The sequence below is a fragment of the Typopeltis vanoorti genome, chromosome 2, assembly GCF_054136105.1.
Source record: "Typopeltis vanoorti isolate ZY-2024b chromosome 2, IOZ_Tvanoo_1.0, whole genome shotgun sequence".
NCBI classification, from domain to species: Eukaryota; Metazoa; Arthropoda; class Arachnida; order Uropygi; family Thelyphonidae; genus Typopeltis; species Typopeltis vanoorti.
In genome coordinates, this window is record NC_143550.1 from 149,828,323 (window position 1) to 150,116,680 (window position 288,358).

The following is a 288,358-nucleotide window of genomic DNA, read 5'->3' on the forward strand; positions in this document are numbered from 1 at the left end:
TAGAGTGTACAGAGGATTTGAAATTAGAAGTGATCACCATTTAGTCTTAAGCAATATAATATTGAATTTCATATTGAAAAGAAGACAAGTAAAACGAATAAAAGTTGAGCAGCTCTCAGATGTCAACTGTAGACTAAAATATACAAACATTATTCAAGAAAAAATGAAATAGTTTGAGAACAAGAATCAAACCTTGGAGATTCAGTGGCAAGCTCTGAAGCAAACATTGATTAATTGATTCTGCCAGAGAGGCATGTGGTGAGGTTGTGTGCAAGACTAGAAAAATCAGAACTCCCTAGCACAGGAAGTTAAAGAGGCAGTGAAGGAAAAGAAGAAAGCACATCAAAAGTTCCTGGCAAATAAGTCAGCTTGTGCTCTTAGAGAATACAGAGACAAATGTAAGGAAGCTAAACACCATGTAAAACTAGCTAAAAAAAAGCCATGGGAAGACTTTGGTAAGAACATAGAAAATAAATATCAAGAAGGCGGCAAGATATTCCGGAGATTGTAGAAGAAGCTCAGAAATGAAGGAAAGAGTGCTGTAAAAGGAATTAGAGATGATAAAGGTGATATGAAAACTGGAGAAAAAGAAATCCTTAAAGGATGGAGTAATTACTTCAAAAAATTGCTAAATGAAACTAGCAGTGATGACAGCACAGTGATAAAAAAACACTGACTAGGCATGCAATCAGGAATGCATATCCATGCTTAAAGTAGAAAAAGCCATCAAAAGTCTGAAATGTGGAAAGGCAGCTGGAGTAGATGATATTAGATCAGAAATGCTCAAGTATGGAGGTATAAAAGTTTTACAGTGGCTACACTGCATAGTTCAGAGGGCGTGGACAGAAGGATGAATTCCAGATGATTGGGGTAGAGCTCTCATAGTACCCATCTATAAAAAGGGAAATAAAACTGACTGTGAGAATTACAGAGGTATTTCTCTACTGAGTGTTCCTGGTAAGATTTATACCGGTATACTTGAGAAACGGTTGAGAAGGATTGTGGAAGAGAAGCTTGGTGAGGAACAAGCTGCATTCAGGCCAAATAGAGGCTGTCAGGATCAGATCTTCACTTTACGACAAATAGTCGAGAAAGCATGGGAATATAACAAAGATCTGTATTTAAGTTTTGTCGATCTGGAAAAGGCATATGACAAGGTGCCAAAAGAGAAGCTATTCAATACGCTGCATTTATATAGTGTCAATGGGGCATTATATCAAGCAATACTTAGTCTTTATTTGAGTTGTAAGTCGGCAGTTAGAATTGAAGGATGTACATTATCCCCCCTGTTATTCATTATCTATATGGATCACATTATGAAGGAAAGTGGTATTAAACATGATATCAAAATTGGAGATGCTAATGTCTGCTCTTTGCTTTATGCGGACGATGTTATACTTCTAAATAAATCCGCTACAAGTCTGCAAGATTCCCTGACTAAATTGAATAACTGTCGTGATAGATATGGTATGAAGGTCAGCAATAACAAGACAAAGATAATGAAAATAGGCAGAAGCATTGAAAATATCAGCTGCATTGTGAATGGAGAACCTATAGAACAAGTAAAACATTTCAGCTACTTAGGCACGATTTTTAATGAAGATGGTAAATTAAATATGGAAATAGACAACAGAATCAACAAAGCTGGTATGGTAGGAAGTCAACTGAATAAATTTATATTGAATAAGAGATATTAGTCAAAACACTAAATTAGCTGCATACAAGACAGTGTTCAAACCAATTTTAACTTATGGATCTGAGAGCTGGGTCAGAATGGGCGAGGAAAGATTAGCCAAACAAGTGTTCTCTGCTAGGTTTTCAGGAAAAAGACCCAGAGGAAGACCAAGATATAGGTGGATTGATACAGTAAAAAGTGCCTTAGAAGATATATATAAATATAAGATCTGACAATGTTGTAGCTTTGACAGGTAACAGATTGATTTGTCAGAAAATTGTAGGTAGGAAGTTAGTAATGATGTAAATTTTTCATGTTGTACTATCATATCCTGTATATGATACCCTTGAGGGTAAATGTCAGGAATTTGATGATGATCATCATTACATCTGAACTTTTTAAGATATGGTTTTCTGAAATACTTTTTAGGTGAACAGAATTTTTAACAAAGGAGGGAGAATTATTAGTGAGGGTAGCTAGTAATTTAGCTAAACATTTAGCAAGTCTTTATGTGAGACTATTTATACTATCCATAATAGGGTGTAGGGATGTACCTTGTTTGTGAATGTTAGGTGCTCTATATATTCTGAGTACTTTAACATGAAAGGCTTGAGTTTGTTAACTGTTTCTTTTGGCTATAAAGGAACTTTTTTCATAATTTGCAAACTTTATTCTTTTGAGAGTTAGTGGGAACACAATCTATAATTTGGTATGTAGATTGATCTTGTAAAAGAATGTGCATTTTGCTTTCATATTCAGCTATGGGATGGTAACAGCAAACTGTTACCATCCCATACTTTGTTGAAATTGCCTGTGAACATAAAAAATACATCCGGCACTATCTTTATGGCAAGTCGGGTCTAGCAGAGCATGCCTTGGATACCCCTTCACACAGAATCAAATAGAAGAAAACAAAAGTGCTACACAGAAGTCAGAGATTGTTCTTGGAGTCAACAGCAGCTTTAAAACATACTCCAAACCTCAACAAATATGGTTGTATAAATATATCAAGAATCTCTGAGACAGTCATTTTAAGATCTAATTAATACTTGCTTTCTCTTTTTTTCCAACATAGTTTGTGCCTAATCAGGACTTTAGTTCTTTGTGTTGTCCATTACAATTTTTTAAACTAGTTCCACTGTTATACCAAATTATTGTTGTTTCATGTACTGTGACAAACTGTTCTTGCGCTCTGAAGATGCTGAATATAATACGCGAAATATTAGCTAATAAATATTATTTTTTTATCATTTTGTGTTATAATCAATACTGTGATAATAAATTAACATGTATTGCCAACACATAAGCCTTTCCATGCATTAAACAGAATGTAATAAAATGACTACACATTAACTTGCTCTAATGTATTAAAGTCCAATTATTTTCAGTCTGATGTTTAATTAATATCAATGGAAAAATAAAGTAAATATTTTTTAAATTTCATGTAGCTACATGCAAGGAAATAATTTTCCAGTAAGCATGAGCTAAAATTTGGTTTAGTTTAAGCAAATAGAAATAACTGCATCATTACAAAACATTTAAGATCAAATAAAAATTTATTGGTATGTCCTCTTTTAGCATCCATTTTTTGAATAGGATGAATCTATTCATAAGTTAACCTGTGAAAGCCAAAAATAAAATTGAGAAAAATTCAAGCAACAGAATATATGCTAGTATGGCATACTGATAAGTCCTGATAGTTGTTTTATTAGATTGACAGCTCTACTGAAATGAATATCCAAGTTAACTCTGAAAACAAATTAATCCCATTTTTATACTTCACTGTAACAGAAAGAATCCAAATATTAATTTTTAAAAGGTAGGAAAAAATAGGAAGCATTCAGACCTTGAGTACTGTAATAAGAGTCAACTGTAACAAAATAATGATGTATCATAATCAGAAAATAGGTTTAAAAACATCTATTAAAAAAAAAAAAGAAAAAAAAAGTCAAACCAAAGACATGAATAAGTGAGTATACACAGTTGTGTATTGTATTTAATATACACAAGAAATATTAACTACATGCAATGACAAGTTGCCAACTTCTTTTATTTCTAATTACTATTGCATCACTATTATACATTTTTGAGCAAATCTTTTCACATATGAAACTGAAGAAATCTAAAGACTAGAAATAAGATATCAGATGATTACCTTTGTTAATTACTGCAAATTTGTTTCTCACCAGTGGAATCCCAATTTAAAAAACAATGCTGCAAATATATAATCTGCTTGTACTTTTTTTTTTGTTGCAACACAACAGCAATAAGTTAATTATTGTGTAGTTAACTTTTAATGTAGAACTTTTTAATTACTTCAAGAATATGCTTTCCCCTCCAACAATAACTATACACATATTTTATGCAATTTTATTTGTCAATTTCCTTTGGCTACACTTCCTCTTAATTTTAGATATAAAATCCACTTCACAAAATGTTACTTCAAAGGTAACATTTTGTGCATTTCTAACCACTTTTTTTTGCTTGTAATCCGATTCCCATGATTAAAATGGCTGGACACCACTGATTTAGTGTAATAAAGGAGATGAAATCTGCAAATATGAGAAATAAAGATTTGCTAGTTTTGTCAGGTTTTTAGATTTGGTAATTTATTCAAGCTGGATGAAGATAATTGAAACTAATATATAGTGCTTTGGTAACAGTCAAAAGGTTGATGCAATATGGACATTCTTCCTTTTGGTTGGAAAAAGATCTGTGATTCTTGCTGTTGACATGAGAAATATCTCCTTGAAATAAGAGCATTTTAACCTGAAGGAAAGGTGGTAGCTAGTCTTAAATGGAGATCGTAGGGACTTTTCTCTCTTTGATAAAAGATTTTAAACTAGGCTGAAAACATGACCAAATTCAGCCTAGTTTAAAATTTACCTAAGCCTCTTACAGCCCTTTTACAATAGGCCTGTAAGAGGCTTACGTGTAGAATAAGGTAATGGATCAGATGCCCTTTAGGCAGGATCAGATATGATCTGGACTGAAAGGCTGTAAAAATATCAGAATCCTGGATAAGACAGTGTTTAGCAAATGAACCAGAAATTGGGAGCTGTGCATTAGGACCAGTAATTCCTAACCAGCCATTATGTCCATTATAAGTATAGAGTAATTATCACAATAAATTGCCATGTATTATAGAAAAATATATATTTCTGAGTAATGGAACTAACATTTAACTTCAAAGGTAACATTTTGTGCATTTCTAAGCTGAAGATATTTGCAAATAATAACTGAGATATCAATATATTTCAATGGACATAATAAAATATTGGGAATTATACCAAAAAACCTGAGTTTTGATAAGTGCCTGAAAGGTTGCAGATGGCATATATATAACACTAAGCGTACAACATATATGTATACTTTATTTTGGCACTGTGGTAAGATGTCTGGTAGATCTCTATCTCATAAGGAAAGGCAAAATAGGTGCTCCTCCTAACAACAGAAATCTATCAAATGTAGTGAAATATCTATTCACTGGCAAGTGAGAAAGGATATCAGAACTCTAGTTTTTGCAGCATAAACTTTATGTTAATTTCAGAATGAACCAGCAGACTAAGTAACTAGGAGTATTATATATTCCAAAGAGCATTTTTATTTATATATTTTAAACTTTGACATATTTGTTATTTTAAATCATTTGGGAAATGTTCAACCACATTTATTATGTGACTCAAGCACTATATTTATTAAATTTACAGATTTATTAAATATCAGTTAGGAAAAGGTCGAGGTGTGTATGGGGGGGTAGCTTTTCAAGTAATGCAATCTTTGTAATATGAAAGCTTCACCTCTCCCCATGTTTCACAGAAACAACATTTCATTCTTTTAGCAAATTAATCTACAAGAAAATAATTCATTCTGAACAGTGCTTGAGAAAATGACAGGGAATTTATTCCTAAGACAATATTTTTAGAGAAATTCTCTATTTCAGTTAGTCAATATAGCCTTAGCTATGTGTGTGCACGTACACTATTACTCAAGTCTTGGAGAAAAAATTAGTGCTCAGTTTCTGAAATTTAGAAAATAAATTGTCAGTGGAGTGATTTAATGAACACTAATATAACAGTTTTCTTTTCTGGATCTGTGAGGAAATATAAAACAAATACTTAATATACCATTAAGTAATTTTAACAGTTTTAATTAGTAACTGCTATTAACAGCAGATTTGATAATTTTAGTATTCATAATGAAAATATACGACTAGTTTTCTTGCACATATTACCTGAAAATGACAGTTTTCAGAAATTCAAATCTAATGTTAAGTTATATTTTGCAAACAAAATAAAATTGTTTGCAAAATATCTCATAAGTAATCTGCATTACCCTTCCAAAACATGAATCAAAGAAACCCATATGAATCTATACTATTGTTTTCATATCATTAAAAATCTCCTTGAAAAGACTGGGTATTTTAGCATTGCATTCAGAAATGCAATGCTAAAATACCCACCTGATGAATTTAGAATATTTCATGAGAAATGTAAGAAATTCTCTGGGTATTTTGGTTTTTAAAAGTAACTTCTAAAATAGTCATCGATTTAAAATATAATGAAATTTTGATGTCCAAAAATTTAAAAGAGCATATTTAAATCTGTTCTCAAAGTTAGAATAACAAAAACCGAATAAACAGACACTTTTCAGTAAAAAGTGGGTGAAGCTAGTGGTCTCCCCCCCCCCCCCCATATGTATGTAGAATGAATCAAAGTAACATTAATATTAATTCTGTGCACTTACTAGTTGACTGCTAAGCATTCCTGTAACAGTTAATATGCTACTGTATAATGATGCTGGCATAAAGGGAATTTGTGTGTATTCATTTAATTTAAGCATTTTAAAAACTAGCTGGAAGTAAGGGACTTTTTGATTAGCATTTTAAAGATCTTGGTACACTCATATATAAATAACAATTACATTTAGGAAAACTATTTAAAGGATACATGAAATTTTAAAGAAATCGTTTATTTAAGCATTTCAAAACTTACTTTGCTAATGAGAGAATATAAAAGGCAAGACCTAAGTTAACAAGATTATTCCAGTATCAGTGCATTGCATTAATGACCATTATTTTAACTTACTATGTTACTCTGTATAGTGTACAGAGAATAAAAGCACAGATAAAAAAGATAAAATACAACTGAAAGTGAAATTTACCATCACTGCTCCAAAATAATGATGCAGTGACTGGTGAGTGCTATTATATCTATTTAAATAAAGAAGAGGAAGGAGGGAATGATTTTCCTTAAAAAAAAAAGAAAGCTGTTTATATCCAATGATATAAAAAACTTTATATATATATATATATATATATATCCATATTCACGACTTTGCTAACACCTATATATTTACTTATTTTTATTTAAACAATATTTCATTTAATAAATAAACAGCTTAACAATTCTTTTAAATATTCAAATGTTTTATTCAAAAATAAAAAATATCACTTAGATTAATTAAGTAATAATTCAAATGTAACTAGCTGCAATCAATTTAAGTACACTCAACTCTCACTACAGCAGAGCATCAAATCTGTGGTGTTTTGATCAGGACTTTAGTGGTGTTTGCTATAGTGATAGCTGACGGTAATTAGGTACTAAATTTTGTGAATCATGTGAATAAAGGTGATTATCCACTCAAGTACTTAAATCAATTGTGTATAATTGAAAGGAAACACCTGGATGAGAGCAAGTCTGATAAATTTTTCTTTCATGCATTTTCTGTATTTCACATAATTTACTTCATCTATCTAGTTAAAAAATTTCCTTTTACACCAATGTTCATCTCCATTCTACAGAACTAAGTTACACCACTGTATGGAAAACTTACATAAATGGGCGAGGTACATAACAAATGTAGTGAAATAAGTTCCGCAAAGATAAAATGCATGTGTACTGGTTATGAACATATTACATGATTGACAGATTCATCAAAAATTAGATACAATTATCACCTAATTAAAGACATTAATTTAAAATGAACAATGTATGATGCAGTCAAAATAAGTGTTGCTGAATTTCTAAAATCAAGAACTTTAAAATGGACAAATAGTTTCACTAGTAATGATCTTCAAAATTAACATATAAAGTGAGAGTAAAAAAGAAATCTGAATCTTTTATCCAGTGCTTCAAATGTAAGAAAAAAGAAAAAACGAAATCACAAGAATATAACTAGTCTATATCTGATCTTTAGAAAATCTGAACAGTATATAAGATGACCTGGGGAAAAGTTTAACCAACAAAGAGTAGACATAGGAAGATGATTTGACACCAAATTAAAGAAGGCTATAAACTATTTTCATTTTTTCTCCTATAATTTATATAGACCACATACATTATTAAGAAAGCCATATTAACTATAACTATATACCAAAATACAAAATATTACCATTTACCATTCCATTCACAGGATTTGGCAATTGAATAGATAAACATTTTGTATTGCCAATGACAGGCCATAGGATTCAAATACCACTGTAACATAGATGATATTTGTAAAACTTTTCAACTAGAAATTTATTACAGTTGTTCAGAAAAATGGTGGTGGATGATTTCACATAATTTAATTTATCTAGCATGATATCACTTGCTTAATGGAAGGTGAAGTAGTATATATACTGTGTGTGTGTCATAAAAAAAGCCTGACCTCAAGAACAGGACAGATTCATAAAGCCTATTTAAAGTAAAATTAGATTTCCAATCTCAACATGTCCTACTTCCAACATTTAAAAATCGAAGACTTTAATAAAAAAATATCTGCACTGTTTGGTATCTTAATAAGACAATAAGATATAATTTTTACAGAAGAAATGAAATATTTAATATTATGTTTTTAATAAATCAGTTTCATAATATTTTTCAATCTTTTTTCCATGAAATGTATTAACAGGAATATCTTATAATTCTCATGAGGTTGTTTTAGAAAACAAACAATTCCATATTGTCTTTTGATGACAGGATATAATAAGATGAAGTCAGGTTACTATTTTATGATTTTTTTTAAATACATGGTTAAAATATATATTCATATACTGATCAGGTATAAAATATTTTGAGTGATAAATTAATTAAAAAATCATAAATAATAGCATACAATATATAAAAGTCCTATCAATTGTAGTTAGAGAATTATAACGAAAGAAAAATAAAAAATACAGAGAAAACTGAGTACTGTAGTTTTTAAATATCAGATTTCAATTTTATTGCAATATAAAATATGACAAACATTCTACAATATAACATAATTTAGAACAAATAATTATATCTGAAATGTAACCAAGATAAACTTAAGATTTGAAACAGTTAATTTTAGATACCCAACTTTTTCAAAATGAAAATTAACAACATATATAAGAAAAATTAATTGCTATTTATTAGTACTTTCTGCTGATGTTTCATTGCTCTGACAACTAACCTCAGATCCAAACATGTTCCTTAAAAACAAACAACTCTTGTTTTTAATAAACATTTACTTGCATATCATTATTTAGATACAAATAATGTGACAAGAGCACTCTGATGTGTCCTGTGTACAGAAGCATTTATGCTCAAAGATGCTATAATAACAGCAAGATGTCATCTGATATTACTAATAAAAGGCAACTGACTTTGCTAATATGCACTGTTAATTTTTGTTTAAAATAAATCATGTTTAAGAAATCTTTCAGATTTCTCAATGAGTAATTATTCAGATAACTTTTGTCAAATTCTGGTTGGTGATTGAAATTTTAAGTATGACTATCCATACTTTGGCTTTTCTCACTAGAATTGCAACTGTTGTCTCGCACAGAAGCAGCATCAAAAGAAAACGTAAAGCATTATGAGCTAGACATTTGAACCAAATTTCACAGCAGTGAAACTTAATGATCTGAAATAAGAGAGCGATCAAATAAACAAAGCAGATTGCAAGTTAATATGTCAAGTAATAACTAATTCCCTTTTACTGTTCCCCAGTCATAATACATACACTTTGTATAATACATTATTATTTATAATATTAATGTCCTGAATAAAGACTAGGTTTTTCAAGTTCTTATGCAGATTTGGTGACACTTAACAGAAGCTGGTCATTAATGCTTAGGTTCTGCCCTGGCACCATAAATGACTTTAAGTAACAAAATCAGAATGTGATAGTCATGGGTCCACCAATGACACTATGATGTCTCAGTAACAGAGGTGGCAGTCTTTCTAAGTCAAGTCCAGTTTGATTAAAAGTTCTGTGTAGGATTAAACAACAATATTTTTAATAATAAATTTCCATTATGTCATCGTTCCAAACACTGGGTTGTGACGACATATACTAGGCCCATATTCTTCATAGGCAGCTTTGGTATGGCACACTTGGTAGAATTCCGGCTATAAAAATAAAATAAACCAGTCAGTCAATATATTAATTTTAGTCATACCTGTATAAAATATAACATTTAAATCATTTCTAAGAGATTCATTACTGCACTGCATTTAGTAAATAAACATCAATTCTTTTAATTTGCTTACTGATTAAAAAAAATAAACAAAGCACTTTGAAAGTCACAGTCAAATGAGTAGGAAATTCTTTGTAATTAACATAAACTGACAGATTCAACCAAAATGCAACTTGAATTAACAAGAAAAGCCCAATAGTTGGTATAAAATGAACTGAAAAATTCAAAATCACTGTTAACTGAATTCTCATAATAATCATCATCATTACAAATGAAATAATAAAATGCAATAATCATAATGTGCTTTTCCTTTGATAGCAAGAAAAGCTAATGTGGGGAGGGAGCAATGTTGCCAATTTAGTTTTTTTGGAGCTAGATCTAACTCTTTCTTTTCTTCCCTAGCTCTAAAAATTTTAATCTAGCACCTAGCTCGAAATTCAGCTCCTTCAGAACTTGTTTCAGCTCTTTTTAGTTGTTTTCATAACCTACTCTTAAAGAAATTATTTTAAAAGTTTTCCAGATGTTTGCATTTGATAAAGAGTTGCATCATACGTTTGGTGCGAGTATTATACATGTTTCAAATGTGCGACGATGTCAGTCAGTCACGTGGCTCAACAGTGTGCCATTTTGCCGCCTTGAAGTTGATAGCACTGCTACAAATTAGTCTGTTGAACAGTGTTCCAGTTGGTAGTTACGATGGCAAGTGGAAAGTTTTCAGAGACTGATCATATGTTGCAGTAAAGAGTTGCATACCCTTCTTCAAAAATGAGCAAAGAGACAAAGCTTACAAGCAAATATTTAGGAGGGCGTGGTAGTAAATAGGAATGTTTAGTAAATGGCTGTGTGAAGTTCCTGGTGATGCTACAAAAGACCACTAAGTTTTGCAGGTGTGATATAGCTGCTAAATATTGTCAACTTGTAAAGCATAGTGAGGATTAAACTAAATTTATTATAAAAAACATTTATCATTCTAAATTAACATAATACAAAATATTATCTAAACTGTCTTGCTGCAGTTCCATATAAGGATGTTCCTATTATAAATATGCTTGAGAAGAAGTCTGATGAGACAGTGAATGTTGAAGGCAGCTCAGCATCATTTCTTTGTTGTCACTCATCATTGAACAGTTGTGATCATCTAGTAGATCTTTGCAAAAATATCATCCCGACAGTCAAATTATGCCAAAGGTAAAAATGTGCCGAGCCAAGTACTCTGCAATTGTAAAGAATATTCTAAGTGATCATTTTGAAGAAGATCTAACTGCAGGTATTGGAGATGGAATTTTCAGTTTGCTAATAGATGAATCGAATGATTTCACACTGAATAAGATTTTAGGAGTTGCCATAATTTACTATAGAAAGAAATTCAACAAAATTATGAATACATTTCTGATCATGGTGGGTCTAGAAAAGTGTAATGCTAGTGATATTGTGGCTGCACTGAAAAAGAGCTCTTGACCAAGAAACTGGAGATTAAAATTCTCACTGCAATTGGTACAGACAATGCCAGTGTCATGGTTTGTGTCAATAATGGTATTTATGAACAACTGAAGGCATATATTCTCTCCTTAATCTTAATTAGATGTGTATGCCGTTCATTGCAACTGGTAATGTTGCACACTTGTGCAGAATCTCTCCCAAGAAAATTAGAATTTTTTGTTGCCAAAACATACAAGTTTTGGCAACAAAACTTGTTTTCACATTCTTCTTCCAGACAAGCAACATACAAAGAGCTGTATCAAACTATCAACGAAAATGATGCTCCTCTGAAAATTGTAAGCAGCTGTGCAATGAGATGGCTCTCCACTGAACTTGCAGTAGACAAAATTCTCAGCCAGTGGTTGGAATTAAAAACTCACTTCAAAGTCATGAGAGTGACTGAGAAATGTTATAAAGTTCAAATTTTGTGGGAGATGTATGAAGATGAAAGGAATCTGTTGTACTTTTTATTTTCGCATCCTGTTCTAGCTGAAGTTCAGCAAGTTAACAAAATTTTCGAATCTAACGGTGTGGAAGATGACATTATTTGAAGACCTTTCTCATTTGATTCTCCCTATTGTCAATATGTTAGTGCTACCATCACCCTCAGAGTCAAAGACTGATGACTGTGTAGATCCCAAACCAAATCGTGGCTACAGATTTGCATAAAAAATTTCAGAGTCTATGATACAAAAGTAAATAACACAAAATGATGAGCACAATCTTAGAAATAGAGCAAGACAGTTTCTTCTTCGTCTCTGCAAACAGCTTAAGCAAATGCTGCCTGAAAACTTGAATATTTTTTGAATGATCTCTTCTTTTTCTGTTGAATATACCCTAAAACTATTATTCCCATCTTAGAAATAATGCTCAACACAGAAAAAGATGTTGCTAAGCTATTCTGGGTTGAAGCATGAGAATACAAAGATGCATCTTTGTATTCAAAGTTTAGTATGGGATCCCGCTTTACTACTTTTTGTTACATTTTCCCACCTTACTAACACTGGATTAATTTTTATTTTCAACTCATTTTTAGGTTTTTTTCTAGTTCTTTTTTTTTCTAGCTGCTTTTAGTAATTTTCTATTAGCAGCAGTGGGATGGGGGCATTCTAACATAGCTTAACCAAGAAAATAATATTATTATAAGAAATTGTTAGCCATTTGATATTAACTGGACAAATTAAGTTATAAAGAGAAGTGATTTCTTTAGAATATGTTATAGTCAAAAAAGAAAATAAACTAAAGTTAATAAGACACAAATACTTAAACAAAAAAGATGGTTACTATTACTCAGCTAGTTTTGTTATTAAGGCGTGCTTAAGGGGAAAAGATGTATAACTGAGAGGAGACTTCCACACAGCCTCTAAAGGAATGCTGAGAACTGACCAGGGCTTCTGACATCTAATGCCCAATCCTCACCTTCTTGTGGAGCACCCTGTTAGGTATCAACCTGGATACTGAACGAATGAGGATCGGCTGGCAATTTGGGATTTAGCAGACCAAATTGTATTCTTATTGGCTTAAACCATAAATTAAATGATGGTACAACATGACAGAATTTCATACTGGCTGGAGCATCGCCTGGTTAAACAAGGCCCCTGTTGTTTTCACCAGGGAACCAGGGCAAACAGCAAAAAGTCAGCTACTGGAACAAATCCTGAAACACACCCCCCAAGCTCAACATCACCAGAGTTCAAGATCAGTACTAACGACATTAGAAGCCTGAATGGCAAAGAAATGGAGCTAGCTGAGGAAGTGGTACCAGATCGACATGAAACAAAAAAAGACAAAAACTTGGGATGATCATTCTAAGCAATAAATACAAAATGTTATATTCAGGTAATAACAATCAGGGAAAAGGAGTAGTAGCTATAGCATTCAACACTAAATACGTGATATTGCCTGCCATTCAAGAAGATTAGCATGCAATATCAAGTAAGGTGATGTGGGCAAATATCAGAATGGAGAACTGGACAATGAGACTTATTGGTGCCTATGGTCCCACAGAAGATTCTACCAAGGTAGAAGTGGAGTAATTTTTTGAGGTTTTAGAGAAAGCAACTGACACAATAAAAGAGAAAAGTTGGTTCTTGTTGGGGATCTAAATAGCAGAGTAGGAAATGATTGTTAGACATACAGAAATATTTTGGGAAAATTTAGAGAAAAGAGCAAAGCTAATAATAATAGCAAATACCTGTTGGATTTCTGCTCAGGATATGGACTGGTTATTAATAACACAATGGTCTAACATAAAAATGTGCACAAATTCACATGGAGAGAAGATGTAAGGAATAAGAAAGTCTCATTGACCATGTTATTGTTGATAGTGATATTTTCTTACTGGTTCAGGACACTAGAGTGTACAGAGGATTTGAAATTGGACGTGATCACTATTTAGTCTTGAGCAGGATAAAATCGAATTTCATATTTAAAAGAAGAACATATAAGAAAGTTTTAAAGTGAATGCAAGTTGAGCAGCTTTCAAATGGAAACTGTAGACTAAAATACACAAACTTTATTGAATAAAAAAATTAAAGAGTTTGAGAATAGGAACCAAACCTTGGAGATTCAGTGGCAAGCCCCCAAAGAAAACACTGATTGATTCAGTCAGAGAGGCATCTGGTGAGGTTGTCTGCAAAGATAGAAAAATCAGAACTCCATGGTGGACATAGGAAGTTAAAGAGGCAGTGAAAGAAAAGAAGAAAGCATATCAAAAGTTCCTGGCAAATAAGTCAGCTTGTGTTCTTAGAGAATACAGAGGCAAATGTAACAAAGCTAAACACTGTGTAAAACTAGCTAAACAAAAGTCAGGGGGAAGACTTTGGCAAGAACATAAAAAATAAACATCAGGAAGGAGTCAAAATATTCTTGAGGCTGTTGAAAAAAACTTAGAAATGGAGGAAAGAGTGCTGTAAAAGGAATTAGAGACGATAAAGCTGTGTTTAATAAGGGAAGGTCATGTTTTAGCAACTTGCTCACATTCTAAAACAATGTTACCATTGAACTAGACAAGGGGAATGGATACACCATGATACTTTTGGATTTTGCTAAGGCTTTTGACTGAATACAGCATAGTAGACTGTTGCATAAATTGGAGAAAATGGGTTTGGGTTGTACAATATTAGCATGGATGACTGACAGATATCAAAAAGTGTACAGGGGATCTGAGTCTGCAAAGGTTTAAGGTAACAAGTGGTGTACCACAAGGAGCAGTGCTTGGTACACTGTTATTCAATCTGTACATTAATGATATTGGGAAAGATTTTACAAGTGACATACAGCTATTTGCTCATGATGCAAAGATAGGTAGGGTAATCAGGAATGCTGCTGATATGCAGTACTTGCAGAATGATTTGAATAGGGCATGGGAAAATGGGTGTCAGTTCAATGTGAGTAATCATGCTGAAGTCATTCACTTCAGCATGATTAGATAGCCAATGTCGTATTATATTGGTGGGATTAGGCTAGAAGATACTGATGAGACTAGAGATCTTGGAGTGTTAATAGATAGGAAGTTAAAGTTTAGGGGCCATGTGGCAAAGATTACAAATACAACTCAAAAGATAATTGCAATGCTGAAATGAAAAGGATGTTATTTTTCCTCTTTAAAAGGCCATGATAAGACCTCACTTGGACTATTGTGCACAAGTCTGGTCCCTTGGTGATTCTAATATAGTGGAGAGAGTACAAAGGAGAGTGTTAAAAATGATATCAGGACTGTGAAGACAGATTGAGAATTTGTAGATTGCAGACAGGAGAAAGAGGGGCAATATGAATGAGACTTACAAACTTCTGAAAGAGTCATACAGGATTTCAAGTGATGGAATTTTTTAATTTATGGAGGATGGGGAAAGAACAAGAGGGCATCCTTGGAAGCAGAGAATGAAGGCTGTCAAGAAGGGTGTGAGGGATAGATTTTTCTTTCAGAGGGGGGTGGGGTGGGGGTGCATGATTGGAATGGATTGTCTTTGGATGTTGTGAGTGCAAGCATTGTGAATGAATTCAAGAATAACTATGATAGCTGGTGTGTGTAGTATGTGACCTCACCCAATGAGTCTGATTCCCTGGAGATCTCTCTTAATAATAAAGGTGACATGAAAACTGGAGAAAATGATATCCTTAATGTATGGAGTAATTACTTCAAAAAACTGCTAAATGAAACAAGCAGTGACAGCACAGTGGTAAAAAACATTCAACAGGTATGCAATCAGGAATACATATCCATACTTGAAGTACAAAAAGTGGAAAGGCAGCAAGAGTAAATGATATTCAACCAAAAATGCTCAAGTATGGAGGTATAAAAGGTCTTGCAGTGGCTACAGTGCATAGCTCAGAAGGCCCAGACAAAGGGATGAATTTTAGATGATTGGAGTAGAGCTCTCATAGTACCGATATACAAAAAGGGAAATAAAACTGAATGTGACAATTACAGAGGTATTTCCCTACTGAGTGTTCCTGGTAAGATTTATGCAAATATACCTGAGAAACTGTTGAGAAGGATCGCGGAAGGGAATTCAGGCCAAATATAGGCTGTCAGGATCAAATTTTTACTTTACGAGAAATAGTTGAGAAACTGTGGGAATATAACAAAGATCAGTATTTAAGTTTTGTAGACCTGCAAAAGGCATATGACAAGGTGCCAAGGGAAAAGCGTTTCAAGATGCATCAATTATATTGTGTCAATGGGACATTATATTAAGCAATATTTAGTCTTTATTTGAGTTGTAAGTCAGCAGTTAGAATCGAAGGAAGATGGTTTGATATTAAATCTGGTGTCAGACAAGGATGTACATTATGAAGGAAAGAGGTATTAAACCTGATATTAAAATTGTTATACTTTTAAATAAATCCAGTACAAGTTTGCAAGATTCCCTGACTAAATTGAATAACTGTTGTAATAAATTTGGTATGAAAATCAACTCAGCTGTTACTCTATTATAAAAAGTTAGTAAATTACTAAGACATGACCAACCCTTCACAAAGCCATGATGACCCTCATACAGTATCATATTTTTATCTGCCCATTCTTGAATTCTCTTTTTCACCACTTCTTTTTAGTACTTTTATTACCACACCTGAGATACTGATTGGTCTATAATTTGCTACTGCAGTCTTAGAATCTCCCTTATGCAAGGGAATTATTTTGTTCTCTTTCCACTCCCTTGGAACCCTACCAGAGCAGAGACTTAAAGAGCCTAGTCAAAGGCATTGCCAGTTCAACAGCATATTCTCACAAAACCATAGCAGATATCCCCTTCTAATCCCACAGCTGTATTTACATTGAGATTCTACAATATCTCTAATTTATCCACCTCTGTTCCTACATTAGTGTATGTCACATAGGTTAAAGCAGTAACTTCACTAGGATGATATACCCTTGCAAAATGGTCACTCAGTAACTCAACTATTTTATCTGCTTCTGTCTCCTCGCAACCATCATCACTCATTAAGGTTAATCTTCCATAGTCATTCTTCCCCTTACTTGCCAGATAACAAAAGAACTTTTTTTTTGATTTCCTTTGGCCTACTCAGTAATATTCTGCTCATAATCTGATTTTACCTTCCTTGCCTGAGCCTTGTACTGGTCATGAGTTTGCTTTTCAGCTTTCTCTTTATATATCCTCCACAGCATTTTTTTTCTTCTGCAACTCGTGCTTAATGATATTACTCATCCATCTAACTCCTATTTACCTGATTAACCCTCCTTAAACTAGGTATACAATTTAATACTGCTTCCTTTAGATGACCCTTAACTATATCCCATGCACTACTAACATCCTTATCCTGCAGTGTTTTATGCCATGGTACAGATTTAAACTTCTTTCTAAGCATGTCAATATCACCTGCCTTGTAGTTGTATAAATACTTCTTTTTATAGAATATTCCTCATGTTTTGAAATCTCCTAAGCACAGTCACTTTTATGAAATGAGGCAATGTATACCTTGGTTATGGATAGTTCTTCTGATCCTATGACCAGGTCCAATACTCTCCCACCCCTAGTCCCCTCCATCACATGCTGCCTTAAAGTAATTATCTCTCAGCAGGTGTATAAATTTCTATTTCCTTCCTTCCATGTGATCTTTCTTCTTTCCAGTCTATATCTCCATAGTTGAAGTCCTCCATAATAATCACATGACCTGTACTCATTGTACTAATTTGGTGATGCATATCTTCTAGATCAGGGGACAGCAATTGGTGGCCTGCCCAAAAGTGCATTTTTGGTGGCCTATAAAAGGTTAACCATATTTACATGGCACGTGGCCTGCATGCTGAATTATTTAAATAATACATTTTATAATATGAATAATAAATTAAAAATAATTTTATACCCATACTTCGTGATATCGCCCTGCAACTTGGCACGAGTCAACTGTGTGATAACCAGTCGACTTCATCCCACGAAAACTGAGATTTCGGTGCACTTTTTCAGTCGCGTTCCCTGGTCCTTATTTTAATATAATTCAATAACATCAACTATTATTTTCAGAGGATATATATTTCTTAAAAATAATTTCAAAAATGGGTTCAAGAAAACATAAAATTGCAGACGAAGGAAGAAGGTGTAATGATGAATGGAACAGCAAGCACTTCTTTATTAAAAATGAGGTTAATCCCCTTTGTCATAAAACTGTTGCAGTTATGAAAGAATATATCAGATGTCATTATGAGAACATCATGATTTATCTCATAATCTCAAACTTTAAATATTTCTGTGTTTTTTTAAGATTGATATAATAAAATTGATAACTTAAAAAAAGTATTTTTTTTGCTCACTATTTTCTCTTAATTAAATGCTTGCGGCCCGATTATTAAAAATAAAAGTTGAATGTGGCCCATGGGTCTGACAAGGTTCCGACTCCTGTTCTAGATCATCCATGGAACTTTCTGGCTTATAACAACAACCAATTGTATATTTTTCATACTGGTCTTAATCTAAACACCAGACTGCTTTAAAGGAACAGCCACCCTCCCACCTATCTCCTATTCTTTCTTTTTTTTTGGCTTCAATCCACTATCATCAGAAGTACCCTTCGCCATCTTCTCAGAAAATACTAAATCCTCCATATTCTATAACTTTAATTACATTATCTGCTGTTGGCCAAGTCTCGCTAATGGCTATAACTTTCCTTTCTGAATTAACTACCCCATTCAATATTTTTGCTTGATAGACTACACTCCACACTTGGTCATTCTCATACTTACTCATCTCATGGGTGCCTTCACTCTAACTCACCTGCTTCCACCTTTACTGAATTTGCACATCAGCATGCTCGGTGAACAAAGCTCGCTCTCTCTCTCTCTCAAGACACCAAAACCATTTAGGTCCAGTCTGTTAGCATTGTACAAATCCTTCTTTCCTTCAAACACAGACCATAGATTCTACATAATTCCTTTTGCACAATCTAAGTAGACTCATTGGCTATCAATATCCTCATCCTCAGTTCACCTCTATCATAGCATGACAGGAGATTTACAATCTTCACCTTCTCACTCTTCAGTTTTGTCTCTTCTAACAACAACTTTAGATCCTCTCTCAACTTTGAGAGCAAGAACTTTTATTCAATTATCTGGCTACAGAAAAAAAAAAAAAATGAATGCATAATATCCTTTATTTCTATATATGCCAAAATGAAACTTTGCTCTTTCTACAGCTATTATAATTTACACACCGAGTTCACTAATAAAGAAAAACTAACTTTCATTGGATTATTACAGTGTTGAACAGAGGGTTTCTCCCTCTTAAGATAAGCTAAGTTATGAAGGCACTCCGAGATCTTATTCTCAAAAGCTGTCTGATCAGTTTTGAAGAAACTTTTTAAATTTCAAATTCAATTATCAGACCAATATTTCATATTTCATTTTATAATATACCATGACAACATTTTTTTAAAAAAATCACTGAACAATATTTAGCCATGCTTGTAACAAAGAAACCTTGATATGTTGGGGAGGGGGGGGGAATAAAAAAAATTATGTTATAAAATATATAGAATCGTCCTGTTTTGATGTAGTTGCAAAATCCTTAAAATACACCAGTCAACTAACAATGAATTAATGTTTTTAACTTCTAAAAATCATGCTGCTCCTAACATTTCAAATTCCACAGAGCAATTTTTGGTGAGTGCTCCATGGCAATTAAATAAAATAAATTTTATTTAAAATCCTTGTGACTCTCAAACTCTTGAACAAATTAAACTCCCCAATACACTTGACCTAAACCTAGTGCCTTTTAATATATCGTTTCATTAAACCACATGGGAAGCTCAGTTATCTCCATTCTACATATGAGGACATTTAAAATGAAACAGCCAGCATCCATCATGTTGGCTTGCTATGCACATAATAACAGGTTTTATATTTCTTTTTATTTTCAACTCTAAAATTCTTAGTTTGTTTAGTTCATTTTTCATTATTGGTTTCTTCATGATTGGCTATCTGATAAGTATATCTAAGCTCAGACTATCAGCGGTTCATCTTCATCACATATTAACTCAGTCTAATCAAGCCCTTGTTCAGAGTACTGTATCATCCTTATCTTCAAAAAATGCTCACTGGTAAATCAAAATTAATAATTCTTATTTAACTAAATCCTATTTATTTACCATTTCTGTGACTTAGTGATAATTCTTAAGGGATTTCCTACTGTAAAAATATGAGTCTGCTGGTTATTGTAATATCTTTATTCTATTCTTTATACTAATTAGCAGTGCACCCTTTTCCTCTCGTAACCTTTCTCACTTACTCTACTGCATATTATATTTATCCACCTTCCGTATTTACTACTCGTATGCCTATGAACACTGGAAAATTTATTTGTAAGACTGCGCCATCCAATATATCAATATTTGGCATAAGACTCAATAAAACATCCAGTAGATCTCTCTCTCTCTCTCTCTTACTAGTGTAAATCCCTTCAACAAAGTTTACATAAACAGTCGTGGTTCTTAAGTAATTAAACTGCGCTTTTAATGCCTTAGTTGTTTCCCGCTCACAAGTCCGATTATTTTTAGAAACAGTGCATTGTAAGATAAAGGATAAGGCAGCACTCTTTTAACTAACACAATATTAGTTTTAACAAATAATTAAAACACATTTATTTACATTAACATGAAATATACATGAATCAAACGACAGGGAGATTGCTTTCTCTACCCATCTATAAAATCTTTAGCATAAGATTTGAACCCTTTTACTTCAACACTAAATCTCTTTAACTCCAAAACTCATTTACTCTCTTCTTACAAATTCAACTTATTAAACTTCTAGTTTACTCGCAAAAAGGTTAGCTAACTCTCTGCTAAGTTATTTTTACAAATTTGATATCAACTTCTAACATGCCAATTGACTCTCTTATAAACACTTCTTATTACTATTAAACTAATTCTTAACAGCCCAGATATAACATATCTCTTAGATTATAAGAGAAAATGTACAAAAAGGATGGAACTTACAGAGGTTGTGTCTCACATTCAGTCAAGAGTCTTACACTAAAGTCTTTCTGGCATCTCAGAACTTAAGCTTCCTTCAGGAGTGTCTCGCTTCAGTGGTATCACGTCGGGATATTGGCAGGCTTTTGGACTACAATCTGCTGTACTCGAATAGCACATGCAAGAGGTTTCAGCATACGGGCAAATTCTCCTCTGGATCCTACTTTGAGAATTTCTACTTCTAACTGCCGCCACTTCTGCTACTAATTGCTGATGACTGTGTCTCTAACTGATGACTGTAGCTGCCGCTGACAGGCTCTGGCTCTTTTCAGTAACAGTGCTTCACCTTGCTATCTCGGCTCTCTTCTGTTGGCAACTGGACCTGGACACTCCTGCTTAGTAACTAGGACCTTGCCTCTCCTCTTTTCTCTGCCGCCACTGCTCTGGTTCTGCCTATCCTCTGTTGTGGTTTCGACTGCTTCTGCTCTGCCAACGACTGGAAGTCCCTTATGCTCGTCTCAGTCCCCTTTTACTCTCCCATTCTCCAGATCTTGCACTAAGAGTAGTAAACCCGAAGAATTTGGCATGACTCTTTCATCTTCTTTTCAGTTCGACCTGCTCTTTGTTCTCTTCCGTACACTCTTTTGATTGTACTTTGCCAGTCAGGAACATCTCTAAAACAAGCGGACCTTTTTGATATTTTCCTTGTCTTGTCAGGCAGCGAAAACTTCTCTAAACCTAGCGACACTCTTAGATACTTCAAAGGTGTTATGCGCAGAGCTAGCAAACAACTTTCTCATACACACAACTGTAAACAACTTTCTTGTGCTCTTACACATAACTATATACAAAGTTCTGATGGCTAAGCATTGTCTTTGTTTTTGACGTTCAAACAGTAAATACAGTCACTTTCCATAGGGTTAACTACATTAATATTTAGCAAAATATACATAGAAATAAACAAGGTTATTTACAGTTCTCATGAGACTTGACCTATGTAAAATTTGATGTAAAGCGCTTTGGAATTTTTAAGCTACATCGAATTTTATACTACCACCAAAAACAAATCTGTGTAATTAAGTAATGACCACTTACTACTACTACTTGTGTTAAAAAAAACATATCAACAGATTGTATATTCAGTAGCAATTGTTTTTTAAGCTGGTTTTCTAGAGATGATACATGATTTATAATAAATAGTGCAGATGATTGTATGATGTTCTAGTTTTAGATTTGTTCACTTTCACTGAGAAAAAAACATACAACTGCATATCAATGGAGTAATTACAAAAGAGGTAACAAACAATTCAGTGGCAGCTGATACACAAGTTTGGCATGCATATATATGTGAATAGGGAACAATTACATATAATTTGTACATACAATGACATTTTTAAAATTAATTTTTTGATACACTCTCCATGGTTAGATTAAAACAATTAACAGAACTCAGTCTACAGATGTGATTACTGCTTACTGTTACAAAAATAATAGTAAAAATAAGTATAGTAACAGTAAAATATTTAAAATTATAGAATCCATCAATCCAATTCTCTTCTGTCTGAGATGGGCTGAGTTCCCTTAATTAGGGGGTTTTAGACAATTTAATGCAGCCAGCTTGCCCTTCCTCTAATCCATCTCTCTCTCTTTAAGAATTAAGTATTTTATATCTATAGTATGTGTGTTCATGGGTTTGCCTTGCAGGATGAAAAACATCATCACCTCGGTATCAAACAGGCTAACTCACCTTCCTGATAAAGGTTCTTTGTAACCAATATGGAATTCAAATTCAGGTGTATCCAATCAAAGGGCTTCATCTATACTGACTGAGCCACAGAGGCTCCACTACAAAATGAAATTTTCCACATTTCATATACAAATCAGGTTTCTATAAAATATATTACTTTTTTAGATTATTATTACATTTAATTATACATAAATAACTGAGGTGCTTTGAAAAAATGAGCTTGTTCAAAAATGAAACTTCAAATTTTGCAAAATCTTATTTGATTGAAACTTACTGTGGAGGCTAACATGCTTCCACCAAACCAGACTGCATATCGTTGCATATGATGAGAAATCACCTGGACTTCAATTGGCTTAGGCTGTATAATAAATATAAATATCTAATGAAAACAACAATATGAATAATTAAAATTCAATAAATTAAAGTGGCATGCCAATAAGGAATATAAAGATAAATGCTAACAAAAAAGAAAACAAGACTGTATAAAGATTTTGTCAACCTTAAGCGGGAGGCTGCATAACCATCAGAACAATGTTGTGATGGGCTAGTAGTTATGGAGAAAGAAGGAACTTGCTGATGTGTTTGTTCAACAGCTAATGGTTGCACTTCTTATAAGAAGGAAAAAGTGTAAACAAGGCTGTTCAAAAGTACAGAGATAAATGGACTGAAGAGACACAAGAAGTTGGTTTAATAAGTTTGTAGCTGAAATCACACACACACACTTGTGCATGTGTGTGTGAATGTCAACCAGTAGTTGTGATTTCACAGACATAGTGAAAGAATAATAGCCAGTTTGGCACGAGCATTGCCCATGAAAATACTTATGGTAGGGATAGAAGGCTGAACAAAATATCTATGAAAAACATGACTGTGTGTGTGAGAGAGAGAGATCATCTGTTAATCTGATTTCCATCTTCTCAATAGCATCAAGCATTTTTGGGAAGTTTCTGGTGTGCATTATTCCAAATGTGAGAATAGTATTATTCTGAGGATGGACAGAGTCATGTAATGTTAACAGTTAGTTGTACAGGTGAGCAGTATCATAAACAGAAAAGGACAAGTGTTTTGGAGGCTGATGAGGTTATAGATGTAATATATTTGTTTCAGGAAAGGTTAGGTGTAGCCTATTCAAGAACAGAAATCAGATCTTCACTGGAGATTGTGGTATCAACAAAAGAAAGGGAAAAGCAAAATGAGATCTTTGTAATCAGAAATAAGATAAAGGCAGGACAGCGTTCTGGTAGCAATTATTTTCCCTCACCCCCAGTAGAGAATAGCAGGGCGATCAGAGTTTTAGACATCAGTTATGGAAGAACTTGGACCTTGACAGATTTGGGCATTCAAAGGTTTGCCAACTGAAGACAAATGAAATGCATTGTCATCAGCAAAACTATGAGTGGAAGAGTTTAGACCAAGTCCAGAGAAGGCAGTAAAGTAGTTTGGTTCAAAATGCTCTGGAAATGTTAAGAATGAACTAAATGAATTTCTCAAAATCTTTCTATAGTTGGCATCCTATCCTATTCCCTCAGCCATACAGGAGATGATTATGAGCAAGGTGGTTTCCCACCTTGCCGTAGTATATTTTATGACTATAGCCATGTGTGTTCATGGGACCAGTTTGCCTGTTCTGAGGGATGACTAGTTAACTCGCCTTTAGTTGAAAGAGACCAGATAAAGGTTCCTCACGTAACTGACGGGAATCGAACCCAGGTTTCTCCGATCAAAGGGCTTCGTCTATACCAGTGTTTCTCGACCTGTGGTCCGTGACGATGGGACAAGTGGTCTGCAGCCAGACTTAAATTAAATAAATAAATATATATTTTTTAATTATCGAAACAAACAAATTAAAATTGAATAAGTAAAAATTATTAAAATAAAATGGATACTTAAAAAAACGAACAAATAGCAGCAGAATGTTCATAGAATGAACATTTTGCCGCTACAATAATTTGTAGTGGCAGATTTGCTGTTTTGTCAGATTTGAAGTAAATGTGTTATCCACATTTCAACTAATTGCTTGTTCTTTATTGATTTTTATTACTGAAGGTTTTCCTCTTTCAACCAAGGCTCAGTATATCTTCAGAAGTACAAAGTGATACTTGAACAAAGTGTGCTGTGAGTTAACCCCGGTATTAATATATTTTTCAGAAACGTTTTTAAATAATGGAAAAGTGGCTTAGAACTAGGACTTTGAAAAGAAAAGCAAATGAAACAGGTGTTGCTAACCCTAATTGTGATATACATGTTGTAACGGCGAGTAAATCTGATACTATTAAAGTAGAAGAAACAAGCAGTTCAAAGAAAAAATACAGTAGAAAATATAACAGTTCATATTTGAAATTTGGGTTTACTTGGTGGGGAGGCAAAAGTGAACAGAAACCTCAATGTGTTTTATGTTATGAAGTGTTGTCGAATGAGTGCACGAAACCTGTGAAACTCCGACGACATCTAGAAACTAAACACTGATATGAAAAATAAGCCAACTGAATTTTTTCAGCAAAGCTTAGAGACATTAAATCGTGAGAAAGATATAGTTTCGGCCACAGGTTTGATTAATAGCAAGGCACTGGAAGCATCCTATCTCCTAAGTGTGCACATAGCAAAACAGGGAAACCTTATTCTATCGGGGAAAATTTACTACTTCCAGCTATAAAAGATGTAAAAACTTTGTTTGGCAACGAGTTACTAAAAGATGTTGATTTGATTCTTCTTTCAAATGACACTGTCAGTCACAGAATTAATGATATAGCAGGTGTTGTAGAATATCAGGTAAGAATTTAACTTGATTTCTGAGAGCTGCTGCAGGGAATCTGCAGCAGCTCTCAGAAATCAACCAAATCTAAATAAATACAGTTGCATTGAGCTTCCTAAGATTTGGGAAACACTAATCATCAGAAATCCCACCTTACATTCCAGGCCACCTACAACGGTCCATAGGGGCACTCCACCTAGACAGGACTTTAGAGTCACCCACATGGTTGGTTTAGTATTGTGTGGTATTTGTATATATGTCACATTAGTTTTTTTCGTAATTCTTGAAGATGTCTCAGTGACTGAGAAGAAATATAGGAAGTATTAAATTCTGTTTTAATCCTTTCGGAGTGCTGTATACAATCTATTAAGCCTCCAACATTTAATCCTCAACATAAGGATTGTGTCTAAATACCTAAAATGTTTTACTTGTTCAATAGTTTCAACATTCAAGATATAGTTTATGTTTTTACTGTTTCTGCCTATTTTCATTGTGTGTGTCTCTCTCTTTATTGCTGATTTTCACACCAAATTTATTACTACAGTTAATCAATTTAGTCAGGGAACCTGCAGACTTGTACTGAATTTACTCAGAAGTATAACATCTGAGGTGAACTGTAAACTCAAATACACAAACATCATTGAAGAGAAAATGAAAGAATTTAAAAACGAGAACCAAACCTCGGAGATTCAGTGGCAAATCATGAAGAAAACATTGACTGATTCAGCCAGAGAGGCATGTGGTGAGGTTGTCTGCAAGGATAGAAACATCAGAACTCCATGGTGGACACAGAAAGTTAAAGAGGTAGTGAGAGAAAAGAAGAAATCTTATTGAAAATTCCTGGCAAATAAGTCAGCTTTTGCTCTAAGAAAGCTAAACATTGTGTAAAATTAGTTAAACAAAAGTCATGGGAAGACTTTGGCAAGAACATAGAAAATAAATATCAGGAAAGTGGCAAAATATTCTGGAGGTTGTTGAAAAAGCTTCAAAATGGAGGAAAGAGTACTGTGAAAGGAATTAGAGATGATAAAGGTGACATGAAAACTGGAGAAAAAGATATCCTTGCTGTATGGAGAAATTATTTCAAAAAACTGCTAAATGAAACAAGCAGTGACAGCACAGTGGTAAAAAAACACTCAACAGGCATACAGTCACGAATACATATCCATACTTGAAGTAGAAAAAGCCATCAAAAGCCTGAAATGTGGTATGGTCACTTAAACGACCAGAAATGCTCAAGTATGGAAGTATAAGTCTTGCAGTGCCTGCACTGCATAGTTCAGGAGGCCGAGACAAAGGGACAAATACCAGATGATTGGAGTAGAGCTCTCATATACAAAAAGAGAAATAAAACTGAATGTAAGAATTACAGAGGTATTTCTCTACTGAGTGTTCTTGGTAAGATTTATGCAAATATACTTGAGAAATGGTTGAGAAGGATTGTGGAAGGGAAGCTTTGTGACAAACAAGTTGGATTCAGCCTAGAGAGGCTGTTACTGAAAATCTGATCAATACCAATCAGATTTTCACTTTACGACAAATAGTTCAGAAATCGTGGGAATATAACAAAAATCTCTATTTAGCTTTGTAGACCTGCAAAAGGCATATGACAAGGTGCCAAGAGAAAAGCTATTCAAAATGCTACAGTTATGTGGTGTCAATGGGACATTATATCAAGCAATAGTTAGACTTTATTTGGGTCTTAAATCAGCAGTTAGAACTGAAAGAAGTTGGAAGGAAGATGGCTTGATATTAAATCTCGTGTCAGAAAAGGATGTACGTTATCATACCCTCTGTTACTAATTATCTATAATGGATCATATTATGAAGGAAAGCAGTTAAACCTGATATTAATACTGGAGATGTTAATCTTAGCTCTACTTTATGCAGATGATGTTATACTTTTAAATAAATCCAGTACAAGTCTGCAAGATTCCCCGACTAAATTGAATAACTGTTGTAATAAATTTGGTATGAAAATTAGCAATAAAACATGACAAAGACAATAGGCAGAAACATTGAAAATATCAACTGTATTGTAAATGGAGAACCTACAGAGCAAGTAAAATATTTCAGCTACTTAGGTACAACGTTTAGTAGAGACTGTAAATTAAATATGGAAATAGACAACAGAATTAACAAAGCTGGTATGGTAGGAAGTCAACTGACTAAATTTATATGGAATAAGAGAGAAATTAATCAAAACACTAAATTAGTTATATACAAGACAATTTTAACTTATGAATGTAAGAGCTGGGTTAGAAATAAAACACTTGACCAAAGAATAGAGACCAGAATGATAAATGCACGTAAACACAAGAAAGATATTTAATTAACCAAATATTTCAGTCTGGAAATAGCAGACCATCTTCAGTGGTATTATGTTATATCACTAAGTATTAAGTATAAAACGGAACATTTTGAAGTAGAGACATGTTCCGTTTTATACTTAATACTTAGTGATATAACATCACCCGGCATGTTCTATTTTTAACGATCTATTGTTAGTATTCTAGCTTGTATTTTTTTAAAACTGTTCTTGTAATACCACTGAAGATGGTCTGCTATTTCCAAACCGAAATGTTTGGTTAATTAAATATCTTTCTTGTGTTTACGTGCATTTATCATTCAGTCTTATGTCACAAGTATCCTTAAAACAGCAAATAGAGACCAGAGATATGAGCATCCTGAGAAAAATGGCATTAATGGTACTATATTAAAAATGAGGATATTAAGAAAGAACTTAATATTGTTAGCATGCAGGAATGTGTTAGGAGCTAATCGCAGGTGGTATGGTCACTTAAACAGAATGGGAGAGGAAAGATTGGCAAAACAAGTGTTCTCTGGCAAGGTTGGCAGGGAAAAAACCCAGAGGGAGACCAAGATATAGGTGGATTGATAGAGTAAAAAGTGCCTTAGTAAAAGAGGGTTGTCAACCTGTGGTACACGGACCCCCTTGGAGGTACTCGGTAAAATTTTTGGGGGTATGCTGTGAGAGCTCAAAAGTCGCTAAGTTGGCAACACTGATACTGATTAATTTCTGAGAACTGAGTGACGAAGCACGGTGCTGTAGTTCACATCTATACACCGCTTCTACATCTACATCATCATCATTCCATGTGAGTAAAAGAACATTAAATGAATGAAGTGATAAAAAAATTAAAAAACAAATATTATGAATCATATTTACAATTTGGCTTTATGTGGACAGGAAATTTAGTTGAATGAAATCCAGTTGTTTGTACTGAAGTCCTGTCACAAAATTCTATGAAACTGTTTCTTTTACGGCGACACTTTGAAACAAAACAAGAGCATTAAAAAAATAAGCCCTTAAGGTATTTTGAACGTCTTTTGGTAGGCTTGAATAGTAGAAAAACTATAATTAAGCATTTTTCTGGTGTAGGAGAAAATGAAAGCGCACTTAACGTGTCTTACAAAGCAAGCCTTCAAATTGCCAAAGCCGGAAAGGTTCACTCCAGCAGCGGAAGAAATAGCTTCTTGTATGTTTGGTCAAAAAGAGGCAAACCATGTCAGAACCATTCTTTGTTAAATGTACAGTTCCATAAAAATTAAAGATATGGCCTGTAATATTAAGGACCAACTCATTCAAGCTATTCAATGTAGCCTGTAGTTTGCCATACAAGTGGATGAGTCGACAGATGTAGCTGGGCTAGCTCAATTACTTGTTTTTATGTGTGGAAAATTCCAGAATGCAACATTTGAAGATATTTTATTTTGTAGACATCTCAAAACTTCTACTATGGGCAAAGATATTTTTAATATGATTGTTTCATTTTTGTGAAAACAACCTTGAATGAAAAATTGTATTTCTGTATGTACTGACGGAGCAAAAGTAATGAGTGGTTATATCACAGGACTAGCAGGTCATATAAAACAAGTTGCACCAGAAATTGGTAGCCTGCACAAGAGACTGCAGCTTCACACAGATGTTGGTTGTCACGAGGAAATGTTCTTTGCCTTTTATTTGAACTCCACAATGAAGTATGCCCCTGTTTTTCCATGGACCATGAATTTCGACTTTCTTTGAGACTACAAGACTTACACTGGTTTCTACGGTTAGCATATTTAGCTGATATTTTTGAAAAAAATGAATATTTGGACCTTATCATTGCAAGGAGACAATATTGATATGTTCCATGTTGAGAAGAAACAGAGGACATTGTTAAAAAAATTTATCTCTGGGAAAACGGAATTAAAAAGAACAGCTGTGACCAATTTCAGTGACTAGGTTCATTTCTTAAAGAAAATGAGCAAACGATTACAGACTTTGAAGACATCAGACAACAATAATCGTTCACTTAAGCACTCTTAAAACTCTTATAAAGCAGTATTTTCCATCCCCTGATGAAATGCAAGAATGGATTCAAGACCACTTCACATTTAATTTGGAAAAATGTAAGTTTCCATTGTCCAATAAAGAAGAGTTGAGTGACATATCTTGTAACAATAGTTTAAAACCATGCATTCCAAAAAGCGATTGATTAGTTTTTGGATTAGAATGGAGAACGAATATCCAACTTTATCAAAATTGCCGTCAAACATGTGTTATCTTTCACAACAACTAGTTTATGTGAAACTGGTTTTTCATCTTTAGCAGCCTTAAAAATAAATATAGCAACAGGCTTGATGTTAAAGATGACTTACAACTCTACCTTAGAAAGATAACCCCAACCACTAATGAACTGTGCAAGTGTAAACAAGAGCAACCATCTCACTGATTACCCAGTCAAATGTTTATAATTTTATAAGATATGTTAAATTGTTTGTCACAACTAATGTTTATCAATATGTGTAATTTATGAATACAAAATTTAATGTGTGTGTGTGTGTATATATACAGGGTGTTCGGGATAAATTTGACAGTTTCGTAAGGAAAAAGAAAATCTTCTTTGTATCTATTAAATTTAATGAATTGACAAAAAAACATTACAGGCAGAGTTAATTACAATACTATCAACAAGATTTACTCAAAATAACCACCATTAGCATCGATCACAGCTTCAATTCTGCTTCGGAACCTCGAACAAGCTGATGCTACAGTCTCCCTGGGAAGGGCCGCAAAAACTGTTTTAATTTTATCCATTAACTGGGCTTTTGTATTACTGGAAGTGCGATTGGTGTCTTTTTCAACTGCGCCCCATACAAAATAATCCATGGGGTTAAGGTCTGGGGAGTTTGGAGGCCAAACATTTGGACTGGTGAAGTCGTAGAAATTTTCAGACAACCATTTTTGACTTTTCCCAGAGGTGTGGCAAGGGGCCGAATCCTGCTGCCATACATACGGCCTACCATTGGCTACCCTTGTTATCCAGGGCTTGACTACAGTTAGCAACTCCACGAACAAAGCCCGAATTCCAATGCCAGGGTTCTTCAACACCTGTTCCTGCAGATTTGCGAGGAATTCTGCTGTACGAACGCAATCAGATCGTCTGCTAGGGATCTTTCTTCTTGCTACATCCTCGTAGTCACCATTGCAAGTCTCTAGTTCATGCCTGATTGTTTTTACTGTATTCAGGGAGCATTGGGCAGCAGTCGTAATATCCTTATTTTGATGGCGGGCACGAATCATCATGATACAAGTTATTCTCTTCCATGATTCAGGTGGGTTCCAGCTATCCATCCTTTCTGACATCTTGTATATGAATGAAGAAGGGTCCAAACTTTTAAATGAAGAGAAGTGTGTGTTAATACATGTAACTTACGGAAAAATATAATTAATTATAAATATGTCAAATTTATCCCGAACACCCTGTATATGTTTTATTTTATTCCCATTGTTATACTCTAACTATAGTTTTATCTACCTATAGAAGTATATGACCGTTACATACACATTTCCAAGTGGTATGTAAAGCATAAAAGGTAAAGAACCACTGACTTAGAAAACAGAAATATAAGATCTGATAATGTTGGCATCTTGACAGATAACAGATTGATTTGGAGGAAACCTGTTGATCCCGTGTGGGGACACCTGTAATCCCCATCGGGCGCGTCCCCTGGTGGCGGATCAGGGAATGCTTGTCATAGTTTATTATGAAGGGTAGGAGGGAAATACCTATCGTGGACCAACAGGATAGCACTTCCCTCATAGGCCGGTCTGGGGGCCTCAAAGATGGCAGCCCCACCACCAGACTCAGGTGCTGAAGGCTAATCCCCTGCACAGTTTAAAATTTCACCCATTAAAAGAAATAACAAAGACATAGCTATACTGTCTAAATGGTTAACGACAAATCGAGGAAAAAGGTACATGAGATACAGAACATGGAATGTTAAAAATCTACATGGAAAAGAAAATGAATTAATAGATGAATTTAAAAAATCCAGATTGGATCTGCTAGCAGTCACACACACACACACAAAAAAAAAAAGGTCAAGGTTGTCAGAAAATGAAAGATGGGTATATACTTTTCTATCATCATCATCAAATTCCTGACATGTACCCTCAAGAGATGTACAGGATATGATAGTACTACATGAAAAATTTACATCATTACTAACTTCCTATCTACAATTTTCCTCCAAATCAGTCTATTACTTGTCAAGACTCCAATATTATCATTATCAGATCTTATATTTCTATAGTCTAAGGCACTTCGTACCGTATCAATCCAAATATATCTTGGTCTTCCTCTGGGTTGTTTTCCTGCCAACCTGGCAGAGAACACTTGTTTTGCTAATCATTCCTCGCCCATTCTGTTTAAGTGACCATACCACCTGAGATTAGCTCTGCTAACGCACTCCTGGATGCCGACAATGTCAAGTTCTTTCCTAATATCCTCATTTTTAATATGATATTGCCATTCAAGCCATCTGTTCATGCCTCTAATCTTTCTCAGGACTCTCATATCTGCGGTCTCTAGTCTTTGGTCAAGTGTTTTACTTCTGACCCAGCTCTCAGATCCATAAGTTAAAACTGGTTTCAACACTGTCTTGTATACAGCTAATTTAGTGTTCCGACTAATTTCTCTCTTATTTAAAAGGAATTTATTCAATTGACTTCCTACCATACCAGTTTTGTTGATTTTGTTGTCTATTTCCATATTTAATTTACCATCTTCACTAAAAATCGTGCCTAAGTAGCTAGCTGAAATGTTTTACTTGTTCCACAGGTTCCCCGTTCACAACACAGTTGACATTTTCAACAATTCTACCTATTTTCATTGTCTTTGTCTTTTTAATGCGGACCTTCATACCATATCTATTACAACAGTTATTCATTTTAGTCAGGGAATCTTGCAAACTAGTAGCGGATTTATTCAGAAGTATAATATCGTCTGCATAAAGCAAAGAGCGGACATTAGCATCTCCAATTCGGATATCATCTTTAATACCACATTCCTTCATAATGTGATCCATATAGATAATGAATAACATAAGGGGATAATGTACTTCCTTGTCTCACACCAGATTTAACATTAAACCATCTTCCGGTACATTCTTCAATTCTAACTGCCGACTTACAACTCAAATAAAGACAAAGTATTGCTTGATATAATGCCCCATTGACACGATATAATTGTAGCATATTGAATAGTTTCTCTTTTGGCACCTTGTCATATGCCTTTTCCAGATCGACAAAACTTAAATACAGATCTTTGTTATATTTCCATGCTTTCTCGACTATTTGTCGTAAAGTGAAGATCTGATCCTGACAGCCTCTATTTGGCCTGAATCCAGCTTGTTCTTCACCAAACTTTTTTTCCACAATTCTTCTCAACCGTTTCTCAAGTATACTTGCATAGATCTTGCCAGGAACACTCAGTAGGGAAATACCCCTGTAATTCTCACATTCAGTTTTATTTCCCTTTTTATATATGGGCACTATTAGAGCTCTACTCCAATCATCGGGAATTCGTCCCTCTGTCCAGGCTTTCTGAACTATGCAGTGCAGCCACTGTAAGACTTTTATACCACCATACTTCAGCATTTCTGGTCGAATATCATTTACTCCTGCTGCCTTTCCACATTTCAAGCCTTTGATGGCTTTTTCTACTTCAAGTATGGATATGTATTCCTGACTGTATGCCTGCTGAGTGTTTTTTTACCACTGTGCTATCACTGCTTGTTTCATTTAGCAAAATTTTCAAAGTAATTACTCCATACTTCAAGGATATCCTTTTCTCCTGTTCTCATGTCACCTTTATCATCACTAACTCCTTTTACAGCCCTCTTTCCTCCGTTCCTAAGCTTCTTCAATAACCTCCAGAATATCTTACCACCTTCTTGATATTTATTTTCTATGTTCTTGCCAAAGTCCTCCCATGACTTTTGTTTAGCTAGTTTTACACAATGTTTTGCTTTCTTACATTTGTCTCTGTATTCTCTAAGAGCAAAAGCTGACTTATTAGTCAGGAACTTTTGATATGATTTCTTGTTTTCCCTTCACTGCCTCTTTAACTTCCTGTGCCCACTAGGGAGTTCTGATTTTTCTATCCTTGCAGACAACCTCACCACATGCCTCTCTGGGTGAATTGATCAAGGTTTTCTTCAAGGTTTGCCACTGAATCTCCAAGATTTGGTTCCTGTTCTCAAACTCTTTCATTGTTTTTTTCAATAATCTTTGTGTATGTTAGTCTACAGTTCACATCTGAGAGCTGCTCAACTTTTATTCGCTTTAAAACTTTCTTACATGTTGTTCTTTTCAATATGAAATTCAATTTTATCCTGCTCAAGACTAAATAGCGAATGCTTCCAATTTCAAATCCTCTGTATGCTCTGGTGTCCTGCATCAAGGAGAAAACACCACTATCAACAATAACATAGTCAATGAGACTTTTCTTATTCCTTGTCTCTTCTCTCCATGTGAATTTGTGCACATTTTTATGTTGGAACATGGTGTTAGTAATAACCAGTCAATGTCCTGAGCAGAAATCCAACAGGTATATGCCATTATTATTAGCTTTGCTCTTTTCTCCAAATTTTCCCAAAATATTTTTGTATATCTGACAATCATTTCCTACTCTGCTATTCAGATCCCCAACAAGGACCAACTTTTCCTTTTTCATTGTGTCAGTTGCTTTTTCTAAAGCATCAAAAATTCCTCCACTTCTACCTTAGTAGAACCTTCTGTGGGACCATAGGCACAAATAAGTCTCATTGTCCAGTTCCCATTCTCATATTTGCCCACATCACTCTACTTGAGACTGACTGCCATTCAAGAAGATTAGCCTCATATTTTGTGTTGAATACTATGGCTACTCCTTCTTTTCCTTGATAGTCATTGCCTGAATATAACATTTTGTATTTATTGCTCAGAAAGATCTCACTAATTTTTGTCTTTTTTGTTTCAGTCACCCTTATTATGTCGATCTGGTACTTATCTAATTCCTCAGCTAGCTCCATTTCTTTGCCATTCAGACTTTTTATGTTGATAGTCCGATCTTTAACTCTGGTGATGTTGAGTTGGGGTGTGTTTTCAGGTTTGTTCCAGTAACTGACTTTTTGCTGTTCATCCTGGTTTCCTGGCAAAAACAACGGGGGGGGGGGGCTTGTTTAACCGGGTGATGCCCCAGCCGGCATGAAATTTTGTCATGTTGTACCATCATTTTTTATTTTGGTTTAACCAATAAGAATACAATTTGGTCGGCAAAATCCCAAATTGCCAGCCCATCCTCGTTCGTTCAGTATCTAGGTAGATACGCAACACGGTGCACCACGAGAAGGTAAGGATTGGACATTAGGTCAGAAGCCCTGGTCGGTTCTCTGCATTCCTTTAAAGGCTATGTGGAGGTCTCCTCTCAGTTATACAGCTTTGACTCTCAGGGGTAAACACAAGAGAATGGAGAAAACAAGGGATACATTGCATAATTAAACCAGATCTCAAAGAATATATTACTAAATGGCAACTAATAAATGAAAGGTTGTTGACAATCACTATAGATTTTAAATCAGACAACCAAGTATTCACTGTAATTGTTGCATATGGCCCAAACAATAATGCTAATAAAGAAATTAAAGATGAATTCTTCGAACTCTTAAAAAAAACAATTTGAAGAAGTTCAAGGGAATATCATACTACTAGGAGACCTTAATGGCCAGGTAGGCAATCAAGTAGATGAGGAAACGAAACAAGTGTTGGGATCACAAGGAGAAAGAACCTGGAATAATAATGGAGAAAGAATAATAAGTCTTTTCCTTACAAATAATTTAGTAATAGCGAATACTGTGTTCAAGCATGAAGAAATCCATAAGTTTACCACGGAAGAGTCCAGTAGAAACAAAAAATCTATAATCGACTATGCCATCATAAGCAGATCGTACTGGAAGTATACAAAAAATGCAAGAGTCTATAGGGGTCCTGAAAGAGGCAGTGACCACTACTTATTAGTACTGGAAACAATCCATAAAATAAAAGTTAAAAAAACGTAGAAAAAGTAGCAAGGAAATAAATGTTAAGATAAAGAACTACAAACTAAAGAAAGAAGGAACAGCCATTGAGTATAAAAGTAAAATAGAAGAGAAGATGAAAGAAGTAGAAAAAGAGATATATGAAGACTAAGATTTAGAAAACCTATACAGGTTCAAAACGCTTCTAGAAACAAGCAAAGAAATTTGTGGTGTATCATTAAATAATAAACAGAAGAACTAAAAGAAGAAATTAAAAAGAAAAAGCAATTATGGAAGAGATATATAATATCAAAGCTGCAGGTTGATAGAGAACTATACAACAACCAAAGAAATAAAGTTAAAACCTTAGTAAAAGAAGAGAAAAGAAAATGCTGGGAAGACTTCAGACATACTTTAGAACAAAATTTTAAAGGAAACCAAAAACTCTTCTGTAATGTTTTAAGAAGAATGAGGTCAGAGAAAGAATGCCCCATAAAGTTTATCAAAAATAAGGATGGAAAGTTACACTCAAATTCTGAAGACATCATGGAAAGATGGAAACAGTACTTTCAAGAATTATTGGAAGATGCAGGACATGAAAAAAATAGAACCCTAAGAGCAAGACACAGAAACAAAATAGAAGATAAGAGTGAAGAAATTCATGCAAATGAACCGTTAGCAGCAATAAATAAAATAAAACTGGGCAAATCAGCAGGCCATGACCAAATAACACCAGAAATGGTAAAGAATTTAGGAACGAAAGCCATAAAATTTCTTTTACACCTATTCAATGTTGTATGGAAAAAGAAAATTATTCCCAAGGACTGGGAAGTAGCTATAATAATCCCTATAATTAAGAAAGGAGACAACCGCAAATGTGAAAACCATAGAGGAATTTCGCTTTTAAGCGTTCTAGGAAAATTATATACCCGCATTTTAGAAGCGAGGCTTAGGAATCAAATAGAGGTACACTGGATGAAATGCAATATGTCTTTCAAAAAAATAGAAGCACGCAGGATCTTATCTTCAGTCTTAGACATATATCAGAGAAAACATTGGAATATGGAAAAGAACTACATTCATGTTTTATAGATTTTGAAAAGGCCTTTGACCGAGTTCCCAGACACTTAATATGGCAAATTAAAGAAATACAAGATACAAGATAACTTAATAGCAGCCATACAAAGTCTCTACAAAAGTAATAGAAATTATGTAAGAACCTGTAATAATAGATCAAAAGAATTTGAAACAAATGTAGGAGTGAAGCAAGGCTGTATTCTCAGCCCTCTTCTCTTCATCATAGTAATGGATGAAATTTTAAAAGCATGCCAAACAAAAAAGTTCCACCTAAGATACATGAAACTGAAAGAAACCAGAATTTCTCACATGGCTTTTGCAGATGATGTAGTGATTCTAGCAAATACAGCTGAAGATTTGCAGTACAACATCAACATTTGGTATGAAGAAACAAAGAAAAGGAATATGACCATAAATATAAATAAAACTATGATCATATCTAGAAACCAACAAAAACACATAATAAAAATAGAGAATCATCAACTGGAAGAAGTCCACTTCTTTAAATACTTGGGATCATATATACAAGATGGTAGGCTAGACACAGAAATTAACAATGGGATAAGAGGGGGGGGGGGGGAAACAAAGCTATTCTATGCAATGAAAGGCCCACTCCTAGATAAGAAAGAAGTCACCCAGAATACCAAAATGGCAGTGTACTGTTCAGTGTTTCCACCAACATTAACATACAGTTGTGAGTCTTGGTGACAGGAAACACAAATAAACTACAAACAATTGAAATGAAATATCTCAGGAAAGTGGCACAAAAAACAAGACTAGACTGAATAAGAAATCAAATCATAAGAGACAGCCTTCAAGTTGCACCTCTGAATCAATTCATAACACAAGCCCAAATGAGATGGTTTGGACATCTTAATCGAATGGAAAAAGGAAGAATAGCAAAAACTGTATATGAAAGCCAGAAAATAGGAAAAAGAAATATAGGCAGACCCAGGAAAGGTTGGCAAAAGGAAAATAAAGAAAAATTGGAAAAGAAGGGAATTAACTGGAATGAAGCAAAACAACAAACATTGGACAGGACGGCATGGAAATCTCTTTGGTAAAATCTCGACGCTTTAAAGCATAAGAGATATTGGCCAAAGAAAGAAAGAACTGTTGATAGGAAGTTAGTAATGATGTAAGTTCTTAATGTAGTACTATCATAATATCCTGTAGGCCTCTTGGTACATGTCAGGAATTTGATGATGATGATGAAAACTGAAGATAAAGATATTCTAGATGTCTGGAGTAATTACTTCTGAAAGATTGCTAAATGAAACAAGCAGTGTCAACACGATGGTAGAAAACTCCCAACAGGAATGAAATTAGGAATATATATTCATAAGTAGAAAAAGTCATCAAAAACCTGAAATGTGGAAAGGCAGCTGAAGTAAATGAAATTCGACCAGAAATATTCAAATAGAGGTACAAAAGTTTTACAGTGGCTGCATTGCATAATTCAGAATGCCTGGTCAGAATTCCAGAGAATTGGAGCAAAGCTCTCATAGCAGCCATCTATAAAAAGGGGAAATAAAACTGAAGGAGAGAATTACAAAGGTATGTCCCTACTGAGTGTTCCTGATAAGGCTTATGCAAGAAATGGGTAAGAAAAATTGTGGAAGGAAAGCTTGGTGTAGAACAAGCTGGATTCAGGCCAAATAGAGGTTGTCAGGATCAGATTTTCAATTTAAGATAAACAGTTGAGAAATCTAAAATATAACAAGGATTTGTATTTATGTTTTATTGATCTAGAAAAGGCACATAAGTTGCCAAGAGGAAAGATCTTCAAAATGCTACAGTTATATGGTGTAAATAGGACATTATATCAAGCAATATGTAGTTTATTTAAGCTGTAAGTCAGCAGTTAGAATTGAAGGAGGTATAGGAAGATGGTTTGAAGTAAAATCAGGTGTACGATAAGAGTGCACATTATCTCCACTTTCATTATCTATATGGATCACATTATGAAGGAAAGTGGTGTTAAATCTGATAATAAAACTGGTGATGTTAATCTTAGGTCTTAACTTTATGCAGATGACATTATACTTCTGAATAAATCCAGCACAAATCTGCAAGATTCCCTGACTAAATTGAATAACTCTTGTAATAAATTTATGAAAATCAACAATAAAAAGACAAAGAAAATGAAAATAGGTAGAAATATTGAAAACACCAACTGTATCCTGAATGATGAACCTATAGAACAAGCAAAACATTTCAGCTATTTAAGCGCAATAAATACTGTGCCTTCACTAAATAGTGAAGATGGTAAATTAAATATGGAAATAGATAACAGAACTAGTAAAGCTGGTATAGTCAGAAGTCAGTTGAATAAATTTATATGGAATAAGAAAGAAATTAGTCAAAACACTAAATTAGTTGTATACAAGACAGTGTTCAAACCAATTTTAACTTATGGATCTGAAAGCCGGATTAGAAATAAAACACTCGATCAAAAAACTAGAGACTTCTGATATGAGAGTTCTAAGAAAGATTAGTGGAGTAAACAGGTGGCATTATCACATCAAAAATTAGGAAAGAACTTGCCATTGTTAGCATTCAGGAATGTGTTAATAAAGCTAATCTCAGGTGATATGGTCACTTAAACAGAATGGGAGAGGAAAGATTAGCAAAACAAGTGTTCTTTGCCAGGTTGGCAGGAAAAAGACCCAGAGGAAGACCAAGATGTAGATGGATTGACACAGTAAAAAGCACATTAAAAGACAGAAATATAAGATCTGATAATATTGGAGTCTTGAGAAATAAAAGATTAATTTGGAGAAAAATTACTGATCAAAGTTAGTAATGGTGTAACTTTTTCATGTAGCTATCATACACTCCCTGAGGGTACATATCAGGAATTTGATGATGATGATGATATCATATGAAATACAGAAACCAATAATAGGCATTTTATGGAAATCAATAATAAGTATTTAAATAATAGGAATTTTTGAAATTCACTATAAACAAAACAAATACAGAACATACCAGAATATTTATCACTAATAGTACCCTCCCCCTTTTTTTTGGTAGAAATTGCTGACTAGACTAGTTATCAGACTGCATGCCAATTCAGACTTGTGATTCAATTTATTTTCGTTAGCCTATTCAATCACATTTAGCCAAGCAGAGTAAGAAATACTTTGATAGGACTTAATGAGATTTAATAAACAGATAAATCTGTGAAAATATATATTGAAATGTTCAACACTAACATGCATACACTTATTTACTAAAACATACACTGAAAACATGTGCCAACAAAATGCTTTCAATAATGCAATAGGCATACAGAAAGACATCTGACAATACCAGGTCAAACGGCTCTAAAACTGCAAGTATTAGCAATCTGCATATAATCATGCACACTCTTTAAAACATTAAAGTATTACTGCAAAAAATTTTATTGGGAAAGATGAACATTAACTAACTAATTTATAAAAGTTCTTTGAATCGAACTCACCTTTATTCTCCCACCACTGAGTGTTTCACTCAATTTTAGTCTGGCATCTACTACTCTTTTTAGATCTCTCTGCAACCTTCTTCCAAAGTCCCGAAACATCGTAGATCCACCAGATAATACAATATTCTTAAAGAGTGAGTAGGAAAACATCAAGAATATTTATTGTTATCATCACATATGAAAGAAAAGAAAAAAAATTAAAAATAAACAGAGAAGCATTCTATAATAATATCAATTCTCAGTATTCCTACCAAAAATAAAATATAAACTGAAAATTGCATGGTTGAATTTATTATTCTTTTTTATTTCCCTAGTAAACAGGGATATCATGTTATTCTGAATCGTCTCTTTAAATTTCATTTGCTGCAGAAATAAAATTTATTTTCTCACCACCGTTACACTAAATGTGAAAAACAGCCATTGCTGAAGACTGCACTGATCTTTAAGGTGTAGAAAATGAGTATAACAATGCAATAAAAATAAGTGTCTGAAAGCAACAGGAATAATGATAATAAAGTCATTGATATTTCTTGCTTTAATGCTTATAAAATTGTAATGCAAAATATCAACAACTGAATTTATTTCAGATAAGCATAATGATTTCTTTTGTCAAGAATCTCTCGCTTCCAAATGAATTTATAAATAAACAAAAATAAGTAACTATTATAACTGTGTTTATTCAGGCACCATTAAAAATAATGCGGCAGAAACAATATAAGTGTACAATAAAGTATGGTTTCAAACATATGGGTAATCAGTATTTTTCAAGAGGTAATTTCCTACTCACAAATTTTTAAATTAAAAATTTAATAAAGTTCATGCTACAGTAATAAAATAATCATTAGTACTAAGAACTAAATTTGGGTAATGAAATGAGATGGAGTGCTGATCCTTTGTATTGCAAATTTGAGTTCACAAATGTACACACTATAGCTATAATTACTCTGGAAATGTTGGAGCACAAATGGTAGAGTTGAATTAAAAGTACACACTATAGCTATAATTACTCTGGAAATGTTGGAGCACAAATGGTAGAGTTGAATTAAAAGTTGAATGCATGATGAATTACTATGATGAGTGCATAACTTTCCTTCGCCTTTTTTCTAGTGTCATGCAAGTTATAAAACATACAATGCAGATGTTTGCACTGTGTATATTCTATAACAATTAATTTCTTCCAATATGCATTTGATTTTTAATTCAGCTCTGCTGTGTATGCCCCAGCATTTCCTAGCTTGCTCAAATATGGAACAAGAAAGTCACAGCATGAGACACTTAGACAAGCTAGCATTTAAGTGAACAAACACCGATTGAGGAATATATCAAGAACTAGGAATTAGAGTAATAATACAGAATTACACACTTAAACATTTCCAGCGTTCCTGTAACTACTTAGCATTTGATAACCATAAGAGTTTCATATTTCTATAATCCTAGAAATAAAAGTTGATATGTACACAAAAGCAGACCATCCTGAATATTTCTGACACTAACTGGTAAGATTGGAGTTAAAGGGAACACAGAACTATTATGAAGTAGTATCACTGAACAATTTTAATACTCTGCAGAGGCTGTCTTAGCACTTTCTTAGTACGTTCCCCCCACAGACAGTAACAAAAGAAGGCATAACCCAAACAACATATGGAGTTCTGATTTTCTATAATTGTAGACAACTTCGATACATCCCTCCTTGCTGAATCAATATTTTCTTTAGGGTTTGTCACTTTTGTCACTGAGACCCCAAGACATGGTTCTTATTTTCAAACTCTCATTTTTTCTTGAATAATATTTGTATAGTTCCTTGGAATCGCCCGTAATAATAATAATAGTCCAGTCTACAGTTCACCTGTAGATTGAACTGAAATATTGATATGATATTATTTTTTTATTTATATATTTATTTAAAACTGAGTGATGGTCACTTCCAATCTCAAATCCCTTATACTCTTGTATTATGAACCTGAGAAGACATCACTATCAACTATGACAATAGTCAATAAGACTTCTTTTTTTATGTCTTCTCTCCATATGAATTTGTGCACATCTTCATGTTGAAACAGTGTTAATGATGATCAGAAATCCAGAAGGCATACCATTATTACTCTCTGCCCTTTTCTCCAAATTTTTCCCCAAAACATTTCTATATATGTACCTGTGTACCTCAGCGGAAGTGCCGTTTGCCATCCACGGGCACTAAATCACCCAACAAGAGTGTGTTGTAAGTTCAATTCTAGTAGCCGACAGAATTGAACAACTTAGAGGAACTTTTACTAACCCTTTTTTTAACCAGCTCCTGAGTTAGTCAATCTCTGGCATGGGCAAGTGGATTTCCCCTCCTGGAAACTTGCTTTTTTTCCCCCCCTCCATAATCAAGAAAATTGACCACAGAACCCACACTATTTTCAGAGAGTAAACATAATGTTAGGATTATAGACCGCAAGATGGCAGCACTTGTCAGTCGCCTCTCTCTCTTTTCATCGGATGGCATACACAGTGATAGTCTTGGGCCAGCTATCTCTGATTGGCTACTGGTGAAGAATGAATTGTCCCCTCAGTCTCCAAAAGTTCGATAGGGCTAAAACGGCCTCGCCTACTCCCTATATGGAAATAAAAGGCATTAACTGATTTTTTTTTTCTTTCTTCTAAACATTTCTATATACCTGGGATTAATTTCCTACCCTGCAGTTTAGATCTCTAACAATACCAGCTTACTTGTTTTCTTAGTTATATTAGCTATCTTACCTAATTGTAGAAAAAATTTCTCAAATTTTTTCCTTAGGAAAACTTTCTCTTGGACCATTGGTACAAATGAGTTTCACTGTTCTACTACACATTCTGAAATTTGCTCATATAACTCTTCTTAAAATCACCTCCTAAATAAGGTTATCTGTGTGTTCAGTGTTCAACTATTGCTACTCCTTCCTTTCCTTGAGCAACATGGCCCAAATATAACATTCTTTATTATTTAGCAGGAAAACATCTGCAAAGATATTTTTCATCTCAATAACACAAATGTCCACATGGTTCTTTTCTAGTTCTTTCTGCCAGCTGGACTTCTTTTCCACTGATACTTCAATAGAAGTTGATATTTCATTGTTTGTTCTGGTGTTCTCTGATGAAAACAGCAAGAACTGTTTAATCAGCGAATGCTCCATCTGGCATGAAATTTTATCATGGAAGGATAGTGAGGATTATCTAATGTTCTGGTGGATAGATGCACGAGTTGTGTTAGATCATTTCTAACAACAAATACTTGATCTCTTTAGTTTAGATTGATAGAGTTAGAGAAACAAAGCCAGCTTGAGTTATGATCAGTTCCTAAAAAATAAACCTGTTTCAGTATTGGACTGCAGAAAATCTATGTCAGAGTGTTACCAGAATTTGAAGAGTGATAAAGACAACAAACAAATGTAAGAAAGTTTTTGAAAGGAAATTTTGTGACAGAGGAGATCAGAAAGAATGGATTCCATGTTAGACATTCTTTAATATGGAATGTCAGATCTAATGAATGCATGTGTGATTGAAGTAATCTTGTAAAGTGTTGTCTGGATACTTAAGGGGGACAATAGTTGTTGGCTGCTAGTTGAAGATGAGAAATAAAAAGATCTGGTTTATATGCCTACAAGCAATTTTTTTTTTTTTTTTGTTGTGTTTATGATTTTTTTCCCATCCTTTCTTTTAGGCTTGTCCAAATACATTTTGGAAAATTATGGAGATAACTAACGTGTTTGAGTAAAACTTTAGTTTAATATAAACCAAAATTCACATTCGACGTTTCAACCTTTATATCAAGGTTATCTGGAGCATATGTACTATATACAGAGAAACAAGCTGCACTACAATCTATGTGGTTTGTTAAAGTTACTGACCAACCATTACAACAATTATTGGCCTGACCTCTGATGAAAAAAAAACTTATTACCTCAATGCTAGACTCCTATTATTAATATTATTTATTGGTTGTAAAATTAAATTGGTGTTAATTAAAATGGTGTTAATATATATATATATATATATTAACACCATGATTATACATATAAATTTATATGCATAATTTATGTCTATATATATATATATATATATATATATAGATTTGTTGTTGCTCCCAATGTAATTTTACAACCAATAAATAATAATAGGACTATAGCATTTATGTACTAAGGTTTTTCTTTTCAACAGAGGTCAGGCTAATAATTGTTGTAACGGTTGGTCAGTAACTTGAACAAACCATGTAGATTGTAGTGCAGCTTGTTTCTCTGTATATAGTATATATGCTCCAGAAGACGACCTTGATATAAAGGCGGAAACGTCGAATGTGGATTTTGGTTTATATTAAACTAAAGTTTTACTCAAACACTAGTTGTCTCCATAATTTAACAAAATGTATTTTTTTCCCATATTTTTGATGTAATTTTTAATGGTATCTTTCATGATTGAATTAATTACAGGACATGTAGAAAGGTTTTGTAAAAGACTCATGAATGTTTCCCCCACATAGGTAGCGTTCAGCGTGCAGTCCACAGACTGATTATTAAGTACATTTAATTTATTAAATTGCATCATGATTTTCAACTTACCTTATACAGTGGCCTTCTCACATCAATGGGGCAACTCTGAATACAAGTATCAACAATTTCTGATATTGGAGTCATGAAGTCTGGATTTGCAAACTGGATTATATTAAAAACAGTATGAGAGTTATGTAAAATTTATACTGAACAGATTATTTTATTATTTTTATCACAAATAATTCCAGACACTTATTTTACTAATCATACTGTTTTCATTTACAATTTAAGTGCTATATATTATGTAATGTGCTCTGCAATTTGCACCCCCCCCCCTCCCACAGTTTTCAAGCTCTACTGATATCCTGCAGTATACAGCAAGTTATTGTTAATCACAGTTTTATGTTTTCAAAATTATTCATCTTCTACAGAAAGCTAAAATCAAAATACAAAGAAAAAATTTTGTGCACTGCATGTTCATCATCATCAAATTCCTGACATATACCCTCAAGGAGTGTACAGGATATGATAGTACTACATGACAAATTTACATCATTACTAACTTCCTATCTACAATTTTTTTCCAAATCAGTCTGTTACCTGTCAAGACTCCAACATTATCAGATCTTATATTTCAATCTTCTAAGGCACTTTTTACACTATCAATTCACCTGTATCTTGGTCTTCCTCTGGATCATTTTCCCACAAACCAGGCAGAGAACACTTGTTTTGCTAATCATTCCTTTCCCATTCTGTTTAAATGTAAAAAACTGTTAGTATTCTCCTAACAGCATCCAGGAATGCGTTAGGAGAGCATACCACCTGAGATTAGCTCTCCTAACACATTCCTGGATGCTGACAATGTCAAGTTCTTTCCTAATATCCTTGTTTTTAATATAGTGCCATTCATGCCATCTGTTCATGCAACTAATCCTTCTCAGGACTCTAATATTTGCTGTCGCTAGTCAAGTGTTTTACTTCTGACCAAGCTCTCAGATCCAAAAGTTAAAATTGGTTTGAATACTGTATTGTATACAGCTAATTTAGAGTTTTGACTAACTCCTCTCTCTTATTCCATATAAATTTATTCAGTTGACTTCCTACCATACCAGCTTTGTTGATTTTGTTGTCTATTTGCATATTTAATTTACCATCTTCACTAAAAATCGTGCCTAAGTATGAGATGTTTTACTTGTTCTATAGGTTCTCCATTCACAATGAAGTTGATATTTTCAATGTTTCTGCCTATTTTCATTGTCTTTGTCTTGTTATAGGGGTGCTTAAGGGTCAAAGCTGTATAACTGAGAGGAGACCTCCACATAGCCTTTAAAGGAATGCGGAGAACCAACCAGAGCTTCTGACCTAATGTCCAATCCTCACCTTCTCGTGGTGCATCCTGTTAGGTACCTACCTGGATACTGAACAAATGAGGATGGGCTGGCAATTTGGGATTGAGCTGACCAAATTATATTCTTATTGCCTTAAACCAAAAGATAGAAATGTTGGTACAACATGACAGAATTTCATGTCACCAGGCAGTTGGGAATAGAGCAAACAGTGAAAAGTCAGCTACTGGAACAAATTGAAAACACACCCCAACTCAACATCACCAGAGTTCAAGATCGGTACTATCTATATAAGAAGCTTGAATCTCAAAGAAATGGAGCTAGCTGAGGAATTGGATAAATACAAGATCGACATAATAGGGGTGAATGATACAAAGAAGACAAAAACTGGTGAGATCTTTCTGAGCAATAAATACAAAATTTTATATTCAGGCAATGACAATCAAGGAAAAGAAGGAGTAGCCACAGTATTCAACACTAAATACAAGGCTAATCTTCTTGAATGGCAGGAAGTCTAAAATAGAGTGATGTGGGCAAATATCAAAATGGAGAACTGGACAATGATACTTATTTGTGCCTATGGTCTCTATGGTAGAATGGAAGAATTTTTTGAGGCTTTAGATTAAGCAACTGACACAATGAAAAAGGAAAAGTTGGTCCTCATTGGGGATCTAAATAGCAGAGTAGGAAATGAGTGTCAGACATACAAAACTATTTGAGAAAATTTGGAGAAAAGAGCAAAGATAATATTAATGGCAAATACCTGTAGGATTTCTGCTCAGGAAGTAATGTCCTGCCCAGGCTGGTTATTACTAACACGATGTACCAACATAAAAATGTGCACAAATCCACACAGAGAGAACAAGCAAGGAATAAGAAAAGTCTCATTGACTATGTTATTGTTGATAATGATGTTTTCTCACTAGTGCAGGACACTAGAGTGTAGTGCAGAGGATTTTAAAATTGGAAGTGATCACCATTTAGTGTTGAACAGATTAAAATTGAATTTAATATTGAAAATAACAACACGTAAGAAAGTTCTAAAGCGAATAAAAGTTGAGCAGTTCTCAGATGTGAACTGTAGACTGAAATACACAAAGATTATTGAAGAAAAAATGAAAGAGTTTGAGAACAGGAACCAAACCTTGGAGATTCAGTAGCAAGCCTTGAAGAAAATACTGATTGATTCATTCAGAGAGACAGTGAAGGAAAAGAAAAAAGCATATCAAAAGTTCCTGGCAAATAAGTCAGCTTGTGCTATTAGAGAATACAGAGACAAATGTAAGAAAGCTAAACAATGCATAAAACTAGCTAAACAAAAGTCATGGGAAGACTTTGGTAAAAACACAGAAAATAAATATCAAGAAAGTGCCAAGATATTTTGGAGATTGTTGAAGAAGCTCACAAATGGAGCAAAGAGTGCTGTAAAAGGAATTAGAGATGATAAAGGTGACATGAAAAATGGAGAAAAGATATCCTTGCAGTATGGAGTAATTACTTAGAAAAATTGCTAAATGAAACAAGCAGTGATAGCAGTGGCAAAAAACATTCAACAGGCATACAGTTAGGAATACAAGAAAAAGTCATCAAAGGCTTGAAATGTGGAAAGGCAGCAGGAATAGATGATATTTGACCAGAAATGCTGAAGTATGGAGGTATAAAAGTCTTACAGTGGCTGCACTGCATAGTTCAGAAGACCTGGACAGAGGGTCGAATTCCCGATGATTGAAGTGGAGCTCTCATAATACCCATATATAAAGAGGGAAATAAAACTGAATGCGAAAATTACAGAGGTATATCCCTACTGACTGTTCCTGGTAAGATTTATGCAAGTATATCTGAGAAATGGTTAAGAAGGATTGTTGAAGGAAGAAATTGTTGAAATGCTTGGGAGTAGAAAAGAGCAAAATTAATGATGGCTTGTGCCTGCTGGATTTCTGTTCATGACATAGACTTGTTATTACATTGTACATCAACATGGTGTACTAAGATTTGTACCAATTCACATGGAGAATACACACAGACATGCTCTCAAGAAATAAGAAAAGTGTAATTGACTACACTGTTGATAGCAATATCATAACAATGGTTCAGGATACAAGAGTGTACAAGGGATTTTAGTTTTGAGCAGTATTAACATGAATATCACAGAGAAAAGAAATACGTATAAATGCTTGAAAAACTCCCAACAGCTTTAGAGGTGAATTAAACTCAAATATGCAAATATTATTGGAAAAAGAAATGAAAGTTTGAAACACAACCAAACTTTAGAGATACAATGGAATAATCCGAAGAACACGGGCTGATTCAACTAGAAGGTTTCTTCTGGTTGAATCAGAATCAAAGAAACTGATTCAAACCACGAGAAGTTGTCTGTAAGGACAGAAAAATTAGAACTTCACGATGGACTGAAGACGTCAAAAGATGCAATGCTTGTAAAGATGAATTCTTATCAAATCAAAAGTTTCTGGTAGGTAAGTCAACAAGTGCACATAGAGCATACAGGGAAAAATGTAAGATAGCTATGTGTTAAAACATGGGAAGAGTTTGGTAAAATTATAGAAAACAAATATTATGATGGTAACAAAATGCTCTACACATTGTTGAGGCATATCATCCAAACTTTCACAACACTATCTTACTTGTTGAAAGCATGAATCGTGAGTGACACTTTCCAAGAGCATTTCAAATATGCTGTAGAGATACCCTCCACCCCAAATCTAGGTAAGTATTAAAACTGTTCAGGCTATATCAGTGTGGTGTGTGGGCAAGTGATCAAGAAGAAAAGAACCTGCTGATATGATGTTTGAACTGGGGAGATTGGAGTCCCTTGCAGATGGAAGAAAAACGCAATATACAAACTGCTGCCACTTTCTGTTCCTAATTTCATAACTAGTATATTACTAAATATAAAATTATGTAATCTATGGCTGAATTTTCTGAGTTGCAGTTATTAACTAGGTGAATTCTGAAAGAAAATCCCATTTGACCAGGACAAAAACACACTAAGAAACGGCTGCTTTAGAGAACACCTATGCCATAAGGTTATGATAAATTAACATGATAACATAAGAAAAGAGTGTCCAATCCTCACCTTCATATGGTGTGCCCCATTAGTAAGTATTTACTGGGTACTGAATGAACAAGGATGGGCTGGCAATTTAGGACTTAACCAAATAAATTGTAGTCTCTATTGGCTTAAACCAAAAATTCATACAATGGTACAACATGATGAGATTTCATGCTGGTGGGGATGTCGTCCTGTCAAACAAGGGCAAAGTCAATAATAATGCTAAGTATTTACTGGACTTCTGCTCAGGAAACAGACTAGTCATTATTAACACCATGTTTCAACATAAAGATATGTACAAGTTCATATTGAGAGAAGACACAAGAAATAAGAAAAGCCTCACTGACTATGTCATTGTTGATAGCGATATCATGCGGATTCAGGTTACAAGAGTGTACAGAGAATTTGAAATTGGAAGTGCGCATTACTTAGTAATAAGCAGAATAAAAATGGATATCACATTGATAAGAACAGGATGCAAAGTTTTAAAGAGAATTCAAGTTGAACAGCTTTTACAGATGAATTGTAGACTCAACTATACAGACATTGTTGAAGAAAAAAAATGAAACAAATTGAAAACAAGAACCAAACATTGGAGTCTCAGTGGCAAATTGTAAAGAAAACATTGATTAATTCAGCTATGAAGGTATTATATATAGTGAAGTTGTCTGCAAGGATAAGAATAGAAAAATAAGAACATCATGGTGGACACAAGATGCTAAAAAAAGCAGTCCTGGAAAAGAAGAAGGCATACAGAAAATTTCTACCAAATAAGTAAGCAGATGCCCTAAAAGAATACAGAGAAAAATGTAAGAGAGTTAAGCTATGTGTAAAAGTAGCTAAACAAAAGTCATGGGAAGACTTTGGTAAAAGTATGTAAGATATCAGGAAGATGGTGTTAAATTGTGAATGAAACTATGTTGTGTAATTTATTTTTTTTCATTCACATTTAACATTGCTTATTATGTATTAATCATAATTTGTATAAAGATTATTTATTTTCCTTAATTAAGGATTACTATTTAAGTATTTATTCTAAATTTAACCTACTATTAATTTATTAAATAATAATATCTGTAGAAATTTATGATAACTAAAATATATATGTAAAGTAACGAAAAGTGTATTATAAATAATTGTATATGTAATGAAAGAGCTGATTAAGTAGCTCAAATATTCTGTTTATTCTTATTTGTGAAAATTTAATGTTATGTAATCACTCATGTAAGAGTAGAGCATTGTATTACATTAGCAAAATGTTTACGTTCATGCGTTGTCATGAAGACGCATGAAATAAACAAGCACGAGTCGAAGAGTGCGTGACCTTGGAACCAGAAAGGAGAAAGGGAGGCAATAAGAATTTTATAGAAAGAAAAGGGAAGAGTTTTGCAGAGCCTGAAGGAAAGTAGGATATAAGCAAGGAAGTGAAAGAAAATTGTAAATTCTTTAGGGCAGAAATTCAAGAGCACAGTGTTTAGAAGTAAGCAAGAAACGTAGTGAATCTTATACTCAGCTGCAAGTGAAATCAGCTGTTGTTATAGAGGAAAATTGATGTCGTAATCGGATAAATAAAGAACTGGACATTCAATGGGAAATTCTGATTAGTTCCAGTTAATTTAGGATTACGTCTTAATTCTATGTTGCCCTGAGAAGAATTATAATGAATTTAACTAGTTGCAGGAAAGTAAACAAGGAAGGATATCAGTACCTTATTGCTGTGTTTTTTAGAGTAGTGAAGTGCGATTAACAGTAGTTCAGTTAAAGTGTTGCAGAATTTTATTTAATGTGTTCCGCTAGCTCAAATAAGTTAATTCATAAGTGTGCTCGCAATAAATTAATGTACTGAAGATTGTATCTGGTAAGAGTAGTCATACTTGTTTGTTTATTCTAACATTAACATATCTTCGAAGTTCAAAGTCCGAAATAAGATTGCTTGGAATATTGTCTACCTTGATTAGTGCTTCCTGTGAATTTAAACATTAAGTACAGCTGATAGATATGTGGAGACTGTTTAAATAAGAAGTTTCGTTTTATTAACTTGAGTTAAGAAAGCTTGTGATTTTGAAACTGTGAATTGTATGTGAAAGTTTAGAACATTGAATTGGCATGAGTGACTTAGCAAGATGTATTAAGTTGATTGTATTGTTTCATTTTAAAGCAGAATTCTTGTATTTGTTATATATATCATATATTAAATGTTTTATTTTGTTCATCTAAATATTGTGTTTGCCTGAATTCCTTTTTATTGCACCGTTCATAAATATTCGAATCTTGCAGGAACCCTGAGTGGAATAGTAAATAATTCGGCCTAAATAAATGAGGAGACTGCTAACTTAATTAAGAAATGATCCTACTATTTTATATAGACTAATCTAAGAATAGGGTGGTGCAGTATAATTATAAGTTGTTTATTATTTTAACGGTATAATAGAACACAGAAACTAAGTAAATAATTAATTTATTGACTTGATGCTGATATTTCGCTGGTATTATGTCTATAAACAACTGTCTGCCCTTCCTGGATACACTCATCACACGTCTCCCAGATGGTTCCTTATCATTTTCAGTTTTCAGAAAACCCACACATACAGGCAGATACTTACACAAACAATCACACCATCATCCTTCTCAACAATATGGCATATTAAAAACGCTAACCCATAGAGCGAGAGCAATCTGTTCAAATGACAAGGCTCTGACTGCTGAACTGACTCACTTATGCCACACCTTCTTGGCCAACGGCTACAATTCACAAAAAATAAACAAAATACTAAACACTCCTAAGAAACCCCTCCCACCATCTATCACAGAGAACTACAACAAAACAGTCACCATCCCCTACATTAAAGGCACATCCAAAAAGATCTCAAGAATCCTCAATAAACATAAACTACGCACCACATTCAGACCATGTAGCAAATTAGCCACCCTCATCCGCTCACCCAAGGACAGCATTCCTCCTTTATCACATCCAGGAGTCTACCAAGTACCCTGCTCATGCAATCAAGCCTACTACGGTCAAACAGGAAGAACTGTGAATATCCGCATCAGCGAACATAAACGATACGTCCGGAAATATCATTATGGGAAGTCGGGCCTAGCAGACCATGCTCTGGATACCCCTGCACACAGGATCAACTGGAAAAACACAAAAGTACTACACAGAAACCCATATAAATCAGAGAGATTGTTCTTAGAGGCGACAGAAGCTCTAAAACACACTCCAAATCTCAACAAATATGGCTGTATTAACTTGCCGAAGATCTGGGTGACAGTCATATTAAGAAAAAACTAGCACTTTTCTAGGACTCTAGTAATATATGATAGCGTTTTTTTTTTCTTTTCTTTTTTTTTTTTTCCAGATAGAGGGCGCCAAAATCAGGACTCTAGTCTTTGTGTTGCTGCTACAATTTTGGTTAAGTACACCATGTTGTTTTAGTCTCGCGTATTGTGACAAACAGTGTTTTTGTGCTCTGAAGATGCTGGTTATAATACCAGCGAAATATCAGCATCAAGTCAATAAATTAATTATTTAGTTAGTTTCTGTGTTCTATTATACCGTTAAAATAATAAACAACATGTTCGACGAACACATAAGTCTGTCCACACGTTTAAGTATAATTATAAATTTCCCTACTTTTGGATCGGTGATCAATTTGCAATTAGTTGTTATATTGATAAGAGTGACTTGAACCAAGATGGCGGATTTAGAACATAACATGAAAATAGAACGTCACGACAATGGCAAAGTGGCCTATTGAAAAAGTCTAGAAATGGAGGAAAGAACTGTAAAAGGAATCAAAGATGATAAAGGTGACATGAAAACTGAAGAGAAGGATATTCTTGATGCCTGGAGTACCGTATATGTCGGGGTATAAGACAACTCTCAAATACTACAGAAAACCTCTCGAAATCATGGGTCATCTTATACGGTGAGTATAAAAAGGGAAGCTTAATTTCTTGGATGAACATTTAGGTAGTTACAATACATCATTATATAAGAAAATAGGCAGTGTTTATAAACAAATGATTAATATTTCGTTACATAAATTTATTTAAAATATTACAATAGATGTAAGTCTTAAAAAACAAATAATTATTAACCTCAATTTTCATGTGAATTTTCTTCATCATCTGTTGAAAATAATTCTTCAGATTCGTTGTTTAAATGATTGTTATATGGATCCCAGTTCAAATCAGGTGAATTGATTTCGTTTTCATCGTCATCAGTGTCACACAGCAGATTATCTTCCGTACCATCCATAAGATTAGAGATACCACGCTTTTTAAATGATTTTATTCGTCTCTACTTTTACTTTATTCCATGCTTTGATCACAAAATTGCACAACATATCAAGTGATGTGCACACAGATCCACCGTTTAGGTGGATCTATGCGCACTGCATTGTAAATGATTTTTCACCAGTCAACATCCAATTATTCTACTCTTCTTGCATGTGATCCTTAAATGGTTTGTTCAAGCAGATGTCTAGTGGTTGCAACATAGAAGTTAAATCACCTGGTATAACAGCAATTTTTGTGTTTTTTTTTTTTCTAGAAGACTTTTAGTATTCTCAGTTAAATGACTACGAAACATATCCCATACCTCAATTTTAACCTCATAACCTCAATTTTCATGTGAATTTTCTTCATCATCTGTTGAAAATAATTCTTCAGATTCATTGTTTAAATGATTGTTATATGGATCCCAGTTCAAATCAGGTGAATTGATTTCGTTTTCATCGTCATCAGTGTCACACAGCAGATTATCTTCCGTACCATCCATAAGATTAGAGATACCACGCTTTTTAAATGATTTTATTCGTCTCTACTTTTACTTTATTCCATGCTTTGATCACAAAATTGCACAACATATCAAGTGATGTGCACACAGATCCACCGTTTAGGTGGATCTATGCGCACTGCATTGTAAATGATTTTTCATCAGTCAACATCCAATTATTCTACTCTTCTCGCATGTGATCCTTAAATGGTTTGTTCAAGCAGATGTCTAGTGGTTGCAACATAGAAGTTAAATCCCCTGGTATAACAGCAATTTTTGTGTTTTTTTTTTTCTAGAAGACTTTTAGTATTCTCAGTTAAATGACTACGAAACATATCCTAATAAATGTTATACTAATAAATGGCATTTCTTCATTATACAGCTGGTCGCGTGTTCACACATTTATTCATAATTTCACACAATTTTCGTCCATCCATCCTTTTTCGTGAAAATGTACAAAAACACCTGAAGGAAATTTTATCTTAGGTTTAGTTTCACATTTGAAGATGATCATTGGTTTTAACTTGGTTCCATCAGCCAAACATGACAACACAACCATAAACCTTGTTTTTTCATGACCTAGCACACTCTTACTACCTTTAGACTACACTGTTTTATTGCTTATCATATCAAAGCTCATAGGAGTTTCATCCATATTTGAAATATTTGAAAATAGAAATTTATGTTCTTGTCTCAACTGAATAATAAACTTATGGAAACTGGTAAGTATGTGGTCAAGATCTGCTGGTAGTTTTTGAGCAATTTTCATTTTTTGTCGTATTACCAGATCTTGTCTGTTCATAAAACGATTACACAATCCTAAAGTAGCTTTAGATTCTATACTTTCGTCTGGATTCAATCTTGATCATTTTGTGCATATGCTCTAATCATATTTCTTGTAACAAGATAACCATTCTGCCTTTGTTCAAACGCCCATTCTGAAACTTGATTTACCAGTTGCAGCCATCGGGTGATCCCCGTTCTTATCGCACATTTTTTCTTTGGCAATTTTTTAAAAAATATCGTCTTTCTTCCTCCATTCTCTTACCATCTTCTCGGTTATGTCAAACTTTCTTGCAGCAGCACAGTTATTAGTTTGCTTTGCCATTTCAATTACTCTTATTTTAAATCGAGCATCATACGTTCTTCGTTTTGTTGCTGGTTCCATAATTTTAAATGATAACAATTTTTATAATCCTAAAATTTTTAAAAAATGCAAAATTAATAATTAATTAAAATTGAGGCTAATCACTTTTAATTAGGGTAATTCGCGTAAATACTAAATCTATGCTATGCAAAAAAATAACGGATATAACAACAATACCTAATGTTGCATTAATACACGAAAGAAGAAATTGGGGAGTCGTCTTATACAACCGACATAAGCTTAAAACCTAAAAATAGCCTACAATTTAGGCCTCGTCTTATACGCCGACATATACGGTAATTACTTTGAAAGACAAAAAAATCAAGTAGTGATTTTCTACCCCAAGTATTGAGGTAGAAAACGGCATAAAAAACTATATAAAAGATATAAAAGTGTTGCAGTGGCTACACTGCATAATTCAGAGGGTCTGGTCAGAAGGTCGAATTCCCAATGAGTGGAGTAGCTCTCACCCATAAAAAAAAAAAAGGGGGAATAAAGCTGAATGTGAAAATTGTAGAGGAATTTTTCTACTAAGTTTTCAGGTAAGATTTATGCAAGCATAGCTGAAAAGAGGTTGAGAACGATTGTAGAAGAGAAACTTGGAGAAGAACAAGCTGGGTTCGGCCAAATAGACATTGTCAAGATCAGATTTTCACTTTAAGACAAATAGTTGAGAAATCATGGAAATATGACAAGGATATATATTTAAGTTTTGTAGATCTGGAAAAAGCATGCAACAAGGTGCCCCAAGAAAAGCTTTTCAAAACACTTCAATTTTATGGGGGTGAATGGAACATTATACAGAGCAATACATAGTCTATATTTAAGTTGTCAATCAGCAGTTAAAATTTAAGGAAATACAGGAAGATGGTTTAATGTAAAATCAGAGGTAAGACATGGATGCAAATTATCTTTTGCATCCAAAAGATAATTTGCATTCTTGTTCATCATCTATATCTATCACAAAGTGGCAATAGGATTGATATATTTGGAGATGTCAAACTTAGCTCTTTGTTTATACAGATTATGATGTACTCTTAAACACATCTAGTGCAAGTCTCCAGGATTCTCTAACTAAATTGAATAACAATTGTAACAAATTTGGCACAAAAATCAATAAAAACTATGAAAATAGGCAGGAGCATAGAAAACTTGAGTTGCATTTTGAATGGAGAGTCTATAAGAATAAGGTAAAATATTTCAGCTATTTAGGCAAAGTTTTTAGTGAAGATGACATATTAAATTTGGAAAAAGACTACAGAATAAGCAAAGCTGGTATGGTCGTGAGCCAGTTGAATAAATTTATATGGAATGAGAGCAAAATTAGCCAAACACTAGGATTCTCTAAATTGAATAACAATCGTAACAAATTTGGCATGAAAATCAGCAATAAAAACTATGAAAACCAACAGTATACAAGACAGTGTTCAAACCAATTTTAAGTTATGGATCTGAGAGCCAGGTTAAAAATAAAGCACATGATCAAAGACTAGAGACCAGAGATATGAGATTTCTTTAAAAAAATTAGAGGAGCAAACTGATGGCATCAATGGCAGAATCATATTAAAAATGAAGATATTAGAAAGTTACTTGACATTATTAGCATTCAAGAATATATAAGCAGAGCTAATCTAAGGTGGTATGTCATTTAAATACAATGGGTGAGGAAAGGTTAGAAAAACAAATGTTTGACGCCAAGATGGCAGGAAAGAGAGACAGAGGAAAACCAAGGTCTAGGTCATTGATGGCAAACCTTTTTACCCAGGTGTGGCAAACATCTTTTTTTTTTTTAATATTGACGTTGTTGATATGCCACTTGCATACATGCATTATAAATTTAACTACATAATCATAGATGGTGACTTATATCATATTAGAGTATTTATTTAATAGGACATTGATATAAAATCTATGAATTCATATTATACAATTAATTTAATAAAGTGAAATTACAAACTTACATTACATTTAATGACTTTTCTGTTGCTGAGTACTGGTAGAAAGTTGCTTTATAGAAGGGCTATAGTGTGTACATTTTAATGCTACACAGGCAGTGCTCGAATCACTGCTCAATCTATTTCTCCTTTTCGATTTGATATTATTTAAGGCAGAAAATAGTTTCACAAGAGTATGTAGAAGAGAAAATTGTTAGAAGAGCTTTAGCAAGATTTTAAGAGCATGAAAGTTTTTGGGAAGGATATTCCACATGCATAGAATTTCATAGTCTGAATTTTTACATGCTGTATCATGCAGACGTTCCTGCTCAAGTTCTTCTAATTCAATTCTAAGAGCAATAAACTTTCTTTTCAATACAGGATTACACTGGAAGTCAGCTAGTTGCATTTCTAGATTATTTAATCCAATCACTCAAAGCCATCTAATTTAAGATCCATGAATTCTGTTTCATCAGGATACTTTATGAATTGGATTGTTTGTTCCAATATTCGAAATTGCTCAAATCTAGAAGAACACTGCTCAGTTACTGACTTTAGAACTTTGACAGACTGGTTGATATGTCGTTCACGATTTTTGGGGCTGGTTTTGTTAAAAATAAATGTTGACTCTTGGGAAATACTTAAAATTGTTACTTTCTAAATCACGTTGAAATATTTTGAGTTTATTCTCAAAGCTCTTGATCGTGCCAAGCATAACATCGACAGATTTTCTGAAACCTTGCAATTGTATATTAAGTTCATTCAGGTGTAATGAAAAATCTGTGAAAAATATCAGCTTACTGAGCAAAGCAGAATCATTCAACTGAGAAAATTCGTGCCCCATGCCATTCGTATTTAAATATAATTTAATTTCATTTAAACATTCAACAAACCGTTCAAGTAGTTGGCCACGACTCACCCATCGAATATTATTGTACATTAATAGACCATTGTACACTGATTCAACTTCGCTTAAAAGTGAATTAAATTCTTGTTTGTTTAAAGCCCTGGCAGCAATAAATTTAGTTACCTTTGCCACAATTCTCATCACATCATCCAAATCCTTTAAGCCTGATTTCGCACAGAGTGTGTCCTGATGTATAATACAATGGAAACAAAATATGACCAACATATTCTGTAAAGTGTTTGATAAAACCGACATTACAGCCAACCATATTAAGCGCATCATCAGTTGTAATCGAAAATATTTTCGATGAATATATCTGTTTTTCACGGAACACTTTAACAACACAGTCACATGTCTTTAAGTGTCGTGTTTTGAGGTAAATTTTCTAATTTTATCAATTCGTTGTGCATAGAATCACCGTGAACATACCTTGCAATAATAGCCAATCGAGCTGATGACGTAATATCTGTAGTTTCGTTGAGAATGGAAAAACAAATGGCATGATTTAAAGTCTTGTTGTATTTGATTTTCTATACTAGCATTCATTGATATAACTCTGTCTTTAATAGTATTCTTACTTAATGGTAACTCTTTCATGTGCTTTACAATAGCATCCTTATTATGAAAGTCATCATCATCAAATTCCTGCCAAGTACCCTCAAGGTGTACAGGATATGATAGTACTACATGAAAACTTAACATCATTACTAATTTCCTATCTACAACTTGCCTCCAGATCAGTCTGTCACTTGTCAAGACAGCAATATTAACAGATCTTATATTTCTGCGTCTAAGGCACTTTGTACAGTATCAATTCATCTATATCTTGTTCTTCCTCTGGGTCGTTTTCCTGCCAACCTGGCAGAGAACACTCTTTTGATAATCTTTCCTTGCTCCTTCTGTTTAAATTACAATACCACCTGAGATTAGCCCTACTAACGCATTCCTGGATGCTGACAATGTCAAGTTCTTTTCTAATATCCTCGTATTTAATATGATATTCCCATTGATGCCTATCTGTTCACGCCTCTAATCTTTCTCAGGATTCTCATATCTGTGGTGTCTAGTCTTTGGTCAAGTGTTTTATTTCTGACCCAGCACTCAGATCCATATGTTAAAACTGGTTTGAACATTGTCTTGTATACAGTTAATTTAGTGTTCCGACTAATTTCTCTCTTATTCCATATCAATTTATTCAATTGACTTCCTACTATACCAGCTTTATTGATTCTGTTGACTATTTCCATGTTTAATTTACCATCTTTACTAAAAATCATGCCTAAGTAGGTGAAATGTTTTACTTGTTCCACAGGTTCTCCGTTCACAATGCAGTTGACATTTTCAATGATTCTGCCTATTTTTATTATCTTTGTCTTTTTATTGATGACCTTTATACCATATCTATTACAACAGCTATTCATTTAGTCAGAGAATCTTGCAGACTTGTAGTGGATTTATTTAGAAGTATAACATCATCCGCATAAAGCAAAGACTGACATTAATATCTCCAATTTGATATCATGTTTAATACCACTTTCCTTCATAACGTGATCCATATAGATAATGAATAACAGAGGGAATAATGTACATCCTTGTCTCACACCAGATTTAACATTAAATCATCTTCCTGTACTTCCTTCAATTCTAACTGCTGACTTACAACTCAAATAAAGACTAAGTATTGCTTGATATAATGCCCCATTGACACCATATAACTGTAGCTTATTGAATAGCTTCGCTCTTGGCACCTTGTCATATGCCTTTTCCAAATCGATAAAACTTAAATACAGATCTCTGTTATATTCCCATGCTTTCTCGACTATTTGTCGTAAAGTGAAGATCTGATCCTGACAGCCTCTATTTGACCTGAATCCAGCTCGTTCTTCACCAAGCTTTTCTTCCACAATTCTTCTCAACCGTTTCTCAAGTACACTTGCATAGATCTTGCTTGGAACACTCAGTAGGAAAATATCTCTGTAATTCTCTAATTCAGTTTTATTCCCCTTTTTATATATGGATACTATGAGAGCTCTACTCCAATCATCAGGAATTTGTCTCTCTGTCCAGGCCTTCTGAACTATGCAGTGCAGTAATTGGAAGACTTTTATGCCACCATATTTCAGCATTTCTGTCAAATTTCATCTATGCTGCCTTTCCACATTTTAAGCCTTTGAGATGGCTTTTTTTCTACTTCAAGTATGGAAATGCATTCCTGACTATATGCCTGTTAACTGTTTTTTACCACTGTGCTATGACTTCTTGTTTCTTTTAGCAATTTCTCGAAGTAATTACTGCATACTTCAAGGATATCTTTTTCTCCAGTTTTCATGTCACCTTTATTATCTCTAACTCCTTTTACAGCTCTTTCATCCATTTTGAAGCCTCTTCAACAACCTCCAAAATATTTTGCTACCTTCTTGATATTTATTTTCTATGTTCTTGCCAAAGTCCTCCCATGACTTTTGTTTAGCTAGTTTTACACACTGTTTAGCATTCTTGCATTTGTCTCTGTATTCTCTAAGAGCACAAGCTGACTTATTTGACAGGAACTTTTGATATGCTTTCTTCTTTTCTTTCACTGCCTCTTTAACTTCCTGTGTTCACCAGGGAGTTCTGATCTGATTTTTTTATCCTTGCAGAAAACCTCACCACATGCCTCTCTGGCAGAATCAATCAATGTTTTCTTCAGGGTTTGCCACTGAATCTCCAAGGTTTGATTCCTGTTCTCAAACTCTTTTTCATTTTTTCTTCAATAACATTTGTGTATTTTAGTCTACAGTTCACATCTGAGAGCTGCTCAACTTATATTCGCTTTAAAACTTTCTTACATGTTATTCTGGGGTGCTTAAGGGTCAAAGCTGTATAACTCAGAGGAGACCTCCACATAGCCTTTAAAGGAATGCGGAGAACCGACTAGGGCTTCTAACCTAATGTCCAATCCTCACCTTCTCATGGTGCACCCTGTTGGGTATCTACTTTGATACTGAATGAACGAGGATGGGCTGGCAATTTGGGATTTAGCCGACCAAATTGTATTCTTATTGGTTAAACCAAAATAAAAAATGATGGTACAACATGACAAAATTTCATGCCGGCTGGGGCGTCGCCCGGTTAAACAAGGCCCCCGTTGTTTTCGCCAGGGAACCAGGGCGAACAGCGAAAAGTCAGCTACTGGAACAAATCTGAAAACAAACCCCAACTCAACATCACCAGAGTTAAAGATCGGTACTATCAACGTAAGAAGCCTGAATGGCAAAGAAATTGAGCTAGCTGAGGAATTAGATAAGTACCAGATCGACATAATAGGAGTGACTGAAACAAAAAAGACCAAAACTGGTGAGATCTTTCTGAGCAATAAATACAAAATGTTATATTCAGGTAATGACAATCAAGGAAAAGAAGGAGTAGCCATAGTATTCAACACAAAATATGAGGCTAATCTTCTTGAATGGCAGTCAGTCTCAAGTAGAGTAATGTGGGCAAATATGAGAATGGGGAACTGGACAATGAGACTTATTTGTGCCTATGGTCCCACAGAAGGTTCTACTAAGGTAGAAGTGAAGGAATTTTTTGACGCTTTAGAAAAAGCAACTGACACAATGAAAAAGGAAAAGTTGGTCCTTGTTGGGGATCTAAATAGCAGAGTAGGAAATGATTGTGAGACATATAAAAATATTTTGGGAAAATTTGGAGAAAAGAGCAAAGCTAATAATAATGGCAAATATCTGTTGGATTTCTGCTCAGGACATGGATTGGTTATTACTAACACCATGTTTCAACATAAAAATGTGCACAAATTCACATGGAGAGAAGAGGCTAGGAATAAAAGTCTCAGTGACTATGTTATTGTTGATAGTGATGTTTTCTCCCTGGTGCAGGACACCAGAGCATACAGAGGATTTGAAATTGGAAGCAATCACTATTTAGTCTTGAGCAGGATAAAATTGAATTTCATATTGAAAAGAATAACATGTAAGAAAGTTTTAAAGCGAATAAAAGTTGAGCAGCTCTCAGATGTGAACTGTAGACTAAATTACAGAAAGATTATTGAAAAGAAAATGAAAGAGTTTGAGAACAGGAATCAAACCTTGGAGGTTCAGTGGCAAACTCTGAAGGAAACATTGATTGATTCTGCCAGAGAGGCATGTGGTGAGGTTGTGGGCAAGGATAAAAAAATCAGAATTCCCTGGTGGACACAGGAAGTTAAAGAGGCAGTGAAGGAAAAGAAGAAAGCATATCAAAAGTTGGTGGCAAATAAGTCAGCTTTTACTCTTACAGAATACAGAGACAAATGTAAGAAAGCTAAACAGTGTGTAAAACTAGCTAAACAAAAGTCATGGGAAGACTTTGGCAAGAATACAGAAAATAAATATCAAGAAGGTGGCAAAATATTCTGGAGGTTGTTGAAGAAGCTTAGGAATGGAGGAAAGAGTGCTGTAAAAGGAGTTAGAGATGATAAAGGTGACATGAAAAAAGGAGAAAAAGATATCCTTGAAGTATGGAGTAATTACTTTGAAAAACTGCTAAATGAAACAAGCAGTGATGACAGCACAGTGATAAAAAACACTGACCAGGCATGCAGTCAGGAATACATATCCATACTTGAAGTAGAAAAAGCCATCAATGGCTTGAATGTGGAAAGGCAGCAGGAATAGATGATATTTGACCAGAAATGCTGAAGTATGGTGGTATAAAAGTATTACAGTGGCTGCACTGCATAGTTCAGAAAGCCAAGACAGAGGGACGAATTCCCGATGATTGGAGTAGAGCTCTCATAGTACAGATATATAAAAAGGGAAATAAAACTGAATGTGAGAATTACAGAGGTATTTCCCTACTAAGTGTTCCTGGCAAGATCTATGCAAGTATACTTGAGAAACGGTTGAGAATAATGGTGGAAGAAAAGCTTGGTGAAGAACAAGCTGGATTCAGGCCAAATAGAGGCTGTCAGGATCAGATCTTCACTTTATGACAAATAGTTGAGAAAGCATGGGAATATAACAAAGATCTGTATTTAAGTTTTGTCGATTTGGAAAAGGCATATGACAAGGTGCCAAGAGAGAATCTATTCAATATGCTGCAGTTATATGGTGTCAATGGGGCATTATATCAAGCAATACTTAGTCTTTATTTGAGTTGTAAGTCAGCAGTTAGAATTGAAGGAAGTACAGGAAGATGGTTTAATGTTAAATCTGGTGTGAGACAAGGATGTACATTATCCATATGGATCACATTATGAACGAAAGTGGTATTAAACCTGATATTAAAATTGGAGATGTTAATGTCAGCTCTTTGCTTTATGCGGATGATGTTATACTTCTAAATAAATCCGCTAAAGGTCTGCAAGATTTTCTGACTAAATTGAATAGCTGTTGTAATAGATATGGTATGAAAGTCAGCAATAAAAAGACAAAGACAATGAAAATAGGCAGAATTATTGAAAATGTCAACTGTGTTGTGAATGGAGAACCTGTGGAGCAAGTAAAACATTTTAGTTACTTAGGCAATTTTTAATGAAGATGGTAAATTAAATATAGAAATAGACAACAGAATCAGCAAAGCTGGTATGGTGGGAAGTCAATTGAATAAATTCATATGGAATAAGAAAGAAATTAGTCGGAACACTAAATTAGCTGTATACAAGACAGTGTTCAAACCACTTTTAACTTATGGATCTGAGAGCTGCGTCAGAAGTAAAACACTTGACCAAAGACAAGAGACCGCAGATATGCGAGTCCTGAGAAAGATTAGAGGCATGAACAGATGGCATCAATGGCAATATCATATTAAAAATGAGGATATTAGGAAAGAACTTGACATTGTCAGCATCCAGGAATGCGTTAGCAGAGCTAATCTCAGGTGGTATGGTCACTTAAATAGAATGGGAGAGGAAAGATTAGCAAAACAAGTGTTCTCTGCCAGGTTGACAGGAAAACGACACAGAGGAAGAACAAGATATAGGTGGATTGATACGGTACAAAGTGCCTTAGACGATAGAAATATAAGATCTGATAATGTTGGAGTCTTGACAATTAACAGACTGATTTGGAGGAAAATTGTAGATAGGAAGTTAGTAATGATGTAAATTTTTCATGTAGTACTGTCATATCCTGTACACCCCTTGAGGGTACATGGCAGGAATTTGATGATGATGATGATACATGTTATTCTTTTCAATATGAAATTCAATTTTATCCTGCTCAAGACTAAATAGTGATCACTTCCAATTTCAAATCCTCTGTACACTCTGGTGTCCTGCACCAGGGAGAAAACATCACTATCAACAATAACATAGTCAATGAGACTTTTCTTATTCTTAGCCTCTTCTCTCCATGTGAATTTGTGCACATTTTTATGTTGGAACATGGTGTTAGTAATAACCAGTCCATGTCCTCAGCAGAAATCCAACAGATATTTGCCATATTATTAGCTTTGTTCTTTTCTCCAAATTTTCTCAAATAGTTTTGTATGTCTGACAATCATTTCCTACTCTGCTATTTAGATCCCCAACAAGGACCAACTTTTCCTTTTTCATTGTGTCAGTTGCTTAATATAAAGCCTCAAAAAATTCCTCCACTTCTACCTTAGTAGAACCTTCTGTGGGACCATAGGCACAAATAAGTCTCATTGTTCAGTTCCCCATTCTCTTATTTGCTCACATTACTCTACTTGAGACTGACTGCCATTCAAGAAGATTAGCTTCATATTTTGTGTTGAATACTATGGCTACACCTTTTACCCCCTATTATGTCGATCTGGTACTTATCTAATTCCTCTGCTAGCTCCATTTCTTTGCCATTCAGGCTTCTTACGTTGATAGTACCGATCTTTAACTCTGGTGATGTTGAGTTGGGGTTTGTTTTCAGATTTGTTCCAGTAGCTGCCTTTTCGCTGTTCGCCCTCGTTCACTGGCGAAAACAACGGGGGCCTTGTTTAACCGGGCGACACCCCAGCCGGCATGAAATTTTGTCATGTGGTACCATCGTTTTTTATTTTGGTTTAACCAATAAGAATACAATTTGGTCGGCTAAATCCCAAATTGCCAGCCCATCCTCATTCGTTCAGTATCCAAGTAGATACCCAACAGGGTGCACCATGAGAAGGTGAGGATTGGACATTAGGTCAGAAGCCCTGGTCAGTTCTCTGCATTCCTTTAAAGGCTATGTGGAGGTCTCCTCTCTCAGTTATACAGCTTTGACCCTTAAGCACCCCCCGCATAAGCATAAAATGTTAGATATGAAAATATTGGAGTGCTCACAAGTAATAGACTGATTTGGAAGAAAATGGTTAATAATAATGTAAACTTAATCATGTGGTGCTGTCTTAGTAACCTGAACAGCCCTTGGGGGTACATATCAGGAAATTGATGATCTCAATGTTTTAAACTAATGTTTAAAACATTGAGAGCTGTGTGATGTTATACAATTAAGTAGCTTTCAATGTTTTAAACTAATCCATTGTTCCAGTTTTACTTTGTATTCAACTATCTAATGCTATTGATGACGATGCATAATTTTTATGTCGAAATATATTGCTTTTAAATAAATATATTCACTCTTTTCCTTGTGTTATGCTAAGAAACCAAGCGAAAAAAGCAGAAAAAGTTCTTTAACTGGGGGTTATAATAGATCCTACAAGGTCTTTCTTTACAAATGCTGAATAAAACATTACTGTGTATTTTTTTCAAAAAATAAGCCTTAAACAGAACTTAATTGATAATCTACAAACAGAAATTGCTTTTTTTGAAAAATAGAGTGCAATATACTTGCCTCAGGATGAAAGAAAATTTCTGGTCCTAAGAACCTTTCATAACCAACATCAACTGAAAAACTGTGCTTAGTAATAGTGTTCAAGCCATCATATTTTTTAATCCATTTACTTGGTTCTTGGTCATACTTATAAAATTCCTTTGCAATATCTGGACAAATATAGCAGAAGCGTTCCTATATGGATAAAGAAAATAGTAATTTTTTTTAAATTAAATAAAATTTGCACACCAATAGTGCTACTTGAATAATTATCTAGAAAAATATAATTTTACAACTCTAGTAACACTGTAACATCTAAGTTTATACCAAGAAGTAATTTTATAACTCTAGTCAACTGTATGAGTAACCAAGTCCTTAAGGAAATAAGACGCTTATTTATTAAGCTGATAATTTATTATTAAGCAAGATGGATAACAGTGAAGCTTGTGTTAACTAAATTATCAATTAACATTCCTGTTTGGATCATCCCAAACAGGAATTACAACTGTTTCTAGATAAAATAAACCTCCTTCACCCTCACATCAACTTTACGCTAGAAAAAGAATCTCCACAGGGTATCTCCTTTCTGGATTTACACATTCAAAGAAAAGAAGACGGTTCCATTGCCATGTCTGTCTATTGCAAGCCTACATTTTCAGTTCGCTACATTCACAATTCTTCCGCTCATCATCCATCTCAGAAATTTGGCATCATTAAATCACTAGTTTCCAGAGCACACAAATTCTGCTCCTCTGAAGATTCTCTAAACCAAGAACTAGAAATAATCAAAAATACAGCTATACTAAATGGATATAATCTTAAAACAACTCGAAAAATCATCAGTCTAACCCAGACAAGAAGAAGTCCATAGGATTCCCATACCTTACGTCAAAGGCATTTCCGAACATCTCTCAAAAATTATGAAGAAATACAATTTTGCCACTAATTACAAACCTATCAACCAAATCTACAACTTGTTACTTTCTCCTAAGGACAAACTCTCACCTCTGATGTTAACTGGCATTTATGAGATCCCATGCTCCTGTAAATTGTCTTACTTTGTTCAGACAGGTAGGTCTGTTCAGAAACGCATCTCGGAACATCAAGACCACATTCGTCTTTTCAAACCGCAGAAATCTGGGATCTGGTCTCTCCCAACACGGAGTTGAAAATCCAAACCATAGGATCCATTGGGAGAATTTGAAACTTTTACACAGATCTTTATATAAATATGAACGTTTATATAAAGAAACCTTCCATCTTCCAGAACAGCGGAAAATACTGGAAAGAAGGAAAAGAAACAGCGTTATCAATTGCAAAAGACACTCTAGGTTCCAAACCCAAAATAAACAAACAGTGGATAACCCAAGAAATCATAGCTACCACAGAAGAGAAAAGAGAGGCCAAGATACTTGTAAACCAACAAAACAATGAAGAGAATAGAGAAAAATACAGAGCACTAAAAAATAAAGTTGATAACCTATGCAAAAAAGCCAAAGAAAAATGGTTAAAAGAAAAAGCTAAGAAATGCCAAGAAGCATACCAACAAAACAACCTAAAAGTCTTCTATGATACTGTAAGAGAAATTACAAAGGAATTCTCAGCAAAAGCAGTAACAATGATAAACAACAAGATGACTGAAACCAGGAATATTGAATATATAAGAAAAATCTGGTCAAACCATTTTAAGACTATCTTCCACCAAGGAAACAAAACTACAATGCCAACAATAGAAGAAAATAATGATCACCCAAAGATTTTACAAGAAGAAGTTAGATACGTAATAAAACAGATGAAAAACAATAAAGCACCAAGCTTTGATACTATCCCTACTGAACTGTGGTCATATGGAGGCAGCATATCAATAGAATATTTAACAACCCTATTCAATAAAATACCACAAACAGGAGAGATCCCAGATGACTGGAGAACTGGAAAGATCATCCCAATATACAAGAAAGGAGACAAAAGAGACTGCAGAAATTATAGACCAATCAATTTACTCCCTCACACCTATAAAATATTCATAAGAATTATACAAAATAGATTAAAAAACACCTACGAAGAAATGATAGGCATAGAACAAGCTGGTTTCAGAGGAAACTATTCAACAATAGACCAAATTTTCACATTGCACTAACTAGCAGAGCTCAGCTGGGAAGACCATAAAGAACTATATTGTTGTTTTGTGGACTTTAAACAAGCTTTCGATAACATCAACAGAAAAATCCTTCTTAAAATTCTACTAGAAAAAGCAATAGACAAATATATATAATACAGTTTCTGATAAAATATTACTCTAAGACAAATGCAATAATTAAAAAGGACACACTCACAACAGAACCCATAGAGATCCAAAAAGGAGTAATGCAAGGATGCCCATTATCCCCATGCCTATTCAACATATATCTAGAAGTTGTAAAGAAGGCAATAGACAATGAGCATGGAAGCAATGTCAATGGTTTAAACATAAATAATACCAAATATGCAGATGATCTCGTCCTTCTTGCAAGAACCCCAAATGAACTACAAAAGTTGATCAACAAGCTAAACGAAACCTGTAAAACATATGACATGACAATAAATATACAAAAGACAAAAGTGATGAAAATAGGGAGGAACAGAACTACCATCTCAGCCACCCTAAACGGAGAACAAATAGGACAAGTAAACAACTTCATATACCTTGGATCAAAACTAACAGAAACAATAGATGAACTCAAAACAATCAAACACAGAATAGCGATAGGATGGACCACCATGGGAAAATTACAGAAAATCTGGAAAACAAACAAGATATCTAAGCAAGCCAAAATCAAATTATATGAAGCAATAATTATACCAACAGTCATCTATGGAGCAGAAGCGTGGACAGTTAAGAAAAGGAAGAGAAAAAACTGCTGGCATTTGAAATAAAATGCTTAAGAAAAATAAATAGAACAAGTTGGATAGAAAAGAAAACAAACATCACAGTCAGACAAGAACTATTGTATAAAAAGACAATAATAGACAAAATTAGAAAACAACAACTGAGATGGTTTGGCCACGTTGTATGCTTGGACGCAACAGACTTCCTAACGCCCTAATCAATACTTTTCCAACTGAAAAAAGAAGACCCGGAAGACCAAGAATTACCTGGCTGAAATTAATAAAGAACATCTCAGGATGCAGAATATATAAGGAACTTTTTCGAACAGCAAGGAATAGAGAAGACTGGAAGATCCTGCTCAAGAGAAGACTCAACCCGTCTTAGACAGAAGAGAAGAAGATATAAAGAAAGTGCTGAAGCCCTACTACACAGACCAAATTTTAACCGCAACGATGTTCTTACTATTCCTAAAGTATGGGGAAATTGTCATACAAAATTGTGTAAAATAATCTTTGTGTATATATATATATATATATATATATATATATATATATATATATATATATATATATATATATATATGATTAGTACTATTAACTCGGGGTTGGGATATGTTCATTTTTCTAAATTAACTGACTTAAAACCCGAGAAATATAACACAATGACATTTATTTGAAAAAACGCAACATGTTTCGTCAAGAATGACTTCATCAGGCGATAAGAACATAGAAAGATATTAAAAGACACGAAATTAACATTGACACACTCTAAAGCTATACAATTATAAAGCCATAATATTCGACTGAAAATTACAGTTATTATGAGCTTGAACTACAGTCCGAGTTAAAGTTCTATTGTTGTACACCTGTGCGTGTGTGGAATCACGCGATCTCCAGTATCTAATAGTAGAGTTGAAAGAGTCAGCCAAATTATAGCTAAGATTGTTATTCATGTGAAAAGGGTCCAAGGTGATTTCTTTTGACTCGACAATGCGGCGCTCTACTTCATCATGGGAGATGTGTAGGTTTGAAGTTGATGGCCAGTTTATTTCATGTTGGTGGCTTTCGTTGTTCGTGTTTATTGAAAACAGGACATGGCTTGACAGAGCAGTTGCTCTTGTTCTCTTATAAGCAATGTCACGCTGGTGCTCTTCGAGACGTAGTAAGATAGATTTCTCTGTCTGCCCATAGTAAGGCTTTCCGCATTCACAAGTGACCTTGTATACACCTGGGAATTGTAGAAGGTTGTGAGGTTGTTTATAGTTGTTGAAGCGTGATCTTATTTTTGGCATAGTCGAGAAGCACGTTTTTATGTTAAACTTCTTTAGAATTCTACTCAGCTTTTTGGATAGTGTGCTGATATATGGCAAGACGATATGACCTTTGGAGTCATCCTGTGTCTCTACGTTGCTACGTTGATGGTGGGATAATTGGTTGTTAATATTTTTTAGAGAGTAGCCATTGTTTTTAAAGGTCCATTTAAGATGTTGTAGTTCCTTTTTCAGTTCTTCTTCATCTGAGAGTACAGATCTTGCACGATTCACTAGAGTTGATATAATACCCAACTTTTGCGCTGGATGGTGATGGGATGACGCATGCAAATATCTGTTTGTATGAGTTGGCTTTCTAAATATAGAGACTTTAATTGATTCAGGCGTCTCAGTGAGGTTAACATCTAGGAAACAGATGGAACTATTTTCTTCAATCTCCATAGTCAATTTTATATCTTGATGGCGGTTGTTTAAGTGGTCGAGAAACTTGTGAAGATTCTCAGTACCATGCTCCCATATGAGGAATATATCATCCACGTATCTAAGGTCATATCGTCTTGCCATATATCAGCACACTATCCAAAAAAGCTGAGTAGAATTCTAAAGAAGTTTAACATAAAAACGTGCTTCTCGACTATGCCAAAAATAAGATCACGCTTCAACAACTATAAACAACCTCACAACCTTCTACAATTCCCAGGTGTATACAAGGTCACTTGTGAATGCGGAAAGCCTTACTATGGGCAGACAGAGAAATCTATTTTACTACGTCTCGAAGAGCACCAGCGTGACATTGCTTATAAGAGAACAAGAGCAACTGCTCTGTCAAGCCATGTCCTGTTTTCAATAAACACGAACAACGAAAGCCACCAACATGAAATAAACTGGCCATCAACTTCAAACCTACACATCTCCCATGATGAAGTAGAGCGCCGCATTGTCGAGTCAAAAGAAATCACCTTGGACCCTTTTCACATGAATAACAATCTTAGCTATAATTTGGCTGACTCTTTCAACTCTACTATTAGATACTGGAGATCGCGTGATTCCACACACGCACAGGTGTACAACAATAGAACTTTAACTCGGACTGTAGTTCAAGCTCATAATAACTGTAATTTTCAGTCGAATATTATGGCTTTACAATTGTATAGCTTTAGAGTGTGTCAATGTTAATTTCGTGTCTTTTAATATCTTTCTATGTTCTTATCGTCTGATGAAGTCATTCTTGACGAAACATGTTGCGTTTTTTCAAATAAATGTCATTGTGTAATATATTTCTTGGGTTTTAAGTCAGTTAATTTAGAAAAATGAATATATATATATATATATATACCTCCCCCCCAGTTATATTTAATTTACTTCTATATATCTGCATGCATATTGAGATTCCATTGTAATCATGTGCCCTAACTGTATGTTATTCCTAGTATTGTTTGAGCTACTGTACTGATGATGTCCCAAGATACTTGGGATGAAATATTTAAATTAAATAGTCATTACTGTGGTTAGTACATGTGTTTGTTAGTTATCAATTAACACGTTCACACCTGGATGTGTCTCGTGCTTTATGTGTCAGATACATTGCATGAAACATATGAATAAGTATGAAAAGCCAAATAGCCAAACATGAATTACAGCTAAAATGAATTTTAAGATTAATCCTAAAAATGTTTACAGATCTGTAAAAGGATTAATGGTAACAGACATGAATTAGACATAACCATTCCCTTGAGATGAGTGGAGTAGAGTAGAGTAATATTAACTCCTGGTGGTGTCATGTAATAATAACGATAAGAGTATATGCAAACACTGATCAGCTAGAAGAGAAAACAATGAGAGTAAGATTTTCTAATAATGTAGCACAGGAGGAATACATTTTTGTTATCTTAAATAATTTGATAAATGAAAAGGGCAGGGAGATGATATATATCTGCCTTAATAGTAAGGGTATGTCAGGATAATCAATCCACTATCATTTTCAATGAGTAGCTGAGATCAGAAATAGTCTGCCAAATAAAAGTTGCAAGGGTTATTTCATTTCACAAAGAAGATTAACTGCATAACATGCAGAACTGTTGGCTGGTTAGTGTTATTTAGGTATTGTGGACAAGACACCAGAAAAGTCCATCAGAAACCATATATGGGATTCAATTAAAATACAGTATAATAGCATAAACCATGCTATTTACAAGAGAGTGATGACAAATCTGCTTATTTTTCACAAAAAGAGGTCAGTAATGGCTAAATGTGATCTAGCCATGTGATTAAACCGTACCATTAACAGACAGTGACAGTTACCTAGTGAGATGGATAAGAAACTTTCAGACAGATGGCAAATAGTAGTAGAAGTAGAATTTAGAGAAGAATATATGCTGGATGATCAGTATCAAAATATCCTCAAGTTTTTAGAGAAATGGTGTTTAATATTTTCATTAATTACTTGAAGGAAGGAGAAACTTATTAAATTTTTATTACTTCCACTAGAGTAATAACTACTGATTAAAAGATTACAAATATTTCAAGACACATCATTATTACATCCTCAGCTTAAACACTGAACAAGTAGAGTTTAAATGAAAACAATGCAACAAATATCAGTTGTCATCATTCCTAGATGCTAGGATGAGTTGATGTAACAATAAGTAATGAATTTTGAATTTGAATTATGGAAATTTTAGGAATACTTAGACAATGTAAAAGCGCTTTTGAGCTTTCTTTAAAATGCATTTATATTTTTAACAGTATGTGTACAACAGCTTGGCAGAAGGCCAAAAATCCCATGACCGTTACCCAGCTTATTACTCTTGTAGGTTTGCAAGAAATATTAATAACTCTTGCATATAAACCTTCTCCTACTGCAAATATTTCAACCAGAAACTGATCATCACCAGTGTATCAGCATAATCATAAAGTGAGACTAGAACAAAGAATGTTAATCCTATTTATAGAGCTGAGTTATGCACTGAAATGTCACCTTGTGGGTGGTTACAAAATAAATTAAGTAGTAAATAAATAAATTAACTTCTATGGCTCTTACAAAAACTATACAAAATATATGTAACAAAAACTATACAGAATTTTATTCAAAATCTTCAATATATTTCACCCAATGTTACATGGACATTGATCATAAGTCAGCAAGACAGACTTAACTACATTTAAAAAAAGAATCACAATAATGGGTGGGTCATAAATCATGCTCATGTCTTGGTTTCAGTTGAAGTACATGATATTACACTATTAGAATTCACAAGAAAAATTGTAGAAAGTTGTATAGATAAAAAAAACAATTATTAATTTAAAAAAAACTTTTGAACAATTAATAGTGATCACTTCCCAAAATTTTGATGCTGGTTTAGGTGATTTTTTTTTGTTGTAATGGATACAACAAAACTACCATTCAAAAATGTATTGATAATTATCACACCTTCTATGAGCCTACAATCCGATGTGAAAAGAATTCAACTCTACCTTAAAGGAGTCTCAGAAGAAACAGCAAGAATGCTTCGTAAATTCAATTAGATGCTTCCTTCAAACCAGCCTGGAAACTGTTTTCCTTTATACTATCTACAAAGGATACATTACCACCTCTTTCCTTATCAGGTGTTTATCAAGTATCCTGCTAATGTGATCTTTCCTATTTCGGACAGACTGGCCATTCTGCCTTGATTAGAACTGAAGAATATCAAGACTATATTAAATTTTTGGAATCCAACAAGTCTGGCCTTCTATTGACACAAGGCACAGGATTCTTTGAAACCAGAATCTTCTTCATTCCAGCAAATTCAAATTTGATTGTCTTTTCCTTGAAACATATGAAATGCTACAAAATCTGAACCGACCAGACTGCATGCCAATATCAAAGTTTTGGAAAGTAATCACTATTAATTGTTCATAAGTTTTTTAAATTAATAATGACTCATTATTAATTAAATCTGTAAAAAATGCCACTATATAAAGCATCATGTCTAAACAGAAAAGAAATAAAGCCTGGGTAGTCTCAATATGCCTAGAACGGTGGTGTCAAGGTGATGTAGCAGGCCTTGCGGTATTGCCAGTTTGTGACTGCTATAAAGAAACTCAATGCAGAAATTGCTTGAATATTGCTACTTGGAATGTAAGAGGATTGAATAAATGTGGGAAATCGGAGAGATTGAATATTAGTATACTAGGAATAAGTGAAACCTTTTGGAAAGGTTCATCAGATTTTGAGTTGAAACTTCCAAATGGCAAGATATATAAAATATATACATCAGGTGGTGAAATATCAAGGAGAGGTGTAGCGTTCATTGTAGAGAAGAAAACTAATAAAAACATTATCCATGTCATCAAAAAATCAGATAGATTAGATAGATAGACTGCTCCTACAGAACAGAATGAGGAAGCAGAAATATATAACATGTATGATGACATAGAATGTGTATAAAGGAAGTTGGAGGCAAGAAAGATAAAATTATTTGTGCTATGGATGACAAATGCAAAAGTTGGATCAGAGAGAACATCTACACACGTGGAGATGTCCATTTGGACTTGGAATTCGGAATGAGAGAGGACAAAAGCTGATTGATTTCTGTAACAAGCACAGTCTCATCATAACTAACACTTATTTTGAGCAAAAACCAACAGCAAGATACACATGGGAAAGTCCGGATGGAAGATACAAAAATCAATTAGACTATATTGTAGTCAGTAAATGTTACTTCAATGGAATATGGAACTCAAAGGTGATGCCAAGTGCTGACTGTGGATCTGACCATAGACTGGTCTTAATGAAGATGAATATTTGCCTGAAAACAATAAAAATTAAAAAAAGTCAATCCCTAAAATGGGATCTGCAAATGGTACAAAATCCAATAGCAAAATCAAAATTTAATGAAAATATTTCAGAACTGCTGTTTGCACAGTTGCAAAATGAAAATTAACCCTCTCAGTTGAATAGACTACAAGCAGCTATCTTAACATCTGCTAAAAACCACATCAATAAACAAGAAAAAGAAAAGCCATGGATAACACAAGAAGTGATCAACCTTACTGATGAAAGGAGAACACAGAAAAGAGGAGCAAATGAAGTAGAAAGATTAAGATATAAAATACGACATCTTAAGTTAAACGTAACAACAGATACCACTCTACCGACAAGAAAGGAGATGGAACACATAATTAAGAATCTTCCTAATAATAAATTCCCTGGGTGTGATAATATCCTGGCTGAGCTGCAGAAAGCTTTGACTGGCAATAATAACAACTATTTAGTGGAATCCATTCAGGACATCTACAAAACAATAGAATTATCTGAGGTTTTTACAACATCTATCTGCATCTCATTTCATCTTCCTTTTTTCCTTCCTTTCTTCCTTTTACCTTGCGGTGTAGAGGGTTTATTAATCATCGGACTTCAAACCGCGCACAGGATAAGGTAGTCAGCCCTATGCCCCGGTGTATCCCATGTCCGTAGTGTTGACTTCTCAAGGCCGGTTTTCCTGCTTTGCGGGATGAAAAACCCCAGGATAAACTGGGGGAAAACCCTACTGTCCACACCCAAGACTGACTAACTTGGCTATGGCTGAGGAAGATCCTTCAGCTCCTCACGTCTCCGACGGAAATCGAACCTAGGACACTCCTTCTCCAGGCATATGGTTGCGAAGCACACAGCCACTAGGGTAACCGCGCAGACTTCTATCTGCATACCAATTCCAAAGAAAAATAATGCACAAAATTGCGAGGATTACAGACCTGTGAGCCTAATATCCCATGCATCTAAAATTATTTTAGCCATTGCTAACAAACAAACTGAAAGAGCCTTAATCGGTGAATTGAGTGAACAACAGAAAGGCTTCAGAAGAGGAATGGGAAGATTAAACAAAAGCATTTTAATGTATAATCATTTAAAAGAAAGTGAGAATTTTCTGTTAACCTGAAGTTTGTTGCCAATAAAGGTGTGTCTGAGCAATTTAAAAACACTTCACATTGCATTATGTAAGAATTCAAGGGGAAAGTGCATTAGCTGATAACAAAGCTGCCAAAAAAAGTATAGAGAAATTTCCAAAATTCTCAAAGAGCATAGATACACACGTTTTTAATGCTGACGAGACAGGTCTTTGGTGGAAGAAAAAAAAAAAAAAAAAAAAAAAAAAAAAAAAAAAAAACTGCACTAAGTTTTAAGGCATCAAAGGATCATTTAACATTATGTGCAATGATAAAACTTATGCTGGTTTGTAGATCCACAAATCTCTGTGTAATGAAGAGTGTAAATCAAAACATGCTACACCAGTATATTGGAAAGCAAATGAAAAAAAAAAAGCTTGGGTAACTGCCAATTTTTTTTAAAAAGTGGCTTCTAAATTGTTTTGTGCCAGCTTTGGAACCTACATAAAGTTGAAAAACTAGATTTGATTTCAGTTTTATTACTATTAGATAATGCAATGCACTAGGTCATTCCAAAGATTTAAATCATTCAATATTAAAAAGTAATTAGAATTGACACGTCTGATAGAATACAAATTTTATAGAAAATTTTGATGAGGATAATTGGAATGTTTTCTCTAAATGGGGTACAGTCAAGACATAGAGAACAATGCCCAGAAGAAAAGGACTGAAAATCGTAAAGTATTTCTTTTAGTGTGGAAATGGAACAACAGGTCCCCAAATGTGTGTGTGTGTCAGGAGCAAATATTTCAGGTGTGCAGTGCACATCTACAGAATAGAAACAATACTAATATTATATTTTTGCATTTATTCTTGTTAAAGATTCCCTTAATTGTTTCCTGGCTTCGCATGATTCCTAAAATTAAACACAATACACCAATGCTTCATGAAAAGGTCACTTTTTGACATGTAAAGATTGGACACCTTTCAGTTCTTTGAACAGACATACAGATGGTACAGTGGGTCAAATTCTTAGCATTCCAGTGGTTTCAAACCACTTGGATGTTGTCTTTAAATAGAATATAGCTTTGATGCAGTTATTTTTATTTCAATTTTATTTTCACTAGAGCCTAGATGGCGAACCTATGGCATGCATGCCAGAGGTGGCATGTCCGAGAATTTTGCTGGCACATCAATGATTTACAGGTGATATCCTTTTATATGCTTATACATTATTAGACTTATTTTTTTTTTTAATTATTACAATATGTACAAGTTAAATTTTGTTTTACAAGAGAGCAGCTATGAAGATGTGCATATGATTGGTGCGGTATTAACAAAAGATCGCATGACCCAAAGACAACCGATAATTGTTGGGTGGAAATGCTAATAGTCTTCAACCTAATTCCATAACATCTGAAACTGTCGTAACAACATTCACTATATATTTTTTAGTTTTAACACATTCACTACTGGGTGTCGTTTATTGTTCCGACAGAACTTCTCATTACCGGCGGGCTCAACTCATACAAAGTTTCAATCCTTGGTTGAATTTTATTGCTGCTTGTTTGCGTTTGAGCTGGCAGGCGAACTCACACATTCATTATATGGCATGTTTCAATTCGTTTATTGTTTGGACGGAACATCTCATTACCGGCGGGCTCAACTCATACAAAGTTTCAATCCTTGATTGAATTTTATTGCTGCTTGTTTGCATTTGAGCTGGCAGGCGAACTCACACATTCATTATATGGCATGTTTCAATTTGTGGTAGAATTTTATTTGAAGTTAGCCTTTGTGATCTGTCATATGACATTGAAAATTTCAAATGAAACAAAACAAACTTATTTCATGTAATTGAAAAATTGGACAATAGTTTTTAGTTAGAAACTATGTTTCAGGTGTAACATATGGTTTTGCTTGAGTCTATACAGCATAGTTTCTATGAGAGGGAACATATGATTCATAGTAAGCATCGTTTTTATTCCAGCTGTCTCTATTGCACTATTTGTTTAAGAAATATATTACACAGACTGCAAAAGCCTCCGTACCTTATTCAGGGATACAATAAAACTACTTGCTTTTCTTGCATCTGCAGCATATGGCTGTTGGGGGAGGGCATGTTGTTAACCGCAGGGAGCGCGTTGCTATTGCTTTGATGTGAGCATGTTTAAACATTTTTTGTGTGCGAGGTATATGCAAAACTTTGTAATGTCTTTTTTCATAAAGTAAAATCAGGGATGCGAGGTATACGCAAGGGCAAGTTATATTCGAGTAAATACGGTAAGCATTTAGCCGACAAGTTGACATCTTTCTGCTGCTTCCCCTTCAGCTGACTTCTAAGGTGAGTTACAATGCATAAATATTTTTCTCACTGCCGTTTTTTTTATATTTTTTTAAACCCACATCATTAAAATCAATTTAATAATACAATAATCAGTTTTACACTGAATGGGGAGGAGGTGGAGAGGATCCAGAGGCGAGTGACTAAGATGATAACAGGTCTATGGAATGAACCATATGAGAACAGGTTGAAGATTTGTGGGTTGCAGAAACTAGTTGATAGGTGGAAAAGGGGAGATATGATTGAGACATTCAAATTGCTAAAGGGATTCTATAGGATTAATTCAGAGGATATTTTTGAGATCAGGACTGGTGGTGGGAGAACTAGGGGACACCTATGGAAGCTGGGCAAGAGTGTGGTTAGCAGGGGTGTTAGAGCTGGGTTCTTTACTTTTAGAGTGGTAAATGAGTGGAACAAGCTGCCAGAGTCTGTTGTGGGTGCTATTATGGTGAACGAGTTCAAGGCAAGGTATGATAGATACTGTGAGAATGTAATCGCATAGTTGTGTGAACATGATGTTTTGGGCCTCCCTCGATGAGTCTAAGGACTCCTGGAGTCGCCCGAAATAATAATAATTTTTGGTGAGCACAATGGGACATGTCAATGAAAATTAGCACAAATTAATTTAATGATGTTGGTCTGAGGAAACTACAATATGCTAGAAGATTTCATTAGTCCAGTGATTGATGACTAATTTAAAGATACTTTATATTTGTAAAATTAATTAATGAAATTAAGTTAAATTAATTTTTCTCCTATTAAAAACTGTCTGGCATGTCAGCAACTCGATTTGTGAATTTTTGCACACGCACATAAAAAGATTCGCCACCACTGCACTAGAGGTAAGGCCAGTAGAATAATATGTACTACATAAATCATTCTCTCTTTAGTATACTGTGTGAAATGTAATGTAGCTTGTCATGTATATATGCGTATACTCCAGATGATGACCTTCATATGAAGGTTGAAATGTCGGGAAATTAAAATAATTATATCTAACACAGTTGTAGAGTCCATAATTTGTCTAAAATGAATAAGGGAATGCTGATCACCGTGTAACACTAAAGGAAAGGTTTTTTTTGGCAATGTTTTTAAGGGCTATCTTAAATAACAATATGCCTACAAGCATATCAGTCAATGCAGTAAATACAATAATCCAGTTAAACACACACACTAAAAATACACTAATCCAAGAAAACACTAAACAAACAAAAAACAACAAAAATGATCAGTCTTACACGAGTTTTGAATGACATTTCCACTCTCAAAACTGCCTTTAACCAGACTGCAGAATATATGAAGAAAATCCCACCACTGAATCAATACGCACGTTGTGCAGAAGAAATGATGTAGAGCTTGTGGACCTCTAACACCAAAACCATTTAAATGCTGATGGACTGCATTTAAATGGTTTTGGTGTTAGATGTCTAGAGAGAGAGAGAGAGCTTTGTTCACCGAGCATGATGAAGTGCAAATTCAGGAAAGTTGAAACAATTAGAGTGGATGCATGTGAGAATGACCAACAAGTGCAGAATCTAGTCTCTCATACAAAAATATTGACTAGAGTAGTCAATTTAAGGAAGTAAAGGTAGTTGGGACCCCAAAAAGTGACTACAGTTTCTATATACTAATGCCAAAAGTATTAGGAACAATATAGGCACTAGCCAATAGCAGATAATGAAGTTACAGGGATAGAATGTAAAGAGTTTAGTATGGTATGGTATTTTCAGGGAAGACAGAGAAGATAGGATGGCAGAAGGGGTATTGCTGATGATAGAAGATGAATTGCAGCCAAAAAGAATAGGAGATAAGTGGGAGGGTGGCTGTTCATTTGAAGCAATCTGGTGTGAATTAAGGCCGGGGGGTTCTAGGGATGATCTGGAAGACATGTATCAGCAAATTAGTACGAGTGCAACTCGAGTTATTATTATGGGGGGCTTCAACTATGGAGATATAGATTAGAAGGAAGAGAGATCACAAGGCAAGAAGGATGGAATTTGTACACCTCCAAAGAGATAATTACTTGAGGCAGCATGTGATGGACGGGACTCTAGGTAGAGTATTAGACTTGGTCATAGGATTAGAACAGTTATCTGTACTAAAGCAGCCACATTGCCTCGGATTGTGAAAAGTGATCATGTAATGATCTTGTTGATCTCGGATTGTTGAAAAGTGATCTTGACTCAGGAGATTGTAAAAAATGAGGAATACTCTGTCAAGAAGAAGTATATATGTCTGGTGATTATGATAAGCTCAACAAGAAGCTCGAAGCCATGCCATGGCATAAAACCCTGCAAGAGAAGGATGTTAGTAGTGCATGGGAGATAGTTAAGGGACATCTAGAGAAAGCTATATTAAAATGCTGTGGAGGATATCTAAGGAGAAAGGTGACCAGCAAACTCATGAACAGTACAAGGGACAGGCAAGAAAGGTGACCATATGATAAGGAAGGCCAAATTAGATTACGAGAAGAAACTAGCCAAGCAAGCCAAAGGAAATCGCAAGATTTCTTTCATTATGTGGCAAGTAAAAGGAAGAATGACTATAGAAGTACAACCTTAAGGAGTATTCATGGTCTCAAGGTGACAGAAGCAGATAAAATAAGCAGTTGAGTTACTGAGTGACCACTCGGCAAGGGTATAGCATACAAGTGAGGTTACTGCGGTGACATATATGACAGAGACTTATGTGGGAACAGAGATGGAAAAACTAGAGGTTCTTAAGATATTGCAGAATTCAATGTAAATACAGCTGTAGATATAGATAGAATATTAGCTCATGTTTTGCAAGAATGTGCAAGAGCCTCTGACCAGGCTCTATAGGATCTCAGTTTCTAGTACAGTTCCAAGGGAGAAAGAGAACAAAATAATTTCCTTGCATAAGGGAGATTCTAAGATTGCAGTAGCAAATTATAGACAAATCACTATCTCAGGAGTGTTGTGATAAAAGTACTCTAAACACTGGTCAAAAATAGAATTCAAAAATGGGTGGATAAAGAATATGATCCTCTATGAGAGACAGCTGAGTTGGATAAAGGAAATGCTCACGATGATTCTGCTGAATTTTGTAAAGGCATTTGACCGAATATCACATGGAACTCTGTTATGCAAATTTGAACAAATGAGTATGTATATGACACTAGTTATGCAGATAAGAGTGTGGCCACTGGACAGATATCAGAAAGTGGTATACAAAGGAGTAGAATCCAGGCGAAAGCTTGTGACTAATGGTCTGCTATAAGGTTCAGTGCTAGGACCACTACTGTTTTGCTAATAAATGATATAGGAAATAATCTGAAAGGAATATTCGGTTCATAATGATTTTATGTTGTTTTCGACCATACGAACTATGGAAAGGATTGAAATCAACTGGGTTTATATTGGTCGAAGTAATTTATTTGATACTAACTAAAAAATACCAACAAGTTTCGCAAACTTAGCTGTTTGGCTTCTTCAGAATGAATTAAATAGATACAAAACAACTTAAACACTAAAACTGTTCATGAAGGAATGAACCAAATACAATTGTATTTTTTACAAATACAGAAGAATGCATACATCACATGCATGGAGTGTGTATGAAGTCAACTGTTGTTATGTAGGAACGTTCTATAATTAGCAGCGCGATTTAACTCTAGTGTGCTTGAAGATCTTATGAGGGTCTTCCAAATATCAGCTAGAATTAATCCTTGGTTTCTATTGAGGTTGTGTTCAGAAGGAATTACAGTTATGGCTTCTTTTATGATTTGGGAGCGGAAATCTTCCTTTAAATAGGGCATGGAGCTTTTGTCCCATTCTATGGAATGGTTTGTCCTGGAGAAATGAAGTGCGAACCCCAAATTGTCTTCTCTGTTGCTGTTTACATCTCAACGTGTTCGTTTTTTTTTTTCTTTCTGATTTCAAAACTTCTAGAGGTCGGACCAATACAGTTTAATCTGCATGAACAGGGGATTTTATAGACACCAGCATATTTGAAGAAGGCATGACTGTCTTTTGGAGATCTTAAAAATTGGCAGATAGTCTTTAAAGGTTTAAAAGTCACTCGTATTTTATGTGGCTTGAGGAGTGTAGCAATCTTTTTGGAAACTGTCCCAGCATAAGGAATGGCGACGATGGATTTATAATGTATTTCTTCAGATTGTTGTTGTTGGGGTCACAGAAAAGTATCTTATGGATCAATTTTTTGGGGGTAACCATTGTCCATGAGGTTTTTTGATATGTGGGATAGTTCATCTTTGAGATCTTTATCTTCTGTAGTGATGCGAGCGGCCCTATTTTTTAGCATGTGTACGATGCTTAATTTTTGAGAAATGAGGTGCAAAGATCGAATATGATGAGGTGTGAAGTCGAAGTATCAACCTGTGTTGGCAATGATGGAAAAGAGAAGTAATATCTTGAGGGAAGAGGTTTTTCAAAATGCTGATTACTTCGTCTGCTGGAACATTCGTAAATAAGGATGTTACATCCAGGCTTGCATGAATGTCTGTTTTGGAGATCGAAATGTTCCTCAATTTATCCACGAAATGTTGTGAATTTTTTATGTAGGTATCTGAATTACAGATGTGTGCCTTAAGAAGACCTGCGAGGTGTTTCGATAATAAGTATGTAGGAGAATTAATTCCATCTACTATAGGGCGCAGTGGTATTCCATTTTTATGCATTTTGGGAGAGCCATATAGTCACGCCGTTAGTGGATGCAACGATTTTAATCTTCGTTTTAAGTCTGTTGGTGAGCTTTCCATATTATGCAACAAGTTGTTTGTTTCATTGTGATTTTTCCCTACAGGAAAAAATCACAATAAAAGTAGCAAACCAAACAACACAGGTCGATACTTGTCTCACCTCACCTTTCTCAAAAACCAAGTATCGTACACCTGCTAAAAAATAGGGCCGCTCGCATCACTACAAAGATGAACTATCCCACATATCAAAAAACCTCATAGACAATGGTTACAAAAAAAAATTGATCCATAAGATACTTTTCTGCGACTCTCCACAACAACAACAATCTGAAGAAATACGTTATAAATCCACCATTGGCATTCCTTATGCTGGGACAGTTTTCAAAAAGATTGCTACACTCCTCAAGCCACATGAAATACGAGTGCCTTTTAAACCTTTAAAATCTCCGAAAGACAGTCATGCCTTCTTCAAATATACCGGTGTCTATAATATCCCCTGTTCATGTGGATTAAACTATACTGGTCACACCTCTAGAAGTTTGGAAATCAGAAAAAAAGAACACGTAGGAGATGTAAAGAACAACAGAGAAGACAATTCAGTGTTAGCACTTCATTTCTCCATGACAAACTATACCATAGAATGGGACAAAAGCTCCATGCCCTATTTAGAGGGAGATTTCCGCTCCTGAATCATTAAAGAAGCTAACAGTAATCATTTCTGAACATAACCTCAATAGAAACCAAGGATTAATTCTGGCTGATATTTGGAAGACCCTCATAAGATCATTAAGTACGCCAGAGTTAAATCTTGCTCCTAATTACAGAATGCTCCTACATAACAACAGTTGACTTCTTACACGCTCCATGCATGTGATGTATGCATTCTTCTGTATTTGTAAAAAATACAATTGTATTTGGTTCATTCCTTCATGAACAGTTTTAGTGTTTAAGTTGTTTTGTATCTATTTAATTCACCCTGAAGAAGCCAAACAGCTAAGTTGGCAAAACTTGTTGGTATTTTTTACTTAGTATCAAATAAATTCCTTCAACCAATATAAACCCAGTTGATGTCAATCCTTTCCATAGTTCATATAGTCGAAAACAACGTAAAATCATTATGAATAGTCTCCATGGAGAAATAAAGCACCAGGTACATAGATTTGAGCAACTTAAATGCAAGAAAGCGAGACTGATTAACCACCTTACTTTCTTAAAACGATGCAGGAGGATATAATATCATTCCAGAGTTTCTCATTATGAAAAAACAGTTCCACTCACAAAGGGCTAAACAAATATATTTCAAAACATCCTTGGCACTTTTACGTGAGCATATACAACATGTTAGATATGAATTAAGCAAAGCAGATATGCAATGCTATCAAATATACGAAGGCGTCTCCAACAATATAAACCAAAACCTATGGTCACTTTTAGACAAAATGATAAATAATAGTTTTCAAAAGGCCTTTTTTATCAGCAAACAAAGCCAAATTGAAAAATTCAGTACTCTTTATGAAAAAAGTTATAACTCGAGACTTAATCTGCCAGATAACACAGTAATCTTCAATTTCTCTGATCACGTTTCAACAAAAACGGAAGTTAGTATACTTAAGAAAGGGTTCAACTTTGCTATTGCTCCAGACCAAATTCCTAAAGTACACATCATATGTAACAAAGAAAAGGCAGTTTCATCATTACCGGAACTCATAGCAAATGATCTTAGATTGAAAGGCGCCATCATTCTCTCGTCTTCAAGAGTCCCAAACCAAAATATCATGCCTTTAGAAAAAAGAGCTATGTTTAGTTTGAAGAAAAATAGAGAAATTATCATCTTAAAAGCAGATAAAGAAAGGAAACTCTACTGTTGTCTTAAACACCAGATTACAAGAAAAAGATCACAGATTCACTCTCTGACACATCTACCTACCATGTTTCAGATTCAGACCCCACAGGAAAAAATCACAATGAAACAAACAACTTGTTGCATAACATGGACAGCTAGCCAACAGACTTAAAACGAAGATTAAAGTCATTGCATCCACTAACGGCACGACTGTATGGCTCTCCCAAAATGCATAAAAATGGAATACCACTGCGCCCTATAGTAGATGGAATTAATTCTCCTATATACTTATTATCGAAACACCTCGCAGATCTCCTTAAGGCACACATCCATAATTCTGATACCTATATAAAAAATTCACAACATTTCGTGGATAAATTGAGGAACATCTCGATCTCCGAAACCAACATTCTTGAAAGCCTGGATGTAACATCCTTATTTACGAATGTTCTAGTAGACGAAGTGATCAGCATTTTGAGAAACCTCTTCCTTCAAGATATTACTTCTCTTTTCCATCATTGCCTAAAATCTAATTTTTTCTTATGGAATGAAACAATTTACGAACAATTAACAGGCCTCGCAATGGGCAGTCCCCCCCCATGCAGATTTCTTTATGGAGAAATTGGAAAATGACATTTTGTCTCAATTAGACCCTAAACTCACAGTGTGGTGGAGGTATGTGGATGACATTTTTATTCTATGGAAAAACACAGAAAAAGGTCTTTTTGATTTTCTTACTAAGATCAACTCCTTCCATCACAAAATAAAATTTACCTCAGAACTTGAGAAAGACAAACAATTACCACTCCTGGATACTTTAAGTAAGAAACAAACGGATGAGCGTATCAGCCTTGCAGTCTATCGCAAACCAACCAACACAGGTCGATACTTGCACTTCACATCTTCGCACCACATTTCTCAAAAACTAAGCGTACACATGCTAAAAAAATAGGGCCGCTTGCATCACTACAGAAGATAAAGATCTCAAAGATGAACTATCCCACATATCAAAAAACCTCATAGACAATGGTTACCAAAAAAAAATTGATCCATAAGATACTTTTCTGTGACTCCCCACAACAACAATTTGAAGAAATACGTTATAAATCCACCATCGCCATTCCTTATGCTGAAACAGTTTCCAAAAAGATTGCTACACTCCTCAAGCCACATAAAATACAAGTGACTTTTAAATCTTTAAAGACTATCTGCCAATTTTTAAGATCTCCAAAAGACAGTCATGCCTTCTTCAAATATGCCAGTGTCTATAACATCCCCTGTTCATGCGGATTAAACTGTATTTATAGCTCCATGCCCTATTTAGAGGAAGATTTCCACTCCCAAATCATAAAAGAAGCCATAACAGTAATTCGTTCTGAACACAACCTCAATAGAAACCAAGGATCTAATGACCCTCATAAGATCACTAAGCACGCCAGAGTTAAATCTTGCTGCTAATTACAGAACGCTCCTACATAACAACAGTTGACTTCATACACGCTCCATGTGTGTGATGTACGTGTTCTTCTGTATTTGTAAAAAATACAATTGCATCCGGTTCATTCCTTCATGAACAGTTTTAGTGTTTAAGTTGTTTTGAATCTATTTAATTCACCCTATAGTAGATGGAATAATTCTCCTACATACTTATTATCGAAACACCCCACAGGTCTCCGACAAGTTTTGGCGAAACTTGTCGGTATTTTTTACTGTATCAAATAAATTACTTCGGCCAATATAAACCCAGTTGATGTCAATCCTTTAGAAATATTCAATTGTTTGCCGATGATGCAAAATTAGGTAGAGCAATAGTGAATCAAGGCAATGTGGAGAGCTTGATGGATGATTTAAATAGGCTGTCAATATGGGCAAAAGATAATGTTTGTCAGTTTAATGTGAAGAAATGTAAAGTTATGCATTTTGGGATAAACAGATTACAAGCTGTATATCATATTAATGGAGGAACTGTACTCGAGGAAATAGTTGAAGCTAGAGATTCGGGGGAAGGGATAGACAAAGTTCAATTTTAGAGGACATATTGCTAAGGTAGCTCATAAGATTACTTGGCTACTGAAGAACACACTAACAAGTAGAGATAAAGAAGTTATTCCTCTCTATAAGGTCTTGATATGCTCACATCTGGATTACTATGCTCAGGTCTGCTCTCTTGGATTTCTTGGAGATGAGGAAGTTGTGGTGAGGATTCAGAAGCAAGGAACCAAGATGGTGAGTGGTCTGTGGAACATTCCCTATGAGGATAGATTGAAGGTGTGTGTGGACTGCAGAAGTTGGTTGACAAGTGAAAAAGAGAGGGTATGATAGAAACATTTAAGTTACTTAAAGAGTTTTATAGGATTGATGCAGGGAAAATTTTTCAGCAGTGGATGATGGTGAAACAACAAGAGGTTATCTCTGGAAATTAAGTAAGAGTGTGGTTAACAAGAGAACTAGATTTTTTGCTTGGAGAGTTGCGAACAAACGTAATGGGTTGCCAGAGTTAGTTGTTAGAGTTTAGGTTGTGTGTCTCCCATAATGAATCTTTGGACTCCATGGAGATGCCCATACAATAATAAAAATATTCTGATGATCTACCAAAAAGTTAAAAAAATTACTACCGGACCACAATTTTCTTGGCTCTAAAAAATATGACATTTTTCAAGTTTCACAATTTTTAAATTCCCAATTTTGTTTTATGGCTTTATTCTTACTTTTTAATATATCTTTACTCATGTATTTTGGTTTTCATCTTCCATATTGTTTCCTCATTTTCACATTTTTTGGCCGAATTTTAATAAATAATCCATGATCATACCATGATTCATGGTAAAATGAGTTAGTTCCATTACCATAAAGCTTAACTTGTCTTAAATCAGGAGCTAAATGAAACTTTTGAAAATTAGAAAAAGTACTATAATAAATGCGAGCCTGAGCAGATAGTGCATCTATTCTCTACTCAACAGGCTATGCAGTTGAATCCATGGTGGCATGAATACTTGTGAAAGTGTGAAAAGTCTTGAGATGCTAGATGATTTTTGTTGCCCAGCATATAACCATGATTCTACTGATAAAAGGTCTGAAGTGGCTTGAAAAAGTATGGTGTTTACTCTTTATTATCTGACCTTCAGCCCACCCATGATAACATACTACAGAAGGGGTCTTCAACCTTTCAGACAGTGCGAGCCACATTAAAAAGTTTAATGAAGCCATTAAGCAATAGTGAGGTATTTAGAATTGTAAGATGCTTTCCAGATTCACAAGGAACGCTGTGCATTTGATACTTTACATAAAATCCTATAAAAATAAAAGAACTCAGCTTTAAGAGCGTAGGTAGGAGTTGGGTTCATGATAAGTAAATACAATCAATACTTGAAAAAAGATAATTTAATGAAGAAAACATTAATTTTTTACAATGTCAATGGGCAACTTGGCAATGTTTTTCCTTGACCAGCTTGTCGATGTTGGCATCAATGTTGGAAGTCGCTATGCACAGAGTATTCTCGAGATGTTGGTCCGTAATCTGAGTTCTTGTCTTGAACTTCACATGTTTCATACTGGAGAAGAACTGCTCACATAAGTATGTGCTTCCTAACAAAGCGCACATCTTCAAAGCATGCTGGCAAAAATTAGGGAATGAGTCCTCAGAAATGTAGTCTTTGTAAAATGTAAGCAAGGTTGAATAATTTTTCTTTCTCAGTACAGCTCCATTTGTACTGAGCCTGGAATTTCGGCAGCATTGACGCTGAATGGCATTGAAAATAAATCTAAAGAAGACTGTTGGTTACGAAAATCACTAAATCTCTCTTCGAACTCACTTCGCAACACAACTAATTTTGTAGCATATTCATCAAGAGATGAACAGTTGGACTCAGCGAGAAGCTGAAAATGAGTTTAGTCTTTTTTGGTGAGTTGTGCTTCCCAAAGTTTGAGCTGGCGACAAAAGCTTTTGATGTAATCACCAGTTGATCTTTGGATTGTAGTCGTGTATTTAGGTCATTCATATGCAATGAGATGTTGGTCACAAAAGCAAAGTCTGTCATCCACTTCAGATCATTAAATTCCACAATTGGATTCTCCCTTGGTTTGCATGAACTGCAGTATTTCTCTTCTTAAGTCAGAGACTCTTTCAAAAACCTTCCTTCTGCTAAACCAACGCACATCATTATAATAAACCACATTGCCGTGATCCGCTTTGCATTCTTGGGTCAAAAACTCTTGGAATTGAAGATGATTCAATTCTCTTGCCCTAATAATGTTAATGACAGTCACAATAACTTTCATGACATTCTCAAATCCAATGGTTTTCACACACAAATTCTCCTGGTGGATTAAACACTGGTAATTGATGAAATCTTTTCCTTCTAGTTTTGGTTCTTCCTGTAGCAGCACAACAAACCTTTTATTCTTTCCCACCATAGCAGGGGAACCATCAGTTACCACACCCTCGAGGTTGGTTAAGCTGAGGTCAAAACGCTGGAGCGTTTTCTTGGGGGCTTCAAGAATATCAGTGCCTCTCGTCATTCCCTTCATAGGTATGAGCGCTAGCAGTTCTTCTGTCACACTGAATTGTTGATCAATGCCACGGATAAAGATAGCCAGTTGTGCTGTATCTTCACATCTGTGCTCTCATCTAAAGCAAGTGAACATGACGTAAATTCTGAACCATTTTTTTAAAGTTCCTTCAATGTCATTGGCAAGTTCTTCAACACGTCACACTACAGTTACCCCAGACAAACTTGGTTTTTTAAACACTTCCTTATTATTTGAGCACAGAATATTTTTTCAGCTATTACATAACTTACTTTGATGCACGCTTCGCTCTCTTCCCTCTGCCTTTTAAACGTACCCTGCTGGCATTTTAAATCAATTTGGAGACAGTTCACTTTGTCCACAGAAAGCTGCCCTTGAAGGTGATCAAAACTGGATGCATGCTTTGTCTCATAGTGTAGTTTTATATTGTATTCTTTTAATACTAAAACTGACCAACGACAAATTAAACACACTTGCTTATCGTTGATCGACACAAAAAAGTATAAATGTTCCACTTTTCATTAAAAACATTATTCAATAAAAACCTAACAAGAATCACTTGATTTATGCTTTAGGTGCCATAGTGATAGAAGGTGAACCCAAAAAATGATCCAAAATGGCTGTGTAACGGTTATTATCCACTGAATATGTCTCACACTAATGAAAAAGGTTTGGCAATATAAAACCACAATAGACAATGACTGACACGACAAACTTGCATGCACATATACACGAATATCACAACTGACTGTGGATGAGATCCTCTTTTATTTATATGAAAATAACGAAGTATCGAGAACCTTCGAGATGTATCTGAAAGGCACTAGACAGTGCACTCAAACAAACTGCTGCTTCAGCCACCTACCTGCGACATTAGTACTAGTACTTAAATGATGCTGGTAGATGGCTGAAGAAGCATGTCTATTTAATGTTTATTTTTATAGGATTTTATGTAAAGTATCAAATGCACAGGGTTCCTTGTGAATCTGGAAAGCACCTTACAATTCTAAATACCACAGTATAGCTCAGTGGCCTGCAGGCTTCATTGAGATTATTTTTTTATTTAATCGGATTTTAATGTTAAGTAGTCATGTTTTCAAAATGGCTAGTAGGCCACGGGCCATGCGTTGAAGACCACTGTACTACAGATTTACAGTGCTTCTTGTGTGAGATTCACAAAAAACTCACCTTAATTGCTTTGGCTGTTTCTAGAGACTGTTCTGGAGGAATTCCTACTTCTCTTTCACGAAGAAGACTCTGAATAAAATAAGTAACATTTCGTCCAGCGATAGGAATGTGTTTAATGCAACTTCCAATTACATATCCTTCAGCCTAGAATATAAAATAAAGATATGTATATATATATATATATATACACACACACACACACACACATGCATTAATACTTATAAAACAAAACTAAAATGTAAAACAGTTATAATTATGCTGATGTTATAACATGGCTGGCCTGATTGGCTGAATAGCTAGCATATCTGCTCTCCAGCCAAGAGGCTGTGAGTTCGAATCCTGCCAGGGGCATGGATGTTTGTGATTGTCCTACTAATCATTTATCATATGTACTGCTGTAACCTGTGTCCTGATACAGTATGGCCTTGTATGTCTTTGCACCATAAAAATCAAAAATAACTAACTAGATATAACATGACCACTTTCTATAAACCAGGGATCACAGTATTTCAACTTTTGGAGAGCACAACATTGAAAAATATGTTTTCCTTTCTGTAAACAAGATCAGAGTGATTGAAAAATTAAAGTCAACAAGCTGAATTAGCTACTTTTCAGAGATCTTTGGAGTGTTACAACTTGCAGTGCATGTGCAATAGAATATACAGGGTGATCTTACACCCATCACAGACTTCAAAGGTGTATTCCACATCTTAAACTAATGAAAAGATCCCAATAAACATTGGTCTGGGAACTTCACATTTCAGACATACAGCCCTTTATGGTTGCATTGCAAACACTGACAATACAAAGCAGATAGATGCAACACAAATGAATTACACAATTATCAACAACCAGAAGCACATGCAAGATGTGCCTGGAGTTGTGTTCAGTCGAAAAGGTTCAACCTGTATTATCAGTTGCAATGTGTTTCAGTGTTCTAAGTCATACATCAGTGTTTTGCAATGGAGAACAAGATAACATCTATTGAATTGGCTGATATGTAATTTTATCATGGAGCTAACAGAAATGTACGTGAAGTCAAGTTTTGTGATCTCAAATGTTCACTTGTCTTCATGACCGTCTTGGTGAGTGTGGCACTGTTTCTAGCATTTTTAAACCCTGGGGGAAATGGCTTGAGAGTAATCTTTACTTTGCAATGAACAGCATGTGTTTACTAAGGGAAGATGTTTTAGCAACTTGCTCACATTCTATAATAATGTTACCATTGAGCTACAGAAAGGGAATGGATACACCATGATACTTTTGGATTTTGCTACAGCTTTTGATAGAATACAGCATGTAAGACTGTTGCATAAATTGGAGAATATAGGTTTGGATTATAAAATATTAACATAGATAAGAGGATGGCTGATTGACACATCAAAAAGTGGTATATGGTGGATATGAGTCTGCAAGATTTAAGGTAACTAGTGGTGAAACCACAAAGTTCAGTCCTTGGTCCACTGTTATTCAATTTGTACATTAATGATATTGAGAAGGATTTGAGAGGCAACATGTAGCCATTTGCTGATGATGCAAAGATAGGTAGGGTAATCAGGAATGCTGCTCATATATGCAGTACTCATAGAATAATTTGAATAGGCTAGAGAATTGTGGGCATGGGAAAATGGATGTCAGTAAATGCAAAGTCATGCACTTTGGCATGATTAGATATCCAATGTCGTATTATATTGGTGGGATTATGCTTGAAGAAACTGATCAGGCTAGGGATCTTGGAATGTTAGTAGATAGCAAGTTGAAGTTCAGCGGCCATGTAGCAAAGATTGCGAATACAACTTAAAAGGTAAGGATGTCATTTTTGCCGCCTTGATAAGACCTTACTTGGACTATTGTGCACATGTCTGGTCTCCTGGTTTCTGTAGTGATTCTGATACAGTGGAGAGAGTGCATGCTCTGTCCACTGTATCAGAATCACTACAGAAACCAGACATGTGCACAGTAGAGAGTGCACTCTCTGCACTGTATCAGAATCACTACAGAAACCAGGAGACTAGACATGTGCACAATAGTCCAAGTAAGGTCTTATCAAGGCCTTGTAAAACAGCAAAATGACATCCTTATCTTGTTAAAAATGATATCAGGATCTTGGAATATGGATTATGAAGACAGATTGAGAATTTGTAGACTGCAGACACTAGCCAACAGGAGAAAGAGGGATGATATGATTGAGACTTACAAACCTCTGAAAAGGGGGGGGGGGGCATGCATGATTTCAGTTCATGGAATTTTTCATTTTATGTAGGGTGGGGAAAGGACAAGAGGGCATCCTTGGAAGCTGAGAATGAATGCTGCTAAGAAGGGATGAGGGCTAGATTTTTCTCTCAGAGGGTCGTGCGCGATTGGAACGGATTGCCATTGGATGTTGTGTATGTGTGTAAGCGTGAATGAATTCAAGAATAAGTATGATAGCTGGTGTGTACAGTATGTGGCCTCCCTCAATGAGTCCCTAACTCCCTGGATGTCTCTTTTAATAATAATATTTGTTTAGAGTGAGAGTGCCTCATTGTCTAGAAAGTACAGTCAATTGAATTCATGCAAATGGTGACGTTTTTTGTAGCTACATGGACTAAAGTGAATTAATTTAGTGCTTGCAATTTTATAGGCTGCGACATAAAATGTAGATGGATGAGAAAAAAAAAAAAAAAGCAGGAGCAACATTAAATATGAAAAATATTAACATTAGTGCACACATCGAGTCTGAGACTGGGAACTTGCAGACATAGGTCAACAAAAATTAGAGGAAACATTGCCCAGGAGACAGTTTGACTATGGCATAAGAAACTACAAGGTAAAAGTATTAGCAATGCATGTGAAATGGGCGAAGAGTTTTTTTAAAAAAAAGAGCAGTATCATTGGACTCATTCCATAATCAAGGGGAAAAATCAGATGTAAATGATGAAATGAATGTGTGACATCATTAAGGAGCTGCAAAATTCTGAAGTATGAGGTAAAAGGAAAAATTAATATGGAAGGATATTAATTTTTATTAAGGCAAGAAATTAATTTCCTACCGTTTGTATTCTTTAATGAATACAAATGGTAGGAAAGTGACTGAAGAAGAAAAAAAAAAACAGTTGAAGAACTGAGTGATCACTTTGCAAGGGTATACATCCATACAGAGATAACGGTGAACTGGTGTTACATGGACATATGTGATAATAGAGGTAAATGAACTGGAGGTGTTTAGATTATTAAATTCTCCATATAAATACATCTATAGGATTAGATGGTATATTGGCTTGTGTGTTATAAGAATGTGCAAGAGAAACTGAAGATACCCTGCCTAGGTGGTTTAACTTAGATCTCAGTATAAACAGGCCCTAAGAGAGTGGAGAGAGGGCAAAATAGTTCCATTATATAAGGAGGCTCCAAAGACCATACCAATCAGTATTTTGGACTAAGGTATTAAAAAGGTTAAATCTGGAAATAGACAACAAAATAAGCAAAGCTGGAATGGTGGGTAGTCCCTTAGAAGTATGAAATGTTAGATATGACAATATTGGAGTGCTGGCAAGTAACAGACTAATTTGGAGAAAATTGTGACTAGGAGATTAATAATAATGTAAACTTAATCATGTAGTGATAGTCACTCATAGTAGCTTGAACCCCCCTTGAGGATACTATCAGGAAATTGATGATGTTATTAGAAAAGCTGATTAAGCAAAAGAATTCAGGAATGGTGGAATGGCTAATGAATAAATTACTAAGACAATGAGCCCCCCCCTCTCTGTGAAGGGGAAATCATGACACCACTTGACTTTAAAGAGGCATCTAACAAGCTACTGTACAGAACTTTATTACATAAACTGAAGCAAATGGGGGATAGATATGATGGTAACATGGATAAAAGGATGGCTGATAGTCAGATACCAAAGAGTGGTATATATGGTGAAGCAGAATGAAGGAAGCAAGCAATCAGTGGCGATCCATAAGGCTATGATGGATTATGGCTTAATTTATACATAAATATTGAGAACTGCGTGTGTTTGCGGGATCCAATTGTTTGCTGATGATTAAGTAGGGAGAGCAACAGTTAAAGATGATACAGTATAATGGTTGTCAGTTTAATGTGGCATAGCGTAAGCTTATGCACTTTGGAATGAAAGATAACTTGTGTATTATACCGACAGAAATGGAATGCTATGGGGATGATAAACAGTTGTGATGACAGACTGGTAATAGATCTGTGGATATTCCCTATAAGCACAGAGTGAAGGTTTGCAAGTTATTACAGTTTAGCTGAAAGGAGGAAATCATAATTAATGCAAGTGGTCCAGGAGGTTTGGTACCTTTGGACACCTTGTTTGGAGGGATATGATAGCAATATAAATTATTATATGGATTTTATAGAGCAGATGCAGAAGAAATTTTTCAATACCTAACAGGATGAGAGAGAGAGAGAACAAGGGGATAGGTGCTCCTGGAAGTTGTGTAAGAGTGGTTAGCAGAGCATGGAACTATATATATATATATTTTTTTTGCCTAGAGAATGGCAAAGAAGTGCAATGCATTGCCAAAGGCAGGTGTAAGTGCTGCTCTGTCAGTGAATGAGACGTTTCTAAGGAAGAACAGCCAAAAGATGTACTGAGACCTTAACAGGCCAATAGACATACTACCAGGCAAAAAGATAGTTAGAGTGGGCCTTCCGTGATGAGTCACCAGACTCCAGAGATGCCATGTAATAATACTACTAATATATTCATCCTACAGTGCTGAAAAAATAAATATGAATTATGTAAATATAGTGTTCATATTTTTTTTTTTCCATATCAGAAAGATTAAGTATTACTAATGTTTCTTAAATTTTTAGGATTTTCATACCCTGGCACTTGATAGGCTTAGTAATAACTGTGTTGTAAATAATAGTGCTCTTTATATATTTTGATTAATTTCTACAATTTGCATAATCAAGTGGACACCCCTTAATTATGTAAATTTTATAAAACACTATTATTGTCATTTTTGTGAGTGAACAAGTGCATATCAAGAATGTATGATGCTGTTCAGACTTCTTACTTCAGTAAGAATTTTAATTGATTTTATTTATACATTTTTTTGCAAAATTAATTCAGCACATGGGACAATGTCAGTAGAATATAAAATCAGCAGTTATAGGGTTAATTATTTATTAGCTATAAAAAAAAAAAAAACTGGTTTGTGATTAAAATAAGACTCCCATATCTTAGTTAGAAAGAAGCAGTCATTCTGATTCAAGTTCTGATGGTGAAGTAAAGCCTCAGTGCTTTCTTTAAACACATTTATACCAACATCGATGAAGTAAGCATTCTGTATGCAAGAATAGATACAGACTGCAAGATGTTGTAGTCTGTATCTATTCCATGCTGAGCCAAGTCAGTTTTTTCAAATTGCTGTTGCTAATATAAGATTGGTATTTTTGTATTCTCTTTTCGACAGTGTCCAGTTTGCCCAAAGTAAGAACAATGATGGTCACAAGGAACTTGGTAGACACCAGGGAGAGCTAGAGGAGACTGTTTATCTTTTGAAGAAGCAAACCATGTTATTTGTTGATAGGAAGAAAAGTAGCCATTAAATTGTATTTCTTAAGAATTCTTGAAATGGGTTCTGAGATGCCAGAAATGAGACGTGTCTAAGGAAGAACAGCCAAAAGGCTAGATACTGTTTCCTTGTTATTTGAGCTAGGATTATAGGAACTGTTGTGTGATCCTTTCTGAGAAGCCATTGATTTTCATATACTGTTTAATGTTTAAGAGTTGAGGTGTAGAACAAATAGTATGAGCACATTGCAATACAGTGTTTATAAATCCCTTCTTCTGTGATGGATAGTGAGCTAATAGCTGTTGAACATAACATCCACTGAACATAGGCTTTTGATAAAATGAATTAATTCACCCAATGGTGAGTGGAGGATTAGAATATTAAAAAAAAAAACAATATTGTCTTTTCCCATTTAAATAGTAAATTTAATTTTTGAATGCAATTGTTTATATTAGATAATAATGTAGTTAATGTATCTTCATTATGGGGCCAGAGAAAAACATCATCTATATAACAAATCAAAATGAAGGTTGAGGGTGTAAGGATGTATTGACGAGAAAAGGATGTCTTCTAAATAAAAGTAAGCTAGTGTCAGGGAGAGTGGACTTCCCATTGTAATTCCTTCAACTTGACTGTAAAACTTATTTTGACAAATAAAATTTCTGGAGTTCATAACAAAGTAGAATAATTTCACTATATACTGTGGAAATGCTTCTGAAATTAGATGCAGTGTCCTTCCTGCAATGTACATTCCTCTTGAGAGGAATTTATGTGAAGAGCGATTCTATATGAAAGCTAACCATTATATCAAGGAGTTGCAAGGAAACATTTTTCACTTTATCTAGAAAAGTGGAAAATTTTTTATAAGCAGTGAGTGAGCAGGAGCTTATATTAGCAACAGTAAATCTGAAAAATCTGGCTCGGATCGGCATGGAATAGATACAGACCACAACATCCCATCTGAGACATGCTTACTTCATTGATGTCAGTATAAATTTGAAGTCTTGTTTAATCATGCTACCGGCCAAGATGTCTATAAACATCAAGGTTATCATGGATGCAAAGTGCATATTAAAATTGTAATACCATTGATATTACATTGAAATATATGATGGATACAAAGCATATGAGGATGCATATTTGATCCATAATGGCTGGTAAAGTGGTTAAAGAAAGCAACGGGGCCTTATTTCCACCTGAACTTAAATCGGAATGACTGCCTCTACTAAAATATTGGAGAGGCTTATTTTAATCACACATCAATAATTTAAAAAAAAAAAAAAATCTTCTCTCTTCTGCTCATGGCAGGTTGATCTTCAAAGACATTTTTTTTTGCCATTTCTTTCTGTCTGCTTTGAAGTTCTATTACAGAGTTTAAGTGGCAACTTTCTTTAATGTTGTCAATCCATTTCTTTCTTGGTCTTCCTCTGCTGGGCTGTCCTTCAATTCTATCATTTAATAGTATGTCTGGTAGTCTTTCGGGGTTCATTCTAGAAACATGTCCAAACCGGCTTAGTTGGGTCTTTTTTAGTTCTGTAATTATTAGGTCTTTAAAGTTAAGTTCTTCTCTGCCTTTTTCATTTGTTTTTCTTTCGGTCCAGTTTGTTCTATTGAATTTTCTTAGGCATTTCATTTCAAAAGCATTGAGTTTATCCGTTTCTTTTTTCCTTAAGATCCAGCATTCTGGCCATAGAGTACTATGGGAATTATCATTGTTTTATATCTTTAATATGAGTTCTTTGCTTAATGTTTTATTGTTCCATATTTTTTGTAGTCTGCCCATTGTTATCTATCCATTATTGATTCTGTATTTGATAGTCTAATATTTTGATAATCAAAATAGTCTAGATCTTCAGTGATCATTGATCCTAGGTAATTGAACTTGTTCTATAGTATTGTTTCCTATTTTCATTTGGATCGCTTCCCTTTTTCTTCCTATTACCATTAGCTTTGTCTTACTAAAATTGATTTTCATATCATATTTGTTACTTGTTTGATGAAGTTTGATATTTAAAAAAATAGCTAATGAATAATTAATATTACGGTATTTCCCCAGTTATACTATCGAATCGTTTTATGTATCACATTATACAGCTCTTACTCCTACAAATTAATCCACTGTTTGCATTCTACGTTGTACTTAACTATTGTTGCCACTGATGATGACCTGTAATATTCAGGCTGAAATATACGACCTTGAATAAATAGTATCACTTATGTTTTTCATGTTAATTTAAGGGTGCTTAAGGGTCAAAGCTGTATAACTGAGAGGAGACTTCCACATAGCCTTTAAAGGAATGCGGAGAACCGATCAGGGCTTCTGACCTAATGTCCAATCCTCACCTTCTCGTGGTGCACACTGTTGGGTATCTAATTTGACACTGAACGAACAAGGATGGGCTGGCAATTTGGGATTTAGCCGACCAAATTGTATTCTTATTGGTTAAACCAAAATAAAAAATGATGGTACAACATGACAAAATTTCATGCCGGCTGGGGCGTCGCCCGGTTAAACAAGGCCCCAGGAAACCGGGGCCTTGTTTAACAGGGCCACCTTGTTTCGCCAGGGAACCAGGGCGAACAGCGAAAAGTCAGCTACTGGAACAAATCTGAAAAACACACCCCAACTCAACATCACCAGAGTTAAAGATCGGACTATCAACATAAAAAGTCTGAATGGCAAAGAAATGGAGCTAGCTGAGGAATTAGATAAGCACCAGATCAACATAATAGGGGTGACTGAAACAAAAAAGACCAAAACTGGTGAGATCTTTCTGAGCAATAAATACAAAATGTTATATTCAGGCAATGACAATCAAGGAAAAGAAGGAGTAGCCATAGTATTCAACACAAAATATGAGGCTAATCTTCGTGTATGGCAGGCAGTCTCAAGTAGAGTAATGTGGGCAAATATGAGAATGGGGAACTGGACAATGAGACTTATTTGTGCCTATGGTCCCACAGAAGGCTCTACTAAGGTAGAAGTGGAGGAATTTTTTGACGCTTTAGAAAAAGCAACTGACACAATGAAAAAGGAAAAGTTGGTCCTTGTTGGGGATCTAAATAGCAGAGTAGGAAATGATTGTGAGACATACAAAAATATTTTGGGAAAATTTGGAGAAAAGAGCAAAGCTAATAATAATGGCAAATATCTGTTGGATTTCTGCTCAGGACATGGACTGGTTATTACTAACACCATGTTCCAACATAAAAATGTGCACAAATTCACACGGAGAGAAGAGGCTAGGAATAAGAAAAGTCTCATTGAGTATGTTATTGTTGATAGTGATGTTTTCTCCCTGGTGCAGGACACCAGAGTGTACAGAGGATTTGAAATTGGAAGTGATCACTATTAAGTCTTGAGCAAGATAAAATTGAATTTCATATTGAAAAGAATAACATGTAAGAAAGTTTCATCATCATCATCAAATTCCTGCCATGTACCCTCAAGGGGTGTACAGGATATGACAGTACTACATGAAAAAATTACATCATTACTAACTTCCTATCTACAATTTTCCTCCAAATCAGTCTGTTACTTGTCAAGACTCCAACATTATCAGATCTTATATTTCTATCGTCTAAGGCACTTCGTACCGTATCAATCCACCTATATCTTGGTCTTCCTCTGGGTCATTTTCCTGCCAACCTGGCAGAGAACACTTGTTTTGCTAATCTTTCCTCGTCCATTCTATTTAAGTGACCATACCATCTGAGATTAGCTATGCTAACGCATTCCTGGATGCTGACAATGTCAAGTTCTTTCCTAATATCCTCATTTTTAATATGATATTGCCATTGATGCCATCTGTTCACGCCTCTAATCTTTCTCAGGACTCTCATATCTGCGGTCTCTAGTCTTTGGTCAAGTGTTTTACTTCTGACCCAGCTCTCAGATAAAACACATGCCTGGTCAGTGATAAAAAACACTGACCAGGCATGCAGTCAGGAATACATATCCATACTTGAAGTAGAAAAAGCCATCAAAGGCTTGAAATGTGGAAAGGCAGCAGGAGTAGATGATATTCGACCAGAAATGCTGAAGTATGGTGGTATAAAAATCTTACAGTGGCTGCACTGCATAGTTCAGAAAGCCTGGAGAGAGGGACGAATTCCCGATGATTGGAGTAGAGCTCTCATAGTACCCATATATAAAAAGGGAAATAAAACTGCATGTGAGAATTACAGAGGTATTTCCCTACTGAGTGTTCCTGGCAAGATCTATGCAAGTATACTTGAGAAACGGTTGAGAAGAATTGTGGAAGAAAAGCTTGGTGAAGAACAAGCTGGATTCAGGCCAAATAGAGGTTGTCAGGATCAGATCTTGACTTTATGACAAATAGTCGAGAAAGCATGGGAATACAACAAAGATCTGTATTTAAGTTTTGTCGATTTGGAAAAGGCATATGACAAGGTGCCAAGAGAGAAGCTATTAAATACGCTGCAGTTATATGGTGTCAATGGGGCATTATATCAAGCAATACTTAGTCTTTATTTGAGTTGTAAGTCAGCAGTTAGAATTGAAGGAAGTACAGGAAGATGGTTTAATGTTAAATCTGGTGTGAGACAAGGATGTACATTATCCCCTCTGTTATTCATTATCTATATGGATCACATTATGAAGGAATGTGGTATTAAACCTGATATCAAAATTGGAGATGTTAATGTCAGCTCTTTGCTTTATGCGGATGATGTTATATTTCTAAATAAATCCACTACAAGTCTGCAAGATTCTCTGACTAAAATGAATAGCTGTTGTAATAGATATGGTATGAAGGTCAGCAATAAAAAGACAAAGACAATGAAAATAGGCAGAATCATTGAAAATGTCAACTGTGTTGTGAATGGAGAACCTGTGGAACAAGTAAAACATTTCAGTTACTTAGGCACGATTTTTACTGAAGATGGTAAATTAAATATAGAAATAGACAACAGAATCAGCAAAGCTGGTATGGTGGGAAGTCAATTGAATAAATTCATATGGAATAAGAAAGAAATTAGTCGGAACACTAAATTAGCTGTATACAAGACAGTGTTCAAACCAGTTTTAACTTATGGATCTGAGAGCTGGGTCAGAAGTAAAACACTTGACCAAAGACTAGAGACCGCAGATATGAGAGTCCTGAGAAAGATTAGAGGCGTGAACAGATGGCATCAATGGCAATATCATATTAAAAATGAGGATATTAGGAAAGAACTTGACATTGTCAGCATCCGGGAATGCATTAGCAGAGCTAATCTCAGGTGGTATGGTCACTTAAATAGAATGGGAGAGGAAAGATTAGCAAAACAAGTGTTCTTTGCCAGGTTGGCAGGAAAACGACCCAGAGGAAGACCAAGATATAGGTGTGGATTGATACGGTACAAAGTGCCTTAGACGATAGAAATATAAGATCTGATAATGTTGGAGTCTTGACAAGTAACAGACTGATTTGAAAATTGTAGATAGGAAGTTAGTAATGATGTAATTTTTTCATGTAGTACTGTCATATCCTGTACACCCCTTGAGGGTACACGGCAGGAATTTGATGATGATGATGTTAATTTAAAGAAATCTAAATTATGATTATTTTTACATGTGAATGATCAGTCTGCAATAAGATTTCTTGGTATCAAGATACAAACCAGGGTGATGATCTTTTTTGTTGATAAATAGGCATTTCTTGATTACAAATTTTTTTTTGTGTAGATTAAGCAGAAATATCCTCAGGAGATAAAATTGCAGAAAGTACAGCAAGAATAGACCTATAATGGTAGATGTAGCTTTCTTCTTGAGTTTAACATCATATATAACAACATGTGGTATTATTTTTAATTGTTATTCTATTTTTTCTTTAACTGTATTGTATTTAAGTACTGATAATGGTCGTGAAACACGACTGAAAATTCTGCTGTCATTAAATAATTTATTCTCATTGTAAGCAAATCTGTCTCTTAATTTTATCAACCATTTTACACAGAAACCTTATTATGATATTAACCCATTCTCCAGTTCAGTATCTCTTTTTTGAAATGCCATTAATACAGTAACATTCAAAAAATTTTAGGAATAATTAATAATTCAAATGTTAAAAACTAATAACAATAAAACAATATTAGTAACAAAACTAATAAAAATTTGGACTATGATGGAACCACGATCTTTTGTTATATAAAATGATTCTTTAAAACTTAAAAAGAGAAATTAAAGGTAAGAACCAAATCCTGGAGACTCAGTGGCAAACTTTGAAGAAAGCAATGATTGAATCAGAAATATGTGATTAAGTTGTCTGCAAGAATAGAAAAATCAGAACTCCATTGGTGGACACAAGAAGTTAAAAATGCACACACCAGAGCAAAAGAGAAAAATGTAAAGAGAAATAAGCTATGTGTAAAAGCAGCTAAACAAAAGTCATGGGAAAATTGATAAAAAAATATGGAAAACAAACATCACACAGGTGGCAAATATTCTGTTGCCAACTTTGTGATGTGCTATTAAAGAAGCTACGAAATGGTAGAAAGATTCCTGTAAAAGGAATCAGAAATGCTAAAGGCGATACAGAATCTGAAAATAAAGATATAGTCTAGTTGTTTGAAGTAATTACTTTGAAACACTGCTAAATGAAACAAGAAGTGACAAAACAGTAGTATATATCAATACTATGAGTCAATATTATCATAACCATAAAATTCCTAATATGCACCTTCAAGGGCAGGATATCATGATAGTACTACATGAAGAATTTATATCATTACTAACTTCCTATCAGCAATTTTCGTCCAAATCAATCTGCTATCTGTCAAGTAACATTATCGGATCTTATATTTCTGTCTTCTAAGGCACTTTTTACTGGATCATCATCATCAAATTCCTGACATGTACCCTCAAGGGGGTGTACAGAATATGATAGTACTACATGAAAAATTTACATCATTACTAACTTCCTATCTACAATTTTCCTCCAAATCAGTCTGTTATTTTTCAAGACTCCAACATTATCAGATCTTATATTTCTATCATCTAAGGCACTTTGTACCGTATCAATCCACCTATATCTTGGTCTTCCTCTGGGTCATTTTCCTGCCAACCTGACAGAGAACACTTGTTTTGCCAATCTTTCCTCGCCCATTCTGTTTAAGTGACCATACCACTTGAGATTAGCTTTGCTAACGCATTCCTGGATGCTGACAATGTCAAGTTCTTTCCTAATTTCTTTGTTTTTAATATGATATTGCCATCTGCTCATGCCTCTAATCTTTCTCAGGACTCTCATATCTGCAGTGTCTAGTTTTGCTCAAGTGTTTTACTTCTGACCCAGCTCTCAGATCCATAAGTTAAACTGGTTTGAACACTGTCTTGTATACAGCTAATTTAATGTTCTGACTAATTTCTCTCTTATTCCATATGAATTTATTCATTTCACTTCCTACCATACCAGCTTTGTTGATTCTATTGTCTATTTCCATATTTAATTTAGAATCTTTAGTAAAAATCATGCCTAAGTAGCTCAAATGTTTTACTTGTTCCACAGGTTCCCTGTTCACAACACATTTGACATTTTCAACAATTCTACTTATTTTCATTGTCTTTGTCTTTTTAATGCTCACCTTCATACCATATCTATTACAACAGTTATTCAATTTAGTCAGGGAATCTTGCAAACTTTTAGCAAATTTATTTAGAAGTATAACATCGTCCGTATAAAGCAAAGAGCTGACATTAACATCTCCAATTCTGATATCATGTTTAATATCACTTTCCTTCATAATTTGATCCATATAGATAATGAATAACAGAGGGGATAATGTACATCCTTGTCTCACACCAGATTTAACATTAAACCATCTTCCTGTACTTCCTTGAATTCTAACTGCTGATTTACAACTTAAATAAAGACTAAGTATTGCTTGATATAATGCCCCATTGACACCATATAACTATAGCGTATTGAATAGCTTCTCTCTTGGCACCTTGTCATATACCTTTTCCAGGTCGACAAAACTTAAATACAGATCTCTGTTATATTCCCTTGCTTTCTCAACTATTTGTCGTAAAGTGAAGATCTAATCCTGACAGCATCTATTTGGGATGAATGCAGCTTGTTCTTCACCAAGCTTTTCTTCCACAATTCTTCTCAACCGTTTCTCGAGTATACTTGCATAGATCTTGCCAGGAACACTCAGCAGGGAAATAACTCTGTAATTCTCACATTCAGTTTTATTTCAATTTTTATATAAGGGTACTATGAGAGCTCTACTCGAATCATCAGGAATTCGTCCCTCCCAGGCATTCTGAACTATGCAGTGCAGCCACTGTAAGACTTTTATACCACCATACTTCAGCATTTTTGGTCGAATATCATCTGTATCAATTTTGCTATATCAATACACCTATATCTTGGACTTCCTCTGGGTCTTTTTCTTGCCAACCTGTCAAAGAACACTTGTTTTGCTAATCCTTCCTCTTTCATTCTGTTTAACAACCTTTACCACTTGAGATTAGCTCTGCAACACATTCCTGGATGCTAAATATGTCAAGTTCTTTCTTAATATCCTCATTTTTAATATGATATTGCCACAAGTAAAATAATGAGACAACATGACTTTTGTTTTATTATTTTAAAAAGAATCAAAAGTTGAGCAGCTTTCAGAAGTAAACTGTGGACTCAAATATACTAACACAGTGAACACTAATTACTGTGACCATACCACCTGAGATAACTCTGCTAATGCATTCCTGGATGCTGACAATGTCAAGTTCTTAACTAATTTCCTCGCTTTTAATATGATATTCCGATTGATGCCATCTGTTCACGCTTCTAATCTTTCTCAGTACTCTCATATCTGCGGTCTCTAGTCTTTGTCAAATGTTTTACTTCTGACATAGCTCTCAGATCCATAATTTAAAACTGGTTTGATAACTATCTTGTATAAAGCTAATTTAGTGCTCCGACTAATTTCTCTCTTATCCACATGAATTTATTCTACTGACTTCCTACCATACCAGCTTTGTTGATTCTGTTGTCTATTTCCATATTTAATTTACCATCTTCACTAAAAATCGTGCCCAAGTAGCTGAAATGTTTTACTTGTTCCACAGGTTTTCCGTTCACAATGCAGTTGATATTTTCAACGATTCTGCCTGTTTTCATTGTCTTTGTCTTTTTATTGCTGACCTTCATACCATATGTATTGCAACAGTTATTCAATTAAGTCAGGGAATCTTGCAGACTTGTAACGGATTTATTTAGAAGTATAACATCGTCCGTATAAAGCAAAGAGCTGACATTAACACCTCCAATTTTGATATCACGTTTAATACCACTTTCCTTCATAATGTTATCCGTATAGATAATAAATAACAGAAGGGGATAATGTACATCCTTGTCTGACACCAGATTTAACATAAAAGCAAACTTCCTATATTTCCTTCAATTCTAACTGCTGACTTAATGATAAATGCACGTAAACACAAGAAAGATATTTAATTAACCAAATATTTCGGTCTAGAAATAGCAGACCATCTTCAGTGGTATTACAAGAACAGTTTTAAAAAATACAAGCTAGAACAATAACAATAGATCGTTAAAAATAGAACATGCCGCATGATGTTATATCACTAAGTATAAAACGGAACATTTTGAAGTAGAGACATGATTGGAAAAAAAAAAAAAAATTAATGAGTAATCTTGATTAGACTTTCCCAGATTTTTGATATAGATATACAGTCATTACGATTCAGGTTAGGACGATGGAGTAAGGCCTCCACGCTTTCCTTGAACAAACGTCCGAACCTATAACGCTATCTATGTAAGAGGCGAGTCCTGGACCAAAAGATGCTGTGGTCAGTTTCAATCCCGTGTTGAGCCAATCCAGACTTTTCAGGTTTGTTGTGAAGAATGGAGGATTAATGTTCTTGGATTCTTTTTTCAAGAGCACGTCCAGTCTGTCCAAAATAGGAAAGACCACAGTTGCAAGGAATTTGATAAACTCCAGGAAGAGATAAAGTTGAGCATTTGTCTTTAGAAGGAAAATGAGAAGACAATTTGTTAATAGGTGAATACGTAGTTGTTAAATCATATTTCTTTAAAATTCTTGCGATAGGTTCTGAAATACCGAAGATATAAGAAATAGGCACTCGACATATTGAAACTTTGTTTTGTGGAGGATTATAAGAGTTGAGAAGATGTTGAGTACTTTTTTTAGAAAAGCCACTGAGTTTCATGTGTTGTTGGATAGTAGAAAGTTCTTTCTGTAGATAATCAAAAGTAGAACAATTAGTTTTGGCTCTTCTGATGAGGCATTTTATAATTCCTGTTTTTTTGACAAGGATGATGGGCTGATTCTTTAAGAATATAACGACCTGTGAACGTTGGTTTCCTGTATACTGTAGTTGTAAGAATATTTGAAGGTGACTGAATGAGGAGAATGTCTAAAAAAGATAACTGGTTGTTTTCTTCTATTTCCATAGTAAACTTTAAACGATGATGCCAGGAATTAATACTGTTTAAAAAAGAAGGTAAAGAGTTTTTGCTGTGAGGCCAAATAGTAAAGATGTCATCTATATATCTTACCCAAAAGGATGGTTAAGGGGAAAATAGATGAGAAGAGGACTTTTTCTAAATGTTCCAAATAAAAGTTGGCTAAAGCAGGAGAAAGAGGACTTCCCATGGCCGTTCCTTCTACTTGGCTATAAAATTTATTTTGACATACGAAATATCCAGAATGTATTACGAAATCGAATAGTTTTATAATGTCTTGAGGAAAGATGTCAGCAAGTAATTTTAAAGTTTCCTTGAGAGGTACATTGGTATATAGAAGATTCTATATCAAAGCTAACCATAAGATCTGTAGGTTGTAATGAGACATTTTTTAATTTTTCTAAGAAATCTGAGGAGTTTTTTTAAAAAAGAATTAGAGTTGCCAATGTAAGATTTCAATAATTTAACTAGATATTTGGCTATACGGTAAGTAGGAGAATCAATACAATCTACTATTGGACGAAGAGGATAGTCAATCTTATGGATTTTTGGCTATTTTGCATTTTGCAAGACCTCCTAGACCATAAAATCTAGTAGGACTTGCAAAATGAGTTTTAAGTCTAATCAAGATTACTCAATTTTTTTTTTTTTTTTTTTTTTCAATCATGTCTCTATTTCAAAATGTTCCATTTTATACTTAATACTTAGTGATATAACATCACGTGCCGTGTTCTATTTTTAACGATCTATTGTTAGTATTCTAGCTTGTATTTTTTAAAACTGTTCTTGTAATACCACTGAAGATGGTCTGCTATTCCCTGACCGAAATATTTGGTTAATTAAATATCTTTCTTGTGTTTACGTGCATTTATCATTCAGTCTTATGTCACAAGTATCCTTAAAACAGCTAACTGCTGACTTAAAACTCAAATAAAGATTAAGTATTGCTTGACATAATGCCCCATTGACACCATATAATTGTAGCGTTTTGAACAGCTTTTTCTTGGTACCCTGTCGTATGCCTTTTACAGGTTTACTAAACTTAAATTACAGATCTTTGTTATATTCCCATGATTTCTCAACTATTTGTTGTAAAGAGATAATCAGATCCTGACAGCCTCTATTTGGCCTGAATCCAGCTTGTTCTTCACCAAGCTTCCTTTCACAATCTCTCCAAGTGTTTCTCAAGTATACTTGCATAAATCTTCCAGGAACACTCAATAGGGAAATACCTCTGTAATTCTCACATTCAGTTTTATTTCCCTTTTTTTGTATGTTTGTACTATGAGAGCTCTACTCCAATCATCTGAAATTCATCCCTCTGTCTAGGCCTTCTGAACTATGCAGTGCAGCCAATGCAAGACTTTTATACCTCCATACTTGAGCATTTCTGGTCGAACATCATCTACTCCTGCTGCCTTTCCACATTTCAAGCTTTTGATGGCATTTTCTACTTCAACTATGTCCATAGTTGAAGTAGAAAAAGTGTTCCTGATTGCATGCCTGTCGAGTGTTTTTTACCACTGTGCTATCACTGCTTGTTTCATTTAACAAAGTTTTGAAGAAATTGCTCCATACAACAAGGATATCTTTTCCTCCAGTTTTCATGTCACCTTTATCATCTCTAATTTCCTTTACAGCACTCTTTGCTCCATTTCCGAGCTTTTTCAATCGCCTCCAGAATATTTTGCCACCTTCCTGATATTTATTTCCTATGTTCTTTCCAAAGTCTTCTCTTCCCATGACTTTTGTTTAGCTAGTTTTACACAGTGTTTAGCTTTGTTACATTTGCCTCTCTATTCTCTAGGAGCACAAGCTGATTAATTCACCAGGAACTTTTGATATGCGTTCTTCTTTTCCTTCACTGTCTTCTCTTTAACTTCCAGTGTCCATCATGGAGTTCTGATTTTTCTATCCTTGCAGTCAACCTCACCACATACCTCTCTGGCTAAATCAACACTGAATCTCCAAGGTTTGGTTCTTGTTCTCAAACTCTTTCATTTTTTCTTCAATAATCTTTGTGTATTTTAGTCTACAGTTCACATCTGAGAGCTGCTCTACTTTTATTCACTTTAAAACTTTCTTACGTGTTGTTAGTTTCAATATGCAATTTAATTTTAATCTGCTCAAGACTAAATGGTGATCTCTTCCAATTTTAAAATCCTCTGTACACTTCAGTGTCCTCCACTAGTGAGAAAACATCACTATCAACAATAACATAGTCAATAACACTTTTCTTATTCCTTGCCTGTTCTCTCCGTGCAGATTTGAGCACATTTTTATGTTGGTACATTGTGTTAGTAATAACCAGCCGATGTCCTGAGCAGAAATCCAACAGGTATTTGCCATTATTATTAGCTTTGCTCTTTTCTCCAAATTTTTCCAAAATATTTTTGTATGTCTGACAATCATTTCCCACTCTGCTATTTAGATTCCCAACAAGGACCAACTTTTCCTTTTTTATTGTATCAGTTGCTTCCTGTAATGCGAGTCAATATTAAGTATTTTTACTGATAAGGTTTTTTGAAAAAAAATTATTTTATTAAAACAACTATACCCTTTTAAATCAGTAAAACCTGAGTGTGAATCTGGAACAACATGAACAAATTTATAGGAATATATAAGCAATCTTTTTATTCTATGGAGTGTCCTATTTAACCTACTACTACTGTTGGCTATGTTTTGTGTGTATGTGATTACAAGATGAAATATGACTGAAACAATATTAGCAAAAAGAAGGATCTATTTCAATCATCAGTTAAGAAGGTGATATCAAAGACCTACCTTGGTAGCATGAATGATGGATTTCCTTTAACTACGTGGAAAGAATATGAAAGATAGACTAACTGTAATATTAATTATTAAAAAAGAAATCATTTGAGAAGTAATAAGTAAGACTTGAGATATGAAAAAGTAATGAATGAAACTCAGTATATAAAAGTGAGATGGAAAAAAGTCTGTGTAGCTCAGTGGAAGTGGCACTTGAATTCTCTATGTTAAGCCTCCTGAAGATAGACTTAAGTTTAAGTCTAGTCACTGAGTGAAGGAACTTTTTCTAAGCCTTTCTTTGACTGGTTCATAAGTTAGTCAATCTCTGGTATGGACAAGTGGCTTTTTTTCACCCTGAAACTCAGGTTTTTCATCGTGTAAACTCGAGAAAATCGACCATAGAACCCATATTATTTCAGACAAAAACATATGCTGTTAGGATTAGGTACCAAGAGATGGCAGCTGCTTATAATTAGTAATAGGCTTATGCCAGTTTACTCTGATTGAACTGCCACTCAGTCTTTAAAGCTAGACAGGATTGAAAAGCCTCACCTCTTTCCTATAAGGGAATAAAAGGCACTAGCTGATAGCAAAAAAAGTAATGAATAAAATCCAAGATATAAAAGGTTAGTAAAACCCAAGTCATAAAAATAAATAAAAACCAAGATATGAAGCATGTGCAAAAATTAAAAGGTTAAAAGAATACCTTATGGGAAAAATAATGAAATAAGAGCATGTATAATATGAACAAAAAAACTAGATCAATATAAAATTAGTCATGATAGCAACATTCATAAGTTTTTTTTAAACTGAAATTAGAGAAAGCTGAGATTTTTCCTACCAGAAACTTAGTCCTTTTTCCTCCTACCCCTTAAAAAAAAAAAAAAGTCATAAAACAAAAGTACTTACATTCTCAGCACACTATTGGCAATAAAGATCAACTGCTCTTAGTAGAAGTTTATAAAAAGTCAAGTTTACTTGGTTATAACAGGTCACTGGATCCAATACATTAAACAGATGAAATGGGAAAAGAATGAGTTTGCTCTAATTATGAAGACTGCAACAGATTTACGTGATCATGACAGCACATATTCTTGGAGAAATTGGTACAATGAATGTAAATGATAAAATACAGCAAGAAAAGTGCTGCAATCCAATAATTTGTTGTATATTTACTGTAAATAACACTTACAAGAACATAAAAGCAAATTGAATAAAGTATGAAGTTAAAAGTATACTAACACAATTTTCCTTTTGAGTCATCACTTCCTTCAGCTAAAGTGGTGACAACTAATAATGCAAACCCCCTCACTCCCCCCCCCCCCCAAACAGCATGTATAATGGTAATCATTTAATATCATATACAAATTATAAATATCTAAATTCAAACAACTGATATTTTATATACAAGAGATGCTATGGAAAGACACATAACAGTATTATGCTATACATGCAGAAGCAGTTTTAATGTAAATGTTATTTCAGAAAATCAAGGGGCCACAAAAGTCTGTCACGGTGACTTTCCTTTAGAAGAGTATCATGCCTCTGGACTTTTCCAGTACTTTGTTACAGTGAGGAATGACTAAATAAAAGTTTTTCTGATACTATTTCCAGCAGGTCCCATCACTAACTCATTTGTCACAATTTCACAAGTAGTTGTAATGTAGATAAAAACAAAATGGCAACAGATACTTGTGTATGCTACAAGAGAAAAATCAACTAAGTACACCTGATTTTCAGAAAGGTCTGTGAGGATGCACATCAAACACTATGCATATGCAATGCATGATTTCTTTTTAATATCATTCCCACAGAAAGTAGGTGCACAAGAGAAAAGGAATCTATTCTTGAAAAGTTGGAGGTTGTTAGTGGGGAATGATTCATGCAGAAGGCTACTCCATAACACAAAATAAATGGAATGAAAGATGAGTGAGAGTAGCAGGTTTGGTGAGTTGAACAGTAAAAGGATGTAGGGCAGCTATTGTTCATATTTTGTCAGAAATGACAAAACACGAACAGTGCACATGGAAGTTTCTGTAGAAAAGACAGTGCACAAAGCAACAATTTGTGAGACAGTGACTGGAGTCTATGAGACAGAAGTAGTCAAGAATTAGCCAAAATGCCTTCTTTTGAACAACATCAATTTTTATAGAGGTGCACTATCCCAAAACAGTATTCTAAAGTGAGGTGGATTTCTTCAGAGCTAGTTAGTTAATGTTACATACAATGTCTTTGATGAAACTGGATGCCAAGAGGGTTTTTTTTTTTTGAACTATAGATGTGATGTGTTTGTGCCAATAAAGGCTAGAAGTAAATGTCAGTTCAAGTCTTGACTGCTCAGCTAAATATTATCAAAATTAAAAAGAGAGCTAAGGTAATTTTTGAGAGGAAAAAGACAAAACTGTGTTTTGGAGGCATCAAAAGGTCACTAGGTTGGCATTCACCTCAAAGACATCACAGAGATTGGTGGAACAATCTAGAGCTTTTTTCAGCCAAGTCAAACCCCACTTTCCTGTTGTATAGCCTGTTTCTGACAGGGCTCTGGTGTATCTGGCAAGTAGTGCTACATCTTACCAGGTACACCATCTGCCAACTTAGGTGTCTAATTGTCCCTAGTTGGAAGAAATGCCAAGTAGACACCTAAGTGGAAGATGCCTTTCACTTTTGCACCACCTTGCTCACTTGAAGGCCTGAAATGGCTGCTGTCATGTTTAATCTTCAGAGCAAGAGCACTGGTTTCTATTTTATAGGTTAAACCCTTCAAGGCCATGCCAAATACACTGTAGGGATCCAGACCCTCTCCATTTGAGGATACAACAGTGTAAAATGGCAGAACTTGACAGTAATGGATCAGGAGGCTTCTCAACCAGCTAATGAAAAATTCTGTTGCCACTTACGCTGTCAGAAGGCAACGCACAATCAAGACTTTTTTTAAAGCACTATGTTTGCAAGTCTTTAATCCTCGACTGCATGCTCCAGCTCTTTAACTTTTTTTTTTAACTCTTCCTCCACAACATCAATGAAAGAATGTAACCAATCACAGTTATAGTGCAGATCTTAAAAGACAAGCATTAAAAATACACACAAAAAACTTCCGCATCCACTTTACCAACATTTGTAGCCTTATTAAATGATGCGCACCTCCATTCACAATTATCGAAACTAGACCTATTATTCCTCAATTAACTAATGTCCATCTCAGATGCTAACTATACCTTACACAATTCTTTTGACATAAAGAGTGTGCTTATACATTCATCAGAAATGATATCCCATGCCAGAGAATACAAACCCCCCACCCCCTGTATAACCTATTCTTGCTCAAAACCTCCTTAAACTTTGTTGCATTCGTTTGTTTCTATACAGTTCCCTGAACTCTGATATCTGACTTCTGCATCTGTCTATCTCTAAAACTGTACTTTTTGCAATCAAAATATTTAAATAGTGAGGTCACCTTCTTCAGGGTCTATGAAGTTAACTCAAACTGTGTTCTTTAATTCCACTAATCAAGCATGCAGGGATGTTGAGATATATGCTATTAGTAATGAAACAATCTTCAAGTAGCTATTCTCAAGTCTTGTATCTTCTGACATTATGAAGGTGGAAAATGGGATGACCTCCATCACTTTTACTCCTTTCTTCCTTGGTCAAACTACTGTTTTTATTATACAAATCCAAAAACAACTGCATGATTGAATAACAAAAATAATTCTTACTAAAATTTCACCTTCCATTCTATCCAAAATACCTGACCACTATCCAAGTGACAATTCTACAAGAACATCAAGGATTCAAGAAAAAAAAAAAATTCACATATTGCAAACAGCTCATGACCAAAAATCAGCTTTACACAGCAGTTCACTACACCTGCAAAAAAATTAATAAATTGCAAACTACTGCCACTTCTTCTCTTTACAATTGGGTAACCGGTCTCTTCCCTAGCTACTCACTACACAATAGTAAATGTTTTTCTTTGATTTTCCCACCAAGCAGGAGTATCCCATGACTGTACTCTCATCCACCCTCCTCCTCCTTCAGTACATAAATAATCTTTTACTGACTTCAAATCCTATTCATACCTTTGCTGATGACAGTACACTTGATTCTTCTTCTTTATTTCAAATCTTGTAATGAAGCCTCTATATCTTCCATAACCAATGTCCTAAACTCTGATCTCCTTTGCTGTTCCTTAGTGGAGTGAGGATAACTTTTCATGAACTTCAATGCAGCCAGGTTTCATGTAGTCTAATTTCTTGCATGAAAGATCCTACATCACTTCCCTTACTTTTGCTAACACCCAAATCTTCAAATATCAGATTTTTCTTGGGCAGACATCGACTTAGAGCCTTTCCGGACACAAACACATCTTAATCATAAATTCTTTAGCCATGCTCTCTGGGTACTTACTACCTACATAATAGGTAGTTTCTCTGATTACCTCACCAATGCAGGAGTATCCCAAGATCTCCTGCATTGAGAAAAACTATGTCAGGAACTATCAAATGACAACAGCACAGGTTCTTTCAAACCTTTCCAGCATTTCCAGGTGAGACGATCTAAGGATCCTTTCCTTTAGTGTTTACTGATCTAAGGATCTCAACTAGAAATCTGCACTGGTGATCCAACTCTCTGGCAGCTAAAGGTGATAAAGCAGACCGTTGATGAACTGCAGTTCAGAGCAATGGCATTTATATGTTTCGAATTAATTATAACCAATGATCTGCATTTTCACTTGTGGTTTTTCAAATACTTTTTTTCAGTGTTAGTTATTTATTATTATTAGTTATTACACAAAACACAAAATATAAAATTTACCTAATTTTTTTTACCATTAATAATCCTGCAAATCAAATTCCTTATATTCAAATATTATTTTGCACCTGCAGATATATTTAATAAGTGACAACTCACCACGGGAATGCAGTGAGTCACTCCATCACCTGAATCAATAACCAGTCCAGTTAATGTTCGTTCTCCAACTTGACGTGACGTCCAAGAAGCAGCTAATGCCAATACAGCCTGAAATTAAATTATTTTCACTTTTTAAATTTGACAAAAATTAAGTAAAACTATTTTCTACATCAGTAATAAAAGCACATGGATGGTAAATAATGCCAAGCACACCAAGACTCTGCAATCCAAAAATGTTATTAACTAACTATCCATCTGTTAACAAAAAAAAATATATATATATATATATATATATATATATATACACCCTATAATATAAAATGATAAGCCTTTTTATGTAACGTTTTTGTGTCATGTTTTTTGTCAAGTTATTTGAAACGTTTTGAAATTCATGGGCTACCCTGAGTGTCGAATCTTCAAAATTCAAGGAGAACCGGCCTACCAGTCCGGAATTCGGGAGGGGTTGGGCGGCGTAGGCATGGGGGGGGGAACCCCAAGTGTGCGTATATATATATATATATATATATATATATATGAGAGAGATTTTTATGATTCGTATCCATGTTTTTATTTATATGAAAACATGTCATAATGGGTGATTAACTATTAACAATTTTATTAAACTATTATACTTTGGCAGTGTCAATGACAGTTAGTAAAAATAACCTTTGTAAAAGTGATGCGTTATTCAATTAATTTGTTACAAGATAATTCTATAAACAGAAAATACTGTTATACAATTAAGCTTAATAATTCAAATGAAAACTTTACATCATTTACCGTATACACATTAATGTATACAATTCGTTTCAGATGAATTTTGACATATTAAATTAGTACTAAATACCATAAATCTACTATAAAGCTTCAGCGACAACTAAACTGAATGACTTATGTAATAAATTTGAAAATCTGCAAACACAGGAACATGGAAAACAAGTGCATTTTATGGTGAACTATAGAACAAGTAAAATAACTAAACTATTTAGCCTGTTTTTAGTGAAGATGGCAATTTTACAGAAGCATATAACAGAACAAATAAGGCTAGTGTAGTCTGGTTGGCCAAGGTTAGTGTATATACTCTAACACAGTGCTTTCCAAACTTATGGATGCCAAGGCCCCCCTCTAGAAAAATGAAAATATTTCACAGCCCCCATCGAAAAAAAAATCATACTATAGACATATTATTATGATATTTATTGTATTTATATTCAAGATTTTGCATTTGTAATCTTTTTTTGTGTTTCTTATCAATACCTTTGAAATGAAACTTATATAAATAAAGCATATATTTACTAATATTCATTAATCGGCGAAATACACAAGAAGTAAAATTTGTGAACCAACACCGATGTGCGATTTTTTCCATTAAAATATAAAAAAGAACAAAAAAGAAATAATAAATACGTTTCTTTTAATATTAAAAAAAAAAATCTATTTAGTCTTAAAACATTTTAAATTTGTTTTCATTATTTCACGGCCCCCTCTCAACAAAACTTACCGCCCCCGAGGGGGCCAACGACCCACAGACTGAGAAGCGCTGCTATAACAAACAAGCTGGGTTCAAGATTTGGGCATGAATTGAGAATGTTTTGAGGTGTAAGATGAATTTCATTACTTAGTAGTATGAGATCACTGCATCTTATGAGGGCAGTAAAAAATGTTTTTGTTTGTAATTAAATTTTATGACTACAAGTTTAAATAAAATATATGGGTTTAATGGTCATTAGTATTATGGATAAGTAGATAGTTTTGCACACTAACAGCTATTAAACTACAAATTTTATTTTAAAAATTTTGCGATTTAAGTCTTCCCAACATATTAAAAATGTGCACATATCTTGCAAGATAATACCTATTAAATTCAAATTAAAATTGACAAGAAACTATGTTCTTGTTTAATCCTTTGTAAGCAAACAAAGTTTGCATGCGAAGTATCTTCCTGATTAGCCTACTTGTAAATATAAGCAGTTGAATTCATGTTGACAATTTCGGTATTCCATAACTCAAAGCACAGTTCCCTTCATGTGTATATTGTTATGTATTAAGGGAAGGATCACCACCCAGACTAGTTTTCAATATGGCTGACTTACACTATAATAAACTTGCAAGGACCACAGAAATAGTTCGTTATAGTGATTTTTTTTTTTTTTTTTTTTTTTAATAATGGCATTATACCAATGGAGCTCTGGTTGTGAACTTTTCTTCAGACAGTAAGTTACAAGTTGAAATGGAATGACAACAAATAACAGGTAACCTTAGGTGTTCAGCAAGTGCTGAATTATTTAGTTTTAATTATTATCTGAACACAGACCTACCCACACCCAGAGGGTCTGCAAATCAGTGAATTACAATGTCTGATTTCTTGCAGTTTTATTAATTATCTGAACAGGAAAAACAACACTAGCTAAAAGTCAAAATTAGCCTATCAAGAAACCATGGATATTTTTTATGCCAATCTCACACAGTAAAGTTTATACATCTACAGTACATCATGTGGTTGGCTAAGGACAGTGCTTTTTTTTTTTTTTTTTTTTTTAATTAACAGTGACACGTGACATACAGATATGGTATCATTTTATTCAACTTTTTCCTGTGTATTAGCACCTACTGTTTTACAAAAGAGCTCTACTGAAGGTAACATAATCCATAAACCCTGAGAACCAAACATGGTACTTTTTTCAAGCAACATCAGTTTTTCAATAAGCAGTGCAGTTTCACTTACACTGGGTGACTGAAACTCATAGTCTGCTTGTTAAGGAGCAGAGATTCAATACATTTGCCCAACCTGACTAGCAAATGCCGAAAATTGCCTGCCTTTTATCTCTGTAACCAAAAGGCTGTGGATATGGATGTTTGTGATTGTCTTTGAAAATACTAATGGTTGTGGTGGGTGGTAGATGGCATTGGTTTAGATCAGTGGTCTCCAAACTTTTTGCCATGAGGGCCACATTGGGAACTTCAGCACTGTTCAGCGGGCCGTAGTAAAAAAAACCCTCTAGAACTAGATATATGGGTTTTATTGAAAGCAGATAAAAACTTATTACAGAGTATGTGAGATTAAATTATCGTATATTAATGACAATGAACACTATCAGCAAATTCTCATATTTTTATCACAAATTATAATAAAATCATTAATGTGAATGATGTAACTGTGTTTGTATTTTTAAAATCTTATTCAACTCAGGTTCAAATTTTGAAATGCTAATTAAAAGTAGCAATTTCAAATGTTCATCAGATAAATCTGCCCTGCATTTTGACTTGATATATTTCATTCGGGAAAAAGTTTGTTCGCAAAGATACGTTGTCCCAAAAATAGAGATACATTTACAAGCAAATTTCTTCAAATTTGCTTGTAAAATTTTGTAAAATTCAAAATTTTTTTCTTCATTAGTCCATTTTAACCGCCCATTTACAGTAAGAAAGACCGTAACTTGGATTACGGTTACTTTTTGCTATTCAGGAATATATTTTGAACACAATTTTAATCAATGCATTCGAAATCTATCAACACCCCATGTTTTTTTTTGAGGATCCTTATTGAAAAATTAGCCCAATTAGCAGGCCGGATAAAATCATATCGTGAGCTGTAGTTTGGAGACCCCTGGTTTAGATGATGATGGCAGTTGCGATTTACTGCAACTTATGGATTGAGTGGTGGAGACAGAGTTGTACAGTAGGTGCCCTCTCTTGATGAGTCTTTGGACTCCTTGGACGTGTCACGTAATAATAATAATAAAAATATTTAATTATTTAACACTTGCACACAAAAGAGTTAAATATGATTGCTAGTTGTCAAATTCTAATTTCTATTCCAAATTCTAATTTCTCATCACTGATTTACAAGCTAACATTTTCAGCAGAATAACTATTATTTATTAAATATCATCAAAAAACAAACAAAAACAAATTAAAAAAACTATCACCAGTGGCCTGAACAATATTTTTTACAAGGTAGAATGCAAACAATTGAATTATTCAAAATAGTACCAGCTGAATGATGTTAAATCGCTAATAACATTATGCTTCACTGAAGAAAAGGTTAATCATGAAAGTGATTATAAAATAATTATAATTTTTCTTATCATCATCAAAAAAAGAAATTAATGTGTTATTCGGATCAAACTTTCCCATATTTTTGACAAGGATGGGCAGTTGATATCATCAAATTCCTGCAATGTACCCTCATGGGGTGTACAGGATATGATAGTACTACATGAAAAATTTACATCATCACTAACTTCCTATCTACAATTTTCCTCTAAATCAGTTTGTTACTGGTCAAGACTCCAACATTATCAGATTCTATCATGTAAAGCACTTTGTACCCTATCAATCCACCTATAGCTTGGTCTTCCTCTGGGTTGTTTTCCTGCCAACCTGGCAAAGAACACTTGTTTCCCTAATCTTTCCTCACCCATTCCGTTTAAGTGCCACCTGAGATTAGCTCTGCTAACGCATTTCTGGATGCTGACAATGTCGAGTTCTTTCCTAATATCCTCATTTTTCATATGATATTGCCATTGTTGCCATCTGTTCATTCACACCTCTAATCTTTCTCAGGACTCTCATATCTGCGGTCTCTAGTCTTCGGTCAAGTGTTTTACTTCTGACTCAACTCTCAGATCCATGAGTTAAAACTGGTTTGAACACTGTCTTGTATACAGCTAATTTAGTGTTCCGACTAATTTCTCTCTTATTCCATATGAATTTATTCAATTGACTTCCTTTGTTGATTCAATTGTCTATTTCCATATTTAATTTACCATCTTCACTAAAAATCGTGCCTAAGTAGCTGAAATGTTTTACTTGTTCTATAGGTTCTCGTTCACAACATAGTAGACATTTTCAACGATTCTGCCTATTTTCATTGTCTTTGTCTTTTTATTGCTGACCTTTATACCATATCTATTACAACAGTTATTCAATTTAGTCAGGGAATCTTGCAGACTTGTAGCGGATTTATTTAGAAGTTTAACATCGTCTGCATAAAGAAGAGCTGACATTAACATCACCAATTTTGACAACATATTTAATACCACTCTCCTTCATAATGTGATCCATATAGATAATGAATAAAAGAGGGGATAATGTACATCCTTGTCTCACACCAGAATTAACATTAAACCATCTTCCTGTACTTCTTTCAATTCCAACTGCTGACTTACAACTCAAATAAAGACTGAGTATTGCTTGATATAATGCTCCCTCGACACCATACAACTGTAGCATATCGAATAGCTTCTCTCTTGGCACCATGTCATATACCTTTTCCAGATCGACAAAACATATATACAGATCTTTGTTATATTTCCATGCTTTCTCAATTATTTGTCGTAAAGTGAAGATCTGATCCTGACAGCCTCTATTTGGCCTGAATCCAGCTTGTTCTTCACCAAGCTTTTCTTCCACAATTCTTCTCAACCGTTTCTCAAGTATACTTGCATAGATCTTGCCAGGAACACTAAGCAGGGAAATACCTCTGTAATTCTCACATTCAGTTTTATTTCAATTTTTATATATGGGTACTATGAGAGCTCTACTCGAATCATCAGGAATTCGTCTCTCTGTCCAGGCATTCTGAACTATGCAGTGCAGCCACTGTAAGACTTTTATACCACCATACTTCAGCATTTCTAGTATAATATTATCTACACCCTCTGCCTTTCCAAATTTCAAACCTTTGATGGCTTTTTCTACTTCAAGTATGGATATGTATTTCTGACCGTATGTATGCTGAGTGCTTTTTACCACTTTGATATTTCTGCTTGTTTCATTTAACAATTTTTAAGTAATTATTCCCTAATTCAAGGATATCTTTTTCTCCAGTTTTCATGTCACCTTTATCATCTCTAATTCCATTTACAGCACTCTTTCCTCCATTTCTGAGCCTCTTCAACAATGTCCAGAATATCTTGCCACCTTCTTAATATTTATTTTCTATGTTCTTGCCAAAGTCCTCTCATGACTTTTGTTTAGCTTTCTTACATTTGTCTCTGTATTTCCTAAGAGCACAATGTGATTTATTTGTTAGGAACTTTTGATAAGCTTTCTTCTTTTCCTTCACTGTCTCCTTAACTTCCTGTGTCCACCATGGAGTTCTGATTGGTGCTTAAGGGTCAAAGCTGTATAACTGAGAGGAGATCGCCACATAGCCTTTAAAGGAATTCCTAGAACTAACAAGGGCTTCTGACCTAATGTCCAATCCTCACCTTCTCGTGGTGCACTCTGATGGGTATCTACCTGGATACTGAACGAACGAGGATGGGCTGGCAATTTGGGATTTAGCCGACCAAATTGTATTCTTATTGGTTAAACCAAAATACAAAATGATGGTACAACATGATGAAATTTCATGCCAGCTGGGGCGTCGCCCAGTTAAACAAGGCTCCTGATTTTTTTGTCAGGGAACCAGGGCAAACAGCAAAAAGTCAGCTACTGGAACAAATCTGAAAACAAACACCAACTTAACACCACCAGAGTTAAAGATCTGTACTATCAACATAAGAAGCCTGAATGGAAAAGAAATAGAGCTAGCTGAGGAATTAGGTAAGTACCAGATCGACATAATAGGGGAGACAGAAACTAAAAAGACAAAAACTGGTGAGATCTTTCTGAGCAATAAATATAAAATGTTATATTCAGGAAATGACAATCAAGTAAAAGATTGAGTAGCCCTAGTATTCAACACAAAATACAAAGTTAATCTTCTTGAATGGCAGGCAGTCTCAAGTAGAGTGATGTGGGTTGATATCAGAATGGGGAATTGGACAATGAGACATATTTGTGTCTATGGTCCCACAGAAGGTTCTACTAAGGTAGAAGTGAAGGAATTTTTTGACGCTTTAGAAAAAGCAACTGACACAATGAAAAAGGAAAAGTTGGTCCTTGTTGGGAATCTAAATAGCAGATTAGGAAATGATTGTCAGACATACAAAAATATTTTGGGAAAATTTGGAGAAAAGAGCAAAGCTAATAATAATGGCCAATACCTGTTGGATTTCTGCTCAGGACATGGACTAGTTATTACTAACACCATGTTCCAACATAAAAATGTGCACAAATTCACATGGAGAGAAGAGAAAAGGAATAAGAAAAGTCTCATTGACTTTGTTATTGTTGATAGTGATGTTTTCTCCTTGATGCAGGACACCAGAGCATACAGAGGATTTGAAATTGGAAGCAATCGCTATTTAGTCTTGAGCAGGATAAAATTGAATTTCATATTGAAAGAACAACATGTAAGAAAGTTTTAAAGCGAATAAAAGTTGGGCAGCTCTCAGATGGAAAATGTAGACTAAAATACACAAAGATTATTGAAAAGAAAATGAAAGAGTTTGAGAACAGGAACCAAATCTTGGATATTCAGTGGCAAGCCTTGAAGAAAACCTTAATTCAGCCAGAGAAGCATGTGGTGAGGTTGTCTGCAAGGAGAGAAAAATCAGAACTCCATGGTGGACACAGGAAGTTAAAGAGGCAATGAAGGAAAAGAAGAAAGCATATCAAAAGTTCCTTGTGCTCTTAGAGAATACAGAGACAAATGTCAGAAAGCGAAACGCTGTGTAAAACTAGCTAAACAAAAGTCACGGGAGGACGTTGGCAAGAACATAGAAAATAAATATCAAGAAGGTGGCAAGATATTCTGGAGGTTGTTGAAGAAGCTTAGAAATGGAGGAAAGAGTGTTGTGAAAGGAGTTAGAGATGATAAAGGTGACATAAAACTGGGAGAAAAAGATATCCTTGAAGTATGGAGTAATTACTTAAAAAAATTGCTAAATGAAACAAGCAGTGATAGCACAGTGGTAAAAAACACTCAACAGGCATACAGTCAAGAATACATATCCATACTTGAAGTAGAAAGAGCCATCAAAGGTTTGAAATTTGGAGAGGCAGAGGGTGTAGATGATATTATACTAGAAATGCTGAAGTATGGTGGTATAAAAGTCTTACAGTGGCTGCACTGCATAGTTCAGAATGCCTGGACAGAGGGACGAATTCCTGATGATTCGAGTAGAGCTCTCATAGTACCCATACATAAAAATTGAAATAAAACTGAATGAGAGAATTACAGAGGTATTTCCCTGCTGAGTGTTCCTGGCAAGATCTATGCAAGTATACTTGAGAAACGGTTGAGAAGAATTGTGGAAGAAAAGCTTGCTGAAGAACAAGCTGGATTCAGGCCAAATAGAGGCTGTCAGGATCAGATCTTCACTTTACGACAAATAGTTGAGAAAGCATGAGAATATAACAAAGATCTGTATTTAAGTTTTGTCGATCTGGGAAAGGCATATGACAAGGTGCTAAGAGAGAAATTATTCAAAACACTACAGTTATATGGTGTCAATGGGGCATTATATCAAGCAATACTTAGTCTTTATTTGAGTTGTAAATCAGCAGTTAGAATTCAAGGAAGTACAGGAAGATGGTTTAATGTTAAATCTGGTGTGAGACAAGGATGTACATTATCCCCTCTGTTATTCATTATCTATATGGATCAAATTATGAAGGAAAGTGGTATTAAACATGATATCAGAATTGGAGATGTTAATGTCAGCTCTTTGCTTTATGCGGACGATGTTATACCTCTAAATAAATTTGCAAGATTCCCTGACTAAATTGAATAACTGTTGTAATACTGTTGAAAATGTCAAATGTGTTGTGAACAGGGAACCTGTGGAGCAAGTAAAACATTTGAGCTACTTAAGCACGATTTTTACTAAAGATTCTAAATTAAATATGGAAATAGACAATAGAATCAACAAAGCTGGTATGGTAGGAAGTGAAATGAATAAATTCATATGGAATAAGAGAGAAATTAGTCAGAACACTAAATTAGCTATATACAAGTCAGTGTTCAAACTAGTTTTAACTCATGGATCTGAGAGCTGGGTAGGAAGTAAAACACTTGACCAAAGACTAGACACTGCAGATATGAGAGTCCTGAGAAAGATTAGAGGCGTGAACAGATGGCATCAATGGCAATATGATATTAAAAACGAGGATATTAGCAAAGAACTTGACATTGTCCTCATCCAGGAATGCCTTAGCAGAGCTAATCTCAGGTGGTATGGTCATTTTAACAGAATGGGCAAGGAAAGATTAGCAAAACAAGTGTTCTTTGCCAGGTTGGCTGGAAAACGACCCAGAGGAAGACCAAGATATAGGTGGATTGATACGGTACAAAGTGCCTTAGACGATAGAAACATAAGATCTGATAATGTTGGAGTCTTGACCAGTAACAAACTGATTTGGAGGAAAATTGTAGATAGGAACTTAGTAATGATGTAAATTTTTCATGTAGTACTATCATATCCTGTACACCCCTTGAGGGTACATGTCAGGAATTTGATGATGATGATGAAATTAATCATCGTAATCAAATAGACACTGCTTATTGTGATCACTTTGGGACAGTCGCTTTCTGATAACACCTAGCAAAGGATATAAAAAATTGAATCATTTATTTCACTTTATTGTTATAAACAATTTTTTAATAAGCAACAACATAATTTATTTTAAAAACTAATCTAGTGTTGTCTGTTGTGTGTATTTGAATATAGCAGTTCATGAATAAATTGCTGATATTCAAAATGCCTTTCGAAGTTTGTTGCACTATGTTGCACACTGCGATGAAGTATTTGTAGAGCTTTTTGCATATGGGCATTGGTTGGAGGAGCTTCTAAAATATGTTCTTCTATACTTGTATTAGGTTCACTTTCTTCTACTAGTTCCAAGTTCTCATTGGAAGCAGCTTGACATATTTCTGACACTGACATTGCAGCCACCACTTCAACTTTGTTATGAATATCAAACCAATTTTCAGAAGAAGGAGTTTCGGAGTTTGTTTTAAAAATTTAAAAAGTAGTAGCTGGGGGAGACAGAGTTGTAGAGTAGGTGTACTCCCTGGAGGTGTCATGTAATAATAATAATAATAATAATAATAAAATCCACCTTTTTGGATGGAGTTTTCAATAGTCTTCTCTGAGACTTGCTTTCACGACATTGCTACCAAATGCAATGCATCAAGAAGGGAACTCTTTTTTTTGCAATTGCACTTGCATCGAATAGATCTTTTATATAATCAAGTTCAACTATAATTCTTGCACAAACTTCCCTGCGATAATAAGCTTTAAAAGCTCATATGATGTCTTGGTCACATGGTTGAATTAACGATGTAGAATTCAAAGGCAGGAAGATTACTTTGATGTTCTTTAACAATAAATTGTGTGTGTGTGTGTGTGTGTGTATGCAGTGCAGTTGTCTACTACCAAGACAATTTTTCACTTTAAGATCCCACTTAACTAACCAATTGTTGAAAATGGCATTAAGTCATTCAAGCATTTGAACTAGAACAGTAGTCAACGGGGAAACTTTTGACACCTTTAAAACACTGAGGATTTTTACCTTTTTCCAATCATTAGGAGCTCTCATTTCTCACCTTTCATATTAGCACAACAAAGAACTGTCATCACTCACTCTTTTGAAGATTGAAATCCTTTAGTACTTTCATTTTTAAACAAATAAGTATGCTCAGGCATTGCACAAAAATAGAGTCCTGTTTCATCTACATTGTAAATATCCTCGGGAGAATATTCAGCAATAATTTTTGGCAACTCGGTCTTAATCCACGCATCAGCTGATAAAAAAATTAGCACTTTTTTCTCCATCATGAATACTTGTACAGAATAATTTTTTTTTGCTTTTTTCCATCTTTAAACCAACCATCAGTTGTGGTGAAATTTTCTTTGCCCATTGCTTTTGCCAGTTCTGCTTTTTGATGCATCAAAGGCCCATTAATCGAAGCATTCTTTTCACGAACATTACTAAACCAAATTTTTAATGCTGATTCAAATTGAGTAACCTTACCAGATCGGGTTCTCTTCCGATCCATGTTCTCATTAGTAAGAGCTGAAGTTTCAATGTTTGATCTGTGTTTTAAGATCTTACACAAGAGTGATTGTGAAATTTTTAAATGTACAGCCACACTATGCTGACTCATTTTGAGCAACTTATCAAAGCTCTCCAAAATTCTTTGCTTTTCTTGGAAAGATAAATCTTTACGTTTTTTACTTGCTTCTGCCATGATGCTAAGGGCTGTTTTAACAAGCACTTAAAGTCAAATTCACTTACTGAAAGAGAGCACAAAAACAGACTTGAAAAATCACAATTCGACTGTATTTATACCCACATGCATTTGCCTGGAAGATTTAAAATTTACAGATGCGATCATCTTTATGGCAAGCTGAGACTAGCAGACCATCATCTGAATACTCCTTCACATAGAATTAAATGGAAGAAGAAGACATTGCTTTTATACAGAGGTCAGTATAGGTCTGAAAGACTATTTTTAGGCTCAGTATCTACTATGAAGTGCTTCTCCAAACTCAACAAGTACTGTTGCACTGATTTGCCAAAGATTTGGGAGACAGTCTCCAAATTAACTTTACAATTAAAACCAGCCCATAGAGGGAAAATTGTTAGGACATTAGTTCTGTCAGTTACAAATTGAATTGTTTTTGGTGTTTTAGTGTAGTGCTTGTCAGTTATAATTTGTGCTCTGATGATGTTGGGTAGAAAACCAACAAAACATTAGTAAGTTCAATAAATTTATTATTTTTTTTTTCATCTCTCGGTGTAATTTATACCATGAAGCACTAATATAAATTCCTCTTAAATGTTTTCTACCACTATGCTGTCATTGGCTTCATTTAGTAATCTTTCAAAGCAATTACTCTAGACCAGCGATTTTCAACAGGTGTGCCGCGAGATTTATGAAAACAAATTAATTGAAAGAAATAATGTCATAATGTGTGCATTCATTTATTAGTGTCTGGTCTTCCATCTTCTTTTGTGCGTAAATTAATCAAAATTATGCCTATTTTTTGCCAGATCATCAAAAAAATTAAAAGAATATATTTGTAGTGTGCCGCAGAATTTTAATAATTAGTCTAGGTGCGCTGTGTTATGAAAAAGGTTGAAAATCACTGCTCTAGACATTTAGAATATCTTTAACTGCAGTTTTCATGTTACCTTTGTCATTCTTGATTCCTTTTACAGTACTTTTTTCTTGATTTCTAAACTTTTCAATAGCCTCCAGAATATTTTGCTGCCTTCCTGATATTTATTTTCTGTTTTTGCTTTCTCACCTTTTTCTCTGAATTCAAGAAAGAGACAAGGGTTAGATTTTTCTCTCAGGGCAGGCATAATTGGAATGCCTTGGTGATGCAGATAATTTGAATAAATTCAAGAAACAGTATAACAGCTGGTGTGGGTGATATGTGGCTTCACTGATGACTCCCTAAAGGCCTCTGATTAATAATAACCAAATAAATTCACTTATATCTAATTTTGGGTAATAATTTGTCTAATCCTATCACTATATTTTGCTAAATATGACAATATGTATATTCTCTGGCTAATTTGTTTTGCAAGATAAAAAAGAAAAAATAAAGTTTCATGTTTTCCCTCCTGCAATGAGTGAGTCAAAAACTTACTGCTTCACATGAAACCAGACAACTCAACTTTGGCCTAAAAAAGCTCTGTAAATTATTTTGTGATATCTGAACTTTAGGTTTCACTGTTCTAAATATGTTTCCAACTAAAGAGAGTTGTGGCTACTGACTGCATTACAGATACAGTTATCAGTATTGTAAACAAAATTCAATATTAAGATAAAGATTGAAGGAATGAACAAAATCTATATTTTTTTCCCCTAATTATAAAAAAAGACATACATACATACCTGTACTGCTATATACAAGCCAGGAACATTGAAAGACTCAAACATTATCTCAGCTGTGTATTCTCTGTTTTCTGGTGTGTTTAAAGGGGGCTCTGTCTGCAATGAAAATAACCATCATACTATGTCACTGTTATTCAAAGCATAGAAGTCCATTGCAATGAGAGTTCATAATAGTTGGAAAAAATGTAATTATAGTGAATGCTCTTTTTAATAAGCAATTTTCTTGGTCCCAGTAATAAGAGGAATGGAAAATTGATCCACCTGAGGAATAACTGTTTTCTAATTCAGCAGTACAAGATGAATAGATGTAAAGAATAAAATCAAATGAATAACATAAATTAAACATAGAATAATTTATTGAATGAGATCACCTCTAAGTACAATTAATAGGATATTCCAGAGTACTACAGGGATACTGAAAGATTAAAATACAGATTAAATAATAATTGAGATTTATAGGATTTCACTTATATATTTTATTTAAAGCTAACATCTATGATTTTGCTATTTAAAACTAAAAGCTTTAGGAAATTAAAAAAAATGAGAAATATATAATAAGAAATGCTCAGGAAACCACTAAATATAGTTTTTAGTTAAAAAATTCAAACATCATGATATAGATTAAATGCATGAATCAATAATCATATTAGATCTGAGTAGTTCGTACTGCACAGCTTTTATACAAAAAGCTGTGCAACATGAACTATTATTTTAACCAACCTAAAAAGATGAGTGTTTGATATGCTGCATAATTCCATTATCATATAGAATTCCAGGTTAAGATTGTATAATTTCACTAGATTCTTTCATAGTCCGTAATAGGAGGTTGTCTTCCAGGTAAGGAAGACAACCTCCTATTATCTATATTTTCCTCGATATTGCAATTGATGCAGAGTTCTGTGAGGTTATGGGATGTAAGGACTGATTTACCCTTCAAATTTTGTGTTCAATATTGCTAAAGTGTTCATTCTTTGGATTTCAAACTTCTTTCAGTTTGACCAAAGTAAACTTTGTTGCATAAGCAAAAGATCTTGTTCAAAAAAAAACACCCTGGAGTTTATTTGAAAATAAATTTTTAACCAACCTAAACTGGTCAGGAAGCAGTTCTGATACTGATATTTTGTAAAATGCTATATGTCTGGAGAACCATTTGTGTGAGGCAAGGAGATGGTGATCATATATGCAGGATTTTCAGAAAAGTAAACTTTTTTTGAGGATTTTGAATGAATCGCTAGAGGAGAAGACTGAATTCATTATTTATTTTAGCTATGTCTGAAAATATTTGCTCTTTCAACAAATATTTCTATATTTAACATTGTTACACTGACTGTGAAAATGAGCATTCATAAAAACAAACTTTTTTTATAGGACATTTGACAACTTAGACAACAATGACTGGTTGAAGTGCCTGCAAGAGAATTAACAGTTGAACAACTATCAAAAATTATTGGAATGGTTGAGACCTTGTCAGAGCATATTATGGAAGTTGATCCTAATATTGAACGTAGCCTTACAATTCACCGAACGATAAACAATGCAATTCGTTGCTACAAAGAAATGTATGAAGAGAAAAAACCAAAGAAGAAAAATGTGCAGACATCGATATTGTAATTTTTAGAGAATAAAAAATGAATTACGAGAAACATGTATTTTTTGTTTAATTATTTTTGATAAAGACATCTGAATTTATTAAACTTGTTTTATTTATTGAAAAACAGGGAGAATATTTTTTTTGGAACCAATTATCATTTTTTGTATGTATTTAGTTCCTCGATTAGTCCGGTTTTAAACAGTCCGGGATATCGGTGGAACCGATTACCCGGACTATGCGAAGTATTGCTGTAGGGTGGCCATAAAATAACTTTACCTCTTTGGATGCATCTGTAGCTAAAACCAATAAATGGAATGAGACCAAATGTTATATTGAGACTTTTGAAGGCATGGGAAGATGAGTTCTGTGAAAAAAGATTTTGTACCAAAAGTTGCCAATAGAGGAAATTTTGGAAGGTGATTTGCTTTGGTTGTCCAGACAGGATTTGGATTAAAAAACTGATGCCAAGAGGTCTCCTCACTTGAGGTTACAATGGTAACGTAACTTCGAGTGAAGTTACCATTGTACCATCAAGATTCAAGATGCATTGTACCATCAGCATGGATTTTCTGCCAGTAAGGGTTGGTTCGAAAACTTTAAAAAGCGGTTTTCTTTGTATAATCTTAAAATCCAGGGAGAATCAGCATCAGCAGATGTTGAAGCTGCCTGGAAATACCCAGCAGAACTTTTAAAAATCATTAAAGAATGTGGTTACAGTGCAGATCAGGTGTTCAATGCAGATGAATCTGGGTTATATCTGGGTTTGGAAAAAAATGCCAAAACGCACCTATATTTCGAAAAATGAAAGATCAGCTCTTGGATTCAAAGTTTCCAAAGATAGAATTACTCTACTGTTTTGTAGTAATGCATCAGGTGATTACATGACAAAACCAATGTTTATTAATTGATCTGCAAATCCTCGTGCGATGAAAGGGCTCGACAAATCCATCCTACCTGTTTATTCGCGAGCCAACAAAAAGGCATGGGTTACAGCTAGCATGTTTGAAAATTGGTTTTTCATGTGTTTTGTCCCCGATGTAGGAAGTTACACAAAGAAAAAGAATATGGAATTCAAAATTCTACTAATTTTAGATAACGCACCAGGCCACCAACAAATTTAAGCCATCCGAATATTAAAATAACTTTTTTTGCTGCCTAATACTACTTCACTTATTCAACCACTCGATCAAGGAATAATTTCAACATTTAAGTCATGTTATATTCGCCGAACATTTCAATTAATTTTAGAAAAAATGGAATCTAATCCAAACATAACACCGCCTCAAGCGTGGAAAGAGTTTTCAATATTGAATTGTGTAAAAATTATTTCTCTGTCCATTAAGGAATTACAACCCTCTATGCTGAATGCTTGCTGGAAAAAAATATGGCCTGAAGCTGTAATGGAACAAAATTTTGTACCTCCAGTGGATGCCAAGCTACGTCGTATAACAAACGCCGCCCACATTTTTGGTGGAGAGGACTTTTGCGATACGGTTGAAAACAAAATTAGTGAATTAACTGACAGAGAAACAGATTTAAAAGAGGAGGAACTAGTACAATTAATAGATTGCATCGAACCAAATGGCGGGGAAAGTTCTGCCGAAGATTCTGATTGTGATGAATCTGTTAAAGAATTCAGTTTAAAGAAATTGGCAGAAGGATTGGACTTGGCAAGAAAATTAGGAAGTTATTTTACGGATAATGATCCCTCAATGGAACGCTCTGGAAAATTCACAAGACAATTGGATATTTTTTTAGCGTCATATTATGAACTTAATAAAAAGTTGCAACATAGTGGAAAGCAAAGTCTTATTACTGACTTCTTGATGACTAAACCTGCCGAAGTATGCAATGAGAATTATACAAATGATGTCCAAGAGATTTCAAGTGGTGACGACCTCCGGCCACTTAAAGAACATCTACAAAATGTTATTTCTGAAGACTGTGATGACGATTAAAATATGCGCTTTACTTTATTGTGTCTAAAACATTTATGCATTATGTGCAATGAAATTTATGCAAGATTTGTAATTTTTAGAATTTTATACCATATATTTGTCATAGATTTTGTTTTCTTAACTTACATGAATTACCTGAATTAAATAAAAATATTGTTTTTGTTGGATATGTCATTGTTGTTTATATAATTAAAAAAAAAAAAAAAAAAAAAACGATTTCGGAACCTAACCCTACTTTTTCTACGTGATCTATGTCTCGTATAAGGCAGCATTTTTATGGAACCTAACATCCGCATTATACAAGGATTACCTGTACTTTGTAATAGTGCAAGGTTTGCTATTGTAAATTTTGGAGAAAAATTGGTGTACGAATATGAGATAGGCTGCAGACTAAACATATCTCACACTATCGTTGTTACATTTGTTAAAAACAAAGATGAAGTTCTGAGAGAAGTGAAAAGTGCTACACTAGTTAATACTACCATAAGCAGGACAATCTTATTCCTCAAATGGAAAAACTTTTAACTTTTCATGGTATAGATTAATGATTAAACTGGTTTGTTCCCTTAAGCCAAGCTATTCAGAAAAATGTTTTTGTTTATGGATATTATTTCTGGGAAAATTCCCATGTTAACATTTTAACAAACTATTATATTCCTCCATGTGTTCAGACGATGACCAAGCATAGTCGAAACGGACTGCACCCCGTCAACCCCCCCCCCCTTCCCCACCTCTAAAAATCAGTTGCTGTTTTCCACCCCTTCACCCTTTCCCACTCTATATAAATATAAAAAAAAAAATGCTCCTCCCATCCCTAATAATATAATATATATATATATATATATTATTCAAAAAACTCAGGTTTTTTCCATTTCTGTTTAATTCTCCCACATTCTACCCCCCACACACACACACATAGTAGTTTGGACATCGCAGAAAGAAGAAAAGCCACAACACCCAGAAAAAGGTATGTGTAAATTTCTCTTCCTTTATGCTACATATATTTATTGGTAAATATACATCTACAACCCTAAGAATCCTTGAATAAAAAAGCCAATGACATTTAAACAGGGGCACTCCTAAACAGAAGCAGGCAAAATAGTCGTAAATATAATAATAAATGTTTTTGTTTGCTAAAATTATATCTAAATTTCTTGTTTGTGTATCTGATATACATAAATGCTTCATTTTTTGTGTCATTTATGCATATAAATGGCTACTCGAATACGTTAAACCATTCCATGCATGATTCACTATACAGTAGAACCACTGTATGGAAATGAATGTTAGGTTTGATGCAGTGGACTGGAACCTAGAATGTAGTATGACTAGGATATGACTATCCCATCCCACTGTAGGGTTACCAATGTAATGCTTGTGACCAGTGTATGTACATATTCCTGAGGGTGACCTTGATATGAAGGTCATAATACCGAATATTATTTTAATCTAATCTAATTAAAGCAATTTCTCTAACATTGTAGTTTGTCTACAGAATTATTCATAATTATTTGCAAACTACTTATTAAATTCTTCTGGAATCATGGACAAATTTCCATATTTCTCAAGAATAAATTTTTCAGTAAGTACAGCAGGAATTAAAGGAAGAGGTGATGTTCTACCAGATTACTTTTAGTTATTTGTAACTGTTCAAATATAACAAACCTGTGTGTGTGAAGCACAATTCAATGTCCCATAACAATTAACCTGGTCTTTTGGAAACTTTTAATAAAAACGAATATGGACAACTAAAGGTGAAATCTTTATTTTGTCCATATTATTCTGTAGTCCAAAGGTGTACTTCGAAATGCATTAGTAAACTCATAATACAACTCATATCAGAATGAAAATGTCAACTGTGGTTCGCTGTTAAAGTATGTGTTCTTCTTTTCAAAAGGAATGAAGATGGTTATCAGTTATTCAAATTATATGCCCAGTAATTGCATTAAAAATGACAAATAATTAATTAGATACATGAAACACTAAAGATAAATAGTTCACTGATTAGTATTAATATTAAGAATTATCTTACCAGAAGAAAATAGTGATCTTCAGGCTCTGCTCGCAAATATTTGAAAATGCATTGTTCCCAAAACCTCTCCATCAAATCCCAGTCTTCTACAATTCCATGACGAATAGGATACTAAAAATACAAACATGTCTACTTATACTTTAGATAAAGCATTTTTATATGATAGTTATACTTTATTATTATAATTTTTCTTAATACACAGATGCCACCACAGAGTCCAAAGACTCACTATTATTTATGCAATGTCCACGATAAAACCTTTTCCAAGTAAAAAATCTACTCCAAAAGTGCCCTTGTCAACCACACTCTTATGTTACTTCCAGAAGTGGGGATTTTTTGTTCTCTCCCCAAATATCATGCACTGACATCATCTACTTATATAAATTTCTAACTTTTCTGCTTCTATCTTCTCCAGTTTAGCATTATTACCAAACAACTGGATATTCACTCCCGAGTTGTTATATAATTCGGTGTTATATAATTATATATATATATATAGTTATATAATTATATTATGTATTTATTTATTATTTATTATTATAATTATATTATGTATGTAATTATATACAGGGTGTTCGGGATAAATTTGACAGTTTCGTAAGGAAAAAGAAAATCTTCTTTGTATCTATTAAATTTAATGAATTGACAAAAAAACATTACAGGCAGAGTTAATTACAATACTATCAACAAGATTTACTCAAAATAACCACCATTAGCATCGATCACAGCTTCAATTCTGCTTCGGAACCTCGAACAAGCTGATGCTACAGTCTCCCTGGGAAGGGCCGCAAAAACTGTTTTAATTTTATCCATTAACTGGGCTTTTGTATTACTGGAAGTGCGATTGGTGTCTTTTTCAACTGCGCCCCATACAAAATAATCCATGGGGTTAAGGTCTGGGGAGTTTGGAGGCCAAACATTTGGACTGGTGAAGTCGTAGAAATTTTCAGACAACCATTTTTGACTTTTCCCAGAGGTGTGGCAAGGGGCCGAATCCTGCTGCCATACATACGGCCTACCATTGGCTACCCTTGTTATCCAGGGCTTGACTACAGTTAGCAACTCCACGAACAAAGCCCGAATTCCAATGCCAGGGTTCTTCAACACCTGTTCCTGCAGATTTGCGAGGAATTCTGCTGTACGAACGCAATCAGATCGTCTGCTAGGGATCTTTCTTCTTGCTACATCCTCGTAGTCACCATTGCAAGTCTCTAGTTCATGCCTGATTGTTTTTACTGTATTCAGGGAGCATTGGGCAGCAGTCGTAATATCCTTATTTTGATGGCGGGCACGAATCATCATGATACAAGTTATTCTCTTCCATGATTCAGGTGGGTTCCAGCTATCCATCCTTTCTGACATCTTGTATATGAATGAAGAAGGGTCCAAACTTTTAAATGAAGAGAAGTGTGTGTTAATACATGTAACTTACGGAAAAATATAATTAATTATAAATATGTCAAATTTATCCCGAACACCCTGTATATATATATATAGTTATATAATTATATAAGTCTGTGTAATTTAGCGCTCGTGTAAAATTGGTGATTTTTGGTGTTTTTTGTGTGTGTTTTTCCTTAGAAAATTGGTTTTATAGTATATTAGAACGATTTTCGTGTTTTTAGAGTATTTTGTGTGTCTTTATCACATATTTTATTGGGGCTGCGCGCTAGAGGGATTCGTAGTGTGTAGTGTTCGTGAAAGCTCCAGATAAGATAAGTATTATTTTCAGTTATCGTTGATAAATTTATTTAATATTGTGTAGTTTTGTTTGCCTTGCGTTTCTTAGTGCATCTTTTGTGTGTTTTTGGTGTGTATAATTTATAATTTGATAAAATACGTTGCAAGTAAGTATGGCTTCAGTATGTAGGAAAATGGCGGCCAGTAATGATGGTTCGCCATCTTTACCAAAGAACGGTAGTATAAAAGAGATGATTCAGTGTACTAGCTGCGAAATGTACGCTTTGTGGAGTGCGGTCGGAGTGTGGTTAGATGATAATAAAGGAGTGAATGTGTGTAGAAAATGTAGGGAGAATGAGAAATTGAAGAGTATTTCGGATCGTGAGTGATATTTTTGTCAAACTTCAGAATGAAGAAAATAGGGATATGACAAGAAACGGCGAGGTTGTACCAGAGAATTGTGAGAGTGTGAATGATAGTATTAATGGTTTTACTGAGAATAAAAAAGATGAGACAGACGCAATGAGTGAGATCGCGTTGTTGAATGGTGCGATACAAAGGGCAAAACAGCAGCTAGAGCGTATGAGCAAAAGTCAACTGAATGAACCAGCCAATAATAAAAAGTATGACAGGAAAAATAGATGTATGAGTGTGAACATGAACAAAATGAAGGATAGAGTGCTATATGGAGACTCGTTAGTACGAGGTGTGATAGTAGAGGATTTGACAAAATCGTACCAACCTGGTGCGACCATAAAGGATGTAACCGAGTCTATTAGAGAGCAAAAGGAAAGGGTGAAAGAAATGATTGTTGTGGCAGGTACGAATGATTTGAAAGGAGACAAAATGGAAATGATAGAAGACCTGAATGAATTGTTTGAGGTAGCAAAAGAAAAGAGTGAGAGAGTTAGAATGATTAGTCTTTTGCCACGGCATGACAGTGAAATGTTTAAAAGGAGGGCCATAATTGCAAACGACTTTATGCGTGGGCTATGTATGACGAGTGGTGTGGAATTTGTGGACATGTGGAGTGAGTTCGATGGGCGAAAGGATCTATATACGATGGATGGCTTGCATTTGAATGGTTACGGTGTAAGAAGACTTGAGAAAGTGTTGCTGAATGTAGTGGATGTGCAAATTCAGGGAAACTAGATTTATTAAGGGGGGGAGAGTAGATATACAGTCCTTAGGGAGGCAGTTGAATGTAAGAATGAATATAATATGCCCGAGCAAATAAGGACAACAAATCAGAGTGGGATAGTTAATATAAGACATCAAGGTAGGGTTGGGGGCTAATGGGGGTCTTAAATTCATGTACACTAATGCTAGGAGTATTAGGAACAAGAAGGAAGAGTTTTTGGCCATGGTTGGCACTTCCAGACCACAGGTTATTGGCATTAGTGAAACATGGCTGACTGTAGATGATATAGCTAGTGGGATTGAATGTGATGGGTATAGTGTGTTCAGGAATGACAGGGAGAATAAAATTGGGGGAGGAGTATTGTTGATGATAGCTGATGAACTGCAGCCAAGGAGAATAGAAGTTGAATTGCAGGATAGAGAAAAGAGCACATTTGAGGCCATTTGGTGTGAGATTGTGGCTAGCAGAACTAAATATACAATTGGGTGCTGCTATAGACCAGGTGATGGAAAAGATGGTGGTGACAGTATGCACGAGCAAATAGAAGAAATGAGTGGAAGGAGAGCGATTATTATGGGAGATTTCAACTATGGTCGTATTGATTGGAGTGAGGAGAGGACACACGGGAGGAAGAAAATGGATTTTAGGCGGTTATTAAGGGATAACTCCGGTCGTAAAACTTCAGTGCCAACTCAAACTATGATTATGAGTCTAAGAGAAAATGATATAAGGGCTAGGGCGTACCCCTTAAGCGATGCGCAGCCACATCGCCCTACAGCTGTGAGAAGTGGACGAGGGCTACCGCATCAAGGGCGGGTGCGGTTAAAGAAGCGAGCCCAGCAGGTGGAGAGGATGTTGCGAGTGGGAACACTGAATGTTGGAAGCATGACTGGAAGGGGAAGAGAGGTGGCAGACATGATGAGGAAGAGGAAGTTGGACATTTTATGTGTGCAGGAGACAAGGTGGAAAGGGGGAAAGGCAAAGGAACTGGGAGATGGTTATAAATTGTTCTACTCTGGAGCGAATAACGAGGGAAGAAATGGTGTAGGAATTGTGGTGTGTGGCAGAATGAAGGGTGAAGTACTGGACGTGGGTAGAAGGAACGACAGGATCATGTGAATGAAATTGGGTCTTGGAGAAGAGCGGGTGGTCGTATTATGTGTATATGCCCCGCAAGTTGGTTGTACAGCAGAGGAAAAAGATGAGTTCTGGAACGTGTTAGATGAAGAAATGAGGGAATTGGAAGAAAATGAGATGGTGATTGTCGGAGGAGACTTGAACGGGCACATAGGAAGACAGAATAGAGACTGTGAAAGGGTGTATGGTGGCCACGGAGTGGGAATGATGAACCAGGAAGGAGAGAGGGTTGTGGACTTTGCAGTAGCGTTTGATCTGGCAATTGTGAACTCGTTTTTCTTCAAGAGGGAAGAACATTTGATAACATTTAGAAGTGGTAACAACAGCTCACAAATTGACTACATTTTGACTAGAAGAAAACATCTTAAGGTTGTGACAAATTGTAAGGTAATTCCAACAGATCAAGTAGCACAACAACACCGACTGCTGTGCGCAGACTTTAAATTAAGATCGAAGATAAGAACTTTTGGTTGCCATGGGATGAAGACAATTAAGTGGTTTCGCTTAAAAGAAGAGAGTGTGAGGAATCGTTTTAGGGAGAGAGTGTTAGAGAGGATTTCGGATGGACTGGAAAGTGTACAAGATTGGTGGAAACATAATTCAAAAGTAATCCTGAGCTGTGCAATCGAGGTGCTTGGTGAGACATCTGGAAAGATTAGAGAGCAGAAGGAGGGTTGGTGGTGGAATAATGATGTACAAGTGGCAGTGACAGCAAAGAGGAAGGCAAAGCAGAAGTGGGATGAGTCAAGAGTGGAAGAGGACAGAGAGGTGTACAAAGAGAGAAAGCAAGAAGCCAAGAGAGTTGTGGCACAGGCAAAGGCCATGGCATATCAAGATCTGTATGATCAATTAGAAACAAAGGAAGGACAGAGAAAAATTTACCAACTAGCAAAATGTAGAAATAAAGCAGCTAAAGACATCTTACATGTGAGGCAGATCAAAGATGCTGAAGGAAGAGTATTATGGAGGGATGTGGACATAAGAAACAGATGGAAAATATACTTTGAGGGACTTCTGAATGAGGAAAATGCAAGGACTCACAGAGGAGATGGGCAGCCTTCTGAGGGGATGGTGCAGAACATCAGTAGAATGGAAGTGACGGAGGCCATGAAGAGGATGAAGAATGGAAAAGCGGTGGGCCCCCGACAGAATTCCAGTGGAGGCATGGAAGCACTGGGGGAAGAGGGAATTGACCTGTTGTGGGACCTGTTCGTGAAAGTTTACCAACAGGAAAATATACCCGAGGAATGGAGGGAGAGTACTCTTGTTCCCATCTACAATGGTAAAGGGGATGCACAAGACTGTAAAAATTACAGAGGAATAAAGTTGATGTCCCACACACTGAAGATCCTAGAAAGGGTTCTTGATGGTAGATTGAGGGAGGAGGTGGAGATTGCAAAGGAACAATTTGGCTTCATGCCTGGTAGATCAACAACAGATGCTATCTTTGGGTTACGACAGATGATGGAAAAATATCGAGAGAAACAAAGGGAGCTACATCTGGTATTTATTGATCTGGAGAAAGCATACGATAGAGTGCCAAGGCAAGAAGTCTGGAGGTGTCTGAGGGAGAAGAAGGTGCCAGAGAAATATGTCAGGTTGGTGCAGGAAATGTACAGAAATGTGAAGACAAGTGTTCGGACCTGTTTGGGACAGACAGAAAGTTTTCAAGTAACAGTTGGCTTGCATCAAGGGTCAGCATTAAGTCCGTTTCTGTTTAATATTGTGATGGAGGTGGTAACAGAGGAGGTGAGAGAAGATGCACCTTGGACAATGTTGTATGCAGATGACATCTTGCTGTGTGTAGATTCAAGAGAAGAAGCGGAAACTAAACTGGAAAGATGGAGAAAAGTACTGGAAGAGAGAGGTATGAGACTGAGCAGAAGTAAGACAGAGTATATGTGTTGCGCAGTGGGCGGTGGCCAGGAGACAGACCTGGAGCTGGAAGGAAATGTCATCAGGAAGGTGAGAGACTTTAGATACTTAGGTTCGACAGTGGAAGAAGATGGAGGAGGTGAGAAGGAAGTGGGATGCAGGATACAAGCAGGTTGGAGGAACTGGAGAGAGATGGCTGGAGTGTTATGTGATAAGAGGGTGCCGATCAATCTGAAAGGCAAAATTTATAGGACAGTAGTGAGGCCAGCTATGACATATGCTATAGAAACTGTGGCCCTGAGTAAAAATAACATTAGCAGGATGGAAGTAGCAGAGATGAGAATGCTTAGGTGGATGTGCGGTGTGACCAGAAAGGATCATCTGAGAAATGACTATGTCAGGGGAACAGTGAAAGTTACGAACTTAGGAGCGAAAATACAGGAGGCAAGGTTGAGATGGTTTGGTCATGTGATGAGGAGGGAGGACGAATATGTGGGAAGAAGGGTCATGCAGATGGATGTGCAAGGAAGGCGGAAGCGTGGGCGGCCAAAGAAGAGATGGAGGGAGCTGGTAGAAGAGGACTTGAAGATGAAGAACTTGGATGTGGTGACAGCCCAAGACAGGAAGGTGTGGAGGAGACTCATAACAAACAGTGACCCCACTTAAGTGGGAGAAGCTGCAGAAGAAGAAGAAGATTAAGGGATAACTATCCGCGACAGCATCTAATGGAAAATACTAGGGGTCAGAGAGTGCCTGACCTAGTAATTACATCTGAGGATTTGGCTGTAACAAATATGACCACATTGCCACCAATCGGTGAGAGTGATCATAGGGTCTTGACTTGGGAGGTGGCTAAAGGTGTAGAATTTTCAATTAAGACAGGGTACATGTGGAATTATCGGGCTGGAAAGTATGACAAGCTTAGGAGTTTGATTGGTTCAGTGCCATGGCATGTACAACTGCAAGGACTAGAAGTCAATAGTGCATGGGAGGTAGTTAAAAAGTGTTTGCATGAAGCAATGGCTGACTGTATACCTAGAGTCCGAATAATAAATCAAGTAGGGGTTAAATGGATGAATAACACCATTAAGCTTGGGCTGCAAAAAAAGAAACAACTATGGAGGGAATTTAAGGAGAAAGGTGACCGGCAGACACACGAACGCTATAAAGCGCAGGCCAGAAGGGTAACAAGTGTGGTAAGAAAAGCAAAAAAGGATTACGAAAGAACATTGGCCATGCAGGCTAAAGAGAATCCTAAACAGTTTTTTAGATATGTAGCAAGTAAAAGGAAAAATGTACATGGCAGAATGATTTTAAAGAATGCCGATGGTAGGGAGGTAACTGAATCAGTTGATATAGTTGAGTTACTGAGTGAGCACTTTGCAAGAATATATCATCCAGGTAGTGACATTGCAGAAACGAATGTACCAGTAGAGCATACGGGAATTGTGGTGAATGAAGTGGAGGTGAGTAGTCTATTGCATAACCTCAATGTCAATACATCTGTGGGATTGGATGGTATACCAGCTCGTGTTGTACGAGAAGCAGCTAAAGAATTGTCAGTACCCTTGACCATTTTGTTTAATTTGAGTCTCGGGTCTGGGTTAGTCCCGAGGAGGTGGAAAGAGGGGAAAATAGTTCCACTGCATAAAGGTGGTTCCAAGACTGCTGTTGCAAATTACCGACCGATTAGCATATCAGGAATCACTGTCAAGGTCTCAGGAATCACTGTCAAGGTCTTAGAGAAATTAGTCAAGAAAAGAATACAGGATTGGATAGATGAAAATGGGATATTGTATGGGGGACAACATGGTTTTGTGAAGGGTAGATCATGCCTCAGTAACTTGCTCACGTTTTATAACACAGTGATGGCTGAACTGGATAGGGGTAATGGGTTTACAGTAATACTACTGGACCTTGCCAAGGCCTTGGACAGGATACCACATGGAACCCTAATCAGTAAACTGGAGCAGATGGGGATAGATATAGGGTTGGTGAGATGGATAGGAGGGTGGTTGAAGGAGAGATACCAGAGAGTGGTTTATTCAGGAGTGCAGTCTAAAAGACGGCTTGTGACTAGTGGAGTGCCGCAGGGCTCTGTTCTTGGACCACTGCTTTTCAATTTGTTCATCAATGATATAGGAAAGGATTTGAGAGGAAGTGTTCACTTGTTTGCTGATGATGCAAAGTTGGGTAGAGCAATTATGAGTGCACAGGATGTCAAAATTTTACAGGATGATTTGGATAGTTTGGAGGACTGGGCTAGGAAAAATGGATGTCAATTTAATGTGCAAAAGTGTAAGGTTATGCACTTTGGGGTGAAAAGAATAGCAGCAGTATATCGCATTGGTGGAACAGTACTCCAGGAGATTGATGAGGCTAGGGATTTGGGAGTGTTGGTGGATAGGGAATTGAAGTTTAGGGAGCACATTGCAAAAGTGACTAAAACAGCTCACCAAATCACTTGGCTTCTGAAAAATACTTTAACATGCAGAGACAAACAAGTTGTTGTTCCTCTGTATCGAGCCTTGATAAGACCCCATCTGGACTACTGTGCCCAGTTATGGGCACCAGGGTTTCTTCGTGATGGGGAGGAAGTGGAGAGAATCCAGAGACGAGTGACCAAGATGATGGCAGGTCTGTGGAATGAACCTTATGAGAATAGGTTGAAGATTTGTGGGTTGCAGAAAAAATTGGTCGATAGGCAAAGGAGAGGTGATATGATTGAGACATTCAAATTACTGAAGGGTTTCTATAAGATTGATCCAGAAGATATTTTTGAAAATATGACTGGTGGTGGGAGGACCAGGGGTCATGAATGGAAGCTGGGCAAGAGCGTTGTTGACAAGTTTGTTAGAGCTAGGTTTTTTACTTGGAGAGTAGTGAATGAGTGGAATAAGCTTCCAGAGTCTGTTGTGGGTGCTACGACCGTGAATGAGTTCAAGGCAAGGTATGATAGATACGGTGTGAATGTCGAATAGTCGTTCTTGACATGATGTTAGGGCCTCCCTCGATGAGTCTGTCGACTCCTTGGAGTTGCCCGGAACAACAATAATAATAATAATTAATGTACAAATTAAACAGCAGTAACCCAACTATAGAGCCAGAGCCCTGTTAATTATAGCCAGAACAGTATTGATTATGCTTTTTTTCTTGATTCGATTCATTCAAATACTATTCTGATGTCTATCCATCAGCTGCCATCTCTCCTTGTCATTAGCTTTGCGTTTTTAAACTATAAAACCGCAGTACACTATTAAGTTTGCAATGAAGTGTTTAAAGATATTTTTCAAGTATATTTGTATGGTTTTAATTATCTTTTCTCCCCCCCCCCCCCATGATAACTCACAAAATACCTACTACATCCAATTTGCTATATTATCCACTCATTTAACAGATGTGCATAATTTCATGGCTGGTCGCTAAAGGTTCAATGAGCAATACTGTTTTGTACATCATTCATGTAGCTTTTTAAGAAAGTTACACTATACTTGCATCTATTCACATTTCAACCATATCTTCTTAACTTTAAGTTCATTTCGACTTATTTACTATAATGGAAGATTGCTCACCATTTAATAGCAAAGTGAGCAGACTTCAGGTTTTAACACTGCTTTCTTTGAGATGGGGTTCCCTTCGCCAACATCATTAAGCTTATGGGGTGCAAGGGGATGCTTGAAGCCAATCAGACTGCCCTCGTGCTTTTGATGTATATTGGGCAACTGGTGACTCCGATAATCTGAGGGATGCACCTCGACAGGAGTGTTGAAACATATTTAAGTTCAATGGCTTATCATGACCAAGTACTAACTTGCCTTTAGTTAAACTTAATTAACATTATGAGAAGAGGCTAATCTTATCTAAAGAGTCCACATATCTGTCAACTATATGCAACTGTGTGTTCTCTGGCCAGTCTGAATGTTCTGCAAGATGAAAACCACTGCCACCACATGAGACTTACTAACTTCAATTGAAACACCCTCAATTAAGGCTCTTTGCATCCAAGATGCAAAGAAAGATATGGATATGAACTTGAGTCTTCTTAACCAAAGCATCTTATGGCTACTGTAGCTTCACATTTTAGTATAATTTTATTTTTTCCTGTTAAAGAAAAATCATCTTTGTTAAAAGTCCATAAAATAGAGTAAATCTCAGATTATCCAGACAACAGTCATGCAAACTCTGGCTCAAAAGACAACATGTGGCTCATCATCAGTGTGATGAATTACAAACTACAGGTACACCACTGATTTTCCAGCAATGGATGGTCTGCCCTTCCTTTAGTCTGGACAAAATTACAAGAGTGCAAATTATTGATAGCTGAAATTTGCAATACCACTGGGCTAGTTCGCTCGATCACCAGATATGTGGCACACACTCAATCATTTACATCACCTGGTGGCGATTTCTTAATTCTAAGTATTTAGCTTATTTTGTTACCTTTAACCATGTCATAGCTTCTAAGCAAGGTCATTTCACGATGGAGGTAGTAATATGTAATGATGGTAAGTTAGTTATTTACTCAGGTGGTGACTCAAAACATCATGGGGTAACTGTGATACTGAAGACAGCTCAGGCAAGAAGCCTTCTTGGTTATAATCCCATTAATGATAGGATACTCTCCATTAGACTTAAGGCTCAGCCTACCAATGTATCAATTGTGGTAGTTTATGCACCCCATACGGATAGGCCTGAAGAAGAGAGTGAAGAATTCTATGAAAACTTACAAACTGTTTTGGACTGCCTATCAAGGAGAGACATACTATACATCTTAGGAGACTTAAATGCAAAAGTGGGAAAGACTATGAGTCAGGCCGGAGTGTGGCATGTTTAGTCTGGGTGAACGTAACACCCATGGTGAAAGACTGTTGGAATTTGCCCGTGCTAACAGATTAGTTATTACCAATACCTGCTTCCAGAAACATCCACGACGGACCTATACTTGGACATCTAACATTGATAGGTCAAGGCACCAGATCGATTACATCCTGGCTCTCCAGCGGTGGAAGATAAGCATCTCTGATGTGCATACTTGTCCTGGAGCAGATTGTGGTACAGACCATCAGCTGGTAAGAGCCAAAGTAAGACTAAGACTCCGAAAACTTTCAGGTCAGGCACATTCCACTAGATTGGATGTTAGAGTAATTCCTAGTGGATTCACAGAAGAAACATCAACTCGTCTGGATGATTTTTTGGAGACCAATGAGGAAATCTCACCAGAAATGCTTTGGGAAGGAGTCAAGATGATAATACAGGATACAGTGAAGACGTATCTCGGCCCAATAAGAAAACCAAGAGACCCATGGATATCAGATTCAACATAGGAACTAATCAAAAGAAGGCGGTTGGAGAAACAAAGAGACACAGGGACCAAAGAATACAAGAGATCACATAGAGAAATCAGAAGAGCCATCAAGCAGGACAAGGAAAAGTTCTATACTAATAAATGTGAAGAAATAGAGTTCCAGATGAGAAGGCATAATTATAAAAGGATGTTTTATTTAGTTCGTGACTTAAAGCACAAGTTTAAGCCTAAATTGAATGTCATCAAAGACAGGAATGGATCATTACTAACAGAAGAGTTGGAAATCAAAAACAGATGGAAAGAATACTGTGAGGAATGAACTGTACAGCAGATTGGATAAAGAAAATGTAGAGTCCTCCAACCAAGAAAATTTTGATTTGGAACCTCCTCCACTTAGGCATGAAGTTGAAAGAGCAGTTAAGCAGCTCAACAGCAATAAGGCCCCAGGTGCAGATGAAATTCCAGCAGAGTTAATTAAGGCCACAGGGGATGGAGGGATAAGAGTGTTTCATAGCTTGATTACAAGGATATGGGAGACAGGATCATGGCCTAGAGACTGGAAGAAGTCAGTTTTCGTACCACTACACAAGAAAGGTGATAAGAAGGCATGCAAGAATTATAGAACTATTAGTTTGATATCTCATGCAAGCAAAATTTTATTAAAGATCATGCTAAATAGGATTGAGGCAGAGATGCCCGAGGAACAAGCAGGTTTTAGGAAAGGTAGGGGCACCAGAGATCAGATCCTTTGCCTTAGACAGATCATAGAAAAATATAAAGAATTCAGACTCCCTCTGATAATGTGTTTCTTAGACTACTCTAAAGCTTTTGACTGTGTTGAGCATGTGAAACTGTGGGAAGTAATGAAAAGAATGGGTTTTCCTCAACACACTATCAGGTTGATAGCCAACTTGTATAAGGAGCAAGAAGCCACAGTAAGAACAGGTGTTGGATTGACTGACTGGTTTCAAGTTGGAAAAGGAGTTAGACAAGGATGTTTACTTTCTCCTCACCTGTTTAGTATATATATGCAGAGGACATCATGTGTGAAGCATTGGATGAGCTCAGGACAGGAATTACGATAGGAGATTGATTGATCAATAATCTGAGGTACGCTGATGATACAGTACTCCTTTGTAATGACATAGAAGAACTAGGACTAATTCTTGATAAAGTTAACAAGATTGGTAATAACAGAGGACTTCAACTCAATTCTAGCAAGACAAAGATCATGGTTCTCAAAGGAAAAACAAACAGAGAAGCTCTTGAGAAACAAGTGTATCTTAATGGAGAAAGAATTGAGGAAGTCAGCAAGTTTGAGTACCTGGGATCCATTATTAATGTGAAGAATTGCTGTTCAGAAGATGTCAGAAAAAGGTTAGGAATGGCTAAAACAACAGCCAGAGACCTGTCTAAAATCTGGAAGGATGGATCTATCTCCATGGGAACAAAGTATTGAGGATTTTAGATGCAGTTGTTTTTCCAACAGCGACTTATGGATGTGAGACTTGGAACCTAAAGAAGTCAGATAAGAAACGGATATCTGCTTTTGAGATGTGGTGTTACAGAAGGCTGTTGAGGATATCATATACTGAAAGGCGTACAAATGAATGGGTGTTAGAAAAGATTAGTAGAACTTTAAGGCTCCTTAAGGATATTGACAGAAGAAAGTTAAAATATTTTGGACACATAGAAAGAATGGAAGGAGAACTTCTAAGAACAGTAATAGAAGGTAAAGTTCCTGGAAAAAGAGGCAGGGGTAGACCATCAATGAGATGGATGGATGGCGTGTGTGGAGTGACTGATCTTCAGAGAGTTGAGGCTGCCAGAAAAGCAAACAACAGGACTACATGGCGAGGCCTGGTGTGGAACATCATCGAGCATCGGAGTGACCACACGGCATCTGTAGATGCCCAGTGAACATAGTGAGTGAGTGGTAGTAATATCAAGCATAAGTGCAAGTCCACATCCACTTGTACTTATCACTTCTACTAATGTATTTCACTGAATCACTTAATTCACACTTTATTTACATTTAATATTTAGTTTCTAGCAGTCCATATGCTTTAGAGACAAGATATGGAAGAGGTATAATTAAGTGGGAAAGAGGAGTACTAATGAATTATTATTATGTGATCACTGTTTGTCTGGCAAAATGGCTAAATCAGCACTGTTCTGGAAACAAAGGTACCAGAAAATTGGTGGCATAACCTGTAGTTTGCCATTTACAGTGGCATTCCACCGTGTTATTAAACTTAAGATTAAAATGTTCTCAAATGACATGCCGAAGTGTAAACCAGACTTTTTTTTAATTTTTTTAAATAGAATAATTCTAATCAGAATAAAGGCATACCCAGTGAATGTTACACTCATTCAGGTATATGCACCCAGTAAAGATTCAAGTAAAGATGAAGTAGAAAAATTTTACAGCAGCTACAGTATTGATAAAACAGATTTTCTTTTAAGATTAGGTGACTGAAATATAAAAGTGGGTGAAAAAGGAGAACAAGGCATCACTGAGGAATGAAGCAGGAGAAAGGATGTTAGAGTTTTGTGTTTAGAACAGTTGCTTTATTGCAAATACTTGCTGCCAACAACATAAAATTATGTTGGAGGTTTAATGGATTTTTTTTTACAACACTCAAAGAATTAAAATAGAATTTAATACTTCCTATATTTCGTCCTAGTCACTAGGACATCTACGGGGATTACAAAGACAATTAATGTAACATGCACACAAAAACTTACAATACTAAGCCCAACCATGTGGGTGACAATAAAGTCCTATCTAGGTGGAGCGCCCTCTAAGGGCAGTTGTAGGTGTCCTGGAATGTAAGGTGGGACCTCTGGTGATGACTGTTTCCCAAATCTTCGGAAGCTTAATGCAACCGTATTTGTTAAGATTTGGTTGGTTTTTGAGAACTGTTGCTGCTTCTAAGAAAAGTCTCTCTTTCTTGAATTTGCTGTGGTGGAGCATGGTGGTTTTCTTCCATGATAATCTGTGGGTAGTGTCCAAAACATGGTCAGCCAAGCCTGAATGGCCATAGTTGTGTTTAACGATGTACGACTTGTGTTCCTCTAGGTGGATGGATGCTGATCTGCCTGTCTGTCCAAAGTACGCAAGCTTACAGGAACAGGATACTTTGTAAACTCCAGGCAGAGAGAGAGGAGGGAGCTGATCTTTCGTAGAACGGATAAGGGTAGCCAGTTTGCGGTAGGGCTTATATGCTGTGTGTAGGTTATACTTTTTTAGTATCTTGGCTATTTTTTCCGAAGTGCCACGGATGTAGGGTATGGTGATGGCATTTTTAAATTCTTATTGATGAGAGGGACGGGGAATGGGGGAGGAATTGATTATTTTTTTGATGCTGTGTTCGCTGTAGCCATTGGAGAGGAAAGTTCTGTTTCAATGGCTACAGCGAACACTACAGGAAAGTTCCAATGGTTACAGCGAACACAGCATCAAAAAAATAATCAATTCCTCCCCCATTCCTCTCATCAACAAGAATTTAAAAATGCCATCACCATACCCTACATCCGTGGCACTTCGGAAAAAATAGCCAAGATACTAAAAAAGTATAACCTACACACAGCATATAAGCCCTACCGCAAACTGGCTACCCTTATCCATTCTACGAAAGATCAGCTCCCTCCTCTCTCTCTGCCTGGAGTTTACAAAGTACCCTGTTCCTGTAAGCTTGCGTACTTTGGACAGACAGGCAGATCATCATCCATCCGCCTAGAGGAACACAAGTCGTACATCGTTAAACACAACTATGGCCATTCAGGCTTGGCTGACCATGTTTTGGACACTACCCACAGAGTATCATGGAAGAAAACCACCATGCTCCACCACAGCAAATTCAAGAAAGAGAGACTTTTCTTAGAAGCAGCAGCAGCTCTCAAAAACCAACCAAATCTTAACAAATACAGTTGCATTAAGCTTCCGAAGATTTGGGAAACAGTCATCACCAGAGGTCCCACCTTACATTCCAGGACACCTACAACTGCCCTTAGAGGGCGCTCCACCTAGATAGGACTTTATTGTCACCCACGTGGTTGGGCTTAGTATTGTAAGTTTTTGTGTGCATGTTACATTAATTGTCTTTGTAATCCCCGTAGATGTCCTAGTGACTAGGACGAAATATAGGAAGTATTAAATTCTATTTTAATTCTTTGAGTGTTGTAAAAAAATCCATTAAACCTCCAACATAATGCCCTCACAGCACTTAAGCCTCTACACAAGGAAACAACAACATAAAAGATTATACACATGGACTTCACCTAATGGGGAACACAGAAATCAGATAGTTTATATTATTGCCAGCAGAAGGTGGAGGAGTGCTATCCAAACAGAAAAAACACTACCTGGAGCAGACTGTGGGACAGATCATGAATTATTGATAGCCGAAGTTAAATTGAAATTAAGTGCTAAGAAGAAGAAACAAAAGGACAGTACCCGATTTGATATAGATCCTATAAATGAAGCGTTTAAAGTAAAAGAAAGTCGGAAAGAAATTAAAATCTTTGGAGAACACAGAAAGGAGAATTAGAACTGTGGAAAGAAACAAAATATACAGTAATAGAAGCAGCAAAGAAGACTCTTAATTATGCAACAAGAAAGCAAGATTGTAAATGGTAGTCAGAAGAAGCTAGTCCAATAGCAGAGGAAAGAAGAAAAGTGAAAATTCAAAGACAGGTTGGAAAGATAAAGAAAAAACACCTAAACAAAAGGTGCAAGGAAATTGAAGAAAACAATATTATGGGGAAAACAAATCTGAAAACACACCCCAACTCAACATCACCAGAGTTAAAGATCGGTACTATCAACATAAGAAGCCTGATTGGCAAATAAATGGAGCTAGCTGAGGAATTATAAAAGTACCAGATCGACATAATAGGGATGACTGAAACAAAAAAGACAAAAACTGGTGAGATCTTTCTGAGCAATAAATACAAAATGTTATATTCAGGCAATGACAATGAAGCAAAAGAAGGAGTAGCCATAGTATTCAACACAAAATACAAGGCTCATCTTCTTGAATGGCAGGCAGTGTCAAGTAGAGTGATTTGGGCAAATATCAGAATGGGGAACTGGACAAAGAGACTTATTTGTGCCTATGGTCCCACAGAAGGTTCTACTAAGGTAGAAGTGGAAAAATTTTTTGAGGCTCTAGAGAAAGCTACTGACACAATGAAAAAGGAAAAGTCGGTCCTTGTTGGGGATCTGAATAGCAGAGTAGGAAATGATTGTCAGACATACAAAAATATTTTGGAAAAATTTGCAGAAAAGAGCAAAGCTAATAATAATGGCAAATACTTGTTGGATTTCTGCTCAGGGCATGGACTAGTTATTACTAACACCATGTTCCAACATAAAAATGTGCACAAATTCACATGGAGAGAGGAGGCAAGGAAAAAGAAAAGTCTCATTGACTATGTTATTGTTGATAGTCAGGTTTTCTCCCTGGTGCAGGACACCAGAGTGTACAGAGGATTTGAAATTGGAAGTGATCACTATTTAGTCTTGAGCAGGATAAAATTGAATTTCATATTGAAAAGAATGACATGTAAGAAAGTTTTAAAAGCAAAAAAAAGGTGAGCAGCTATCAGATGAACTGTAGACTAAAATACACAAAGATTATTGAAGGAAAAATGAAAGATTTTCAGAACAAGAACCAAACCTTGGAGATTCAGTGGCAAGCATTAAAGAAAACCCTGATTGATTCAGCTAGAGAGGCATGTGGTGAAGTTATCTGCAAGGATAGAAAAATTAGAACTCCATGGTGGACACAGGAAGTTAAAGAGGCAGTGAAAGAAAAGAAGAAAGCATATCAAAAGTTCCTGGCAAATAAGTCAGCTTGTGCTCTTAGAGAATACAGAGACCAATGTAAGAAAGCTGAACAGTGTGTAAAACTAGCTAAACAAAAGTCATGGGAGGACTTTTGCAAGAACATAGAAAATAAATATCAAGAAGGTGGTAAAATATTCTGGAGGTCGTTGAAGAAGCTTAGGAATGGAGGAAAGAGTGCTGTAAAAGGAGTTAGAGATGATAAAGGTGAAATGAAAACGGGAGAAAAAGATATCCTTGAAGTATGGAATAATTACTTTGAAAATTTGCTAAATGAAACAAGCAGTGATGACAGCACAGTGATAAAAAACACTAACCAGGCATGCAGTCAGGAATACATATCCATACTTGAAGTAGAAAAGGCCATCAAAGGCTTGAAATGTGGAAAGGCAGCAGGAGTAGATGATATTCGACCAGAAATGCTGAAGTATAGTGGTATAAAAGTCTTACAGTGGCTGCACTGCATAGTTCAGAAAGCCAAGACAGAGGGACGAATTCCCGATGATTGGAGTAGAGCTCTCATAGTACCTATATATAAAAAAGGAAATAAAACTGAATTTTTATTTTATTTCCTTTTGCACAGAGGCATATGCAAGTATACTTGAGAAACGGTCGAGAAGAATTGTGGAAGAAAAGCTAGGTGAAAAACAAGCAGGATTCAGGTCAAATAGAGGCTGTCAGGATCAGATCTTCACTTTATGACAAATAGTGGAGAAATCATGTGTATATAACAAAGATCTGTATTTAAGTTTTGTCGATTTGGAAAAGGCATATGACAAGGTGCCAAGAGAGAAGCTATTCAATACGCTACAGTTATATGGTGTATTGTTACACCATATATAGTTCGCCACCATTTCTAGATCCCTTCTTGGCTTGGTGCCAAGAATATTCGATTCATGCTGAAGGGGAGAAAAAAATGAAGGATGTACGAATTGGTCGCCAACATGCAAAATCACATGCTTTCTTGACTGTCGCTGTACTAGTACTAGCTTGATTTTTGTTGTTCTCTTTTTGCATTATTTTTTTATTATTAATTTGCATGATGGATCCAGTACAGTCAACAAGTTCTACTGTTACACGTTTCAGTAGCTCTTGCAAAAGAATATTGAATAATGTGCTGACATTCTCCGAAAAAGAATAGTCAGAAGGCCATCTTCTTGTTCCCCTTTCTCAAGTCATAAAACGTGCAAGTCCAATTGCAGGCGTATCGGAGTCGACTGTTAAAAGAATTCGTAGGGAATCAAAAGGTGAAGGTAAGCCAAAATTTAAATCTCCTAAAAAAAAAAAGTGCCAGAGAAAGAAAACCATCGAAATCGTAGCTTTGAATGATTTTGATGTAGACGTTATAAGAAGAGCGATTCACGAATTTTACGTGGTCGAGAAAAGAGTGCCAACTGTTCCGAAATTTATTCTTGTGCTTAAAGAAAAAATTAATTTTCCTTAGAAAAGAGAAACTTTAAGGAAAATACTTCATGAAATCGCATTTTGTTTTAAAAAGTCCCAGAATAAAAGGAAACTTATCATGGAGCGAAGTGACATTGTTTTATGTGGAACTCAGTATTTGCACGTATTAACACTCTACGTACATTTTTCCAACTGTTATACAAGTAAAATAGTTACACTTTAAAAACAGCAATGTTCGTAAAAGTAAAGCTAAATTTTCCGACCTGTAATAATAAACAAACTCAGTTTGTTTATTATTACATCCTAGAAGACAGAGTGATTACCCTATTATCGGAATGGATTCTCCTTTTTCTGACATGCGCAGAAGTGTCGAGGGACCTCAAATCGGTGGGCGAACTATAACTGTACATATAACTACAGTTATATCATCATCAAATTCCTGCCATGTACCCTCAAGGGGTGTACAGGATATGACAGTACTACATGAAAAAAATTACATCACTATTAATTACCTATCTACAATTTTCCTCCAAATCAGTCTGTTACTTGTCAACACTCCAACATTATCAGATCTTATATTTCTATCGTCTAAAGCACTTTGTACCTTATCAATCCACATATATCTTGGTCTTCCTATGGGTCGTTTTGCTGATAACCTGGCAGAGAACACTTGTTTTGCTAATCTTTCTTCCCCCATTCTGTTTAAGTGACCATACCACCTGAGATTAGCTCTGCTAACGCATTCAGAATGCTGACAATGTCAAGTTCTTTCCTAATATCCTCATTTTTAATATGATATTGTCATTGATGCCATCTGTTCACGCCTCTAATCTTTCTCAGGACTCTCATATCTGCGGTCTCTAGTCTTTGGTCAAGTGTTTTACTTCTGACCCAGCTCTCAGATCCATAAGTTAAAACTGGTTTGAACACTGTCTTGTATACAGCTAATTTAGTGTTCCGACTAATTTCTTTCTTATTCCATATGAATTTATTCAATTGACTTCCCACCATACCAGCTTTGCTGATTCTGTTGTCTATTTCTATATTTAATTTACCATCTTCAGTAAAAATCGTGCCTAAGTAACTGAAATGTTTTACTTGTTCCACAGGTTCTCCATTCACAACACAGTTGACATTTTCAATGATTCTGCCTATTTTCATTGTCTTTGTCTTTTTATTGCTGACCTTCATAGCATATCTATTACAACAGCTATTCAATTTAGTCAGAGAATCTTGCAGACTTGTAGCGGATTTATTTAGAAGTATAACATCATCCGCATAAAGCAAAGAGCTGACATTAACATCTCCAATTTTGATATCATGTTTAATACCACTTTCCTTCATAATGTGATCCATATAGATAATGAATAACAGAGGGGATAATGTACATCCTTGTCTCACACCAGATTTAACATTAAACCATCTTCCTGTACTTCCTTCAATTCTAACTGCTGACTTAGAACTCAAATAAAGACTAAGCAGATCGACAAAACTTAAATACAGATCTTCCCATGCTTTCTCGACTATTTGTCGTAAAGTGAAGATCTGATCCTGACAGCCTCTATTTGGCCTGAATCCAGCTTGTTCTTCACCAAGCTTTTCTTCCACAATTCTTCTCAATAGTTTCTCAAGTATACTTGCATAGATCTTGCAGGAACACTCAGTAGAGAAATACCTCTGTAATTCTCACATGCAGTTTTATTTCCCTTTTTATACATGGGTACTATTAGAGCTCTACTCCAATCATCGGGAATTCGTCCCTCTGTCCAGGCTTTCTGAACTATGCAGTGCAGCCACTGTAAGACTCTTATACCACCATACTTCAGCATTTCTGGTCGAATATCATCTACTCCTGCTGCCTTTCCACATTTCAAGCCTTTGATGGCTTTTTCTACTTCTAGTATGGATATGTATTCCTGACTGCATGCCTGGTCAGTGTTTTTTACCACTGTGTTGTCATCACTGCTTGTTTCATTTAGCAGTTTTTCAAAGTAATTACTCCATACTTCAAGGATATCTTTTTCTCCCATTTTCATGTCACCTTTATCATCTCTAATTCCTTTTATAGCACTCTTTCCTCCATTCTTAAGCTTCTTCAACAACCTCCAGAATATTTTGCCACCTTCTTGATATTTATTTTCTATATTCTTGCCAAAGTCCTCCCATGACTTTTGTTTAGCTAGTTTTACACAGTGTTTAGCATTCTTGCATTTGTCTCTATATTCTCTAAGAGCACAAGCTGACTTATTTGACAGGAACTTTTGATATGCTTTCTTCTTTTCCTTCACTGCCTCTTTAACTTCCTGTTATTATTATATATATATATTAATATAATATATTAATATATATTATTAATTTATTAATAATATATCAATAAATTAATATATTATTAATATATTAATAATATATATTAATATATTATTAATAATGGCTAATAAAGTTTGCCATTATTATTAGCTTTGCTCTTTTCTCCAATTCCTAGCCTCTTCTCTCCAATTCACATGGAGAGAAGAGGCTAGGAATAAGAAAAGTCTCATTGACTATGTTATTGTTGATAGTGATGTTTTCTCCGTGGTGCAGGACACCAGAGTGTACGGTTCACATCTGAGAGCTGCTCAACTTTTATTCGCTTTAAAACTTTCTTACATGTTATTCTTTTCAATATGAAATTCAATTTTATCCTGCTCAAGACTAAATAGTGATCACTTCCAATTTCAAATCCTCTGTACACTCTCGTGTCCTGCACCAGGGAGAAAACATCACTATCAACAATAACATAGTCAATGAGACTTTTCTTATTCCTAGCCTCTTCTCTCCATGTGAATTTGTGCACATTTTTATGTTGGAACATGGTGTTAGTAATAACCAGTCCATGTCCTGAGCAGAAATCCAACAGATATTTGCCATTATTATTAGCTTTGCTCTTTTCTCCAAATTTTACAAAAATATTTTTGTATGTCTCACAATCATTTCCTACTCTGCTATTTAGATCCCCAACAAGGACCAACTTTTCCTTTTTCATTGTGTCAGTTGCTTTTTCTAAAGCCTCAAAAAATTCCTCCACTTCTACCTTACTAGAACCTTCTGTGGGACCATTGGCACAAATAAGTCTCATTGTCCAGTTCCCCATTCTCATATTTGCCCACATTACTCTACTTGAGACTGACTGCCATTCAAGAAGATTAGCCTCGTATTTTGTGTTGAATACTATGGCTACTCCTTCTTTTCCTTGATTGTCATTGCCTGAATATAACATTTTGTATTTATTGCTTAGAAAGATCTCACCAGTTTTGGTCTTTTTTGTTTCAATCACCCCTATTATGTCGATCTGGTACTTATCTAATTCCTCAGCTAGCTCAATTTCTTTGCCATTCAGGCTTCTTACGTTGATAGTACTGATCTTTAACTCTGGTGATGTTGAGTTGGGGTTTATTTTCAAATTTGTTCCAGTAGCTGACTTTTCGCTGTTAGCCCTGGTTCTCTGGCGAAAACAACGGGGACCTTGTTTAACCGGACGACGCCCCAGCCGGCATGAAATTTTGTCATGTTGTACCATCATTCTATATTTTGGTTTAACCAATAAGAATACAATTTGGTCGGCTAAATCCCAAATTGCCAGCCCATCCTCGTCCGTTCAGTATCCAAGTAGATACCCAACAGGGTGCACCACGAGAAGGTGAGGATTGGATATTAGGTCAGAAGCCCTGGTCGGTTCTCCGCATTCCTTTAAAGGCTATGTGGAGGTCTCCTCTCAGTTATACAGCTTTGACCCTTAAGCACCATGTTGGAACATGGTGTTAGTAATAACCAGTCCATGTCCTGAGCAGAAATCCAACAGATATTTGTCATTATTATTAGCTTTGCTCTTTTCTCCAAATTTTCCCAAAATATTTTTGTATGTCTCACAATCATTTCCTACTCTGCTATTTAGATCCCCAACAAGGACCAACTTTGCCTTTTTCATTGTGTCAGTTGCTTTTTCTAAAGCCTCAAAAAATTCCTCCACTTCTACCTTAGTAGAACCTTCTGTGGGACCATAGGCACAAATAAGTCTCATTGTCCAGTTCCCCATTCTCATATTTGCCCACATTACTCTACTTGAGACGGACTGCCATTCAAGAAGATTAGCCTCGTATTTTGTGTTGAATACTATGGCTACTCCTTTTCCTTGATTGTCATTGCCTGAATATAACATTTTGTATTTATTGCTCAGAAAGATCTCACCAGTTTTGGTCTTTTTTGTTTCAGTCACCCGTATTATGTCGATCTGGTACTTATCTAATTCCTCAGCTAGCTCTATTTCTTTGCCATTGAGGCTTCTTACGTGGATAGTACCGATCTTTAACTCTGGTGATGTTGAGTTGGGATTTTTGTTTTCACTTTTGTTCCAGTAGCTGGCTTTTCGCTGTTCGCCCTGGTTCCCTGGCAAAAACAACGGGGGCCTTGTTTAACCGGGCGACGCCCCAGCCGGCATGAAATTTTGTCATGTTGTACCATCATTTTTTATTTTGGTTTAACCAATAAGAATACAATTTGGTCGGCTAAATCCCAAATTGCCAGACCATCCTCGTTCGTTCAGTATCCAAGTAGATACCCAACAGGGTGCACCACGAAAAGGTGAGGATTGGACATTAGGTCAGAAGCCCTGGTCGGTTCTCCGCAGTCCTTTAAAGGCTATGTGGAGGTCTCCTCTCAGTTATACAGCTTTGACCCTTAAGCACACCCATTTGTATTTTTATAAGTTTATATTATGTATTTTGTTTCATAGTTTATATGTTTTCTTAACTTACATGAATTACCTGAATTAAATAAAAATATTTTTTGTTGGATATGTCATCGTTGTTTATATAATTAAAAAAACAATTTCGGAACATAACTACTTTTTCTATGTGATCTGAGTCTCAACGCGATTTATATAATGCGGGATTTCTGTGGAACCTAACATCCACGTTATACGAATGTTACCTGTAAATAAAGGAGCAGAATCCAGGAGAAAAGGACTAGTGATGTGGTGCAAGGCTCTGCATTTGGAACGTTACTATCTATTTACACAAATGATATAGAAAAGAATTTGAAAAGAAAAATCACTGATAATGCAAAGAGTTGCAGGATGATTTAAATGGGCTGACATAATGGACAAAAGATAATGGATGTTAGTGTAATGTGGAAAAGTTTATAGTTATACATTTTGGAATAAAAAGATTACAAGCTGTATACCACACTGATGTAAATGTACTCGATGAAACTGATGACGCTAGAGATTTGGGAGTGTTAGCAGACATTTGAAGTTTAGAGGGCATATTACTAAGGTTGCCAAGGTAAGTCATAAGATTATTTGGTTATTGAAGAACACATTAGACATCTAGAGGCAAGTGAACAAGATAATGAGTGGCCTTATGACAGATCTGGAGGGTTATGAGGTTGCAAAAGTTGATTGACAGGCAGAAAAGAGGGAATATGATAGAAACTTTTACTAAATGGTTTTATAGGATCGATGCAGAGGAAATATTTCAACACTTGGCTAGAGAGAGTAGGGAATAAGTGGAATGGGTTGCCAGTACCTCTCCTCAAAATTATGTCAGTAATTTTGAGGAGAGGTGCGACAGGTATTGTGTTGATAGTTTGGGTTTCCTGCAACGAGCTTTCAGACTCCATGGAGATGCCTGTATAATAATAAAAAACATCAAGATGAACTAAAAGACGGAGACTACCAAAACTTATGCATAGTTTGAAAGGGACATGTAGATCATATTTATGTAGTAATTTTGGCTACATTCATACTTTTTGATACCGCTGACATATGCAATACTTTGGCTACTTTTCATATCTCTGACATTTGGGAGGAGAATGCATTTACATGAGCCCTAAGGTAGTGGGAGAGGGAGGGGGAGAAAGGAAGTGTGAATAATATTAGTTGGTGACTTACAGCCAAGGCTATTCCAACATACTAATGTAAGGTTCAATTTTGCATGATATTTGAAAACACTAAATCCTGTGCCACCTGCAAGTGTTGCAATAATATTACCTGCCATCCCTATTTCATTGTGTATCCCATCGGATACACAATGAAATACAAACTTTTTTTAATGACCTCACCAATGAAAGGTTGAAAACATACAGTATATTTAATATCATAAGAAGATAAGGATTAGATAATCCAGGAACCCATTCTAGAGGCTAAATGTAGTAATTTTTCAAGCCACTTCAAATTGTCTGACACCTGTTGGGAAAAATCACATACTCTAAATCAGAACACTGATCATTGCATGCGAGTGCTTCTTTAACTTGAAGGACAGTCATAATCAGAAGGTTCCCTAGTGAGTACTAGGTTAGATATATTTCTTTCTCATGTAACATGTGTGTTTCACATGTTGGAACAAGAAATAGTCATTTAAACAAATCAAGAAAAAGTTTACTTGAGTTAAACATCCATCCCACAATATGCAATAAATATCAGGAAAAAAGTCACTGATTACTAACATTTATTTTTGTGGTCCATTTGACATATTTGAAAAAGCCATCAAAATCAGAATTTTCCCCTGTTGTTGTTGTTGTTGTAACAAACCACCACCCTTAAAGCTGAATTGTTACTCCAAACAGATTCAATAATGGGATCCAAATATACATAGAATCTAATGTTTTACTAATCATTAACATAATCTCATGTCCTTACCCTTGCTCTCTATCCTGCCTAAAAGGATGACACCACATCTCTATTACACCTTTCATATTGGATTCACGCTATTGATCATTAGCTCAAATTAACAAATTTCTAGCATTCATAGAGTTAAATAAGAAATTCCTATTTTCATATTTCCTGTAAACATCTTACGTATTGTCCAATCTAAAACTGAAGCTCCCATTCTGGTTACTAAATAGACCAGCATAACTAAATATTGAATTACTAAAGTAGTATTCCTTTGCAAGTACGGTGTCCCCTAACATGAGAACATTTATTACAGTGGCATCTCTATTATCTCTCTCAATCATCCTCAATTGAGGATGATTGAGAGAGATATTTCCTTCTTAATAACATTATTATAATTATCCATTTTGATGATTAAATTATGGTTTATCCATATGTATTCCAAAAGTATTTATCCCCCCCCCCCCATTATCTTGTCCTGTTATTTTCATTTTCCTTTCATTATATGCCTATTCTAAAGTAGATAGTCATGTAAATAACTAAAAAACAACCTTCCAATTTATAATAGTTTGTTTGATATAGCCGAGTTTAAATTGCCAGGATGTATTTAACCTGTTTAATGTAAATACAATTTCAAATTGCAGTTCAAACTGATCCTGGTTCTGTATTACCGAAACTAATTTTTAATGTACAGTTATAAAAAACAATTATTTAAATAATAGTATTTTATATATAAAATCTTATTCTACTCCATGGGTTGTTAATTTATGTTTTTGTGAGAACTGTCAGGATATCAGCAACAAAAGTTACTTTATTCAAAGAACTATTAAGCAGTGGAGTTTCAGTAAAAATCTGATGAGTATGTTAAAAGTTATAACACATTGTTTTAAAACAGGATAACACAGGGTCTGCTTGTGTGCACTGCTTCCCCCATCTTGAATGATCTTGGGCAATTGCTGTGCACATGTTTAGGCAATCAAGCCAATGTGTCTTTGGCCGTCAACATTAAGTCTCATGGCTGATTTTGCCACAGTCTTCATTGCTAGAAGTTTATTTTCCACTTGGTTAGACTATAATAAATTTAGTTTAATCCTTTACCTAAGTGTAAGCAAACAAAGTTTGCACCTGAAATATCTTCAGGGCCGAGGCAACTAGTAATAAAGGTAGTCTGCAAAGAGACGTGCTTTGCATTATGGGAGATACTGAGACAAGGAGTGATGAGAGCTTGGTCCACCTTTACTACGAGTTGCCTCAGTCTTGAAAATACTTTAGGGGCAAACTTTGTTTGCTTACACTTGGGTACAGGATTAAACTAAATTTATTATAGTCTAACCAAGTGGAAAATAAACTTCCAACATCTTTCTCTAAATCCAGAGTAAATTAATAATAAGGTGGTACACCTTCTGGCAACTCTTGTAAGTAAACATGACCTCTCCATTGCTTCTGCCTTAGTATCACCCTTCTGGGTCTGGCTCCCACTGACAAGACCGCAAAGGTCGAAACCGGTCTGGGTAGTGGCCATTCCCTTAATGCATAGCATTATACATGTCTGCAAGGAGATGTGCTTTGCATTATGGGAGATATTGAGACAAGGAGTGATGAGAGCTTGGTCCAACTTTACTATGAGTTGCCTCAATCCTGAAGATACTTCAGGTGCAAACTTTGTGTGCTTACACTTGGGTAAAGGATAAAACCAAATTTATTATAGTCCTCATTGCTGTACCATCTGAGGAGTGCCCATAGCATCTTCTTTGTTATCGGCGCAATGCCAAGGATCTCACATATTGGTGTTTGGCCAAAACTGGTGACACCAAGTGTACATCCCAGCATCCTCATTTCCATGGTATGGAGGATTTGCTCGTGTTTCTTTGCTGTTGGCCAGCATTCTGCTCCATACACAGCTACTAATCTACTGATGACTGTTCTACAGATCTTTGATTTTAGGTATAGTGGGATCTTATCATGAAGAATCTCCAGTGACGTCGTCACTTCATCCAGACAGCATTGGCTCGGGCTTCAGCATCTGTTGCTGTATTGCCATCAGAGCTAATGCTGGACCCTAGGTATTTGAACTCCTATGTACAACCATAGGTATAATTTGTTATGATTGTATTTTCCTGAAATCCCAAATTCTAATCTGTCTAAAGTGAAGTTATTGCAATAATTAATTTGACAGATTTTATCTCTTTGTACTCTTGCAGATGGTCTGACTGAAATAAAAATTGGAATGGTTTTTCTTATTATTCTCAGGTAAATGCAATATTGTTAATGCATCTTGTTTCCAACAAGAATAAAAATACACAAGTCACATAAGTAGAAATTACAATACTACTACTACAGAAATCTAATGGTAGAAGTATAGTAAGTAAATAATATACCTTGACTGCATATCCTGAAGCATCCAAAGCCTCATCTCCAATATAAAAATCTAGATCATCAATTCCACGAGCTAGACGCCTAGTGGCTTGATCTCCAATTTTTGCTGTTTCCTTTATGGCTATCGCTAAATGATATGATGCAGATAAACTTTAAATCACTAGAGGTCACTGGAGCATCATAATAATCTATAATCTTAATTATCACAGATTAATCTTCAAACAAGAATATAATATTTCCAATACCTATGGAAAGCTATGATCAGTTTAAGTACATCAGCAGTTTCTGATAAAAGGAATGGGAAAATGAATCTTGCATCATAAGCAGGGCTCAACAAATTAAAGAAGCCTGCTCATTCATGATCCCATTTTTTAAAATCATATGCCAATAAGTCAACAGGAGAGTGATTATTGTTGCAGCATTTGTGTTTTTCTAAAGTAAAAATGATTTTGTTTTGAGTGTTGTTTTTTTAATTAAATAATCTATTCTGCAGCTAGTTGCCAGCTGACAATACTCACCACGTGCAAGCACATTTTTTGAGCCTCGATTATAAGTATGTTCCATATTTTTATATATACCACTTGGCCAGCTAGGCAATGGCCAGGTTGGCCAAGTGGTTAGTATACTCACTCTATAACCAATAGGTTGCAGTTTTGAATCTCTCCATGGGCATGGATATTTATGAATGCCATTAGGATAAATGAATTTCAATGCCCCTTGGTTAATAGAGGCCTGGAGTGGATTGAAAAAGTTCACATTTGGTCACGAGAGTAGGATTTCTGGGTTATATAAAAAAATAAATAAAACTGCAGAAAATCTCTTAGCCTACCCATGGTATTATTGTATTTATAGACCTAACTGCAGCATATTGTTAAGTTCTGAATGAAACTAAAATTGGATTAATTTACATTTCCTTCAGACTTAACATGGGATTACATTTTGAATCAATTATTGATATATCAGAATATACTAAACTCTTGTAAATTACTAAAATATTACTAAACTGAGAATCTTTCATTTATTTTTGTTATAATGTAAAGTATTATGAATTGATAAATTGCTTAAATCTTACTGCACAAGTGTAAGTACTTATAAATTGCTGGGAGAAAGAGATAACCCGATTAAATAAAAGGTGGCCGGAATTGAAAACTCGCGCAACAAAGAGTACAAGTGCACCCTTTTCGTAAGCAAATAGTCACCCCCCCCGCTCATGCATTCTGAGAATCACGCTAAGGATTCTGTGTGTAGTGCTCAGTACTGGGTGATGTGAAGTGACACTGAAAAATGGGAGGAGAAATCGATGATGTAGTGTTAACATGTGGCGTGCAATTTAAAAAGTCGTGCAGCACCAGAAAATTCTTCTTACTTTTAGGCTTGTGCGGTCTTGCTGTGGTGTGTGGAGCCTCCTCGTGGCATTCCCTTGTTCCCCGCAGATTCGAGATAATAACTGAGGAACTTTGCTGTGGATTTCCCAAAAATTTACCAATCAGTGACCAGCTCAGCAGAAGATATTCACCGATGCTTACGGAGATTTTGTTATGATGTTGAGCCAGTTCACCAAAGAATAACATCTACTTATTTTCGGAGCCAGAAGTATGTGCAGGTCGAACCCTTGAAGAATGCCTCAGAAAAAAGCAGAAGGAACGTGGAGTCGAAAGTATTTGTCCTGACGAGATATGTGAGGTGGCCAAATAGCTTCCCCGGCAATTGGTAACGTACAGTATTTTTTTTTTTTTTTTTTTTTTGTAAATGTGTACTAAAAGGATATCTGTAAATTTTAGGAAGAACTCAAGAGATTGTTTCTTTTAATGATAGAGTATATTATGAGTATTTTGTGAAAGAAATTGTACAAGAGCACGTGGAGCCTAGGAATTGTGTCTTTTAATGATTGAATAAGTTATGAGAATTTTGTGAGAGAAATTGTATGAGAGCACATGGAGCTACATTAGTAATTCAGTTAACAAATGTCTTTAATATTGATGAATAAGTGTGATCTTTCAAATATAAGTCGTAAATCATAAATGAAGTTCTTTGTCATACATGCTAAGATAGATATAGAGAATCTGTGAAATTAGTGCTCATTCATTAGCAATTGCAGATTACTTAATCAGAGTGTATTCATAATGTGTAATATGTATCAATTGAATTAAATGTTTTGTGTTTTTTGTTTAACTGATGACTTGCCTGATTTTCTTCTCTGTTGCACTTGCTCATAAAATACGGACCACAGCGGGAGATTAATTTATGGTGAGGCTACGACTGCAAACGTAACCTATAGTAATATAAGATTGTAAGCTAAACTCTTTCTGGTTCACTGATTCTACATTCTTTGTTAATCTAGGATTCGGGGTGGCGCAGTGAAAAATAAATTTTCCCTGAATCCGAAAAAGGAATTAGAACCAGTGTAGAGACAAGGGAGTTGGCACTGACCATTAATATTCCCTTTGTCCCCTAAACCACTAGCATCATTCATATATGTAAAGATTGGCCAAGAGAAATATAGAAGTTAAGAGAATAAAGTCTTACTAGAGAAGGATTTTACTAAGGGCACAGATACAAGTGCAATATAAGTGTAATTAAGATTTAAAGAGAACAATACATAAGATAAATAAAGGAGAAATTAACTTTTACAATGGCAACATAGAAAAAGGCCAAGACAATAGAATTAAACACAAAAGGATAATAAAATTTTACAATATGATACCATAAACCATCTCACACTCAGAAATAAAATATACAGAATAACTAGAGACTATCGCCTTGTCTTCCTGATCCAATCACTCTTGGAAAACAGATGCTTTTACGTGGACCTTGGGGGTAGGAAGAGCCACTGGCACCACCAAAAAAATGGCCTCCCCCAGGGGTAGTGTGTTATCACCATTACTTTTCAACATCTACGTCAATGATCTACCCATCTTTATAGGAACTAGAAATTTTATCTATGCTGATGACCTTGCCATAGCTACTCAGTCAGAAAATTTCAAGTCCATTGAAACTACTCTATCACTTGCCTTAAATAATCTAACCACATACTATACCAGTAATCAACTAAAACCAAAAACCCAGACTGGCCTTTTCCACCTTAACAATAAGGAAGCCAACAGGAAGCTACAGATTTCTTGGGAAGGCTCTAACATAGAACATTCCTGGAAACCAATCTACCTCGGTGTGACTCTCGATCACACCTTCTCATATAAAACCCACATAAAAAAAACAAAGCCAAAAGTGAATGCAAGAAACAACATACTAAGAAAGCTTACCTCCTCCAAATGGGGTGCAGACCCTAGCACCCTGAGATCTTCTGCCTTGGCCCTTTGCTATTCTTCTGCTGAATATGCCTACCCAGTATGGTCCAGATCCTGCCATGCTGAAAAATTTGATCCAGCATTGAATGAAAGTTGCCGCTTAATTACAGGATGTCTGAAACCAACACCACTAAAAGACCTGTATACTTTTTCTGGTATTGCACCCACTTCAATTTGAAGATCTGCATTCTCAGCTAATGAAAGAAGCAGACAAATGAATGATGAATGCCACCCACTGTTTGGCCAGACTGCAGTGCCCAAGACTAAGATCCCGACATAGCTTCCTGACAACTGTTGAACCACCTAAAAACATCCCAGAGACAAGACTTCAGCAATGGTTTGCACTATATCCTGAAAATAATACTGGTATTCCAACAGACGAACATCTTCCACGTGGTGCCCACTTGGACTGGAATACTTGGAAAAGCCTAAACAGACTCCGGACGACAGGAAGCTGCAAACAAAATCTCATCAAATGGGGTTACCTCACTGGCCCAGACAATTGTGAGTGTGGGACAACCCAGTCCATGGAACACCTTCTTTCTTGTCCCCTTCTTCCATCGCCTTGTGCAAAAGAGGACTTTATATCCTGCACAGAAAGAGCAGTTGATTGTGCAAGATACTGGAGGAACATCTGACCATGTTTATTGTATATAAGTTATATATAGTTTCCTTTTTTCATATTTAATTATTATTCCCTGTATAATTCACCTACCAAATCTAAGCTGATCTCATTGTAATGTATCCTAATTTGTTGGTAAATCATGTTGTACCACTTACTTACTACTGTACTACTTGTGTTTGGATACGAAATAAATAAATTTATAGGTTTACACCCTTTCATGAATGGAGTCTGAAAAAAAAAAGTGAAAAGATAATACAGGATAACTGCTACTAATAATTGATGCAATATCAATACTGAAGATACATTTATATAAAAATTATCACTAACAGCAACCCAAACTATAAGATTTTTCTACAAAAGAATGTGGTATTATGTTAAACAGAAAAAAAAAAAAAAAAAACAGCAGTAACATTTTTTTTGAGATAAACAAATTCAATCCCAATTCCATGGGTAGTCTGGCACAGCTCCCCCAACTTAGCTCTAACAGACACCCTTCAACATTTTTGGAATAACTAGCTTCATCATATCTAATACTGTTTTAGGCTCTAGTGGTGAAGTCACTTTTGATGCATACACTTTATCATTCATTATAGTACTGGAGAGGAGAAGAAAATATTAAGGAGTGTAAAATCAGAACACCATGAGGTAATCAAGAAATTGGTCTTTTTTCTAGCTATCCATCTATTTAGGAAATGAACATCCAAAGTTTGTCACACAATGTTTTCAAAATGCAAAGATGCCTAGAACTGCCATTTATCTATAAAATGATAATCAGGACATCCCTCAAGCTATGGAAGAGCATAGTTGTTTTAACAGATTCATAAAAACAGTACCACTTATTGTTTTCTTTGCAAAGAAAAAATTGGTCTTTGGTGTTTGTAAGTGGACACCACAGGTATTCAAAGTGATTAAACTTGAATTGGAAATTTGACAGTCGTGTCAGTTTACATACTCTGAAATGCAAAATGAGTACATGGCCCAGTCAAGTTATATGCATCCAACATTTGGAGAAATATCTTTCTAGGTCTATATATTAAGTAGAATGTATGTACCAAACTTCAAATATGATAACCCAGCTGTGTTTACAATGCTAGAAATGTGGAATCTGCTTTCCCTTTTTCTATCTTTTCACATAATAAGAGCAAATAAAAGCAGGTTTTGTTTATTGGTTTTACTACTATGCTGAATGAAGTGCAACTGGAAGGTCTTATACTGTAATCTTTTTTTTATTTTATTTTATTTTTGGATGAAGGAATGTTCAACTCAAAACTGCACATGTAGTAATTGTTTTTGGGCATGAATGTGTTCAACTACTTCTTGTAAAGTTCTCAGATGTCTCATAGATTTGCTTCCACTAGTTGCTTTAAATTAGTTATACCACCACTTGATAAATTTGTCATCGGGGAGGATTAGCCTGATAGATTTGTCTAAATTATCTTTGCATACTGAAACAGAGATTCAAATTTAGTGTACCATAACACACACTGGATTTCTCTATTGACCTATTATTATTATCTTGACATTTAATGATTAGAATGGAATAAGTATGCATGCAAAAAACTGAGCAGGTGAGCAATTATCTTAGATGAATATCAACAACTTGGTTTGAAAAATATTTGCATTTGAAATATGACATTCTTTTCTGGAAACCTTATATAATGTCAGGAATGCGTAGATGTGCTTTCAAGCATAATAGATGTATACTTGAATAGTTCAGTAGGCCTCAATAAAGCTTTGAGTAGACTGAATTTGAACTGGTGTAAATAGACAGTTACAACCCTGCCCTCTCAAAGTACATTCTTGTAAGGTGCAGTAGATTATGGTAATTTTAGCCTGGAAGGCATGATACCAACTGTGTTAATGGTGCCATCTGTCATACATATTTGCAAACGAGAATTGAACTTCCAATTTTACAAAGAATAAAGTCAAAAGTCACACACGTGAGGTGCATGTGCGTGTAAAGACCTCACATAAGCCTAAGTGAGGTCTTTGGGTTAACATACTGTTTCAGTCAGCAATTTGGAAAGACTAATCACTGGTCAAGAATTAAAATCACCATTTACAATTCATGCTCAATTAAATATTTTAAAATTAAATACTTCTTCTTCTTATTGTGCTATCTTCTATCGAAGGTCAGCGACCATCTTGGCGAACAAACTGCGCTCTTGTGCTAATCTGAGCAGTTGTGCACTGCTCTTTCCTGTCCACGTCTTGATGTTGTCAAACCATGATATTCTTTTCCTTCCTCTAGTTCCTTTGCCATCAATTCCTCCTACCAAAATAGTTTGTAGAAGTTGGTATTTGCTGTTTCTCATGATGTGTCCAAGATATGATGTTTTTCGTTTCTTGATTATTTGTACAAGATGTTTAGCTTTGCCAATGGATTTTAAGACAACTTCATTGGTAATTTTTTCTGTCCATGATATCTTTAGCATTCTTCTGTATAGCCACATCTCAAAGGCTTCGATTTTCTTGATGGTTGTCGCCTTCAATGTCCATGTTTCAACTCCATAGAGCAGAATAGACCACACGTAACATTTCAGCATTCGGCATCTGATTTCCATGTTTAGGTCTTTATTGCAGAATAGTGTTCTCATTTTCATGAAGGACTGCCGTGCAACTTCAATCCTTGTCTTTATATCTATTTCTGGATCCCACCATTCATTAAGCCAGCAACCAAGATATTTATATCTTGACACTTGATCAATATTTTTCCCATTGAGTGTCAGTTTCATTGATGAGGCTGGATGTTTGCTGATGATCATGTATTTTGTCTTGTTGATGTTTATATTTATTTCCCATTCTTTGGCTTTCTATGTATACTCTGTCAACGAGTTTTTGGAGATCCATAATGTTATCTGCAATTAGCACGGTGTCATCTGCATATCGTAGGTTGTTAACAATCTTTCCATTTATTGTGATTCCCTCTGGACATTCTTCCAATGCTTTTTTAAAGATTACCTCTGCATATATGTTGAACAGGAGTGGTGAGAGCACACATCCTTGTCTCACTCCTCTTTTGATGTTAATATCACTGGTGGTAATGTTGTCTAATTGAACAGTAGCTGACTGATTCCAATACAGATTTGGTATTAGTCTTATGTCTTGTTCGTCTAGCCTTATTTGTTGAAAGATTTCTATTAAGTTGGTGTGTCTGACTTTGTCGAATGCTTTTTCAAAATCTATGAAACACATAAAGACAGATTTCTGTTTTTCTATGCATTTTTGTATCAATATTTGGGTACAGAAAAGGGCCTCTCTAATACCAAAACCATTCCGAAAGCCGAATTGTGTTTCACTTAGAGTTTCTTCACTTTTTCTATAAATGCGATTCTGAATTACTTTCAAAAATATTTTTAATGTTTGGCTCATTAGACTAATAAGTCTGAAGTCACCACAGGAATTCGCTTTGGGTTTCTTTGGGATAGTGATAAATGTAGATTTGAGCCAATCTGATGGAAATTCATCACTTTCATATATTTTATTAAATAGTTTTTCAAGAAGTTTGATGTTATCTGGTTCGATTAATTTTAAAAATTCTGTTTGCACACCATCTGGTCCACTGGCTTTTCCTGTTTTACTTGTTTGTATAGCATTCTCTATTTCGCATTTCATGATTGCTAGTCCTTGAATGTTATCTTTTATATTTATAGGCTTCTGTCTAGTATCATTGAAAAGTTCTGTTACATATTTTATCCAAATCTGTGCTTTATTCTCTTCTTCTAGAACTATTTTTCCATTTTCGTCTCTTAGAGACACTATTTGCTTTTTCCTCAGTTTTCCGGAAATTTAGTTGATTTTCTTATACAGATTGAAATTATCATGTTGTTTCTGAAGCAGTTCAATTTCAGTACATAAATTTTTCATCCAATTTTCCTTGGCTTCTTTTATTTTTTTCTTGCTGATGTTATGTGTTTCTGTATACCTGGCTAGGTCTTTGTTTTTATACATTCTTCTTGTATCAATAAGAGAAAGAATCTCATCTGTCATCCATTCCTGTTGTTTTATATTATTCACATAACCTACTTCTTCAATACTTGTAGTTACGATGGCATTCTTTAAGCTATTCCAAAGAGATTCCACACTTTTATTTTCTTCTATGTTAATTTGTTGTAATCGCAGGTTAAGCTGTGTCTTGGCACTTTTATTTAAGTTCGGGTCTTTCAGTTTTTCTACATCAATTTTCTTTTTCTTCTTTTGTGATTTTTTAGCTGATTTTAATCTAAGACGTACTTCTGCAACTATGGGATTGTGGTCTGATGAGATATCTGCTCCAGGATAAGTCTTTGCACTCTTTATACTACTGTGGAATCTTTTATTTATCAGTATATAATCAATTTGATTTCTGATAATATTATGTTGGTTATCTTGAGGCGATTTCCAAGTGTACAGTCTTCTTGGTGGAAGTTTAAACCAGGTATTTGCTATTGTTAGATCTTCTTCCTGACAGAATTGGACTAGGCGATCTCCTCTGTCATTTCTGGTGCCTAAGCCATGTTCGCCAACAATTTCTCCATCACCCCCTCTTCCCACTTTTGCATTGAGGTCACCCATCACTATGTTTATATCATGTTTCTTTGTTAGGTTTTTAATCTCTTTTAGGTGTTCATAACTCTTCAACAATTAAATACTGAAATGTTAAATATTGCTTTAGCAAAATTTCTAACTTACCAGATGGAATGATAAACTGAGGTTCTCTATTACCAGCAAATCCTAACTTTGTGTACCTATTATGAGCACAAAAAATTTAATTAGAACAATTGAACAGAAAAAAATTAATTCATATTAAATTTTTTTTTTTTCCAATATCAAGAACATGTTTAAAATTGAACACCCATCATCAAATTCCTGACATGGAATGTCAGGAATTTGATGATGTTTAAAATTAAGATTTTTTTTTTTTTTTCACATTCCAAATGCACAACTGAATTTAATGCAGTAAATAGTTGTTACCTGTCTTTTGAAATATTTAGAGAAATATTTAGAATAAGCCGTCATCTCAAAAGGTTGTGGTTTGGTTTCTTGGAATTTTGAGGTTTTCCAATCAAACTCTGAAATAGCCAGGTATATGTAGAAGAAATTAGCAAACAATCCCATTATAATTAATATACAAATTGAACAATGATCCTAAAACCGATCTTCGGCACACCACTAGCGACCTTCCTCTTTTGGGATACTACACTCCCACGCTCAACTTTCTGATACCTACCTGACAGTCAGTCATCAATTCAACTCACTAGTCTGTTAGCCAATCCCATTAGTTTCAATTTATTTAAACAGCTTGTCGTCTGGCTATCTATCAAAAGCTTTTGCAAAATCTAAGTATATCACTGTATATGCATCTCCCTTATCCAAGACATTTGTCACCTTGCTATAGTACATAAGTAAAACATGATCTCTCTTTAACAAACCTATGTTGACAACCACAGAGGATACTGCTCTTATCAACCCATTTCTGTATCCTACTCCTTGCCAATCTTTCTAGTACCTTCACAACAAACTACAGATTATTATCTAAGACCTCCAGGGAGTCAAGGACTCATCGAGGGAGGCTGTAAATTACCCAACCCAGCTATCATACCTACCCTTGAATTCATTCACATTAGATGCACTCACTACCCCTAAGGACAAATTATTCCACTCACTCACTGCTCTCTGAGAGAAAAACCTCGCACTTACCCTTTCTTGACTGCAAATAAATTTAACTTCCATGGATGTCCCTGTGTTCTCTCCCCACCTTCTATATAATGAAAAATTTCATCAGTTGAAATGCTATAACACCCATTCAAAACTTTATAGACCTTTATCATATCACACCTCTTTCTCCTGTTAACCAGTCTGTAATCCATATACTCGCAATCTGTCCTCATAATCTAAATCCCATAATCCGGACATAATCTTTGTAAAACTCTTCTTTGCACCCTTTCCACAGCTTCTTTATTCCCTTGGAACCCGGGAGACCAAATATGCGCACAGTAATCCACGTGTGGTCTTATCATAGCCTTATAAAGAGGCAAAATTACTCCATTATCCTTACATGTCAAGGTTCGCTTCAACATAGCAATTATCCTCTGAGTTGCATTTGCAACTTTTGCTATGTGACCTTTGAACTCTTTTTTTTATTTTTCTTTTGTAGTATAACCCCACTAATACAATATGCCACTGGAACTCTAATCACGGCAAAGTACATAACTTTACACTTACTAACATTAAACTGACAGCCATTTTTGTTTGCCCAGATTTCCAGTCTATTCAAATCATTATGTAATTGCTGAATATCAGTAGCATCCCTGATTGCCCTGCCTATCTTCGCATCATCAGTAAACAATTGCAAATCTGATGATAGAGCCTGCTTGATGTCATTAATGTATAGATTGAACAATAATGGCTCAAGGACTGAACCCTGAGGTACACCACTGGTCACCTTAAATCTGGCAGATTCACACTCACTGTATAGCACTTTTTGATATCTGTCTGTCAACCATCCCCTGATCCAAGTCAATAGATTATGTTCCAATTCCATATTCTCCAGTTTACACAACAGCCTATCATGTGGTATCCTATCAAATGCCTTAGAAAAATCCAACATTATCATAGTGTATCCATTCCCTTTATCTAACTCAGCCATAACATTGTTATAAAATATGAGCAAACTGATAAAAGATGACCTTCCTTTAGTAAACCCATGCTGTTCCCTGCAGAGTATAGAATGCTTGTCTACCCATTTCTGTATAGAAGTTCTTATCAACTTCTCTAAAATCTTCACTACCAACACCAGAGATACTAACAGGTCGGTAGTTAGACACATCAGTTTTTGCACCACTCTTATGCAATGGAACTATTATACATTCCTTCCATTCCTGAGCTGAGACTCAAGTTATACACATGTGTGAAAGGCCTAGCCAATTCAGCTGAACATTCCTTTAACAAACGGGCAGATATTCCATCTGTCCCTGACAAATTCTTATCCAAGTTATGCAAGAGCTCTTCAACCTCATTTTCATGAACCTCTAACTCTTCATCCAATCGCTTGCAACATAACAATAAAATTCTTTTGGATTGCCTTTAACTTGCATGGCCAATTTCTTTTCATACTCCGTTTTAGCCTTTCTCACAATATTCGTTACTTTTCTAGGCCTGAGTTTTATATATTTCATAACTCCTCTCACTCTTATTCTCAAGATATTCTTTTCACATCATCTTCTTCTTCTGGATCTCTAGCTTAATAAGGCTATACATCCATTTCACTCCCAACCTATTTATTCTTCGAACACTAGGGATACATTCAGATACTGCCTCATTCAAGCACGTTTTCAAAGATTCCCATGCATTGCTGACATTTTTTCCATTCAGTAACTGATACCATGGGACCAAAGATAGTATTCTTCTAAATTGATCATAATTTCCAGCTTTGTAATTCAGCATGTAGCCTGATTTAATCGGAGCTTCAATACAAGTAGATACCTCCCAAGAAAGAACAGCATGATCACTGTCACCAATTGGTGGTAAAATAGCCATATTCTTGACAGGGATCCCTTCTGATGCTATGAGCAAATCCAACACTCTTTGACCTAGAGTTTCTTCTTTCACATGCTGCTTGAAAAAGTTATCTCGCAACAATTCAATAAATTCCTGTTCTTTCTGATCATGAGATTTCTCTTCTACCCAATCAATGTTTGGAAAATTAAAGTCACCAATAATGATTATTCGCTTGGTACCCATAAGGCTAAATTGGCGATGCATATCTTCGTCCCCTACAACTGAGCTTCCAAGTCTGTAGCAACACTCCACCATATATTTCATTCCGTTAACCTCCACTTCACACCAAATAGACTCAAACTACATGGGACATTGTTACCATCATTGTTTTCTTGTATTTCTACCCTAACTGGACTTAAGTCATCTGATATCATTAGTAGCACCCCTCCTCCTCTCCTATCTTAAGATTATAATTATTATTATGAGCAAATCATAGAAATTATGATTGGCTCATAATTTCTAGCCTTATCATCACCTTTATTTGCATAAGTTTATACCATAACAAAACATACAAGTATACTGGAAGAATGGCATAAACTTATGCAAATCTAAAGTGACATGTCTTTATATTGTGTCTAAATAATGGTGCTATTCAGTGCCGCCTCATGCAGGCTGTGCCCTGCACAAAGGTGCCTGATCAGGAGGGGTGCTATTTCATTTAAAATTTCATTTTAATTTGCAAATTCTATTTTAAGGGGGCGCTTAAATATAACTTTGAACAAAGGCATCTTTTCCCCACGGGGCGACACTGGTGCTATTTAATACCGTGAACATAGGACATCCCAGACTTTTCAGAAGTCGGCTTATGGAAGAACTAAAACTTACCAAGCATTTATTGCTTCAGTTTATTTGTGTAGTTCTAAAGACAGGTCTGTAGATGCCTTAAGGACAGCACTGATGCCTTGTAGAGTAAGATAGCATAATAAGCTCGTATGTATGAACATTTCATTACTTGTCAGTCAGTAGTAGTGGCTTTCAAAGCTGACTTCTTTCCACTATGCTTTCTCTAGCACTCTCCTAATGCTACTTTCTAGTCTCCCCCCCCCTTTTTTTTTTTAGTTAGAGGGCTCTGCTATTGCTTACATCACAACTAAACTTAATACTGTAATTAAAATGAAAAGCCAAATGGCTAGTTTTCTGGCAACTTAATAGATATTAAAGGGATAAAAATCCTATGTTGTTATATAGCCAGTAAGTGAAACTCAAGATCGAGAACTACGATCTATGAGTTTCAATGCCGAAAAACTATCGGCGAAGGCAATTCGAAGTAAAGGTGGAGCAAGAATAGTGAGGGAGCTTGCTCCACCTTTACTTCAAATTGCCTTCGCTGATAGTTTTTCGGCATTGAAACTCATAGATCGTAGTTCTCGATCTTGAGTTTCACTTACTGGCTATATAACAACATAGGATTTTTATCCCTTTAATATCTATTAAGTTGCCAGAAAACTAGCCATTTGGCTTTTCATTTTAATTACAAAACATAAGCACACCTTTATGGCATTCGTATAGTAAAGGTATGTAAGTTCTTTTCACTAAGCTTTGATATCTTCCAGGTCTACCTACTCACTGATGAGGCCTCAAAAAAGGTTGAAACCGGTCTGGGTAGTGACCTCTCCTCATAATGTAATGACAGTATTACATCTCCTAGGAGCTGTGTTGTACATTATGAGAGAATATCAAGAATAGTGAGGGAGCTTGCTCCACCTTTACTTCGAATTGCCTTCGCTGATAGTTTTTCGGCATTGAAACTCATAGATCGTAGTTCTCGATCTTGAGTTTCACTTACTGGCTATATAACAACATAGGATTTTTATCCCTTTAATAAACTTAATACTGATAGAATCACACTCACATAGGTAATAGTTTTATTGGCTGGGTTCTAACAGTAGGCCTGAATTTTATTTTGGGCAGTCTTGGCACATCAGAGCATATATAAAGAATGAAAATTTAGTGGAATGGAGAATAAAGATTTTCATAGTATGAATCTGAAAAATATGGATTTTCATAATTATAGACTGCATCACTGAAACAATCCTGCAGACATTGTTTTTCAAGTAATCTGGGCAATATTTGGAGGATTGAATTGAAGGGGGGGGGGAGTTCAACTAAGCCAGTGGATCTTAACCTTTTTAGTGATCGGCATCCCCTTGAATCTAAAAATAAATTCTCGCACCCCCCTTGAAAAATGTGCTTTTATTTCTTTATTTAGGAAATTACATCTATTGCAAGATAATTTATTTATTGAAAAATAAACACATCCATTTACACATACATACAAAACAATATCTTGAGGCTTCTTTTTTGAAAGAGCCACGTGTAAGTCATCACTTGCATTTAAGTGATTTCTGGCTTTTGTTTTTATGTGCAGAAGTGATGAAAATCCCATTTCACACAGGTAGGTGGTGGCAAATGGTAAAAGTGTCTGCAATGCTGCTTTTGCCAGCTGTAGATAAGGTTCTAACTGTGTACACCAGAATTGTTCTAAGTCTAGTTTTTCAAATTCCATTTGAATACGTGCATTGGCTCGTATTTCAATAAGATTGTTTTTTTATTAAATAGCTGTCGTCCATCAAATCTGGGTCAAAATTTAGAAACTTCTCTCGCACCCTGAGGAGAAAATCAAGTTTCAAGCAGAAAAAAAAAAGTTTGCAGTGACCGGTGGTGTCTAGAGCAATATAACAAATGAATTTGTTGACCTCATGTAAAGAGTTTTTTTTTTTTCCCCAAAAAATGATCAAAATGAGATTTAGGTTAGGCATTGTTTGATATGGAATAACAGAACTAACCTATACTAAATGTCATTTCTGAAGACAAAAAAAAGAGTGATAAATTCTCTCCTCCCTCCCCAAGATAATGTTATTCACATGCCATTCTGCTCTCAGGCTACTATGGCAGTAGAATATGATTAAGTTTAGTTTACATTATTACTAATCTCCTATTACTAATTTTCTTCCAATTAGTCTATTACTTGTCAGCAGTCCAATATTGTTGCACCTACCATTTCGTTCTTCTAATGCACTCCTGACTGAATCGATCCACCTAGACCTTGGTCTTTCTCCTTCCCATCTTGACATCAAACACCAGTTTTGCTAACCTTTCTTCTCCCATTCTGTTTAATTGACCATATCACCTTAAATTAGTCCCACTCACACATTCCTGAATGCAAACAATATCAAGTTCCTAATGGCTTCTGTTTTAATATGAGTCTGCCATTGATGCCATTTATTTAGGCTTCTAATTTTTCTAAGAACTCTCATATCTGTGGTCCCTAATCTTTGTTAAAGCACTTCATTTTTAACCTGCCTCTCAGATCCATAACTAAAAATTGATTTGAACACTGTCTTGTATGATGTTGGTTTAGTGTTTTGGCTAATTTCTCTCTTATTCCATATAAATTTATTCAACTGGCACCTGACCATATCAGCTTTGCTCATTCAGTTGGCTATTTGCAAATTTAATTTGCCATTTTCACTAAAATCTGTGCCCAAATAGCTGAAATATTTTATTTGTTCTAGAGGTTATCTATTGAGAATGCAGCTGAAAATTTTCTATGTTCTTGCCTATTTTCATAGTTTTGGTCTTTTTATTGTTGATTTTCATGCCAAATTTGTTACAGCTACTATGCAATTTATTCAGAGAACTCTGGAGTCTTGCACTGGATGTGTTTAGGAGTACAACATCATCTGCATAAAGCAAAGAGCAAGTTTGATATCTTTAATTCTAATATCTGCTTTAATGCCACTTTCTTTCATAACGTGATCCTTGTCTTACACTTGATTTTACATCGAACCATCTTCTTGCATTTCCTTCAATTCTAACTGCTGACTTATAATTTAAATATAAACTATGTATCACTCTGTACAATGTTCCATTTACTCCATATAATTGTAGTGTTTTGAAAAGCTTTTCTCTGGACACCTTGTCGTATGCTTTTTCTATATCTATAAAGGTGAAGTACAGTCACATTCCCATGATTTCTCAACTATTTGTCATAAAGAAGTGAAAAATCTGATCCTGAAAAGCTCTATTTGGGCTGAACCCTGCTTCTTCTTCTCTAAGTTTAACCATCCACAATTTTTCTCAACTTCTTTTCAAGTATGCTTGAATAAATTTCACCTGTAGCACTTAGTACAGAAATTCCTATGTAATTCTCCCATTTAATTTTATTTTTTTATAGATGGGAACTATGAGAGCTCTGCTCCAATCATCTTGAATTCATCACTCTGAATTATGCAGTGCAGCCATTGCAAAACTGTTATACCTGCATGTTTAAGCATTTCTGGTCGAATATCATCTATTCTAGCAACCTTTCCACATTTCAAGTTTTTGATAGCTTTTTCTACCTCAAGTACTGATATGTACTCCTCTTTGCATTTCTCTGGAAAATTCTCTGCTATGGTTTGTCACTGCTTGTTTCCTTTAACAGTATTGCAAAGTAATGATTCCAAACATTTAGGATATCCTTATCTTCACTTTTCATGTCACTTTTATCATCTCTGATTCCTTTTAAGGTACTCTTTCCTCCATTCTAAATTTTTCAATAGCCTCTATAACATTTTGACACCTTCCTGATATTTATCTTATACATACTTAGCAAAGCCTTCCCATGACTTCTGTTTAGCTACTTTCACACACACACAGCTTAGCTCTCTTCCATTTTCCTCTATTTCTTTTAGGGCATCTGCTGACTTATTTGTTAGAAACTTTCAGTATGTGTTCTTCTTTTCCAGGACTACTTCTTTAACTTCTTGTGTCCACCATGGTATGCTTATTTTTTTATCCCTGCAGTCAAATTCACCAATGTCTCCAAAGTTGAAACAATCAATGTTTTTCTTCAGACTTTGTCACTGAGACCTCAAGGTTTGGTTCTGGTTTTCAAACTGTTTCATTTTTTTCTTCAGTAATGTTTGTATAGTTGTGCCTACACATTTTACCTTTAAAATGTTACTTAACTTTAATTCTGTACACTTCCTGTACACCCCTTGAGGGTACATGGCAGGAATTTGATGATGATGATGATGATAAACTTTAATTCTTTTAAAATCTTTTTTTTATTTATTATTTTTTCTTACACACTTTTTTTCAATGCAATATTCATTTTATCCTACTCAGAACTAAGTGGTGATCACTTCCAATTTCAAATTGTCTATACACTCTTGTATCCTGAACCAGCATAGAGATATCATTATCAACAATAATACAGTCAATGAGGCTTTTTTTTATTTCTTGTGTCTTCTCTCCACATGAGCTTGTATATATATCTTTATGTTGGAACTTTGTGTTAATAATGACTAGTCCATATCCTGAGCAGAAATCCAGCAAATACTTACCATTATTATTAGCCTTGCCCTTTTCTTCAAATTTACCCAAAACATTTCTATGTGCCTGGTGGGATTCACTTCCTAATCTGCTGTTTAGATCTCCAACAAGTGCCATTTTTTCATTTCTTTTATGTCAGCTGCCTCCTCTAATGACTTGAAAAATTCCTTCAATTCTTCCTTAGGAGAATCTTTTATGGGACAATAAGCACAAATAAGTAATGAATGAAATAATTATTCAATGAAATGATGAATGAAACATTCACAAGAATATAGAATAATAATTTTTATTATTGCAAATATTTTAGCCAGAAATTAACAGGCCATCACAGTGAATTAGCATAATGACAAAGTAAAGCTAGAACAAAAAAAAAAAAAAATCCTATTTACAGAGTTGAGCCACATGCCTGAATGCAAACATATGGGTGGTTTCAAAATAAAATGAGATTACAATTAAAGCTTGAAATATATTTCTATATAAATAAAATGATCAAATGATACAGCATTATATTAAAAAAAGAGAGCACACTATTGCTTACCATTGCAATTCGTGAGGATGAGACTCTCACAAACGTTGGCAATGGATAGGCAGTCATTCCAATTTAAGTTTGGCGAGTGTAGAAGTGATTCAGCACTTGCTTTAAATAACTGCTCAAATCTAAACTGGCACTGATGTAAAAGGTGAGTACTGGACCAGAGAATATTGTGATCAGTGTCCACTGCTGAGCAAGGCCAGCTTTTTCAGCTTTGTTGTTGTTGATATAAGATAGGTTCTCTTCTCTTGTAGTCATTTTTTGATTGAATATCCTGTTTGTCCAAAGTATGAGTGGGACCACTCATGCCGAACCTGGTATACATCAGAGACGGAAGAGCTGTTTATTTTTCATGAATGGGAACAGGAGAAGATTTTGTTCATTAGGGACTAAACTATCTTTTTCAGGATCTTTGCAATTGCCTCTGAGATGCATGGGGTAGAGACCATACAGGTTCAGGATTCTTGGGACATAAGTGTCCAGAATGCATTTAAACTTCCTTGAGGTAAAACCATTCTGTAGTATGATGCATAAGATGGTACTCAGTTCTTATTTGAGTGTTCAGGAAATGGAGCAGATAATATGAGTGCTACTAAGCAAAGAGTTGAAGATGTCTATTTTTTGAGATGGATGATGGGCTGAACCTTGCTATATGTAATGACCTGTAGAGGAAGGTTCACAGCGAACAGATGTATTTCAGATGGGGTATGGGAAAGGATGTCCAGCAGGGCTAATTTTCTGTCTTTTTCTTTCCACAATGAAGTTGATGCATGGGTGTAGACTGTTGTCATCCACATAGCATACACAAAAGGAAGGCTGAGTTTGTACTAAAGAGAACAGAGTCTTCAATATACTCTTAGTAGAAATTAGCATGTGCAGGTGACAAAGAACTTCCTATAGCAGTTCCTTTGATCTGTTTGTATTTATCAGATGAAAATGCTTGAATGCATGACAAAGTCAAACAGTTCAACTATGTCTGGGGTGGGGGGAACTCTTCTGATAATAGTTGGAGAGTCAGTCAGAGGTACAATGGAAAATAAGGACTGTATGTCAAAACTGACCATCATGTCTATAAGCTGAATGGTTAGGTTTTCTATTTTTGTCATAAATTCTGATGAATTTTTCATATAGGCTCATGTGTGGCTGTATGGGAGTTTAAAAGACATAATTGGAATATTGTTAGGTGATAGGCAGCATTCTGCCACATGGCTCAGTTTTGTGGGATTAATGGGATTAACATTTTTTGTTCTAACTTCACCTTATAATTATGCTGATGCACTAATGATGGCCCATTTATTTCTGGCTGAAATATTTGCAATAATAAAAATTCTTCTTCTTTATTCATGTGAATATGTGTCTAATAATCATTATAAGAGCAGAATTAAGCTGAACCTGTTGAAAGGGAGTATGACTGGCTGCTAGGATATACGTTCCACCATGAGCAAGACCATCTCCAGTTCGGTCGTTATGAACAACAGTGAAACTCCTTAAGGTGGAGTCCTATCTAGATTTTAAATATATTTCCTGCAGATAGAAACACAATGTCTTGTGTTTCTGCAGCAGAATTTTAATATAATGATATTTTGGTAGGTTCACTGTAAAAATTTTCCTGTTATATTATTATTATTTGTGAAACCTCCAAGGAGTCCGAAGACTCATCGTGGGAGGACACCCACAATACAACTGTCTCCACCACTACACTGAACAGCCACCAATAATCTCCACCAATGCCATCCACCGCCCACCACTACCACAACTAGTATTTTTTGTCTGTAAATTGCGTGTGTTCTGAAGGGCTGATTTTGTCTGTATGCGGGATGAAAAACCCGAGTTTCCGGGCTTTGTAGACTTATCCAATTTCTGTGAGTTCTTGAGTAGAGGCTTAAGTGCTGTGAGGACATTATGTTGGAGGTTTAATGGATTTTTTAAATTTAATACTTCCTATATTTCGTCCTAGTCATTAGGACATCTACGGGGATTACAAAAACAATTAATGTAACATGCACACAAAAACTTACAATACTAAGCCCAACCACGTGGGTGACACTAAAGTCCTATCTAGGTGGAGCGCCCTCTAAGGGCAGTAGTAGGTGGCCTGGAATGTAAGGTGGGACCTCTGGTGATGAGTGTTTCCCAAATCTTCGGAAGCTTAATGCAACCGTGTTTATTAAGATTTGGTTGGTTTCTGAGAGCTGCTGCTGCTTCTAAGAAAAGTCTCTCTTTCTTGAATTTGCTGTGGTGGAGCATGGTGGTTTTCTTCCATGATACTCTGTGGGTGGTGTCTAAAACATGGTCAGCCAAGCCTGAATGGCCATAGTTGTGTTTAACGATGTACAACTTGTGTTCCTCCAGGCGGATGGATGCTGATCTGCCTGTCTGTCCAAAGTACGCAAGCTTACAGGAACAGGTTACTTTGTAAACTCCAGGCAGAGAGAGAGGAGGGAGCTGATCTTTCGTAGACCGGATAAGGGTAGCAAGTTTGCGGTAGGGCTTATATGCTGTGTGTAGGTTATACTTTTTTAGTATCTTGGCTATTTTTTCCGAAGTGCCACGGATGTAGGGTATGGTGATGGCATTTTTAAAATCTTGTTGATGAGAGGGACGGGAAATGGGGGAGGAATTGATTATTTTTTTGATACTGTGTTCGCTGTAGCCATTGGAGAGGAAAGTTCTGTGTATGTGGTTAAGCTCAGTAGTGAGGGCGGATCCACTGGAACAAAGATTGTGGGCTCTCTTGATAAGAGTTTTAATAATGTCATATTGTTGTGAGGGGTGGTGGTGGGAGAGTTTGTGAATGTATCTGCCTGTGTGTGTGGGTTTTCTGTATACAGTGAAGGCAAGTGTATCATTAGGCAGGCGTGTGACTAAGGTGTCTAGGAAGGGTAAACAATTGTTCTTTTCCTTTTCCATAGTAAACTGGATTCTTGGATGTAGGCTATTGAGATGACTGAGGAAGGAGTCTAATGTGTCTGGGCCATGAGGCCAAATAGAGAACACATCATCTACACATCTTAGCCAGATAGAAGGTTTGAGTGGGGCTGAGTCTATGGCTTGTTTTTCGAAATCTTCCACATAGAAATTGGCAAGGGGGGGGTGAGAGGGGGAACCCATGGCGGTTCCCTCTATCTGCTTGTAGATTTTGTTCTTCCAAGAGAAATACCCAGAGTTGATGGCAAAGGAAAAGAGATCTAAGATGTCAGAGGGAAAAACGTTTTCTAAGAGAGATAAAGTGTCAGTTAAGGGAATATTGGTAAGCAAAGAGGAGATATCAAAGCTTACTAATATGTCTGTATTATTCAAGGTTAAATTTTCTGTGAGGGCTTTAAAGTGGGTTGAGTTTTTTATATAGGATGCGGAATTTCCAGTGAGGGAGGAGGGACAGAGAGTTGGCCAGCTGTTTAGACAGTCTGTAACAAGGTGCATTGGTGGCAAAGCTTCCGAAGATTTGGGAAACACTCATCACCAGAGGTCCCACCTTACATTCCAGGCCACCTACTACCGCCCTTAGAGGGCGGTCCACCTAGATAGGACTTTAGTGTCACCCACGTGGTTGGGCTTAGTATTGTAAGTTTTTGTGTGCATGTTACATTAATTGTTTTTGTAATCCCCATAGATGTCCTAATGACTAGGACGAAATATAGGAAGTATTAAATTCTATTTTAATTCTTTTTGAGTGTTGTAAAAAATCCATTAAACCTCCAACACAATTTCTGTGAGGTTGAGGCCTTACCTTTATCCAGTTTATATTTATTAAGTGATTTTGGGAAGTATGGATGACCAGTGTCTATCTCTTCCTCTGGAGAAATATTCAATACATCATTGATGCATCAGGATTGTTTAATAGATGTAATATCTTTTGATTTGATATCCTTGCCATAATTTTTTTTTTTTTTTTGACAACTGGGTTCTCATTGAATGGGACCATTTTTGTTTCAGCAGTGAGATCATATGTTGTGCGACTGATGCACTCACATTCATAAAGTTCAGGTATGGTGAAATTACAGATGGTGGAATAGACATACAAGTTCGAGTTGCTATTCCTATTTTCTTAACTGCCATCAGCCAGCATAACAGGATTTCAGGAGAAGTGTGGGTGGCTAACTTCTTTTTTTTGCATCCTGATATATTTTGTTCTGTTTTAATCTTTTGTATTTTTCATTCTTTCACTGCTGACAAGCAGAGTAATAAGCTGGATGATCTCCCAGACAGTTAACGCAAGTAAGTTTCTTGACAGAGCAGTAGTAGAGTTTGGGCATGTCCATATTTCGGACATTTAAAGCATCTCAAGGGATTAGGGATGTACAGCCTAACAGGGAAGTTGAGATGCCCTGTTTTTAATATTTTTATAAATGCTGGTGGTTTAGGGGTATCGAAAGTGAGGATGACATTCCAGGCTGAAACCAGATAACCTAGTCGAGTACCTATGTATCAGAATATGCTCATACCTGTTACTCTGATCTTTAAGCTATGAACATATCCCCTCATCAGAAACATCATGGAGATCTTATTCTGATATCACTTCTCCAGAAAAGTCAAGTGTTTTATGAGGTGTTATTGTGAATGATATTTGAATCATTGATGTTGCTTTCAGCAGCAGTTTTTCAGAATGTTGTTGACATGATGTTTCCACAAGGATATCATCAGAACATAATTTCCAAATCATTTTAAGAGAACCACCTGCAAGTCCTTATCTCATAGAAGAGTAATATTTTTCCTAATGGATTTTCACATGTTTTATGAATGATGAACACTGGTACATTTTGAGAGAACTTGCAAGTCCTTATCCCTTTTGAATAAAGAAGAGTGACTTTTTCCTAGTAGCTATTTTTGTTTCAAGAAGAGAACACTGGTACATTGGGGTAAAATGCAGACTGCCTCCTCACGGTGCACCCTGGGTAATGCTAAATAATCTACAGCAATAGGCGGTTCTGTACTCTCCTAGTAGGACTCATGGACATAGGCTCTAAAAATAACTGACATACACCTACCGAGAACCTGAGAACCAAGAATGTGTGTTCACTCTTAAAAATATGCCAATTAAATATAGAAAGCATAAGTGTGGCTAAATGTGAAGTTCTTTCTAAAATCCTGAACTACCATCAAATAGATGTAGTTGTAATACAGGAAACTCACACTAAGGACAATCTAGACCTACTAACGAGAGGGAAAATACATGGATATAATGTGATTAATAGTATAAACCATTCTAAATATGGTGTAGCAACATATATAAAAAATGATATTTCAAATGATAAGATCTGTGAATTGGTTCAAGTATAACCTCCCTTAGTTAAATGGCCTGATCGTCCCAGCAACAACAACAACCAAGCATAATCTTGGGAGATTTTAATAGTCATTACTCCCTTTGGAGCTATAGAGAGGATGACCTAAATGGCACCTTACTAGTGAACTGGATGGAAAATCAGAACTTCTATCTGATCTTTGATGCCAAAGATAAACTAAGCTTTCTCTCTTCTAGATGGGAAAGAGGATATAACCCTGATTTGTGTTTCTGTACTGCGGCTGATAATGGCAGCCACAGCCCCATCTCTAGGAAAGTATTAGACAATTTTCCAAATAACCAACGCTCACCTATAATCTATAAAGTAGGTCTAAATATTCCAATCATAAGAACAGAATTAAAACCTAGGTGGAACTTTCTCAAAGCTGACTGGAAATCTTTTAAGAAACAAGTGTTGATACTGTTATAAGATTTATAAAGCCTAATGTAAAACAACTACAATAGCTTTGTTGGCATTATTATTGGTGCTCCAAATGAACCATTCCAAGAGGTTTTAGGAGAGATTATATTCCAGGCTGGAATAGTGACAGTGAAAGACTGTACAAAGAATTCTCTACTAATAATAATCCTTCAGTAGCTCAATGTTAGGAAAGACGATGAACAATTTTAATTTTACTCATTCCAGCCAAAACAGCTTGGTCCTTGATCAGGAAGCTTGACCCTAATACAAGGACTTCTGGTAAATTGCTCACCATAGATTCAAAATACATTGCAAAGCATATAGTTTCAATGACTAGATATCCTCAAGATAAAGTAGCTATGAGAGAGGTGAAACAAAAACTAAAAAATCTTAAAAACAGATCTCCTACCATCATCACTATCACAGGCTTTCACTTCCCAGAAACTTACCCAGGCAGTTAACTCATTGAGGACTGAGAAGGCAGCTGGACTTGACAACATGTACATTGAATTCATTAGAAACAGTGGTCCAAAAACTATTAAATGGCTAACTGCTATGTATAATAATATTCTGGACTCTGACGTGCTTTCATCAATTTTTAAAAGATCTAAAACCATTGCCATCTTAAACTCTGGCAAAGACTCCACAATTGCTTCCAACTACCGTCATATTGCCTTGCTAAGCATCTGCCTTAAATTTTTGGAAAGAATGATATACAACAGAATTTCTCTAAATATACATAATAGAACTCCTTAGGAACAGGCAAAGCTGGCAGAAGCTGTTGTGATCAAGTACTGGCCTTGACAACCATCATAGAGAACGGCTTTGAAAAACAATCGAAAACAATAGCAGTATTTGTGGAACTCTCTGCTGCCTATGACACAGCATGGCAAGAGGATCTCATTTTAAAATTCTTAGAAACTATCCCATCACCAAAACTATCTAACCTACTTAATCAAATACTAGCAGACAGATGGATACAAGTATCTCTATGAATCAAAAGTAAATTCTTTAAGATTAAAAATGGCCCACCTCAGGGGTCAGTTCTCACCCCCATTGCTTTTTAACTTATATATATTAGTGATATCCCAGTGACAACATCATGGAGATTCATGTATGCTGATGATACTGCCATTGCAACTCAACATTTTACATTCCAAAATGCCGAAAATATCTTAACTGAAGATCTGGCTGTACTTGATAAATACTTTAGACGATGCCGATTACAACACAACCTGAACAAAACTAAAGTCACATCCTTTCATTTAAGTAACATCTAGGCTAATTATATCCGAAAAGTTTCCTTCAGAAATAAAGAGGTGAAATTTAACAATCATCGAAAATGCCTAGGCGATACCCTAGACAGAAGTTTGACATTTAAATATCATCTAGAAAATATTGCTAAAAAATTAAAATCTCGTAACAATGCAATGCATAAACTTGTTGGTACTTCTTGGAGTGCTGATGCCAGCACACTGCACACTACCACACTGCCTTTGGTTTATTCTACAGCAGAATATTGTGCTCCTGTATGGCTGAACAGCACACATGCTTCTTTAGTCGATGTCCAGCTGAATCAAATTATGAGGATAATCTCCGGTGCTCTAAGATCTACTCCTGGCTAATGGCTCCCAAATCTCAGTAATATAGCCCCTCCCTCGCTTCTCAGGACCCAAGCCTTAAGTAAATTATGTACAAAAATAACTGGAAACAGTTCCTTGCCTATCCATCAAGACATTTCCAACCATATCTCACAAAGAAATTCAGGCACCCTGCATGCAGAAGTGCAATACACATGAACGACCAGAACTTTGACCTGTGCAAATCACGAGGAGAGTATTGGCTTCCACTTTAAATTGGATTCTTGCATAAATGGAACTGGTCCGATACTCCAAACTGTGAATGCAGAAACGGGATTCAGACTATCAACCACATTGTGCTTGAGTGCCCTATCTACTCATTCTCAGGCACTAAAGAGGACTTTTTTAAACTGCCCCCAGAATCCCTGGAGTGGATTCGGGATTTAAGGATTAAGCTCATTCTTAACTTTTAATGTTAATCATTTCAATCTATTGTACCCCCCTTTTAATATGATTTTTACAACTGTTTTTATGTTGTTTTATGTAATATTCTGAGACTTGTACATCATACACTAAATAAATAACTGGTATGTTGATAAGGTGTCAGATGTCTTTTGTTTCTTACTTCTGTTATCAAGTGATGTATCTACAGTATTAATAGTTGGTTGGGGCCTTGTGAGGTCATAAAATATTTGAGGATGAAGGATTCATACCCAAGGGATTGTTTTTTTTTTTGGTTCCAGAGTTTCCCACCCACTACAGAGCCACACAGACATACAGTAAGTGTCAAACAACAATAAATGTGCTCAAAGTGGAACACCAGGATTACCTCTGGATGTTATACCAGCACAATTGCAAGCGTTGGGGCATCCCAAGACCACAGAGTAGGAGACTAACTACAACACAACTGAGCCTTGCAGGCAAGTCTAATGATCTTATGAACTAGCCAAATGATCTTGGCCAGGCTATCGAGGAATGCCCATCTTTCAAGAATACCAGGATCCCCACTTACTAATTATCCACAGGTTGCACCAAATTGCAAACATGGTAGCAGGGCATTGGATCCACATGATGGCAGTCTAGAAGACAGGATAGTATAAAAGACTCACAAAACATAAAGCAAAGAAAATGGGAAGAAAAAGAGGGCAAGTACCACCACCCACTAGAAGGTCCCTCCACAATGGAACAGGTGCCCAACAAGGAGAACAAGCAATCTGATCTAAAGACATCAAATAAAGTATTTTTGGAACAATAGCGAAGTCCATACATTTTCTATTTTTGTTTCAAAAACTACTTTTTTTTAAAACCAAAAATGCTTTTTAATGATACTGACAACATCAGAAAAAAAAAAAAAATATTAAGCTATTGATATTGCACTGAATTTCACACTAACATCCATGAAGCACAAAACAGTCCTCAAGGACTCACCTTTAGTGAGTATGGGAGTGACAAGCCCAAGGTACCTGATGCTGGACCATGCCTTACTTCATGTAATGTACATCTGTTATATTATCTGTAGACTGGTACCTACCCTTCTTTCTTCTAGCTCCTTTCCCCCTATTGCTATTAGAGTATTTGAGGGTTAGAGGTGACTCTTTCCTATGTACTGTTTCTTTTCGTCTCATGCAGTGGGAGTGTGGCTTCTCTCCCAGGTATTTACCTCACCCAGTAGGCTAAACTCCTGTAAGGTTGACGTCAGCAAGGACATGCAGCTGTAAAACTTTGCCAGATCATTTGAATGTGGACAAACTCCAAGAAAGTGGATGGGACTGGGGCATACCCTAGAAGCAAAGCAAAGTATGTGGGCTTCGCCTAGCCCACACAAAAAATGGGCAAGGGCTGTCCCTCAATGAAAGGAGTCAAGAGAATGGTTGCAGACTTGATGCTGCAGAGAAGGCTGGTGATACTGTGTGTGTGTGGACAAGAAACAAAATGGAAAGAACAAACAGCATGAATGGAGTGGGAATTATGCTAGGAACTTAAAGCAAATGTGTTAGACATGATATCAGATAGCATAACTGCAGTACATATAGACTTTGGTGGTGAAGTTCTGATTTTAGTGAGCATATACAGATGCGAATTCGATATGCATGATAATCAGTTAGCATGACTGAATGAAATGACACTATTTCCTGCTTTAAGCAAGTGATTAATCAGTTAACATGATTTTTTTACATTACACGAAATTTTTTGTCGCCAATCTGCAAAGAGAGGAAAAGCTGGAGGTCATTAAGAGACATGAAAGTGGTGCTAGTAATACAATGATTGTGCGACACCTGGCATACAGGGTCTACAGTTTGGACTATATTAAATAAGAGCAAAGAATACAAAGAACAAGGAAAAGTTGCTACCTTCTTTAAGCATGCAGATCACCCAAAAATAGAAGCCATTTAATGATCGAGATGGAGCTTCTTCTTCTATCACTCTGGATTGAGGTTTACCAAAAAATAATACCTCTTAGTACAGGGAATATTCAGGCAAAAGCTCTCAATATTTTTACCTAATTAAAGAGACTAAATTTCAAGAAGAGCATAAAAGCTTTAGTGAGAGTTTAGGATGGTTTAACCATTTTAAAATTTGAACTGGACTGCATAACGTAACAATTACACTGGGGAATCTACTATTGCTAATAAAGATTCTGCGGCCATTGATGAAATTGGTCTCTTTTGGAAGCGTATGCCAACAAAAACTTTCCTAGCCAAAACCGAAGCATCTCAACCAGGATACAAAATATCTAAAGATCGTCTTATGCTTTTAGTAGGAGGCAATGCAGAAGGCGACTTTAAACTGAAGCCTATGTTAGTTTATCGTGCACAAAATCCAAGATCTAACATTACTGAAGAAATCAGCACAATTGGAAAATAACTTGGATTTAATGAACTGGATAATAAAGATGTGAGAAACTTGCTCAATTCCCATTCAGAACATTTAAGTGAGAATGATCTCCTTCGAATAGCATGCATATGAAGAAGGAGATAAGGAGTGCAAACAAGAAGAGAATGTTATGACTAAGAAACTAACTGCAAAAGAACTTGAGCTAGTTTTCAATCACATTAAATATGCTAAGGAAATTTTGATTGATGCTGATCCTGATATGGAATGAAGTTTTGAAGTCTGTCTAAATCTTGGTAAAGCGATCACCAGCTATTGCAAACTGCATGACAAGATGAAAAGTCAAGCATGACTCAAACATCTTGATTTAATTTTTTGTAAAAAAAAGTAGCTCAATCAAATAAAAATTTAAGCAATTGATTTTTATTAACTTTCATGATTTTATCCTCTAATATAACTTGTACTGTAATTTTTTTTTCCAAATTTACACTAACTGATGGATGAATTATAATTATTCCTATTGTTTATTGTATTCGCTTAACGCGATTTTGCTTAGCGTGCATTAATTGATGGATTAATTAATTGCATTAAGCGAGGTTTTCCTGTATGCACTTCAAGCTGGCTATGAAGAAGATGAAAAGAAAAATTTTTGGAGAGACTGAGAATGTATAATACGCAGATTACAAAGTAAGGAATAGATCTTTGTGTGAGTGATCTTAATGGGCATGTTGGTGAAAGTAATGAAGGCAGAAAGACATAGAGTTAGCAAAGGAACAACGAAGGTGATAATATAGCTGATTTTGCAATGGCAGTGAATCTTGCTATATTGAACACCTTCTACAGCAAACTACAGGTACACATACAGCAGTGGGAGGGGGGGGGGATAGGGGAGAAGGCACTCTGATATACTCTGTAGAAGACAATATATGGAAGTAAATGATTGTAAAGTAATACCAAGAGAGACAGTAGCAGAGCAGCACATGCTTCTCTGCCAAGTGGAAACAAAAGGGATAAAATGGAAGCAAGTGAAAGGAATCATCAAAACAAGATGGTGGAGGTTGGGAGAAAATGATCTTAGAAAGAATTCGAGAAGATACAACCAATGTTTGCTGAAAATGAACCAATGGGAGATGGAAAATGGGAAAACAAAATGGAAAACTTCTGTAATATTAGGAAAGAGGTGCTGGCTAGACAACAAGAAATATTAAGGTGGACAAGGAAACATGGTGGTGGAGTGATGACGTACAAAACTGTATTAGGAAAAAGAAAATAGCCAAGCAAAAGTGAGACAGAGTAGATGATGAAAATAGCAGAACAGAATACAGAGAAGAAAAGAGCAGTAGCAAGATCTAAAGCTGAGCCTACACCAACCTGTATGAAAGTCTTGACAATGAAGGTGTCAAAAGGGCCCTAGGGATAGCCAGACAAAAGGAGTGGAAAAATAAAGATATACGAGATAGGTTCCTAAAGTTCCTGGCCTAACATACAAAATTCACACCAATTTTAAAATGCCGAGTATGACAGATAGCGCCATCTATGGAGAGGATAGTGTTCCAGTTTCAACTCTCTACCTTCATCATTAAGTTGGAGGCACTCGTTTGACTAACGTGGCACTAAGTGGCTGTAATGTTAAAAATTGAGTACCGCACTGTAATAAAGTTTTTCACCAAAGAAGAGCTTTCTCTAAGTGCTATGAAACAGAGATTGAATGGTGTTTATGAGAAAGCTTCTCCTTCACATTTCACTGTGAAAGAGTGGGCTAAACAGTTTTGCCTAGAAAGAGAGGACATGCATTGAAGATGATCCTCATGATGGTCAGCCTGTGGAAGTGATGACTGAGGAAAATGTCTCTCTTGTTGAGGAGGAACTGCTCAATGACAGAAAGCTGAAGCACAGAGAAATCTCAGCAAGGTTGGGGCTTTCTATAACAAGTGTCTTTCGCATCATTCACAAGAAGCTTCATAGATGGAAAGATGAAGAAAGACCTTCGAGGAAGAAAATTTGCAGATGACAATGAGGTGAAAGATGCAGTTTTAGGCCATTTTGCAGACAAAAGTACAGATTGTTTTTTTCAAGGGCATAGAAATGTTAATTTAAAGATGTGAAAAGTGTGTTGAAGTAAAGGGAGATTATGTTGAAAAATGACAGTTGTTTTCTTTCTATCACATGTCAAAGATAGTCAGGTGGGAAAGTTATGGAACCATCCTCATATACCAAGCCAGGATGATTAAGGGAGAGGATGGTACCATTCTCTATGTGTTAAATAGATGGAAAGAGTATTTTAAGAAATGAATGAATGAAATAAATAAGGGACATACAAAAGGATGGAGAAGATGTGATCATAGGGCCAATTCCGAATATAACAAGAACGGATATTAAGAAAGGTCAGTGCAAGGTGGGTGCCCCAACTGCTTTCTTCAATCCAGAAGGAGCATCGTGTGACCTGTTCCCACAAGTTTTTAGAGATTGGTCAAAGGAATTAGGGAGAAGTGGTGGAATCCATTGTCACCAGGAATGAAACCATGGTGCTTTATGATGATCCTTTTTCCAAAAGGAAATTCATGGAGTGGCACAAACCAGGTGAAGCACTGTCGAGAAAAGCCAAGGTCACTCAGTTCACCTAGAAAATCATAGCAACAATTTTTTGGGATTGCCGGGGAATTCTCTTGATTGACTTCAAGGAAAAAAATAACATCATGAATGCAAAATATTATGCTTCACTCCTGCACAAACTGTGTGATACCATAATGGAGGAAAGACGAGAAACGATGAGTCATGGTGTTCGCCTGATTCATGACAATGCTCCAGTCCATATAGCTATTGTTGGGAAGGCTGCAGTAGAGAATTGTGGCTTCTCAGGAGATTGAACACCCATCCCACAGCCCAGATCTGCACCCAGTGACTACTACCTCTTCTCGAAACTGAAGAAAGACCTTTGAGGAAGAAAATTTGCAGATGACAATGAGGTGAAAGATGCAGTTTTAGGCCATTTTGCAGACAAAAGTACAGACTGTTTTTTTCAAGGGCATAGAAATGTTATAGCAAGCCAGGATGATTAAGGGAGAGGATCGTACCATTCTCTATGAAGAAATGGATGTGCTAAATAGATGGAAAGGGTATTTTGAGAAATGAATGAATGAAATAAATAAGGGACATTCAAAAGGATGGAGAAGATATGATCATGGGGCCAATTCCTAATATAACAAGAATGGATATTAAGGAAGCAATGAGAAAGATGAAAAATGGAAAGGCAGCTGGATGTGATAACCCATTAATAGTCATTGGGCATGACTATTAATGGATGCCTTTAACAGAATCATTGAAACCGAGAAAATGGTAGAGGAATGGAGAGAGTATACTGGTTGCAATACATAAGAACAAAGGTGATATCCAGTCCTGTACAGATTGAACTCATGGGTTACACTATGAATATATGGAAAAAGGTAACTGAGAAGAGATTGCAAGATTTGGTGTCAATTAAAGAACAATTTAGGTTTATCCTGGTCAGAAAACAATTGATGCTACCTTTGATCTAAGACAACTCATAGAAAGTACTGGGAGAGTAATATGGAACTTTTTCTGGTCTTCATTGATTCGGAAAAGGCCTTTGATAGAGTTTCAAGCATGAAGAAGAAAATGATTCCAGAGAAATATGTACATCTTGTACAAAACACGTATGATGTTAGTAAAACAAAAGTGAGATGTGGAGCAGGAACTACTGAGGCATTCCCAGTAAGTCAGAGTTCATCAAGGGTCAGCTTTGAGCTTCTTTTTTTTTTGTTATGCTCTTGGATGTGTTGACAGACAATAAGAACTGAATCACCCTGAAATGATGTTTGGAGATGATGTGGTAATTTGCACAGTTCTGAGCAGGAAGCAAAAGAAAGACGAACAATGGAGGAAAGCTTTGGAAGTAGTGGTTTGAGGATCAATAGAAATAAGACAAAGTACATGTGTTGCAGTGAAGCAGCAGGAAGTATAACATTGCAGAACACAGGCATGCCACAAGTGTCTAGGTTCACATATCTAGGATCATGTGTCCAAAGTGATGGATACTTGACTCAGAACTCAATAGGAGGATTCAATCAGGGTGGATAAACTGGAAAAGATTTCTAGTATCTTGTAGGATACAGAAGTGGTGACATCCATTTTCTTCTCCCAAGAGATGGAAAAAGAGAATAAATGTAGCTGAAATGAGAATGTGGGATTTGCAAGTGGTGTAATAAAATTGGACAAGATCAAAAACTCATTGATTCAGAGGAACAATGAAGGTAACCCAAGTATGTGGAAAGATTAGGGAATCAAGGCTGAGTTAGTTTGGTCATGTTTTGTGGTGAGATGAAAGCAATGTGGGAAGGAGAGTGCTGGAGATGAAGCCACCAGGCAAAAGAATTAAGAGGAGACCTAAACAACAATGGCTGGACAGTTCTAAGGGAACCTCCAAGACATCGGACTAGTGGAGAAAATGGTCTTGGACAGAACTGAGTAGAGGAGGTTGATCCACTGCAGCAACCCTACTTGAGTAGGAACTTCCTTCAGCTCCATGGAGCTGCAAAAAGATTTTTGAAGCATAAAATGACTTGGTGCAGAATTATGGAAACAATTCCAAATTATAAAAGGAAAAATGAACTAAGATCCTGTCTTGGACTGGATTTAAAGAGGTCTACAGTGTGGATCCGAATGTGGTTTTAAAATGACTCCTTTACATTCCCTCCTCACCCACCACTAGTCAATATCTACATCTCTATATCGAAGATTTAGGGAGCAAAGCCCTCGATATAGATGCATTCAAACCATAAGTCTGTGTTCGTTATTTAGTCTTGCAACCCTGATGCATTATTCATTTTTAGTACATTTAAACAGACAGTATTTGTTATAGAAAAACAATCGTCTGTTTGCATCTTCTAAAAACATTATTGCATCTTTCATATGGTGTTATCTTTCTCTGTTTACAGAAAACCAAACACGCACACACAGCCCAACAATACAATATCCTTAAAGCATTAGCAATCCAGGGCTATTTGTCCAATGTCTTGCAGCACTGGTCAGAGAACTCAATTACTTTTTAGTCAATGCTACAAACCCCTGTAAAATGGGTAAGCATTACATCCTCCAATATGAGATCACAACAAAACTATCCCTTATCCAGAATACATATGAAAACTTAGCTAAAATGCTAAACAAATATTATTTTCTTTAATTACTATGGCTTATTTAACATTTATGCTAAATAAACCAAATATGCTAAATTGTTTATACTAAATAATTATTTCTGAAAAGGGACAAACTCCATCTTTTGACACATCCAACAGCCTTGTGCCTAGTATTTGTAACTTAGGCTACTACGAAATGACAGAAGGACTATTAACATTTGCTTAAAAAAAACATGAAATACATACATTACCATTATGATGGCAAATCACATATCGGATACCACTTCAGACAGAGTTAAATGGAAGAAACCATGGTACTACATAGCAGCTTACATCACCAAGCATTATTGTAATCAGCAGCAGCAATGAGGTACTCATTGAATGTCACCAGTATGGTTTCATTAATTACTAAAAATATGTGAGATGATCCTTTTAGTTATTTTCAGCAGCCCAACAGTTTAACTATGCATTAAAACCAACTTGGAAGATACTGTGATAACATGTTACTTTTGTCAATTTACAATTCTGAACTGTTCCGAGAATTTCTGGATGCTGTGCAATGTTCTATGATAGGTATTTAACTTTTTTTTTTTTGTTCTGAGGACGCTAATTTGAAGTTACAGTGAAATATCAACAGCTTAATAAATGATTCTTTACTTTGTTCTTGTGAAACAACACTGCATACTGTTAAGTATATGTTACTTTGTTTGCCACTTCAAGTCTCTGATATGCAGGATGGTAATCTACCATTGAGCATATGAAAATCATTGATCACAAACTCCAAGGAACATCCCAAATTCATATTTATACATTACCATCCATGATAATGTATTATATGAATTCACATAAAAATTTGGATATAATTTTTTTTAATGAAGAGAATAATAATAATTATTATTATTATATGACACCTCCAGGGAGTCCAAGGACTCATTGCAGGATGGCAGTTTATTCTACTTTGCTAAATACATCTTGCCTTCTCTATTACTACTTAACTCTGCTACTCTTACACTACTACCATCAATGCCATCTAACTCCCATCATTACTAACGGCAGCATTTTTTGTCTGTAAATCACGTGTGTTCTGAACGGCGATTTATTTGTGCGCACGATGAAAATCCCGAGCTTCTGGCAGAAAAAGCGCTACTACCACCGCATGAGATTGGCTAACTGACCTTCAACTGAAAAAACCAATATAAGGATTCCCCTCATCAAACACAGCCTTTTCCAATCGAAGGGGTTCAACGTTGTGCTGTTCTTCCAATTGCGCTACAGAGGCACCATTTTTATCCTCCATTCATGTATTAGGTTCATTGGCCTGTTACATGTGAGTAAATTAATTTTCAAATGTGATCTTAATCCTACTAGTTTAATCCATTTCACAACAGTTCATCTTTGTCAACTGGGTCAATCTTTGGAAGGAGAAACCAGTTACCAAGAGACACAATCTTGCTTTCTCCATTTAGCATTTTATGTTGAGCCCATACATGAGAGGTTGGTTAATCAACCTATAGTACGTTTGTACCACGTATGGATAATAGGTTGGGAAAGGACAAACTTGTTTACATTTGATTTAAAAGCCTGTATATTGTATTCCTCAGAAAACACATAAAGGGGAAGACTGTTTCACAATACAGCAGTAGTAGGGATGAAAACAGGAGGAAAAGAAACTTGTTATGTGGGTTTCAAGATGTACTGTGAAGGGATGTTGGGTGGCAGCTGCACATGTTCCAATGGTCTTGGTACTAAGTGAGTGAATTATGCTATTTCAGATGAACATTTGCCAAGGAAATATTTATAGAATACACATGCTGAAGAAACCAAATGCCTTTGCAAAAGTGGGAGGAGTGAGTTGGTAAGAGATGGGTTATTCATCAATCTAATTGCTCGCCTCTGTATTGAGTCAAGCATTTTGAGGGAGTTCTTAGGGCTCCACTCCAAATGTGAAAGCAACATTCAATAGCTAGGTGAATTTGTGATTTGTGTAAGGTTAACAGCTGTTCAGAGGTGAAATAATGTTTTTAGCAAAAGAGAAATCCTAGTTTTTTAGAAGCTGAGGATGCAATGGTTGTGATGTGTTTATGCCAGGAGAGGCTTGATGTCAGGATGATTCCAAGAGAAATCTCATCCTGTCTGGAAATTTGAATGTTATCAAAAATAATACTGGGGGAAAATGGTTCTTTTGAGAAATAAGGCAGAACTGGGTTTTACTAGTATTGAAATTGACAAGGTTATCAGAATCCCACTTTTTAAGGAGAGGGTGTTAGAGAGGATTTCAGATGGACTAGAAGGCATACAAGATTGGTGGAGAGATGATTCAAAAGCAATTACGAGCTGTGCAATCAAGGTACTTGGCAAAACATCTGAAAAGATTAGAGAAGAAGAAGGTGGGTTGTGGTGGAATAATTATGTACAAGAAGTAATGATGGTTAAGAGGAAGGCAAAGCAGAAGTGGGATGAGTTAAGAGTGGAAGAGGACAGAGAGAAGCCAAGAGAAAGGCCATGTCATATCAAGATCTTTATCGTCAATTAGAAAGAAAGGACAAAGAAAAATTTATCGATTGGCAAAATGCAGAAATAAGGCATCAAAGGACATATTACTGTGAGGCAGATCAAAGACTGTTGAGGAAGAGTATTAAGGAGGGATGTGGATATGAAACAGATGGAGAATATACTTTGAAAGGCTTCTGAATGAGGAAAATGTGAGGATTCACAGAGAAGATGGGCAGCCTTATGAGGGGATGGTGCAGAATATCAGTAGAGTGGAAGTGAAGGAGGCCATAAAGAGGATGAAGAATAGAAAATGTGGGCACTGATAGGATCCCAGTGGAGAAGAGAGAGATTGGCCTGCTGTGGGACCTGTTCATAAAAGTTTGCCAACAGGAAAATATAAATGAGGAGTAGAGAGAAAGTACTCTTGTCCACGATAGAGTGCCAAGGCAAGAAGTCTGGAGGCATCTGAGGGAGAAGAAGCTACCAGAGAAATATGTCAGGTTGGTGCAGGAGATATACAGAAATGTGAAAACAAGAGTTTGGACCTGCCTGGGAGAGACAAAGTTTTCAAGTGACGTTGGTTTGCATCAAGGGTCAGCATTAAGTCTGTTCCTGTTTAATATTATGATGGAGGTGGTGACGGAGGAGATAAGAGAAGACGCACCTTGGAGAATGTTGTATGTGGATGATATCGTGCTGTGTGCAGAATCAAGAAGTGGCAGGCTAAACTGGAAAAATGGAGGAAAGTACTGGAAGAGACAGGTATGAGACTGAGCAGAAGTAAGACAGAGTACATGTGTTGCAAAGTGGATGGCAGACAAGAGACAGATCTGGAACTGGAAGGAAATGTCATCAGGAAGGTTAGGGACTTTAGATACTTAGTTCAACAGCGAAAGAGGATGGAGAGGCTGAGAAGGAAGTGGGATGCAGGAACTGGAGAGAGGGCTGGAGTGCTATGTGATAAGAGGGTGCCAATCAATCTAAAAGGCAAAATCTACAGGACAGTAGTGAGACCAGCTATGACGTATGCTACGGAAACTGTGGCCCTGAGGAAAAATAACATCAGCAGGATGGAGGTAGCACAGATGAGAATGCTTAGGTGGATGTGCGGTGTGACCAGAAAGGATTGTACGAGAAATGACTATGTAAGGGGAATGGAGAAAATTATGAACTTAGGAGCAAAGACACAGGAGGCAAGGTTGAGATGGTTTGGCCATGTAATCAGGAGGGAGGATGAGTATGCGAGAAGAAAGGTCATGTAGATAGATGTGCAGGGGAGGAGGAGAAGGAGGAGGACTAGAGGATGAAGAACATGGATGTGGTTACAGCTCAAGACAGGAGGATGTGGAGGAGACTCATTAAAAACAGCAATCCTACTTAAGCAGGATAAGCTGCAGAAGAAGAAGAAAGAAAGAAAAATATTGGAACACCACTGGAGGATGGCTTGGAGATAAGAATTGAGGGGCAGTGATGGTTGATGTTGTGTAGAGCGGCGTTTCCCAAACTTTTCCAATGACGGAACACTTTACAAATCCTGAAATTTTCACGGAACACCTTCGTTATTTTGCAACGTATTAATTAATAATTAATTGTTAATTGAACTGATTTTTTATTATTAATGAATAATTGATCATTAATAATTAATTAAACATCAATTAAACATAAACATCATTAAATTAATTTGTGCTGATTTTCATTGACATATCCCATTCTGATTACCAAAAATTTATATTATTATTATAAGTACTTATAAGTGAATGCAGACTTTTTCTCTTGTGTGCTGGTAGTTTTTCCCTCCTTTTGTACATCCTGGAGATCGCTGGTAGGCTGGTGGTGGATGACTCACTATCTGTTGCGTCACAAACACCTTCAATAAGAGATTTCTTAAATTTAAACCTGCAGGCCAATTACTTTTAAAAAATCACAGCACTACGGTTTCGAAAATTTCACCCTACAATACGAACTTGTGAAGAAAGTATTCTGTATTACTAGATTTGTGAACCAGATACAGACTACCTTGTGGAAAAATTTTCTTTATACTTCCTTGTTGATTGGTCACTAACATTTGCAACACAGATGTTATTTCTTTCAGTTTTGAGAACAGAGGATACGCCACCCATTGTTGTAATAGGCTTGCAGACAATTTTTATGATCGGTCATAAACAGCGGTATTCTCTTTCCCGATTGTAGAAAGATTTCAATGTGTGAAAATTAACGATAATTCATGAATATTTCCATGTTTAAAAATATGCTGCTTGGTCACTAACATTTGCTACACAGATGTCGTCTTTCAGTTTCGAGAACATATTATTCTCCTCAGAATATTTCCACTATAAAATATTTATTCATGAAAAATGCTTAGAAAACTAAAATGACAAATTCCAGGAGAACTTCTCGCGGAACACAGGTGTTCCGCAGAACAGTTTGGAAAAACCCTATGTTTTGTGTATATTTCTAAGTCTTCATCTTTTACTTCCAATTGCCGTAGATTCGAAAAGTACTGAAAATCTTTTCGTAATAATGATGATGATTTAAATAAGACTAATTTAGCTTGGAAGCCTAAAAGAATCGTCCGAGCTTGAATAATCGTGACATCTTTACCTTGTAGACGGGTCTGTACATCATTCAATTTTGAAAATAAGTCTGCCAAGTAGAAAATATGATTCTTATTTCTCTTCAGTTCATCACTCAAAAACAAATTAACATCTGTAAGAAACTCTAGGGTTGAGTCGAACAACTCAACAAATCTTTGTAGACTTGCACCTCTAGACAACCGTCTTACTTCAGTATGCAAGAGTAATTGGTTTAATACTTCATTTTTTTCACAAAGTTTGGTAAACAATCGCAATTTAAGAGGATGAGCTCTAATTTGATTAATAGATTTAATACACACTCTAAGAGTATCATGCAGTTCGTCACTAAGAGTTTTTGCCACCAAATGGTTTCGGTGAAACACACAGTGAATAGTATGCACACTTTGAACTTTTTCTTTCAGAAAGGCAGTGAAACCTCGATAACGGCCCACCATATGTGGCTACTGCTGTTATATTAGTAAATGGAATATCACACTTATTTAAATATTCCTCCAATTGCTGAAAAATTGTCAACCCCGTTCCATCACTTTCAAGATATTTTGCAAATAAAAATTCATCAATAATTTGATGTTTGGTTTTACTATAATATCTTACATAAGCCATAAGAATAGAAGAACTATTGAATGTAGATTCATCAAGTTGGATGGAGAACTTACTATTTTTGAGTTCTGATACTACAGTTTTTTCTACATCTTCAGCCATTTCACCAATACATCTTTTCATGGTATTCACACTCAATGGTAAGCATTTTAAAACAAGCCCAGAATCTTTTTCATTATGGTTTCAATTACTTCTTTGATTGCAGGTATAACAATGTCCTCTGCAATTGTATATGTTTTTCCTTTTTTTGCTATATTAAAAGAAATATTGTAGGAGGCTGTTAATCCTTGTTTATTGTCAGCTTCGGCAGGTGCTTTCATAAATGATTTTATAGTTGGTCGATGTGTGTATTTCTCTTTCAGTTCTTTAAAAAAGTCAAGATCTTTATCTTTCTTATCGGGATGGAGTCTTTGAAGATGATCTTTCATTTTTGCTGGTTTCATTGCATCATCACAAAGAAGACACATAGGCCTCGTTTCGTTTCTTAATGAAACAATAAACCCAAGTTTCAAATATGCTAACGAATATTGTCTGCATTTCTTTTTAAAATCTGAAGCTGCCATTGTGGTTACTGGGGTGTAACAAAATAATTAAAATTGAAGTCAGTAAGCAAAAGTAATGTCTAAATAATATGCCTAATCATGTATTTCTATAGGATGTACAAAACTACCAGCCCTGCTCAACTCTTCAACATAGAGAAGTTTAGTTCGTGAATGAATAACGACTGAAATATAATATGTATGTTGATGAATTTTAGAACATTAATGCTCACCTGTATGTCGATGCGCAAAAATGAGACTGGGATCGAATACGTGTAAGTATAAGTAAATAAGCAACCATGCACGTGTTGCAATCTCGCTACTGCCGTGAGGGAACCACTGACATCCGTTTATTGCAAATACGTCATTTTGGCCTACTTGATTGGGCTCCGTAACTATTTTCATGACCTTGCTCCATCTTACAGGTCGTCACTGTTCCCACAATTCATTCTTAATTGTGTTGTCATTCAGGATGGAGGTAATTCAAGTTAACCGAATTAAATATTACCCGTACAATGATGTCATATTTTTCTATCGACCACTTTGGCGACCACTGAGTTAGTAGATGGCAGTTCAGAGTAGTGTGGGGGGAATGTACGTTTCCTTACCAATAACAATTACTTCAGTGATACGTTCAGTGCATATATTTGGGTTGGATGGCTGGAAATAACAGACCAACTCATGGGAATGAGGCATGGAAGCCATGGAGGCTGTACCACTTGGTACTATTATAATGCCAAACTGCTCTTGTATGGGAGTGAGTAAGCACTGTTGCATGGGGAAGGAAACGAGCACTAGATTGTGATCAGGATTACCTAAGGAGCCCCACTACATTCACTGTGTATTTGCAAGGATCACTAGTAAGGAGAGCTAGGGTGTTTGGAGAGTGGTTAGGTTATCATGTATTCTGGTTGGCACGTGAACAATTAATAGCAATAACATAGCAAATGACAGCAAAACAGAAGAATAGACCCGAAGTCTTGCACAACTCTCACCTACTTTTCTACAATGGTGGAAAAGAAAAAGGAAGAGTCAGGGTGCTAACAATCCCACAGATGAAGGCAGGCCATCTTTTGAAAAGATTACCTTGGCTATAAATACCCTGAATACCGTCACTCTAGCAAAGGATTCCTAAATTGACTTCCTACTTAAAGAATTAAGCAACACAAAAATGGATATTCTGGCCATAAACAAAATGAAAAGAGCAAAAGAACTAACAGCATATTGGAATGATGGCTCACTAATTTTTCTTGGCCCATCAACCAACAATGCAAAACAAGGCAGAGTCAGATTCATTATAAGAAAAGACTAACAAAGAAAATCATTTTGTGTAACATTCTATCTGGAAGAGTTGGCACTCTGATGGTAGATCTTGGAAGAAAGGCCACCCTTAAAATTATCACATTATGCTCCTACATTGGCCTCAAGTGATAACGAGATAAATGAATTCTACAAGAATCTTGAGGAGCCTCTCCAGCAAAAGTCCACGTAGACTTTTGTATGTGGCGACTTTAATGCTAAAATTGGGAAGAATAGAAATCAAGAAACCTTCATCGGGCACTTTGGCTTAGCTAACATAAATGGAAGAGGAGAGAAACTTCTATAATCTGTAGAAGCAGAGAAACCTTTCATCATGAATACCTTCTTCCAAAAAAAGAGCAGCAAAAAGGTGGACTTGTGAATCCCCAAACGGTAGTCTAAGAAATGAAATAGACTACATTCTAACAGATTGCAAAAGAATAGTTCAAGATGTTAGAAAGCATTCTAACATCCATTCAAACCACCAACCACTATGAGCCATCCTACAAATTGACCAAATGAAGGAAGAAAAAATATAGGCAATCTCAAACCATGCAAAGCAACCCAAGCATTTAGATACTGATTTATTTAAGCAATCTGTTGATAAAATAAAATGGAATATTACCAAATATGACACTGAGAAGGATTATGACACGTTCCTGGAAAATCTATCTAATTGCATGGAAAATTCTAAAGTCAATCAAGAATCCCAAAAAAAGAAAGGACTCTCCTCCATACAAATCATGAACTTACTAAAAAAAGAGAACTGAAAGATAAACCAAACTCACAACTTTAATATAAAATTATTTGCAAAGTATTAAGAAAGAGAATCCAAAAGTACTATCAAACCCTACAGGGAAAAAAGATTGAGAAACACTACTGACTCTAAAAAGAGTCAAAAGAGAATTAACTATGAAAAGGCCAATCCCAACAGCACTACTAGATCAAGATGGAAGAAGAAGACATGCAAACAGAATTAAAATGGGAAAAGATAGTACAAGCCTTCTACATTGACCTTTGTGCATCAATACATCCTTTAGCCACACTAAAACTTGATAATATATACAATTTACCAGAAGTGCTCTTAGATGAAATGAAATATGCACCTCAAAAAACATGAAACTAAATACAGCTCCCAGCATCAATCAGATGAAAATTGAGCATATTCAACAAGGAGGACTATAACTTTATAAAGCTCGAGCTGAAAGATTTACTTGGTAACTAAAAGAAGGAAAATTATCATCAAAATGGAAGACATCAGAAACAATTCTTCTCTTCAAAAAAGACAATAATATAGAAGATATCAAGAATTACTGCCCTATATGCCCGCTATCACATATATAGCAGTTAATGACAAAAATTATAGCAAACAGAATCAAAACCACCCTTCAAAAAAATAATAGTAAAGAACAAGCAGGATTAAAAAAAAAATGATATTCTACAACAGATCACATATAAGTAGTCACCCAACTTAGTGCACGATGCAAAGTACTCTTTGCTTTCTATTTATTGATTTTAGAAATCCCTTTGACACCATAGAACATAACACAATTTTACATGCACTACTCTACTAGAACAAGAGATGGATACAGTCTACATCAATCTAATTAAAGAAATTAACATTGATAGCTCTATACAAATAACCTTATTCGATGACCCTATAACCATCACCATAAACCGAGGTGTGTGGCAAGAAGATGTCATCACTAAACTTTTTACATGTACTTTGGAAAGCACTTTAAGGATGATCAACTTAAAATGTGGTATAAACATTGATGAAGAGCTGCTCAAATATTGATGTCTGCAGACGATATAATACTCATAGCTCAAGACCCTCTGCAAATTGAAAAAATAGGACTGAAAATTCACCCTGACAAAACCAAATGGATGAGAAACAAATACTACCAAACCCACACCCAGGGGTGTGCTGGCCATATGTGCAAAGTGCACCATGCACACAGGTGCCAAAGAGGAGGAAATACTTTAAAAAAACTGTTTTTTAAAAGTGATTTTATTATTGGGGGGGGGGGGGGGATAGGGGGTGCCAACTAAAGTTTTGTACACAGGCGCCGGACACTACTGGCATGCCCCTGCCCACACCATGCAACTAAATAATTTCACCATAGAAAGTGTAGAAACTTACACATACCTTGGTCAAACAATAAACATAGACAATGATATTTCTGAAGAAATGTCAAAAAAGAAAAGAAAAAGAGCTGCATAGACCTCCTTTAATCGTATCAAATCCATAACCACAGTTCCTAAGGATATCAAAATAAGCGCTAGCATGTTCAATAGCTATATCCTCCCATCTTTAAGATAAGCCTCTGAAACTTGGAGCACCACACAAAAAAAGAACTGTCTTCAAACTACCCAACTTGCCATGGAAAGAAGAATCTTAGAGATAAGTAAAAAAGACCACATCACAAATACAACTATTAGAAAATTAACCAATGTGAAAGTAGTAGTGAAAATCATATATGACCTGCTCACTGTGCCTTGTGAAAACAAATGGAAAAGAATGGCCCAAGACTGCCATCACCGGAAACTTTGCGACCTGCATTCATGGAGATACCCAGAATGAAACGACAGATTCATCAAGGTAATGTAAACAATTTGTGTAAGGTGCAAACAAACTACATATATGCAAGAGCCATATATATATATATATACACATATATATACACACACACACAGTGCTTTCCAGTACACGAGATTTAAGTCCAAATCTCTTAACATAACAAAAAGAGAGAACAGATGTTTATTTTAATATTTATAGGATTCGGAGCCTATTCATTTTAACAAAAATTTCTAATTAAAATAGAAGTTCAAACTGCTAAATTTTAAGAGTTGTTCATTTATACTGACTTTTAGACATTGCTCTGCTATAAACACAGTGTCAATTTATGGCAAAAGTCATTGCAATGGTTTAAGTTAAGGGATATTACATCCCATATCGTTTCTTAGCAGAATAAGAAATTCAAAGAGTTTCATGACGAATATAGTAGAAACTATATAAAGTTCGCCGATTCCAAGTTTAAGCAAATACCTGGATACTGCAGCAACTGACCCTTAAGAGCCTCACTGATGAGACTTCAATAAAGGTTGAAACCGGTCTGGGTAGTGACCTTCTCTCATAATGTAGAACAGTAATACAGCTCCTAGGAGCTAAGTTCACATTATGGGTAAATATCAAGAATAGTGATCAGAGCTTGATCCACCTTAGACATGAGTTGCCTCAGCTTGCACTACCTTAAGGGTCAGTTGCTGCAGTATCCAGGTATTTGGTTACGCTTGGAATCATCGAACTTTATATAGTTTCTACTATATTCGGCATGAAACTCTTTGAGTTTCTTATTCGGCTAAGAAACGATATGGGATGTAATATCCCTTAACTTAAACAAGTTATATGTCGCCGAATCAAAGCCTTTGGCTCTTTATATATCTAATAATTTATTAGGACACCTCTCGGCAATACTCATAGAAGGGTTGTAAGTTCTATTTGCTACAAACTTGATATTAACTAGGTCTACCTACTGATTGTCAGAAGTTCCTATTTCCAGCGACCCTGAGAGAGAGCTCCATGTTTTCTAGAATTCAGTCCCTGATCCTAGTGGTAAGATCGTTTGCAATCTTCCGCCTCTAGCTAGTCTAGCAGGAGATTTCGGCAAACAGGGAACGCTTGGCCCTGGTTCTGAAGGTCCTTCCTTTCTGGGACTTAGTTTTTTTTCCTCTAAATCATGATCTCTTTTTCACCGCGAGTCAGGACCCTTGGCATCGAAGCGGACGCCGACACACCGAAGAGGATGTTGGCAAAAGCTCTCAGCGAAGCAGTAGGGGCAGAAAATATAGTTGGCTTTACCCCTTATGGAGCAGGCAGGTTCCAGGTAGTAGTAAAGAATGTGGAAACCAGGAACAAGTTAAGTAAAGGACTAGAATGTCAAGGGAAAAAATTTTTTCCCTTCATAGTAGGGAGTTTTCAAGACAATAAGAATAGAGAGTTTCCCTGTAGAATATCTGGAGGGAGGAACCGAAATAATCAACAAAGTGTTTTCGAAATGGGGAGTCGTACGTGACGTAAAAATCGCTAACGATACAGACTTCCCCGACTGGAAGACTGGCAAGGTAACTTTCTGCATGGAAATGAAGGCCGAGGTCCCCAATTTTGTCTTTCTAGGCTCTGCCAGGGTAGTAGTTAACTACCCTGGAGTTAAGAAACAGTGTTATAAGTGCGGCTCTCTGGAACATCCAGGTAAAGACTGCCCCAAAAACAAATGCAGGAACTGCGTGGCGGCAGGACATTGTGTGAGGCACCTTGCCTTAAATGTGGCACCATAGATCACAAAGTAGACACCTGCCCATCCAGAAACCAGGCAGAAAGGATGGGAGGTGCTATCATGCCAGCCACAGTAACACCAACAGTAAATATTAATGACACAGAACGGGAAGACTTCCCAACCCTGCAGGCTGCACATAACACAATAGCAACAGGGAATCTAAAACGCAATAAGAAGGAAGCGCCCGTGACCAAGAATGCAGAACTGACCAGCATAGAAAGAACAGCTGAAAAAAAACAGCCAAGGATCAAGCCGCCACCACCACAGAAACCGCAGTGGAAGAAATAAAGGAACGCAACCAACAAGAAACTACCACTTTAGATACAGAGAAGGAAAACGAAACAGAGGAAGAAATGGAAACTACTAAAGAAGAAGGTACACAAAAGCGGTCACGAAGCCCTGAAGAAGGGAACATTAAAAAATCAAAACCAGGTAACACAATCACATCGGAAGAATCAGAAGCAGATGAAATGGAGACCAAAACAACAATACAGGAAGAGGCTGAAGAATTTTCTGTAGAAGAAATCAAACTAGTTATGGGTGAAAATATGTTTAAAAATGGGAATGCAATAACAAAGAAATAAAGAGGACCCATCGAATCCGCAGACAGTATATTCTTAACAATGTGCAGAGAAGATGAGCCAACGTTCCTCCTTCGGAAAGGAATTATAAGTATGCAATGGAAGGATATCTATATCGAGGACATAGCCACGGCCGTGCTCAACCAGGTAACGGGTCATCTGGGCATGACAGAGGTCGAGAGTAAGTACTTCTGCAGAACTTTAAGAAAGTTAACAGAGTCAGAGATCAAAGAAGACATTGAGTGGTTTGGACGTAAATACTTCCAAAGGTTACGACAGCTAGGAAAGATAAGTTAGTTCACGCAAGAGGAGGTTAAAAAAAAAAAAAAAAAAAATTCGCTTGCCCCAACAGGTTTATGATTATTAGTTCACAAAGGAGGGGGTAAACCTGAGAACCCAAGCTGCGAAGGCTTACATCGAGGCTGTGCAGCTCCTTGTGGGCTGCATCACTCGGGGTGGGTTCTTCCCCCAACTCTCGATTCTCTGGTTGATAAAGTCCACCTCAATACGGATCCCGCTATCGCAGTTATTTTTTCAGTTGTAAGTTGTAGATTAAGAATAATCTAAGTTCCAAATTTTAACAAACATTTTTCTTTTTTAGCGGTCACGAGATGATGTCTCCGGACACCTGGAGTAATGTAATCTAAAGTTATGTTTTTCGGGTAAAGTGAAGTATAAATTTTAAGTTTTTTTTTTAGAACAGGTGTAAGGAGATTATGTGTTACAGACCTTTTAGCTACAACCTCTATATACAGCTAACAGGTTGACTGATTGACCTCCTACTATCCTACTCTACCTTTCTTTAACTTCCCCTATTACTACCTGCTGACCCTCAGCAAGCCTTTATACTCCAAAGGCCGATGATGAAAGACATGAACTCCCATTCTACTTACTCACTGATGAGACCTCAATAAAGGTTGAAACCGGTCTGGGTGGTGACCTTCTCTCATAATGAAGAACAGTAATACAGCTCCTAGGAGCTAAGTTCACATTATGGGTAAATATCAAGAATAGTGATCGGAGCTTGCTCCACCTTAGACATGAGTTGCCTCAGCTTGCATTACCTTAAGGGTCAGTTGCTGCAGTATCCAGGTATTTGCTTACGCTTGGAATCGCCGAACTTTATATAGTTTCTACTATATTCGGAATGAAACTCTTTGAGTTTCTTATTCGGCTAAGAAACGATATGAGATGTTATATCCCTTAACTTAAACAAGTAATATGTCGCGGAATTGAAGCCTTTGGCTCTTCATATATCTAATAGTCATTGCAATTCTTTGTACAGTTGACCCTTGAAGAATGTAGGGTTAAACTGTGCAGTTCCACTTATATGCGTTTTTTTTTTTTTGAATAAATATATTGGAAAATTTTTTGGAGATTTGCGACAATTTAAAAAAACTCGCAGAGAAACTGTGTAGTCTAGAAATATTGCAAAAATTAAGTAAAAAGTTAGGTATGTCATGAATGCATAAAATATATGTAGACACTAGTCTATTTCATCATTTGCTACCATAAAGTATACACAAATCTATTATAAAAAGTTAAAATTTACAGACTGTACATGGCCATTTGCAGTCAAGAGAAAAATAAATAAACGTAAAGATGCAGTATTAAATCATAAATGACAAAATTAACTGTTATAATTAGTTTGATTAGCATAAAATAAAAATTTTATAATGATTCATTCATTAGTGTATAGGCTAGGCTACTGTGAAACAATCGTATTGATTACACTAGGCTAACATAAAGCAATCATATTGCTGCTTCTTCGTTATGAATGCATGAATATCATTATACCTGTAAATAAATATGAATTTATTTTTCACATCATCATCTTTTCATTTTTGTTATCTAGTATTAGTAATACATATAACATCTACAGTGTTTTGTATCTATTAAGACAATATTGATGTAGGTACTGACAGACTTTTCATCTTTTGTACAGAACAATATAAATTTATGGTATGGATAAATGCAGTAAAGTACTGTCAATGTATTTTCTCTTCCTTATGATCTCAATAACATTTTCTTTTCTCTAGCTTACTTTATTGTAAGAATACAGTATATAATATGTATAATATACAAAATGTGTTAATTGAATATTTATGTTATCGGTAAGGCTTCCAGCCAATAGTAGGCTATTAGTAATTAAGTTTTTGGGGAGTCAAAATATACAGATTTTTGAACAACATAGGGGGGGGGGGGGTCAGCACCCCTAACCACTGTGTTGTTCAAGGTTCAACTGCACTTTAAAAATAAAGGCCATATATCTTTTCCAAAATCTGTTTGGCTGTTGCCTAATTTTACTGTTCCCTTCCATGTTCATAAACTTTTTCATGTTATGAATAATAGGAATAACATGCATTTTTTTAAAATTATTTTTATTCTGTTATTTATTTTATACATCTAATCAGGCATCGTGGTTCCATACAATTAACATCAAAGTTAATACATTAAATGAAATTAAAAAAAATTTTAAAAAAAGAACTTATAAACAGATAATAAACTTATTATTACCTTACACCTCCAGGGAGTCCAAAGAACCTCCAGGAGGTGGAGGAGACAGAGTTGTAGAGCAGGTGCCCTACAACTCTCTGTCTCCACTACTCCACCAACCACATCTACCTTCACCATCTACACCAACGGCATCTACTGCCAACCAACCCCACTAGTATTTTCACAGACAATCACAAACATTCAAGCCCATGGCGGAATTCAAACCTGCAGCCTTTTGGCTGGAGAGCGAATACGCTAACTACTTGCCCAACCAGGCTGGCTTAATGAGATACAAGAGAAAAGGTATAAAAAGACATGTATCTTCTCTACTTAGTTGACCAGAAAGGTCAACTATGTAGAGAAGATATATGTTTCTCTTTATATATATATATATATATATATATATATATATATATATATAAAGAGAAACGTCTTTAACAACTGCATCTTACCAATTCTTTTGCCCTTCCTCTTTTATTTGTGTGTGTTTTTCGAATGTGCAAGGGAACTGATCTTGCCATTGACTAGACGTTTTAAATTAAGTCTCAGCTCAGGTGTAATTCCAAGGGCATGGAAAGAAGGTATGATAATTCCATTGCACAAATGTGGGTCAAAAACATGTTGAAAAATCTACAGATCTGTTACTAATTCAGGGGTGGTTGTTCCCTATCAACCATAACTCCCAGATACCTGGCCTCATCGATTTCCAGCAACAAAACCTCATCAATAAAATATAAACAAACTTTTTCAATCCAAAGTGAATAACTTTACATTTTGCCACATTAAAAGAATAATGGTCAAACGATAATGGTTTTTAAAAACCATTATCCTTTGACAACAATGACAGCTGATTCAAATCATTCTGCAGGATTGTTACATTGTCTTTATGCACTATAGGCTCTTCCCAACTTAGCATCATCAGCAAACAACTAAATATCAGTCTATAAATTGTCTCCAATATTGTTAATATACAGATTAATCAACAATGGACCAAGTTGGACGAACAATCTGGTGGAACACCACTAGTCTTTTTTTTTTTTTACCTTTGTCTCCACTCCACCATACACCACTCTCTTATCTCACCAATCCTGTATCCATTCCCATTTGTTTTAGCTTTCTTAACCAATTTGCATGAGGTATTCTGTCAAATGCTTTTGCAAAATCCAACAAGAGTATAGGAATTACCTTTATTCAACTTGAGTGTTACTTTATTATTATTATTACGGGCAACTCCAGGGAGTCATTAGACTCACCGAGGGAGGCGCCAAATCATATTCATCACAACTATTCGACATTCATACAGTATCTATCATACCTCGCCTTAAACTCATTCACTGTCACAGCATCCACCACAGACTCTGGGAGCGCATTCCACTCATTCACCACTCTAAAAGTAAAGAACCCAGCTCTAACACCTTTACTAACCACACTTTTGCCCAGTTTCCATGGATGTCCCCTAGTCCTCCCACAACCAGCCCTGTTCTCAAAAATATCTTCTGAATTAATTTTATAGAAACCCTTCAGTAATTTGAATGTCTCAATCATATCTCCCCCTCCTCCACCTATCAACCAATTTTTGCAACCCACAAATCCTCAACCTGTTCTTATTAGGTTCATTCCACAGACCTGCTATCATCTTGGTCACTTGCCTCTGGATCCTCTCCACCTCCTTCCCATCAAGAAGAAACCTAGGTGACCAAATCTGGGCACAGTAGTCGAGATGGGGCCTTATCAAGACTCGATACAGAGGAACAATAACCTGTTTGTCTCTGCTTGTCAACGTATTCTTCAGCAACCAAATGATTTGATGAGCTGATTTGGCCACTTTTGCAATGTGCCCCCCTAAACTTCAACTCCTTATCCACCAACACTCCTAAATCTCGTGCCTCATCAATTTCCTGGAGTACAGTTCCACCAATGTAGTAAACTGCTGCTAATCTTTTCACCCCAAAATGTATAACCTTACATTTTGCCACATTAAATTGACATCCATTCTCCTTAGCCCAGACCTCCAATCTATCCAAATCATCTTGCAAAATTATGACGTCATCTGCATTTCCTATTGCCCTACCCAACATTGCATCATCCGCAAACAAATGAACTGTTCCTCTCGGATCCTTTCCTATATCATTAATGAACAAATTAAACAGCAGTGGTCCAAGAACAGATCCTTGTGGCACACCACTAGTCACAGGCCGTCTTGTGGACTCTACTCCTGAATAAACCACTCTCTGATATCTCTCCATCAACCACCCTATATCCATCCCCATATGGTGCAGTTTACTGATTAGAATTCCATGTGGTATCCTGTCAAAGGCCTTAGCAAGGTCCAGTAGAATCACTGTAAACACATTACCCTTATCCAGTTCAGCCATCACTGTGTTATAATACATGAGCAAGTTACTGAGGCATGACCTACCCTTCACAAAACCATGCTGTCCCCAATACAGTATCCCATTTTCTTCTATCCAATCTTGTATTTTCCTCTTGACTATTTTCTCCAAGACCTTGATAATGATTCATGTTATGCTGATTGTCTGGTAATTTTCAACAGCAGCCTTGGAACCACCTTTATGCAGCGGAACTATTTTCCCCTCTTTCCACCCCCTTGGGACTGACCCAGACCCGAGGCTCAAATTAAACAAAATGGTCACGGGCACTGACAATTCTTTAGCCGCTTCACGTACGACACGAGCTGGTACACCATCCAATCCTACAGATGTATTGACATTGAGGTTCTGTAATAGACTAGTTACTTCTACTTCATTCATCACAATTCCAGTATAAGCTGTTGGTTCTTCCATTCCTGCAATGTCACCACCTGGATGATATACTCTTGCAAAGTGCTCGCTCAGTAATTCCACTATATCGACTGATCCCTACCCTCAGCATTTTTTAAGATCATTCTACCATGAACATTTTCTCTTTTACTTGCAACATATTGAAAAAACTGTTTGGGATTCTCTTTAGCTTGCATGACCAATTTTCTTTCTTAATCCGCTTTTGCTTTTCTTACCACCCTTGTTACCATCCTGGCCTGAGCTTTATACTGTTCCTGCGCCTGCTGGTCACCTTTCTCCTTAAATTACCTCCACAATTGTTTCTTTTTTTGCAGCTCAAGCTTAATAGTGTTATTCATCCATTTAACCCCTACTTGATTTATTATTCGGACTCTTGGTATACAGTCAACCATTGCCTCCTGCTGATTTATTATAAAAACGAAGTAAACTGTAAGGCATGACCTCCCCTTAACAAAGTCATGCTAACCTCTAAAAAGTATCAGATTATTGTCCACACAATCTAGAATGCTCGTTTTTACCAACTTTTCCAAAACCCTAACAATCACCCCTGAATTAGTAACAGATCTGTAGGATTTTCAACATGTTTTTGACCCACATTTGTGCAATGGAATTATCATACCTTCTTTCCATTCCCTTGGAATTACACCTGAGCTGAGACTTAATTTAAAACGACTAGTCAATGGCAAGGTCAGTTCCCTTGCACATTCAAAAAACACACGCACAAATAAAAGAGGAAGAGCAAAAGAATTGATAAGATGCATTTGTTAAAGACGTTTCTCTTTATATATATATATATATATATATATATATATATAAAGAGAAACATATATCTTCTCTACATAGTTGACCTTTCTGGTCAACTAAGTAGAGAAGATACATGTCTTTTTATACCTTTTCTCTTGTATCTCATTAAGCCAGCCTGGTTGGGCAAGTAGTTAGCGTATTCGCTCTCCAGCCAAAAGGCTGCAGGTTCGAATTCCGCCGCGAGCATGAATGTTTGTGATTGTCTGTGAAAATACTAGTGGTGGTGGTGGTTGGCGGTAGATGCCGTTGGTGTAGATGGTGAAGGTAGTTGCGGTTGGTGGAGTAGTGGAGACAGAGTTGTAGAGCAGGTGCCCTCCTTTGATGAGTCCTTGAAGTTCTTTTGTTTTTAAAATTTTTTTAAATTTCATTTAATGTATTAACTTTGATGTTAATTGAATGGAACCACGACGCCTGATTAGATGTATGAAATTATCACACTACCAATCATAATAAAATTAATAAAATAAATAACAGAATAAAAATAATTTTAAAAAAATGCATATTATTCCTCTTATTCATAACATGAAAAAAGTTTATGAATGGAAGGGAACCAGTAAAATTAGGCAACGGCCAAACTGGTTATGGAAAAGGTATATGAGGCAAACAATGACTTGATGCATGAGACAGGCTAAAAAACTCATGCATGGCAATGAAAGAAAAGTGTAACATGGGAGGAGATTAGACAATCAAGTCAAAGGAAATCCAGGAAAGCTCATTTCTACTATAAGTAAGAGGAAGTGATATTAAATTCTTGTTCTAATCCTTTATCCAAGCAGGAGCAAACAGTTTGTGCATGAAGTATTTTTAAGATTAGACTGCTTGAATACAGAGGCTGTTCAGTTCATCTAGTGTGAATGAATATAAGGGAAGGTATGGCAGCTGGTTTGGGTGATTTATAGCCTCCCTTGATGAGTCCACCCTGGAGGACTCAGATAATGCACAATATACTTCCTTTTGGAAGTGTACATTGTATGCATCATAACAAGGGTTGTTATCCAGACTGGTTTCAACTTTTAAGGTCTTATCAGTGGGAACTAAAACCTGGAAGATAGTGTAAAATCAAAGCAGAAATCGTATTTTCCATATACAAGTAGTAAAATGCTATAAAGGAAGTGTGCTGTGCATTATGGAATTTCGAGGCAATTAACAAAGTCAGTCTCCGTATGGCCTAGTTGTAGATACTTCAAGCTCAAACTGTTTGATTATACTTGCATAAAGGATTAAAACAAGAATATAATTTCTAGTCTACTTACAATTTACTAACTAGGTGGAAAAACTTTCTGCATATCAAATTCTTATTTGAAAGATTGTCTAAAGAAAGCTGTTATGAATTGATTAAAAGTTCTCCCAGTTTTGGAGTGTCACTGTATGTCAACTAACTGATTCAAATAGTTTACAGACTGTATAGCACAAAGTTGATGTGATATCCTGCTGAGATATCACATCAACTTTGTTGATGTGATATCTCAGCCATCGTAGGATATCACATGATAACCTACGATGGCTTTTAATTTTATACTCGTGTAATTCTACTCCACCCACCTGTTTTAAACAACTCTTACTATGAGTTTTTGCCCTTGATAATGATCTGTGAAATAAGACAAAAATATAGCAATCAAAAACATTTTGATTGCTATATTTCACCAAAGTAAAATCTAGCTTGAGAATCACAGCTGGCAATACCTCTGTATATGGGATGTTATGAATTAAAACTAGCTTACTAACGAGAGTGGACATCCTTTTTCTTAACTCCAGAGAGCAAGCTTATCTTAATCTAATACAATTTTAGGTAAGAATACCGCATGTCTGCACATTAAAAGTTCCTTACACATTTGAGTCTAATACCATAAATTGTTGCATGCAATTTAAATCCGATTCAGGCTATTTGTCGATCTTTACAGTACAATATATCTTACACTTCGTATATCCCTGACTCAGTTTAATTGAAATAAACGATGATGATATACATTCTGTGCAATACTTCTATTGTGGGATGTTTCCGCTTTCAATTTTTATAGTTCAATCAAACATGGATTTCAAGTGTCATTTAATGCAGTTAACGAATGTTTTTTTTAATATGCATCAGTCGTATTACGTACACGGCATTAGTGCAGAACAGACTATTCTCCCTAGAAATTCAAATGTTTCATATTTCCAGGGGAATAACCTTTTCTGCAATAACACCGCATAAGTAATAAGACAAATGACACAGGCAGATATAAAAATACGAAGCAGTACACCCATTCGTTTCTACAATAATAAAAATGCATCTATGTTAGATCAGATACTCCCATAAAGGTAGACTGAATATTTCTTTGTAAAGAAAACCAAATATGCTTTTTTTTTTTTTTTTTTGCAAAATATAGCATTATTACAGGCATTCAAAAACCGGAAACTAAGCCTAACAACAAACTTAACAGCGCCTTCTCAATGACAGACGTAAATGTTATATTTAGTCAACTTGACCTCCATTTCAAAATATAGCAGTGGTCATAAGGAAGTAATCTCGCATTTTTTGGAAACACTACTTACCCTGTACCATTGTCTATGACGATCGCGGGTAGCCGTCCGGCCATTATCGGATTACTTTTTGAAGTATACAGGGTGATAAAGATAGGCGTTGCCCTAAAAAAACCAACACATGTGAAAAGTGAACGCCGACAACACCGTCACACCGGATGTACTCTCGACGTCACTTTAAGAATTAAGCAGTGGCCAGAGCCCACAGAACTTTCAATATGAATATGATTATTACTTAAATCAGTGGTAAACCAAACGGAATTTCCTTATATTAAGGATATTTGGGACATCAGTTATAAAACTTAAGTCTTTTAAAGTTAATTTGTCTTTTTAAGTATTCTCTGAAGAGCATTGTTACAGCAAAGAGTTCACTTTTATTAATTTTTTATAGCCGGTTGGACAATAAAACTTGATAAATTAACTTTTTGCATCTTTTGATAAATAGTTACATCATCGTTAAGTTCTTTGGTATCATTGGATCTGTTCATCAAGGCAGTTAAACACAGAAATATAAACCAATATAGATAGTATTTTATTTATTAAATCCAATGTTATAAATTTACAGTTTTTAGCTAGTGCGACATCTACTGCTGCTTAGATGTTAGAAAATTTGATATACGTCGCTGAAGCGTTGTTTCTGAGAGACGAAAAAATTTTTGGCGGACCACCAGGAAATTTCCGTGGAATGGTGCCGGTTCGCGGACCACAAGTTGAAGAACAAGGATCTAAACGAAGTCATGATTTATAGGAAGCGACACACCTGCACACACAGAGGAGTAAACTTAAAGTTTGTGGGGTAGAAATGGGGTTAACAGCGGAAACTCCATAACATCACTGGCCAGAAGGGTGAAACAAGATGCTTTTTTTATTTCCCGTTGTCTGATAGGGACGAATTGAAGAGGAAAAATTTATGAGCTGTAAGCTCACCCTGGGGGGGGGGGGTTACGGAGATTACTCGTCGTTGCTAGTATTTAGGATGGCTTTATTGTGTTTGAAGAGGTCTGTTTCGCAGCATGTTTCACTAGTTCGTTGGGGAGTGTAGAGATCTTTAAGAAGAATTTTACTGCTGTAGTTTGTAGGAAGGAGTAGATGTAAGGGATGTTTATATCTCTATGCAGTTGGACGTTTCTTAAGAACCATGGTGCTTCTTGGATCATGCACAAACATTGTTTTGCACTCTCTGTAGCTTGAGGGTGTTGGATGTGTAGCTCCAGGCTGGAGATGCGTATGTCACTATGGGGCGGATCGTTAGCTGGTAAAGGAGTACTTTGATTGTAGTATTTAGCTTGCTTTTTCTGTTTATTACACGGTAAAGTTGTGCGATGGCTTTAGATGCTTTCGCGCATAAGGCTTTGATGTGTCGGTTGAAAGTTAATATTTTGTCTAGTATTACCCCAAGATATTTTGTTTCTGTTTGACAGGGGGTTTTGGTGTTGAATAGGTAAAGCTCCCCCTCGAGAGATACCAATCTTCTAGTGAAAAGCATCGCAATACTCTTTGGGGGATTTACTTGTAATCTCCATTTAGAGAACCATTGTTCTAGTTTTAGTAGATTTTCTTGCAGTTTTTTGGTGACAAAATATGGCTGTAGAGATCAGGCTAGTATCGCTGTGTCATCCGCATAGTGCTAAGATGGATGACATTGGGTTTTGTGGGATGTCTGCCATATATATTTAGAATATGTGTCTGTCCTGGAGGTATGATCTAATTAGGTGGACTATTCTTGATGGTATGCCTGCTGACATGAGTTTGTGTAGTAATCCGAAGTGCCATATCTTATCTTAGGCTTTTGCTATGTTGAAGAAGACTGCTCCAGTGTGTTGATGCGAATTGTAGCCGGTGATGATGTACTCAATTTGCCTATGAATTTGTTGAGTAGTACTGTGATGTTGTCGAAAGGGTAGTCGAGTTAAATATCCTTTTGAAGGATATTTAACTCTTTTACTGAAGCTTGGAGGGAATGATTTTTTCGGCAATTTTGCCTAAGTTTGACATCAGGCTGATGGTTGATAGCTTTGAGACATGTGTGGATCATTAAGGTCCACACTGGTTTAAGCATTGGGACCACATCTGTGACTTTCCAATAGTAGGAAAATATTTGAGTCTGAACATGGAGTTAATTATTGTGGTGAGATCTACAACTACTCTTCAGGGCAGCAGTTTAATAATTCTATTTGTAATGGCATCAGGACCAGGGGCTTTTTAATTCTTTAGCTTCTTTATGACTTCATAGATTACTAAGTGAGGTGATTGCAGGTTTGTTGTTGCAGGTGTCTGGGAGTTTTAGTACATATCTGACATGGTGGTGGATATTGTAGACATGATTGATGTCCAAGTTCTCGTATGCAAGGCTACACTGTTTTTCTAGTTTTTTTGCTATCTGTTCAGCTTTTTCTGCATCCGTGTGTACGAGGCACCAAACTGACTTGAGTGGGGGAAGAGATTTGTTTTTGTTTATGAAGTTTCTTAATATCTTCGAGATGGAGTGTTCGCCGGGTGATATAGAAGCTAGTTTGGCTTTCCATGTTTCGTTCCTGTGAGCTTTAAGTGCTTCTCTAACTTCATTGTTTAGTTTGTTGAGGATCTTTTTGTCTTGAGATGCACGGGTGTTATGATACCTTTTCCTTGCTTTGTTTTTGTCCCTAATTAAATCCATGATGTCTTCAAGTTGTCGATTAGGATTAAAGGTCGTTTAAGTAGAGGTGACAACCTTTATGGCTGTGTTGATTTGTTGGGTCAGACTTTTGACAGCATGTTCAATTTTTTTTATGGAGCTGATATGAGGGAGAAGTCCAATGTGTTCCGGTAGTATTTTTGATAGTTTTTTCCATGAGATGAAGGAGTGGGGGGAGGCGGCAGTTTTTGTTGCTTTTCCGGCTAGAGCAGGATTGGGTTGTGATCAGATGTCAGCTCGTTTAAAGAGTCTAGGCTATACTGTAGCTTAATATTTTGCAGGATAGCAATGTCAAGTATGTCAGCTGTGCCATACGTACTGTGATATGTTGGTTCGGTTGGGCCTGCCACCATTGCGTAGTTTGAACTGGAGTAACTGAAGAGGATGTGGCGTTTCTGTTGGTGGTTTTGCTGTTCCATGCAGGGTGTTTCGCATTTAGATCACTGGCAATGATGATGACTTGCTCTCTTTATTTCCCAGGATGGAATCAGAAACTCCCGCTCTCCCAGCTGTTTAGCTTAAGTTAATTGGAGCTCGGGGCAATTGCTCACGCACGCACGCACGCACGCACGCACGCACGCACACACACACACACACACACACACACACACACACACACACACACACACACACACACACACACACACACACACACACACACACACACACACACACACACACACACACACACACACTATATATGCAGTATGTATGTATACACTACACTTTGATCTTAGCCAATAGGTCGAATAGCAATAACCTCAGGCATGTTAGATGATCCGATAAGTAGTACAATATTAGGGCAACTATTATCTCTCCACCTCTAATATTAGTACAATATTAGAGGTGGAGAGCACCAAGCACTTCGCGCTGTCAAAAAATCAGTTTTAATAATAGTATCACAATAATATCAGTCATAATAATATCATATTGTAAGAGCATATATTACATTACACTTTCATCTTAGTTGAAAGGCCTGTGTGATAAGAGTGTAGTATCTGTTCTTATCAGCTTAATATCTGATATAAATCCCAAGATATTAAGCTGATTTATTATTACGTGACACCTCCAAGGACTCATTGAGGGAGGGCACTTTACAATTCTCAGTCTCTACAATTTAATCCAGCAACTACACAAAACCGCTAATGCCATCATCACCTACACACCACGCCATCTACTGCCTACCACCACCACCATCACTAACATTTTTTGTCTGTAAAGTGCGTATGTTCTCAAGGCCCATTTGCCTGTACGTGGGATTCAAAACTCTCCGGGAGAAAAAACCCTGCTACCTCGGTATGAGATCAGCGAACTCACCTTCAATTGGATAAGGAGAAGAAGAAGAAGAAGAAAAAAAGATTCCTTTCGTCACGACAACAATCGAACGTAGGCCTTTTCCAATCGAAGTAAGTAACGTATGGTCGCTCTTGCAATTGCCTACGGTGGTTTTTGAAAGGCGGTAAACTGCTTGGAGCTTGTGTGGCCTTTCACCCTAATGTCCTTGTACTTCACTACCTCTAGGATCGCTTATTCCGCTCGGATAAAAATGAAACACACACACACGCACGCACGCACACACACACACACACACACACGCACGCGCACACGCACGCACACACACGCACACACACGCACACACACACACACGCACGCACGCACACACACACACACACACACACACACACACACACACACACACACACACACACACACACACACACACACACACACACACACACACACACACACACACACACACACACTTATTAAACAATGTTTCACAAAAGAACACGTGCCTTCACTATATTATTATTATTATTATTACATCAACTCTACTGGAGTCAAAAGACTCATCGAGAGAGAGGGATGGATATATAATAAAGTAAAAACAAAAAATGTGACGAGTTAATTTCGAGCATGATTTTATTAACGTTTTAATTAACTCTATTTTATTTAAATACAACGCAGAAAAAATTCAAATAAACATTACCCGCACATAAATTAGGAAATAATTAGAAAGAAGGATGCATTTCTAATGATATGAATATGCCTATTGTTTCGGAAGACACCAATGAAAATGTCCCTGTATAGTGATAAATATACCCTCGCCAACAGACACATTCTGCAGATGCAAGAAAAACAAATAGCTTTATTGTATCGCTAAATGCAATATAGAGACAATTAAAGTCTATGTACTATATGAAGGAACAATTATTGCATAGTCGATTGGAATGAAAACGACGTTGCATAATTAAAACAAAACTCGCTTCAATGAACATTTTCCTGCATACAGGCAAGCAAAGCAAAATTTTATTGTAGTGCCAAACACATGAGCTAATTGATTGCATTGTCATAACCAGAGACACCATGAGGAATTTTGGCGCGATGGCCAGGAAAGAAAATTGCACCGTTCTAAAAAAAAAACTTTAAAAAGCTCAATTTATGCGGCTATGTAAAATTAACGCCTAAGGCCGGGGCCACATTAGCTATAGCCTCACTACGTCTCTGATCATAACAACCTATTTCAAATTTCCACATCATCATTAGCCATTGTCAATCCACTGCTGGATGAAGGCCTTTTAGAGATGACTCGAAAATGTCTATCAATGGCCTTTCTTTCCCATGTCACTCCTGCAAATCTGATGATATTGTCAATCTACAATGTTGTTGTTGGCATTATGGTTGTTTTTCTTCCTGTGGAATCCAATCCAGTACTTTTGTCGATCATTGATATGGACTTCGAGCAATATGCACAGCCCAATGCCACATCAGATTTTTCACTCTTCTTATGATATCACAGACTTTCGTTTGATTTCTTATTCACGTATTCCGTCTTTTTTGATACTAAGCATATTTCTTTCCATACTAAGTTGTGTTGTTTTTAATTTTTGAATTTCCTTATCATTTAGTGTTCATGTTTCACAGCCATATATCAATACACGAAGAATACATTGGTTAAAACCTTTCTTATTATCAAAATGATAACTGGCTTAAGGGCCTGGTAGCTCAGTGGAAGTGGCTTTTGCATCCTTTGCACTAGGCTGCCTGAAGAAAGACTTAAGTTCTAGTTTAGTTTCCGACTACAGGAACGTTTTTCTAAGCCTTTGTTCGACTAACTTAGGAAAGTTAATCGATCTCTGCCATGGACAAGCGGATTTTCATTGATCCTCAAAACTCGGGTTTTTCGTCTAATAAATTCAAGAAATTTGATCATAATACCCACACCTTTTACACAATAACACATTTTGTTAGGTGTCATATTAGGTACCATAATATGGCAACACATGTCAGCTGTTTGTCCATTGGATACAGCTTATACTGTAATTAGTGATAGACTTGGGCCTTCTATCTCTGATTGGCAGTGTGATTGAACAGTCATTCTATTTCCAGAGTAAGATAAGTTAAAATGGCATTGCCTACTCCCTATAAGGGAATAAAGGCATTAGCTGTTTTTTTTGTACGTCTTTTAATTTTTTTCTGTGATATTTTGATCTATTGATATCCGTTGTCCTAAGAATATCTAATGATTTAGTTCTTCAATTTCATCATTATTGATAATTATTATTTTTAGCTGTACAAAGCTTTGAACATAACTTGGGTGTTAATTAAGTTCGGTGAAGTAAAGATAATGAAGAGATACCCAAAATAACGAGAATCTGAACTTTCTAGAGCATTTTCTAATTACTGATGATGCAACTAGTCCTCATCAATGTGAAATTTTCTTCACCAATCTGGCAAGTGGTGACATCCTATGTGAACTAGTTCATTGTTCTGGCTGTTTATTTCTTTATTTTTTTTTTATTTGTTAGTACTTATAAGCAAGATTGGAAATTTTGTGATGGCTGACCACAAAGAACAGAGGTGTCAGTAAAAGTTTATCTTCTTTTGTGTAAAACTGCGGCTGAAACTATTGTTATGCCTTGGTAGGCTTTAAGGACGACGCTTTAGGTAAAACGTAGGTCTACGAGTGGTTTTCCAGTTTCAAAAATGGCGACATGCCAGTTGAAGACCATTCACGATCTGGCCGACCTTCGACAAGCAAAAATGAAGAAAACATCGAAAAGCCAATCAATAAAGCTCGTCAAAAGACTATTGAGCAAGTTTCTGAAAAGATGAATTTGTCATGGAGTTTGTGCCGGTGATCTTTGACAGTAGATTTGCAAATGAAACGTGTGTCCACTAAATTTTTGCCTCGTTAGCTCACAGCTCTCCATTCCTACTCACCTGATCTATCTCGATGTCATTTTTTTCATCTCACAGACAAAGAAAAGCATAAAAGGGCAGCGATTTGTTGATGTGTACAAAGTGAAAGAAAACTAGCTGGATACCATAAAGAGTATTCCAGTTGAACACTTCCTGAAATGTTTTTAGTAGTGGAAAGAGCATATGGACAAGTGGATTAACTCACATGGAAAGTACCTTGATATGATATTATAAACTTTAATATATATATATATATTCTTAAAAAACATAGTTCCAGTTGTTTTTGGATATCCCTCACATGGATTTACTTTTTATATATATATCAGAATAAAATCAGCTAACGCCTTTTTATTCCCGTATATGGGGAGTAGGCGAGGCCGTTTAGCCCTATCTAACTTTTGGAGACTGAGTGGACAGTTGAATCTCCACTGATACCAAATCAGAGAGAGCTATCCCAAGGCTATCACTAATTAAGCAGCATGCAGTGAAGAGAGACGGTTCAACAAATGCCCCCATCACATTATGTCTGAAATAATGTGGGTTCTACGGTCGATTATCTTGAGTTTACGGGATAAAAAACCCGCTTGCCCGTGCCAGAGATCGACCAACTCGGGAACCGGTCGAAAAAAGGCTTAGAAAAATTTCTTAAAGTGGTCGACTAGATTCGTGCGGTCAAGCGCCGTATATATATATATATATATATATATATATATATATATATATATATATATATATATATATATATATATATATATATATATATATATATATAATCCGGAAATCCTGCACTACAAGACCAAACATTGAATTTTTAAGCAATTTCAGTCCTCCAATAAGTAAAAGACGTTCGAGCAATTCTTGGAAGTGACTGATGTTCTATAGAATCTTGTAAAATGCAACAAAACTGATGGTGTAATTCTACAAATATTTCCTTACACCGCTTTATCTACCTGCTATTCTTAATCACAGAAGAGCTGCACTATCACTTTGATGCACATCTATCCTTGTTCTCTTGGTCACTTCATTCTTATTCTTCGCTGAGTAAAAATGGAGTTAAAATACTTATTCATCATCATCATGATGCTAATTACGGGTATAGACCACATTGGTCTTTTCCAGTCTCATTATCCATCCAATATCCTTTTTTGAGGTCTATCTGGCATTCTTTTTCCAATTGTTTATATTTTAGCATTTGTTTGGGAAAATACTTATTTTAATCAATAAATTACTTATTTTCATCTCCAAAAAAAAAAAAAATCAACTAACGCCTTTTATTCCCTAATAGTGAGTTGGCGAGGCCTTAATACCCTATCTAGCTTTTGGAGACTGAGTAGGCAGTTCAATTTCCACCGGAAGCCAATCAGAGGTAGCTGGCCCATGTCTATCACTAATTATAGCAGCCACCGATGAAAAGGCTGGCAAACAAGTGCTGCCATCTCTTGGTACCTAACCCTAACAATATATTTCACTGTCTGAAATAATGTGGGTACTACGGTCGATTTTCTTGAGTTTACGGGACGAAAAACCCGAGTTTCCGGGAGGAAAAACCCGCTTGCCTGTGCCAGAGATCGACTAACTCGGAATCAGTCGAAGATAGGCTTAGGAAAAGTTCTTCCAGTCAGCGATTAGACTAGAACCTAGGTCTAACTTCAAGCGGCCAAGCGCAGATGACGCAAGTGCCACTTCCACTGAGCTACACAGGCCTTATTTTCATCTCAGTTCATTGTAATTTAATAATAATAATCAGCTAAATCCTTTTATTCCCTTAGGGGGGGGACTAGGCGACTTTTTAAACTGAACTAGCTTTTGAAGACTGAGTGGGCAGTTCAAGTACTCCACAGGTAGCCTATCAGAGATAGCTGGGTCTATGAGTATCACCACTAATTATAAGCGGAAACCGATGAGAAAACAAGTGCTGCCATCTCTTGGTACCTAATTCTAACAGAATATGTTACTGTCTGAGCTAATGTGGGTTCTACGGTTTTCTTGAGTTTACATGATGAAACACTCGAGTTTTCGGGAAAGAAAACTCAATTGCCCGTGCGAGAGTTCGACTAACTCGAGAATCGGTCGAAGAAAGGTTTTGAAAAAGTTCTTCCAATCAGTGACTAGACTTGAACTTGTCTTTGGGTGGCCTAGCACAGATGATGCAAGTGTCACTTCCACTGAGCTAAACAGGCCTTCGTAATTTATTTGGTTCCCGAAAATGTCGACATGGATAACTGCAATAGCTATTAAATTTTGAATACGAAATATGGAAATTTGAATGTTTACAAGTAAAGGAGACTTTCGCTATGAAAATATCACAAAACTTGGATTTTTTGTGCAAGATTGGCAAACACATGCAATAAACAGACAAAAAATACTATTGTATGGTATGGTGAAGACTGGATTGTGCGGGATTAAGGTAGATGGTGTAGTATAGCCTCTGGATGGGTTCTTGGACACGCAATGGAGATGTCATGTAATAAAAATAATAATATTGCCCAAAATTCATATTTCTCAGAGAATAAGGTCTCATTTTATCGAAATAAAAAATTCAGATGCTGTATATGTGCGTGAGCACTTGCACGCACACATACACACAGAATATCAGTGTAGTTGTTTTTCCAATGCATACTGTACTTGCTTTTAATGTGACTTTTATTACTATTCGTTGCTATCATGAAACTCAAAAGAGTGACAAAATGGAAAGTATGATTATAATCACTTCCAGGAATTTGAATCATAATGCCAACAAGTAACTTTTATCTAACACGTTTCTTTTGCTACATTTCGCTGTGAATGATCAAGTATTACGTATAGTCCATGGCATTAACGATGACAATTTTATATATCAACTCCACAGTCGAAAGATAGAATAAGCAGGTCCGTTGTTAAGGCGCATGCCATCACCCAATCTGAATAATAATAACGCCTAGGCATTTTCTTAGTTGTTTAAGTGGATTACATGGCTCTGATGGTGTTAGAATACACTAAAACGGTAAACGGTGTGGGGAGGACTGTTTCAAATGACGGTGGCATATCGAATAAAGTTGGTCAGTAAGTCCTATTAATTTTGCAACAGAAAAATGAATAGGACTTGACGTTACTAAGCGGTCATTAATAAAGAGTGCACGTGAAAGCAGAGAGCTTGAGGTACTCAAGTATTTACATAGAGAAGTCAGATATAGTAAAATAAAATGAACGAATGAGTCATGTCAATTAAAAAAAAACAGCTAACCCCTTTTATTCATGTATAGGGAAAATTAGGTCTAACTTTTGGAGACTGAGTGAGCAGTTCAATCTCCACTGGTAGCCAATCATAGATAGCTGGCCAAAAGCTATCACTAATGTAAGCAGCCCATAGCGGAGAGACTGCTCGATAAGTGCCGCCATCTGGTGGTCCCTAACCCTAACACAATATTTATTTTTAATGTCTGAAATAGTGTGGGTCCTACGGTCGATTTTCTTAAGTTTACGGGATGAAAAACCCGAGTTTCCTGGAGGAAATACCCACTTGCCCATGCCAGAGATCGACTAATTCGGGAACCGGTCGAAAAGAAGGCTTAAGTTCAATTCTAGTCGCCGAATAGAATTGAACTTATGTCTATCTTCAACCGATTTAATCTTTAATGGTAGAATTTTTTGCTACGTGTAAAATGCATCTTTATGGCGCAGCATAATATACAATTAAGAGAAAGATTGTAAAAGAAGCACCATAATAGTTTTAGTCAGTTAAGAAAGCGTTCAAGAAAATTCGAATTTTCTTATTAGGAAAAAATCAGCTTAATGACACGGGATAATGGCATTTTATCAAATATATAACTAATTATATATAAAATTAGTAATTGAGCCTAACACGAAAAAAAAAAAAAAACAGAAGATGAGATGTATTCTGCTAGCTTCCTTTCTGCTCATTCATTGAGACTTTTGGTGGACGGCTTCCATTCGTGTTCATTTTACGTTTTGAATTGGAATAACATAAGCAAGCACAACACTGACATCTTCAGTACAAAATTGGAAGAGTTTTATAGCATTATTACCTGTCATCGATGTAATACTACATTTTTAACATGTCCAATATAACATCTGTTGACATTAAATTCTAAAACCCAAAATCTCTGTCTGCTCTTCCAACCTTTTATGAGCATCCACAAAATACTGGACAATCGACTATTACCCAGTTTATGTCATTAGAAAGAAAGAAAATGAATCACACTACTAACCATCTTGGACTCCTCCTCCACTGTAACTCTTCTTCCTGGTATCTACTGAATCAGCAATTTTTTATCCATCTCACCAAGAAATGATCAGTGAGGATGGCGCATTTTCCGTTTGACTGGAAAGACTTGAGTTCAAATTCTATGTAGGACTTGAATCATTACATGGGTTCATGTCCTCCATAGCTAAGAATAATGTAACAGATTAGTGGCTTGTAATCTAATACATAATCTACATAGCTAAGAATATTGTTGCATGTAATAAGAGACGACATGCCTCCTTTTAACTGCAATAGTCTCAGAATAATCGTGGAAGATCGTTTTACACAATTCACTGCCTAACTACACTACATAATTTACAGCCTCTATTGTACCATCTACTATTAGTCTTTTTGTCTATTAATTGCACGTGTTTGCTGTCTGCTTTGCCCATTCTGCACGAACAAGAGTCTGTTATTGCAGTATGAGACTGGTTAACACGATTTTAACTGGATTCCACATAAAAATTCCCCTCTTCATGACGAGATCTAAACCAATTCTTTTCCACTTGAAGTCGCATATCCCATCCCATTATAATCACAAATGTATTAAAGAGTGGAATTAGCCATTCACAGAAGGATTGGGCTATTTCAAGTAGTGGCAAAAGTAATGTTATTCACTGTATTGTTTATTTGCATGTGATCTTCTGGCTAGTATGTGTGTTGTAGAAGAAGAGAAACTCGAGTTTCTAGAATGGGGTGTGTAATGGTTTTTCCTTCTAGAAACTCAAGATTTTCACCCTGTAAAATAAGAAAAACTGTCTACAGACAATTACGATATATATATATATATATATATATATATATATATATATACACACACACACTACCTGACAACTTAAAACAAGTCATCAACATTTGGTAATTTTCCATTAGGTTTCGGTGTAGCACTATTGAAAGTTGGTTGAAATTCACATAAACCACATCACAGCCCTTAATCACTTTCCCTTATTACTTTTAAAAAAAGTTTGACATAATCGATTGCCTTCATTTTACAGAAATATGCAGTAACTGCTCAAAAAGTGATCGCTATAAAGGATATTCTGGATAAAATTAATTTTTTCATCGCTCTCTTAATATCAATAAAAATCACACATCTATAAATTGTTTTATGATGAGCCATGATTATGGGTCATTGCATATTTAAATATTATTATTTACCAACGATCTTTAGGGAGCTCATCATATCAGAGACATAAGCTATAAAACCATCTCATGAATTATAGTTAAGAATTTATGGAGCCACAACACACATTAAAATAATTACTTTACTTATTATTAGGAGAGTAACATTCAGCCTTTCGGCTTGTATTGAGGTCATCAGGAAAATACATATTTATAAGATACAAGCTATATGCCACTGCACTTTACAAAGGTAAAACGAATCTAACTACTTATTAATCTTTTACCTAGCCTGATCTCTTGTGGAGAAACTAAATTGATATTAAATTAAAAAAATGTATAAATAGATTAAAAAATTAAATTAAAAACCCATAAAAATAAACAAAATAATAAGCTAATGCCTTTTATTTCCTTATAGGAAGTAGGCAAGGCCTTCATACCCTATGTAGCTTTTGGAGACTGAGTGGGCAGTTCAATCTCCAACGGTAGCCAATCAGAGAATGGTGGCCAATTTCTATCACTAATTATAGGCAGCACCGATGAAGAGACCAGCAAACAAGTGCTGCAATTTCTTGGTACCTAACCTTAACAGAATATGCTACTGTCTGAAATAACGTAGGTTATACTGTCGATTTTCTTGAGTTTACAGAATGAAAACACCAATCCATGGAAAGCCATTGTTAAATAAATTAATTTTTGAGGGAAAAAAATTTTTTTTCGGGAGAAAAAACCCGCCTGCCCGTGCCAGAAATCGACTAATTAGGGAACTGGGCGAAGAAAGAGTTCTTTAAGTCGGCGACTAGGCTCGAACCACTTCGTGCAGCCTAGCGCAGAGGATACAAGTGTCACTTCCATTGAGCTACACCACATAGTATTTTTAAAAAATAAATAAATTAAAAACAGAACTACATTATGCATTTCTAAAGTCGTCCTCTCGTATTGAGATTTTCTTCTCGGCTTATTCTGGTTACTATAAGGGTTGCAGATGTGTCCTCCATATTCTTGAAATGATTAATCTGTCATTTTTGTTCAGGTTTGGATAGTGTTTTCACATTGCACAGGCTTCTTTGAATTTTCTCTCAAACCAGGTTTTGGCGCCTTTCCAGTCAATTCTATATGTTTGGAGTGTCTGGTCTAATAGGCCTGCGATTTTTTTTCTTAGTTTCAAGTATGTTTACATAAACCTAATATGGAACACATAGGGAAATTCTTTTGCAATTCTCACATTGTTTCATTTCCCTTTTTATAGATGGGTACTACTATAGCTCCATAGGCGAGTTCAAATAGTACTAATCTATTAAAATTATAAAATATTCATTGAATTTTGGATAACTTCAGAGGACTGAAACCTTCTGAATTACAGTGCAACTTCTGTAAAACTTCTATACATCCACATGTTCAGAGAATATACTACCATGGTTGAATATCATGTAGATGATATTCAGCCAGAAACCATGTATTGCCCTTTAACAATTTCAAGCTTCTGATAATTTTCCGTACAAGTATGAAATATATACTTCTGTCTTCTTTGTTTATTTTACAAATTTTTTAAAGTAAAAAGTACAGGTATGATCAAAAGGGGAGGGATTGAAATAGGTAAAGGTGAGTTCCTTACAGCCTCTGTATTGTATCAATGATACAATAAATGTTTCAAGAGGGAATATCCAGCTGTTTGTTGACAATGCAAAACTAGGTAGCAGAATAATTACTGAAGGTTATATGGTCAAAGGATAATGGTTGCTAGTTTAATGTGGAAAAGTCTAAGGTGAGGCACATTTGAATGAAAAGATTGAGTTGCACATTACTCTGATGGAACTGGACTGAAGGAAATGATAAGGTTAGGAATTTGGAAGTGACAGTAGTAGCAGTTCAGAGAATATACTGCAAAGATTGGAAACAATAGCATAATGGATCACTTGGATGTTGAAGAATACACTGACAAGTACAGATAAAGAAGTTATTACTTGCTTTATAAGACTCTAACATTTGGACTACTCAAATCTGGTCTTCTGGGTATCATGGAATGATGACGAAATGGTGAAGAGGATATAGAGACAAATCTATGAATTTTTAAGTGACTCCCATCCATGAAAGGTTGTAGGTGGACATGAAGAAATATCATACTAGCTGAGATTGTCTGGTTAAACAAAGCTGCATGCTAATAATGTCAGTAAAACCAGGGAAAACAATGAAAAGTTAGCAGAATAACGTCCAGCTCAATAAGAATGTAATATTGAAGCAGTACCATCATCAGAGCTTGAAAAGTGCATTTGCCTGCTCATCCATGATGAGTGAAAAATGGAACCGGTCTGGGTAGTGGCCCTTCCCATAATGCACTACACACCCAAAAGGATATGTGGTTACGGATACTGAGGCAATTAATGTAAAGTCATTAGCCTCTGTATACAAGTGGCCTAGTTGTGGGGATGCTTTATGTGCAAACTTATTTGCTTACACGTGGATAAAGGATTAAACAAGAATATATGAAGGCGGTCTAAAAAGTTCTCGGCCTCGACCATAGACAGCAACACTAACGGAAAGATTTTTTTTTTTCTAAGTTGGTACACCTGTCATAAGCACCCATGTGAAATTGCAAGTCATGCTATCAAGTAGTTTGGTTTAAAAGTGCTGTTCGTAACCCTTGAAATGGATAAAATTGAGTATCATGTGGTTATAAAATTCTTTGTAAAAGGTTTAACGCCAAAAGAAATTCATTTAAAGTTAATAAGAGTTTATAGGCACTCTTTGCCTTCATCAATTAAGAAATAGGCTGCCGAGTTTAAATGTGGCCGTACCAGACTGAAGATGATCCACATGAAGGACATCCAAAAAGTGTAACACCACCAGAAATCATCGATCAAGTGCACGTTACGGTATTGGATGACCAGCGAGTCAAAGTGTGTGAAATTACTGAGACTATAGGCATTTCAAAAGAACATGTAGGATATATTCTACATGAAGAATTGCAAATGAAAAAGCTTTGTGCAAGATGAGTGCCATGCTTGCTCAGTGCAGATCAAAATCGCACTTGCATGAAAATCTCTGAACAAGAGATTTGAGCAATTTAATAAGAATAAAACTGATTTTGTGCATCGATTTATTACTATGGATGAGACTTGGATTCACCATTACACACCAGAATCCAAACAGTGGACAGTAGCCCAGCTAGAGTTTTTGCCACTAGGGGGAGATCCCTGAGTTTACCACCCCTCTCAGTACACACCAAAAATACTACAAAAAGTCAAAACGATGTATAGAGAAATAAACTTGAAAAATTTCCAACATTCTAAAATGTTATTTGTCTTACTTTTCTGTTAGCAAAATCGTTGATGACACTAGCGAACTCTATTTCATAGTAACGTAGGTGGAACTGAGTTCTCGAGACTGCATTTTAGAATTAACTGCAAAAGTTCAAAAAGGTTCAACTTGCCACCCAGGGCAGACAGCCACCCCCTTGCTATGCCACTGCAGAAGCTGGTTGTTCAGCGCCAAAGAAAACAGTCAGTTTCATTAACAGGAAAGGTCATAGCATCGGTGTTTTGAGATGCTAAAGGCATTTTTTAAATTAATTATCTTGAAAAGGGTAAAACAATAACAGGGAATATTATTTTGATCTTTTAACCAGAAGAGACGAAAAAATTCATGAGAAAATACCCAGTTTGCATAAGAAAAAAATTATCTTTCATCAGGACAATGCACCTGCCTACAAAGGTGTTTTGGCAATGGGAAAATTAAGGGATCTGCACTATGAATTGTTGGAACATCCACTCTATTCCCCAGATTTGGCTCCCTCTGACTTTTATCTCTTCCCAAAACTAAAACTCTTCCTCGCTGGTCACTGTTTTCCTTCAACTCAAGAGGTGATTGCAGCTGTAGAGGGTATTTTGCAGATCTTACTGAGAACCACTACAGGGATGGGATAATGGCGCTGGAGCATCATTGCAATAAATGTATTAGTCTTAAGGGAGATTATGTTGAAAAATAAAAATTTTGAAATTATAAATTCGTTTTTTCATTGTTAGACAGGGACTTTTCAGACCTCTCGTAATTCTTGTTTAATAAAAACAGAATGTTAATCTCCACATTCTGTAAGTCACTAGAAAGGTAACTGGAAACCTAATTGCAAAACACCAAAAGATTTAGCTTGTTCAGTGATTACTATGATGGACAGACATCAGAGGGTAATGTATGGTGGAGTGGAATCAGGGTGAATGATGAATTTGTATATTAATGATGTAGTGGAAGTATTTTTTTTTTTTTTTTGAGGGGGGAGTATTCAGTTGTTCACTGATGATGCAAAATTGTGGAGGGCAATAGCTGATAAAGGTGATGTAGATATCTTCCAGGATGATTTAAAGGAATTGGCAGTTTGGGAAAAGGACAATGGTTGTCAATTTAATGTAAAATATAAGGTAATGCACTTTACAAGAAATTGATGAGGTTAAGGATATGGGAGTGATGGCAGACAGAGATTTGAAATTTAGAGGACATATTGCAAGAGTTGGCAAAACAGCTCAGGGGATTATTTGGATGTTGAAGAACACATTGACAAGTAGAGAGAGAGGTTATGATCTCTCTTTATGAGGTTATTGTTCGGCCACATGTTGACTACTGGCATGAGGCCGAATTGACAGATATTTGGCAACCTGCGTTTCTTGGGAAAGATTCAGACAAGTGACCAAGCTTGTGGCAGGTTCCCTATGAGGATAGATTTAAAGTGCGTGGGTTGCATAATTTAGCTGACAGGCAGAGATGGGATATGAATTCCAGTAGATACTCAGAACCATAAAACTATCTCATATTCAGATTGTTCACCATTTTTTTTCCCCTTCTGATTGCTCATTCATTAAAGACTGAAAGACGTATTGTTGTATCTGATGTAAATTCCCTTGATTGTCAAATCTGGAAAGAGCTTGGGTAACGTGTAGAAAAGAATGCGTGTAATGATCATATAATTTTAATATTGAAATAATCAAAAAGGGACATAGTTGCACCCAGTGACTAAAGTCACTGGGTGCAACTATGTCCTAAAAAAACTACAGGAGCGATTTCTCAAAATCTGGACTGGATTTGTTAATGTTTGTACCGGCTTGGTATAGATAGCAGGAAGACTGTGGGGAGGGAGGGATATTTTTTTTGAGCAATTTCTACTATATTTTATCATTATTATAAATTGCATCGCAGATCAAAGTGGAATGAGATCAGAAGGTACTGATGTTGGTAAGAATATTTTTGATGATATTTAAGTGAGATATTTGAAAATTGAAAACTGTAATTTGTTCAGAGAAATGAGGTTTATAAATTAGAAAACTTATTTGGCAGTCATGGTGCAAAACATGAAGATAAGAAACTGTAGACGACATCCTTTGTTGGATCAACAAATCTGCTCAGTTATGAAGTGGCATTAATAGTCTTTCAGGATTACTGGTGGGAAAATATTTTTTATCTGATTATTTCTTTATTTTCTTCCAAAATAAATTTCTTCAATCACTTAATCTTTCACAGTTTTAGTCATTTCTTGGTTTTTCTGAGATCTCCACATAGCCTTTAAAGGAATGCAGAGAACTGATCAGGGCTTCAAAACTAATGTCCAATCCTCACTTTCTCGTGGTGCACCCTGTTAGGTATCTACCTGGATACTGAACGAATAAGGATGGGCTGGCAATTTGGGATTTAGTAGACCAAATTGTATTCTTATTGGTTAAACCAAATTAAAAAACGATGGTACCACATGACAAAATTTCATGCCAGCTGGGGATGTTGTTTAACCAGTCACCTGGTTAAACAATATCCCCGTTGTTTTTGCCAGGGAACCAGGGCAAACAGCAAAATTTCAGTTAATGGAAAAAATCCTAAAACCCCATCCCAACCCAATATTACCAGAGTTCAAGATCGGAAATATCAACATAAGAAGCCTGAATGGCAAGGAAATAGAGCTAGCTGATGAATTGGATAAGTACCAGATCGACATAATAGGGGTGAATAATACAAAAAAAAAAAAAAAGACAAAAAACTGCTGAGATCTATCTGAGCAATAAATACAAAATGTTATATTCAGAAAATGACAGTCAAGGAAAAGAAGGAGAAGTCATAGTATTCAACACTAAATACGAGGCTAATCTTCTTGAATGGTAGGCAGTCTCAAGTGGAGTGATGTGGGCAAATATCAGAATGGAGAAATGGACAATGAGACTTATTTGTGCCTATGGTCACAGAGAAGGTTCTACTAAGGTAGAAGTGGAGGAACTTTTTGAGACTTTAGAGAAAGCAAGTGACACAATGAAAAAGGAAAAGTTGGTCCTTGTTAGAGATCTAAATAGCAGAGTAGGAAATGATTGTCAGAAATGCAAAAATTTGGAGAAAAGAGCAAAACTAATAATAATGGCAAACACCTGTTGGATTTCTGCTCAAGACATGGCCTGGTTATTACTAACAAAATATTCCAACATAACAATGTGCACAAATTCACATGGAGAGAACAGGTAAGGAATAAGAAACGTCTCATTGACCATGTTATTGTTGATAGTGATGTTTTCTCCCTGGTGCAGGACACCAGAGTGTACAGAGGATTTGAAATTGGAAGGGATCACCATTTAGTCTTGAGCAGGATAAAAGAGAATTTCATATTGAAAAGAAGAACATGTAAAAACGTTTTGAAGCAAATAAAAGATGTGAACTGTATGACTGAAGAAAAATTGAAAGACTTTGAGAACAGGAACCAAACTTTGGAGATTCAGTGGCAAGCCATGAAGAAAACACTGATTGATTTAGCCAGAGATGCATGTGGTGAGGTTGTCTGTAAAGACAGAAAAATCAGATCTCCATGGTGGACACAGGAAGTTAAAGAGGCAGTGAAGGAAAAGAAGAAAGCATATCAAAAGTAACTGGCAAATTAGTCAGCTTGTGTTCTTAGAGAATATAGAGACAAATGTAAGAAAGCTAAACACTGTGTAAAACTAGCTAAACAAAAGTCATGGGAAGACTTTCGCAAGAACATAGAAAATAAATATCCAGAAGGTGGCAAGATATTCTAGAGCTTGTTGAAGAAACTCAGAAATGGTGCAAAGAGTGCTGTAAAAGGAATTAAAGATGAAAAAGATGACATGAAAACTGGAGAAAATGATATCCTTGAAGTACGGAGTAATTATTTTGAAAAAATGCTAAATGAAACAAGCAGTGATGACAGCACAGTGGTAAAAAACACTGACCAGGCATGCAGTCAGGAATACACTTCCATCCTTGAAGTAGAAAAAGTCATCAAAAGCCTGAAATGTCAAAATGCAGCAGGAGTAGATGATAGTCAACCAGAAATGATCAAGTATGGAGGTATAAAAGTCTTACAGTGGATGCATTGTATAGTTCAGAAGGCTTGGACAGAGGGAAGAATTCCAGATGATTGGAGTAGAGCTCTAGTACCCATATATAAAAAGGGAAATAAAACTGACTGCGAGAATTACAGAGGTATTGTTCGTGGTAAGATATATGCAAGTATACTTGAGAAAAGGTTGAGAAGCATTGTAGAAGAGAAGCTTGGTGAAGAACGAGCTGGATTCAGGTCAAATAGAGGCTGTCAGGATCAGATTTTCATTTTACACAGATAGTCGAAAAATCATGTGAATATAACAAAGTCTGTATTTAAGTTTTGTATATCTAGAAAAGGCATATGACAAGGTGCCAAGAGAGAAGCTATTCAATAAGCTACAGTTATATGGTGTCAATGGGACATTATATCAAGCAATACTTAGTCTTTATTTGAGTTGTAAGTCAGCAGTTAGAATTGAAGGAAGTACAGGAAGATGGTTTAATGTTAAATCTGGTGTGAGACAAGGATGTACATTATCTGCTCTGTTATTCATTATCCATATGGATCACGTTATGAAGGAAAGTGCTATTAAACCTGATATCAAAATTGGAGATGTTAATCTCAGCTCTTTGCTTTATCAGGATGATCTTATACTTCTAAATAAATCCGTACAAGTCTGCAAGATTCCCTGACTAAATTGAATAACTGTTGTAATAGATATGGTATGAAGGTCAGCATTAAAAAGACAAAGACAATGAAAATAGGCAGAAACATTCTAAATACCAACTTCATTGTGAATGGAGATCCTATAGAACAAGTAAAACATTTCAGCTAGTTAGGCACGATTTTTATTGAAGATGGAAAATTTAATATGGAAATAGACAATAAAATCAACAAAGCTGGTATGGTAGGAAGTCAACTGAATAAATTTATATGGAATAAGAGAGAAATTAGCGAAAACATTAAATTAGCTGTATAATTCCCTATCAAGACAGTATTCAAGCCAATTTTAACTTATGGATCTGAGAGCTGGGTCAGAAATAAAACACTTGACCAGAGACTAGAGACCACAAATATGAGAATCCTGAGAAAGATTAGGGGCATGAACAGACAGCATCAATGGCAATATCATATTAAAAACGAGGATATTAGGAAAGAACTTAACATTGTTAGCATCCAGGAATGTGTTAGCAGAGCTATTTCAGGTGGTATGGTCACTTAAACAGAATGGGAGAAGACAGATTTGTTTTCTGCCAGATGGCAGGAAAAAGACCCAGAGGAAGACCAAAATATAGGTGGATTGATACAGTAAAAAGTGACTTAGAAGACAGAAAGATCTGATAATGTTGGAGTCTTGACAGGTAACAGATTGATTTGAAGGAAAATTGTAGAGGAAGTGTTAGTAATGATGTAAGTTTTTCATTGAGTACTATCATATTTTGTACACCCCTTGAGGGTGCATGTCAGTAATTTGATGATGAAACTTAAAAAGTTTTATTATTATTATTTTTTTTTCCACATCAGTTTTAATTATATAATGACAACTGTTCATGTTCTATGTCTTAAATGCTTTTTTTTTTTTTTAATGCTCACTTGACTCATTCCGTCTATTGGGGAATGTCACTACAAATACCTGTTTTGTTGTAATGGAATCTTACCAATTAATTACCAATAAATAGATATTTCTTATTCAGTAATGGAATATGCAGAATTTGATCATCATCATCATCATCATCAAATTCCTGCCATGTACCCTCAAGGGGTGTACAGGATATGACAGTACTACATGAAAAATTTACATCATTACTAACTTCCTATCTACAATTTTCCTCCAAATCAGTCTGTTACTTGTCAAGACTCCAACATTATCAGATCTTATATTTCTATCGTCTAACGCACTTTGTACCGTATCAATCCACCTATATCTTGGTCTTCCTCTGGGTCGTTTTCCTGCCAACCTGGCAGAGAACACTTGTTTTGCTAATCTTTCCTCTCCCATTCTATTTAAGTGACCATACCATCTGAGATTAGCTCTGCTAACGCATTCCTGGATGCTGACAATGTCAAGTTCTTTCCTAATATCCTCATTTTTAATATGATATTGCCATTGATGCCATCTGTTCACGCCTCTAATCTTTCTCAGGACTTTCATATCTGCGGTCTCTAGTCTTTGGTCAAGTGTTTTACTTCTGACCCAGCTCTCAGATCCATAAGTTAAAACTGGTTTGAACACTGTCATGTATACAGCTAATTTAGTGTTCTGACTAATTTCTCTCTTATTCCATATGAATTTATTCAATTGACTTCCCACCATACCAGCTTTGCTGATTCTGTTGTCTATTTCTATATTTAATTTACCATCTTCAGTAAAAATCGTGCCTAAGTAACTGAAATGTTTTACTTGTTCCACTGGTTTTCCATTCACAACACAGTTGACATTTTCAATGATTCCGCCTATTTTCATTGTCTTTGTCTTTTTATTGCTGACCTTCATACCATATCTATTACAACAGCTATTCAATTTAGTCAGAGAATCTTGCAGACTTGTAGCGGATTTATTTAGAAGTATAACATCATCCGCATAAAGCAAAGAGCTGACATTAACATCTCCAATTTTGATATCAGGTTTAATACCACTTTCCTTCATAATGTGATCCATATAGATAATGAATAACAGAGGGGATAATGTACATCCTTGTCTCACACCAGATTTAATATTAAACCATCTTCCTGTACTTCCTTCAATTCTAACTGCTGACATACAACTCAAATAAAGACTAAGTATTGCTTGATATAATGCCCCATTGACACCACATAACTGCAGCGTATTGAATAGCTTCTCTCTTGGCACCTTGTCATATGCCTTTTCCAAATCGACAAAACTTAAATACAGATCTTTGTTATATTCCCATGCTTTCTCAACTATTTGTCGTAAAGTGAAGATCTGATCATGACAGCCTCTATTTCGCCTGAATCCAGCTTGTTCTTCACCAAGCTTTTCTTCCACAATTCTTCTCAACCGTTTCTCAAGTATACTTGCATAGATCTTGCCAGGAACACTCAGTAGGGAAATACCTCTGTAATTCTCACATTCAGTTTTATTTCCCTTTTTATATATGCTATGAGAGCTCTACTCCAATCATCGGGAATTCGTCCCTCAGTCCAGGCTTTCTGAACTATGCAGTGCAGCCACTGTAAGACTTTTATACCACTATACTTCAGCATTTCTGGTCGAATATCACCTACTCCTGCTGCCTTTCCACATTTCAAGCCTTTGATGGCTTTTTCTACTTCAAGTATGGATATGTATTCCTGACTGCATGCCTGATCAGTGTTTTTTATCACTGTGCTGTCATCACTGCTTGTTTCATTTAGTAGTTTTTCAAAGTAATTACTCCATACTTCAAGGATACCTTTTTCTCCTGTTTTCATGTCACCTTTATCAGCACTCTTTCCTCCATTCCTAAGCTTCTTCAACAACCTCCAGAATATTTTGCTACCTTCTTGATATTTATTTTCGATATTCTTGCCAAAGTCCTCCCATAACTTTTGTTTAGCTAGTTTTACACACTGTTTAGCTTTCTTACATTTGTCTCTGTATTCTGTAAGAGTAAAAGCTGACTTATTTGCCAGGAACTTTTGATATGCTTTCTTCTTTTCCTTCACTGCCTCTTTAACTTCCTGTGTCCACCAGGGAGTTCTGATTTTTTTATCCTTGCACACAACCTCACCACATGCCTCCCTGGCAGAATCAATCAATGTTTATTTCAGAGTTTGCCACTGAATCTCCAAGGTTTGATTCCTGTTCTCAAACTCTTTCATTTTCTTTTCAATAATCTTTCTGTATTTTAGTCTACAGTTCACATCTGAGAGCTGCTCAACTTTTATTCGCTTTAAAACTTTCTTACACGTTATTCTTTTCAATATGAAATTCAATTTTATCCTGCTCAAGACTAAATAGTGATCGCTTCCAATTTCAAATCCTCTGTACCCTCTGGTGTCCTGCACCAGGGAGAAAACATCACTATCAACAATAACATAGTCAATGAGACTATTCTTATTCCTAGCCTCTTCTCTCCATGTGAATTTGTGCACATTTTTATGTTGGAACATGGTGTTAGTAATAACCAGTCCATGTCCTGAGCAGAAATCCAACAGATATTTGCCATTATTATTAGCTTTGCTCTTTTCTCCAAATTTTCCCAAAATATTTTTATATGTCTCACAATCATTTCCTACTCTGCTATTTAGATCCCCAACAAGGACCAACTTTTCCTTTTTCATTATGTCAGTTGCTTTTTCTAAAGCTTCAAAAAATTCCTCCACTTCTACCTTAGTAGAACCTTCTGTGGGAGCATAGGCACAAATAAGTCTCATAGTCCAGTTCCCCATTCTCATATTTGCCCACATTACTCTACTTGAGACTGACTGCCATTCAAGAAGAATAGCCTCATATTTTGTGTTGAATACTATGGCTACTCCTTCTTTTCCTTGATTGTCATTGCCTGAATATAACATTTTGAATTTATTGCTCAGAAAGATCTCACCAGTTTTGGTCTTTTTTGTTTCAGTCACCCCTATTATGTCGATCTGGTACTTATCTAATTCCTCAGCTAGCTCCATTTCTTTGCCATTCAGGCTTCTTACGTTGATAGTACCGATCTTTAACTCTGGTGATGTTGAGTTGGGGTTTGTTTTCAGATTTGTTCCAGTAGCTGACTTTTCGCTGTTCGCCCTGGTTCCCTGGCGAAAACAACGGGGGCCTTGTTTAACCGGGTGACACCCCAGCCGGCATGAAATTTTGTCATGTTGTACCATCATTTTTTATTTTGGTTTAACCAATAAGAATACAATTTGGTCGGCTAAATCCCAAATTGCCAGCCCATCCTCGTTCGTTCAGTATCAAAGTAGATACCCAACAGGGTGCAACATGAGAAGGTGAGGATTGGACATTAGGTCAGAAGCCCTGGTCGGTTCTCTGCATTCCTTTAAAGGCTATGTGGAGGTCTCCTCTCAGTTATACAGCTTTGACCCTTAAGCACCCCCTTTTTTGATCATTAACAGTGATAATAAAACTTGGAAAGTTGAGAAAGAAGTATTTATTTCCTCAAAACATTTCATTATATCATTTTAACCTAATGTTTTTCGATTGTTTTTCTGAGTCATTGGTCCTTTCCCCCCAGCAATGATCCAGAACTAATCAGAATTAAGTAATACAATAATATTTTTATTTAATTTTTATATGCATTTTCTCACCCATGAAAGATTATTATAAACCTATAGTACATTTTGTACCATGGTTGGGATAAGAATTTGTTTTCATTTTTATCAATTTATACATATATATTTTAGTAATTTTTGAATTTATCTTTTACATAGTCCAGAAACCCTGCTCTAGAGACCAAACATGGTACTTTTTCAAGCCACTTCAGGCCTCCAATAAGTTCGGAGGTGGTCTCACACCAGGCGATGAAATTCATCTCCTACCTAAAGACAATTACAAACATTCATGCCCACAGTGGGATTCGAACCCGTGACCTGTTGGTTGGAAAGCAGATAATATAATCACTTGTCCTACCATAAATAGAAATATCTATTTATGGTTGCATGTGTGGGCTTGAAGTGCTCTTTCTCATCCAACATTTGCTAATCAAGGCAGAGAAGAAATTATTTGCTTCCCCTCCCCCAATAAAAGTAATTCAAACATATTATAACTGTTAGGAGTGAAAAATGATACCATTAATAAAAAAAAAAATAAAATAAAATAACACATCACTTATAAAACGCATGAAATTTTTTCTTCACAGACTGATAAATACACTAATAGGTAAATAGTTAACATATTGATGCTTCAACATTGGTAATTATGCATGGTTAAAATCTGCAGTCGCATTAACAAAAGCTTATAAAATGACCAGATCTAGAAATAAACATGCGACTATGATATATTAGGTGACCAAGTAGAGTATATTCAGGCTAATATCTGAGCTATTTGCCTGACTTGTGAGCTAGCACAAAATGTTCCAAGCCTTAACTATTCTAGTATTCTGCATCTATGAGGGTATATATCAAGAATATGATGATGTTTTTCAATGCAATGCTTCATTTAACTATTTTCATGATAGCAAGTTACTATTATGATGCACTTTTTTAATGCATTTTGCAAAACACATAATATACAGATTTGTTTTGTTTATTTAAACTATTAATAACTATTTTCTGGTTGGATGTATTTGAATATTTGGTACCTAGGCAAACAATATTCGATAAAATATCGTTTTCCTAAAATTTGGGATCTCAGTTTTGTTAACTATTTGCAGATGCAAAATCAGGCAACAAGTTTTGAAATCACAGAAAGTATGGTCAACTCTCACTATCACACTATTCTTATAGAACTACAAGAATAGTTCTATAGTAAATTTTCATGGAAATGGCAATATTCTATGTCTGACTTTGATTACACTCTTTGGTAGTGTACTATATCAATATTTGCTATAGTGACCATCATCTGTAATAACTCTGCTCTGACTGTGAAATTTGAAGCTGTAAGTTCGAGTTGTAATGAATTATGTATTATACAAGAATAGTATTGAAAAATGCACCCTTTTTTTTGATCTTGGATTTCTTTTTTTTTTGTACAAAATAGTGAGAGAATTAAGGAATAATTAGACAACTCTCTAACTGCATAAAAGATTAAAGTATCACCTAATAACTTTAAGCAAGATATCAACTATAGAAAAATAGTAAACACTTAAACAGAAAACAAAAAAATTTATTTACAAGTAATGATAACATGGAGTGCAATGAGTCACTTAACTCTTTTCATGAAAGCAAATATAGAATCATGATGAGATGCATTATGCTGAAGATGAAGTAATGAAAAAATATTAACCCTCATGTGGAACAAAAGGATTTGATATGGCCTCCATGCCTTCCATTGGACATATGACAACAACAGCTGTGCCCCTACAGACAACTAACCCCAAAGGTCTTTGATCTTCTGTCAATTTGTATGGATCATCAGGATCTAATATAAAAATTGAAAACTGAAAATTATAATTCTAGTTAGCTAAATTTTATGCAATAAAAAGTAGCCACTAAAGTAACTGTACTGATTTTAGAATAATATTACTGTTTTTTTTATGGACCAATGAATTTAATGATAAATTATGCCAACAAGTTTCACTATATGGTGAAACTTGTTGGTTTAAATAAAAATAAAATTTAAATTTAAATAAAATAAAAAAAATAAGTGTAATTTTATTCTAAAATTAAGTTAGTGGCCAAAAAAATTACACTCACAATAACTGTACTGTTATCAGTCTTTAGTTAGAGGATGTTACTGTATGTTTCCCAGCATAATGTATTATATTTTTTTACAATGAAACTTTAACTAAACAAACTGGAATACCGAGGGCTTGGTTTAGATCAAGATAAGCAAGGTGTCTTGATTTTGTGTTCTAGTTTAAAATTTAGTGGGTGCTTAAGGGTCAAAGCTGTATAACAGAGAGGAGACCTCCACGTAGCCTTTAAAGGAATGTGGAAAACCGACCAGGCCTTCTGCCTAATGTCCAATCCTCACCTCCTCGTGGTGCACCCTGTTGGGTATCTACCTGGATACTGAACGAACGAGGATGGGCTGGAAATTTGGGATTTAGCTGACCAAATTGTATTCTTATTGGCTTAAACCAATATACAAAATGATGGTACAACATGACAATATTCCATGCCGGCTGGGGCGTCGGTCGGTTAAACAAGGCCCCCGTTGTCTTTGGCAGGGAACCAGGGCATATGGCGAACAGCGAAAAGTCAACTACTGGAACAAATCTGAAAGCACACCCCAACTCAACATCACCAGAGTTAAAGATCGGTACTATCAACATAAGAAGCCTGAATGGCAAAGAAATGGAGCTAGCTGAGGAATTAGATAAGTACCAGATCGACATAATAGGGGTGACTAAAACAAAAAAAGACAAAAACTGGTGAGATCTATCTGAGCAATAAATACAAAATGTTATATTCAGAAAATGACAATCAAGGAAAAGAAGGACTAGCCATAGTATTCAACACAAAATACGAGGCTAATCTTCTTGAATAGCAGGCAGTCTCAAGTAGAGTGATGTGGGCAAATATCAGAATGCGGAATTGGACAATGAGACTTATTTGTGCCAATGGTCCCACAGAAGGTTCTACTAAGGTAGAAGTGGAGGAATTTTTTGAAGCTTTAGAAAAAGCAATTGATACAATGAAAAAGGAAATGTTGGTCCTTGTTGGGGATCTAAATAACAGAGCAGGAAATGATTGTGAGACATACAAAAATATTTTGGGAAAATTTGGAGAAAAAAGCAAAGCTAATAATAATGGCAAAAACCTGTTGGATTTCTGCTCAAGACATGGACTGGTTATTACTAACACCATGTTCCAACAGAAAAATGTGCACAAATTCACATGGAGAGAAGAGGCAAAGAATAATAAAAGTCTCATTGACTATGTTATTGTTGATAGTGATGTTTTCCCCCTGGTGCAGGACACCAGAATGTACAGAGGATTTGAAATTGGAAGCGATCACTATTTAGTCTTGAGCAGAATAAAAATGAATTTCATATTGAAAAGAATAACATGTAAGAAAGTTTTAAAGCTAATAAAACTTGAACAGCTCTCAGATGTAAACTGTAGACTAAAATACACAAAGATTATTGAAGAAAAAATGAAAGAGTTCGAGAACAGGAACCAAACCTTGGCGATTCAGTGGCAAGGCTTGAAGAAAACCCTGATTGATTCAGCCAGAGGTATGTGGGTTGGTTGTCTGCAAGGACAGAAAAATCAGAACTCCATGGTGGACACAGGAAGTTAAAGAAGAAAGCATATCAAAAGTTCCTGGCAAATAAGTCAGCTTTTGATCTTAGAGAATACAGAGACAAATGTAAGAAAGCGAAACACTGTGTAAAACTAGCTAAACAAAAGTCATGGGAGGACTTTGGCAAGAACATAGAAAATAAATATCAAGAAAGTGGTAAGATATTCTGGAGGTTTTTGAAGAAGCTTAGAAATGCAGAAAGAGTGCTGTAAAAGGAGTTAGAGATGATAAAGGTGACATGAAAACAGGAGAAAAAGATATTCTTGAAGTATGGAGTAATTACTTCGAAAAATTGCTAAATGAAACAAGCAGTGATAGCATAGTGGTAAAAAAAACTCAACAGGAATACAGTCAGGAATAATACATATCCATACTTGAAGTAGAAAAAGCCATTAAAGGCTTGAAATGTGGAAAGGCAGCAGGAGTAGATGATATTTGACCAGAAATGCTGAAGTATGGTGGTATAAAAGTCTTACAGTGGCTGCACTGCATAGTTCAGAAAGCCTGGACAGAGGGACGAATTCCCGATGATTGGAGTAGAGCTCTAATAGTACCCATATATAAAAAGGAAAATAAAACTGAATGTGAGAATTACATGGGTATTTCCCTGCTGAGTGTTCCTGGCAAGATCTATGCAAGTATACTTGAGAAACGGTTGAGAAGATTTGTGGAAGAAAAGCTTGGTTAAGAACAAGCTGAATTCATGCCAAACAGAGGCTGTCAGGATCAGATCTTCACTTTATGACAAATAGTGGAGAAAGCATGGGAATATAACAAAGATCTGTATTTAAGTTTTGTCGATCTAGAAGAGGCATATGACAAGGTGCCAAGAGAGAAGCTATTCAATATGCTACAGTTATATTGTGTCAATGGGGCATTATATCAAGTAATACTTTGTCTGTATTTGAGTTGTAAGTCAGCAGTTAGAATTGAAGGAAGTACAGAAGATGGTTTAATGTTAAATCTGGTGTGAGACAAGGATGTACATTATCGCCTCTGTTATTCATTATCTATATGGATTTCACGTTATGAAGGAAAGTGGCATTAAACATGACATCAGAATTGGAGATGTTAATGTTAGCTCTTTGCTTTATGCAGATGATGTTATACTTCTAAATAAATCTGCTACAAGTTTGCAAGATTCCCTGACTAAATTGAATAACTGTTGTAATAGATATGGTATGAAGGTCAGCATTAAAAAGACAAAGACAATGAAAATAGGTAGAATTGTTGAAAATGTCAACTGTGTTGTGAACGGGGAAACCTGTGGAACAAGTAAAACATTTCAGTTACTTAGGCACAATTTTTATTGAAGATGGTAAATTAAATATGGAAATAGACAACAGAATCAACAAAGCTGGTATGGTAGGAAGTCAATTGAACAAATACATATGGAATAAGAGAGAAATTAGTCAGAACACTAAATTAGCTGTATACAAGACAGTGTTCAAACCAGTTTTAACTTATGGATCTGAGAGCTGGGTCAGAAGTAAAACACATGACCAAAGACTAGAGACTGCAGATATGAGAGTCATGAACAGATGGCAATATCATATTAAAAACGAGGATATCAGGAAAGAACTTGACATTGTCGGCATCCAGGAATGCGTTAGCAGAGCTAATCTCGGGCGGTATGGTCACTTAAACAGAATGGGCAAGGAAAGATTAGCAAAACAAGTGTTCTCTGCCAGGTTGGCAGGAAAACGATCCAGAGGAAGATCAAGATTTAGGTGGATTGATATACGTTACAATGTGCCTTAGACGATAGAAATATAAGATCTGATAATGATAATATTGGAGTCTTGGCAAGTAACAGACTGATTTGGAGAAAAATTGTAGATAGGAAGTTAGCAATGATGTAAATTTTTCATGTAGTACTATCATATCCTGTACACCCCTTGAGAGTACATGTCAGGAATTTGATGATGATGTTTAAAATTTAGCATGAAAGACAACCAGATTTCTTTGCTATAGTATACTGGCATTGGAATGCACTGATATGTTGGACTACCCAAATGCCAAATGGTCATGTGAATGTTGAAAAAAAAATCTCTTGAAGTATAGTCTGGCCACAGATGAGAGAACCATAGCTGGCACAGTGCCAAGAAGAGTCAATTCGTGTTGAAAGGGAGAAAGGAATAAGGCGATGTACGTATTTGCCATCAACACGTGAAATCACGTGCTTTATATGTAAAATTTTCCAACTGTTATACAAGCAAAATAGTTCTGCTTTTCAGCCATTTTCTGTCCACTGCTGGATGAAGGCCTCCTCCAATTCTTTTCACCTTTCTCTGTTGTTGGCAATGGTTGACCAATTTTCCTCAACAAAATTTGACAATTCATCTCTCCACTTTCTTTTAGGATGACCTTGGCCTCCTTTCCCTTCTTTAGGAATCCATTCGTTAGTATGGTGGTCCATCGCTCATCTTCTCTTCTGGATAGATGTCTGGCCCATTTCTATTTTAGTCACTTGTGGTGAAGAATGATGTCATTGATGTGAGTCTGGCTTCTTATCCAGGTGTTTCACTTCATATCTTTTAATGTGATGCCTAGAACCAACCTCTCCATTTTTCTTTGAGTTGTTGTTAATTTATTTGCCAGTGCTTTTGTTAGTGACCAAGTTTCACAACCATATGAGATGACTGGAAGTATACAGTGGTTAAATGTCTTCCTTTTTAAACAGAGTGGGACATCATTGTTTTGAAAGATGCTTTTCAATTTTATGAATGCACTGTAGGCAAGTTTAACTCTCCTATTTATTTCCTTTTGGAGTCCACAGCTTAGATTAATGAGATGACCTAAGTATGTATGTGAAGAGACTCTTTCCAAGAAATTGTTTTCTATTATTATGTTTTTTGATGTTACAAAATGATTAAACATGATTTTAGTGTTTTTCTCTGTTTATCTTTAGACCGACTTTTCTGCTTTCATGATATAGGTCTTCCTATCATTATTATTAAAGTCTTCTGGAGTGTTTGCAAAAATTATAATATCATCTGCATATCTTAGGTGTGTCAAGTTTCTATTATTAATTTTTATACCAAGGTTTGTCCAGTTTATATTATTAAATATATCTTGAAGGACTGCTTAAAGATTTTGGGTGATAGAGTCTCCTTGTCGGACACTTTTTTCAATTGATATTTTATTGCTGCTCGTGTGAAGTTGGATTGTTGCTGTGAGGTATATTACATGGAGGAGGTCCATATATTCTCCAGGAACTCCCTGATTCTGGAGTGCTTTGATTATTGCATCAGTTTTGATAGAATCAAATGCTTTTTCATAATCAATGGAGGCTAATCAGAGAGGCAATTGGTTTTCTTCTGCTTTTTCTATTATTTGTTTTACTGCATGAATACGATCAATTGTGTTAAAATAGTTACCACTTTAAAAACTAGAATGTTCATAAAACAAAAACTAATTTTCTGGCATGTAATAATAAACAAACTCATCCCACAAGACAGACTGATTACCCTATTATTGGAATGGATTCTCCTTCTGCCATGTGCAGAAGTGTCAAGGGGTCTCACACTATAATGCCATTTTGGAGCATATGTGGCATGCTAAAATATCACTGGCTTTTTTTCTATTCCCAGTTAAAAAGAATGTGTGTGTATGTGGAACATGTTGGATTCAAACGCCAAATATCATCATCATCATCATTCAAATTCCTGACATGTACCCTCAAGGGGTGTACAGGATATGATAGTACTACATGAAAAATTTACATCATTACTAATTTCCTATATACAATTTTCCTCCAAATCAGTCTGTTACTTGTCAAGACTCCAACATTATCAGATCTTATATTTCTATCGTCTAAGGCACTTTGTACCGTATCAATCCACCTATACCTTGGTCTTCCTCTGGGTCGTTTTCCTGCTAACCTGGCAGGAAAACGACCCAGAGGAAGTCACATAACATCAAATATATGTAAGTGAAAGCATGGATCTCACCAGTTACTAGAACAAAAACCTGTTTACCATGGCACATTATGTTGCATTGCTCCATGGCACCAAAGAACTCAGATTTATATACAGCTAATTCTCTTTCTACATGGCTTTTTTTAAATACGATTTCGAAATAACATGGTTTAGAAAACAAAAGCAATTCCATTTTTACACTGTATATTTAACACGGTTGAAATGGTGCTTATTTTTAAAATTTTCATTTGAATTCAGTTATGTTAAAAAGGGTATTTCCATTATAATTTATCATTTCCTAGTACGGTACTTAAGTTTTGACTTACTTGTCTGTGTGCTTACTTGGGAAAAAAGATTAAAAACCTAGCTTATAAAATTGCTTGGTATCTTTAACATATACACACACACACACACACTGGCCAATGAATTAGAAATTTTTATTTAACACCATGTTGAATCTTCTTTAACATTTACCAATTCCCTACTATGCATAGGGAATTGGTAAATGCTAAGCAGGAACAGCCGTCATTAAATGCTTTGGTCAATTGTTATATACAGAGAATTCTGTTTGCCATACAAACCTTCTTAGATGATGACATTCCCGACAGACAGTCTTAGGACCACAGTTACTCCTCTTAGACAAGCAATGTGGGCTATTTTTCCACTAATTAAACACCTGGGATATCTCACCTTTTGAGAAACAAGTCGGCTCTGCTGTTTTCAAAATCATGGTTCCAGCCAGATGGCCATTCACAATAAGTGCCCTTTATCAAACTACGAAAGATCCTTTGTATCCCATTGTGATCAACACTACTGATGATTATTGACCAGCAGCATTCTTAAATAGTTGCCGTTGCCTAGAACATATGGTGACACGTGACCAAGTATTTTGCATATATGCTGCATAGAGGTTTCTAATTCAGTGGCCATTTGTATAAAGAGATAATAAAAATGGGTTCAAAATTGTTTGCCATTACAACTGATTGGTGGCAGGTGCTATCTGTGCTAAGCTATGTAACTCAACAATTGTGTTTAATACTGCCTGGCACCCATCGCATGCCCCCCCACTCCCCCCCATCTGTCAATGTCTTGCAAGCTTAGTGGTGCCTAAGCAGATTTGATGCGTTTGTCATTAAAATTTCAATTGATAAAGAAGCACTTGCACTGTAATCCAAGAAAGAAAACAAATTTAATTATTATCAGTATGTTTATTTTTCATTTAATACGACAATAAATTTTTTATGAAAGATTATTGACAATATGTGTATGTTATGTGTACATACATTCTGATGTACTTATTGTAACCATACAACTAATGAAGAATTATCAAAACTCATTTACCTCTTAAAAATTCTGTTGTATTATCAAGCACAAGATTCAACAATGGATCAAATCCTTTAAGAATTCCAGTTGCTATGAAAAGTTAAATTGTTAATTAAAAATTTGAGCATGTAACAATTATACATGAAAGCCAGTACATAATTTTTAATATTTTTTGAGATTTTACAAATATTTTATCTGAAGAATGCATGGATTTATGAAGAAGCTAAAAAATGTAAACTTTCCTTAAAATGTTATAATTAATAATAAATTCTGAATTTTTACCATAATTTTTATATACTATTACACATCCATATATATAAAATGGTTTTCAGTGCCTGGTGTAAGACCATTCCCTGTTTCAAATGCCAAGCAAAGAACTGCAAGCTTCCAATAAACAAAAGATAGCAAACAAGGTTATTAAATGTAGAAATATCAGACCACACAGCATATTCTAATAGTACAAATATCAGAAAGGAAAACAATTGAAATCACACAAATATATTAATCAAGCAGTTAAGAAAAGATTGAAGATTTCTGGCAGTGTCAGATATGATAAAAGATCTTACAAATTAAACATTAATGTTAGGAGATTTTAATGCATGACTGGGAAAAAATAAAAACAACACACACAAAGAATTGAAAATGGACAGAGATAAGTCTATTTTCATAATGAACAAATAAAAAATGAACACAGTTATATTTTATCATCTCATATCAGAATATTTAAAGGTCTTTCAGCCATCAATAAAATAGGCCTAGGAAGTGCATCATATAATTAGAAGAAAAATAACAAACATGATTAAATTAACAGAATGAAATAGAACAAAGCAAAACATGTGACACATTATTAGCCAATAAAAATAATCAGATGATTTGAGTTCAGTTAAGGTAGAAACTATTGAAAGCAATAATAGCAACAATGTTCCATGAAGCAGTGAGTTTGAGGCTATCTAGTGTGAAGTGGAGTTCAATAGGATGAAATATATGGTGGGGTGTTGCTACAGACCCGGTAGCTCAGTTGCTAGGGAGATGAAATGCATCACCCAAATTAGCCTAATGGCTGCTAAACAAGTAATCATAATGGGTGACTTAAAATATCTGAACATTGATTGGACAGAAGAGAAAACTGAATATAAGTATGAAGGAGAATTCACAGAGCTGTTATGAGACAATTTTCTCAAGTAGAATAAGAAAGAAAGAACTTGAAGTCAAAGGGTGTCAGATTTGATCATAACATCAAGAGGAGTCTTAGTTAAGGATGCAACTCTTTTGCCACCTGTTGGTAACAATAATTATGTTATACTAACCTGGAGAAGTAGCTCGGTATATGGATGTCCCAATTAGAAAAGGTTTACATGCTGAGCTACAAAGCTGGAAATTATGAATTCAAGAGACCACTATGTTCAATCTCATGGTATCAGTTACTGAATGGAAAGAATACCAGCAGTGCATGGGATGCATTGAAAAGATGCTTAAAGGATGTAGTATCTGACTGTGTTTATAGAGTTCCAAGAACAAACAGGATAAGGATGAAATGAATGTGCACTCTTATTAACCAGCACATGGGACAATGTCAGTAGAATATAAAATCAGCAGTTAAAGCAAGAGATCCATTAGATCTCTTGCTTAATAAGATCTTTAATGTGTACATTAATGATATCGGGAAGGACCTGAGAGAAGATGTTCAATTATTTTCTAATGATGCAAAGACAGGCAGGGCAATCAGAGTGCTACTGATATACAGTACTTACAGAATGACTTGAACAGGCTATAACTGTAAGCAAATGATAATGACTATCAATTCCATGTTACTAAGTGAAAAGTTATGCATTTTGATTGATAAGGTTTCTAATAGCATAATTATACTGGTAGGGTTATGCTTGGAGAAACTGATAGGAAGTTGAAGTTCAAGGCCACAGCAAAAAAAACTGCTAATACAACTCAAAGGATAATTACAATGCTGAAGCAAACATCGATTTGTAAAGATAAGTTATTTTGTATCTTTAAAAGGACTAGATATGTCTACATCTGGACTATCATGGATAGATTTAGTTTTCTGGTTTCTAGAAGATGAGGAGGCTGTGGTAAGAGTACAAAGAAATTATAAAGATGATATATGGAATGTAAGTTATGAGGACAGACGGAAAATATGTGGACTGCAGCTAGCAAACAGGAGAAGTAAGAGTGACATGATAAAGGACTACAAACCTTTGAAAGGATGCTATAGGTTACTGGTTGATGGAATTTTTTATTATACGGAAAGTGGAGAGGACAAGGGAGAATCACCAGAAGTTCAGTTCATTTGCAGTTAAGCGAACAGCTAGATTTTTCCTCTAACAGAGCAGTGAAGGAGGTGAACAATTTGGCTGTTGAAGTGGCAAGTGCATAAAGCATGAATGAGTTCAAGAGATGATATGATTGCTGGTGTGGATGATGTACAGCCTCCCTTGATGGTTCCTTAACTCCCTAAAGATCTCTGATGATGATTATAATAATAAAATTAAATTAATAATAATAAGAAAGTAATAAGAATTTCATGAGTTCTGATTTTTCTATCCTTGCAAACAACCTCACCACATGCCTCTCTGGCGCTGAGTCAATCAGGGTTTTCTTCAAGGCTTGCCACTGAATCTCCCTGTTCTCAAACTCTTTCATTTTTTCTTCAATAATCTTTGTATATTTTAGCCTACAGTTCACATCTGAGAGCTGCTCAATTTTTATTCGCTTTAAAACTTTCTTACATGTTATTCTTTTCAATATGAAATTCAATTTTATCCTGCTCAAGACTAAATGGTGATCACTTTCAATTTCAAATCCTCTGTACAGTCTGGTGTCCTGCACCAGTGGGAAAACATCACTGTCAACGATAATATAGTCAATGAGCTTTTCTTCTTCTTATTATTATTCCTGATACCTCCAAGGAGTCCGAAGACTCATTGTGGGATACCTACAACTGTTTCAACCACTACACCGAACCTCTACTATGAATCATCTCCATCAACGCCATCTACCGCCACCACAACTAGTATTTTTTGTCTGTAAATTGCGTGTGTTCTGAAGGGTCAATTTGTCAGTATGCAGCATGAAAAACCCGAGTTTCTGGGAGAAAAAACCCTACTACCTCCGTATGAGATCGACTAACTCACCTTCGATTGAAATCATCCAGATAAAGATTCTTCCCGTCACGATGAGAATCGAACTTAGGCCTATTCCAATCAAAGGGCGCAATGTACCGTCGTACTTCCAATTGTGCTAGGAGGTGCTTTATTCCTTGCTTCTTCTCTCCATGTGAATTTGTGAACATTTTTATGTTGGAACATGGTGTTAGTAATAACCAGTCCATGTCCTGAGCAGAAATCCAATAGGTGTTTGCCATTATTATTAGCTTTGCTCTTTTCTCCAAATTTTCCCAAAATATTTTTGTATGTCTGACAATCATTTCCTACTCTGCTATTCAGATCCCCAACAAAGACCAACTTTTCCTTTTTCATTGTGTCAGTTGCTTTTTCTTAAGCATCAAAAAATTCCTCCAATTCTACCTTAGTAGAATCTTCTGTGGGACCATAGGCACAAATAAGTCTCATAGTCCAGTTCCCCATTCTCATATTTGCCCACATAACTCTACTTGAGACTGACTGCCATTCACGAAGATTAGCCTCGTATTTTGTGTTGAATACCATGGCTATTCCTTCTTTTCCTTGATTGTCATTGCCCGACTATAACATTTCATATTTATTGCTCAGAAAGATCTCACCAGTTTTTGCCTTTTTTGTTTCAGTCACCGCTATTATGTCGATCTGGTACTTATCCAATTCCTTAGCTAGTTCCATTTCTTTGCCATTCAGGCTTCTTATATTGATAGTACCAATCTTAAACTCTGGTGATGTTAAGTTGGGGTGGGTTTTAGGATTTGTTCCATAGCTGACTTTTCGCTGTGTGCCCTGGCAAAAACAATGGGGACCTTGTTTAACAGGGTGATGCCCCAGCTGGCATGAAATTATATCATGTTGTACCATCATTTGAAATTTTTGTTTAAGCCAATAAGAATACAATTTGGTCGGCTAAATCCCAAATTGCCAGCCCATCCTTGTTCATTCAGTATCCAGGTAAATATCTAACAGGGTGCACCACAAGAAGGTGAGGATTGGACATTAGGGTCAGAAGCCCTTGTCGGTTCTCTGCACTTCTTTCAAGGCTATGTGCAGGTCTCCTCTCAGTTATATAGCTTTAACCCTTAATCATCCCATGCTAAAAGAAAGATATACAAAATAACTATCATGTTAGTCTTGTTGGGAAAAAAAAAGTAATAAGAAAACAATAGAAAATTACAGGCTCATCAGCCTATTGTCACAAAGTATATAAACTATTTATTAAAAAATAGAAAGAAAATAATAATATAATAAGAAGAAACAGAATATCATGGAAATTCAGCCTCACAAATAAGCTCGATTCAGAAAAGTTTTGTTTAGCTTGATCAACACTAAATCATTTTTAAGAGAAAATGATTTTATAGGTTTTATAGTCCACAGTAAAGCTTTTGATTCAGTCAAAAAAAATTCTTAAATTCCTAAAGAGATATGGAATATGTCAAGATCATATACAGTAATAAATAAAGTATATGAAGAAAAAAATCAACTGTTAGTATACTTATCTATTGCTTTGTTCATAGTTAAGTATACTAACTAAATATAAAAATACCAACAGAAAATCATAAAATAGAGCAAGTACAAGAATATGTATACTTTGGAAGTCTTTCATGGGACCATAAGCACAAAAAAAAAAGTTTCATTATCCATTTCTGCATTTTGAAGTCTGCCCACATAACTACTTGAAGTTGTCTTCCAATCAAAGATTTTATCTTCATGGTAGTTGAATTGTCACTACTCCTTCATTTTGAGAAAAGGAGAATTGTTGATAGCGATATCTTTATGATGGTTCAGAATACAAGAATAATGCAGAGAATTTGAAACTGGAAGTGATCGTCACTTACTTTTAAGTAGGATAAAAACGAATATCACATTAAAACAAATGGCATGTAAGAAATCTTTAAAAAGAACTAAACTTTTATAGATGAACTACAAGCTCAACTAAGCAAACATTATTCAAGAAAGAACAACAGTTCACAAACAAGAACCAAACCTTGGAGTCTCAGTAGCAAATTCTGAAGACACATTGAAGAAGGAAACCCAGCTGGTGAAGTTGTCTGCAAGAATAGACACAAGAAATTAAAGAAGCAGTCCTGGAAAAGAAGAAAAGGACACCAAAAGCTTCTAGCAAATGTCCAATGAGAGAGAAAAATCTAAGATAGCTAAGCTATGTGTAAAAGTAGTTGAGTAAAAGTCGTGGAAAGACTTTGGTAAGAATATAGAAGAGAAATGTTGGTAAGGGGCAAAATATTCTGGAAGATATAATAAAAACTCAGAAATGGAGAAGAGTACTGTAAAAGAAATTAATGATAAAAGTGACATGAAAACTAAAGATAATCTATATGTCTAGAATAATTACTTTGAAAATTGCTAAACAAAACAAGCAGTGACAATACAGGGATAGAAAACATTCAAGTAGAATGCAATCAGGAGTACAAATCAATACCCAAGGTTTTAAAATCCACAAAAACCTGAAATGTGGAAAGGCATGACATTTGATCAGAAATGATCAAATATGATGGAGGTTATGCAAGCATATTTGAGAAAAGGCTAAGGAAATTGTGGAAGAGAAACTTGGCGAAGAACAAACCGGGTTCAGGTCACACAGGATTGTCAGGATCAGATTTTGACAAACAGTCAAGAAATAATGGAAATATAACAAAGATCTGTATTTAAGTTTTATTGAGCTGGAAAAGGCATATAATAAATGCTGATAAAAGCTGCTCAAATCCTACAATTATCTGACATGAATGGAAAATTATACAAAGCAATGCATAGCCTTATACTGCAGTCCCCCCCCCCCCCCCTGGTTTCAGTCACCTGCAGTCAACCCTGGTCCAAAAATATGAAATGAAAAATTCCAGAAAGAAATAATTCATAAGTTTTAAATTGCATGGCATTCTGAGTAGCATACTGAAATCTCACCCTGTCCTGCCCGGGACATGAATCATCCCTTTGTCCAGCGTATCCACACTGTACTGTACACACTACCTGCCCGTTAGTCACTTAGTAGCTGTCTTGGTTATTGGATTGACCTGCTGCAGTATCACAACAGTCGATTCAAGTGACCCTTACTTTACTTAATAATGATCCCAAAGTGCAAGAGTAGCGATGCTGGCAATTTGGACATGCCAAAGAGAAGTAAAGTGCTTCCTTTAAGTGAAAAGCTGAAAGTTCTCGACATAAGGAAAGAAAAATAATCGTACACCGAGGTCAATAAGACTCCATTCACATAACTTTTTTATTATAGTATATTGTTGTAATTGTTCTATTTTATTATTAGTTATTGTTGTCAATCTCTTACTGTGCCTAATTTATAAATTAAACTTTATCATAGGTATGCATGTATGTATAGGGAAAAAACATAGTATATATAGGGTTCGGTGCTATCTGCAGTTTCAGGTATTCACTGAAGTATTTGAAACGTATCCCCAGTAGATAAGGGGGGGGGGGACTGTACTTAAGTTGTAAAATTAGCTGTTAGAATTGAAGGAGATAGAGAAAGATGTCTTGATGTAAAACCAAATATTGTGTATGGAGAGTGGTATCCCAAAGGAGAAAGATCACGTGCAGCATGTCGAAGGGCTCTATTTTGGGACCATTATTGTTTAACTTGTATGTTAATGATATTGGGATAGTTATAACTGGAAATACATTGGAAATTATGTGGAGTTGAGAAGAGCTATGAGAATTAAAGCAGATGTCTTACAGGAATATCTGAATAGGCTGTTTGAGTGCAGCTACCAAGCAGTGCTGCAAAGTGTAAGATCTTGAAATTTGATGGGCAAGGATGGAATTCAGATTATATAATTAATACGGAAATTTTGAAGGATGTGGAAGAGATGAGAGATCTGAGAGTAATGGTGGAAACAGACTTGAAGGTTAGAGGTCACACTGATAAAAATTTGTGAGAATATCACAACAGGTTATGGAAGTGATGAGGAGGAGGATCTCCACATGGAAAAGCAAAAAGGTGATGGTTCTCTTGTATAAAGAATTGATTAGGCCACATATGGACTACTGTGTATGTGCACAGATCCAATCACCTGGTTTTCAAAGGAATGAGGATATTTTAGAGAGGGTCCAGAGAAGATTTACTAAGTCAGCGATGGGACATGAAGATAGATTGAAGAAATGCAATTTGTAGAGCCTTGTGAATAAAAGAAGAGAGAGAGATATGACTGACAAATATAAGTTGGTGAAGGGGATGTTACCAAATTAATGTGGAGAAGATTTTTTTTAGAGCAGAGGAAGACAGGGTAGAAACAAGGGGGCCATTTGTAGAAGCCAAGTAAGGAGTCTCTTTGCATGGAGAGCAGGCACTAAGTGGAATATATTGTCTAAGAGTGTGGCAAGTACAGAAACCATGAATAAGTTTATATCACAGTCTTTTGACAAAATAGAGGTCTAATGTTAATAATATAATAAAGACAAGGAAAGAAAGTGGCATTAAACTTAATATAAAAATCAGAAATATTCAATTCAGCTCATTATTTTATTCAGATGATGTTATACTCTCAAATAAATCCAGTACAAGTCTATCTCTAAGACTCTTTAATTAAACTGAATAACTGCTGTAACAAGTTGGGTATGAAAATAAGCAGTAGCATAGAAAACTACTGCTACCTTCTCAATGGAGAACCTAAAGAACAAGTAAAATATTCCAAATGTTCAGATACAATCTTTAGTGAAGATGACCAATTAAATTTGGAAATAACAGAATAAGTAAAGTTTGTAAGTGTGGAATCAGTTGAATAAAAACTTATTATATGGAAGAAGAGAAATTAGGCAAAATGCTGTTTCGTAGACTGTGTTTAAATCAATTTTAGCTTATGGATCTGGGAGACAGGTTACAAATAAAACAGTTGATCAAAAGATTACAGCCATGAGCATAGTTTGAAAAATGCACTCATCTGCTTGTTTTGTGACATGTGAGAATTTTTAGTTGATATCAGTTTTATTTACATAAGGATGATTCTGTTTTGCATCATACATAGTTCTACATGTTTACCTTTATTGTATCCTGGGTAATGCTGATCATTACAAATAGTCATTTTGTTGATTATCACTGAATTTGTAGTAATGGAAAACAACCAATGAGAAGATAGGATACACACAAATCATTTTCCCCTCAGAAAGCATTCCAGCTTTACCGCAAGATAACCAGTTGATTGTGACAAGACAACGTGCACATGTGAAAATATTTCCTCAAATATTTCAATTATGTTGATTCTAATCTAAATGTGTTTTAATCGCTTTCTGAGTTGCCACTGTCACATGACTTCACTAGTCCTATCACCTGACAATATTTCGGAGCCAGTCAAAATCCAGAAACGCATAAACCTAAGGATTTTATTTTATTGAGTTTTTATGATATTGAAAGTTTGCTTACAAATGACATAGAAGACACTTTGCTTTTTAGATAAAAGTGATTCATTAACAAAAGCTAATTAATTGACCAGATCCAGGAATAAATACATGATATATTAGGCAACTGTGGGTAGAGTTTATGCAGGCCAACATCTGATGAGAGAGATATATGCCTGACTGGTGAGTCAACACAAAATTTTTCAAGCCCTGACCATGAAAGTTCTGAGGAAAATTAGGGATGTGAATGGATGACATAACAGTAGATTCATATTAAAAATGAAGATATTAGAAAGAAATCTGATAGTGTTACATTTAAGAATGTGTGAAGAGAGTCCTTAGGTAGTATGGTTACTAACCAGGAAAGGAAAGGCTATTAAAACATGTGTTTGATGCTCGAATGGCACAAAAAAGTCTACAATGACCACAATTGTGGTGAACTGATGTACTTAAAATTCCCTAGAAGACCAAAAGATGTTAACAGTTCCTATCGTTAGATGTGCACATGAGACCTGATAAACAACAGTTTCATTTGAAAAAAACTAATAGGATGCTAATAATGTATACCTAATCATGTTGAGCAATCTGATAGTATACTCATGGATGATGATATTCTTTCAGAAATCAACTCATCAATTTAATACTACAGAGATACATGAAGCTGGTAATATTTACCATACAAGAAAGTAAATTATTACAATAATCTCAAAAATCTTACCTTCCCTTCCACCTTGAAATTTTACTCTTATAGGCTTATCTAAATATCTAGCCAAATCGACAATGCTCTCCTTCCTTTTCTTTTCTTTATCACCAGCCCCTCGTTCCACAGCTTGTTGCTAAAAGGGGAAAAAAAAAAATTGAACTAAAAAAAATTATAAACCACTGTGTATCAAGAATAAATTCTAGTGGTACAGAAAATAAAGAAAAGAACATTCCACTATTTTTTTTTATTACATAGGATGCAGTAGCTCTCATGAATAAAACTGGTTTATATTATTTCATTTCAAGAAATTTAAAAATTTTTATAGTATACAATTCCACTTTTCATACTTAATCAATACTGTGAATTGAGTCATCACTGTTTGTAATGATGTCAGCCATTATGAATATCTGTAGAAAAGAAAGTTTGTGACAGGTACTGATTCGTGACAAAATCATCAACTACTGCAAATGAAAACAAAAAAAAGTAAGTAAACAATAAGAAAACATAAAATTTGTTTTTAAAATTATTTTGTGATTTTCTATTTTATGTTATTTAAATTGTTGAATCACTTGATTCCTTCATTATTCGATTAGAATTTTTAATAAACATTTTTGTTTTAATCACTCCTATGCGAATTTGTTCAGCATACTATGCATCAATTCTTATTGTGTTTTTCATCTACAATCATGGCAGCCAACACTGTTTGATTTCCACAGTTTGCATTACTTTCAAGTGAACAAAAAATGTTTGTAAAATGGACTTAAGAGTCACCGTGCAAAACTTTATTTTGTTGTTGTTTTTTAATGCTTCACCTACCTGACAGTCCAAAGAATAACTTTCAATGCAGATCATTTTATAACATAAAAGTATATAAAGTTACAAATGAAAATTTCCTGTTGCATTATGAGAAAGAGAGAGAGAGAAATATTTAATAAGTGTTGTTTTACGATAAACAGCCAAAAGGCTATTTTTCCGGCAACATAAATTAAGGGGATAATAAATCCCATATCATTTTATTTTACAGCCGGGTACGAAACTCAGAGATCGAAATCTAAGAGTTTCATGCCGAAGAACTATCGGCGAATCCAAACGTAAGTCATCACTTGGGTAGTACAACACTAGGCAACTAGTGTCAAAGTTGGAGCAAGCTCCGTCACTATTTTCTCATAATGTAAAACGCAGCTCCTAGGAGATGAAACTCTTAGATTTCGATCTCCAAGTTTCGTACCCGGCTGTAAAATAAAATAATATGGGATTTATTATCCCCTTAACTTAAGTGTTGTTTTATTATGATTGTGTAGTTGTTGTCTGCTGATAAATATAGAAAACTTAAGTCCATCACTAATCGGAATGCCATTTTGTTGGTGAAATGCAATCCAAGCATTGGGTTACCATAACCAAAATTATAACAAAAAAACTATTTGTATGAACCAAAGAACGTGTCAATTAGCAAATAGTATTATTAAATCACTGAAGCTAAGTTGTCTGCACTTATCCACATTTCATACAGTACAATTATCTTAAATGTGTTAGGTGGTCCACCACAGACAAGAAACTTTGTTTCATATAAATCTTATTGCCATCACAGGGTATCATCAAAGGAACAAGAGAAGCAATAAATTATTATATTATTACTAGGGGAGAGGGGATACGTCCCCTGGCACCTATGGTGCACAACCCCCGTATTCCAGACTGGTAAGCGGGTTCTCCTTGAAATTCTGATGACTCAACATTCAGGGGCTACCCTGAGTGTCGAGTCTTCAATAGGGTTGCCCCCCCCCCCCCCCACGAGTTCGGGACTGGTAGGCCGGTTCTCCTTGAATTCTGATGACTCAAAAGGGGGATACCCCCCTTTCGATTCGTCAAAATTCGAATCCTGCTTGTGGGCATGGATGTAAATTTGTGATTGTCTGTGAAAATACTAGTAATGATGATGGGCAGTGGATGACGCTGGTGTAGATGATGATGGTAGTTGGTGGATTGAGCAGTGGAGACAGAGTTTAGAGTGCCCTCCCTCGATGAGTCATTGGACTCCCTGGAGGTGTTACGTAATAATAATAATTACATAAATTCTCTGTAATCTGCTTTAACCTGACTTATCAATGGGATTTTTTTTTTTTAAAGACTCTCTCTCTCTTTAAATTTTACTAACATTTTAACTTATACATCTTTACATGATACAGCAGTCCTCAATCTGTTTTGTGTATTGGGGGAAGGGCATGGTGATGAAAAGTGATTTAACTTTTATACATTATATACTTGAATAGATTGCATGAATGGGCAGGTAAGTGGAACTATCAGTTCAATGTTGCCAAGTGTAAGGTTTTGAGATTTGGTAAGCAACGATGGGATGCAAAGTATACACTTGGTGGGGAAACTTTAATAGAAGTAGAGGAGATGAGAGATCTAGGAGTGATGGTGGACAAGGACCTGAAATTCAGGGGCCACACTGCACAAGTTGTGAAGACATCACATCGAATTATGGCAATGATGAGGAGAACCCTGACATGTAGAAATAGAGAGGTTATGATTCCACTGTATAAGGCCTTGATCAGGCCTCATATGGATTATTGTGCAGATTTGGTAACTGGGTTTTCATGGTGACGAGGATATGTTGGAAAGGGTACAGAGAAGATTCACAAAGGTAGTCAGTGGTCTTTGGAATGTGGAGTACAAGGACAGATTGAATGTAAGTTGCAGAGCCTTGTGAATAGGAGGAAGGGGGGGGGATATGATTGAGACATATAAGCTGGTCAAGGGTTGTTATCAGGTAGATATGGAAGAGATTTTTCATAGAATGGGAGAGGGGAGTAGAACAAGAGGCCATTGCTGGAAACTGTATAAGGAGGGTGTGAGAGCAAAGGAGTGAGAAGCAGGTTCTTTGTATGGAGGGTGGTTGATGAGTGGAATGCATTGCCTGAGTCTGTTGTGGATGTGGACACATTGAATCAGTTTAAGACTTGGTTGGATGAGCATTGTATGCAATAGTGAGTACCTCCCACGATGATTCTCTGATTCCATGGAGGTCAAATGTTAATAATAAAATAATAATTATTATTCTGTCTGTCTTAAATTTAACATATCTGATAATATACAACAGAATTTGTTGATTTTGATTCAATATTTTTCAACTGTGGATAAACAGGAAAGCAAAGGATATCAATACTGACTGACAGTTTGTATATATATATACATAGAGTGAACAGGATAAGATGTGTGTCAAATGGGAAATAAAAACTCAAATTAAGCAGTATTAGGGGAACAAAAGAGATTATGGTAAGTGTGTTAGGAAGAAGGGGGGAGAGAAGAACAACTGCATGAAGGTCATAAAAAAAAAAGAAAAGAAAAAAAGAATAGAAATTGACTAGTATAGTAAGGAAAGTGGAGTAATGACCAGTCTATTACCCCCCCCCCCTCACCATTTAGCTTAAGTAAAATAAAAATGAAATTTATATTAAAAAGAAAAATATGAACAAAAGGTTTAAAAATAATCAAAATCAAGCATTTTTCATGGCTGAACAGTAGACTCAAATACATGAATATTATTCAAGAAAAAAATGAAAGCATTTGAAAACAAGAAGCATTCGAAACCTTGAAGAGCTAGTGGCAGACTGAAGAAAACATTGATTCAGCCAGACAGACATGAAGGTTTATTGTAAGGATAGAAAAAATCAGAACAAGAAGTTATAGAAGCAGTCATGGAAAAGAAAAAAACACTGAAAGTTCCTAGTATGTGTTCTACACAAAAGTCATTAGAAGACAGGTAAGAATATAGAAGATAAACATTAGAAAGGCAGCAAAATGCTCTAGAAGCTATTGAAAAAACATACAGTAAAAGGAATTAGAGATGATAATAATGATATGAAAACTGAAGATAAATAAAGATATTCTACATGTGTAGAATAATTACTTTGAAAGGTTCTAAATGAAACCAGAACCATGGGGGAAATATTCAAGAGGAATGCAATCAAGAGTATTAATACTTGAAATAGAAGAAGCCATCAAAAACTTGAAATGTGGACAGGCAGCTGGGTGTAGATATGATATTTAAATCAGAAAAACTCAAATATGGTGATCTAAAAGTTTTTCATTAGCTGCACTACATAATTCAAAAGACCTGGTAAGAATGTCAAATTCCAGATGATTGAAGTAGAGTTCTCATAGTACTAACCATAAAGAGTGAAATAAAATTGAATGTGGGAATTACAGAGGAATTTCTTTAGTGAATATACATAAAAATATAACGGAAAAACTCACGTAGAAAAATTATTTAATGGTATAATTTTCGCCCGTGTGTCACAGGCATCTTCAGTACAATTAGGCACAAAAATTAAACATTAACTGACAATTCCAAAAAGCTGAAGTACTGAAGATGCCTGTGACACACGGGCGAAAATTATACCATTAAATAATTTTTCTACGTGAGTTTTTCCGTTATATTTTTATGTATAGTTATGTCTACTCACGGTTTACCTCTTTTAAAACTTATTCTTTAGTGAATGTTTCAAGTAAGATTTATACAAGCATACTCGAGAAGAGGCTAAGAAAAAAAGATTAAGGGAAACTTGGAGAAAAACAAGTTAGGTTCACAGTTGAGAAATCATGATACTATAACAAGGATTTCTAAGCATTTTGTAGACATGGAAAGGCATGTAACAAGAGACCTGTTCATAACACCATGGTGTAAATCAGTGGTCTCCAAAGTGTTGTACGCGTACCCCCTGGGGTACGCGAGTTGATACGTGGGGGTACGTGAAAAAAAGTTTTATATTGATTGGAAAAAAATTAAGTAATAATTAAAGATAAAAATATTACTTTCTTTCATCGATTAAACATATATCTAATATAGACAAAGACGTTATAAAGATCGTGTAAACTTAAATTTGTGGGCGACTTTGCACACATGATTGTCCATGGCAAACCTGTCATGTTTTTTAAAACTAGGGAGTAAATCTCTTACTTCTTATCATTGCCACTGTTTGCAGAGCATCCTAGTGTTGACAAGCCCAACTAGAGAAGGAAAATTGCTTAGTTATCCTGCTATCTACAGATGACACCACAGTTGTATTAATTATTTGACTATTAGTAGTAAGTTTAATGATTTTTTAGTATATATTGTTTCTGTGCAATTCCAATGCCTTTTTGTGCTTACTTTTATGTTTACACTAGAAATAGTGAATTAATATTATCAAAATTGCTTACATTTTTAAAAAGTGTTTGATATTATCAATAGTAAATGATTATATTTAAATTTTACAAATTAACCCTCACAAAATGGATAAATAGTTAAAAAAATTTCCTCCAAAGAAATCGCGAATTGAAGATAATTACGATAGTACTTCTACATCAGAAGAACAACAAGGAAAAGATAAGATTGATTCTTCTATTCAAACAAGTTCGTTATCAGTCAAATTAAGTGATAAAAACATTAATCTGAAACTTAACAAAACCTTGCCCAAGAAAGTTCAAAATTATCAAGAAGACCACTTGAAATGGGGATTTATATCAACGATAGTCAACAATGAACCTCGTCCTACATGTGTATTGTGTCATGAGACGCTTTGTAATGGAAGTATGAAACCATCATTATTAGTAAGACACTTAAAAACTAAGCATCCTGAACATGAACACAAATCTTTACAATTCTTTGAATGATGTTTGAAGACATGTAATTCTCAATCCAACAACTTAAAAAAATTCACTAAAATTAGCAATAAATATTTGGAGGCATCTCTTGAGGTTGCATTCTTAATTGCAAAAGACCAAAAGCCACACACCATTGGGGAAACACTTGTACTCCCAACTGCCATAAAAATGGTAGAAATAATCCATGGAAAAGAATATGCAGATAAACTAAAATGTATTCCCTTATCAGCAAATACTATTGGTAGCGTATAGAAATCATTGCAGATAATTTAAAGAAGCAACGTATCGTAGTATCAGAGGCCATCAAAACAGAATTTCAAGTAATTATGAAAGAAATGCAAGGCCATTGTTCACATTAAATATTGTAATAAATGTGTTTGTAAGCTGTTAATAATAAAAATAATGTATAAAAATATCTAGCGTTTTTAATTATTATATGATGATACAAGGCATTTCCTCTTTACAATACTTATTACAATAGATTTTTGCTCAATCAATTGGGGGTACGTGCTATTTATTTTTTCTGTCTTGGGTGTATGCGATCAAAAAAGTTTGGAGACCACTGGTTAAATGATCTGGTTGGCCTAGTGGTTAGCACACCCACTCTCCAACCAATAAGCTGAAGGTTCGAGTCCCACCCGGATGAATGTTTGGAATTGTCTTTAGGTGGGAGATGAATTTTATCACCATGTCTGAGACCACCACTGCTACACTTACTGGAGGCCTGAAGTGGCTTGAAAAAGTTCCATGTTTGGTCTCTGGAGCAGGGTTTCTGGACTATGCAAAAATAAATAAAAAAAATTACAAAAATAAAAAAAAAACCTTAGCCCATCCATGGTACAAATGTATTATAGGTTGACTAATAATTGTTTGTGGGTGGGAACCACATAAAAAAGAGTTTAAACAAATGGGATTTTATATTGAGCAATACATGTTTGAATTATAAGTCAGAACTGATGGAAATAGAGGAAGATGATATGATGTGAAATCAGGTTTGAGACAAGGGTCGGTACACAACTATCTCCACTCTCACTCATCATCTATATGAATCACATTATGAAGGAAAGCGGCAATGAATCTTAATATAAAACTGGGAGATGTTACTCTTTACATTATGATGTTAAACTCAGATGTTTTCAACATTCCTGCCTATTTTCATACTCTTTATTAACGAATCTTGCATGCTTGCTGGTATTAGATTTAATTAAGAGTTTAACATCATGAACAGGGAACTACAGACAAAGTAAAACAGTTCAACTATTTAAAATTTTTTTTAGTGATGATGGCAAACTAAATATGGACTCAGAATATAAAGAATAACAAGGCTAGTATGATGGTTGGCCAGTTGAATCAATTAGATGGAATAAAACAGAAATCAGTCTACCACTAAACTAGCTGTATCTATAGTATTCAAACAAATTTTAACTTACAGATTTCAGAGCTGCATTTAGAAAGAAAACAGCTGATTAGAGAATTAGAGATACGAGTTCATATCTCTGGACTATTTCCTAATTTTTTCTGAGGAAAAATTAGGAAAGTGAACAGATGGCACCAATGGCAGAATCATATTAAAAAATTATGATAATCGGAAGGACCTTGACATTGTCAGTATTCAATAATGGGTGAGCAGAGCTAATCTTAGGTGGCAGGGTGTACCTTTCTGTTGAAAGTCACACACTTTAAATAAAAAGGCATAGGAAAGGTTTGCAAAACAGTTCTCGATAATAGAATAGAATAACTAGAAAACTTCAGGAAAACCAAGATCTAGATGGACTGAAAGTGCCTTTATATATATATAATAAGAATACAGATATATAAGAGCCGACAATAATGGCATGCTGACGATAACAGACTAATTCGGAGGAAGATTGTCAATACGAAGTCACCCCCCCCCCCCTTGGGGTACATATCAGGTGTTGAGTGATGAAAGTGATCTTATTGGATGGACACGATAAGATGATGACTACAGCAAAACATATTATTGAATTATTTAATGATCACTTAATCAGATTATGTAATCCAGACGAAAATGATGTTAATAACAGGGCTGACTGGAGAAGGAAATGGAAAACATAGCCAATGTTTCAAATTTGGAGGTGGAAAGAGGGTAAGATAGCACCACTGCATATGGGTGGAGTTAAAAAAGTAGCAAATTATAGTATAGTATATTTCTCTGCAGTGGTGGTTGAAGTATTTAAAAGTTAGTTTATGACTAAGATACAAAGACCTGATATGGATACTTAGATGCTGATTATCACCTATGTTTTTGCCTCAAGGAAGAAACAGATGTCTAGAGATAATAATAAAATAACTCTATTTTTTTAATTAAATTAGCACCAATATTTCACCTTGGTCACCAAAGGAATTTCATAAGCTCAACAATATAATATGTACGTGCACAACCACAGGAAGGAAATCACAGGCTGAGTTCAAAAAATGGAGTAATCCTAATGTCCTGACTGGGCACAGTGAGGGGTATCTCAATTGTTCAAGCTAATATTTCATGGTGATTATCTCCCAGAATAAATATCTTGTTTCAGCAACCCAGCTAAATGTATATTGATACATAGCTAAGTATTATGGAAATTAAGAAAAATTAGTTCAATAAGTAATTGGTTAATGGATATATTGGAGTGGGTAAGGGTTTGATTTAATTAGAATTACAGTCATAGCAACATAAGCTATGAGCCATCATATTATGTATGTTACCTTTACATATTTTCTAGTTAGTTTGCCTGTTTTGTAAGATGAAAACAGCAAGTTTCTGGGAGAGGAATGAGTGATAAATGGAATAATAAGACTGCTGTTAAGTTAACTACCTATGATTAACCCAGTCATCTTAACCACAGGACTGACTGGGGAGTCAGCTGCCTGCAGATGTTGCAAAGTTGAAGAGGAGAGGGCTAAACTAATACAGAGGCTCTTCAAGGAGATTTGAATGAGCTAATAAGGTAAGCAGATGAGTACTGATGAAGTCCAACACATATACATGCAAAGTTATTGTTCTAGAATTCAAATGTGGAAGGCATAGTACCATGCTAGTGATGGGGCTTCATGTGGGTAACAAAGGAAGTGAGGGATCTTGGAGTGGTAACTGACAGGAAATTATGGTTCAGGGAATACACTGTAAAGATACTGAACATACAGAATTGTTTGGCTGGATTTCAAGAGGTGGAAAAATTGAGTTCAGAGACAAGTAACCAAAATAATATCAGGGATGTGGGATGTAAATCATGAGGAGAAACTGAGAAAATTTACTCTACAGAGTTTGATAAACACAAGGAAGTATGATATAATTGAGACAAACTGTTCAGGGAAACATGTGGAAAGATAAGCTCCTCTCAATAAGTTGGATGGACTCTCAGCCATTCCTATAAGTTATAACAGTATAACAAGAAAGGGAATAAACAATATGTTTCTTGCATGTTGGAGAGTAACAGCTGCCATGTTGCAAAAGGTTTACAGATGCATGGTAGTAAATGAATTTAAGGTGTGATTATAACAGATGTAGCAGTTAGGTATGGACCTTCTACTTATTGTTATTTTTTTAATCCCTGAAGGTCCAGTAAGGAAATTACAAGAGTTTCATAGAAATCATTAGTTGTTCAAAAATCATAAAATTCGATGTTAGAGCAAGAAAGAGCAAAAGCTAAAAGTGCATTTAGTAACACAGGGACTATTACAGTAATCCCAATATGGACTCTAAAGATAGAAACTAAAGACAATCTCTCTTTTTTTTCCCCCACAGAGTATGCAGCTTTTGGAATTCTGGCATTGCAATTTTTCCATGAAAAAATGCATGTATCTGCAAACTTCAATACGGAGATAAAATTTTGCCATTCCTGTTCTAGTTTTGCAAATATTGTGTTTGGTTGTCAACTTGAACAAATCCTTAAATAATTCATTTTTAACACTGAGGCATATGTTAGAAATATACACAAATGCAATCTTTTTCATATACATAAATGATACACTTCAAGTAAATACGTAAAAGGAAAGAAACTTTCTACAGAAATAACTCCTCTTTATTGGAGAATTATGTTATGTAATAACACAATTTATATAATGACAATAGCATGCTTAAGTGGGCAAATATGGCATAGTGAAGTTGCATATTTCCACTTATATTTGTATTTTAAGACACGTATTACATAAGTTGATGAAACAAAAGAAGTGTGGTCTCTGTGTTATTTTGTTATGTGTACAATAACATTTAACACACACACTAATTATTTTGAGACCAAGAAACTACTTTCACTTATGTCTAATTTTCGCACAGTATTAGAGGAAAGAGAAGAGGATAACGTGATACCAGTATGAAGGTATAGTCACCTTAACTTACATGGATTCTACACCAGTTTCATGGGTAGATGATGGAATGACAAAGAAAATATGCAGAATTAAGTTACTAAGGTGATCTCTTGATAACATTCCATATACTGATATGGAATGTTAATCATAAGTAGTTAACACTCTAGACCCATTCCAAAGGCAGAGTTAACAAGCCACAGATTGCAGAGTTTAGCAAACTGGCAGAAAAGAGTATACGACAGACACATATAAGTTGTGAATGGATTTATAGAACACATACACAAAAGATTTTTAAATGCACAGCAGAAAGTAAAAGAACAATAAAGAGAAGAATGGTGTACATGGTTCCAAATTAATAACGCTGCTCTCATTATTTCATTATATGAAACATATTTTTATCTTTTGTAATATAAAATATATCAGTACTGTCACTAGCAATCACTATCCAATAATAATCCAGTTTCATGAACGAATTTTGAGTTGTTCTATAATGTTACTTTAATTTTTTTTTTTAAACTAATAACATAAAACTGTGGACAAGTTTACTTTCAAACTTCCAAAATATTTCATATTTTTATTCAATAACTACCGCAATTAAAATTCGTGTTACCTGATGCTGTTTATATCGAGTAGTTTTTTTTTTTTAATTTTAAAGGGATTAAGATTTTTAAAATACGCCAAGTTGGGCTTACTAATGTGAAACGTCAAAATTTAATTTTCGAAAATATTCTTCAGCCTTGTTACATATTCACTACAGGTATAGATTATTTTAGGATAGACTCCTTCTACACTACAAATAATAGAGAGTTTCAGTTGTTTTAATCTAGTGAGTGGCCATATATATATATATATTAGAAAATTCTACATTCTTATTTTTATTTTCCTTTAAAAAAAAAAAAAAAAAACTTACAGCATTCATTTCCAAAATGAGAATAATCCAGATATGTAGCAATAATATACAAATACAAAACTGACTGAAAGCATGAAATAACACACAGAGAGAAGACAGTGCCCTCTTTTATTTTGAAGTTTATATTTTAATATTAAAGAATCAATGGTAGAATTGATTGTAATCTCTAACTTCATTTAATGAGACATAAATAATTTCAAAATTTGCAGATGCAACTTTCCTACATAATAAATCCTCTAAACCCTATATTTGAATTACAACGTCAAAGTTTATCATAAGTCATGGTAGTGACTTTCAGTCAAAGACTATGGTGAGTCACTGACTGTTATTACAAGAATAGTTCTTTTTCTTATTCCTTTTTCCCGCTTTTTCACTTGCTGTGTCGAGGGTTTCTGTTTATTTAACGGCAACCTTACTCAAGGATAAGGTGATTAGCCCTCTGCTTTCCGGTATATCATATGTCTGTAGAAGCGTTGAGTTCTGAGGGCTGGTTTGCATACTTGCAGGATGAAAAACCCCCAGATAAACTGGGGAGAAAAATCTACAGTCTACGTCCAAGACCGGCTAATTCGACTAAGTCTGAGACGGATCCTAAGCTCCTCAAATCAGACACTTCTTTCCCAGGCATATGGTTGCAGGGCGCATAGCCACTCGTCTAACCGCGCATTTATTTTTTTTTTTGTAATTTATAATATTTATATACAGACCCCCCCCAAGTTCTGCTATGACTTGGGGGGAGTCATCCTGGGCGGGATGGGCGAAGCATGTCGGGAGTATCATTACTCCTGGTAGGGCCTCCCAAGGCGTGAAGGCCATCCCACTATGCCCAGCTAAATGCTAGCAGGCGAAGACAGAAGATGAGATTGGCACTATCTGTCTTAATTTACTGCCCATTAGACATTCATGGCGAAGGATTTAACACAGCACACCATGCCGGCTCGGACGTCGCCCGGTTCAACAAGGTCCACGTTGCCATTTGGTAGCAGCTCCAGGGGTGGCAATGCGAAGTTAGCGACTGGCGCTACCACTATCACTGACAAAAATAATGGTTCCAGATTCAGACTCCGCAACCATTTAATGATCGGAACTTGGAATATTAGGACTCTGCTACAATCAGGTCAACTCAAATTACTACAGCATGAACTAAAAAGATATAAATGGACTGTTATTGGACTTTGTGAAATTCGATGGCCCAAAACAGGAAAGTTAACAACAGATGAAGGACATTTGCTTTTTTTACTCTGGATGTGACTGCAGCAGAAAGGAAGGTGTCAGGTTTTTGATACACAAATCTTCACGAAATTCTGTCATGGAATTCAACCCTATCAATAGCAGAATTGCTCTAGTCAGCCTGAGAGGAAAACCACTCAATATCACCATCATACAGGTCTATGCTCCAACCACAGATCACGAGGACTCCGAAGTAGAGGAGTTTTATGGTCAACTTAATGCAACAATCACCAGATTGAATAGAAAAGACCTTTTGATTGTACAGGGCGATTGGATTGCCAAAATTTCTCCCATTTGTCGGAACATATGGCTATGGGGAGACAAACGAAAGAGGTTTTGAATTGATCAATTTTGCCTCACAAAATGAACTTACCATTACTAACATTTCCACATAAACCTTCCAGAAGATGGACATGGGCTTCCCCTGATGGTAAAACACACAACCAAATTGACTTTATCCTTGTAAGCACAAGATTTAAAAACTCCATCAACCTCACAAGAACCAGATCATTTCCTGGAGCTGACATTGGCAGCGACTACAATATGGTTATTGCAACTGTGAATATGAAAATAAGGGAAAGATTACCTACAAAATCAACTCGTAAAAGATATAATATAGAAAAATTAAAAGATCCCCAAATAAATACACTATATAAATACAAATTAAAACAAATTTTTGACACAAGCTTCAAGAAACATAATAGTATCGAATCTAAAACCAAACACTTCTCACCAAAGATAACTGAGACAGCTGAAGAAATCCTTGGATACAAAATGAAAATAATTAAACCATGGATAACCAACAATATTTTGGACCTATGCGACGAAAGAAGATATTTGAAATCTCATATTAATAGTGGTGATAATAGAGAACAGTATAAAATATTACTCAGATTATTAAAAAAGAAATCAAACATGCTAGAAACTTATGGATATTGGATGAATGCAAAAATATAGAAGAGGACTTAAATAAAAATAATTCAAAAAGTGCTTTTCAAATTATCAATAAGCTAACCAAACCTTTTTCCGCAATTAATTGGAGCATAGAAGATAAAGATGGAACTCCTATCACAGATAACCAGAAAATAATTGATAAATGGAAATGTTACGCAACCAAGCTTTTTCAAAAGGACCGTGAACTGATCGATGATATTTTGGACGGAATTTTGCCAGGAGGTTCAGAGGAAGGAGATTACCCGATATTAAAAGAAGAAGTTATTGCAGCAGTTAGCTCCCCAAAAATTGGAAAATCACCGGGAAGTGATGGTGTCACAGTGGAATGATACGCGAAGGAGGTGACATCATCATAGACACCTTGCTAAATTTATTCCAGGACGTATGGAACACAGAGACTTGGCCTTCTGATTGGCGGACTTCTGTCTTTGTACCTATCCCTAAAAAGGGAAACAGCAATAAATGTAGCAACTATAGAACAATAAGCCTTATTAGTCATCCAAGCAAAATCCTGTTAAAAATACTACTGTCAAGAATCGAAAAGAAAATAGAAAGCAGACTATCAGATAAACATTGAAAGTTTGCCAACCCGAAAATATACCTGAGGAATGGAGGGAGAGTACTCTTGTCCCCATCTACAAAGGTAAAGGGGATGCACAAGACTGTAAAAATTACAGAAGAATAAAGTTGATGTCCCACACAATGAAAATCCTAGAAAGGGTTCTTGATGGTAGATTGAGGATGCAGGTGGAGATTGCAAAGGAACAATTTGGCTTCATGCCTGGTAGATCAACAACAGATGGTATCTTTGGGTTATGGCAGATGATGGAAAAGTATCGAGAGAAACAAAGCGAGCTACATCTGGCATTTATTGATCTGGAGAAAGCATACGATAGAGTACCAAGGCAAGAGTCTGGAGGTGTCTGAGAAATATGTCAGGTTGTTGCAGGAAATGCACAGAAATGTGAAGACAAGTGTTCGGACCTGTCTGGGACAGACAGAAAGTTTTCAAGTAACAGTTGGCTTGCATCAAGGGTCAGCATTAAGTCCGTTTCTGTTTAATATTATGATGGAGGTGATAACAGAGGAGGTGAGAGAAGATGCGCCTTGGACAATGTTGTATGCAGTTGACATCTTGCTGTGTGCAGATTCAAGAGAAGAAGCGGAAACTAAACTGGAAAGATGAGAAAAGTACTGGAAGAGAGAGGTATGAGACTGAGCAGAAGTAAGACAGAATATATGTGTTGCACAGTGGGCAGCGGACAGGAGACAGATCTGGAGCTGGAAGGAAATGTCATCCGGAAGGTGAGAGACTTTAGATACTTAGGTTCAACAGTGGAAGAAGATGGGGGAGCTGAGAAGGAAGTGGGATGCAGGATACAAGCGGGTTGGAGGAACTGGAGGGAGATGGCTGGAGTGTTTATGCGATAAGAGGGTGCCGATCAATCTGAAAGGCAAAATCTATAGGACAGTAGTGAGGCCAGCTATGACATATGCTATAGAAACTGTGGCCCTGAGGAAAAATAACATCAGCAGAATGGAAGTAGCAGAGATGTGAATGCTTAAGTGGATGTGCGGTGTGACCAGAAAGGATCGTCTGAGAAATGACTATGTCAGGGGAACAGTGAAAGTTACGAACTTAGGAGCGAAAATACAGGAGGCAAGGTTGAGATGGTTTGGTCATGTGATGAGGAGGGAGGACGAATATGTGGGAAGAAGGGTCATGCAGATGGATGTGCAAGGAAGACGGAAGCGTGGGCGGCCAAACAAGAGATGGAGGGAGCTGGTAGAAGAGGACTTGAGGATGAAGAACTTGGATGTGGTGACAGCCCAAGACAGGAAGTTGTGGAGGAGACTCATTATAAACAGTGACCCACTGGGAGAAGCTGCAGAAGAAGACTATGAGATGAACAAGCAGGTTTCCGAAAGTCCAGAAGTACAATCGACCATATTTTTACAATACACATACCAGGCGAAAAATACATAGAACATAACAAAATAATCTGTCGCAACTTTTTAGACCTTCAAAAAGCTTTTGACTCAATATGGCAGGAGGCATTATGGAAAATTTTAGAACATTATGGTATTGACAACAATATAATTAGGATTACTAAATATCTTTATTCCTCATCTGATATGAGAATTGAAATTAAAAATTACAGCAGTGAACCGTTCCAGGCAGAACGGGGGGTAAGACAGGGATGCATCTTGTCCCCTTTTCTTTTTAATTGTTTTCTGGAATATGTCATAGATGAAGCTCTTTATGAATATGACACTGGAATAGTTGTTGGTGGACTAAGAATAAATAACTTACGTTTTGCTGACGAAATCGAACTTCTGGCAGAAAGTGAAGAAGAATTACAAGAGATAACCAGCCGTGTTTTCGGAACATTAAAAAAATATGGATTATACATAAACCTACAAAAAACAAAAGCAATGATAACGTTAAAATCAGACATTGAATTCTTAAAGATAGAAATTGGCAATAAGCAAATTGAGAATGTAAAGAAGTTCACTTATTCAAGATGGTCGTTCAAAAACCGACATTAAATACCGAATTGCTCAGGCAACCGTGGCCCTACAGAAGTTAAAACCATTGTGGGGAGATAACAGAATAGCAACTGCAACCAGACTAAGACTAATTGACACCTTGGTAAGTTCTGTCCTTTTGTATGGTTGTGAGGCCTGGACTTTTTTGACAGAAGATGAGAGGAGACTCCTGTCTTTTGAAATTAAAACTCACAGAAGACTTTTGAGAATTCCCTATATACTGCTCACGAAACCAATGAAAATGTCCGAAAACTGATTGACTCAATAGATGGAAGAAAAAGGGAAAATATTCTGACAGTCATCAGAAGAAGACAGATGAAATGGTTCGGACATGTAGAGAGGGCTAATGGCATTCCAAAACAAACCCTAGAAGGAATCGTTCCGGGATGAAGGGTTAGGGGTTAACCTCGATTAAAATGGACTGATGACATCAAAAAATGGACAAATTCCTCCCTTTCTCAACTGACATCAAGAACAAGAGACCGAGACGACTGGGGGAGGCTAGCAAAGAGTATCACTTCTACCAGTCATGAATGACCCAACGGTTCATTTAGGACTATGAGAGAAGAAGATATACATATACCAGGGAGCCTCCAACCCCCTGATGCTTACGGTGCCCAACCCCCCGAGTTACGGGCTCGTAAGCCGGTTCTCCTTCAATTCTGATGACTCGAGACATGAGACAACAATGTGTTTGTCTCATGAAGGCAAACACATTGTTGGATCTTTCAAAACAATGAAGAGACAAAAAACGTGACATAAAAACGTTTCAAATTACGGCTTATCTTTTTATATATATAGAATAGATATCTTCTCCTTCTTCATACAAGAATAGTTATAGCCAAAATTCGATCTTTCATTTCCATCATCACATGACGCATCCATGGGGTTTCCAGGACTCATCATGGGAGGCTGTTCCACACTAAACTAATATACTTCGTATAAGAATTTTGTCCTTAACTGTATGTGTTTTCTGGCAGTTTCACTTGATGGGAGTTAAAACCGGAGCCGCTGAGATTAAAATGCTACCACAGAGAGAGAGAGAGACAGAGAGAAAGAGAGAGAACGTGCAGCTGAAAATTGCAATCATCCAGTTGTCTGGTATTTTTGATTCGCAATGCTAAAAACCAGAGATTCAAGCAGTAAACGGCCTATTCGATCTTTCAAAGATTGACTATTTTCGAAATGTTGGAAGAAAGGCCTAGAAAAATTCCCTAGGAGAAAACTAAATGAAAATATGAGATGAAAAGATTATAGAAGGAAATAACTGCCATTTTCACAGGACTGTATATGCAGAATTCAAATCTGTTGTATTTATTGTATTTATTGTATGCATTTCCTTATTAACAATAACATAGAACTTTGGTTTAATCAACAGCATTACCATTAATGGCCGATATTGTGATTCAGTTAATTTACTCACATTTGAAAATAACTGTGTAGCTCAGTGGAAGTCCCGTTTGAATTCCATAGTGCTAAGACCCGAAGAATGGCCTCGGTTCGATTCTGGCTGCCAAATGAACTTTTTTTAAGCCTTTTTTCTGGTTCCTGAGTTAGTCGATATCTGTCATGGGAAAAGTGGGTTTTTCCCCCTTCGGATACGCTGGTTTTTTGTTCAGTAAACTCAAGAAAATTTACAAACCCATATTATTTCAGATAATAAAGATAGTGCTAGGATTATGGACCACAAGATGGACAAGCTTGTCTGTTTCTCTTCACCGGATGCCGTATATAATTAGCGATTATCTTGGGTTGATTATTTCTGATTAGCTAAAGATGGACTGAACTTCACCATCTCTCCAAAGGTTATATAGGACAACAAGAAACTCAACCACTCCCTAGGAAACACAGTTTGGTCAGAGGGGTTAAGCATGACAGCCTAAAGTGGCAAGGAATTTTTGGTGTCATACAAAGTGTCCTGTTTTAGTAGCGGATCTCACATGTTCTTCCACTGTACGGAAGAACATTTGCGAAACATCATATATATGGCAGAAATAAAACCAGCACTCTATCTAATGACGTTCTTAATTCAGCTAACCCTCATGATGAAGCGACTATCACTCTTGATTGGGAACAAATCAAAAAACATTATTAGATGTTATGACGAACTTGAGAGAAGAATTATTGAATCAACAGAAACTGTTCTCAATCCGGTCTACCTTAATACTAACCTCATCTATAGCCTCTGTGATTGTGGCTACTCAGTTATTGAATTATGGTATACGCGAGATCAAGAACGCGTGAACGTTGTCAACAATGCTATGCTATCCATAATTCCTTCAAATGTCAGCAAACCGCTTGCAACTTAATTTACAGCTGTTGTTCTCTTGTATCTAAAGTATATTTTTGCATTTCTCTTTTCATGATATGAACCCGAAGAAGTCTTTTAGGAAGAAGTGATTGGACTAGTAACTCTGTGGAAAGGCCATCTGTGACCCTACCACTTCTAGCAGAAGGCTTCACTCTCAAAACTCAGTGATGTACGTGAGTGACCATACAGCATGAAAATGACGTCACATGTGAACAACTAACTAGCGAGAGAGAGAGAGAGAGAAACAGAGGCTACAGAGTGCAGCACCTGTATCGCCCTGGGGAAGTGACGTTTGCATCAATCCAAAGAAGATGTTCTTCGTTCGAATCTAGTCACCGACTAGAGGAACTTTTTGCTATCCTATATTTGACGTTCTGATTCTCGAGTTAGTCAGTCTCTCGCGAGCGCAAACTGATTTCTTCTCCTGGAAACTCTAGTTTTTCGTCCCGTAAAGTCAATACATTATTCCAGGGCACTTGTCTGCGGTACTTTCTCTTACTGATGAGGTTTAAAACCAATGAACGTTGAATTCTACCTCTTCTGCTCTCAATGGGAATAAAAGGTGTTAGCAGATATAGAGTGATTAGAATCAAAGTTCACATTTCAAAAGGCGGTAATTGGATAAGTACTCCGTGGAACGACTTAAAATCTATCATGATGATGTGTGCAGCAATGAAATTTCATTTTGTGCAAAAAAAAACAACGTTAGTTCTAAAAGATGCCACATGGATATAGCATGCAATGGTGGTCACTTGCGGAGGTCGGCTATGTGTCCACGATAGGAAATGTGCTCGAGATATCGCCCATAGGCAAAAGTCGAAGGGGTTCAGATCCGGCTGATCACTTTACAGGGGTGGGGGTGTGATGAGCAGGTAACTAGACGAGCAAGCCAAAACTCCTCACATAAGTAAGGTTCGGTAATGAACCCCGCAGTAAAACCATACCAAACGATGACCTTCGTGGATTAAAGTGGAGTCTGTCGCACGACGTGTGGATTTGCCGTTGCCCGAATTCTGCAGTTGCGCATATTCGAAGCATCGTCCAGATGGAAGCGAATTTCGTTATTCCAGAAAATATTCCATAGCCAGTGTCGTTGTGCAGTTCAGTCTGACAAGAAACTGCAGGGCAAATGTTTATCATGCTTGCCGGTCAGGATTAAGCAGCCAAACTTTGGAAATCTTGTGAGGATAAGAGAGCAGAATTTACCTTACGACTGTGTAAACTGTGCTTATGGGTTTGGCTAAGGACTATGCAATTCGTCGTGCGCTGATGATTCCTACAACATTTGCCATCCTTTCTTCCTCTAATTATGTGGCCCCTTCCTCCACTCTTTGTGTTGAATGGCTTCCATCCTCTGCCAGGTTTGATATCTAAGAAACCTCTATCTTCAAATTTCCAGATCATTTTGTATAAACCATTTGAAATCACAGGACCTATTTTTAATCTCTTTAAAGTTCTGAACTTTCCAATGCTGTCAAGGCACAGCTGTTATTTTGGTAAAACAACTTCACGTGAAGTGCATTATCCTTCAGAAATGGTGATATTGTGCTTCAACACGTTGTCTGCCCATAGTTAATGAACTGACGCAATCCACAGTCACCTGCTTTATAGAAGCTTCAATCGAATCATATATCATTGGGAACATTTGTTATTTGCATAAATGGTAAGGTCGCAGCGTTTCACTGTATAGCAGGACGTAATTTACATATAATTTACTTTACACATAATTTACATTACAGCGCTATGTACCTTCCTGGTGGCAACTTTTAGAATTAACGATGATTTTTTTGTCCAAAATAAAATTCCATTGCCATAGGAATTATCATGTTAAATATTAAATCCTTCCATCGAGTAGTCATCCTGTATATATATATTAAAAAATCAGCTTACGCCTTTTATTTCCATATAGGGAGTTGTCGAGGTCAATTTAACCCTCTTTAACTTTTGGAGATTGAGTTGGTAATGCTCCAACCAAAGGTTTTCCACTGGAGGAGCTGTTTCTGGACCAATATGCAACGTTTGAATCTCTCTCTCTTTCTCTATCTATCTGTCTATCTTGGCGCAGTGTTGGTGTGTGTGTGTGTGTGTGTGTGTGTGTGTGTGTGTGTATTGTGACATAGTAAGCACACCTCATTCTATTAGAACAGCTTCCATTTTTAGGAAAAAAGAAGCTCATCTTTAAAACTAGAAGATTACAAGTTTATTATATTCACCCAATCAGGGTAATATTGTTAGACTATTTCATGCCAATTACAGAAATGTTATTTATGGCAGGTAATGAGGGATTTTCTTCATATGCAACTGTAATTTGTATTCATGCGATTCAGCAAAATCGACTGTATAGTGTAACAGGACGTACAAATAAAATAATCAGTTATTATCGAGAAACGTTTCTACTGCCTATAGTTCCTGGAAAAGAACCAAAGAACCCCTCTTATAAATTACATTTCAGTCTCCTGGTAAAATAAATTTTCTCTAAGGTATTATTTCAGTCAAACACAGTTCGATTTTTGGCAGGGAATCACACAACTAAAAAAAAATGGACTTTAGAAATCGGATTGTTTCAGACATCAATATATATAAACCAGTTTGAATTTATGACAATGTGATGCTAGCAGTTATATACTCGTATAAGGAGAATCAGAGAAATAGCTTTGGGTTATCTATCAATAAACAACAGTGGTGTCGAATGCACATTTAGAATGGGTGTGCTGTCGCGTGATTTATGCGGCCAGAGCTACAAAATTCTATTACTATTACTATTATTACGGGCAACTCCAGGGAGTCATTAGACTCATCGAGGGAGGCCCCAAATCATATTCATCACAACTATTCGACATTCATACAGTACCTATCACACCTCGCCTTAGACTCATTCACTGCCACAGCATCCACCACAGACTCAGGGAGCGCATTCCACTCATTCACTACTCTAAAAGTAAAGAACCCAGCTCTAACACCTTTACTAACCACACTTTTGCCCAGTTTCCATGGATGTCTCCTAGTCCTCCCACAACCAGCCCTGTTCTCAAAAATATCTTCTGAATTAATTTTATAGAATCCCTTCAGTAATTTGAATGTCTCAATCATATCTCCCCTCCTCCGCCTATCAACCAATTTTTGCAACCCACAAATCCTCAACCTGTTCTCATACGGTTCATTCCACAGACCTGCTGTCATCTTGGTCACTCGCCTCTGGATCCTCTCCACCTCCTCCCCATCAAGAAGAAACCTAGGTGACCAAATCTGAGCACAGTGGTCGAGATGGGGTCTTATCAAGGCTCGATACAGAGGATTAATAACCTGCTTGTCTCTGCTTCTCAACGTATTCTTCAGCAACCAAGTGATTTGATGAGCTGATTTGGCCACTTTTGCAATGTGTCCCCTAAATTTCAATTCCTTATCCACCAACACTCCTAAATCTCGTGCCTCATCAATTTCCTGGAGCACGGTTCCACCAATGCAGTAAACCGCCGCCAATCTTTTCACCCCAAAATGCATAACCTTACATTTTGCCACATTAAATTGACACCATTCTCCTTAGCCCAGACCTCCAATCTATCCAAATCATCCTGCAAAATTTTGACGTCATTTGCATTCACTATTGCCCTACCCAACTTCGCATCATCCGCAAACAAATGAACTGTTCCTCTCAGATCCTTTCCTATATCATTTATGAACAAATTAAACAGCAGTGATCCAAGAATAGATCCTTGTGGCACACCACTAGTCACAGGCCGTCTTGTGAACTCTACTCCTGAATAAACCACTCTCTGATATCTCTCCATCAACCACCCTCCTGTCCATCTCACCAACCCTATGTCCATTCCCATATGCTGCAATTTACTGATTAGAATTCCATGTAGTATCCTGTCAAAGGCCTTAGCAAGGTCCAGTAGAATCACTGTAAACCCATTACCCTTATCCAGTTCAGCCGTCACTGTGTTATAATACGTGAGCAAGTTACTGAGGCATGACCTACCCTTCACAAAACCATGCTGTCCCCGATACAGTATCCCATTTTCTTCTATCCAATCTTGTATTTTCCTCTTGACTATTTTCTCCAAGACCTTGATAATGATTTCTGTTATGCTGATTGGCCGGTAATTTTCAACAGCAGCCTTGGAACCACCTTTGTGCAGTGGAACTATTTTCCCCTCTTTCCACCCTCTTGGGACTGACCCAGTCCTGAGGCTCAAATTAAACAAAATGGTCAAGGGCACTGACAATTCTTTAGCCGCTTCACGTACGACACGAGCTGGTATACCATCCGATCCCACAGATGTATTGACATTGAGGTTCTGTAATAGACTAGTTACCTCTACTTCATTCAGCACAATTCCAGTATAAGCTGTTGGTTCTTCCATTCCTGCAAAGTGGCCACCTGGATGATATACTCTTGCAAAGTGCTCGCTCAGTAATTCCACAAAATCACTGATTCGGTTACCTCCCTACCCTCAGCATTTTTTAAGATCATTCCACCATGAGCATTTTTCCTTTTACTTGCAACATATTGAAAAAACTGTTTGGGATTCTCTTTAGCCTGCGTGGCCAATTTCCTTTCGTAATCTGCTTTTGCTTTTCTTACCACCCTTGTTACCATCCTGTCCAGAGCTTTATACTGTTCCTGTGCCTTATGGTTCCCCTTCTCCTTAAATTCCCTCCACAATTGTTTCTTTTTTTGCAGCTCAAGCTTAATAGTGTTATTCATCCATTTAACCCCTACTTGATTTATTATTCGGACTCTTGGTATACAATCAACCATTGCCTCCTGCAAACAGTACTTGACCATCTCCCATTCACTATCAACATCCAGCCCTTGCAGTTTTACATGCCATGGCATTGAGCCAAGCACACACCTAAGCTTGTCATAATTACCAGCCAGGTAATTCCACATGTACCCTGTCTTAATTGTAAATTCGACTCCTTTAGCCACCTCCCAAGTCATGACCTTAAGGTCACTCTCACCAATTGGCGGCAACATGGTCATGTTCGTTACAGCCACATTCTCTGTTGCAATTACTAGGTCCAGCACTCTCTTCCCCCTGGTATTTTCCAATACATGTTGCCGTAGATAGTTGTCCCTTAATAACCGCATAAAATCCAATTCCTTCCTCCCATGTGCCCTCTCCTCTTTCCAGTCAATGTTACCATAATTGAAATCACCCATAATAATTACCCTCCTCCACTCATTTCTTCTGTTTGCTTATGCATACTATCCCCACCATCCACTCCATCACCCAGTCTATAGCAGCACCCAATTGTATATTTTGTTCTGCTAGATTCTCTCTCACACCAAACAGCCTCAAATGTGCTTTTTTCCCCATCCTGCAATTCAACGTCTATACTCCTTGGCTGAAGCTCATCAGCTATCATCAATAACACTCCTCCCCCTTTTTATTCACCCTGTCACTCCTGAACATGCTATAGCCGTCGCATTCAATCCCACTAGCTTTATCATCTTCTGTCAGCCATGTTTCACTAATACCGACAACCTGTGGCCTGGAAGTGCCAACCATGACCAAAAACTCTTCCTTCTTGTTCCTAATACTCCTGGCATTAGTGTACATGAATCGCAGAAGCCCATTTGTCCCATCCCTACTTTGATGCCTTATACTAACTATCCCATTCTGATTTGTTGTTCGTCGTACTCACTCGGGCATAATATACTCATTCATACACTTAACTGCCCCCCTAAAGTCTGCATATCTACTCCCCCTCTTAATAAATCTAGTTTCCCTGAATCTGTACATCCACTTCCACATCATTCATCAACACTCTTTCAAGTCTCCGTACACCAACTCCATTCAAATGTAACCCATCCATCTTATATAAGTCCTTTTGCCCATCGAACTCATTCCACACATCCACAAATTCCACACCACTCTCCATGCATAACCCAAGCATAAAGTCATTGGCAATTATGGCCCTCCTGCTAAACACTTCGCGGTAAGATACTCACCATCCTAACTCTCTCACTCTTCTCTTTTGCTACCTCAAACAACTCCCTCACATCCTCTATCATTTCCATTTTGTCCTCTTTCAAATCATTCGTTCCTGCCACGATTATCATTTCTTTCACCCTCTGTTTTTGCAGTCGAATAGATTCGCTGACGTCCTTTATGTTCGCACCCGGCTGGTACGACTTCGTTAAACTCTGAATTATTACGCCTCTTAATAGTGAATCCCCATACAGCACTCGCTCCTTCATTTTATTGACGTTTACGAACATTCTGTTATTTTCCGTCACAGACTTCCGCCGGTTATTTGTCGGTACGTTCAACACACATTTTTCCATACGCTCCAGTTGTCTTTTAGCTCTGTGTATCGCACCATTCAAACGGGAAATTTCGCTACTCGCATTTTTTCGCTACTCAAATTCACATGAATGTTCTGTACGATTGCATTTTTATTGATGTGTTAAAGTTTTAAGACTGCAAATCACTATTAAAGGAATCTCAGTAAGGCAGTTTGAAGAATTCGGAACATTGCGCCCTTCGATTGGAAAAGAACTGGGTTCGATTCTTGTCGTGACTAGAGGTATCTTAATATGGACTTTTTGAAATGAAGATGAGTTAGCCGATTTCATATGGAGGTAGCGGGGTTTTTCTCCGGGAAACTCGGTTTTTCATTCTGCGTACAGACAAATCGGCCTTCAGAACACATACAATTTACATACAAAAATACTGTTGTTGGTGATGATGAGCTGTAGATGGCGTTGATGATAGTAGTTCCATCAACGCCATCAAATATATTTATTGTCTGAGATAATTTGGGTTCTAGGGTCGATTTCCTGAGTTTACGCGGCGAAAAACCGGAGTTTGCCGTATGAGGTTGACTAACTAGGGAATGGGCCGAAGAAAGGCATAGAAAATGTTCCACTAGTCGGTGACTAGATTTGAACCTAGGTCTTGTTTCTAGGAGTGAAGCGACGTGGAGTGCAAACGCCACTTCCACGAGCTAGATAGGCTATTGAGCTAGACAGAAAATTAGTTGTCTATATCGGTGTCCTAAACACGTCAATTCGTATTTCACGCACTGAAATCAGATGAAACGCAAAAAACAAAAACAGCAACTTATCAAAATTCGATTGGTTGACACAATAAGCAATCACATCCACTGATTTCTAGGTGCCATTATCTCAGGGCACACCCTACCTCACCTTCGGATTTGTTTAAAACCACGGGACCGCTATGATTAATTTGCACTCAGTATGTGGGTTCAAAGGGCTCAAAGGTGTCTGATTTTTTACCGTACACCCGGACTATTAATGCAAATGTCAAGCAATGTTTACGGGTTGAAAAGTCTTCTCATCATGAAGTATATTGTATTTAATTTTAGAAATCACGCGAATCCAGGAAACAATTAGGGGAGTCTTTAACAGCAAGAAATGCAAATACTATGGTATTAGCGACATTGTTATCCTGTGGATGTGCAACACATGCCTAGTACACCCGGAATATACACACCAAATGAAAAACATTCCACCATCTTCCCAAATTTACTTATAGCTAAAACAGTACCGCCTAGGTCATTTGGAATGAAAGACATTACACGACTTTTCATTATTTATTTATTTCAAACACTTAGTTGTATTAACTAAAACTGTAATAGCGAAATGAAATCTTTTTAACTGCAATATGTCTCATTTATCGACACTTTTCCAAAATCATTTCGTTAAAACATAAAGATATACATACATCTTTGTTAGCGTTTTCAGTTCATAAGAACAAAAGGCAGCCTGTGTTTCTTGTCAGTCAGAAGTAGTTATCTACAAGAGACTATTCAAGTCCTCTTGGAATGTGCTTATTCTGGAACACCTTGATTTTACCCCCTAACTAGGCACAAGGCATCGCGTTGTGATCGCATGAAAGCAAAATCCTCCACCAAGATGTGGTAGAAAGGGTAAATGAAATCAACTACCGAAACGATGGAGGGCGAAGACGACTTCTTACAGATTTCCACTTGAGAGCGGTTACTCCCTTTCGAGAAGATAAAAAAAACTTGGAGGATTTTTAGTAATATAAATAAGACGAGTGCAACAACTTGATTTAAAAATACAGTTGAAATAAAGAAGGGACAATGTGTTCTTCGATTAGAAATAACCTCATAGTAGAATATATAGAAAATTTCGAGATATATAATTTCTTCTTCTTATTATTATTATGAAGGCCTGTATAGCTCAGGGAAGTGGCGCTTGCATCGTCTGGGCTAGGCCAGATGAAGATAGACTTATCGTTCAATTATAGTCGTCGATCGGACGAATTTTTTTTATAAGGCCTTCTTCGACCGGTTCCCGAGTTATTCGATCTCTGGTACGGGCAAGCGAGTTTTTTCTCCCGGAAACTCGGGTTTTTCGTTCCATTAAATCAAGAAAATCACCCATAGAACCCACATTATTTCAGCCAGTAGCATAGCCTGTTAAGGTTAGGTACTAAGAGATGATGGCTTGTTTGCCAGTCTCTTCATCGGTGGCCGCCTATAAATAGTGATACACATGGACCAGCTATCCCTGACTGACTACCAGTAAAGATTGAACTGCCCACTTAGTCTCTAAAAGCTAGATAGGGATTAAAGGGTACTCCCCATAAGGGATTAAAAGGCTTTAGCTCATCATCATCATCATCATCATTATTATTATAAAAGAGACCTCTAGGGAGTCAGAGACTCATCGAGGGATGCCACATACTACATGCAGAGCTATCATACTTATTCTTTTGAATTCACTTACTGCTTGCACAGAAAACATCCATTGGCAATCTATTTCAATCACTGACCACTCCATGAGAGAAAAATCTAACCCTCCATTCGTTCTCAGCGGCATTCATTCTTGGCTTCATTAATATAATGTGTATATATATAAAATAAAATTAACAGCCTATTTTTCTACCCACTGCATGGTGAGGGTCTCTCATTGTAGGAGGTTTTGGGTATCCTACTCTCATGGTGACTCAGTCCATACTGGGAGAGGGCAATCAAACATCCATGTTTACCCAGGATTCGAACCCGCAACCTATTGGCTGGAGAGCGGATACCACTCGGCCAACCAGGCAGACATATATGATGGAATATTTCATTTATAGCTCTCTCTCTCTATCTATCCTCCTACCTTTTTCTACATTTTATACGTTTTTCCGCAAATAGGGACTTGCATATTTATATAGATATATTTCTCAATCTGAGAATTATCAACTCATGCCAGTTGTGTACGTGTAAGTATAATGATAAGTGATTTATGTCGGTTTCCTTTTCTTGCTGTATTAGTTCCTATCTATCTTCAACTTCAACGCCATAATACCTTCTTTGCAAACTGCAATAGCTGGATCTATTGCAGCTATTGTAGTTACCATGGACCCTATTGCAGCTATTATATATTACCATGGCAGGTACCTTCTTTGCAAACTGCAATAGCTGGATCTATTGCAGCTATTGTAGTTACCATGGACCCTATTGCAGCTATTATATATTACCATGGCAGGTAATCCTTCGCCGGACTATCGCCGGGGAAGGATTACCTGCCATGGCAACCGCACATTCCTGTACTACCATTGACTCAGCAAAACAAAGACCCCCTACGATTTCGTACCGGGAAGGAATAGCATAGTTCACAGATGCTATATACACGGAAAACAGGTCAGTCAATTCAAACTCTTATGCTAATGTTATCACCAAAACACCGATCTTGCACACAAATGCCACATCATCCAGCAGTAAACCGATTAACGCAAAAATAACTACCACTGTTATCAACGTCATTTCCCCAGAAAATGGAATTGTTATTTTCACTACCAAAGAAAACCTAGCACTAGAAGAGTATCTGACGGCGATCGCCAAAATTGTATCTTCAATAAACATCACTGAAGCCTTCTATTTAGCTGGAACTGTGCAGGTGTATTTCAGCCACATCTCATAGGCACCAAGGGGTCGATATAGGCGATCATCACTTCGAAGCAGTCCCAATAGATCTGGCTCCGCCAAAAGTACGTTCCCCCCTGAAATTCCCAATCAACTCATCACATCAATATTATCAAGATACGGTTCTGTCACAGGAATAATACTCATGTTGTCAGCAGTCACTAAAAAGCCCAAATTCGCCCATGTGAGAAGCTTCTGAAGACAGGCATTAATGCACTTTCCAAACAACGACGCACTGCACAACCTGCCAAAGTTAATCAACACGGACATAAATGGAATCACATACACTTTCTACATATCCTTCTCATCACTGTGCTTCTTCTGTCACGAAGAGGGTCACAGTAGGAAACACTGTCCCTATATTTCCAACGACTCATCAACAATATTCCAATCCATAATAGCAAACCAGTTGAACAGAACAACATCGTACATGAAGAAAATCAAAGCACAGGAAAAAGTAAACCGAAAATCCTCTCCCCATCACGAATTTCAGCGCCAATAAAATCCCGAACTTGAAAAGACAAGGTTCACGTCGCTCTGGAATGTCTGAGGAGTAATGAGATCCAAAGCTCTGATAACGAAATCGCACATCAAGCAACACTTAAAAACAGCATGAAAACCAGGACCCTCCTAACAGAGATGACCAGGATGAACTAATTAAAAGCAATACCCGGGTACAACAACCAGTATCATCAACAGGTTCCCACTAATTCAAAACCTTGTTCTATCGAACAAGGTTTTGAATTAGTTTTGAATTTATGAAAGGCCATTCTGAGTATTTTTCAGAAGATAAATACTCAGAATGGCCTTTCATCACCTGCAGCCAAGGAGGAACAGAGTTCCCAGACGATGAAGAAACTCTACTTCCACATGAAGATTTAGAAGAGGAAGAAGCTGAAGTAGAACTTCCCCACACTGACGGTCCCCTGACCATGAAGCAGCTGTCATCCTTCATACAAAAAGTGCGAGGCTCCCCTCACAAATTAACTATAGCCCTTAAATACACCACAAAAATCGCGGAACTAATACCTCAACTTCAGGATCTACACTCGAAATTGAAATGTAAAAAGAGCAGAGCAGAGATTAACAGGAGCAAGCGAATCTACTACCTAATTAATGGACTACAAGCACAATACCAGGATCAACATTAGATTCAAATTACAATCAAACTTTCATAAACATAATGTCGGTAAGCCTTTTTTCTCTCAATTCAAGAGAATATTCCTCTGCTTTACGCAATAGAATAGTATTTGATCATATATACCTAATACTTCTGCAAGAAACAAATATCAACTCCTCATCGAATTTATCTAGAAAATGGGCGGAGTGGTCGTATGACCCGCATCACTCTGTAACCCAACAACACCATGAGGCAGGGGTTAGCTTAGGTGTACATCATCAATTCCCCTACAAACTCAAAGTGATTGCAGATGTACTGGGATATGCTTTGTATGCTCACATAAAAGCAACCAATCATAATAACCTGCATGTGTTCAATATCTGCATACCACAGCAGGATGTTCTGGCATCACAAATCTTAGACTTCGTTCAAAACCATTGTTCTAGTATTGACAAAGAACACATCATAATAGTTGGAGACTTTAAATGCACTCTTGACCAAGGAAAAGACAGACTCAATGTGCTGAACATCGTAACTCATTAATAAACCAACTTCAAACATTAGTAAACGATAATGAACTCATTGTTGTCTTTTGGCATCAGCATTCAGATAAAATGTCCCATACATGGAGGTCAGCAATCACAGCAACTAATAGGCCTCTCTACCAAGACTGGACAGACACTACATCTTCAAAACCCTATTCCTCTAGTTATAAACATCTCACATATTCCTTCCTACATCTCAGATCACTACTTCATAAAGCTTCAAGTTTCATTATCTTCGGAAGCATTCAAACCACGAAGTGCCTACTGGATCTTCAGCAATACTCTTATGAAAGATCCAGATTACATAATAAAAACTCAGACTTTAATAACTAATCTCACTCACTCGAAAGGGACTACAGAACCAATGAAAACACGATGGCCCCATCTAAAATCAAAACTTTAGTTACGCCACTCCGTAGAACCCACAATATTTTCAGACACAAACATAGTTTTAGGCGGTGCTTTTTTGCAGGAAGGTGCCGGAACTCACATCTTGTTAAGGTTTTTATTAAAGAAAATTATATTCAAATGTTAATTTAAATGAAATATAAACAGCAGTTGCTGTCGCGGAGTCGGATAAATGAATTAAATATAATTTATCTTCAGTATTTTTTTATTTTGAATATCATGAAATGTAAAATTAAACAAACAAATTAAAATATACAACCAAAGACCAAATCTAAAAGTAAAAGTAAATTTGTAAAAACATATAATTTAAGAGAAGTTGATAGTGTTTTCCAAATATTTGTCCAATTCTCGTCGAACAAATCGTCTCGACTCCTTTCTTTGTTCTTAGTATCTAAGGCCGAATGTCGTCCTCTAAGTAACCACAGATCAACATACTTCGAAGAATCGAAAAGTCTTGAAGGTGGTCCAACGAGTTTGATGAATCAAAGTGCTGAAACTGGTTCAGTCGTCAACGAAGCTCTTTTGGGGGTGATAATTAAATTCACCTGCGAAAATCCGCGTTCACATTCACTTGATGAAATGGGAACGATATTCACAGCACAGAATGGTACCAAACGTAACAGTTTTTCTGGGTATGTCTTATCGAGAATGTATTCACTGAATCCAGGAATCATTTCTCTTTCATTTAGTTGCAGTCTGATTGACAAATTTCTCATTTCTGCCTCTCCGAATGTTAGCTGAGCATCAGTATCTTCGGACCAATGTTTTTCGTCAAGTACGCGAGCCCAAAGTGCTAGCTCAACATCTTCGCTATCAAGCAACCTTTTTTCAATTGATTCTTTCAATTTGGTATAAAATGTTTTGGGGTTAATAGGAGGATTCTTTTTTGGAGCTTTTTCGTGAAGTAAACTCCACGCAAGCGCAGTTCGCGTACGGTTGCTGCAGCACATCTATAATAGGGACCAAAATTCTGCGAATATTCCACACAGCCAAAACTAAACGGAAACTAGATGACACCCATCGAGTAATTAACATTCTTCCAATTTTCAGCAGCTCAACCTCTAGTGATTCTGCACATAAATGCAACTCTCTACTGTTTTTTGGCGAAGCATGGTATAGGACATAAAGTTTATCAATAAATGATTTGAATCTATTGATTCCTGAAATTTCCTTTACAGCATCACTTACTGATAATTCTAGTCTGTGATTAGCACAATGCCAAACTATAATAGAAGGAAATGTTTCTGACAGCAATTTTTTCACTCCACTTTTACATCCTTACATTACAGCAACGCCATCGCATGCTGGAGAAACTAAATATTTTTTTAAATAATCTTCTGTCATCCCATAATAGTTAAGACATTGGAGTTAGGAATCAAATACACTTTTTGCCGTTACGTTTTCAGTATCGATCAAGTCCAAAAATTAATTTTTCGGTGAATTAATTCCAACACCTTCGATACAGCATCGAATATACACTATGAGAGTGGTTTTATTGTTGATTCATCAATTATCAACGAAATCATATTTTTGGATTGAACGATTTCTTTAAACACATTTTTTCTCATTTCTTCACTTATATGATTCACAATATTAATACATGCATTTGTTGAATGAAGAATACGACCCATTTCAATTACGTTCAGTTCTTGCAGATCAATTTCACTTTTAAAATTATGGAATGATTGATTTTCCTTTGCTACTTTATATGCAGTTAGAAAAATGTTTGCGGTTATTTCTCTTTCACGAGATAATGATTTAAAAAAAAACATTTTCAATGGTCTTTTTTTCGGCTTCAGAGACAATTTTTAGCGCTGCTTTGTGTGCAGCAGATTCTCTGTGATCGAATCTGGGAAAGATAGCTTTCTATCGTTGCCAGAATATATAATCTCATTGTTGACCCATTCTTTGGAAATTTTCATTCCCATCTTTGTTTCAATTCCAATAGTTCTAACTTTTCTGCAACGCGTACAGCCAAATTTCTTTTTGCAAATATACATCCATTCATTTTTCCATCAAAAATCATTTTTTTAATCTAATGTCCATCAATTCGGCCAGTCATTTTCAGTTTGGCCTTGCTCCTCAAGATTAGCTGAT

At 35.8% G+C, this 288,358-nt stretch overlaps 2 protein-coding genes and 1 pseudogene across 2 annotated transcripts; 1 reads left to right on the top strand and 2 right to left on the bottom strand.

Moving 5' to 3' along the window:
• Positions 1-8,848: 8,848 nt before the first annotated feature.
• On the bottom strand, positions 8,849-213,639 carry Arp3 (Actin-related protein 3). Its single transcript, XM_090408792.1, has 12 exons — positions 213,516-213,639; positions 168,454-168,509; positions 159,855-159,979; positions 132,438-132,548; positions 126,857-126,952; positions 114,112-114,219; positions 90,434-90,577; positions 65,865-66,038; positions 44,978-45,070; positions 40,401-40,526; positions 23,033-23,116; positions 8,849-10,035 (listed from the first exon to the last, which is right to left on the bottom strand). The coding sequence occupies exons 1-12, from the start codon at positions 213,557-213,559 to the stop codon at positions 9,940-9,942; spliced, it is 1,257 nt and encodes a 418-aa protein (XP_090264918.1). The 5' UTR covers positions 213,560-213,639; the 3' UTR covers positions 8,849-9,939.
• Positions 213,640-217,129: 3,490 nt separating this feature from the next.
• On the top strand, positions 217,130-217,248 carry LOC150109522 (U2 spliceosomal RNA; annotated as a pseudogene).
• A 22,549-nt stretch (positions 217,249-239,797) lies between these two features.
• On the bottom strand, positions 239,798-267,548 carry LSm7 (U6 snRNA-associated Sm-like protein LSm7). The gene is made up of 4 exons (XM_090408807.1): positions 267,229-267,548; positions 256,377-256,494; positions 247,164-247,235; positions 239,798-240,072 (listed from the first exon to the last, which is right to left on the bottom strand). Exons 1-4 carry the CDS (start codon positions 267,235-267,237, stop codon positions 239,933-239,935), a joined length of 339 nt encoding a protein of 112 aa, XP_090264933.1. The 5' UTR covers positions 267,238-267,548; the 3' UTR covers positions 239,798-239,932.
• Positions 267,549-288,358: the final 20,810 nt, after the last annotated feature.

What these genes read in the sequence shown, in the direction of transcription:
- LSm7 (XM_090408807.1), bottom strand. An exon ending in ATTTCAAGGTGGAAGGGAAG is followed by an intron (nt 247,236 to 256,376) that starts GTAAGATTTTTG and finishes AACTTTTCATAG; the next exon opens with CAACTGGAATTCTTAAAGGA. An exon ending in TACAACAGAATTTTTAAGAG is followed by an intron (nt 240,073 to 247,163) that starts GTAAATGAGTTT and finishes TTTTTATATTAG; the next exon opens with ATCCTGATGATCCATACAAA.
- Arp3 (XM_090408792.1), bottom strand. Translation starts at nt 213,559, where the DNA reads ATGGCCGGACGGCTACCCGCGATCGTCATAGACAATGGTACAGG. An exon ending in TCAGTGGTGGGAGAATAAAG is followed by an intron (nt 23,117 to 40,400) that starts GTGAGTTCGATT and finishes TTTATTATACAG; the next exon opens with CCTAAGCCAATTGAAGTCCA. An exon ending in GAAGCATGTTAGCCTCCACA is followed by an intron (nt 10,036 to 23,032) that starts GTAAGTTTCAAT and finishes TTATTTTTATAG; the next exon opens with CCGGAATTCTACCAAGTGTG.